This window comes from Schistocerca piceifrons, chromosome 3 (assembly GCF_021461385.2).
Source record: "Schistocerca piceifrons isolate TAMUIC-IGC-003096 chromosome 3, iqSchPice1.1, whole genome shotgun sequence".
Taxonomy (NCBI): domain Eukaryota; kingdom Metazoa; phylum Arthropoda; class Insecta; order Orthoptera; family Acrididae; genus Schistocerca; species Schistocerca piceifrons.
Window position 1 is genome coordinate 855,746,174 of NC_060140.1, and position 240,868 is coordinate 855,987,041.

Genomic DNA, 240,868 nt, shown 5'->3' on the forward strand with positions numbered 1-240,868 from the left:
TAACACAATTTCGACCATTCAAAATACTTTTGTAGTGCAAGAAACGATAGGTAATACTGAAACTGAAATTTTCAATGAAGTGGAATCGTTGCATCAGCAGCTACAGAATAGATCGCGTAGTTTTCCATTAGTAGTACATAAATCTGAATTACTAATTTAAAAAAAAAGAAATATATGATGCATCAATGAAGCAGGAAGGTTGGCACCCTTCTGCTTTCATAAACAATTGTGAATGAGTATTACTGAACGATATGAGTACTAGGGAGAATATCAATAAAGATGCAGTGATTAATGCCCTTACAAGTAATGTAAAAAAACTGTGATTTTTTGAATTCAGACATAACTAAGAAACTAACCTAACATCTGTGGAATTTAAAGATTAGGTTTTGGAAGAATTCAGCAGCTGAGAAGAGTGCTCCACCTACCATCTTTGAAGGATGCCATAGGTCTGATGATGTTCATGTGATATGACTGAAACTGGTCACTTATGTTCTTGTAGCATACGTGGTGTGATCAAGACTGAATTTTAAAAAGAAAATTTTTTAAACATATAAATGTATGCATAAAATTATTGTCTTTATCAAATATCTAAAATGCACCTTGTAAGTTTCGACTATGCTAAAAACCAAGCATGAAAGATAAATATAAAACCTGTTTATAAGACCAATATGTCTTTGAGCAAACAGTTATTTCACAACTGAGTGCTGAATAAAAAGTAATGTTTAAAAATTGATTCCTTGACACAATCCATCTCTAATAACCTCGATGACAATGGGACATTAAACCCTCCTTCCTTCAAAAACTGCTAGAAAGGACTTTGAAAAGCAACCAAAAGTGTGAGAAAGGCGAAAAAATTAATTAGGAACAATGGATGCTCTAGACTGCATGTGTCCTAGTGGAAAATATAGATATAATGTGTTATGAATTTTGAATTATTTGTGTAAGTAGAAACTGATTAATTGGTATGTATGTTTGTAGTAAGTAAAGATGAGAAATTTTAGAAATCTCTGAAGAAAACTTAATTTGTAAATGAAAAAGGATAAGGAGTTTACACATAAAACAAATGAAACATTTACACAGTATTTGTCAACCAAGTAAATTATTTGGAAACTTACATGGGAAATACATATACTATGACAAATGTTCTGATGAAAACTAACAGAAAGATTGTTAAATTACATGTACACTGTAAATATTTTGTGACTATCTTTATTTATTTTGTTTGGTGTGTAATACTTTTGCTAATATTAACTAAGACATAGAAATATAGTTGTGAGAATACTTTCTCTTGCAATTATCCTTTTCAGGATAACTCAAGAAAATTTGGGGCATGTACACTATGTGATCAAAAGCATCCAGACACCCCCAAAAACTTACGTTTTTCATATTAGGTGCATTTTGCTGACACCTACTGCCAAGCACTCCATATCAACGACATCGGTAGTCATTGGACATAGAGAGAGAGCAGAATGGGGCGCACCACGGAACTCGCGAACTTCGATTGTGGGCAGTTGATTGGGTGTCACTTGTGTCATACGTCTGTACACGAGATTTCCACACTCCTAAACTTCCCTAGGCCCACTGTTTCCGCTGTGATAGTGAAGTTGAAACGCGAAGGGACACATACAGCACAAAAGCGTACAGCCTACCTCATCTGTTGACTGACAGAGACCATCGACACTTGAAGAGGGTCGTAGTGTATAATAGGCAGACATCTATCCGAACCATCACACAGGAATTCCAATCAGAATCCACTGCAAGTAATATGACAGTTAGGCGAGAGGTAAGAAAACTTGGATTTCATGGCCAAGCGGTTGCTCATAAGCCATACATCACACTGGTAAATGCCAAACAACGCCTCGCTTGGTGTAAGGAGCGTAAACATTGGATGATTGAACAGTGGAATAACGTTGACTGAAGTGACGAATCACGGTACACAGTGTGGCGATCCGATGGCAGGGTGTGGGTATGGCGAATGCCCGGTGAACGTCATCTGCCAGTGTGTGTAGTGCCAACAGTAAAATTCGGAGATGGCGGTGTTATGGCGTGGTCGTGTTTTACATGGAGGGGCCTTGTGCCCACTGTTGTTTTGCGTGGGACTATCACAGCACAGGCCCACACTGATGTTTTAATCACCTTCTTGCTTCCCGCTGTTGAAGAGCAATTCGAGGATGGCGACTGCATCTTTCACCACGATAGAGTGCCTGGTCATAATGCACGGCCTGTGGTGGAGTGGTTACATGACAATAACATCTCTGTAATGGACTGGCCTGCACAGAGTGCTCACCTGAATCTTATAGAATGCGTTTGGAATGGTTTGGAATGCTGACTTCATGTCGGGCCTCATCTACTGACATCGGCACTGCTCCTCAGTGCAGCACACCGTGAAGAATGGGCTACCATTCCCCAAGCAAGCTTTCAGCACCTGATTTAACGTATGCCTGCGAGAGTAGAAGCTATTATGAAGCCTAAGGGTGGGCCAAAACCATATTGAATTCCAGCAATACCGGTTGAGAGAGCCACGAACTTGTAATTCATTTTCAGCCAGGTGTCCGGATACTTTTTATCGCATAGTGTATAACGCCAGACACATGAAAGAATAGAATTTTCAAAACAATTTTTGAAGCAACTTTTGACTGATTAATATCGTTATGTATATGTTGGAAATGTAGTTACCTTTATAACTTCTGAAATGAATTGTGTTACATGTGTATTGATTTGAAAAGATAAAATGCTGTAGCAGTTATATCTATACCTCTAAACGACCGCACTACTCCAAGGCTTTAAATAGTGGAACACTTAAAATTAATTATGTTTCTCTGAAAATCAAGGATTTTCATTGGATGAATGGCTTGGTGCACTCTGTAGTGATATGCACAATAGTAGCACAAATGAGCACATAGAGGCCTTTAAAGTGTGTGGATACATTTTCAATGGCTGCAGATGTAAAGTTAGGATTGTGGTAAACTGTGCGTTGAAACATTCTTAAAGTGGTGGTGCATTCATCTGCAAGCTATGAAGTTGTCCCCGAAATTCTAGAGCTGCAGGTTCATGAATGCCCATATTCATATTGATGTGTTGTATGAGTCATGGTTGCCTGTGGAACAATAACCATGGAAGCATCACACTGGTCAATGTTTAAATATTTGCCAGAGACATGAAGAAGCTGTGTGACATTATTAGCCACCAAGTTTTTGATGACACAACCATGACAAAAACTATTGTATTGTCTAGTGGAATAAAACTGTTAGGAATAAAAGTGCTGATGTGATTAGTCTGCGTATTACAACTCATTATTCACATGAAATTGACTTTACTTTAAAATACAGGCAAACCACTACTATCATACTGGGTCATGTTTGCAAATAATAACTTGTAGCAAAATTACGATTTCAGTAAACGTATTTGCATTACCTGAAACTTTGCTAATTCAAACTATGATGCAATTAATTCACAGTTCATTTAAACTGAACTAAACCTAAAGTCTATGCATTCATCATCTTTGTTTTTCCATTTGCTGATGTAATTTTTACTAAGTGGAAGTTCAGAGTCTGATAAACAAGTTTCAGTAGTTGCTTCCATAAACGTTTTAAATTTAGCTGCCTAAGCATGGCATCTGTGGCCTGAAAAACAGTACTGAATGCTTGGTGGGAAACGTTAAAATTAAGGAAGTGCCTCAGTAATACTGGGTGAAATATATGGTTGAGCCCCTTTATCGATCAGTAGTAGATCACCTTTTCTGTGTAACAACAATCCAGTTAGAGGACATTTGGTTCAAATTAATCAGTGACGTTAATAGCATTATTTGACTAAGTATTAACAATGTAAATACTCCATTGAGTGGTTGGGTAAGGGTTTCATGTTTGGTGAAAACTAGTAAAGAGGTAAACAATATGATTTTTTCACATTAAAAGTTGTGTGTCACATGTGTGCATAACCAGTGTAGCATCTGACTTTACACATAGTGGCCAAAGTTGTAGAATAGAGACTTCTGTAGTCAGTATGAACGTTCTGGCCACATTTCACCTATTTAAATGACTTTACGAAGAACTTAGCCTCCTCTTCAACCAACTAAACTACCACATAATCCTCTTTTCCGAAACGTGGTTGAAACCACACATATCCTCTGCATCTATTCGTCTCCCAGGGTACACATTTCTTAGGGCAGACAGATCAAAAAAGCGAGGTGGCGGGGTCGGCCCGTATATACGAACAGATCTCAAAGCGAAAGTCTTATATACGTCAAACCCTGCTGAAGAAAAAGAGGGTGAATTCATGTTCATTGAAATAAATATACAAAGTCGGAAATTCTTGACTGGCGTCGTGTACAAGCCGCCAAAAATAAGGTCAATGAGTTCCTTCCAGTCGGAATTACATTCACTTCAGTGTCAATACGAACATGTCATCGTAATGGGTGACTTGAACATAGACCTGCTAAGAGACACTCCCTCCGCAATAAACCTAAGAAGACTGTTTAGTTGCAATAGCATGAACATTCTTCCATTACAACCTACACACCATACGGCGCACAGTCATACTCTTGTAGACGTAATCGCAACGAAACAGACTGACAAAGTAAGAGATGTTGGTCACATCGGCTCCTGGCCTCTCAGCACATGATGTAATATTTCTGGCCTACTCTGTGCAGCCCCCAAGGATCAAATCGCGTTACATAACTTGTAGGATCAAGACCTCTGTCATAAAGAGAAATGTAACGACTTGTGTCTAGAAGAAACTCACAGAGATAGCACACTCAAAAGACCCAAGATAAACGGCATGCGACTAGTAGCTGAAAGGCCACACCGACAGTATGGCAGCGCAATCTTTACCAGGCCAAACATACAGATCTTTTCAAGCAGTATAAACGACATCAATGATACTGAAGTGCTAACCATTGAACTTGGTGACTGCACTGTTACATCAGTGTACAAACCACCGACTGTGGACTTTTCCAGCTCCAACATAAACAATTTTAATAAAGACAGAATTAATTTTGTAATCGGTGATTTCAACAGCCACAGTACGCAGTGGGGCTACCAAGAAGACGACGACAATGGCACGACTGTGATCTGCTGGGCCGAGCTAAACAACCTAAAACTGATACATGACAATAAACTGCCTGCTTCCTACAACAGTGGCAGATGGGGGAGACGTTATAACCCGGACCTCATCTTCGTTAGCCATCAAGTAACGTCCCAATGCTCAAAAGGAGTTTGCTCACCAATACCAAACACCCAGCACCGTCCAATAATGTGCCAGATCACATCTGTTGTTAAACCCCATAGCGTACCTTTTCGCCGTAGGTACAATTTTAAGAAAGCAGAATGGTCAACCTTTCAAAACCTCATGGAAGATTCTGTAAACAACCTACCACCTGAACCAAGATTCTATGACAATTTCGTGAAGGCTGTGCAGTGGTGTTCCAAGCAATCGATCCCTATAGGATGCAGAAGCAATTATGTTGAAGGCCTTACGCCAGAATTAGAGGATCAGTTGCAGCAATACCTGACACTGTTTGACGCAAACCCTCTATCCGCGGAAACTATCACTGCGGGCGAGCAGCTAACCAAGTCACTAGCTAAAACCAGGAGAGAGAAATGGCTGAGGACAATAGAGGAATTGGACATGAAAAGGAGCAGTCAGAAAGCCTGGACACTCCTTAAACGTCTCAACAATGACCCGACTTTCTCTCCAGGACATGCTCCCGTCACAGCCGACCAAATAGCCCACCAGCTTCTCAAGAATGGGAAACACGATACCAAAATCAGGAAGTCTGAGACCAAAATAGACAGGATTGAACACCAAGAAAATTCAACTCTGGCCACCCCTCTCACAATGGCAGATCTGGACAAAGCCATAGCGAAATGCGAGCTAAGGATGGCCCCGGGCCTGGACGGGATTTTTGTTGAACATATTAAGCACTTTGGTCCCAACGTTAAACAATGGCTACTGAAACTGTTTAACAATTGCATGGAAACAGGTCAGATTCCCACAATCTGGAGGAAGGCTAAAGTTATTGCCATTTTAAAACCAGGCAAAACTGCTGATGACCCCAGAAATTTCCGACCCGTATCACTTCTCTGCCATATCTTTAAAATCTTTGAAAGAATACTCCAGGATCGCCTCTCCAGTGCCATAGAACCCTACCTAATCCCCCAACAAGCAGGTTTCCGCCCAGGGAAAAGCACTACATCTCAGGTAATTAACCTCACGCAGCTGATTGAAGACGGCTATGAGAACCGGAAAATAACCGGTGTCGCCTTTATAGACTTGACAGCCGCATATGACACCGTCAACTTACGTCTGCTAATGAAGAAGCAGTATGCCATTACCAGGGACTTTAAATTCACATTCACAGTTAGAAGTCTGTTAGAGAACCGTAAGTTCTCTGTGGAATTCCAAGGGATGCATAGCAGGTGGCGGGCCCAGAAAAATGGTCTCCCTCAGGGCAGCGTACTGGCACCCTTACTTTTTAACATATACACCAACGATCAACCACTGCCAGCTGGTACGGAAAACTATATCTACGCCAATGACCGAGCTATGGCTGTACAGGGTGACTCCTTTGAGGATGTTGAGACAAAGCTCACGGATGCGCTAGACATGCTCTGTCAGTACTACGCCAACAATCAACTCAAGCCGAACCCTACCAAAACACAAGTTTGCGCCTTCCATCTCCGTAACAAGCAGGCATCCCGTAAGCTGCGTGTCTTCTGGAAGGACACACTCCTCGAACACTGCGTTAACCCCAAATACCTAGGAGTAACCCTAGACAGGGCTCTGACGTATAAACAGCACTGTATTAACACTAAAATAAAGGTGAGCGGCAGAAATAATGTTCTTCCTCCTGGGGCGCAAAGCCAGAGGTAGTGAGGAGCACAGCACTAGCAGTTAGCTTCCCAGCAGGCGAATATGCAAGCAGTGTCTGGTACAACTCTACCCACGCTAAACAGGTCGACATTGCTCTGAACGAGACCTGCAGACTCGTCGCTGGATGTCTGAAACCGACGCCAACAGACAAGCTCTACCATCTTGCTGGGATTGCACCTCCTGCAATGCGAAGAGAAGCGGCAGCGTATAGTGAAAGAGTGAGGGCTGAGATGGCAGAGAGCCACCCCCTCCACAAAACTCAGCCAGCCACCAAACGCTTGAAATCTAGACGCAGTTTTCTCAGAGCAACCGAAGATTTTAGCGACCAACCTGGATTTAGGGTGGAGAGATGGAAGCGGTCGGGAGAAGGGCACTGGATGGCACCAGGTTACGATGAGGATTGGGTGGTCTGGAGATCACTAAACAGTCTACGCACCAACACTGCACGGTCAAGAGATAACCTTCTGAAGTGGGGATATTCTACTACATCTAATCTCTGCGACTGTGGAGAGGTGCAGACGACCCAGCACATGTATAACAGCCCTGAATGTCCTTCACACTGCACTTTAGAGAATCTGATGTTGGCAACCCCAAATGCTGTTGACGTAGCCTGCTTATGGGCCAAATGCCTATAACATTTTGTTTCTGTGCACACATATTTGTGTATATATTTTATATATTTTTTCATATGCCTGTAATTAATTTTTTTTCTGTCTCGCTATTCATTTTTTTATACTCCTGTATCCGTGGTGCTTCTGACACGAATAAAAAAAAACTTGTAGGAACATGAAACGTATTGACCTTGACGCTCTAACAGCCGATTGCTCAGAAATCTCATGGCATCAAATAATCAGAGAACCTACAATCGACGGCAAAATTAATGAACTTGGTTATAAACTCACTGCCCTCTATGACAAACATGCACCTGTGCGCACAATCCGTGTAAGAAAATCTCCTGCTCCATGGTTGACAGCTGAATTACGTCAAATGATGATTAATAGGGATGCTGCCCATAGGCGTTTCAAGGCAGATCCGAAACCCGAGTGTTTCGAAGAATACAGAAAGCTACGGAACAGAGTGAAACAATGCATTCGCAATGCTAAAATCAGGCACGCTCGCTCCTTTGTATGCAGCGATCTGACGCCCACGACTCTATGGAAGAATCTCCGTAGCTTGGGGGTCGGAAAGGCAAAATCGGAAACTACTTTTCATGTGTCAGCTAACGAATTAAATGAATTCTTCTCTGCACCTCTGAATACCCGCACGGTTGATAATTACTGTCCACAAGAATCCCCAAACAGGATAACTAACAACGATACCTTCCATCTAAAACATGTAACAACAAATACGGTAAGAAAAGCAATAATGAGAATCTCTTCTGATGCAATAGGCAACGACAGTATCGGTATAACCATGATTAAGAATGTTGCCGATATCTTAGTACCTGTCTTAACTGACATATTTAATTTTTCCCTCGTGAACGGAATATATCCCACTGCATGGAAAAGAAACATAATTCGACCCATCCCTAAGATCGAAAACCCGCAACTGCCTAGTGATTACCGACCAATTAGCATACTGCCTGCTGTTTCCAAAGCACTTGAATATATTGTTCATGTACAAATCACTGAACACTTGCATGAATTCAGCCTATGTGACAAATTTCAATCCGGTTTCCGTAAACATCACAGCACAAACACTGCTCTAATTAAAGTAACTGATGACCTGAAATATGCCATCGACAATCGAAAGGCAACAATATTGACGTTACTGGACTTCAGCAAAGCTTTTGACACTGTTAACTTCGACATATTGCTCAGAAAAATGCAACAGCTTAATTCCTCTGATAGTGCAATGAGATGGTTTGAAAGCTACTTAAAAGACAGACTGTAGGGAAGCAGCCTACTCATGCCGTAATAAATGCACATCAGTCTTTCCATTGTGTGCCAACCAGTCCACTGTAACTAGTTCTGAGTTCATAAAGGTTGCACAATACTTTAAAAATCAAGTAAATAACCTAAAATGTTTCTAGCATGTCAGGAGTAATACTAAATTAATATGTGTTGAATATCAGTTCAATAACTTTAACCATTTTCGAAATTTGAACATTTTCTGTAAAAATCATTGGCGCAACAGAAAAGAGCTAGAGATTTAAAAATTTATACTTAGATTCCTTTTCAATAATAATTTAATAGAAACAGTACTTTGGATCTCACAAATTAAGATTTTAGCTGAAATTCATAATTTTCTGGTTTTTGTCTTAAAACTTAAGGAAGCAAGATAGATTACGTAGGCTAATAAATAAGGCTAGGATGTTTATATTTAAGTAGAATGGAGATCTGCTATAATCATAAAGATGTGAGCAGTTTCATTTAAATAACTATAAAACTATAGCGATAGCGTATCTCAAAAGGGCAAGTTCAGAGCTCGTCTACTGCGTGCAGTGTAATTAAATTAATTCTCTCGCCAAAAATATTTAACTTAGCCACGTCAAACTTTTATTATGATTACTTACCTGTGTGCTGAAAGCACATTTAAATTGAGAGCTTCATCGGTCATCAGCAAAAGAAGCTATGATTTATTTGGTAACTTAAAGTGGTGCGTTACTAATCCCAGCGGCTAGTCGGGAGAGCCGATTTGATCAGGCGTTCCCTTAGACGTCCGCACCGCGGCTTTATATATAAGAACGCTGCGCGAGGAAGGACTCGCAGTCGAGCAGCCGACCCGAGCGGCACGCTGCTCTCTGCACCTGGCGTAGCTGCCCGCTGATAGCTCCTCGGAGTGGTCTCTAACAAGCTGCAACTGGCGTAGCTGCCAGTGACGCTCTACTGAGCGGCACGAACCCGCGCAAGCCGCTTAACGCTTTCGGGCGCTAAGTGGCAAGAGCTTCGGCTCAACTTCCTGCAACTTCAGTTGCAAATCTCCCCAGCGGGACTCTCCCGTTCTTTGGTAGGGTAATCTCAGTGTCAGGGGCCCGTTCACGTCGGATAACCCCGCGCACTGTAGGCCGCTCTCTTCAACCCGCGCACTCTTGCGCCGCGCATTGCACTCCACGCAGATAGGTCGTAGGGACACCCCTCTTCTGTAGGAACATGATACACAGCGCTTTCGCTAAAAAGCAAATATTGTCGCTTCTTGAAAAAGAGCAAAATTGTCGTGCATCCATCCTTCCCTATCCAAATAAATAAATACTCCTGAAACAGCAAAGATGTCCGATCTTTCCTGTGCTCCCCCACCACTCACCCGCAGCAAAGCTGCAGCACAAGAGGCGGTAATGCCGGCTACTCCCGCCATCATTTCCGTCCCACTGTCCACCTTCCAAGAGCAGGTTGCCTTGAAGGACAAACAGATCGCGGAACAGCTGGAGCTGATCGCAGAGCTGATGGGCAGTGAAAACACACAAACAGAAACACCCACACCACACACACGGGCACCTGCTGAACAACAGAAGGACATGCCCCCTATTTCACCTCTGGCGGCCCAGGCACCGACGGAACCGGATCCAGAGCTGACAGAGGACACAACAAACACAGATGAAGATGGGCCGTGGCAGCAGGTCGGCCCAAGGCGCAAACAGCACCCAAATACGCAAACAAGTGAGCCCACAAAGTCACGAGGCAACGGCCGAGCGCTGCTGCCAACACCATCTACATCGCGAATAAACAACAATAACAACACAGGGACCAACACAAACAACCCTGCGACTGCAGCAACCACAAATATACAAGCAGCTACGCAGAACACAAACAACACCGCAACTGGCTTCCCACCGGTCATCATTCACAACTACGGAGACCTAAGTCTCCTAAACAAGGAATTTAACAATCAGCACAGCCCCACAACATACTACTCTAAGTTCACCGGGGAACATGCCGCACTGTACGTGGCGAACAAGGCAGACTACACAAATCTACTGGACTTTCTCAAAGAAAGGAAGGTAGAACACTTCACGTACAGGACAGTCCTGGAAAAAACACAGCAGTACGTGATAAAGGGGATAGACTCACGAACCCCGACCGACACAGTACACAATGAACTCTCTGCTCTCGGGTGGGAGTGCATTCGGGTAAACCGAATGTCAGAGTTCGGCACAGCGAGACCGTCTCATAACTACATGGCAGAGCTGGCCGACACGGCCAAATCCCGCGACCTGCTGAAGTTAAAGGTATTTCTTCACATGGTCGTAAATGTAGAAATTTACAACACGCCGCGCACCCTCCAACAATGCCACAACTGCCAGCACTATGCGCACGCGGGTATCAGATGCGGTCTCGCACCCCGCTGCCGCATTTGCGCTGGCGGTCACACAACCCAACGCTGCAAACTCCCCCATACAGCACCTCGCAAGTGCGCCAACTGTGGTGCTGCCCATCCGGCAAACTACAGAGGGTGCATTGCTTACAAAGCAGCTCTGAGGCGCAAAATCGCGAAACACGCGAAACCTACCGCCATCACAGTTCCAAAACCGCCCCCGCGCCCAGTAAGAAGTGGAATATCCTTCGCTGGAGTGGTCGCTGGCAGCCCCAGCAGCGCGGGACGGTCAGAGGAGCCCCAGAGCTCAGAACACGCTCAGCAAACACCCCCAGCAACAGACACAAAACAGACAAGCACAACACCTGACACCACACCCGCACCGGGCACACCGCACGAAACAAGCAACAACACCACCCGACCCCCTGAGATCGCGAACTGCAGCCCACCACAGGCTACAGAAAACGCACCTACACAGGGACAACCACAGCGCCAGAGGAGGAGGAGAAGGAGAAACAGCCGCAGCACGAGGAACACGACCACACCACAACAAGTACACAGGCAACAGAACACCGACACCCACGAACACATCCCGGACACCAACTCAACAACCCACATTACACACCCACTCACCACAGAGAATACACAGGCGCCCACAACTGCCACACGAACAACCGACTGGCAGGCCAGCCCTCACCAAACGCCAACACTGGAACAAGCGGCTGCTAACACGACCAATAACTCGCAGGCCGACATGACCAACATTACGACAACATTCCAGAGAATAATGGAAACATTATTCCTCGGACGCACGACCACCGAAATAGTCACGAAGATTATGGGGTGTGTCTCACAACTCTTCATGCAGTTCATGTCGGGCACGCTCAACTGGACTAGCTTCCAAGCCACTATCACACCGCTTTTTACACTACTACATGGATAATACACCACACCAGCCCCGAAACGCAGACTTAAGCACAATCACACAGATCCTGTTTTGGAATGCCAACGGGATCGCAAGCAAAAAAGCCGAGATGGCCGCGTTCATGGAGCGAAAGGGTATCCGAATCGCTCTTGTGAACGAAACACTGCTTATGCCTCGCAAACAACTAAACTTCCCAGGTTATTGCGTCTATCGTACCGACCGAGCGGATGGCAGGAGGGGAGGCGGCACGGCAATCATCATACACAGAGACATAGACCACACGAACATTGAGCTCCCAGCACTTGAAAGACTAGAGGCTACGGCCGTCAGGGTCAAGTTCAACGGAGCCAACACCACACTGGTATCGCTATACAATCCTCCTAAAAACATAGTAACACGCGATATCAGCACAGTACTCAACATAGCACCGCAGGTAATAGCCGCTGGAGACCTCAACGCAAAACACCCTGATTGGAACTCACGAATACGAACCTCCAACGGCAAGAAACTGTAGAACACGCACTAGGCCGAAACTACATTATACTCGGACCTGACGTTCCCACGTTCGTGCCTACACAGGCCCGACATAGGCCAGACGTGTTAGACATAGCCCTCATAAAGGGCATCACATGCACACTCAACCTAACGGTTGAAAACGATCTGGACTCAGACCACATGCCTGTAATACTGCACATGGAAGAGACACTGCAGACATCGAACCACGCAGGGTGCTTAACTACAAGCATGCGAATTGGACACTGTTCAAGGGAACGCTTGATAGCCGCATTCCTGACACCCACGAAATGAACAACACACAGCAAATCGATGAGGCTGTAGAGGCTCTCACAACTGCCGTCCAAGACGCAATGACTGACGCCATTCCATTCACAACACCAAGACAACACTCGACGGCCCTGCCCCAGGAAATCCTGGGCCTTATTTCAATGAGGAACCACCTCAGGAGATACTGGCAGCGTACCAGGCGCCCGTTCTATAAACTGCACGTCAACAGACTCCAGGGCATAATACGGAATAAAATACAAACATTCAGAAACGAACAATGGGGACAGAAACTCGTTGGGCTGGATACCACACGTCCTGGCGTGTGGCAGCTGGCCAGACACTTCACCAGGGAGAAACATTACATTCCCACGTTACAAGGATCAGACGGCCCAGCCTACTCTGCGACGGAGAAGGCAGAGCTTATGGCCACAACACTTGCAGCGTCTTTCATGTCGAATCTGGTTCCTTCAGACCCAGCATTCACACTTGAAACGGACCAGGAGGTTACACGACTTGTAGCCCAGCCCTCGCGCAACGAAATAAGACGTACTAGCACAAATGAATGTGCTATCAAGCACACCAACGCTAGAAAAGCCCCTGGGCCTGTTGGCATTCATAACCGTGTCCTCCAGGAGTTCACGGATAAAGCCGTAGAATACCTCACACACTTAACGAATGCCATCCTGACACACCAACACTTCCCTGACTTTTGGAAGGCGGCCAAGCTCCTGATGTTCAGGAAGCCAGGGAAAGACCACTCCCTCCCACAAAATTACCGACCTATCAGTCTGCTGTGCTCGCTCAGCAAGATTGTTGAGAAGGTAATACTAAAACGTATCACTAGGCATTGCATCGCCAACGACACCCTAAGACCGGAGCAATTCGGCTTTAGGAATCACCACTCGACAACACAACAACTCCTCCGCGTAGTCGAACATATAACACACGGCTACAACATGAACAAAGCCACAGGGGCCGTGTTCCTAGACATCGAAGAGGCTTTTGATCGTCTCTGGCACAACGGACTCATACCCAAACTAAGCAAAGCTGGTTTCCCGGACGGACTCGTACGTCTCATACAGTCATATCTGACGAACAGATGTTTCAACACTAACGTGCAGGATAAACAATCAACACAACACGGTATCCAAGCTGGAGTACCCCAAGGAAGCATCCTAGGGCCCATCTTGTTTAACCTGTACATTAATGACTTCCCAGCGACACGAAACACGACGTTAGCCGTCTACGCGGATGACACAGCCATCCTCGCGCAAGACTGGAAACCGTCAAACATCAACTCACGAATACAGACAGCACTCAGAACAGCTGAGCCTTGGCTGGAGCGATGGCGTATTAAAGTAAACGTCGACAAGTGCGAAGCAGTTCTGTTCACACGCAGACCGAAACTACTGCGCAAACACCAACACTGTAGACCGATAACACTACATACACGCCCAACACGTTTCCGAGAGAAAGTCAGATACCTTGGTGTCTGGCTGGACCGGAAACTTACATGGGGGGACCACATCGAATATGTTGCCAACCGAGCGCACGCGAGGCTCAAACAGCTCTACCCAATGCTCAACAGGGAAAGCACACTGAATAGGAAGGTGTCGAGGTCCTTATACATGACACTGATTAGACCTCTGATGACGTACGCAGCTCCCGTCTGGGGATATGCAGCTCATACACGACTGCGCCGCCTGCAGATCATACAGAACAAGGTGCTACGAATCATCAGCAATGCTCCACGCTACACACGCACCGTGGATCTTCACCATGAATACCGCCTTGATACCCTCAAGGAAGTATTCAAGAAACACGCCACACGACTATACAGGTACTCGAGACACTCGAACAATCCTTTCATCCTCACTCTGGGAAACTACGATCACAATCACAGGTGGAAGCACAAGCGGCCAAAGACGCTACTAGCTAGGGCATAGCCATCTATGGTAAACTTACACACGCAAACAAGCGACAAACGTCGGCAAGCCCCTGCATATCAGCAACACTGACTGGTAACTACCAGCTGCTATTAGAGCCGACCAACAGGCCACAGCAGGGACACCGACGAGCTCGCCCACAGACGCACAAACAATCCGCCAACATTCCCTCGGACTGTGCCTCCCGTATATGACCTATCGGACACAAGAACGATAACAAACCTAACTGTTGCAGGTTGCTGGACGCTGAACGAGGACTCTGTACCAGAACCCAGCGCCAGCCGCCGAGCAGCACAAACGCACAACGTCAAGGTATCGACATGCATGATACCCACTACTAACAAAACCTATCCTTGCACAACCTATCGCAGGCAGCAAGACAACCGCTACTGCTCTTGCCGCCCGACCTAACTTTCGCAGAGGTTTTTTTTCTCTTGGCTCTTGCCTTGGCACTTTTTTTCCTCTGCCCTTCAAACCGCTACCCTTCGTCAGATTTCGACCAATCTATCTCCAGATGAGCGCGTATTAATGGTTAATCCTAACCAGACGTACGCAAACATCGCAGTACCCACATCCTGCGACACCTCTCTTTAGTGAATACTAACCCTTATGCAGAGATGGCAGTAGACCTTTTGTGTTGGCCATCATGCCGGTGTGGGCGTGGAGGGGCTCCACCTCTATAAAAATAAAAATAAAAATGAAAGGAAGCAAGGCCCCAGTTCTCTCCAGACGCTGAATAGTACGCCATCTGTGTCGGGAGTCGCGTCGCGTCGGTATCATTGCTACAAACAGCCTCGGATGCCGTATTAAGTTACTCGGGATACGCGTAACCATGAAATCATTTTCGAGTGAAGTGTTAATTCTGGGTTGACTTTAATTATCGAGCTTCAGTTTGCGTATTGTCGTATTTTCACGTGCCGCCGCGGGACAAACATTCTACCATTATTTAGCGTGGCGTTTGATGAGCGTAATCATCAAATTATGGCGAGCATTCATTTAAACATTTAATTTGAACATTTATAGTTGCATCAGCGCATTAGACTCTGAACTGCTCTGTTAGTTAGATTGTGTGGATTCTTTTGTTTTCATCTGTGACTTTCAGAATACAGAACGTTTTTTCACGATCGGTTTTGATTATAAATCCCAGACAATCTCCTAAGTCATCAGAGCTATAAGCTGTAACTATAAGTGTATTCTCAGATGAAGTGGGCACTAGGAATTCTAATTACAGGCTTCACGTTTTGCTACTCACTTTCTGGTTGCCAATATTGTAGTTAGAGAGCCAGTGTTGAGAACGGCGAAAGACAGCATAAATAACATTCTAAATAATAGGAACTGGTTTAACATTCTACAAACCTAACATTTATAGAAACAACATAAAATTGGCATAATTCCACCTGCTGCCCCACAAGACAGCAATGTGTTGTCTGCGTAAATGAAAAATCTTCCTGGAAACATGTTTCCTCGGGAGTGCCACAAGGATCAGTCTTAGGACCACTTTTGTTTTCTTTATATGTCAACGATATTTCGTCGGTTCTGTCCTCCTGTAAATATCATTTCTATGCCAACGACCTCCAGCTCTACCTAAGCGTCTGACCTGAAGATGTAAGCACTGCAATCGCTCAGATGAATGATGATCTGTCTTCAGTAGTGTCATGGGCGAAAAACCTAGGGCTTAAACTAAATCCAAAAAAGACGCAAGTAATCTTAATAGCCCATCAGAAATTAATAAGTTCAGATTTCCACGAACGGCTACCTCCTATTCTGCTCGACGGTACTCCACTACCATATCAGAAAACAGTGAAGAACTTGGGTGTAATTTTTGGATGAGCATCTCAACTGGGCAGAGAATACAGTCGCAGTGTGCCGAAAGACGTCTGCTTGTCTCTATGCTCTCAAAAAGCTTTGGAACATATTTCCACAGGACTTGAAACGCCAGCTCGTGCAAGCACTCGTTCTACCGAACCTCCACTATTGTGATGTGATTCAACAAGGCATGAGTAATGAAAACAAAAGACGGCTAGAGCTAACCATGAATGCCTGTGTGCGTTACACCTGCAACATTCACCGATATGATCATGTTAGTGCTTCATACTCCGAGCTAGGGTGGCTGCGGCCGGACAAATTGCGTGACTACCACACTCTATGTCTACTTCACCGACTCCTCGTCGCGCAAGCACCCCAGTACCTTGCTTCAGAGATTAAAAACCTGTCATGCCATCATAATCGAAACACGAGGTCACTCTCATTTGGTATCCTAACTGTGCCCACTCACAAAACAAAAACTTTTGCAAACTCCTTCTCAGTTGCCGCTGTCCGCCTCTGGAACAAACTGCCCCTTACCTTGCGTAAAATTCAATCTCCTGCTGCTTTTAAGAAGAAATTGAAGCATTTCCTACTATCATTCTCATAAAGTTCTCCACAAAATTAATGTACAAGGCCAATCCTCTCATCTGTCAAATAGCAAAGCTAGCGTCTCCTATCTTGCTTCTGAGATGCCTTCCTCTTCATCTATCTCTATTAGCCACACAATCTTCTTTTCCTTTATATTTCCTTAATTATGTTTCATCATGTCTCTCTATTCTCCTCCCTTCACCATGAGTCTCCCTCATACACCCTGCTGCCAGCACTCCTATCTAAAATCTGTCTCTTCAATAATGTCTAATTATAACAGTACTTATGATCTACGAATATAAACTCTATATGTATGTATTTTTCCAGGTGTACCTTTCTAATTGTTTATTTCACTTTTTGTACTAGATGTAGTTTAACATGCCTACTAAAACATATGAATGTAAAATAAGTAGAATGCCTGGTTAGATGTAAGAGAGGGCCTGATGGCCCTAATCTTGCCAGGTTAAATAAATCAATAAATAAATAAAATAAATAAATAAATTAACCAACGAAACAAAAAAATGAGGACCAACTGGTCACAAAGAATCCATATTTTAGTGATTAAATTTTGATACTGTAGGGTAGTATGCAGTTTGTCACCACATAGAAGTACAAACTGAAACATCACAAGATTGGGGAGGTCTCATTGTAAGATGCACCAAACCAGAATATAAGTCAGAGTCAGTAGCAACTGGTTCTAACACGCATTCTTTATCAGCACAAATTACAAATGAAATCTTCAGCTTGTTGCTAATCTTGGTAAATTTTATAAACACATTCTTGTCACTAGCCAATATACAACTGACTGGTTTAAACTGTGCCCACTCAATTAAATGTTAGTCAGATAGTTAGTTAATTAGTTAGTTTCATGTTCCATAGATCATTTTACACAATAGACCATAATGATGTGGAATGAGCCATTGTACTTCATATTGCAAATTAATCTGAACATTAAAAAAAAAGAAAAACTATATAGGTATTATGTTATGAGTTAGTAAGTACTACCCACCATTTTTTTTTAAATTTCAGTAGCACAAATTCTTCTACTGAATAGAGGTAGATTGTCAAGGAGGAACTTTCTCAGTTTGTTTTCAAATTTTGTTATAGTGATTGTCAGACATTTTATATAACTGGGCAAGTGATAAAAATTTATTGTTTCAGCATTGTGCACCCATTTTGGAGTAAACACACCCTTAATGTCTAGTAATGAGTGTCATTTTTCTTTCTAATATTGTAATTAGGTATATCATTGCTCCTTTTGAACAGTGGTGGATTGTTTACACCAAACTTCGTGAGAGTATAAATATACTGTGAAGCAGTGGTCAGAAAGCAATACTCCTTAAACAGGTTTCAACAAGATGACTGTAGCTGAGCACCACTTATTATTCTTACAAAACATTTTTGAGCCTTGAAGACTTCCTTTCTTAAAGATGAATTAACTCAAAATATTATTACACATGATATTATTGAACGAAAATGTGGAAAATATGTCTACTTACTGATGTGTCTCTTCCCAAATTTGCGATGATTCTAAGTGCAAAAGTGGCTGAAATAAGTTGTTTTAGAAGTTCCAAAATGCAATCAAATGTATGTCAAAATCAAAAGTTACGAATATCAACTTAATCTGTACAATATTTTGGTCAAAATCGGCGTTTTTACCAAACATTGAAGGCGCTAAATATTAGGCTCAGAAAGATAAGTTGGTATGTAACGTCAGTGACTCCATTAAGCTACATCAATTAGTTTTCATGTAATTTACTAAAAACTAAATTTGGAACAGATATGTCCTTATTCATAATAGATTATGTTATCATTTGCATTTATGATAGAAAGTTCTGATTACAGCACTTGATTACATTCATTAAATAATGTAGCTGTATCAAGTTTCAAGACTTAAGTGTAAATAACAAACAATACAAGGACTCTTAAAGAAGTAGTTCAGATGTCATGTTCTACTGTTGGTTCCAATCTAAAAATTCTAGCAGGCAAAGTTGAAATGCAGATGAGCTGAAACTTTTTCAGTAACTAAAGCCAACTTAACTCCATTCATATAAACATTATGAAGATTGAAAATTGATACACAACAGAGTTATTATATAATACATGATCAAGAAAGTGGCCATTTAGATGCTGCTGATCATGCCTAGACTGGCTGACAGCAGATGTCCCGTTCGGCCATCCGCTGCGCCCATATATAAATATGGCCACAGACACAGAAGAGAGACAGCGGCCGCTAACACGACCAACAACAAGCAGGCCGACATGCCCAACATTATGTCAACATTCCAGAGAATAATGGAAACATTATTCCCCGGACGCACGACCACCGAAATAGTCACGAAGATTATGGTGTGTCTCACAACTCTTCATGTAGTTCATGTCGAGGACGCTCAACTGGACTAGCTTCCAAGCCACTATCACACCAGGTTTTACACTACTACATGGATAATACGCCACACCAGCCCCAAAACACAGACGCTAACACAAATCCTGTTTTGGAATGCCAACGGGATCGCAAGCAAGAAAGCCGAAATGGCCGCGTTCATGGAGCGAAAGGGTATCCGAATCGCTCTTGTGAACGAAAAACTGCTTACGCCTCGCAAACAACTAAACATCCCTGGGTATTGCGTCTATGATACCGTCCGAGCGGATGGCAGGAGGGGAGGCGGCACAGCAATCATCATACACAGAGAGATAGAACGCACGAACATCGAGTTCCCTGTGCTGGAAAGACTATAGGCCACGGCCGTCAGGGTCAAGTTCAACGGAGCCAACACCACACTGGTATCGATGTACAATCCTCCAAAAACATAATAACAAGCGATATCAGCACAGTACTCAACATAGCACCGCGGGTAATAGCCGCTGGAGACCTAAACGCAAAACACCCCGATTGGAACTCACGAATACGAACCTCCAACGGCAAGAAACTGTACGAACACGCACTAGGCCGAAACTACATTATACTTGGGCCGGACGTTCCCACGTTCGTGCCTACACAGGCTCGACATAGGCCAGACGTGTTAGACATAGCCCTCATAAAGGGCGTCACATGCACACTCAACCTTACGGTTGAAAACGATCTGGACTCAGACCACATGCCTGTGATACTGCACGCGAAAGAAACACTGCAGGACAACGAACCACGCAGGATGCTTAACTACAAGCGCGCGAATTGGACACTGTTCAAGGAAACGCTTGATAGTCGCATTCCTGACACCCATGAAATGAACAACACACAGCAAATCGATGAGGCTGTAGAGGCTCTCACAACTGCCGTCCAAGACGCAATGACTGACGCCATTCCATATACAACACCAAGACAACACTCGACGGCCCTGCCCCAGGAGATCCTGGGCCTTATCTCAATGAGGAACCGCCTCAGGAGATACTGGCAGCGTACCAGGCGCCCGTTCTATAAACTGCACGTCAACAGACTCCACGGCATAATACGGGATAAAATACAAACATTCAGAAACGAGCAATGGGGGAAAAAACTCGCTGGGCTGGATACCACACGTCCTGGCGTGTGGCAGCTGGCCAGACACTTCACCAGGGAGAAACATTACATTCCCACGTTACAAGGACCAGACGGCCCAGCCTACTCCGTGACGGAGAAGGCAGAGCTTATGGCCACAACACTTGCAGCGTCTTTCATGTCGAATCTGGTTCCTTCAGACCCAGCATTCACACTTGAAACGGACCAGGAGGTTACACGACTTGTAGCCCAGCCCTCGCGCAACGAAATAAGACGTACTAGCACAAATGAATGTGCTATCAAGCACACCAACGCTAGAAAAGCCCCTGGGCCTGATGGCATTCAAAACCGTGTCCTCCAGGAGTTCACAGATAAAGCCGTAGAATACCTCACACACTTAACGAATGCCATCCTGACACACCAACACTTCCCTGACTTTTGGAAGGCGGCCAAGCTCCTGATGTTCAGGAAGCCAGGGAAAGACCACTCCCTCCCACAAAATTACCGACCTATCAGTCTGCTGTGCTCGCTCAGCAAGATTGTTGAGAAGGTAATACTAAAACGTATCACTAGGCATTGCATCGCCAACGACACCCTAAGACCGGAGCAATTCGGCTTTAGGAATCACCACTCGACAACACAACAACTCCTCCGCGTAGTCGAACATATAACACACGGCTACAACATGAACAAAGCCACAGGGGCCGTGTTCCTAGACATCGAAGAGGCTTTTGATCGTCTCTGGCACAACGGACTCATACCCAAACTAAGCAAAGCTGGTTTCCCGGACGGACTCGTACGTCTCATACAGTCATATCTGACGAACAGATGTTTCAACACTAACGTGCAGGATAAACAATCAACACAACACGGTATCCAAGCTGGAGTACCCCAAGGAAGCATCCTAGGGCCCATCTTGTTTAACCTGTACATTAATGACTTCCCAGCGACACGAAACACGACGTTAGCCGTCTACGCGGATGACACAGCCATCCTCGCGCAAGACTGGAAACCGTCAAACATCAACTCACGAATACAGACAGCACTCAGAACAGCTGAGCCTTGGCTGGAGCGATGGCGTATTAAAGTAAACGTCGACAAGTGCGAAGCAGTTCTGTTCACACGCAGACCGAAACTACTGCGCAAACACCAACACTGTAGACCGATAACACTACATACACGCCCAACACGTTTCCGAGAGAAAGTCAGATACCTTGGTGTCTGGCTGGACCGGAAACTTACATGGGGGGACCACATCGAATATGTTGCCAACCGAGCGCACGCGAGGCTCAAACAGCTCTACCCAATGCTCAACAGGGAAAGCACACTGAATAGGAAGGTGTCGAGGTCCTTATACATGACACTGATTAGACCTCTGATGACGTACGCAGCTCCCGTCTGGGGATATGCAGCTCATACACGACTGCGCCGCCTGCAGATCATACAGAACAAGGTGCTACGAATCATCAGCAATGCTCCACGCTACACACGCACCGTGGATCTTCACCATGAATACCGCCTTGATACCCTCAAGGAAGTATTCAAGAAACACGCCACACGACTATACAGGTACTCGAGACACTCGAACAATCCTTTCATCCTCACTCTGGGAAACTACGATCACAATCACAGGTGGAAGCACAAGCGGCCAAAGACGCTACTAGCTAGGGCATAGCCATCTATGGTAAACTTACACACGCAAACAAGCGACAAACGTCGGCAAGCCCCTGCATATCAGCAACACTGACTGGTAACTACCAGCTGCTATTAGAGCCGACCAACAGGCCACAGCAGGGACACCGACGAGCTCGCCCACAGACGCACAAACAATCCGCCAACATTCCCTCGGACTGTGCCTCCCGTATATGACCTATCGGACACAAGAACGATAACAAACCTAACTGTTGCAGGTTGCTGGACGCTGAACGAGGACTCTGTACCAGAACCCAGCGCCAGCCGCCGAGCAGCACAAACGCACAACGTCAAGGTATCGACATGCATGATACCCACTACTAACAAAAACTATCCTTGCACAACCTATCGCAGGCAGCAAGACAACCGCTACTGCTCTTGCCGCCCGACCTAACTTTCGCAGAGGTTTTTTTTCTCTTGGCTCTTGCCTTGGCACTTTTTTTCCTCTGCCCTTCAAACCGCTACCCTTCGTCAGATTTCGACCAATCTATCTCCAGATGAGCGCGTATTAATGGTTAATCCTAACCAGACGTACGCAAACATCGCAGTACCCACATCCTGCGACACCTCTCTTTAGTGAATACTAACCCTTATGCAGAGATGGCAGTAGACCTTTTGTGTTGGCCATCATGCCGGTGTGGGCGTGGAGGGGCACCACCTCTATAAAAATAAAAATAAAAATGAAAGGAAGCAAGGCCCCAGTTCTCTCCAGACGCTGAATAGTACGCCATCTGTGTCGGGAGTCGCGTCGCGTCGGTATCATTGCTACAAACAGCCTCGGATGCCGTATTAAGTTACTCGGGATACGCGTAACCATGAAATCATTTTCGAGTGAAGTGTTAATTCTGGGTTGACTTTAATTATCGAGCTTCAGTTTGCGTATTGTCGTATTTTCACGTGCCGCCGCGGGACAAACATTCTACCATTATTTAGCGTGGCGTTTGATGAGCGTAATCATCAAATTATGGCGAGCATTCATTTAAACATTTAATTTGAACATTTATAGTTGCATCAGCGCATTAGACTCTGAACTGCTCTGTTAGTTAGATTGTGTGGATTCTTTTGTTTTCATCTGTGACTTTCAGAATACAGAACGTTTTTTCACGATCGGTTTTGATTATAAATCCCAGACAATCTCCTAAGTCATCAGAGCTATAAGCTGTAACTATAAGTGTATTCTCAGATGAAGTGGGCACTAGGAATTCTAATTACAGGCTTCACGTTTTGCTACTCACTTTCTGGTTGCCAATATTGTAGTTAGAGAGCCAGTGTTGAGAACGGCGAAAGACAGCATAAATAACATTCTAAATAATAGGAACTGGTTTAACATTCTACAAACCTAACATTTATAGAAACAACATAAAATTGGCATAATTCCACCTGCTGCCCCACAAGACAGCAATGTGTTGTCTGCGTAAATGAAAAATCTTCCTGGAAACATGTTTCCTCGGGAGTGCCACAAGGATCAGTCTTAGGACCACTTTTGTTTTCTTTATATGTCAACGATATTTCGTCGGTTCTGTCCTCCTGTAAATATCATTTCTATGCCAACGACCTCCAGCTCTACCTAAGCGTCTGACCTGAAGATGTAAGCACTGCAATCGCTCAGATGAATGATGATCTGTCTTCAGTAGTGTCATGGGCGAAAAACCTAGGGCTTAAACTAAATCCAAAAAAGACGCAAGTAATCTTAATAGCCCATCAGAAATTAATAAGTTCAGATTTCCACGAACGGCTACCTCCTATTCTGCTCGACGGTACTCCACTACCATATCAGAAAACAGTGAAGAACTTGGGTGTAATTTTTGGATGAGCATCTCAACTGGGCAGAGAATACAGTCGCAGTGTGCCGAAAGACGTCTGCTTGTCTCTATGCTCTCAAAAAGCTTTGGAACATATTTCCACAGGACTTGAAACGCCAGCTCGTGCAAGCACTCGTTCTACCGAACCTCCACTATTGTGATGTGATTCAACAAGGCATGAGTAATGAAAACAAAAGACGGCTAGAGCTAACCATGAATGCCTGTGTGCGTTACACCTGCAACATTCACCGATATGATCATGTTAGTGCTTCATACTCCGAGCTAGGGTGGCTGCGGCCGGACAAATTGCGTGACTACCACACTCTATGTCTACTTCACCGACTCCTCGTCGCGCAAGCACCCCAGTACCTTGCTTCAGAGATTAAAAACCTGTCATGCCATCATAATCGAAACACGAGGTCACTCTCATTTGGTATCCTAACTGTGCCCACTCACAAAACAAAAACTTTTGCAAACTCCTTCTCAGTTGCCGCTGTCCGCCTCTGGAACAAACTGCCCCTTACCTTGCGTAAAATTCAATCTCCTGCTGCTTTTAAGAAGAAATTGAAGCATTTCCTACTATCATTCTCATAAAGTTCTCCACAAAATTAATGTACAAGGCCAATCCTCTCATCTGTCAAATAGCAAAGCTAGCGTCTCCTATCTTGCTTCTGAGATGCCTTCCTCTTCATCTATCTCTATTAGCCACACAATCTTCTTTTCCTTTATATTTCCTTAATTATGTTTCATCATGTCTCTCTATTCTCCTCCCTTCACCATGAGTCTCCCTCATACACCCTGCTGCCAGCACTCCTATCTAAAATCTGTCTCTTCAATAATGTCTAATTATAACAGTACTTATGATCTACGAATATAAACTCTATATGTATGTATTTTTCCAGGTGTACCTTTCTAATTGTTTATTTCACTTTTTGTACTAGATGTAGTTTAACATGCCTACTAAAACATATGAATGTAAAATAAGTAGAATGCCTGGTTAGATGTAAGAGAGGGCCTGATGGCCCTAATCTTGCCAGGTTAAATAAATCAATAAATAAATAAAATAAATAAATAAATTAACCAACGAAACAAAAAAATGAGGACCAACTGGTCACAAAGAATCCATATTTTAGTGATTAAATTTTGATACTGTAGGGTAGTATGCAGTTTGTCACCACATAGAAGTACAAACTGAAACATCACAAGATTGGGGAGGTCTCATTGTAAGATGCACCAAACCAGAATATAAGTCAGAGTCAGTAGCAACTGGTTCTAACACGCATTCTTTATCAGCACAAATTACAAATGAAATCTTCAGCTTGTTGCTAATCTTGGTAAATTTTATAAACACATTCTTGTCACTAGCCAATATACAACTGACTGGTTTAAACTGTGCCCACTCAATTAAATGTTAGTCAGATAGTTAGTTAATTAGTTAGTTTCATGTTCCATAGATCATTTTACACAATAGACCATAATGATGTGGAATGAGCCATTGTACTTCATATTGCAAATTAATCTGAACATTAAAAAAAAAGAAAAACTATATAGGTATTATGTTATGAGTTAGTAAGTACTACCCACCATTTTTTTTTAAATTTCAGTAGCACAAATTCTTCTACTGAATAGAGGTAGATTGTCAAGGAGGAACTTTCTCAGTTTGTTTTCAAATTTTGTTATAGTGATTGTCAGACATTTTATATAACTGGGCAAGTGATAAAAATTTATTGTTTCAGCATTGTGCACCCATTTTGGAGTAAACACACCCTTAATGTCTAGTAATGAGTGTCATTTTTCTTTCTAATATTGTAATTAGGTATATCATTGCTCCTTTTGAACAGTGGTGGATTGTTTACACCAAACTTCGTGAGGGTATAAATATACTGTGAAGCAGTGGTCAGAAAGCAATACTCCTTAAACAGGTTTCAACAAGATGACTGTAGCTGAGCACCACTTATTATTCTTACAAAACATTTTTGAGCCTTGAAGACTTCCTTTCTTAAAGATGAATTAACTCAAAATATTATTACACATGATATTATTGAACGAAAATGTGGAAAATATGTCTACTTACTGATGTGTCTCTTCCCAAATTTGCGATGATTCTAAGTGCAAAAGTGGCTGAAATAAGTTGTTTTAGAAGTTCCAAAATGCAATCAAATGTATGTCAAAATCAAAAGTTACGAATATCAACTTAATCTGTACAATATTTTGGTCAAAATCGGCGTTTTTACCAAACATTGAAGGCGCTAAATATTAGGCTCAGAAAGATAAGTTGGTATGTAACGTCAGTGACTCCATTAAGCTACATCAATTAGTTTTCATGTAATTTACTAAAAACTAAATTTGGAACAGATATGTCCTTATTCATAATAGATTATGTTATCATTTGCATTTATGATAGAAAGTTCTGATTACAGCACTTGATTACATTCATTAAATAATGTAGCTGTACCAAGTTTCAAGACTTAAGTGTAAATAACAAACAATACAAGGACTCTTAAAGAAGTAGTTCAGATGTCATGTTCTACTGTTGGTTCCAATCTAAAAATTCTAGCAGGCAAAGTTGAAATGCAGATGAGCTGAAACTTTTTCAGTAACTAAAGCCAACTTAACTCCATTCATATAAACATTATGAAGATTGAAAATTGATACACAACAGAGTTATTATATAATACATGATCAAGAAAGTGGCCATTTAGATGCTGCTGATCATGCCTAGACTGGCTGACAGCAGATGTCCCGTTCGGCCATCCGCTGCGCCCATATATAAATATGGCCACAGACACAGAAGAGAGACAGCGGCCGCTAACACGACCAACAACAAGCAGGCCGACATGCCCAACATTATGTCAACATTCCAGAGAATAATGGAAACATTATTCCCCGGACGCACGACCACCGAAATAGTCACGAAGATTATGGTGTGTCTCACAACTCTTCATGTAGTTCATGTCGAGTACGCTCAACTGGACTAGCTTCCAAGCCACTATCACACCAGGTTTTACACTACTACATGGATAATACGCCACACCAGCCCCAAAACACAGACGCTAACACAAATCCTGTTTTGGAATGCCAACGGGATCGCAAGCAAGAAAGCCGAAATGGCCGCGTTCATGGAGCGAAAGGGTATCCGAATCGCTCTTGTGAACGAAAAACTGCTTACGCCTCGCAAACAACTAAACATCCCTGGGTATTGCGTCTATGATACCGTCCGAGCGGATGGCAGGAGGGGAGGCGGCACAGCAATCATCATACACAGAGAGATAGAACGCACGAACATCGAGTTCCCTGTGCTGGAAAGACTATAGGCCACGGCCGTCAGGGTCAAGTTCAACGGAGCCAACACCACACTGGTATCGATGTACAATCCTCCAAAAACATAATAACAAGCGATATCAGCACAGTACTCAACATAGCACCGCGGGTAATAGCCGCTGGAGACCTAAACGCAAAACACCCCGATTGGAACTCACGAATACGAACCTCCAACGGCAAGAAACTGTACGAACACGCACTAGGCCGAAACAACATTATACTTGGGCCGGACGTTCCCACGTTCGTGCCTACACAGGCTCGACATAGGCCAGACGTGTTAGACATAGCCCTCATAAAGGGCATCACATGCACACTCAACCTTACGGTTGAAAACGATCTGGACTCAGACCACATGCCTGTGATACTGCACGCGAAAGAAACACTGCAGGACAACGAACCACGCAGGATGCTTAACTACAAGCGCGCGAATTGGACACTGTTCAAGGAAACGCTTGATAGTCGCATTCCTGACACCCACGAAATGAACAACACACAGCAAATCGATGAGGCTGTAGAGGCTCTCACAACTGCCGTCCAAGACGCAATGACTGACGCCATTCCATATACAACACCAAGACAACACTCGACGGCCCTGCCCCAGGAGATCCTGGGCCTTATCTCAATGAGGAACCGCCTCAGGAGATACTGGCAGCGTACCAGGCGCCCGTTCTATAAACTGCACGTCAACAGACTCCACGGCATAATACGGGATAAAATACAAACATTCAGAAACGAGCAATGGGGGAAAAAACTCGCTGGGCAGGATACCACACGTCCTGGCGTGTGGCAGCTGGCCAGACACTTCACCAGGGAGAAACATTACATTCCCACGTTACAAGGACCAGACGGCCCAGCCTACTCCGTGACGGAGAAGGCAGAGCTTATGGCCACAACACTTGCATCGTCTTCCACGCCGAATCTGGTTCCCTCAGACCCAGTATTCACACTTGAAACGGACCAGGAGGTTACACGACTGGTAGCCCAACCCTCGCGCAACGAAATTAGACATACTAGCACAAATGAAACCACATGGGCTATCAAGCACACTAACGCTAGAAAAGCCCCTGGGCCTGATGGCATTCAAAACCGTGTCCTACAGGGGTTCACGGATAAAGCCGTAGAATACCTGACACACTTAATTAATGCCATCCTGAAACACCAATACTTCCCTGTCTTTTGTAAGGCGGCCAAAGTCCTGATGTTCAGGAAGCCAGGGAAAGACCACTCCCTCCCACAAAATTACCGACCTATCAGTCTGTGTTCGCTCAGCAAGATTGTTGGGAAGGTAATACCAAAACCTATCACTAGGCATTGCATCGCCAATGACACCCTAAGACCGGAGCGATTCGGCTTTAGGAATCGCCACTCGACAACACAACAACTCCTCCGTGTAGTCGAACATATAACACACGGCTACAACATGAACAAAGCCACAGGGCCGTGTTCCTGGACATCGAAAAGGCTTTCGACCACCTCTGGCACAACGGACTCATACCCAAACTAAGCGAAGCTGGTTTCCCGGACGGACTCGTACGCCTCATACACTCATATCTCACGAACAGGTGTTTCAAGACTAATGTGCAGGATAAACAATCAACACAACAACGTTTCTAAGCTGGAGTACCCCAAGGAAGCATCCTAGGGCCCATCTTGTTTAACCTGTACATTAACGACTTCCCAGCAACAGAAAACACGACGTTAGTCATCTACGCGGATGACACCGCCAACCTTGCACAAGATTGGAAACAGTCGAACATCAATTCACGAATACAGACAGCACTCAGAACAGCTGAACCTTGGTTGGAGCGATGGCGTATTAAAGTAAACGTCGACAAGTGCGAAGCAGTTCTGTTTACACGTAGACCGAAACTACTGCGCAAACATCAACACTGTAGACCGATAACACTACATACACGCCCAACACGTTTCCGGGAGAAAGTCGGATACCTTGGTGTCTGGCTGGACCGGAAACTTACATGGGGGGACCACATCGCGTACGTTGCCAACCGAGCGCACGCGAGGCTCAAACAGCTCTACCCAATGCTCAACAGGGAAAGCACACTGAATAGGAGGGTCTCGAGGTCCATATACATGACACTGATTAGACCTCCGATGACGTACGCAGCTCCCATCTGGGGATATGCAGCTCATACACGACTGCGCCGCCTGCAGATCATACAGAACAAGGTGCTACGAATCATCAGCAATGCTCCACGCTACACACGCACCGTGGATCTTCACCATGAATACCGCCTTGATACCCTCAAGGAAGTATTCAAGAAACACGCCACACGACTATACAGGAACTCGAGACACTCGAACAATCCTTTCATCCTCACTCTGGGAAACTACGATCACAACCACAGGTGGAAGCACAAGCGGCCAAAGACACTGCTAGCTAGGGCATAGCCATCTATGGTAAACTTACACACGCAAACAAGCGACAAACGTCGGCAAGCCCCTGCATATCAGCAACACTGACTGGTAACTACCAGCTGCTATTAGAGCCGACCAACAGGCCACAGCAGGGACACCGACGAGCTCGCCCACAGACGCACAAACATTCCTTCGGACTGTGCCTCCCGTATATGACCTATCGGACACAAGAACGATAATAAAACTAACTACTGCAGGTTGCTGACGCTGAACGAGGACTCTGCTCCAGCACCCAGCGCCAGCCTCCGAACAGCACAACCACTCAATGTCAAGGTATCGACATGCATGATACCCACTACTAACAAAGCCTATCCTTGCACAACGTATCACAGGCAATAAGACAACCGCTACTGCTCTAACCACCCGACCTAACTATAGCAGAGGTTTTTTTCCCTTGGTTCTTGCCTTGGCACTTTTTTTCCTCTGCCCTTCAAACCGCTACCCTTCGTTCGATTTAGACCCAATCTATCTCCAGATGAGCGCGTATTAATGGTTAACCTTAACCAGACGTACGCAAACATCGCAGTACCCACATCCTGCGACACCTCACTTTGGTGAATACTAATCCTTATGCAGAGATGGCAGTAGACCTATTGTGTTGGCCATCATGCCGGTGTGGCCGTGGAGGGGCTCCACCTCTTGTTAAAAAAAAAAAAAAAAAAAAGACACGTCGCACCCAGCAACCAATCTTTCCATGTCAGTCAAATGCGAGCTTACACCCAGCCTCGGAGGGCGCCACAACCAGGTTACTACCAAACATGTGTTTGGTAAAAGTAGGAAGTGAACTCACGAAGACTGTACATCATCCTGGATCGCTATGATTTCATGAAAGTAACTGCGTGTGTGTCGCTCATAGTGTTGACAAAACCATGTGGCAAATGGTGCGATTATTTTCCAATTTTGTTGCGAGCAGTTCTTTGATGATTAGAAATCGGGGGGGGGGGGGGGGGGGGGGGTAGACCAGTCTACTTGGAACTTACCATAGAGGTCGCCTCTGGACTGCTACTAGTGCTGTTGATGATAGGGATATTGTTATTATTATCAGGAATGTTATTATGTTTCTGCGTGTGAACTTTTTCTGAATGTATTAACCAGTTGGAGCTCAAAACTTTTATTTATAATCACAATTCCTTATCATACCGCTGAGGAAGTAGCAAGTAGAAACATTTCCTTTCAGTGAGCGCTAGAAAAATGTGGGTCTGCAGACTGCAAATTATGGTCAGTTTGTTCTCCATCACATTCTGGCTGACTGCAAAAATAGTTTCCAGGCTCTAGTAAAAAGGGCGACAAATATAATCTTACATAACACACTGCCCCATAGAGGGAAGAAATTTATATAAAGGCAAGAATAAGTCAGGATCCTGCATTGTAACAGCTTTATTTTTACACCTATACAATTGCTGATATCTGACATGATTTAGTAATGGTTTTTATGAGGAAAGAGATATTATCAAATCATTGGAAAAGTAGTTCTTGAGTAGTAACTGCATATTTATTTCAGTATTACTTGCTTAAGAATTTAGAACAATTATATTTGTGTAGTCTAAGTTCCTCGCGAGGATCTATAATTTATTATCGCAAAAAGAGTACTATTTGGCCAATGAAATGAGAAAGCCACTAGGCCTCATGATGACCAAGCTTTTTCCTTTCTATTTAGTTAAGCGAATATCCATCCTATGAGGGAAAATGTCCAGTAGGTGTGGGACGACAGGTTAATAATAATAATAATAAATTATCAGTAGCATAAAATATTAACATATTGTTGGCCATCTTTTACGAGAGCCTGTAAACTATTTTTGTGGTCAGCCAGGAAGCAGTGAAGAACATACTGACCATAGTTTCCAATCTGCCAGTACACATTCTTGTCCTGCCCACTGAAAGAAATTTTTTCTATTCTCTATTCAGACAGCTGGGTCAGGAACTATGATTATAAATGAAGATTTTGAGTTCTAATTGATAGATGTAGTTTCCACATGTGCAACATCTAATATTCATGGTGTTAATACAAATAATAAATCTCTATATCCAAAACAGCACCAGGAGCAGTTCAGAGGCGACCTCTAATGTGTCTTCCCATTAAATGGTCTTTCACCCTGACTTCTGACAATCAAAATTATTGCTCGCCACAGAAGTGGAAAATAACTATCACCACTTCTCACACGGATTTGTTGACATTATGGGTAGCACACTAACAGTTACTTCCGCAAAATCTAATCTTTCCAGGACAGTGTACAGTCCTCGCGATTTCACTTCCTATTTGTACCGCAAACATGAGTTTAAATGCGGTCTGACAGTGACGTCATCCGAGGCATCGCATATACCAGCGTTTGACTGACATGGACATACGGTTGCTGGGTGTGAAGTGAAGTCTTTTCAAAAATCTAAACAATCCAGGATGGTGTACAGTCCTTGTGAGTTCACTTTCTACTATTGCTGAAAATATGCGTTTAGTAACAGCCCGTCTGCGTCGTCATATGAGGCAGCACGTACTCCAGCATTTGACTGACGCCTATCGTATGGTAGCTGGGTCCGAAGTGATGTCCAGTGTTGTCTCTCAGGCCATATTTACATATGGGTGCAGCGGATGGCCAAGGGACCATCTGCTGTTATCCACTCTATGCCCATGGTGGAAGCCTCTAAACGGCCACTTTCTCAGACACACAATATTTTATAACGCTTAAGTGTATTTATTTTGAATTTTCGTAATTTTTCAAATGGTTCAAATGGCTCAGAGCACTATGGGACTTAACATCTGAGATCATCAGCCCCCTAGAACTTAAAATTACTTAAACCTAACTAACGTAAGGGCATCACACACATCCATACCCGAGGCAAGATGCGAACCTGCCACCGTAGCGGTCGCGCAGTTCCAGACAAAGGCACCTAGAACTGCTTGGCCACACCTGTCGGCTTCGTGATTTTTGTATGTATGTAGTTGGTTAAAATCACAGAAAAAGTTTTAGCTCGCCTGTATTTAAACATTGCCATCTAGGATTTTTAGAATGGAATAGATAGTAGAACATGGCCTCTGAACTACAACTTTAAGAGACCTTGTTTTGGTTGTCATTAACATTAAAGTGTTGAAACTTGTTATAAGTCTGTTATTTAACAGGTTTCATCACGTGCTGTAGTCAGAACTTTCTAGTATTAACATAATAGATACTTAATCCACTACAAATAAGGACTTTTTGTTCCAAATTTAGTTTTCAGTGAATTACTCGAAAACTATTAGAGGTAGCTCAGTGGGGTGTCATAGTTAATGTTTTTACACTGAACTGAAGCTTCATATAAATTTTCATATTGCTAAGTCTTTAATATTCAGCACCTTCAATTTTTCTTAAAAATGTGAATTCTGACCAAAATATTGCTTTAATCACATTAGGACTTGTACCAGTTAATTTTGACATTCATCTGCACAATATGACCGAATTATGGCTTCGTAGTTTTATTATTTAGCGCCACTTATTTTTTTCTTCAAAACATTTATTTAGAGAAAGATATTCATCTGATCAATCTGAGACTTGATATTTAATCATTAAAATACTAAAGAAAATGCTGACAAAGTTTGGAAAAACAACTTGAACTTTTAATTTCGTTTTTAAATTGTGGTGCACTACTTGTGTGCTACACACAGACGCATTTTGGTGATGTGGCACTACTGGCAGTGAACTGGGGTAAGTCCCGGCACACACTGTATCTCACAAATGATACAGTGCTTGTTTCGCCACATAAGCTGTTCCAGTGGACAGCATCGAGATAGTGTTGGCAGGTGTGCCTTGTCGTTTCTGTCTCGCAAACGCCTTTTCTTGTGGCACAAAGTATACTAGACAGACTGAACTGCGAGAAGTAGCTAGCGAGCATTGGCTGACTGAGGGCATGTATTTGTGGAAACTCCATAGGAACAAGGAACATCGACTGAGACCATGTGCATGATCTCCGACCAGCAGTTCGCTTAATGGTTTCAGAGTGTGTGATTGTATCTCACGTGCACAGCTCAAATGGAAATAAAAAGTCTGCTATGTCAGACTCAGATTGTATTATTATATGTTCCCTATATCATCCACGTAGTGAAACACCAAATTGCTGACCCTTACCACCATGTTCGCGCTTAATTTGGACATTTGTGCCTATTGCATAACTACATTGCTGCAGTTGTGCTCCTCATTGTGCTGCACAACTGACGCATTCGGACAACAGTTCTCCAGCCACAGTACCTGGTGCTATTGATAACAACCTCCACGCAACTCAACTTATTAAAACTAATAGGGACACTCTTCAATACACTGTTCTGTGAGTGAATAATGGTGCTGCACAATGGAGTGTGTCAGACAACATACTCTGTGATTTTGCAATGAACTCCATTCGGCTCACAAAGTGGGTTACATCCAAGTCACTCATTGTAATTGGTTGAATCTGCATTCACTCACTTTCGATCAGGTGTCATCCACGCTACAAGCAAATTCATTCGCTCTGGGCGCCGTGCAGCCAGTTGCATTGTTTCCATATGTGACAATACAGTTAAAAGTCTATAAAAAATTTATTTTATGTAAACAGCATCGAGTGAAAATCGACCAAGTATAATGATCGACTGTATACAAAAGGTTAGTATTAAGGAAATCTCTATAACAATGTCAATAAGCACAAGTGTAATTTTTGTAATAAAGGTTCGTTGGAAGGGGAGAGTATTTTGTGAAAAATTAATTGTTGTTGTTGTTGTTGGCTTTGTGGTCTTATGTAAGTTATAAATGTACTGAATGTAACATGCTAAGGGTATTAGAACATGTAATTCATTTAAACTAAATGGTATCTAGTAGGTATGGATTCTCCTACGGATTTTCGACTGTCAGTCTTTTGGATGACCCTGGAGCGAGCACCGTAATGGAGGAAAGAACGAAAAACCAGAGCAGTTGCAGTCGAACCTTGACAGTGAATGTGTCGATGTGAGCCTTAAACGAGAACAATTCTGAATAAAAGTGCTTAATTTTTGGTGTGGCAGTGGTTTATGGTTCCTGAAGCTATCTCCAGGTTATTTTGTGGCGGAAAGCAAGAATATTCAGCTGGTTTTATATGATGGAATATGGAGCCTATGATACAGCAAGTTAACATAGCTACCGCAAGTGGGTGGTAGTTATTAATTAATTCCGTCACTGGAGACATGAAGAGCCTATCTAAAATTTCGCACAGCAAGCACCAACTTCAACACCAATACAACTGCAACAAATCAGGCAAGATATTTTAGTATTAATAGTCTGCAGCAGTGTATCAGAATATTACAGTCAACCCATGGTTTGCCAAAGTTCTAATACAGTTTTCTTAAAAGTATTTGTTATTATCATTGTCCCAAAGTGATATACCGATCCAAAATATCCTGTCAATTCTGTTAAATCTAAATTTTGTGTCATTCTGAATGGTCAGTCGCTTTCATATGTCATTCTAAAGTTCAGTTTAATGAGATTTCTTAGCTTTAAATTAGTTCAACAAAATATTAACTTTACATAACTATTCAATGTAAAGATGGCAGTCATTAAGTCACATCTCAATCTGCCTCCATCCTGTTTCCAAGTAAAATTGATGCCACAAAAGTCATTAAAGTAAATTTACTTCTGGCACATTAAAATAGTATAAACTGAAAAAAGAATCGAAACTGCTCCTTCAGAGCTGGCGACAAAACCATCGTTGTAGATGTACTTTACTTTCGGTGGACCTGTCGTACATAGCTGCAAGCTGTTTGCTACAGGGGTGTGGATAAAACAAAATCCGGGTAGGTCATATAAAGTGTTGCGTGTGTACATAATATTTTGTGTGGTGAACCAATCCTAAAAATCGAACCCCATTGTCCACATCTCGCATCGGAGAGAAGTTTAAAACATAAATAGTTGCCTTGCTAATAATAGTATTCTGTTGGGTAACACATGTCAAAATTTGTGTTCGAGGTTGTTGTTAATGTTAATAGTAACAGTGTAATATTGTGTAGTTTCAATGAATCTTCTCTACTGGGCTAACTAAAAGGTGCATATTTCTGAGAAGCGATATGTTGTCAGCGCGGGAGGAACGAAAGTTCTTCTTTTTTGTAAGGCAGTCCCGGCAGGTAGTGGTACATGCGCGGAGTGCCGTAAACCTGACTGCTAGACGGATTCACTTTCCATAGCGTGGCCAACGCTACAGAACGATACAGAAGTTGTTCTGCACATTATTACTTCCGTATTAAGCAACATTAGCAAGTCATAAAGCTAAATATTGTCGCGTTAGCAATGAAAAAGGATTTCTTTCCCCTTTATGTAACGTTAAAAACGGTTCGATTACATGCGATTCGGATATTTAAAGTAGAGCAGTGAATCGGTCATGCGTGGAATCGGCTGGTTCGGTTACAGGTCTCACCTACAGCACATCAAATCACATTGTTTAGGAACTCTAATTGCATTGCTATTCTCCCCTACGAATGTCAAGCTGGCAACTGACTGGACAGAGGTCACTTCTTAAGCTACCACATTTTCAGCCATATCAACCAAGCCTGTGGTTAGCCATTGCTGACAGCATTTTAGCTATGAGTGACATCTTCAGTGACAGAACGAAATTCGCGACACTACTTAGTTATTTGATGGAATACATCGATACAATAAGTGATGTCATCTTCACCTCTCCCTCAGACAAAAAATATAACATTGTGAAAGTAGCATCACCTGTTCCCTAGAAGAAAAGTTACATCATGTCATCTATGAAAAATATTTAAAGGACAACTCTTCATAGAACTGTAGCGTCGCCTACACACTCAAATTGATCTCCACCTCATGCCTGACCACACACCATGGACATTATGGATCATCAAACTTCCTCTGCAAGTCCAACTGGGAACTGCCACCCATAAAAAAGAACCATTGGATGCTTGCCTTAAACTTGCAGATAGAATATTTTCCATCATTCACCATCGACAATATATTAATAAGACATCAATGGCGTGGAATCTGACTTGCAACTACAGTGGGAGCAAAACCGAGCTTCCACCTACCATGAGTTGATCTCATCTCGCCTGACCCTAATCGACCCTGACGTCACTGCGTCTGACTGGGGTGATGACCTGCATGAAGTCACAAGACGCCTCACCCACTCACCAACCACATTGCACCTGCACCTGTGCAGAAGTGCTTCTGCTGGTGTCATGCACAGTTCAGTGAATTTTCTGGCAACTGTCGTCCGCCATGTGATTTCCCAAACTCGATGCACAGTTCGCGGGTCTACTGAACTGTGCCAGCTAACTAAGCTCCTAGTCACTCACAGTGATGACGACAGCTCTCACCCACTTCGCTCTCTTCATGAAAACAAACTCTTCACACTCCACCACATCGCTGACCAATATTTCCTGTCGACTTCTGATTGGAAATCAGTATTTCATAGCCTATTTTTTATTCTTCCTGAGGGCTGCCTGCTCGCCCATACAGCTTCGTACAGCTGACAACTCGATAATCAGAGTCTATGGATAGCCCTGCACACTGGACCTCTATTTTGACGATGTTTTCATCTGGACATCTATAGTCGTCAGTATTGAGTGCAGTTTGGTTTCCGATCTGTTTGGCAGCATGTTGACTCTCAAGGCTCATGGCTGCTCTGCCACAGAACCTGTCAGCCACACTCGCTCGATGGCCTGGCACAACGGCAACGCCCAATTTACGCACCAGCTTCCGCCATCCACGATAACACCCTGAAGCCATCAGTATCTTCTGGACTGCCTTCGCATCATCGACCGTTTTCAGAGAGTACAGCATGCACATGACGAACATCGTCTCCAACATGAAAACGATGCTATCCTTCATAGAATCCACGAAGGAAGAGTTCCACATCAGATGGCGTCATTTCTACTTGTTATATCGACCACTTCGGGTCAGTTCCGATATCCCCTCTGCCCCTCTGCACCGAATCGACCCTGAAGCTCTTCTACGATCTGTAGATACCCTTACAGCGCCATCTTCATCAACTGACACAAAGGCCAGTACTGTGCTCTCCAGCATACCTCCTCTAATGTGCCCTTTCCTGCAAAACATATCTGTGCAATGTGCCATTAAAAACGGAATGCTTCATAAGATTTTCACTATGCCCAGTTCCCTGGTACATCACAGACGGCATCAGTTATGGCTGGGTTTACTCTGGTTCACTAAGGCAGCAATAGACTCACTCCTTCATCTGCCATTGTACGACTGTTCCTGGACTTTATCCATCAAACTGGATGCCGGAAAAGGTGGATCTATCAAGTTGTGAGCTGACTATAGAGTTCTCAATACTTGCACTATACTGAACAACAATCCAGTTCCAAACATTTAGGATTTCACTCATTATCTGGCTAACACATCTGTGTTTAATGTGCAAGATATTATACCTGTAAATCTCTATGTGCCTACACAATATTAAAAGAGCGGCTATTACACCTTTCGGTTTGTTGAGAACGCTGTTCAAACACTTTATTGATATCATATTATTCAAGTTTCCGCTCTGATACACATAACTCGATGACATCCTAATTTTCTCACTAGGTGATGACTCCCATAACTCCCATGATTCCCATAATCAAATAAGAGAACTGCCAACTTCGATAAAAGGAAGTCATTTACCTCAGTCATGTAATAAACGCCTCTAGCATTTGGCCTACATCACAGCATACAAAGACCATTCAACAATTACCGGCACTGCTGGACTACCAAGAAATACACCAGTTTTTAAGCATGGTAAATTTTTATGGAAGCACCTTCCACAGGCAGCTAGCTTTCAGGCGCCATTCACTCAAGCCCTCACCAGCAAGAAAGTTACAGGGAAATGTACACTCACATGCATGTAAGAGGCGCAATCCTCTTTTGAGTGCATTAAAGATTGCCTCGACTGAGCCACTACTTTGGTACACTAGCTAGTTAACTCCCAGCTCATCATAACCGCTGATGTGAGTGATTTCACTATTGGCACTGTCTTGCAACAAGGGGTGCAGATGACCAACAGCACAAGCTCTCGCCTTCGTCATGCAAGTGGTCAGTGTACGACTGAAAGCTATTCGCAGTTTATGAAGAATTATGTTACTTCTGGCAAGACATTAAATGACCACCTCTGATCATTTACATGCACCACAGACCACTCTTGATAGAGTTTTGGATAAAACTCGCCAATGGACCCTCTCCCCTTATGGTTTCGGCGCTTGGATTATGTTGCACAGTTCATCACCAACATACGTTATCTGAACAGTGCAGAAAACGTCATGGCAGTTTACTCCTCATGCATCAACTACTTTGACTACAAACAGTTCGCTGAAGTGCAATAGCAAGATGAGCGGTTACAGGCTCTTCTCCATGACCCCACCACGAAGTTACAGATCAAACTTTGGCCTACCCCTGATGTGATCCATCCAATCCTCTGTGATTTTTGCAAAAATGGTCACATCCTCTTGTTCCTCAAGCATTCTGCCATGCCATTTTCAACCAGTTACATAACTTAGTACATCCTGGTGTACATGCAACTAACCGCCTCGTGATGGGCCATTTAGTATGGCTTAACGTGAAGAAGGACTGCAAATTTTGGACTTGTGCATATGTCCCATGCCATACAGCAACGTTTCACGACATGCTCAGCCTCATGCACCTCAGTCTCAGGGGACCACTCCCCATTTCTAATAGCTATCGGTGCTATCAGTGATGGACCATGTCACTCATGGGTAGAAGCTGTACTACTTAAAAATATAACGGTAGAGTCCGCCATTACAGTCTTCGAAATATGGATTTCGTGCTTTGGCTATTCCAAGTCCATCGCAACCAACCAAGGTCATCAGTTCGAATCAGTCCTCTACCTTGAGCTGTAGAATGTGGTTGGCACTTGCAAATTCAGAACGACAGCCTATCACCCATGGAACAAAGGGCTCATCAAGTGGTGGCAATGCACCAAAAAGATTGTTCTCATATGCGTCTGTGGACTCTGGACAGAGGAACTGCCATGGGTGCTTCTGGGAGTCGGTATGGACCACAAACTCTATCTTGGAGTCTCACTTCCTGAAATTCTATATGGTGAAGTGCTAGCCCTGCTGGCAGACTTTATGCTGCAAGAATCTTCAATTATGACTTCAGACCTGCCACACCTGGACTGACAAGTAAGTGACTTATCGTTCACGTCTGTGTACATCTCCCTCTACCACAATTGGTGCTGACAATTTTTCTAAACAAGGCACTGAAACAATGTGAATTTTTTATCTTTGGTTTTACGTGATGACACAGTACGTCCAGCTTTATAGCCCCCATATTTGGTCCTCACAAGATACTTAGGAGGGACGATCGTACTTTAAATATATTATTAAATGGGAAACCTATGACATTGTCCGTTAACCATCTCAAGTCAGGGTGGACACTGAAAGAAGCTTTACCAGACTGTACTCCCCATACTTCTTCTTCCGACAACTCTCCCATGACTGTTGACATACATCCAGCTTTCGAGTTGTGAGTTGATGTCCATGACTTCCTCCCCAAAGACCGCAACATCAAGTTGATTGACAACGACCTCCTCAGTGAGGGGCAGTACTCAGGTTAGCAGATCACAAACAGCTCAATTGTCCATCACTTTCACAAAACAATGAAGTTACCATGTGACACTTATACTGCCGCTCTCACCTTCCGTTTTTACACTGACTGTATCCCCTCTGTCATAGCCCCATGCATGCTGTCTCGTGACCAAACTTCGTCACCACCGTCTGCTCCGGTGACGTCCCACCGCACTTCCAACCTCTGACAGCAGCAATCAGTCACACTTTGGCCACACCCACCATGTGCTAGTGTGCTTCCATGATTATCACCTGTACATGATGCAGTGTACATCTTTTCCAGTATTGACCTTGCAACTGATGACAACACATCCTCCGCCTCCACACGGCACATGGATGACCACTCCATCTCCAAGTTGCCTCAACGCTTCTGCACTCTGTGCATCTTCGCCCACAGTGCTCCTTGCTATGGCGGCGAGGGGAGGGAGGATTTCTGTGGGAACTCTGTGACAACAAAGAACCTTTTTGGTGGCCGACCAACGCCGCATGCGCGATTTATGACCAGCAGTTCACTTAATGGGCTCAGAGTGTGGAGTTGTATCTCGCTTGTAAAGCTCTTGTGGAAATAAAAACTATGCTATATCGGATTTGGGTAGTATTATTATACATCCCACGTGCCATCCACCTAGTGTAGCACTACAGGTTCAGATATCCTAGTTGAATGATGTCATGGAACTCAAATGAGAAAGCATCGATAGAAATCTGAACAATGAAATTGAAGGTAGCACAACAAAACATTTGACAAACTTACAAGAAGACATCTCTCAAAGCTAACACCAAATTCTAGCACTGCTGCTTCGTTGTTCAACCTGAAACAACATAGACAAGCGAAACACTATTCAAGTTGAAGACCAAAACAACGAGAGTTACATAAAAGAAGGCAGACGGACTCCAAGGCTTCTGTGACAAGCTAAGCTGTGACTTCCACACTTCCTCCATAGGGTTGAGGGTCTGCACTGCACAGCAGAGGCAGCTATCCAAGTAGCTGACAGTGTGTGTGAGGTGCACACAAGAGTTTTTTTAGATTAGGCAAACTAGACAAGAAACGACAGTGTTATACCTCAGTGAGGAACTTCAAACTTAACTCAGGACAGGAGTATGTAGAGGAACTATGTCTCAAGTTTAAAAGAATAGTTGACCAAGCACTGAAGCGATGTTTACCCAGTAGAACATTTCATAATGGGAAAGATCCATCATGGTATACAGTCATTGTTAAGAAACTTCTAAAGAAACAGAGACTATTACATAATAGGTTTAAAGTAAAGTATAGGTTTATAAATAGATAGGTGCTGAATGAAGGGCATTTAGTAGTCTAGAGACCAATGTGTCAAGCCTTGTGTGGCTACCATAGCAGAATATTGCCAAATGATCTTTCCAAAAAGCCAAAGAAATTCTGGTCATATGTAAAGACTGTTAGAGGCACCAAAACTAGTGTCCAGTCTTTCATGGACGAGAATGGAAATGAAGTTGAGAGTAACAAAGCAAAAGCAGAAAGGCTTTTCGAGTGTTACTTAACAACAAAAAACCCAGAAGTATTGCCACAAATTAATTCCCAAATCACTGAAAAAGTGTGTCAGATAGGTATTAATGTCAGTGGGGTTGAGAAACAGCTGAAAACTAAACTAAGCCCCAGTGGCCGATGGAATCCCTATCAAATTCTATACCCAGTTTAAAGCTGAGTTAGCCCCTCTGTTAGCTATAATCATTGTAGATCCCTCAAATAAAAAACTGAGCCCAGTAGCTGGAAGAAAGCATAAGTCACACATGTGTACAAGAATGGTAAGAGAAGTGATCCACAAAACTATCGTCCAATGTCCTTGACATTTCAGTGAGTATCTCGAACAGAACGACCTCCTCCATGCCAATCAGAATGAATTTTGAAAACGTAGATCATGTGAAACACAGCTCGCACATTTTTCAGTTGACATCTTTAAACCCATACATCAAGGCAGTTAGGTAGGTTCAGTTTTCTCGACCTACAATTGTTACCAAAAGTATGATCATACAGAGTATGAGGCGAAGTATGTGATGGGATTGAAGATTACTTAGTACGGACGACGTGGTATGTTATCTTGCATAGAGAGTCATTGACAGATGTAAAAGAAACTTTGGGAGTACCCCAGGGAAGCAACTTGGGTCCATTGCTGTTCATGTTGTACATTAATGATCTTACAGACAGTATTGATAGTAACTACAGGCTTTTCGCAAATTTTCAAAAATGTAAAATTGTGAACTTCACAAAAATATAATATCTTATTAATAATTAGTGGGTCACAGCTAGAATCTGTAAACTCATACATAAGGAAATGATGTCGAAAGATCACATCAGCTCATCTGTGGGTAAAGCAAGTAGGAGACATCGGTTTATTGGTAGAATACTAGGGAAATGCAATCAGTCTATAAAGGAGAATGTTTACATATCTCTCATGTGCCCTATCCTAGAATATTGCTCAACTGAATAAGACTACCTGGGGATATTGAATATATATAGAGAAGTGCAGCACAAGTGGTCACAGCTTTGTTTGACATGCGGAATAGTTCACTGACATGTTGGAAGAACTGAACTGGCAGACTCTCTAAGATAGACAAAAAGTATACCAAGAAACTTTAACGACAGTGTTTCAAGAACTGGCTTTAAGTGAGGAATCTTGGAATATACTACAACACACTACATATAGCTCCTATAGGGATCGTGAGGATAAGACCAGATAAATTACAGCATGCACAGAGGCATTTAAACAATCATTTTTGGCCTGCCCCATACATGAATGGAATGGGGAAAAATCCTAACAACCAATACAGTGGGACGCACCCTCTGCCATGCATTTTACAGTTGTTTGCAGAGTATAGATGTAGATCTGGATGTGCATGTAGAGGAATCAGAACAATAATCAACAAGACTCACCAACCAAATGGACAATGGAGATCAGGAAAGTGAATTAGTAAGAGATAGGCCTACAATGCGACAAAGGATTGCCTTTGCTGCCCTATATCAAGATAACCAGAAACTAGGTTATTGTTAACACCTGTTCAACTACTTTTGCAAATATAAAACCAAAAATAAATGGTTCAGAAATGTCCATGATGATTCAGAAGAGTTAAGACTAGCATTGCAACAAATTGAAAACGGAGAAAAAAGACGACATTGAGAACAGAGGCGTAAGATGTAAACTAAAAGAAACTAAAACATTTCAATAGAAACCGTGCACCAGAACTGACGAAGAAACTGCAGCTAGGTCTCAAGAATGTAAGTTTTAGTAGCAGAAGAGGAAGCTGAAAAACCAAATATACACTTAAAAAATTACAGAATGTTTATGGACTGATTCAGATGCTATAATGTGAGTGAAAAATGTGTAAAAATATAGAGCAGATTCTCTGGCAAGAGCTGGTCTAAGTGCTGGGCGATGGTGGGAGAGAGTACATGACGCTAATATATTAAACGGTTTTTAACTATCTCTGAATGTTATGCTTACCAGTATGGCATCGAATTAGTAGAGTGTCTCTACGGGCCAGTTGGGTTGTCGATGTGATGGTGGAGTGATGTGTGAATGTTCGGTCCATATGGATACGGGATTTAATGTCTAGTCCTTTGGTTTATGTGTTTATTTATAAATAATGGGTGCAGTATCTTCGCATAGTGACATGTTTGTTTAGTCATAGCACGGTTTGTTTACAAGGCGAATAAAATAACCTCCTTGGTTTGTTTACGCTTTGACGAGAGTGATGTCTGCAGACATGCGGAAGATCATTGGTACTTGGTAGAAAGTGTTATGCTCGTGGTGGCTGTGTTTGTTGTGTAGTTGAGGTTATGACGTGTTTTACGCGTGTGCCCATAAACCATAGTATCTTTTAGTAACAAAATATGGGAAGGAAAGCCCACTTTGTTGGGGATGGCCGACAAAAGAAAGGCCCGGGGCGGAAGGCAAGGAAACAAAAGGATCCTGTGATACCGGGCTTAAGTAAGTTATTAATGCAATGTTAGAATATTGATATTATTAAAATTGTGTTGTTGATGTTTACATATTTTGCTAGGAAACGACGGTATCTATAAGCCACTCAGCCACAGACAAAAGCAACGGGCCATAAAAAGAGCTCATAAACTCTCCGATTTGTCTGAGAAGCGCAAAGCAGCCGACGTTAAACAGAAGAACGCCGCCACGAAAGTTAAAGATGGTGAGTCCTCCACTTCCGGCATTAACGCTTAATTGTTGTCTGTAGTTCTCACCTCCCCCCTCCCCCCCCTCTCATTTCTCCTAAATGCTTCAAATTCTTCGCGTCTACATCCTACGTACATACTCTGCATACCATCGTGAAGTGCATGGCAGAGGATATATGTCTTTGTACCAGTTGTTTAAATGCCTCTGTACGTTCTTGTATTACTTTAAACTCGCCCACGCGATCCCAATGTGAGTGAAATGTAGCGGATTGTAGTATATTGATAGAGACATTTATACCAGTATCTTGAAACTTTGTTAATAAATTTTCTCGCGATAGTTTACGCGAATCTCCAAGAATCTGCTAGTTCAGTTTCTTCAGAATCACTGTAACACTCTCAAACAGGTCAAACAAACCTGTAACCATCCAAGAATGCTGCCCTTCTCTGTATACGTTAAATAACCCCTGTTAGTCCTGTTTCGCTTGGGTCCCAGACACTTATACAATATTCAAGAAAGTGTCGCATGAGTGATTTGTAAGCAGTCTCCTTTGTAGATGATTGCGCTTCGCCAGTATTGTACCATATACTGAAGTGTTCCAACTTCTTTACGAACAACTGAGCCTATGTGATCATTCCATTTCATATCCCTACAAAAATTACACTCAGGTATTTTTACAATTTGGCTGATTCCAACCATGACTCATTGATATTACAATCATAGGATACAACTTTTTTTTGTTGTGTGAGATGTAGTTTTATATTTCTGAACATTTAAAGCCAGTTGCCAATCTGTGCACCACTTTGAAATCGTATTAAGATCCGACTGAATATTTATGCTTCTTCTTTCAAACCGTACTTTGTTATGGATAACTGCAGCATTTGAAGAAAAGTCTGAGGTTGCTATTAATATTGTCCACAACATCATTAATGTACAACATGAACAGATAGGATCCCAACACACGTCTCTTGGGGACTCCCGAAGTTACTTCTACAGTTAGCTATGATTCTTAATCCGACATTAAGTGTGGTGCACTCCCTAACAAAAAGTCTTTAATACAGTCACAAATTTCATTTTATACCCAATATGATTAAACTTTTGACAATAACTGTAGGCTCCTCAGTTTTTTTATCCAGCACAATGCTGTAGGTGAATTACTCTTTTTCACAATGAGGAGGCAACGATACATCATAAAACCTATCAGCCTTCCCATCTGTAATGTACAAAGTGTACACTAAAATTAACTTAGATTGGATAGAAATAAAATTGGATTTTAATCAGACAGTGGAAAAAGGTGACTAGAAATGGATATGCTGCAGTGAACCATTTGCAAGTCATGAAAGAAATTATAGAGTACAAATTATGAAATGTTTTAGAAGACATTGATTCTTGGAAAGCTGTCGGCTCAGTAATAGTGAGATCTCTACTGACAGTCCTTCAGAAACAAGGCATTGGTGTTAGTGACTGAAGAACATACATTTTTAATGGGGTCGACCGAAGTGTCCGATCCCACCCGTCGGCTTTGACCCGTGACGTAAGGCTGTTGTGGTGTGTGATGTCACGACGGCGTGGAATTTAGTTTGTGAGAGTGGCGTGTTTGTAGGTGTCATTTTGATGTGATCGGTGGTGCTCTCTGGTGGTGGTTTAGTTCGCGAGTGTGGCGTTGTGTGTGAATTTTGGTAAATTGCTTTTTTTATGTCTTTGGCAGGTATGCATATGACTGACAGGGTCAACAGTTTTCGGTTGTCGGCTATGGTGGGGGACAGTGCGTTGTCTCCAATAAAATTTATTCGACTATTCGGATTTTTGGATGAAGTCATGAAGTCGTGAAGGCTTACTTAAAGTTCCAGCATCTCGGACCATGGACGGCTGTATGGAGATGATGTAAGGATAACGGGTCAAGGGAAGTGTTTCAGGCTCTGTCTCAGGCTGATACTGATCTTCGGCCTGACATGGCTGCTTGTCCTGTTCCAGAGGTTGCCCCTCAGTCTGCAAGATCCGGGCGGTCGCAGAGGGTGGGCTTACTGGTAGTTGGGAGTTCCAACGTCAGGCGCGTAATGGGGCCCCTTAGGGATATGGCAGCAAGAGAGGGGAAGAAAACCAATGTGCACTCTGTGTGCATACCGGGGGGGAGTCATTCCAGATGTGGAAAGGGTCCTTCCGGATGCCATGAAGGGTACAGGGTGCACCCATCTGCAGGTGGTCGCTCATGTCGGCACCAATGATGTGTGTCACTATGGATCGGAGGAAATCCTCTCTGGCTTTCGGCGGCTATCTGATTTGGTGAAGACTGCCAGTCTCGCTAGCGGGATGAAAGCAGAGCTCACCATCTGCAGCATCGTCGACAGGACTGACTGCGGACCTTTGGTACAGAGCCGAGTGGAGGGTCTGAATCAGAGGCTGAGACGGTTCTGCGACCGTGTGGGCTGCAGATTCCTCGACTTGCGCCATAGGGTGGTTGGGTTTCGGGTTCCGCTGGATAGGTCAGGAGTCCACTACACGCAACAAGTGGCTACACGGGTAGCAGGGGTTGTGTGGATTGGGCTGGGTGGTTTTTTAGGTTAGCTGGCCTCGGGCAAGTACAGAAAGGGCAACAGCCTCAACGGGTGCAGGGCAAAGTCAGGACATGTGGGGACCAAGCAGCAATTGGTATTGTAATTGTAAACTGTCGAAGCTGCGTTGGTAAAGTACCGGAACTTCAAGCGCTGATAGAAAGCACCGAAGCCGAAATCGTTATAGGTACAGAAAGGTGGTTGAAGCCAGAGATAAATTCTGCCAAAATTTTTACAAAGGTACAGACGGTGTTTAGAAAGGATAGATTGCATGCAACCGGTGGTGGAGTGTTCGTCGCTGTTAGTAGTAGTTTATCCTGTAGTGAAATAGAAGTGGATAGTTCCTGTGAATTATTATGGGTGGAGGATACACTCAACAACCGAGCTAGGTTAATAATTGGCTCCTTTTACCGACCTCCCGACTCAGCAGCATTAGTGGCAGAACAACTGAGAGAAAATTTGGAATACATTTCACACAAATTTTCTCAGCATGTTATAGTCTTAGGTGGAGATTTCAATTTACCAGATATAGACTGGGACACTCAGATGTTTAGGACGGGTGGTAGGGACAGAGCGTCGAGTGACATTATACTGAGTGCACTATCCGAAAATTACCTCGAGCAATTAAACAGAGAACCAACTCGTGGAGATAACATCTTGGACCTACTGATAACAAACAGACCCGAACTTTTCGACTCTGTATGTACAGAACAGGGAATCAGTGATCATAAGGCCGTTGCGGCATCCCTGAATATGGAAGTTAGTAGGAATATAAAAAAGGGAGGAAGGTTTATCTGTTTAGCAAGAGTAATAGAAGGCAGATTTCAGACTACCTAACAGATCAAAACGAAAATTTCTGTTCCGACACTGACAATGTTGAGCGGTTATGGAAAAAGTTCAAGGCAATCGTAAAATGCGTTTTAGACAGGTACGTGCCGAGTAAAACTGTGAGGGATGGGAAAAACCCACCGTGGTACAACAACAAAGTTCGGAAACTACTGCGAAAGCAAAGAGAGCTTCACTCTAAGTTTAAATGCAGCCAAAACCTCTCAGACAAACAGAAGCTAAATGATGTCAAAGTTAGTTTAAGGAGGGCTATGCGTGAAGCGTTCAGTGAATTTGAAAGTAAAATTCTATGTACCGACTTGACAGAAAATCCTAGGAAGTTCTGGTCTTACGTTAAACCAGTAAGTGGCTCGAAACAGCATATCCAGACACTCTGGGATGATGATGGCATTGAAACAGAAGATGACACGCGTAAAGCTGAAATACTAAACACCTTTTTCCAAAGCTGTTTCACAGAGGAAGACCGCACTGCAGTTCCTTCTCTAAATCCTCACACAAATGAAAAAATGGCTGACATCGAAATAAGTGTCCAAGGAATAGAAAAGCAACTGGAATCACTCAACAGAGGAAAGTCCACTGGACCTGACGGGATACCATTTCGATTCTACACAGAGTACGCGAAAGAACTTGCCCCCCTTCTAACAGCCGTGTACCGCAAGTCTCTAGAGGAACGGAAGGTTCCAAATGATTGGAAAAGAGCACAGGTAGTCCCAGTCTTCAAGAAGGGTCGTTGAGCAGATGTGCAAAACTATAGACCTATATCTCTGACGTTGATCCGTTGTAGAATTTTAGAACATGTTTTTTGCTCGAGTATCATGTCGTTTTTGGAAGCCCAGAATCTACTATGTAGGAATCAACATGGATTCCGGAAACAGCGATCGTGTGAGACCCAACTCGCTTTATTTGTTCATGAGACCCAGAAAATATTAGATACAGGCTCCCAGGTACATGCTATTTTTCTTGACTTCCGGAAGGCGTTCGATACAGTTCCGCACTGTCGCCTGATAAACAAAGTAAGAGCCTACGGAATATCAGACCAGCTGTGTGGCTGGATTGAAGAGTTTTTAGCAAACAGAACACAGCATGTTGTTATCAATGGAGAGACGTCTACAGACGTTAAAGTAACCTCTGGCGTGCCACAGGGGAGTGTTAATTGGGACCATTGCTTTTCACAATATATATAAATGACCTAGTAGATAGTGTCGGAAGTCCCATGCGGCTTTTCGCGGATGATGCTGTAGTATACAGAGAAGTTGCAGCATTAGAAAATTGTAGCGAAATGCAGGAAGATCTGCAGCGGATAGGCACTTGGTGCAGGGAGTGGCAACTGACCCTTAACATAGACAAATGTAATGTATTGCGAATACATGGAAACAAGGATCCTTTATTGTATGATTATATGATAGCGGAACAAACACTGGTAGCAGTTACTTCTGTAAAATATCTGGGAGTATGCGTGCGGAACGATTTGAAGTGGAATGATCATATAAAATTATTTGTTGGTAAGGCGGGTACCAGGTTGAGATTCATTGGGAGAGTCCTTAGAAAATGTAGTCCATCAACAAAGGAGGTGGCTTACAAAACACTCGTTCGACCTATACTTGAGTATTGCTCATCAGTGTGGGATCCGTACCAGATCGGGTTGACGAAGGAGATAGAGAAGATCCAAAGAAGAGCGGCGCGTTTCGTCACAGGGTTATTTGGTAACCGTGATAGCGTTACGGAGATGTTTAACAAACTCAAGTGGCAGACTCTGCAAGAGAGGCGCTCTGCATCGCGGTGTAGCTTGCTCGCCAGGTTTCGAGAAGATGCGTTTCTGGATGAGGTATCGAATATACTGCTTCCCCCTACTTATACCTCCCGAGGAGATCACTAATGTAAAATTATAGAGATTAGAGCGCGCACGGAGGCTTTCAGACAGTCGTTCTTCCCGCGAACCATACGCGACTGGAACAGGAAAGGGAGGTAATGACAGTGGCACGTAAAGTGCCCTCCGCCACACACCGTTGGGTGGCTTGCTGAGTAAAAATGTAGATGTAGATCCCAATGTGAATGTTGGTATTGGTATTGGGAGATGTTTTTGAGCTATATAGGTTAAGGGAAGTGTTAGGCCCTAATTTATGGGATTGGGAGCTGCTGTTGAGCTATATAGGTCAAGGGAAGTGTCTGATTCCAGATGATACTGTGTTTAGTGGTATTTGGGGAGTTTTGTGATGTCGGTTTTTTTCGTCGTTTTGCGTGTTTTTGTGTGGGGTGGGTGTCTAAATTTGTATATATTTATATCTAAAAATGAAGATGATGTGACTTACCAAATGAAAGTGCTGGCAGGTCGACAGACACAGAAACAAACACAAACATACACACAAAATTCAAGCTTTCGCAACAAACTGTTGCCTCATCAGGAAAGAGGGAAGGAGAGGGAAAGACGAAAGGATGTGGGTTTTAAGGGAGAGGGTAAGGAGTCATTCCAATCCCGGGAGCGGAAAGACTTACCTTAGGGGGGAAAAAGGACGGGTATACACTCGCACACACACACATATCCGTCCACACATATACAGACACAAGTTTGTCCCCACCCGAAAAACCCCTATTTCCCATGCTTGGCCCATTAGTGTCATTAGGCTTTTTGTGGAACGTGTGTGTGTTTGTTTTTTGATGTATTTTTGTCCTCATAATGTGTACGTAACGACTTTATATGCGCCATATTGGAATTGTGGTTTATGTTTGTTTCCGCAATATTTGTGACGTTATGGGTCAAAGCAGATGGGCGGGATCGGACACTTCCGTATTCCCTATTAATGCTGTAGATTCCTTTACAGGATAGAGAAAAATTGAGAATTGAAAGAGGAATTAGGTAGAGAGATTAGATACCACAAAAACTATCTCTATCAGTCCGAGAGGGAGATTTTTGTTTTTTAAACTTCAGAAATGAAGAATTTGTGGCAAAAGAATGTATGTGAACCATGTTCATTTTACCAAAGACATTTTAGTACTGTTTGCCTCTAGTGCAGATATCAAGCAAGGTGGCGCAGTGGTAAGCACTCGGGACTTGCATTCGGGAGAATGACGGTTCAAATCCATGTCTGGTCATCCTTATTTAGGTTTTCCGTGATTTCCCTAAATCGCTTCGGACAAATGCCCGGATGGATTATTTGAAAGGGCACGGCCGATTTCCTTCCCCATCCTTCCCTAATCCCAGCTTGTACGTTGTCTCTAATGACCTCATTGTCAAAGGGATGTGAAACACTAATTTCCTCTCAAATAACTTCTGGGAATTCAGTCAGGTGACACTTTCAGCGACCGCTGAAAGTGTCACCTGGCTGAATTCCCGGAAGTTATTTGAAAGTTGTATACGCCAGGAGAAACTCAGGTCTCACTGATTTCCTCCTCCTCTAGTGCAGATAAGCTTCCACAGCAGATCAGTAAAAAAAATGGAAAATCCAGGATGGAATGTAACAATATTATGAGAAGTTGCCACTCACCATATAGCGGAGATGTTGAGTCGCAGATAGGCACAACAAAAAGATTTTCACACTTAAAGCTTTCGGCCATTGGCCTTTGTCAACAAGATACACACGCATGTGCACACACGCATTCACACAAATGCAACTCACACACACAGGTGCAGTCATGTGTGCGTGCGCATGCGCGCATGTCTGTGTGCATGTCTGTGTGTGCATATGTGTGTCTATTGTTGACAAAGGCCATTGGCCAAAAGTTTTAAGTGTGAAAATCTTTTTGTTGTGCCTATCTGCGATTCTAGCATCTCCGCTATATGGTGAGTGGCAACTTACCTTCTCATTATATTGTAATATAACGAATAAGTTATGTACTGAAATGAAGTAATATAAATTAACTGTGAACTCTTGGAACCAGTTGATGAATTATTTTGTTTATAGCAGTTGAAACCATTACCTGGATGGACTGAAAATTAGAAGAGTTATGGAGGGCTTTAGGTAAACTATAAGGCTTTCAAAACTAAAATTCCAGTCTGTCTGAAAAGTAATTTTTACAAGCGTTGTGCATTACCAGTTTTGATTCATGGCAATGACACATGGACATAAACTGTGAAAACCACCCCATATCTTAGGGCTGTTCGGTGCACACTGGAGAGATGCCTGATGAAAATTTGGAGGAGACACAGTTAAAACATGTTGTTTGCTTATTCTCAACATATGTTCTGTATACAGTTTATAAATTGGCAATTCAACTGAAGGATTCTGGAAGCAAAATATTGCATATTCCCAACATATGTTCTGTATGCAATTTATAAATTGGCAATTCAACCGAAGGATTCTGGAAGCAAAATAATGTGCCAAATCATTTACTGTCACACCTTGAGTGCAGCCACACAAAATATGGAAAACATATATAATGGTAATTAAAAGAGACCTATTATTGCAATATTTGCCCACTTAGGTCATGTCACGTCAGACTTTAGACTTGACAGTAAACCAAGCTAATACGGGGGGGGGGGGGGGGGGGCGAAATTACCTTTTGGTATGATCTTTATAGAAACTTAGTCAGACATGGAAGTCAGCATCACCACCATTGCAAATAGACAGATGCTTCCCCTTTCATTTACCCCTATACTGTAATCCTTACGTTTCGCATTCACTGAGGCAGATCATTTAAGGGAATTCAGCTCACTGAGGAATTATTGTTTGCTGTCCACAATGTTTCTGATACTACTCGACAGAGCAGCAAGTAACGTTTTGTGATTGCAATCTTATGACTATACGTGTACTTCAAATATGAAACTTTCTGGCATATCAAAACTGTGTGCCCTGTTGAACTGTGGTTCAAACTCTTGCCCTGGTCCTTCAGGGGCACTTCTCTTACTGATTGAGCTATCCTTGCAGGCTTCATGCACTTCTTTGTAGTGTCACTCTGCCAGTAACTCATCCTCCCTTTCAACTCCTCAGGACTAAAAGTCTAGAATAGGGTCAGTGCTGTACTTGTGTGTTTGGTGCAGGAATGTTGTTAGCACTTGCCGTGAGGTATAATTGGAACAGAAGATGTGACATCTGTTTGTGTTATGCAGCCTGTGACAGAGTAGCAGGCAGACAACTTGTTTTGAACTAATACATTCGAAAGGAAGGGTGAGGTATTGCTGTAAATGATTATTATAAATTTAATCAGTCCTGTTTGAGTCGCAGTTGTATAAACTGTGCTAGTATATGCAAACCAAGGCCAGTTATCACACCCATGATTTACTCGAAAAATCAATCAAATATTTATCTGCTCTGTGTTGCTATGCAATTGATCTGCTCAAGCACACTGAGTAAGTTTATCAGTGTTTTTTTAATTAAATTATGGGGGAGGGAGGTGGATCAGTGTATTGAATGTACAGCTCTTATTAATGAACATTGACCCACTTACCTTCTCCCATGTTTGAATTAAAAAACATTGATCCACCTGCTCTAAGTGATGGCTTTTGCTGCACTTTCTGATGATTCCACCTGCACAAACCTTTGACTCTTTTATAAGAGTCATTCCACCGCCACATTTCATACGTTTACGTGTGTGCAATCCATGAGACAGGTACCAATGGATTATGTTGCCATGCAAAACTGAATCAGTTAAATCAGTCCACTTTGTTGCACTCACTGGCATAATCACAAAATATTGACTAATACACCGAACAACAGCAAACAAGACAATTGTTTCAATTTCGGGATTAGAAATATGTTGCCTCTTTTCTCGCCTCTCATTGATTATGTCAAAGAATCATACCACTGGCTACTCAGAAGTGACACATTGCCGACCTCTGAGCAGTAGATAAGCAAGCACCGCCATGACTGCTGCTGGTCCTTATCTAGACTTTAGCCCTTCGCAGGAGCTGTTCTCTGTACATTGCTGGGATAGCACATTCATTCATTTAGTCGTGTATCATGTTCTGCATACCCCTCAGTAAGGAGAACCCTCAGGTATTTACAATGAGGCAGTTGAAATATTAACAGGCAGAAGCAGCCACTAGAGGGAACTTCTGTAAAGTATACCGACAACAAGCTGTGGAAAATATTAATCTACTCGTACTGAAAATACTGGGAATTAATTCTTGATTGACTGCTAGATGACACCTTCTCCCTTCATCTATACAACAGGTGAGCCTCTCTCGACGTGGGGTTACGTGACCTGGCCCTCATTTCTGATATTCCCAACACATCCATCTTTCTTCCCTGAGGAAGGGAGTAACAGGAGATCCTACCAGGAGCAAGAATGGCTTTCTTTTCTACTTTTAAATGTGGCTATCAGTAGTACTCTGAATTCTGTCTCCTGAAGATAATTAGTAGCCAGCCTTTCTGTCTTCTCGCTATTGGAACACTATACTACATCAGGAAAGTTATGAACCTGATTAATATGAAAATTGTTGCTATCTGCAATTTCCATCCAGTTGATCTTGTAAATTAAGTGGTTGACTAACAAGCTACTCTTTTACATTCCTTTTGAATGTCCCTGAACTTCCAATATCTTGCCTGATGTCTGAACTTACAACTTGTTGTAAACTTTTTCACCAGAATATAAAATTTCGTTCTTTACCTTTGATAGCAATATGGAATTTATTTTCACTTCTAGTGTTACATACGTGAATTTCACTGTTTTTCCAAAACTGTTTCATGGAGGAAGACCGCACTGCAGTTCCTTCTCTAAATCCTCGCCCAAACGAAAAAATGGCTGACATCGAAATAAGTGTCCAAGGAATAGAAAAGCAACTGAAATCACTCAACAGAGGATAGTCCACTGGACCTGACGGGATACCAATTTGATTCTACACAGAGTACGCGACAGAACTTGCCCCCCCCCCCCCCCCTTCTAACACCTGTTGTACCGCAAGTCTCTAGAGGAATGGAAGGTTCCAAATGATTGGAAAAGAGCACAGGTAGTCCCAGTTTTCCAGAAGGGTCGTCGAGCAGATGCGCAAAACTATAGGCCTATATCTCTGACATCAATCTGTTGTAGAATTTTAGAACATGTTTTTTGCTCATGTATCATGTTATTTCGGGAAACCCATAATCTACTCTGTAGGAATCAACATGGATTCCAGAAACAGCGATCGTGTGAGACCCAACTTGCTTTATTTGTCATGAGACCCAGAAAATATTAGATACAAGCTCCCAGGTAGATGCCATTTTCCTTGACAACCGGAAGGTGTTCGATACAGTTCCACACTGTCGCCTGATAAACAAAGTAAGAGCCTATGGAATATCAGACCAGCTGGCTGGCTTGAAGAGTTTCTAGCAAACAGAACACAGCATATTGTTCTCAATGGAGAGACGTCTACAGACGTTAAAGTAACCTCTGTCGTACCACATGGGAGTGTTATGGGACCACTGCTTTTCACGATATGTATAAATGACCTAGTAGATAGTGTCAGAAGTTCCATGTGACTTATCGCGGATGATGCTGTAGTATACAGAGAAGTTGCAGCATTAGAAAATTGCAGCGAAATGCAGGAAGATCTGCAGCGGATAGGCACTTGGTGCGGGGAGTAACATCTGACCCTTAACTTAGACAAATGTAATGTATTGCGAATACATAGAAAGAAGGATCCTTTATTGTATGATTATATGATAGCGGAACACACACTGGTAGCAGTTACTTCTGTAAAATATCTGGGAGTATGCGTACGGAACGATTTGAAGTGGAATGATCATATAAAATTAATTGTTGGTAAGGCGGGTGCCAGGTTGAGATTCATTGCGAGAGTCCTTAGAAAATGTAGTCCATCAACAAAGGAGGTGGCTTACAAAACACTCGTTCAACCTATACTTGAGTATTGCTCATCAGTGTGGGATCCGTACCAGGTCGGGTTGACAGAGGAGATAGAAGATCCAAAGAAGAGCAGCGCGTTTCATCACAGGGTTATTTGGTAAGCGTGATAGCGTTACGGAGATGTTTAGCACACTCAAGTGGCAGTCTCTTCAAGAGAGCCGCTCTGCATCGCGGTATAGCTTGCTGTCCAAGTTTCGAGAGGATGCGTTTCTGGATGAGGTATCGAACATATTGCTTCCCCCTACTTATAGCTCCCGAGGAGATCACGAATGTAAAATTAGAGAGATTCGAGCGCGCACAGAGGCTTTCCGGCAGTCGTTCTTCCTGCGAACCATACGCGAGTGGAACAGGAAAGGGAGGTAATGACAGTGGCATGTAAAGTGCCCTCCGCCACACACCGTTGGGTGGCTTGCAGAGTATAAATGTAGATGTAGATGAGTGAGTAAATGTAATGGCATGTGAGTGCAAGAAATCCGGAATCCCTGAAGAGACTTCCACAAGACTTTCACCTATCAACTTGACCTTGTATTTGGTGGAATAAATAATTGACCTTATGAGCATTGCCCCAGACTATTCTATATGGAATTATGGTAGCAACCTCATCTGCAGGTCAACACAGTGGGAGAGTTTTCTAAGTGTGAAGCAGGCAGAACTGTGCTTTTTGGGGTACATATCAGTCTTAGTTTGTTATCTGTGTAGATGCCTTGGAATTTCAGATATGGTGTTTCATTTTGTATGAGTTAATATTAGTAATTTATTCATCTAAGTTTCATGATACAGCTAGGATTTGTGAACTTTAAAAGAAAGGAAGAGATCTCCCAATATACGACTTGAAGTTGCTTGCTGATGTCCATCTCTATGTGCAGTCTGTCAGGAACTGCTGTACAGATTTTTATCCTGTTTCGACTAATAGATACACTGATTCACAAGGAGGACTTTTGTATGTTATTTTTTAAATATTTCATACAAATTTTCTGAATTATGATGAACTGAAGTTACGATGTGAAAATGATACCATTGCGAACAGCCACAACAACTTGAGAGACCAGCAGTGCCTCAGGAATGTAGCGAGTGTGATCTAATTCGCATCTGGTGTGTCGTTCTAGTGCTAGAATGTGTGGCTCGAACCAGAAAGGTTGTGGGATCGAATCAAGGCTGGGTCGATTTTTTTCACTGTGCCTTTTAACTTAGCATTCACCTGTGTGATGTAGGGATAGACATTTTGAAATATGGCAACAATTTCAGACTGCCAGTTTCTGCTTCCCTCATGTTAACAATCACAGTTTGCACTCTTAATTCACTGCAAATTCTGTGAACAATAGGCAGTGAGTTACTTAACATAGGAGTGTCATAATAAATATGTTGTTGTTGTTGTTGTGGTGGTGGTGGTGGTGGTGGTGGTGGTGGTGGTCTTCAGTGCAAAGACTGGTTTGATGCAGCTCTCCATGCTACTCTATCCTGTGCAAGCTTCTTCATCTCCCAGCACCTGCTGCAACCTACATCCTTCTGAATCTGTTTAGTGCATTCATCTCTTGGTCTCCCTCTATGATTTTTACCCTCCACGCTGCCCTCCAATACTAAATTGGTGATCCCTTAATGCCTCAGAATATTACCTCCCAACCGATCCCTTCTTCTAGTCAAGTTGTACCACAAATTTCTCTTCTCCCCAATTCTATTCAATATCTCCTCATTAGTTATGTGATCTACCCATCTAATCTTCAGCATTCTTCTATAGCACCACATTTCAAAAGCTTCTATTCTTTTCTTGTCTAAACTATTTATCGTCCATGTTTCACTTCCACACATGGCTACTCTCCATACAAATACTTTCAGAAACGACTTCCTGACACTTAAATCTATACTCGATGTTAACAAATTTCTCTTCTTCAGAAACACTTTCCTTGCCATTGCCAGTCTACATTTTATATCCTCTCTACTTCAACCATCATCAGTTATTTTGCTCCCCAAATAGCATAACTCCTTTACTACTTTTAGTGTCTCATTTCGTAATCTAATTCCCTCAGCATCACCTGATTTAATTTATCTACATTCCAGTATCCTCATTTTGCTTTTGTTGATGTCCATCTTATATCCTCCTTTCAAGACACTGTCCATTCCATTCAGCTGCTCTTCCAGGTCCTTTGCTGTCTCTGACAGAATTACAATGTCATCGGTGAACCTCAAAGTTTTTATTTCTTCTCCTTGGATTTTAATTCATACTCCGAATTTTTATTTTGTTTCCTTTACTGCTTGCTCAATATACAGATTGAATAACATTGGGGATAGGCTACAACTCTGTCTCACTCTGTTCCCAATCACTGTTTCCCTTTCATACCCCTCGACTCTTATAACTGCCATCTGCTTTCTGTACAAATTGTAAATAGCCTTTCGCTCCCGGTATTTTGCCTCTGCCACCTTCAGAATTTGAAAGAGAGTATTCCAAGTCAACATTGTCAAAAGCTTTCTCTAAGTCTACAAATGCTAGAAATGTAGGTTTGCCTTTCCTTAATCTATTTTCTAAGGTAAGTTGTAGGGTCAGCATTGCCTCACGTGTTCCAACATTTCAACAGAATCCAAACTGATTTTCCCCGAAGTCGGCTTATACTAGTTTTTCCATTCGTCTGTAGAGAATGTTTTGTTTGTATTTTGCAGCCATGGCTTATTAAACTGATAGTTTGCTAATTTTCACATCTGTCAACACCTGCTTTTTTTGGGATTGGAATTATTACAGTCTTCTTGAAGTCTGAGGGTATTTCGCCTGTCTCGTACATTTTGCTCACCAGATGGTAGAGTTTTGTCAGGGCTGGCTCTCCCAAGGCTGTTAGTAGTTCTAATGGAATGTTGTCTACTCCCGGGGCCTTGTTTCGACTTAAGTCTTTCAGTGCTCAGTCAAACTGTTAATGCAGTATCGTATCTCCATTTCATCTTCATCTACATGCTCTTCCATTTCCATAATATTGTTCTCAAGAACATCGCCCTTGTATAGACCCTCTATATACTCCTTTCACCTTTCTGCTTTCCATTCTTTGCTTGGAACTGGGTTTCCATCTGAGCTCTTGATATTCATGCAAGTTGTTCTCTTTTCTCCATAGATCTATTTAATTTTCCTGTAGGCAGTATCTATCTTACCCCTAATGACCACTAAGAAAATGATAACAAAGTCCTCATCAGGCTGTGATGTGAGCATTAAAATTTGAAATGTTTTAAACCAATAGTTTCCCTGTAGTTGTTTGAGAACAGTTTTGTAGTAAAAAAAACCTGGTGATTTCAAAATATGTGCTGTTTTTATTTTTTATGCTACACTGTATAAGTTTTCAGAAAACTACTTGAGCAACTTTGCTTCATTTACATGTGTTGCATTCTTTCAGCATTGCAATAGATGACTCAACTTTCAGCTTTCCACCTTTCCTTGAATCATACCTAGATGTGGACATGATTCTTTGCATGGTATCACAAAGAAGTCTGCCACAAAGAGTCTATGACAAAGAATTGCAGCAGTGGATCTCAACACTCCATTACAGTGTGTGCTAAACATCACAATAGGAGTGCTGTAACATGAGCTAAATATCTACTCCATGCATGTTTTTTATTCTTTTTACTATATTTGTGCCACATCAGCCAGCCTAGATATGTATTGAATCACTTGTGCCACACACAAGCATGATTTTCAAATGGTATTTACATTGGTTACTTACATCACGATGTACTCCCATCATTACCGAGACGCATTCATGCATCCAGACAACATTCCTGCTGTGCATTGCTTAGTTTGCATTCATAAGTTACATGGAAGTGATGATATTCAGTTACTTAACATTGTTCCCTGCAATTTAATCATAAAGTCTGCAGTGGCCCGCAAAGAAAATACACTTTGCCACGAGTCATGTGGCTGTAGATAGTTAATGCAACCCGTACAAAGCTGGGGCAGGTCACAAAGTTGTATATACAGGCATATGTGTATAAACAAATTTGTTGAAGAGAGGACAGTATAGGTTGTTGGCCATGGCCTTGTTGAAGGAACCGACCCAGAATTTGCCTAAAGTGATGTAGGTAAACCTCAAGCAGAATGGTTGGATGGAGCATAAGCCTCCAGAAACTGTGGCCTGTCTCTTAACAGATGCACTACCTCAGTTCGCTATATCAAATTTCCAGTTCTGTGCCCATTGAGCTCTACTCCTGCTACTAGTAAATATGATGAGGAGAGTTCTGGCAGAATGTACATAATTTGGGAGTACAGTAAAAGCACAGAGTCATTGCCCCACAGAAAAGAACGAAAACTTTGACCACAAGCTGTGACCAAGAGCAGAGGTGATTGCCCAGTGGTGGAGCGCGCTGCTCAGCACAACGAGCTCGAGTTCGGTAGCTGCTTTACAGCCATGCCGTCTAGATCATACCTCTGAGCACCAGCTTTTCTAAACTACATGGATGAGAGCTATCCTATCAGTCTCAATCTCTGCTTACCCACTGGGTGCAGACCCTCGACTCAACAGTCCTCTGTCCTGACACCCTCTATCGATCTGTTGCCTCCATATCATCGTCGTCATCATCTTCTTCTTCTTCTTGTTCATCATCATTTTGCACCATCTGAACTCTCTTGCTCTGGTGCCTGTGCATTTGTTGGCTCTCCTTCCTGGATTCCTATCCCATCACTGCTGGCCACCCCCCTCCAAGCTGCCAACTACCCTTCCCCAACCCTTCCTGCCTCTTTGTCCCGTAACCCACCCCACAACCCCTCACGCCACTTCTCTTGTTGAACTGCAGTCCCTGCACCACTGGCAAAAAGCTTGTGTGTGCACTTTTTTGTGCCTGTCTGCTACCAGTATGTCATTTTTATTTATTTGGAATTGATAATATGAGCCTTTATGAGAAGGTTTACTTTATTGTGAACCAATTGTAACCTTATTCCCACGTTCTCTTGGCTATGTCTGGGCCATTTGTTGGTATACTTTTATCATGAGCAAACATTACAGTTCTTTAAGAGTCATTCTGTCTCTTTGAGAAATCATTTATGTAGGTCAAGAAAAGGAGTGCACAAGTATTGACCCTTGTGAAATGTAATATTTAATGTTTCTCCATCCTGAATTTAGTTTCAGTCCTGTGCCATTATTTGTTTGTGACCTCCATTATTTGTTTGTGACCTTTTGTTTTTTGTCATTAAGATATGAATCCAGTTTATATAGTTGAAATATGGGATCTGCACAAACAACAAAGCCTTTTGAAGACGACAGAAAATAGCGACAGGACAACTTTCATGTTTATTTCTTCCTGAATTGAGGTTGTGCATTGCTTTCTTTGTCAAGAAGTATTTAAAAATTTGAGTGCACTGGAAGGAGGCAGTTTTGTCCATAATTAGAGGTCACATGCTTATTTTCATTCCTAGTAGAAGGGATACTGACGAGAATTGCTTACCAGTTTTTTGTTCTGTCTTCCATGATAGAGCACACTTCTAAAAACATTCTAAAGCCATGATCCCATTAATATTTCTTTATTTAAAACAACTGGTTTCAACAGACTTTTGCTATCATCTCCAGGTCTTAAAAATATTTTTGTTATGAAATGTGTTCATTTTAAGTTGAATCTCATGCCAAGTTGTCGTGTGGATAAAAAACATCACATTAAGAGAGGTTTGTCATAACAAAATATTTAAAAATATAGAGCACCTTATGCAAATGGCCAGGCCCATGTATATCCTGCTCCTCGAGAAGTGTTTTGTAACAAAAAACACAGTACACAATCGCACATCTGTTTTACATAAGCTGTACATTCTGTAAACCAGTGTTTTCCAACCTGTGGGTCGCGACTCCCTGGGGGGGGAGGGGGGGGGTGTGGTTGTTGGAGAAAACAGTTGCGGTATGGCTGGGGGGGGGGGGGGTAAATAAAAAAACCTTGTCCGTTTTGTGCTCGCTCAGAGCGAAGTGCGAAGACAGTAATCACATCCATACTTGCTGCCGTACTCGGACAACTGATTGTTGTGATTGAAAACGCGTAACTGTGCCCCCACTGACATCTTCTCACCCCTACGCCTCTACTGTGGCAAAGAATATAATTATATCTCTGTCTGCAGAGCACTGCGACCTCTTTTCACATTGCACTCGATTTCTCGATCAGTATAGTAAGAGGGTTGAATGAAAAGTAATACCTCCACCTTCGTTAATTGGGTTTGGATGGGGAATATTTTAATTAATCAAACTCAGAAATAATCCTTAGAGTGTGATCTTTAATTACCAATATTCTTTTTTCCACATAATCACCAGCCAATTGGATACATTTCTGCTAACGATGAACAAGTTTTCTGAAGCCGTCACGGAAGAAGTCAACACACTGTTTCTGCAACCACAGTTTCACAGTTTTGTCACCCACATTTTGTCTCCTGTCACAATTGAATGGAGAAAGGCAACACATTCATTCTCGTAACACGAGACAAGTTCCTGGCAAATTTCAAGTCTGCACTTTCATTTCAAGAGTCAGCACCCGTGGTACCCATCATGCACAGATCTTCTGATAGCCAAGCAAAGCAATAATGTGACCCACACATTCTTGTGAAATGCCAGTTGTGCTTGCACTTTCTCTCTGAGTGATACGACAATCGCCCTGAACCAGTGTGGCGACATTTTGCTTGTGAAACTCAGTGGTTGCTGTCACAGGCCGTCCAACTCTTTGTTTGTCATGCAGGTCGGATGTTCTCGCCTCAACATTTTTAAACTTACTCACCCAACGATGCACAGTACTCACATAAACACAATCACGATAAACTACTTTCATTCTCTGATGAATCTCCTTTGGTGAGACACTTTCTGCTATCAATAATTCCATGACTGCATGTTGCTTAAATCACATTGACCGACCATCTGTGCAGGGTTCCATACTTTACACTGTAACAACACAACCGTTCATTGCTAATGCTTCCTGCGAAATGAAGCTGTAGAGAAGAGGCTACAGAACAAGCCAATATGTGCCACATACCAATTTTGCCAACTGTTGAAGAGCTACGAAGGTGGAGGCATTACTTTTCAGTCAACCCTCATTCAGTGGGAAGAAAATTAAATACATAGCCTTTGAAATTGCTGACATACTGTTGTTATGGTTCTGGGGGTTGCTGGAATATTTTTACTTGGAATGGGGTCACATATTCAAAAAGGTTGAAAAACACTGCTCTAAACATTGAAAATCCACCTTAAATGGTGTATGTGTGCTGCTGTGTTTGTTTGACACAACAATCGTCTTTGAATGGTATGTATATGGCCACCTCCATTTGCACCAGATGCTGTATGTTTATGAAAAACCTTTTATAATGTCCCCCCCCCCCCCTACCCCCCTCATGACAGCTTGGTGTGAGGTACAACATAAAATGAACACATTTCATAACAAAAAGATTTTTAAAACTTGGAAGGTGACAGCAAAATCTGTCAAAACCAGTTGTTTTAAATAAAGAAATATCCACGCGATCTTAACTTAAAAATGTTTTTGCAAGTTAAACAGATTGCTCCTTGTATCTTCTCAAAACGAAAATTCGATCAGCGTACACTTCATTGTAGATAGCAGAGTTCATTCAGGAACCTCAGAGCTCTGTTTTCCCATTGGTATAAAGAGTGCAGCATTGTGACTTACTTTGTGCTGCTATACACAGATGTAGCTGGTACCACATCAAATGAAATACAATGGGAAAAGAATTTGCTTCCAAAAGTTTCTTGGATAAGTGCGTGCCTGCATGCATGAGTATATGTGTGTGTGGTGTTGTTGTTGTTTAAAATCTTCATATTACATCTGTGAAACTCCTAGTTTATATATGTTTCTTGATAAGTAATAAATGAAATTCATAGCAAAAAATGGTAAAGATGAAATAGCACTGCATATTAATGTAATTGACTTGAATCCCTGTTAAAATGTTGATGCACTCCTAACAGCTTACATACGAGTAGAAGGTTCGACTGAACACAAAATCTTAAACTTTTTGCAACAACTGTGTTGTCAGATAAAATTATTAATCTTCCGAGGAACAGCCACATTTCCTTGTTATAATTTTATACATTTCAAACTGCATCTACATATATATTTGTAAGCAGCTGCACAAGGTGTGGCAGTGTGTACTTTTTACCAATATTACCAAATTTCTGTGTCATTCCATTTGTGTATTGAGCTAGGGAAAAATGACTATTTGTATATCTGTTCATGTGCCGTAATCTCCCATTTCTGATTTATCGTGGTCCCTACATGCGATATACAGTATAGTTACTTTAAATTTACCCAGCATAGTCTCATGACATCATAATCACTTTTCTTCCAGAAAATCCCGTTTTAAGTTCCCTGAGCATCTATGTTACACTTTTGACACTGTACTAAACTGATATGATCCTAACAGCACACTCCCAGATTTATTCAATTTCTGGTAACATGCATGCATAGTAAGGGCTTCAAACACTGGAACAGTATTCTAATTTTGCTAACATTAATAGAGAACTTGCTCCTTTATTAAAATGTAATGGAGAAGACTTCCATGCTCTCATAGTTTTGTTGTTTTTTGTCTCATTCAACCACATATGTTTAATTGGTCTTTGTTATAAATAACACCTGTGTTCTGTGAATATTAGCTGGACAGTGTTGAAAGGGAACACCAAGAAGCAGTCCAAATCACTGAAGGCACCAGAGGAGAGGCAGTGTTGGTGGGGACCAGGAAGATTAACTCTTCTTGCAGTTCTGATCTGCAGGAGCAACCTTACTTGTCATAACATTCTCTAAGGAAAGCAGAAAATATACCCATGGCACTGTAATTACAGCATTAGGACTGAAGTGCGTGAAATAGGAGTAGCAATTACACACACAAACGCGAGTTTTGTGCAGGTCCTAGAGCGCTATGGCCAGGCCTGGGTTAACATTGCTGTGAGCATTATGAACACTGAGTTGAGCTGGCTGCTGCTGACTGAAATGAATGCTCATATGAGTGCAGTGCCTGTTACTTCAGGTGGGAAATGGAGATATGCTAGGCATGGCCTACACCTCAATAGGAGAGGGAAAGATAGGTGGGCTGAACTTCTTGCAGATAATCACTCAAAGCATGATCCATATGGTTACTGGTGTAAGAGAGGTACTGTTTTTTGGTTAGAATCAGGATTCTCAGATTATTAAAGGAGTGAGTAATCAGATAGAAGAGCTGCTTGTTTGTTTGGAAAATTTAAAGACCTCTGAAAAATGTTGACTTTTGCGCCTGTCTGAGCACCACATAACCACAGGGTTAGATAAGTAGCATATAAAGGATTACTATATAGCAGCTTCCTCGTGCTGAAATAACATGGGAAAAGGAGGAATTGTTACATACATCGAGACAAAACACAGGTTCAAAAACATTGAGACAGTAGATTCTGTAGTGATCAGCACACGTAAGTGTGTGCTTGTGAATTAATACTGGAAATTAGTTCATTTTTAATTGCAGCTGTATATAGATCATATGAATGTGTGGCATCTGTTCTTTCGGACATGTCCAAAAGAAAACACTGCAGGTGTGATACATTATATGTGAATTGAAGGTGGAGGTGGGGAGAAAGGAAAGGGAAAGAAGTACTGATGTCAGCTGCATCGGTACAATACACGGAATCAGCAGCGATGAGTGAAAACTTGTACTGGACCAGGACCGAGATCTGCTTACTAGGCAGATTAATTCAATCACTGCGCCATCTGGGGCACAGTGTTGTCACATCTGTGTTGGGTGTACTTGTGCATTCACACTGACAGTGGATCCATTGTTCATCTAGGTGAATCAATTATTTGAATGTGTGTTGTCTGTTCATTTGGATATGTGCAAAAGAACAGATACCATGCAGAATCTGCAGCTGTGATACATTATATGTAAATTGAAAGTGGATGTGGGGGGAAAGGAAAGGAAAGGAAAGGGATTACCGATGTCCCGATGCAGTTGACATCATTAATCCCTTTCCTTCCCTTTCTCCTCATCCCTACCTTCAATTTAAATATAATGTATATAGATCCCCATTGGGAAATTTTGGATGTCCATGAGGAATCTGGATACCTTACTGTGCTGTGTGTCAGACAGCAGCAAGTAGTTAATAGTACGTATGTGGTGAGTTGAATGTAGATTTTCTAATGTATTCTGATAGGAAAAATGATCTGGAAATCTTATTTGGATCCTACAATTTGATCTTAGTAATTAACTTAAGAACACTGGTGAATAAAGACAGTAGGACCCTAACTAATGTTTTCTTTGGTGAAGCTCAGAGTAAGAAAATACCTGCTTACCCAGTAACAAATGCTCTCTCTGGTTATGATGCAAAGTTGATTAGGATAAATAACATAGCACCTTATAATGTAGGATTGTAGATACTCCTCAGTGGAATTCAGTTAGAATGATTAATGGCTCCAGGACAAATGTTTCTAAGAATAGTTTACAAGAGATGACCTACTATGAAGTTTATAATGCTAACATAGTATTTAATCTGTTCCATGATATATTAAATTATTATTTGAAAATAGTTTTCTGTATAAGCTAATCAGAAAAGTCAGTAAACAGCAATGTAAAAACCCGTGGATCACTAGAGGGATTAAAGTATCTTGTGAAAGGAAATGAGACACACATCTTTTGGTAAGAACAAGTAGTTGGAAATGACATAAAGCACTCAGAATTACTAAGAAAGGTTATTAAAAAAATCAAGGAACATGCATGTCTGAAATCAGTAATCCCGATGACAGACTTGAGGCTGTATAGAATGTAATGAAACGACAGGTCAGTTGATCACAGAACAGAATAACATCACTACTGAACTGAATGAAAGGGCTATAAATGATGAGCCACAGGTCACAAATATATTTAATATTCTTTTGTTAAATACGAGGTGCATTCAAGTTCTAAGGCCTCCGATTTTTTTTCTAATTAACTACTCACCCGAAATTGATGAAACTGGCATTACTTCTCGACGTAATCGCCCTGCAGACGTATACATTTTTCACAACACTGACGCCATGATTCCATGGTAGCGGCGAAGGCTTCTTTAGGAGTCTGTTTTGACCACTGGGAAATCGCTGAGGCAATAGCAGCACGGCTGGTGAATGTGCGGCCACGGAGAGTGTCTTTCACTGTTGGAAAAAGCCAAAAGTCACTAGGGGCCAGGTCAGGTGAGTAGGGAGCATGAGGAATCACTTCAAAGTTGTTATCACGAAGAAACTGTTGCGTAACGTTAGTTCGATGTGCGGGTGCGTTGTCTTGGTGAAACAGCAGACGTTTTTGTTGCAGTGCATGAAGGAATTTGTTCTTCAAAACATTTTCGTAGGATGCACCTGTTACCGTAGTGCCCTTTGGAACACAATGGGTAAGGATTATGCCCTCGCTGTCCCAGAACATGGACACCATCATTTTTTCAGCACTGGCGGTTACCCGAAATTTTTTTGGTGGCGGTGAATCTGTGTGCTTCCATAGAGCTGACTGGCGCTTTGTTTCTGGATTGAAAAATGGCATCCACGTCTCATCCATTGTCAAAACCAATGAAAAGAAAGTCCCATTCATGCTGTCGTTGCGCGTCAACATTGCTTGGCAACATGCCACACGGGCAGCCATGTGGTCATCTGTCAGCATTCGTGGCACCCACCTGGATGACACTCTTCACATTTTCAGGTCGTCGTGCAGGATTGTGTGCACAGAACCCACAGAAATGCCAACTCTGGAGGCGATCTGTTCAGCAGTCATTCAGCGATCCCCCAAAACAATTCTCTCCACTTTCTCGATCATGTCGTCAGACCGGCTTGTGCGAGCCCGAGGTTGTTTTGGTTTGTTGTCACACGATGTTCTGCCTTCATTAAACTGTCGCACCCACGAATGTACTTTCGACACATCCATAGCTCCATCACCACATGTCTCCTTCAACTGTCAATGAATTTCAAGTGGTTTCACACCACGCAAATTCAGAAAACGAATGATTGCACGCTGTTCAAGTAAGGAAAAAATCACCATTTTAAGTATTTAAAACAGTTCTCATTCTTGCAGCTGGCGGTAAAATTCCATCTGCCATACGGTGCTGCCATCTCTGGGACGTATTGACAATGAACGCGGCCTCATTTTAAAACAATGCGCATGTTTCTATCTCTTTCCAGTCCGGAGAAAAAACATCGGAGGCCTTAGGACTTGAATGCACCTCGTATACTGGAAAGTATAGGGACAAACTGTTCAGGAGAAAAATTACGGCAGTATGTTAAAAATATTTGAGAAGGTGATGTATTATAAAATAGTACCTTAGCAACTATATTATCCTGAGCAAGTTACAGTTGGGTTTCAGAATAATTGCCCCACTGAGAATGCCATTTACCTATTCACTCACTAAAATTTTCCAAGCATTGAGTAATAAAATAGCACCGGTTGGTTTTTTTCTGTGACAGGCATTTCACTGAGTGAATACAGTACTCTCCTAGATAAATTAAAGTTCTATGGGATTGATGATAAAGCTGACCATTGGACAGTGTCGTATCTAATCAAAAGAATGCAGAAAGTTGTATTTAGTAATTCAACCAATATAGTCCAGGAACATAATTTTGATTGGGAAGAAATTATGTGTGGGGTTCCCTGAGGATCATTCTTGGGTCCACCGTTGTTCCTCATATATGTAAATGTGCACTTTTTCTGCATCAAAATGAAGGAAATTGATTTCCATTCCACATTACATAAAATTGGTACAATTGTTCATCTAATATACAACAAGCAGAATTAGTTCTTTTAGCAGATGACCCTAGCATTGTAATCAATCCAAGCATACAAAAAAAAAGGTAACTGTGTTCTTAGAAGTTCATTAACTGGTTTTCTGTGTATGGTTTCACCCTCGTTTTAAAAAGACACAACATATCCAGTTCTGCCCATCTAGGTATACTACATCACGGGCCCCGCCAGGGGGTCCACAACTCTTTTGTGGATACGTGCGTAGCGAGCACGGAACTCCGAGCTAATGTGGCTCTCCTTCCTTTCCGGGCTGCATACCTTCCTTTTCCGCATCCTTCCCTATCCCCCATCTTCGCCCGCCCCCCCCCCCCCCCCCTCCCCTCACCTCTGGCTCTTTCCTTCCCTTTCTCCCCCTCTGGGAGTATGGTTTGTGCCTACGTCCGGAGACAGACGCTCGTAAATGTAACGCATTCTTCGCCTTCTCTGCTTGTACGTCTTCATCCTTCCTTTGTCCTTCTCTTCTCCTTATCTCTTCTCTTTACCCTTTTCTCCGCTGTGGCGTTTGAGACTTCTCTTCTTTCCTTCCTTTTCTTTGTTTTTCCCTTTCTCTTTTTTCCTCCCTGTGCATGTCTGAAGGCCGACCCACACATTTTCGTGCGTAGCCGGTGACGGGGTAACGCGTAATTCCCCGCCCCGGGTAGTCAGGTAGGACACGTACGAACCCCCTGGTAACGGCCAGGCCCAGGGAGGGGTGATTACCCGAGCTGATACCTTCCGAAAGTGCCCATTGGTCCCTCCGTCCGTTTGTTGGGAGGTGTGACCTGAGGTGTGAACAATCACCTAAGGCGGGAGTGACCTCAGAGAGGGCCCCCACAAGGGAGGAGCGCGCCATCGGAGATGCTGGTAATCATGGGGGATTCTTCCCCAATGGTTTCCTCATCTTCCACTATGTCTGCTCACAAGTGTAAGTTCACTGAGTCTCAGCCACAGACAGTTCTTCCATCGTTGCCACAGTTCCTTGTTGTTTCTCGGTCTGACGAAGGTCACAAGTTCTCCACGGTCAACCCTTTCATTATTCAGAAAGGTGTCGACGCAATTGCAGGTCCTGTAAAGTCTTGTTCCAGATTACGGAATGGCACCTTATTGTTAGAAACAGTCAGTGCCCTCCAGGCACAAAAATTGCTGCGTACTTCACTGCTCCACACCTTCCCTGTCCGGGTTGAAGCGCACCGCACTTTAAATTCCTCACGTGGAGTCATTTATACACGCTCCCTCGACGGATTGTCTGACGAAGAAATTCAGCACTACCTGTCTGACCAGGGCGTAACGGCTGTTCATAGAGTTATGAAAAGGGTTGACACGAACATCGTTCCAACCCGTACTGTCTTCTTGACATTTGACAGAGTTCAACTCCCATCGGCCCCCCTGCGGGTCCGGGGGTTAGAATAGGCCCGAGGTCTTCCTGCCTGTCGTAAGAGGCGACTAAAAGGAGTCCATCCCCCTCAAGGGGGTAGTTAGCGCCTGCGTACGGAGACAGATGGTCCCACGACCTATATTTGTGGTCTTTTTGGTTTTTTACTTCTCGTTTCTTCCTTCTTTGGTTGGTTCCTTTCTTTGTTCTTCTCCATCTCACTGTCTTCCTTACTCTTTCCCTTGCCTTCTTCTCCTTGCCTTCTTCTCCTTGCCTTCTCTGGTCTCCGCTTTGGCGGTTGAGTCAGTCTGTCCTCTCTCTCTTCCTTTTCCTCTTCTTCCTTCCTCCCTGTGCGCGCCTGAAGGCCGACCCACGCGTTCGCACACGTAGCCGGTGACGGGGTAACGCGTAATTCCCCGCCCTGGGTAGACAAGTAAGGCACGCACGTACCCCCTGGTAAAGGCCAGGCCCAGGGAGGGGTGATTGCCTGAGCTGATACCTTCCGACCATGCCGATTGGTCCCTCCGTCTGTTTCTCGGGAGGTGTGACCTGAGGTGTAAACATTCGCCTAAGGCGGGAGTGCCCTCTGAGAGGGTCCCCATAAGGAAGGAGCGCGCCATCGGAGATGCTGGTAATCATGGGGGATTCCTCCGCAATGGATTTCTCTTCTTCTCTCTCGACTTCTGCCCACAAACGGAAACATGACCAGCCCCCAGTGACAAAAGTACTACCGCCTACCCCACAGTTCCTCGTCATTTCTCGATCTGAGGACGGAAAGGATTTTTCCTCTGTCAACCCTTTCGTTATCCAGAAGGGCGTAGATGCCATAGCCGGTACTGTTAAGTCTTGTACGAGGTTGCGTAATGGTACCTTGTTACTCGAAACTGAGAGCGCCTTTCAGGGACAGAAACTGCTTCGAGCCACACTCCTGTACACGTTCCCTGTCCGGGTGGAGGCTGACTGAGCTTTGAATTCGTCTCGTGGTGTGGTCTATATTAGATCCCTCGACGGATTGACTGACGAGGAGATTCAGTCTTGCCTCGCTGAGCAGGGCGTGACGGCTGTCCATAGGGTCATGAAAAAGGTCAACAATGACCTTGTACCGACCCGGACACTTTTCTTGACCTTTGATAGCGTTAAGCTGCCATCGCGCATCAAAGCAAGCTACGAGGTTATTTCTGTTCGCCCCTATGTCCCGACACCTACGCGCTGCTACCAGTGTCAGCGTTTCAATCACACTCGACAGTCTTGTTCCAATGCGGCTAAATGTGTCACTTGTGGCAGGGATGCCCATGAGGGTGACTGTCCACCTCCGTCTCCTCGTTGTGTGAACTGTCAGGGTGACCATGCAGCATCCTCCCGCGACTGTCCCGTGTATAAGGAAGAACGCTGTATCTAAGAAATTCGGGTCAAAGAGAAAGTGTCCACCTCAGCTGCTCGCAAGCTATTGGCTAGTAGGAAGCCCACGCTGCTCCCAGCGGGGAAATACGGTACTGTCCTCACCTCTCCTCTGACTACCAGGGAGGTGGCAACCCAGACATGCGATCTGACCTTCAGCACCACGGTCGTCCATTCGGCCAGTGTTAAGATCGCGCGGTCGACGTCTGCTCTTCCTCCCATCACCCCACAGACACCAGCCCCTTCGTCAGCTTCTGCTAAGACGAAGACCCAGAAGTCAGATGCACGGGCCTTCAAGAAGGAACCGTCCCGTGCAGACTTCCTACGTACCTCGACCTCCCAGCCATCGACTGGTACTTCCACCAAACGACCTTCCAAGAAGGCTCATAGGAAGCACAGTTCTCCTTCTCCGCCACGGCGCATTTCTTCTCCTGCGCCACCCAGTGGTTGCCGCCCCAGGCCGTCATCCGTTTCGCCTGGTCACACCACTGGTAGCCGAATATCTGGCCGTTCACCGGCGGAGGAAGCTCCCCCTCCCGGCCATCTTACCAAGATGGCCGATGAACGTATAGAACCAATGGACGATGACTGTCCGCCTACTGATAGCGGCGGCAGTGCTCGCTCGAAGCCAGGCCCTCAGCGGCCTTCGAGGTGACCCCTTCTTTCATCTTCCTTTTCTTCTTACAATGGCACTTATTCACTGGAATATTCGCAGCATTCGCTCCAACCAAGAGGACTTGAAGTTGCTGCTCCGCTTGCACCGTCCGCTCGTCATAGCCCTCCAGGAAACGAAGCTACGCCCATGCGATCAAATTGCCTTGGCACACTACACCTCTGTGCGTTTTGACCTACCCTCTGTGGTAGGTATCCCAGCTCATGGAGGGGTTATGTTGCTGGTCCGGGATGATATTTACTACGATCCCATCACGTTGCACACTGGCCTGCAGGCAGTTGCCATCCGAATTACTCTCCCCACTTTTACATTTTCCATTTGTACCGTTTACACTCCATCGTCGTCTGCCGTTACCAGGGCGGACATGATGCAAATTATTGCTCAGCTACCTGCACCATTTTTGTTAACTGGAGACTTCAATGCCCACCATCCCCTTTGGGGCTCTCCAGCATCCTGCCCGAGGGGCTCCCTGTTAGCAGACCTTTTCAACCAGTTCAATCTTGTCTGCCTCAATACTGGCGACCCTACTTTTCTTTCGGACACATCTCACACCTATTCCCATTTAGACCTCTCTATATGTACTACCCAACTTGCACGCCGGTTTGAGTGGTATGCACTTTCTGATCCATATTCGAGCGACCACTTCCCGTGTGTTATCCATCTCCTGCAGCATACCCCCTCTCCGTGCTCATCTAGTTGGACCATCTCCAAAGCAGACTGGGGGCTCCTCTCTTCCAGGGCGACCTTTCAGGATCAAACCTTCACAAGCTGCGATCGTCAGGTCGCACACCTCACGGAAGTCATTCTCACTGCTGCTGAATATTCCATCCCTCACCCTACTTCTTCTCCACGTCGCGTACCGGTCCCCTGGTGGACCGCAGCATGTAGAGACGCTTTACGTGCTCGTCGACGTGCTTTACGCACCTTTAAACGCCACCCTACAGTGGCGAATTGTATCAATTATAAACGATTACGTGCGCAGTGTCGTCGTATTATTAAAGAAAGCCAGAAAGCCAGCTGGGCTGCTTTCACAAGCACCTTCAACAGTTTTACTCCTTCTTCTGTTGTCTGGGGTAGCCTGCGCCGGCTATCTGGCACTAAGGTCCACTCACCAGTTTCTGGATTGACAGTCGCGAATGACGTCCTTGTGGCCCCTGAGGATGTCTCCAATGCCTTCGGCCGCTTTTTCCCAGAGGTTTCGAGCTCCGCTCATTACCACCCTGCCTTCCTCCCCCGCAAACAGGCAGAGGAGGCTAGGCCACCTAACTTCCGCTCCTTGAATCGTGAAAGTTATAATGCCCCTTTCACCATGCGGGAACTCGAAAACGCACTTGGCCGGTCACGGTCCTCCACTCTAGGGCCTGATTCTATTCATATTCAGATGCTGAAGAACCTTTCTCCTGCGGGTAAAGGTTTTCTTCTTCGTACTTACAATCGCATCTGGATTGAGGGACATGTTACCGCATGCTGGCGCGAGTCTATTGTTGTCCCGATCCCTAAGCCGGGGAAGGACAAGCACTTGCCTTCCAGTTATCGACCCATCTCACTTACCAGCTGTGTCTGTAAAGTGATGGAGCGAATGGTTAACTCTCGTTTGGTTTGGCTGCTCGAGTCTCGACGCCTACTTACCAATGTACAATGTGGATTTCGTAGGCGCCGCTCTGCTGTTGACCATCTGGTTACCTTGTCGACCTTCATTATGAATAACTTCTTGCGGAAGTGCCCGACCGCGGCTGTGTTCTTTGATTTGGAGAAGGCTTACGACACCTGTTGGAGGGCGGGCATTCTCCGCACCATGCATACATGGGGCCTTCGCGGTCGCCTCCCTCTTTTTATTCGTTCCTTTTTAATGAATCGTCAGTTCAGGGTACGTGTGGGTTCTGTCCTATCGGACACCTTTCGCCAGGAGAATGGGGCGCCCCAGGGCTCAGTTTTGAGCGTCGCTCTCTTCGCCATAGCGATCAATCCAATAATGGATTGCCTCCCAGCTGATGTACCAGGCTCCCTTTTCGTGGACGATTTTACCATCTATTGCAGCGCGCAGCGCACATGTTTCCTGGAGCGCTGTCTTCAGCGTTCTCTTGACCGTCTTTACTCCTGGAGTGTCGCCAATGGCTTCCGTTTTTCTGCCGAGAAGACGGTCTGTATTAACTTCTGGCGCTACAAAGAGTTTCTCCCACCGTCCTTACGACTCGGTCCCGTTGCTCTCCCATTCGTGGAGACAACAAAATTTTTAGGTCTTACATTTGACAGGAAACTTAGCTGGTCTCCACATGTGTCATATTTGGCCGCCCGTTGTACCCGTTCTCTAAATGTCCTCCGTGTTCTCAGTGGTATGTCGTGGGGAGCGGATCGAACCGTCCTACTTCGCCTATATCGGTCGATCATCTGCTCCAAGCTGGATTATGGGAGCTTTGTATACTCCTCTGCACGGCCATCCATCTTACGCCGCCTCAACTCCATACAACATCGGGGTTTACGACTTGCGATCGGAGCGTTTTATACTAGTCCCGTTGAGAGTCTTCATGCTGACGCTGGTGAATTGCCACTCACCTACCGGCGCGATATACTGCTTTGTCGGTATGCCTGTTGGCTACTGGCAATGCCCGACCACCCGTCTTATCGTTCCTTTTTTGACGACTCTCTCGACCGTCAATACGGGTTGTATGTCTCTGCCCTGCTACCCCCTGGAGTTCGCTTTCGTCGCCTCCTTCAACACCTTAATTTTTCACTCCCTGCAACCTTTCGAGTGGGCGAGAGCCGCACGCCACCTTGGCTCCAGGCTCAGGTTCGCGTTCACCTTGACCTCAGCTTGCTCCCAAAGGAGATTACCCCCGGTTTGGTCTACCACTCCCGTTTTGTCGAACTTCGTTCGAAGTTCATTAATACGACCTTCGTTTATACAGATGGCTCTAAGACCAATGACGGGGTCGGGTGTTCTTTTATTGTTGGGGCACAAAGTTTCAAATACCGGCTCCATGGCCATTGTTCAGTCTTCACAGCTGAGTTCTTTGCACTCTACCAGGCTGTTCTTTACATCTGCCGCCACCAACGTCCTGCTTATGTCATCTGCTCCGATTCCCTGAGCGCCATCCAGAGCCTCAGTGAATCGTACCCGGTTCACCCTTTCGTGCACCGGATCCAACGCTCTCTTCAGCAGCTGGTGGACGTCGGTTCTCCGGTTAGCTTTATGTGGGTTCCTGGCCATGTCAGTATCCCTGGGAACGAAGCTGCAGATGCCGTGGCCAAGGCTGCGGTCCTCCAGCCTCGGACAGCTTCTCGTTGTGTCCCTTCGTCAGATTGTAGCAGGGTCATTTGTCGGCGCATTTTATCGCTGTGGCATGCTGAATGGGCTGCACTTACAGACAACAAGCTTCGGGCCTTGAAACCTCTTCCCGCGGCTTGGACGTCCTCCTCACGCCCTTCTCGGCGGGAGGAGGTAGTTTTGGCCCGGTTACGAATTGGACACTGCCGGTTCAGCCATCGCCATCTGCTGACGGCTGCGCTGGCGCCGTTCTGCCCATGTGGGCAATTGCTGACGGTCCGCCACATTTTAACATCCTGTCCGGATTTTAATACACTGCGTCTTGATCTTGGCCTGCCATGTACTCTAGATGCCATTTTAGCGGATGACCCACGAGCAGCTGCTCGCGTTCTTCATTTTATCAACTTGACACCCCTCTCTAAGGACGTTTGATTATGCTGTTTTTTTAATCCTATGCCTGTCAGTCTGTCTTTTATCGCGTTTTCCGTTTCGTTGCTGTTTTAAACTTGTGACTCGCGGTGCATTCCTAACATAGTCTGGGCGCTAATGACCGTTGAAGTTGTGCGCCCTAAAACCACAAAAAAAAAACCTCCCATCGAAAATAAAAGCGGGCTATGAGATAATTTCCATTCGCCCCTACGTCCCAAACCCTACGCGTTGCTATCTGTGCCAGCGGTTCAATCACACCAGCGAGTCCTGTTCCAACCCGGCCAAATGTGTTACATGTGGCAAGGACGCCCATGAGGGTGCTTGTCCACCTCCATCCCCTCGTTGCATCAATTGTATGGTTGACCACGCTGCTTCCTTTCGAGTTTGCCCCATTTTTAAAGAGGAAAAGTTCATTCAGGAAATCAGAGTGAAGGAAAAGGTGTCGACCTTTGCTGCTCGAAAATTATTCGCAAGTCGAAAGCCCACTGTGCCTCAGACAGGAAAATATAGCACTGTCCTTGCCTCTCCTCGGCCAACAAAGGAGGTGGCCACGCAGACTTGTGATCTCACCTTTAGTGCCACGGTCGTCAGATCGGCCAGCGCAAAGATCGCCTGTTCAACCTCCCCACTTTCGCCTGCTCAATCTATGGCTCACCCTTCATTGGGTTCTGCTAAATCTCGATCCCAAAAGTCAGACACCCGGACTTCCAAAAAAGAACATACTCATGAAGATTTTTTATGTACCCCAACTTCACAACCATCGGTTCCTCCTTCATCTAAACATAATGTTTCCAAGAAAGCTAGTAAGAAACCCAGTTCCTCTCCTTCTCTGCCACGGCGTGTCTCATCTACAGCACCACCTGGCGGTAACCGTCCTCAGCCGTCTTCTGTGTCGCCGAGGCGCACTGCTGGCGGCCGATCAACCGACCGATCGCTGGTGGCAGGAGCTGCTCCTGAACAACCTATGGATCAGGATCTTTTGCCTTCGGCTGAGTGCCGTTCCACGCTGTCAGTCGCAAGCTCTGAGCAGTCGTTGAGTTGACGGCAACCTTGGTCACATTCTTCCATTTTCTGTCCACCCTATGTCCATTGTCCATTGGAATATCCGTGGCATTCGAGCCAATCGGGATGAATTGACGATCCTCCTATGATCCTACTCGCCGGTCATCTTCTGTCTTCAGGAAACAAAGCTGCATCCCCATGACCGCTTTGTCTTCCCCCATTTTCAGTCAGTCCAATTTGATCTCCCCTCTGTTGAAGGCACTCCAGCATATGGAGGACTCATGATTCTTCTCCATAATACTCTCCATTATCACCCAATCCCCTTAAACACTTCCTTCCAAGCAGTCGCTGTCCGTCTTTCCCTTTCTGGATACACCTTCTCTCTTTGTACTGTATACATTCCATCGTCCACATCAATGGCACGAGCTGATCTCCTTCATCTTCTTGGTCAGCTTCCACCCCCCTATTTGCTGGTTGGGGACTTCAATGCCCACCACCCGCTTTGGGGATCTCCACATCCATGTCCGCATGGCTCACTATTGCTAGACATCTTCCACCAAGCGGATCTTGTTTGCCTCAACACTGGGGACCCTACATTTTTGTCTGCCTCCAAGACAAATTTCTCTCATTTGGACCTTTCGGTCGGTACTGTTCCGCTAGGTCGGCGCTTCGAATGGTTCGCCCTTGCTGATACACACTCAAGTGACCACTTTCCATGTGTCCTTCGATTGCAGCCACAACTGCCATATATGCGCCCGAGACGCTGGAAGTTTGCCCAAGCCGATTGGACACTTTTTTCGTCTCTAGCGACATTCGATGACTGTCACTTTCCTAGCGTCGACGATGAGGTCACTCATATTACGGACGTTATTCTTACAGCTGCGGAACGTTCAATACCACGCACCTCCGAATTGCCCCGGCGCTTCCCAGTCCCTTGGTGGAACGAGGCATGCTGTGACGCAATACGTGAGCGGCGACGTGCTCTTTGCGTTTTCCGCCACCATCATACTTTGGCCAACTGTATCCGCTATAAGCAGTCCCGTGCACAATGCCATCGCGTCATCCGCGATAGCAAGAAGGCAAGCTGGAAATTCTTTACTAGCTCATTTAACACCTTCACTCCCTCCTCGGGAGTTTGGAGTCGGATTCGACGGTTATCTGGTGCGCCTAGATTCTCCCCGGTCTCTGGGCTCACTGTCGCGCACGATACGTTAGTGGACCCCGTTGCAATTTCTAACTCATTGGGTCAAAACTTTGCTGAGATTTCGAGCTCTTCAAATTACCCGCCAGTGTTTCTCCCGAAGAAACGTGCAACGGAAGTGCAACCTCTTGCTTTCTCCTCTCAAAATCGCGAAAGCTATATTACTGTTTTCTCCATGCGGGAACTCCAACATGCACTCTCTTTTTCTCGCTCCTCCGCCCCAGGACCGGATGGTATCCACATCCAAATGTTGCTACATTTATCAAACCATAGTCTGCATTACCTCCTTCGCCTTTAATATCGAATTTGACCGACAGTACTTTTCCCAGACGATGGCGCAAAGCTATCGTCGTTCCTGTTCCGAAACCTGGAAAGGACAAACATCTCCCCTTTAGCTATCGCCCCATTTCTCTCACGAGTAGTGTATGTAAGGTTTTGGAGCGTATGGTGAATTGCCGTTTAGCTTGGTGGCTGGAGTCACGCAGTCTTTTAACACCTGCCTAATGCAGTTTCTGAAAGCATCGTTCTGCAGTTGACCATCTTGTTGCTCTCTCCACTTATATCGTGAACAATTTTCTCCAGAAATGCCAAACAGTAGCAATATTTTTTGATCTGGAGAGAGCGTACAATACCTGTTGGAGGACAGGCATCCTCCGCACGCTGTTCTCTTGGGGTTGTCGAGGTCGGCTGCCACTTTTTCTTCGCGAATTTATGGCAGAGCGCACATTTAGAGTGCGCGTGAACACTACTCTCTCCCGTACTTTCTCCCAAGAAAACGGGGTACCCCAGGGCTCCGTGCTAAGTGTTGTACTGTTTGCCATTGCCATAAATCCAATTATGGACTGTCTCCTTCCCGATGTCTCGGGCTCCCTCTTTGTGGACGATTTTGTGATCTACTACAGCTCTCAACGGACCAGCCTTCTTGAACGACGTCTTCAAGGATGTCTCGATCGCCTCCACTCTTGGAGCATCGAAACCAGCTTCCGCTTTTCTCCCAGTAAGACCGTTTGTGTTAATTTTTGGTGTCGTCAGGAGTTTCTTCCACCCTCCTTACGTCTAGGATCTGTCAACCTTCCGTTTTCGGACGTCGCTAAATTCTTGGGTCTTATGTGTGACAGAAAACTGTGCTGGTCCTCCCAAGTTTCCTATCTTTCGGCTCGCTGTCTGCGATCCATCAACACCCTCCGTGTCCTGAATGGTACCTCCTGGGGAGCGGACCGAGTGGTCCTTCTCCGCCTCTATCGTGCCTAAGTGCGCTCGAAATTGGACTATGGAAGCATAGTTTACTCCTCTGCTCGGCCATCTATTCTTCGGCGTCTCGACTCTATCCACCACTGTGGTTTACGTTTAGTGTCTGGAGCTTTTTACACGAGCCCTGTGGAAAGCCTTTATGCTGAAACTGCTAAACCTCCACTGTCCAATCGGCGAGCAGTCCTTCTGAGTTGTTATGCTAGCCATCTGTCTTCCATGCCTGCTAATCCGGCCCATGACATTTTTTTCGACGCCTCCTTGGATGTAGGGTATGCAGGCTGCCCTTCCTCCCTACTACCTCCGGGAGTCCGCTTCCGTCAATTGCTCCATTCTCTTTCCTTCCGCTTTCCTAAAACCTTCTTGACAACTTGGGGCACAGCACCGCCGTGGCTCCATCCCCGGATCTGCCTGCTCCATGACCTTTGTCAATTTCCCAAGGATGGTACCCCTTCACTTGTTTATCGTTGGGCATTTGCTGCTCTATGTGCACAAATGAAGGAAGCCACATTTATTTACACTGATGGCTTGAAAACATCGTTAGGTGTAGGGAGTGCCTATACTGTTGGCGACACCCCAAATCGATTTCGGCTTCCCGACCAGTGTTCGGTTTATACTGCGGAGCTTTACGCTGTTCTCCAGGCTGTCCAATACATCCGCCGCCATCAGTGGGTATAGTATGTTATCTGTTCAGATTCTCTCAGCTCTCTCCTCAGTCTCCACGCTCTCTACCCTGTCCACCCTCGGGTCCACCAGATTCAGGACTACCTGCGCTTGCTCCACTTGGGGGGCGTCTCGGTGGCGTTCCTCTGGTTCCCAGGACACGTTGGTATCTGTGGAAATGGGGCGGCCGATGTAGCGGCCAAGGCTGCAGTCTCTCTTCTTCGGCCAGCTATTCGAACGATTCCCTTCGCCGATCTACGGAGCGTTTTATGTCGTCGTGTTGTTCTTTTATGGCACGCACATTGGTCGACACTTCCCCATAATAAATTGCGGGACGTGAAAGCTCTTCCCTGTGCTTGGACCTCTTCCTCCCGAACGCATCGTCGGGAGGAGGTAATTTTAACTAGACTCCAGATAGGGCACTGTCTTTTTAGCCATCGACATCTTTTAAGCGACGATCCTCCCCCACTCTGTCCGCACTGCTCTCAGCTGTGGACGGTAAGACACCTTTTAATTGAGTGCCCCTATTTTACTCCGTTACGCGCCCGTCTACAGCTGTCGCCTGATTTGTCGTCCATTTTAGCAGATGACCCGTGCTCGGCCGATCGCGCTCTCGAGTTTATTAGTGCCAGTGAGATGACGTCAGTCATTTGAAGCTCTTTTTGGGGACAACCAACCCCTTTCTGTAGTGGATTTTTAAGCTTTCCTTCTGCTTTTAGTTTCTCCAATTTTTTGAGTTTCGTTCCCATTGCTGCTGGTTTCCATTTTCGTTTTTTACCGTTTCCTAAGTCACAGACCGGGTGCTAATGACCATAGCAGTTTTGCATTTTAATTGGAAAAAGCACATTTTGAGCTCCTAAAACAACTTAGTTTAGCCACATTTACACATAAAATCATTGCAAATCTTGGGGAGAGTCAGATTAGTAAGTTGACATATTTTCATTCAATAATGTCATGGAAGAATGTTCTGAGGTAACTCATTTTTAAGGAAAAAAGTCTTCATTGCTGAAACATGTGCTGTAAGAATAATATGTGGTGCTCACCAATGATCATCTTGTAGACAACTGTCTAAGGAATTGTAATGTAACTGGAGAGAGAAAAAGTCTGCTCACCAAGTGCCAGGAGGACAACACACATATAAAGGTATTAAAATTTGCGAGCTTTTGGAGCTAGCGACTCCTCCTTCTGGCAGAAGAGTTGAAGGAGAAAGAAGGGAAAGGAAGGAAAACAAGGACTGGTCAGGTGTAGGAAACGAGGAGAGTTCGGAAAAGTCACCCAGAACTTTGAGTCAGGGGAAGCTGATTGTTGGGGCTGCACTGGACTAGCTGACTTGTCCGGTTTAGCCCCCAACATTCAATCTTTCCTTTTCATCCCATCCGATAAGCCTCCCCTGACTCGGGGTTTTGGCTACTTTTCCTAAACCTGACCGACCTTGTTTTCCTTCATTTCTCTTCCGTTCTCTTCAGTTGTTCTGCCAGAAGAAGAAACTATTGGCTCTGAAGGCTTACATATTTTAATATCTTTATATGTTTATTTCCTGCCACTGCTTTGTGAGTAAATTTTTTCTACTGTTCAAAAGGAACAATTATGTATATGTAATTCAATACCAGGAGGAAAAATAACATTCATTACTCCACATTAATATTGTCTTTAGTCGAAAAAGGGGTGAACAGTGCTGTTACAAAACTTTTTTGATCACTTACCCCGTTATATAAAAGCAAAGTAAAATTTGAAAACAAACGGAAGCATTTTTCTCTTGACAACTCTTTCTATTCTGTAGATGAATTTCTGCTATCGTAATGTGTAAAAGGTGGTGAATAGAAATTACTAACTCACATCTGTATTTAAGAAAAGTCTTATAAATGATAAATGTTGAAGATGTTGCCAGATTTGCAGATTAATTTGTGATGTGAATGTAAGATGACTTGTTCCACATCATTAAGATTTATCATGCAAAAAGATCTGTGGAACATAAAACTAACTAGCTAAGTAGCCATCACTTACTGTGACATTTTGTGTACAAAATATGTGAATGACATCTACAGTTGAAACAATGCAAACAAATACATTATCATTCCCATCTATGTAAGATTTGATGATACACTTTGCGCGCACTTGTGTGTGTGTGTGTGTGTGTGTGTGTTGTGTGTGTGTGACTGACTTCTCGCCGCATATGATTATATTGAATTCAGAAGGACTGTTCTTCACTCTTTCAAATCAGATTGCTTTTAATGTTAACACACATTTCTATTTTATGATTAACAAGGTGTGCCTTCTTCCAAGTTACATGTTTTGTCTTTACCCAAATAAGTTCCATCACAGTCGTGGCAACATCAGTGGACATTTATGATATTATTACAGTAGTTAAGTTGAAAGTTACAAGATTATTCATTAGGCAGTGGTTAACTTGAATGTTACATGATTATTCATTTTTATCTTGTTTCCTTCTTTTTTTCTCTTCTCAAAACCTCTTCATTCTTTGGCTGTGCTCTTGTTTCCATTGTTCTGTCCATATGTTGTTTGTTTTCTTCCTTTCTTTTACTTCATATTTCATGTTCATAATTTTGTTTCTGAATTTGTCTGTGTCATTTATCATTTCAATACTGAACCCTGCTTGTTTTAGATCTTCTTCTATTTCTTGAAACCAATTTTTTTTTTTTGCACTGTTTATTACTTCAAAAATCTCTTTGTGAGTCTGTTGTTGTTCATTCTGTGTATCCATAGAACCTTGGTTCACATTTTCTAATCATATCTGTGAGCCTGTCTTTGCATTCATACACTTCTTTGGTTAGTTTCTTCAGCCATATACATCTTTATGGTTATTGAACCAAAAATTATTCTGAGGATTTTGCGCTCTATTTTTTTCTATCTCTGCGATGCGTGATGCTCCAATTGTTATCATTTCTGATGCGTGTAGGGCTTCTGGTAATACAAATGTATTGTAATGCCTGAGTTTGGCCTGTCTTAAAATATTTCTTTTTTTTATAGTGTGTCTACATCAGTTTGTACATTTTCTGAAGTTTTTCTATTCTTTCTTTGTTGGATGCCGTGTTTGATCCTCCTATTTGTATATATTCCTCAAGATGTTTGAATTTTTCTATTCTGTTAACCTCTCTGTATTTTGTGCACATGGCTTGGTTGTTGTGTTCTTTCTTTACATGTATTGTGTTCTCATTTGATGTCTGTAGGCCTGTTCTAACAGAGACTTCAGGTAAGTATTCCAGTGCTTCTTGTCTGTTGTAGCTGAGTATTGCCAGGTCATCTGCAAATGCTTTGCATTCTATGATTGTCTTGTTTGCCCATGTTCTTCCTAACTGAATTTGTTTTACTTTTTGTTCCCATTGTCTGATAATTTTGTTCAAGACCATGTTGATTATAAGGGGTGAGAGACCATCTTCTTGTCTGACTCATGTATGTATCCTGAAAGGGCCTGAGATTTCCACTGAGCGAGGTGGTGCAGTGGTTAGCACACTGGACTCGCATTCGGGAGGACGATGGTTCAATCCCATCTCCGGCCATCCTGATTTAGGTTTTCCGTGATTTCCCTAAATCGCTTCAGGCAAATGCCGGGATGGTTCCTTTGAAAGGGCACGGCCGATTTCCTTCCCCTTCCTTCCCTCACCCGAGCTTGCGCTCCGTCTCTAATGACCTCGTTCTCGACGGGACGTTAAACACTAATCTCCTCCTGCTGAGATTTCCCCCATAAATTTTATTTTGTATGTGGTGTCTGTAAGTGTCTATTGTATGAGTGACCTAGTTCTTCTGTCTATTCCATATTCTTCTAGTGTGTCAAAGAGAGTCTGCTGTTCTATAGAGTAGTAGGTCATCTTAGAATCCATGAATGTGATTACTGTGTTGTTCATCTGTTTGACCTTCAGGAGTGTTTGCAGGTCCCAGATCTGTTCAATAAAGGACGTTCCTTTTCTGAAGCCTGTTCGGTATTCACCTATCTTTGTATCATCTTATGGTTCTAGCATGTTGAGTAATGCCTTGGAGACAATTGGTGAACATTTATTTATAATGGTAAAAATTCTGTAAACTGGAATTTGGGGACACTAAGTTTTACTACTGTTTACTCTATTTTCTCCTGGCTTTATATTGTGTGTTTTTTGTAACTGCATCAATTCTGGCTCAAATCTGTTATAAATACAAAAAGCCAAACACTACACAGGAATGCTCAGACAATATTTTTATCAGAGAACTGTGTTTGAATTGTAGGAGGAGGAGGAGGAGGAGGAAAAACGCATTTATTGCAAAAAGAAACATTGACTTATGTTAACTCTGACAATTACTGTTATTTTAGTAGGCCTGCTTTGAGCCTTGCAAGACAGATTATTTGGCCTTTCAATATGCCTTAGTGTAACTTTTGTTTTTTAGCATTCTGTGGGTGTTGGTAAATTGTGTATAGTTAGTTTGTTGATAGTTGTTGGGAAGGGAGGCAATGTTAACCATGTTTTATGCAAGCATGTTTGGCTTGACCAAGAAGTAGCTTATAACTAAAGAAAATAAGTGTGTAGAATGAGTATGTTGTCATTATGAACTTTGGTGACTCATACTGACTAGATAATTTAACTTTCTTCCAGAAGTTCCAAGTTTGGATCTGATGATAGCAGTAGTTAAAAAATGCCGTGAAGTAGTGTAACTAATAAAAAGGTAGTTAAAGAAGCTAGATAGTATAATTCATAAAAATGATGAAGCTTAGCATTCGAGATTTTTTTTTTTTTTTTTTTATTTCAAATGTTCCTTCATAAAATATGTTCAACACTGTTTTGAACACTAATACATTTTTAAGATAAATATACATAAGTCCAAGTAACAATAATTTAATATTTATCCATGTGTTGGCCATTTTTACAGGAAAATCAAACAATACAAAGAAAATATCCTCTGTGTCTTCAGCAGTGTCATCAGGCCATGCCCAACAGAAAGCAGATAAAAATAAGAAAAAGAAACAATTGTTAGAATCTGATGAAGATGATTCTGATGATGGAGAGGGTGATTTGAAGGTATATTGTTCTACTTAAAATGCACTATCTAAATCTATATAATTAAACTACATTTTCTTCTTTGCAGCCTTTGTTTCTGTATTTCTACAACATCATAAAATTTGTGACATTTCTCTAGATTGTATGATGATGTATGTGTAATTACAAAAAATACGAGGATCATTCACAATTGGTCTGGAAAAAAAGCACTTATTTTTACAAAACAATACTGTTTCTACTTTTCAAGATAATCCTCTTGAACATTTATCCACTTGGCTACAAGCTTTTTTATCCCAGCTTCAAAGAATGCTTTATCTTGACATTTGGACCAATTTCCCACAAACTTTTTTACATCCTCGTTGTTGTGGATCCTCTTCCCACGTAACGCATCCTTCAGTACACCAAACAAATGGAAATCACTAGATGTGAAATCAGGACTGTAAGGGAGATGAGGCAGTACTTCCCAGCTCATTTTGTCGATGGTTTCACAGGTTAGTTGAGCAATATGAGGAAGTGTGTTGTGTTGCTGGAGAGTCACACCTCTCCTCTGAGATCCACAATATCTCTCTCTCACGGCTGGTTTCACCTTGTTTAAAAGCAAATCCAAAGTAGTAATGGCTGTTCATTGTATACTACTCTTTGAGATAATCACAAAAAACTGGGCCTTCATCATCCCAAAACCCCATCAACATGACTTTTCCTGCTGATGCTTGGATTTTGAATTCTTTCTTGGCAGGTAAGCTGGTGTGCTTCCACTCCATGCTTAGTCTTTTTGATGGCTCATAATAGTGAGCCCAAGTTTCTCCACAAGTTAAAATTTTGTTGAGTAAGTGCTCATCTTAGCTTTCATAATGTTGCTTTAGCTCTGTACACACTCTAAAACTTCCTTTTTTGTGTACCATGTCAACTTCTTTGGGACCCATCTTGCACATGTTTTGTGGTACTTCAGCTTGTTATTGATAATGTTATGAACTGTACCAGCACTAACTTGCACCTTACCAACTATCATTTGCAAAGTTACACGGCAATCGGCAAAAATAATGTCATCAATTCGACTTTCAAGTGAGAGAGTTCAAACTGCAACTGGTCGGCCAGAACGGTGTTCATCAGTCACTGAGTCACAACCATTTTTGAACTACTCTACCCACTTGTAAAAATTTGCACAATTCATACAATCTTCACCATAAACTTAAGACATTCTACAGTATATATTCACTGGTTTCTCGCCTTCAGCAAGTAAAAAAACCAATGACAGAACATTGTTCAATTAATGTGAGCACTTCAAGTGGACTCGCCATCTTGAAATGTATTTTTGAGGTTATAAATAAACAATGTTGATACATCATCTGATAAGGGCTCATCCCAGTGATGCCAGCTTAAAGTCGTAAAAACACCAACCAGGATGTACGGCCACCACCAAACTGTAGCCAAGAGCATGGTAGGCCACCCTGTGACACAGCATGCAGCTGAACATAAAACACTCGAGTTCAGTGTCTGCTTCACAACCCAGGTCATGGATTCTCCCCTCCACCACGACCTTTTCTGAACTGCACTGATGGGAGTTACAGTTACAATACATTCTCCACTCACAAAATTATCCCAGCCTCACTCAGGCACCCCCCAGGGGGGGTCCACAACTCTTTTGTGGATACGTGCGTGACGAGCACAGGGCCCCGAGCTAGTGCAGTTCTCCTTCTTCCTTCCTTTCCGGGTTGCCCTACCCCCCTTCCCCATCCCTCCTCATCCCCAATCCTCCCCCCCACCCCCACCCCCCCCCCCCTCCCCTTCACACTCCCTCTTCTTGGGAGTCATGTATCGAGCCTTCATCCGGAGACGGACAGTTGAAAACTCCAGGATCCTGTTTCCTTTGTTTTTCCCCATCCTCATCCTTTCTTCCTCTATTGGTCTTTCCTTAAGTTCACTCTTCTCCTTGCTTTCATGCCCTTACTTCTATCTCTGCCTCATTCTCCTTGTCTTTTTTTCCACGTCTTATTCTCCGCTTCGGCGTTTGAGATTCTTTCTTTATCCCTCTCTCTCGTTCCTCTCTTCTTTCCTCCCTGTGTGTGTCTGAAGACTGACCCACGCATTCGCACGCGTAGCCGGTAACAGGGTAACGCGTAATTCCCCACCCTGGGTAGACAAGTAAGGCATGCACATACCCCCTGGTAAAGGCCAGGCCCAGGGAGGGGTGATTGCCTGAGCTGTTACCTTCCGAATGTGCCAATTGGTCCCTCTGTCCGTTTCTCGGGAGGTGTGACCTGAGGTGTGAACAATCACCTAAGGCGGGAGTGCCCTCTGCGAGGGCCCTCACAAGGAAGGAGTGCGCCATAGGAAACACTGGCAATCATGGGGGATTCGTCCGCAATGGATTTCTCTCCTTCTTCTTCTTCTTCTTCTTCTTCCCTGTTTTCTGTCCAAAAACGAAAGCTAGATAACTCCTGTTCTGAAAATTCTACCACAAACACTGAAGTTTCTTGTTGTCACAAGATCAGACGGTCTCGATTTCTCAACAGTCAACCCTTTCATCATTCAGAAGGGTGTACACGCGATTGCAGGACCAGTGAAATCTTGTACTCGGTTGCGCAACGGTACCTTGCTGTTGGAGACAGAAAGCGCCTTCCAGGACCAAAAATTACTTCGAGCCACTCTCTTACACACATTTCCTGTACAGGTGGAGGCCCACCGCACCTTTAATTTGTTGCATGGCATGGTGTATACCAGGTCACTCGATGGACTAACTGATGAGGAGATTCTGTCTTTCCTCTCTGATCAGGGAGTGACGGCCGTCCATCGGGTCATGAAAAGGGTCGACAAGGACCTCATACCAACCCGAACCATATTCCTGACATTCGACAATGTGCAATTGCCGTCACGAATTAAAGCGGGTTATGAGATCATTTCTGTTCAGCTGTATGTGTCCAGCCCTACAAGGTGTTACCAATGTCAGTGGTTTAACCATACACAGCAGTCTTGTTCAAGTGCGGCTAAATGCGTTACCTGTGGCAGGGATGCCCATGAGAGTGACTGTCCACCTCCGTCCCCTCGTTGCATCAACTGTATGGGCGACCATGCTGCCTCCTCTTGCAACTGCCCCGTCTACAAAGATGAGATAAGTATATAGGAAATTCAAGTGAAAGAGAAGGTGAAACTTCCTGGAAGATTAAAACTGTGTGCCGGACGAGACTCGAACTCGGGACCTTTGCCTTTCGCGAGCAAGTGCTCTACCAACTGAGCTACTCAAGCACGACTCACGCCCCGTCCTGAGTTCGAGTCTCGTCCGGCACACAGTTTTAATCTGCCAGAAAGTTTCATATCAGCGCACACACCACTGCAGAGTGAAAATCTCATTCTGAAAGGGAAGGTGTCGACCTCAGCTGCTCGCAAGTTATTCAATAGCAGAAAGCCCACTGTGCTTCCGGCAGGCAAATACAGTACCGTTCTCGCCTCTCCTCGGCCTACCAGGGAGGTAGCTACACAGACATGCGATCTAACATTTAGCGATTTGGTCATCAGATCGGCCAGTGCTAAGATCGCCCGATCAATGTTTCCTCTTCCTCCCACCAACCCTAAGGCTCAGACATCATCATCTGCTACTGCTAAGACGGAGGGCCTCTAAATCAGATGCTTGGACCTTCAAAAACGAACCGACACGCGAAGATTTCTTGCATACACAAACTTCACAGCCATCAACTGTTCTTTTGACTAAACGTAATTCTTCAAAGAAGGCTCATAGAAAAAAGAGTTCTCCATCTCCGCCGAGGCGTGTTTCTTCTCCTGCGCCACCCAGCGGTTGCCGTCCCCGGCCATCTTCAGTTTCGCCAGGCCGCACTGCTGGTAGCCGATCATCTGGCCTTTCACCGGCGGAGGAAGCTGCCCCTCCTGACCAGCTCATGAAGGTGGCGGACGCAACTGTTGAGTTGATGGACCGTGACTCACCACCCATCGATTGCAGCAGCAGTGCTCCCTCAAAGCCAGGCCCTCAGCGGCCATCGAGGTGACCCTTTCTTGTTTCTTCTTTTTCTTTTCATTTTCATAATGGCACTTCTTCAATGGAATATTCGCGGAATTCGGCCCAGCCGAGAGGAACTAAAATTGCTCCTTCGAATGCACTTCCCACTTTTCATAGGTCTCCAAAAAAAAAGAAGTTACGCCCATGCAATCGTATTGACCTGGCACACTTTACCTCCATGCGTTTTGACCTACCCCCTGTGGCAGATATTCCGACTCATGGTGGGGTCATGTTGCTGGTTTGGGATGATGTCTACTATGATCCAATCACATTGCACACAGATCTGCAAGCAGTTGCCGTTCGAATTATTCTCCCCAATTTCACATTTTACATTTGTACTGTTTAAACTCCATCATCGTCTGCCTTTACTAGGGCAGACATGATACAATTGATTGCTCACCTTCCTACACCATTTTTGTTGATTGGAAACTTCAGTGCGCACCATCCCCTTTGGGGCTCTCCAGCATCCTACCTGAGAGGCTCCCTCTTGGCAGACCTTTTCAACCACCTCAATCTAGTCTGCTTAAATACCGGTGCACCTACCTTCCTTTCGGACACAATGTCTACCTATTCCCACTTGGACCTCTCAATATCCACTATCTAACTTGCACATCAGTTCGGGTGATATGCTCTGTCTGACACATACTCGAGCGACCATTTCCCCTGCATAATCCATCTCCTACATCACACCCCTTCTACACATTCCACTAGCTGGAGCATCTCCAAAGCCGACTAGGGGCTTTTCACCTCCCTGGCGACCTTCCATGATCAAAACTTCTCCAGCTGCGATAGGCAGGTCGCATACATCACGGGCGTTATTCTCACTGCTGCTGAATATTCCATCCCTCGTACTTCCTCTTCTCCACGTCGAGTCCCAGTCCCCTGGTGGACTAAAGCATGCAGCGACGGTATTCGTGCTCGGCAACATGCTTTACACACCTTCCAACGCCACCCTACGATTGCGAACTGTATCAGTTACAAACGACTCCGTGCACAATGTCATTGTGTTATCAAAGAAAGCAAAAAAGCTTGCTGGGTGGCTTTCACCAGCTCATTCAACAGTTTTACTCCTTCTTCGGTTGTCTGGGATGGCCTGCGCCGGCTATCTGGCACCAAGCTCCACTCCCCGATTTCTGGCCTGACTGTAGCGAATGAAGTCCTTGTGGATCCTGAGGATGTCTGAAATGCCTTCGGCCGCTTTTTTGCGGAGGTTTCGAGCTCTGCCAATTAACACCCTGCCTTCCTCCCCCAAAAACAAACTGAGGAGGCACAACCACCTTCTTTCAAGTCTTTGAATCATGAAAGTTACAATGCCACCTTCACCGTGCGGGAACTTGAAAGTGCACTCACCCGGTCCCGATCCTCTGCTGCGGGGCCCGATGGTATCCATATTCCGATGCTGAAGAACCTTTCTCCTGCAGGTAAAGGCTTTCTTCTTCGTGCCTATAATCGCACCTGGACTGAAGGTCATGTTCCCACACGCTGGCGTGAAGCAATTGTTGTTCCCATACCCAAACCAGGAAAGAACAAACACCTTCCTTCCAGTTATCGCCTCATCTCCCTTGCCAGCTGGATCTGCAAGGTGATAGAGCGCATGGTAAATTCTCGATTGGTTTGGCTCCTTGAATCTCAACGCCTCCTTACCAATGTCCAATGTGGCTTTCGTAGGTGCCGCTCTGCTGTTGACCGCCTAGTTACCTTGTCGACCTTCATTATGAACAACTTTTCGCGTAAGCGCCAGACGGTGGCTGTGTTCTTCAATTTGGAGAATGCTTACAACACCTGTTGGAGGGCGGGTATTCTCCGCACCATGCACACTTGGGGCCTTCGCAGTCGCCTCCCTCTTTTAATTAATGCATTTGTAATGGATTGAATGTTCAGGGTACGTGTGGGTCCTGTTTTGTCAGATGCCTTTTGCCAGGAGAATGGGGTGCCCCAGGGCTCTGTTTTGAGCGTGGCCCTTTTTGCCATAGCTATCAATCCAATAATGGATTGCCTTCCAGCTGACGTTTAAGGCTCCCTTTTCGTGGACAACTTTACGATCTACTGCAGCGCTCGGAGAACATGTCTCCTGGAGCGCTGTCTTCAGCATTGTCTAGACCGTCTATATTCCTGGAGTGTCACTAACGGTTTCTGTTTTTCTGGTGCGAAAACAGTCTGTATGAACTTCTGGCGTTACAAACAGTTTCTGCCACCATCCTTACATCTCGGTCCCATTGCTCTTCCATTCGTGGAGACAAAAAAATTTTTAAGTCTTAAATTTGACAGGAAACTTTGCTGGTCTCCACATGCGTCTTACTTGGCTGCTCGTTGTACCCATTCCTTAAATGTCCTCCGTGTTCTCAGCGGTGCGTCATGGGGAGCAGATTGAATGGTCCTGCTTCGCTTATATCGGTCCATTGTCCAATCAAAGCTGGATTATGGGAGCTTTGTCTACTCTTCTGCCCGGCCGTCCATCTTACGCTGTCTAAACTCTATCCACCATCGGGGGTTACATCTGGCGACTGGAGCATTCTACACCAGCCCTGTTGAGAGTCTGTATGCCGAAGCTGCCGCATTACTGCTAAACTGCCAGCGCGATATATTGCTTTCTCGGTACGCCTGCCGACTGATGTCAATGCCTGACCACCCGTCATATTTCTCCTTCTTTGACAACTCTCTCGACCGCTAATATGGGCTGTATGTCTCTGCCCTGTTACCTCCTAGAGTTCGCTTTCGTCGCCTACTTTAACAGCTCGATTTTACCCTCCCTACGACTTTTCGAGTGGGTGAGAGCCCGACGCCACCTTGGCTCCAGGCTCAGGTTCGCTTTCACCTTGAACTCAGCTCGCTCCCAAAGGAGAGGACCGCGGATTCGACACTGCTCGAGATTTGTCGAACTTCGTTCAAGGCTCGCTAATAATGTCATTATTTACACAGATGGCTCCAAGATTACTGCTGGTGTCGGATGTACCTTTGTCGTTGGGGATGATACCTTTCACTACCGGCTCCTTGACCAGTGTTCAAGCTTTACAGCTGAGCATTTTGCTCTCTATCAGGCTGTTCAGTACATCCGTCGCCATCGTCATTCTCCCTATGCCATCTGCTCTGATTTTTTGAGCGCCATTCAGAGTCTCCATGACCCATATTCGGACCACCCTCTCGTGCAACGAATTCAACGATCCGTTTAGTCGCTAGCTGATACCAGCACTACTGTCCTTTTTTTGTGGATTCCTGGCCATGTTTGTGTGCTGGGAACGATGCTGCTGATGCTGCGGCCAAGGCTGCTGTCCTCCTGCCTCGGACAGCTTCCTTTTGTGTCCCATCAACTGATGTTACTGGGGTTCTTTGTCGGCGTGTTTCATCGTTGTGGCATGAGGCTTGGTCCTCTCTCCATGAAAATAAGCTTAGGGCCATCAAACCGATCTCGACGCCTTGGATGACCTCACGCCCTTCCCGGCGAGAGGAGGTCATTTTGGCCAGGTTGCGGATTGGGCATTACTGATTTAGCCACCGCTACCTGTTGTCTGGTGACCCCACCTCGCAGTGCTCCTGTGGTCATCCATTGACAGTGCGCCGTGTTTTATTGTCCTGTCCCCGTTTTATTCACTCTCGTGTTGTCCTGTGTCTGCCGTCTATCTTACAGGAACTTTTAGCTGATGACGCTCTAGCAGCTGCTCGTATCCTTAGTTTTATTACATTGACGGACTTGTCCAAAGAGATTTAACTCTTTTATTTTGTTTATCTGCGTCTTTGTAAGCACTTTCTGGTGTTGCCCTCTTGCGTTTTTCTATGCTCTTAGTGCACTAACATTTGTGACTGGGTGCCAATGATCTAAAAAAAAATTATAATCACTCAGGTAACATATTATGCCCACACCCTACACAAGCAGTGTCCAACACCTCTGCTTATCACCTCCTCCGTCATTAACACTCCCCCCCTTCTCCCAACACTCATTGTGAGCCGCACATATTTTCTCTTTCCTACTTCTCCTTTCCGTTCCTGGTTACCCTCCCCTCTCTGCCTCACAGCCTTCCAATGCTGTGCCCAACAGTCTTGTCATGGCTCCATCTAATCCCCGCATGCTCCACCAGACAGTGCTCTTTTTCTCCACTCACCCATACTGTACTATCCTTTCCCTTCCTTTTCCTTGCCCTATCCCAGATGACTGCTTTCATTCACTATGACAGTTACATTCTGGTCTGAGCTGCCAGAGATTGCAGAAGTCATGCGGAGTGCTAGTTTGTTGGTGTGTGTGTGTGTGTGTGTGTGTGTGTGTGTGTGTGTGTGTGTTTTCTTTTCTGAGGAAGACTTTGGCTGAAAGCTAAATGTGTGTCAGTCTTTTTGTTGTGCCTATCTGCAACTCAACGTGTAATGTTTATGGTGAGTAGCAATCTATCCTTGTCCTAATATTAATGAAAAGGATGTTAAGTGCTGCATCTGTGGTATTTTTGATAAAGAAAGTTGCTCCTCACCATATAGCGGAGATACTAAGTCATGATAGCACAACAAAAAGATTCACACACACACACACACACACACACGCAAACGCAACTTGCACACATGTCTGCAGTGTCAGACAACTGAAACCACTTTGCGTGCGCGCAGACGCGTGTGTGTATGTGTGTCTATCGCTGACAAAGGCCTTAATGACCGAAACCTATAATTGTGTGAATCTTTTTGTTGTGCCTATCGCGACTCAGCATCTCCGCTATATGGTGAATAGCAACTTTCCTTCTCTAATATTGTTACATTCCATCCTGGATTTTCCATTGTTTGATTTGTATTTTTGATAAAGTAACATGTGCTCCCTGAGTCATTCTAAATGGTGATCGCATCAGGGAGCTCAGCTTTTGTTTAGTGGGTACAGGCAGGCATAGTGGACATGGGTTTTCTGAGCTGAGGACTAGTGAACCTGTTGCACCTCAGTTGTATAAGATATATGCAAGCAAATGGGACTCTGTCTGGGTGGACATTTACTTCCTTAGCTGCTTGTGGGAACACCATGAGGCCTAAATTCCTTTCTTCTATTCAAAGTGGTTTAGGTGGTGCATTGGGCAGTATTAGCACTCAACCTCCAGAGAGATCTCATTTGACTAGTCCACCTGATGCGCTTGTGGATGTAAGAGAAAGCAATAATAGTAGTGGACCACATCGTGTAATACGTGATGTATTTATTGTTGCTATATGTGTAGAAGGTTCCCATTAGAAATTGTCACCTTTCTACATCCACAAAACTCTATAGGTCCGTGCAGGATAAGTAAAACCTTTCAGTAGGCTGCACAGTGGTAAACTTGTGATCAAGGCACTGTGAGCTACCTGAGTGAGCAGGTTGTTAAATGTTAAACTACACTCCTGGAAATTGAAATAAGAACACCGTGAATTCATTGTCCCAGGAAGGGGAAACTTTATTGACACATTCCTGGGGTCAGATACATCACATGATCACACTGACAGAACCACAGGCACATAGACAACAGGCAACAGAGCATGCACAATGTCGGCACTAGTACAGTGTATATCCACCTTTCGCAGCAATGCAGGCTGCTATTCTCCCATGGAGACGATCGTAGAGATGCTGGATGTAGTCCTGTGGGACGGCTTGCCATGCCATTTCCACCTGGCGCCTCAGTTGGACCAGTGTTCGTGCTGGACGTGCAGACCGCGTGAGACGACGCTTCATCCAGTCCCAAACATGCTCAATGGGGGACAGATCCGGAGATCTTGCTGGCCAGGTTAGTTGACTTACACCTTCTAGAGCACGTTGGGTGGCACGGGATACATGCGGACGTGCATTGTCCTGTTGGAACAGCAAGTTCCCTTGCCGGTCTAGGAATGGTAGAACGATGGGTTCGATGACGGTTTGGATGTACCGTGCCCTATTCAGTGTTCCCTCGACGATCACCAGTGGTGTACGGCCAGTGTAGGAGATCGCTCCCCACACCATGATGCCGGGTGTTGGCCCTGTGTGCCTCGGTCGTATGCAGTCCTGATTGTGGCGCTCACCTGCACGGCGCCAAACACGCATACGACCATTATTGGCACCAAGGAAGAAGCGACTCTCATCGCTGAAGACGACACGTCTCCATTCGTCCCTCCATTCACGCCTGTCGCGACACCACTGGAGGCGGGCTGCACAATGTTTGGGCGTGAGCGGAAGACGGCCTAACGGTGTGCGGGACCGTAGCCCAGCTTCATGGAGACGGTTTGAATGGTCTTCGCCGATACCCCAGGAGCAACAGTGTCCCTAATTTGCTGGGAAGTGGCGGTGCGGTCCCCTACGGCACTGCGTAGGATCCTACGGTCTTGGCGTGCATCCGTGCGTCGCTGCGGTCCGGTCCCAGGTCAACGGGCACGTGCACCTTCCGCCGACCACTGGCGACAACATCGATGTACTGTGGAGACCTCACGCCCCACGTGTTGAGCAATTCGGCGGTACGTCCACCCGGCCTCCAGCATGCCCACTATACGCCCTCGCTCAAAGTCCGTCAACTGCACATACGGTTCACGTCCACGCTGTCGCGGCATGCTACCAGTGTTAAAGACTGCGATGGAGCTCCGTATGCCACGGCAAACTGGCTGACACTGACGGCGGCGGAGCACAAATGCTGCGCAGCTAGCGCCATTCGACGGCCAACACCGCGGTTCCTGGTGTGTCCGCTGTGCCGTGCGTGTGATCATTGCTTGTACAGCCCTCTCGCAGTGTCCGGAGCAAGTATTTTGGGTCTGACACACCGGTGTCATTGTGTTCTTTTTTCCATTTCCAGGAGTGTACTTGGAGAATATGCTGTCGACAGTGGGCTGTTCATTGGTCTAAATTGTTGTAAAAGAGTTGTGGTGTGCCGTGACATTATGGCTCCACACTCATGCTCATAAATTAAGGATAATTGCAGAATGTGGTGCCACACAACGTGGCACTACACAAAACTGACTCTAATAGCATCGACACATAGGGAACACACACAACACAGTACTGCAAGTCCACGGTATTGGTGATAAGTTGAGAAAACCGTCCCGAAACACAAGTGCTACAAAACGCCACTGTTTCCTACGCATGTACCCCGTCATCAACGTGGGATATGATCACCGTGCACACGTACACAGGCAGCACAACAGGTTGGCATACTCTGGATCAGGTGGTCGAGCAGCTGCTGGAGTATAGCCTCCCATTCTTGCACCAGTGCCTGTTGGAGCTCCTGAAGTGTCGTAGGGGTTTGAAGACTTGCAGCGATACGTCGACTGAGAGCGTCCCAGACATGCTCGATGGGGTTTAGGTTTGGAGAACGGGCAGGCCACTCCGTTTGCCTGATATCTTCTGTTTCGAGGTACTCCTACACGATGGTAGCTCGGTGGGGCTGTGCGTTATCGTCGTCCATCAGGAGGAAGGTGGGACCAAATGCACCCCTGAAAAGGCGGACGTACTGGTGCAAAATGATGTCCCGATACACCTGACCTGTTACAGTTCCTTGTCAAAGACATGCAGGGGTGTACGTGCACCGATCGTAATCCCACCCCACACCTTCAAACCACGACCTCCACACAGGTCCCTTTCAAGGACATTAAGGAGTTGGTATCTGGTTCCTGGTTCACGCCAGATGAAAACCCGGCAAGAATCACTGTTCAGACTATACCTGGACTCGTCCGTGAATATAACATGGGACCACTATTCCAATGACCATGTACTGTGTTCTTGACACCAGACTTTACGGGCTCTCCTGTGCCCAGGGGTCAGTGGAATGCACCTTGCAGGTCTCCGGGCGAATAAACCATGTCTGTTCAGTCGTCTGTAGACTGTGTGTCTCGAGACAACTGTTCCACTGGCTGCGGTAAGGTCCCGAGCAAGGCTACCTGCAGTAGTCCGTGGTCGTCTGCGGGCACTGATGGTGAGATATCGGTCTTCTTGCAGTGTTGTACACTGTGGACGTCCTGTACTGTAGCGCCTGGACATGTTTCCTGTCTGCTGGAATTGTTGCCGTAGTCTTGAGATCACACTTTGTGGCACACGGAGGGCCCATGCTACGGCCTGCTGTGTTTGACAAGCCTCCAGTCGCCCTAGTATTCCACCCCTCATAATGTTATCGGTATGTGTTCTTTGAACCATTTTCAACACACAGTCACCATTAGCACATCTGAAAACATCTGCACGCTTACTTGCTGCACCTTACTCTGACATCCTCCAACACACCTCTGCATATGTGGACTCCTGCCACCACCACCTTGTGATGACTGCAGGTCAAATGCACCGCATGGTCATACCCCGAGGTGGTTTAAACCCGCAAACCACCCACCAGGCCGGCCGGTGTGGCCGTGCGGTTAAAGGCGCTTCAGTCTGGAACCGCGTGACCGCTACGGTCGCAGGTTCGAATCCTGCCTCGGGCATGGATGTGTGTGATGTCCTTAGGTTAGTTAGGTTTAATTAGTTCTAAGTTCTAGGCGACTGATGACCTCAGAAGTTAAGTCGCATAGTGCTCAGAGCCAGCCACCCACCAGAGTGTTGTTTCACCATGTATCAGCATCATCCTTAATTTATGAGCATGGGTGTAGATACCAAAGAACTCCAGCAGGAATGAGAAAGTGAATGTGTCACAGACTTTCACAGAACATCCAAACCCATGAGACTGTGCGACCTTGGTCCTGTCTGATGGAACAGACAATGACCATTCTGTTGATGGTGTGGATGCTGATGTCAGCCTGAGGAACCAGCGAGTCCTCCGAGTAACCACCCCTCCACAGAGGAACGATGGGGAAAGCCAGAGGAGAACCTCTCCTCTCTTAAAATGGCTTCCATACTTCAGTGAAACTTGGAATTCGCTCAAGACTGCGGTGAAACTATGTCTGTTAGCTAAGGCTAGACTAATGTTATTTTCAACAACACATTTTTAATCCTCTGACACCCTTGAGCTGTCGAGCTACATGTTTATTCTCTGTGGTGGTTTTAACGCACACAGTGTAATTTGAGGCACTGCAACCACCTGTCCAAGGGGTAGACCAATTGAGAGCCTTCTTATGTTCTCATGTGCAATTTTGCTCAGTACAGGGTGGAGCACACACTTCAGTGCTGTCACAGTCATTCCCTGCTACTGATCTGTCATTATGTTCTCCAGCCCTTGCACACACCACTTGGTGGGAAGTGGTCGGTGACTTGTGCCCAAGTAATCTCTCCCCCGATGTGGATTCACCTGCCAACCCGAGTAGTGTGCAAAAGAAAGCCACTGCGATGGGTTTACCATAGGACAGACTAGATGCTTTACAGCTGACATGCTGCATTTTAACACCATCACAGAGTTCAGGAATGGGTGGGTCATTTTACCCAAATAATCCACTGTGCCACATAAGTATTAATTCTGCATCCTTCAGGCCAGCTGGAAAGATAGCCTGTCCCTTGGTGGAATGGCAAATGCTGCTCTGCAGTGAGACTGGTGCTTGTGTCACTACGTAGGTTCAAGTAACAGCCAACTGTAGAGAACCTCGCAGCCTTTCGGGTAGTTGGGGCAAAGTGTTGCCAAATTATTAGAAAGAACAAAGAGAGATCGTGGTAACAGTTACTGGCCACCATAAACCATTCCATTAAGAGTACATTCATAATGGAGACCATCAGGAGGATTTTTGATAGAGGAGGGTGATGCCCTATGACTGCTGTAATGGGGGCAGGCAATCTGTCTCCAGACCAAACTGCGAGGCATTGCCCAAATTATGGAGGTTTCTGCCAGTCAGGATTCATCTATCTGGCACTGCAGAGTCTCTACTGAGAGGAGCAATTCGCACTTCGGTTCCACCACTGATGATAAATACAACTGCCCCTTCTCCATGTGGTAGCTGGATTCTATATTATCAGCTTGTGACATGTTACCTGGTCATGATAGGGCCGCTTATAGTATGTTGTAGCACCTCACGGGGTGCAACAGTCAGTCTTGTCACCCTCTTTAACCTCATTTGGGTGTCAGGTCATTTTCCCAACTTGTGTCAAGGAGTGGCTATAATTCCATACTTGAAACCCAGGAAGGACCACACATAACTGAGCAGTTATTGTCTACTCCAGTTTTACAGGGCCTTAATGCGAGCTCAGTTTGATTACGAGTGTATGATGTATGGGTGTGCATGACCCTCTTATTTAAAGACATTGGACATGGTGCACAATGAAGGGATTTAGTTGGTGTAATCTACCCCTCCCTTCTTTGTTGTTGCTATGATAAAGTCTTTCCAGAAGATTCAGGAGGAGTAAGATTTACAATAAAATTTTTACTTATCTTTTCGTGCACAGTTGGCTCCAGTTCTTCATGTCTAGGGATCTGATTCTGGAAGCTGAAATTCTCACATTTTAGGTTCTCATGCTTCAGTTGATCTAAATAATTTTGAAGAAAGTCATTGCAGAATTTTTTATGATAATTAATTGCCTCACATTTTACTATATCACACTATCTTTTGAATTTTCACATTAACGAAGCCAAAATTACATTGTTCATCCAAAATACAAAAATACATCCAATCACATCAGAGACATGCTTATTACTACTTCACTCTGCGGTAATAACAATATTCCAAAGGGTTTACAGTTTTTCTTGACTAATGAATTTTTATTATTTCATAAATGAATCCAGGAATAAACATAACAAATAGTTCTAGATTGCATAATTAGTAATAAAAATCTTAATTGTGCCACATATTTTGTAATTTCGAATGTTTCTTTAAAAAAAAAAAGAATTAAACTGTGCATTCAGAACTAGTAAATATCAATTGTAACAATGAAAATAAAGTAATTTCTTTTCATAAATTTTAGCTTGAAATATAACATATTGTGTATAAATTTATATGAAATTATCAAGAAAAACAGCTGAGACAATATTGACTTATCCAAAATTCGAAAAATATGACTGATATTGACTACTGCTGTTGAGGAAAAGCAATACTAGATGATGATGTCCCTTTACACTGGCTTCATTTCAGGCCTATAATACACTGTCCATACTGTAACATATTGTTCTTGGCCACCAATGGAAAGGCTTTTTCGTACTCATCACTTAGCAGTGAGGCCTTATGGCATTCACATGAAGGACTGCCTTTTTAGAGATGATAATAACGCCGGCCGTGGTGGTCTAGCGGTTCTAGGCGCTCAGTCCGGAACCGCGCGACTGCTACGGTCGCAGGTTTGAATCCTGCCTCGGGCATGGATGTGTGTCGTGTCCTTAGGCTAGTTAGGTTTAAGTAGTTCTAAGTTCTAGGGGACTGATGACCACAGATGTTAAGTCCCATAGTGCTCAGAGCCATTTGAACCATTTGAATTTTGATGATAATAATAACAACAACAACAACATTATTAATAGGAAATATTAGGATATTGTTCGCCGTTTTTTACGGGAGCCTGGAAACTATTTTTGTGTTCAGCCAGAAAGCGATGGAGGACATACTGACCATTGTTTCCAGTCTGCAAGTCTACATTTTTGTCCAGCCCACTGAAAGAAATGTACCTATTCCCTGTTTGTTTACTCAGTGGGGTCAGGACCTATGATATGAATGAAGATTTTGAGTTTTAATTGATAGATATATTTGATCAACTTTCACATGCACAACATAGTAATATTCCTGATGATGATGATGATGATGATGATGATGATGATGATAATAATAATAATAGTAATAATAGTAAATGTCTCTATCCTAAACAGCACTATGAGCAGTTCAGAGATGACCTGTATGGTAAGTTTCCATTAAATTGTCTTTCGCCCTGACTTCTGATAATTGAAATAATTGATCGCCACAAAAGTGGAAAATAATTTCACCACTTGCCATGCAGATTTGTTATCATTACAAGCAGCACACTAACAGTTACTTCTGTGAAATCTAAGTGATCCAGGATGGTGTACAGTCCTCGCGAGTTCAATTCCGATTATTACTGAAAATATGCGTTTAGTTGCAGCCTGTCTGTGACGTCCTCTGAGGCAGCGCATACTCTGGCGTTTGACTGACATGGACCGTAAGGTAGCTGGGTGCAAAGTGAAGTCTTTTCACAAATCTAAACGACCCAGAACACTGTACAGTCCTCGTGAGCTCACTTTCTGTTATTACTGAAAATATACGTTTAGTAACGGCCTGTCTGTGACATCATCTGAGACAGTGCGTACTCCAGCATTTGACTGATGGGGGTCATATAGTAGTTGGGTGCGAAGTGTAGTGAAGTGAAGTGTTGCCTCTCAGGCTGTATTTATATACAGGAACAGTGGATGGCCAAGGGAACATCTGCTGTTATCCGCTCTATGCCCACAGTAGTAGCCTTTAAACGGCCACTTTCCTGGACACAAAATGTTTTATAACTATGTCATGAATCAATTTAGAATCTTTGTAATTTTTATGACTGTAGCTAAGTTGATTAAAATCACAGAAATTTTTTTAGCTCGCCTGCATTTAAATATGCCATCTAGAATTTTTAGAATGGAACTGTCTGTGACGTCGTCTGAGGCAGTGCTTACTCCAGCATTTGACTGACGGGGATCGTACAGTAGTGCAGTGAAGTGTTGCCTCTCGGGCCATATTTATATACGGGCACAGTATGGACGGCCAAGGGAACATCTGCTGTTATCTATTCTATGCCCACAGTAGTAGCCTCTAAACGGCTGCTTTCCTGGACACAGTGTTTTATAACACTGTCATGAATCAATTTAGAATCTTTGTAATTTTTATATGACTGTAGCTAAGTTGGTTAAAATCACAGAAAAACTTTTAGCTCGCCTGCATTTAAACAATGCCATCTAGAATTTTTAGAATGGAACTGACAGTAGAACATGACCTCTGAACCACAACTTTGAGACATTGTATTTGTCATTATTTACATCCAGGTCTTGAAATTTGTTCTAGCTCTATTATCTAATATTTTTCATCACGTACTGTAATCAGAACTTTCTATTTGTAGTATTAATATAACAAGATACTAATCTACTACAAATAAGGACGTTTTTGTTCCAAATTTAGTTTTCAGTAAATTACTTGAAAACTATTAGAGGTAGCTTGTGGGGTCACGTAATTACTATTTTTATGCTGAACTGAAGCTTCATACAAATTTTTAAGCCTTCAACTTCTCTTAAAAATGTGGATTCTGACCAGAATATTGCTCTAATCAAGCTGAAACTTGTAACAGTTAATTCTGACATACCAATTAATTTCGACATACCAATTTTTGGGTTCCTAGTGTTATGTATGAGATGTATGAGACAGATGAAATACCCTCAGACTTCAAGAAGAATATAATAATTCCAATCCCAAAGAAAGCAGGTGTTGACAGATGTGAAAATTACCGAACTATCAGTTTAATACGTCACAGCTGCAAAATACTAACGCGAATTCTTTACAGACGAATGGAAAAACTGATAGATGTCGACCTCAGGGAAGATCAGTTTGGATTCCGTAGAAATGTTGGAACATGTGAGGCAATACTGACCCTAACGACTTATCTTAGAAAATAGATTAAGGAAAGGCAAACCTATGTTTCTAGCATTTGTAGACTTAGAGAAAGCATTTGACAGTGTTGACTGGAATACTCTCTTTCAAATTCTGAAGGTGACAGGGGTAAAATACCGGGAGCGAAAGGCTATTTACAATTTGTACAGAAAGCAGATGGCAGTTATAAGAGTCGAGGGGTATGAAAGGGAAGCAGTGGTTGGGAAGGGCGTGAGACAGGGTTGTAGCCTATCCCCGATGTTATTCAATCTGTTTATTGAGCAAGCAATAAAGGAAACAAAAGAAAAATTCGGAGTAGGTATTAAAATCCACGGAGAAGAAATAAAAACTTTGAGGTTCGCCGATGACATTGTAATTCTGTCAGAGACAGCAAAGGACTTGGAAGAGCAGTTGAACGGAATGTACAGTGTATTGAAAGGAGGGTACAAGATGAACATCAACAAAAGTAAAACGAGGATAATGGAATGTAGTCGAATTAAGTCAGGTGATGCTGAGGGAGTTAGATTAGGAAATGAGACACTTAAAGTAGTAAAGGAGACTTGCTATTTGGGGAGCAAAATAACTGATGATGGTCGAAGTAGAGAGGATATAAAATGTAGACTGGCAATGGCAAGGAAACCGTTTCTGAAGAAGAAGAATTTTTTAACATAGAGTATAGATTTAAATGTCAGGAAGTCGTTTCTGAAAGTATTTGTATGGAGTGTAGCGATGTATTGAAGTGAAACGTGGATGATAAATAGTTTAGACAAGAAGAGAATAGAAACTTTTGAAATGTGATGCTACAGAAGAATGCTGAAGATTAGATGGGTAGATCACATAACTAATGTGGAGGTATTGAATAGAATTGGGGAGAAGAGGAGCTTGTGGCACAACTTGACTATAAGAAGGGATCGGTCGGTAGGACATGTTCTGAGACATCGAGGGATCACCAATTTAGTATTGGAGGGCAGTGTGGAGGGTAAAAATCGTAGAGGGAGACCAAGAGATGAATACACTAAGCAGATTCAGAAGGATGTAGGCTGCAGTAGGTACTGGGAGATGAAGAAGCTTTCACAGGATAGAGTAGCATGGAGAGCTGCATCAAATCAGTCTCAGGACTGAAGACAACAACAACAACAACAACAACGGTTTTATTATTTAATGCCACTTTTTTTTCGTAAAACGATCTATTTAGGGAAAGATATTCATCTGATCAATCTGAGATTTGACAGTTCAAACATTAGTACACTAAAGCAAATGCTGACATAGTTTGGAAAAACAACTTTAACTTTTCATTTCATTCTTAAATTATGGTGCAATACTTTTGTGCTACGCACAGATGCGTTATGGTGACGTGGCGCTACTAGCAGTGAGCTGGGGTAAGTCCCGGCACACTTGCTCGCCTCTGTATCTATCAAATGCCACAATGAGTGTGACTGATTTTTTTTCTAAACCATGGTTGGAACAGATCTCCACCTTGGCTCCCACAAAGGCCCTGAATTACTTTAGACTTGACAGATTTTAAGAAAGATTGCACTTCAGATTTTATGTCCCTGTCTCGTTTTTTTTAACATTGTAGATAGGCATCATGGTTTTAAAGTTGTATGCACTGATTGATCCAAACAAGGAGACTCCTTTGGCTGTTCAGCAATATTCCCCAACTATGTCTTCAGCATTTGCCTTCGTGGTGGCTATACTATGTTTTCTGCAGAGCTCCGTCTGATCCTTAAGACACTGGAACAGATGAGGAGACTTCAAGACAAATAGTTTCTCATCTGCACTGATTCCCTTAGTGCCCTACAAATGTGGCAACATATGTACCCAGCGGAGAAAATGGCTCATGTAGTCTGTGACTGACTGCCAACAAGAAGGCTGCATGGAACACATGATGACACATTTTGCCTTTTCCTTGCAAGGTGTGATTTCACCAGTGAGTCGCAGATCCTTGCAGGAGGAGTGGCTGGCAGTGACAGGTGATGTCGGCTATCCAGCTGTGACATTTCTCTGGCCTGTCACTCTGTAGGGATGAAGTGGCCCTGACTTGCCTCCGAATTGAGCACTGCCCTCTGTAGGTTTTTACACTGGCGAGACATAATTCATTCCGCGTTTGTTGGCTGAAGTTTAAAAAGAGACCAGTGTTGAAATGTGCGACGAACTGCTTGCTGCTGACAGTGAGAAATTTCTTAACAACATCCTAACAGGCAATGAGATGTGGGTGTATGGCTATGATGCTGAAGGGAAGATGGAGTGATCACAGTGGTTGGGCCAAGGGTCACCTTGCCCATAAAAAGCATGCATCAGTTAGTCAAAGATCAAGGTGATGTTAGTTGTGTTTTTTGACTATCTGATTATCTGTCATGAATTTGTGCCGTGTGGCCAGATGGTAAACAAGGAAGTCTACTAGGGTATCGTGCTGCGCGTGAGAGATGCTGTGCGCAGGGAGAGGCCTGAACTGTGGGAAAGCAAGAGTTAGATGTTGCATCATGACAATGCACCAGCTCACGCGTCACTCCTTGTCTGCAGCTATCCAGCAAAACACCACATTCCCATTGTGCCCCATCCACCATATTCTCCAGACCTAGCACCAGCAGACTTTTTCCCAAACTGAAAAACACGTTGCAAGGATGTCATTTCCAAACCATAGGGGAGCTACAGTATAATTCGACAAGAAATCTGCATGCCATCACATAAAATGTGTTCCAGGAGGCGTACCAAAAGTGGAAGAAATGATGGGAATGATGCATTGTCAGTAGATGGGACTATTCTGAAGGGGACAGTGCTTAAAATGTTATACCGTAAGCAATAAAGCTGAGACAGGAAAAGTTTTGTTTCTTTTTGAACTCACCTTGTATATATATTTTTATAGGTCACTTTCAGTGTCACTACTAATAGCAGAAACTCACATCTCTATTGTATGTTTAGAAACAGGCATTTTGTCAACCAGTTTTTGTAGTGTGACAACGAAAACAATCAATTACTAACAAAATTATTTAATTGGACAGATAAAAAAATCTACTCACCAAGCGGCGGTAGAGCACACACATAAAAGACTGTTGTGATTGGTAAGCTTCCAGAGCCAGTGGCTCCTTCTTCAGGCAGAGGGGTCAAAGGGGAAGAAGAAGGGTGAAGGAAAAGGACTGGAGAGGTCTAGGAAAAGGGGTAGATTTGCCGTACGGAATGAGAAGGAAAGACTGATGGGGACTGCATCAGACGAGATTTGGAAACTTGAGAGCTTAAAGGTGGAAGACAGGGTAATATTTAGACAGATATTACTGCTTAAACATCATGCATGAGTTAATAAGAGTGAAAAGCTAAGTGCATTGTACGTAACAGAGGTGGGAGGGGGCAGTGTAAATTAGGAAAGACAATGAAAGATGTAGAAAACTAAAAGAGAGTGAAGCAAAGAGTAGTTACACTGAAGAAGAGCTGAGACGGAAGAAGGTAATGTAAATTAATGTCAGGTGGGTGGGGAGAACCAAGGACATGTTGTAGTGCTAATTCCCACCTGTGGAATTCTGAGAAACTGGCATCTGGGGGAAGAATCAAGATGGCGCGTGTGGTGAAACAGCCCCCAAGGTCACAAATGTCTTGCAACAGGATACTGCAGTTGCCGGTATATACACTCTGCCTATGCCCATTCATCCTAATTGATACTTCGGTGGTAGTCATGCCAATGTAGAAGGCTGAACAGTGCATAATAGATGGTATATGACGTGTCGTTTCGCAAGTGGCTCTCCCTGTGATAGTATATGTTTTGCCAGTTACAGGACTATTGTAGGTGGTGGTAGGAGGTTGCATAGGGTAGGGAGATGGGTGCAGGAGCATACGATCTGACAAGAATATTGCGGAGATTGGGAGGGCAATGGAAAGCTATTCTAGGTATGGTGTGCAAAATTTCAGACAGAATGGATCTCATTTCAGGTCATGATTTTAGGAAACCATGGCCCTGTCAAAGTAGCTGATCAACACATTCCAGACCCGGATAATACTGAGTCACCAATGGTGTGCTCCGAAGCTGCTCCCTCCACAAAACCTTTTCCTAGACCTCTCCAGTCCTATTCCTTCACCCTTCTTCCTTCCCCTTCAACCCTTCTGCCTGAAGAAGGAGCCACTGTCTCTTTAAGCTTGCCAATCTCAACAGTCTTTTGTGTGTGTTCTGCCACTGCTTGGTGAGTAGATTTTTTATCTATTCAGTTAAATAATTTTTGTAGTGCTTCTTTTTGGGGTCTAAAATAGAAACAACTTGTGCAGTGCTGTTCTTTGTAAACTGTGTAGGATTTCTTTGATTTTGTGATATTGAAAGCCAACACACAGCCAACTTCAGTTGTTAAATCTGCTTCCTTGGTAAATGTGGTCATAACCCCACTCTTCATCTGAAGTTCCTTTCTTTTTTTTTTTTAAAAAAAAGGCGACAATTTAGTTTTTCTAAACAGAGGACAAATTGTAAAGCCTTTCTCCTTTCCTGGTAAGTTAGTGTCATGATGGCATGTAAGATTACTGTCTTTGTATTGTGAAAATGTCATTTAAAACAAGAGAGACATTGGTTTTCAGTTCCTCCCTTCAAAAACGAATTGCTCCTTCCACTCTTCATTAAGCACTCTGTTCTCTTTTTTGTTTTTATTCTTTGTAGACAATATTGTAGCTGTTATGACACCAGCAATAATCACAAGTTTACTTAAACAGTGTTACTTCATGTAGAAATGTTTTCACGTTAGTAGCTATGAATGTGACTGGCTACTGACTGCCGCACTCGATCTGTGTTGTTACGAGGTCAGCACGGCACATCATTGCAAAACTGACAAGAAGGTTGTCAGTTTGAACAAGAGTATTTGTATTACATTTGTATTACATAAGTGTGCATCAGTTTTAATTTTTAAATTTTAAATGTTTATTATTTTTATACTTTATTTGTTTATGTACTTGATTTCAAGAGCTGCACAACATTGAAGCGAGAGCCACACACGTCTCGTGAGTTTTGTTGTAGGCACCCCTGCTGTATCGTGTAAATGTTGTGTGTTGACTAATCAAAAACGAAAGCTTTTGTACAAAGATGTTACGCGGAGTTTTTTGCCGCATCCAAAGGTACAAAGTTCATAAATATGTGAAATTATTAATGTTAGGACAGATAAATTCCTATTAATTTGAGAGACTAATCACATGTTTATATTTAACTAATATTCTTGCGTTTTGTGTAAAGTGATGGTTCTTCTTCATTTACAAATCGTAGTATTACAGTTGACCTGCAATTTTCTCTAGACAGTTTGTGGTTTCTCATTTCAGGTGGAAAGCTTAAATGATATCGACGGAGTTAGTGGCAGTGACGATGATGAGTACACAGAGACAGATGACGATTACGGTGCTGGAAGTGATGTACCAGAATCTGAGGATGACGACTCTGCTGCAGCTGAGGATGAAAGCAACGAAGAGGGTGAAGGAGAGGAAGAGAGTGAGGATGATCTTTTGCCTGTTGAAAAGGCTGCCAAGAAGTTGAAGAAGCAGCAAGAGGAAGAGCAGTATGTTTCGTTGTTGTACACATAATTTTGTACTGTCGTTGTAGCCGTCCCCTGCCATGTCTGTTAGGTTGGCTACTTGTCCATACTCATTCACTCACCTCAGCACTTCAGTCACACATTGTAATGTCAGTTTGCTTTGATCATGTAGTCTCTTTTCAATTCTAGTTCAATGTAACACTCAGGTGACTGAGTTCCATCTTACCTGCTCTCTTCCCAACCATATACATTATTTAATGCTCAGAAATGCTGTTGTGTTTCAAAAATAGTTTTTTTCAAATAGCTTTTCCCTTTAAAGAATTGTGAACAGTGATTTATTCTTCTGAGAATATCTTTCCTTCCTGGTTGTAACCTTAATCCAGCCGTTTCCATGCCAGAATTGGTATGGTACTTCTCCAATTTCGTGGTGAACCAACCATACCTGTGTATAGGCTACTATTATGATGGTGTCACCATCCCCATGCCCAAAAACATTTTAAAGCTACTGGTAGTTCCCATGTGCAGAAAAATCCTTGTACTCATTCCATCTGTATCTAGTGTAATCAAGTGGTCAAATGTGACATCATATTTTGAACTGTTTGTGCATCATGTATCTGAAGCGGGACATGGGAACCAGCCTGGTATTCACCTAGTGGGGTGTGGGAAAACCACATGCAGGTTGCCTGCCCCCCCCCCCCCCCCCTCCTGCCCACCTTGTTGATTTGTGAGGCACATTCAATCTGGGACTGACATGCCTCCCTGTGTCCTGGAAGTGGGCATTTTAATTTGCTCGACTATCAGGGTGGGTTGATTCCACAACTTACAGTTATTAAAGATTGGATGATGTTGGAGATATGTCACAAATTAGTAATCTAATTTACTAAAATAAAATTATAGCTAATGAGAGGGAGCAATATTTTATAAGTTAGTAATTTTTGCCCTGCAACTCGCATGTTTTTGATGACTGTTTTCGTGGAGTTTCAGTATATGTGATATAGTGTCATGTTGTAATCTGAAGATAGTCCAAATCCAGATCAGTTAGTCAATGAAGTACAAAACTTAGCACTGAAAGCACATGGACACCAACATACTGCCAGAATAGAAATGAATTCCTAGGCAAAGAGTACTGCTACTTATGCAACCACTAGCAACCCACCCCAGCTTCACATGAGTAGTACTATGTATCTACAACCAGACGACTTGTATGCTCTAGCGATAATTTTGCTTTTGGGGCACTGCTTATAGTTATGATTAAAAAATTTGATAATGATTTTAGGTAGCTAAATATCATCGCTTTCATGATTTAAGAACCATGTGTCACATGGCACTTGCTAGTGTACTGCAGTACCTAAACGCAAGAGCAGACTGCCCAAGCGCAACCTGGCAACAATTCTAGCCATGCATGAAAGGCATTGCACTTCTGTGGCTGTTTGTTTGTCGACAGAGTGGTCACACCAGTCCGCCCTGGGTATGTAAATCTGTACAATAGTTCATGAGACAAGCCTTCACATACAGACAGAAAAATGGAGCAGGGTACAGTACAGTACAGTATAGCCAATGTGCACATAATAGAGCTCTCTCCCCTATATTCTGCCCAGTGAAACCATTTGTTACAGTTACCACAATGTATCCCACTATTCACTTACCTATGGCAACTTCCATAGTCCCATTTGATCAAACAAAATAACTTTAACAAAGAAAAAAAGACCATCTTACATAATATAAAAAGAATATTCAAACAAGTGTTACATTTATTGCATGATAAAAGTTTGTACCTTTACGATAATATTATGAGTGAGATCAGTAATGTCATACACGCGCATTAAGAAAAAACTGTTAGACCAAAGTTGCATCTAACAAAAATTCGAAACAACACAAAATATTTCCTAAATGTATGGTGTGTAGCTGTGCTAAAATGGAGAGGGTACCCGGCAAGTGAAATAAATGGAGAACGGTCTCAAAATGACTATAAGGTCGATTGCCGAAACAACTACTACTTCTCATTTTTCAAAAAGTGCGCTTAATGGATGCCCCATTATTTCGCAAAGAGTGTCTATGTGTAAAGTTCGTGAATTTTTATATTGTGCGAACTCTGTGTGACAGAAGATCCCTTATTTATTTCTTGCTCCAAGAATTATTTTAATTGGTTACAACATCTGGTGATTCGAGAATATTATTCAGGGATTGTGTTCCATGTCACTGGTCCAGTGACATGGTCAAATTCTGTGTGTAGACAATATGCAGTTATTTGTTAACATTTCCTCCATGTGACATTTTCTTTCTGTCTGTAGTGTTCTAGGATCAGTATACTCCTACGATTTTCCTGAAATTAATTTCAAGATATGACACTGTGGTTAGCAGATGTACTTCCACACCTCATTAACACAGTTCCCCATGCAGTTTACTTGTGGTTTGCCCATAACGTTTGGCAGAAATTTTCTGCTTAATAGCCATCAGAAATGAATTTGCTTGGCTGCTGTCCAAGTTCTCTTTCATATATATCTATGTACATACTCAGTGAGTGACTGTACAATGCACGGTGGAGGGTATTTTCTACAATTTCTGGTAATTTCCTTTCCCGTTTCCCTTTCAAATGGAATGAGAGGGGAAAAATGTTTGCCTTCATGCCCCTGTAACAGCCCTGATCTGTCTGATTTTGTTCCTACGGGCCTTACATGAGATGAGTGATAGGGGCTTGCAGATTCTTTCTGCTGTCTGACACAAATACTGGTTTTCTCAGAACCAGTAGTGTTTTGCAAAACATGCTTTTCCCCCCAACTATTCCTATTTAAGCTCATGGAAAATTTGTGACACTCTTGTAGTGATCAAGCCAATTAGCAACAAATATAGCAGTGTGCTTTTGAATTACTCTGCTGTCATCCTTTAAACCAATGTTGTGGAGATCTCAAACTCTGAAGCAGCAATCGAGAATTGGTCGCACATGTACACTGTGTGCAGTCTTATTGGTAGTGTTATAGTGTTATCAAATCTGCATTGTGCATTTAAGAAACTTAATAAAGTAGAATCTGTATTTAGCAAAATTTCGCTTGCTATAATTGCTTATTTTGGATATTTTAAATTCCTGTAGTCCTTCTGTGTGAGTTGATTTTCTTTATTTTGGTGATGTATCTATACTATATTGGCATGAAGCAGTAACTGCCACTTTCAAAACACTGTCAGTAGATTTGTTATTATTGGTGGGTGTACTTGAATTTTATTAATGATTATCTTTCTATGACTCAGAAAGCTGGCAGAAGAGGAAATGAAGATGAACATTGCCAGTCAAGATGTTTTTACCTTCCCATCAGAAGCTGAATTAAACGAGCCCCAGGGCCTTCCTGAAGTTCAGCAGCGTATAAAAGACATAGTGCTGGTGCTTTCAGATTTTAATAAACTTCGTGAAGAAGGAAGGTGAGTTTATCTAACTGGATATTTTTCCTGTATCACTACCAGTTCTCTCCTTCCCTGTTAACATTTGTGGTGGGAAGAACAACTTTTGGTGAAGGCTTCGTATGAGCTCTGATTTTCTTGTTGTGGTCATTTTGTAAGGTTTGTGCATATGGAGTTTCTCGACTCCTCTTAAAACATACAAACTTGAAATTATAACAGTAAACCAGTCTATTAAGGAAAATGCTTATCTTGTATCAACACCTTAAACACATATATCATCAGCCAATCCAGTCACTTGGTGATGTGGCCTCTTTGAGTTGTCATGCAACATAGAAAGAAGGATCCCAGCAGGTTCTTTCATTCTGCCGTTCTTGAGTATTGTGTTGCCAGTTGAGTCCAACTGCCTTTCTTAGTCTGTGTCCCATTTGGGTCTTCCCCTAAGTCTTTTTTGGTAAATTGGGCTCCAGTGTGGTATTTGTTTTGGCCATCTGCCTCCTTTATTTGACAGATGAAAACACACACACACACACACACACACACACACACACAAATTGTGTGTGTGTGAAATCCTTTTTGCACTGTATACAAATTTCATTGAATTTATTTATTTGTGCATGTAGAGGAACAATTAAAAACATTACATGTTATATAATTTAGTTGTGCAGGTAGAGGAAGAACTAAAAATGTTGTATGTAATATAATTTAGTGCTAAATAAATATTTGAATAAAATTGTTTACGATTTTGTTTCATAATATGTGTATATTTCACACATAATGTGTGTATATTTCAACCTTTAAAGAGTTGTGAGCAAACTTAAGTTCAGTTTCATTTCTTTCCTGGTCTAATATAAGATTGTGATAATTAAGTAAACTTTGGTGAAATACACAATTCTTCTTTGGATCTTATCTATTTCTCCTATTAATCCTACCTGATAATGTTACCAGAGTGGCAGGCAGTACTTAAGAATTACTTGAACAACAGTTTTGTAAGGCACCTCTTTCTTGGAAAAGTTGTATTTTCTTAGATGATTTAAGGTGTACAGGTAGCAATACGCTGAATAGTATAAATGTTGAACAATTGAAAGACACATAAACAAGACTTAGATATTTTTATTAATTAATTAATGGAAAGTGCTCCAGTTTCAGTAGAGAACTTTATTCAGACACTTATCAGTTTCAGCCTGTACATTAGACTATGTTCAAGTGGTTCTGAAAAAATATTATGCCTCCCTCGCAGAAGTTTACACAAACTGTTTCTTCACATAAAACCAGAATAAAGAATGCACAATAACCTCTTGTGAGACCCTTAAAAATGGCCTAATATAAAGGTTGACACCAGTAGTGGACTTGGTAAAGTTCTGAACAGCAACTGGAGAGATTTTCACATGGAATCAGCACACTAATAACTGAGAATCTTGCTAGCTTTTGGACAAATCCACTTACTCACTATAGGGTAAAGTTTTCAAGTTTTCTAACCCGAATCTTGTTTTCCCCTGTCATGGCTTTTCCTTTTCCAAATTTTCTTAAAAAGGGAACTTTTGGTCTTGTTTCAGGAATTAATATTCAGTCATTTTAACATTAAATGATTAGTTTTAGCTGAATATACAGTCATCTGAAGAACTTGCATAATAACAGAAAATTGTACTCAGGTAGAGTACCAGGAGGGATTACAAAAAACTGTAATAATACAAGCAAAAGGTCAATTACATACGGATTATAAAACCATGTGTAGTATCTGCTCATAAAATGAGACTAAGAGACATCTGCATTGCAGTGGACGCCCATGTGGGGGATGCATGTCAATAAAATAACGGCGTAATTCACTGAGATAAAATATTAGATATTTGAAACCTAAGAAATAAAGAGAAATGACAGTACAAAATAAAAAACAATACAGCAGTAAAACCAAGCCACATTATGCACAGTACAAAGTCATCTTAACAGTTTGCATTGATACACAGTATTATTACACTAGTAACTTGTCAACCAAACAATATTGTGTAAATAAATGCTAGTGGCCCAATCAGAATTGTAGCCAGTCTAATCGGCTATTCATGCTTGCACAGGTCTGTGAGGAAAAGGTAACATGCTGATAGGTGGCACATTAGTACACATAGTTACGATAAATAAGAACATATAATCTAGACACAGAGGAGTTACAGACATTGACTACAAGCAGGCATTGATTGAAAACAGTGGGAAAAGTTGGAAGTATCTGCCATACTAGGATTCGAACCTGGGTCTTCTGCTTACTTGGCAGATGCTCTGACTGCTGAGCCATCTGGACATAGTGGTCATTGCAACTGGATGGACTACCCTAGCACTTCTCCCGCCAAACCCAAATTCTCAACTTATCCACAAACTACTAATGTAGTGCCCCTTGCCCATTGCCCTAATTACTTGCAGCCTTTTGCCAATTCCTGCAAGAGTTGATGTCAACCAGTGTCCACTTGCAGCAAATGTCTGTAATTCCTTTGTGTGTTAATTCATAGTGTTTCCATCTGGTGAGGTTCAATAATGGTAAAGTATTTTATAAAATGCATTTTAACCATCAGCTCTTTATTTGTCCCATTAGTTTTTAACCAAAACTGGTAGATCACTAATGGGACAAATAAACATCTGATGGTTAATTAATTCATAATGCCTGCTGGATCAAAATGATGTCTGTTGTTTTGGACATGTCCAAAAGAACAGACACCACATATATACATGTAATATATGTAACAGAACACAATAAGTAAATAGGGGATAAAGAAATTAATTAAATAATATCTACTTAACATCATAACACAATACAGAAGTTAAGAAAAATGTATGCAAAAATATATGCGAACAAGGTGAATACATTAAACATGTTTTGCCCATTGGTATGTGATACATATTGTTATTTCAGGTTGGGAGATGGATATATAATCAACTGAAACTAGTCATTACTTAATGTTATTCATTAGCCATCTTGACTGTTAAAAAAATATTATTTCTTTTTAACTGTACTTAAAAGTTATAGATTGCTAGTCTCGTTATGTCAGGAATTAACATCACATCATGTTTTTGACAAGGAGTAGATATATACATGTGTTAACATTTTTTGTTTTCTTTTAAATGATTTTAATGCATAATAAAGTTCTAGTACACTTTTTAAAATAACAACTGTTAAATATTTTGAAATAATAGTGTATCTATCATGATAGGTTAAATAAAGGTTCGACTTGTAGAGGAAACATTTATTGCACCACATTGGCTCATACCATATTATCCAAACATATTGCCCTAACGGCTTTGTTCTCAGAGCCCCTTCCCTTGCCCACTGCCCGATGTTATGCCCACTACTTACGGAGGGTGTGTTCATTACATGATTGTTATGCAGAATACATCTCTGACCACATTTAAAACTACGTATTACATTTAACTGGAAGCTGCGACTCATAATGACACAGCAGACAAACAGTCAAGAAACATAGGACAGGAAGTAAACACCACTTTTTTTTTTTTTTTTTTTTTTTTTTTTTTTTTTTTTTTTTTTTTTTTTTTTAAAAAAAATTGTGCATAGTTTTTGTTTGCCACAGTGTTGTTGTTGAAACACTTTAGCATTTCAAGAAATTGTTTCATTGTGATTACATGTTTCTTACCTTGCAGGTCTCGTTGTGAGTATGTTGATCTGCTCCGTAAGGACTTGTGTACGTACTACAGCTATAACGAGTTTCTGATGGAGCACTTAATGCAGCTTTTTCCACTGTCGGAGCTGCTCGAGTTCCTGGAGGCGAGTGAGGTTAAGCGTCCTGTTACACTCCGTACCAACAGCCTGAAAACACGACGTAGAGATCTGGCACAGGTAAGGGGGCTTCAGTATTTGTTCCTTGTAATAAATGTTTTGAATTGCCACTGTTTGTATCTATACTTGGCTTGCATTTATTGTGAATGTCTTGTCCAGTGCATTGTCCCAAGTGAATGGGAAAAAGTGCAAAAGACTATTGTACTTAAAAAGGGTAAAAGAATGGACCCAGAAAATTTCAGGGCTGGCCCTTAACATCATGGGTTTGCTGCATAATTCTTTAACTTATTCTTAGTTTGAATATAATAAATTTCCATTACACAGAAGAGCTTGTGTCCACTTATCAACATGGGTTTAGAAAGCGTTGGTTGTGCAAAACTCAGCTTGCTCTTTTCTTGCATAATATCCTGCAAACCATTGTTGGAGGGCAACAGGCAGATGCCATATTCTCAGATTTCCAGAAAGCATTTAACACAGTGGCCAACTGCAGTTTTTTAATAAATTTCCGAGCATATGGAGTAGTTTCCCAGAAATGTGAGCAACGTGAAAACATTTTAAGTAAAAGGACCCAGTATGTTGTCCTGGGCGGCAAGTGTCCATCAGACACACAGCTATTTTCAGGAGTGCTCCAGGGTTGTGTGATAGGAATGTTCTTGTTCTCTATACACATAAGTAATCTGACAATGATATGAAAAGGATAGATTGATACTGACCGTATATTGGAGACATTGAGTCCCAGGCAGGCTCAACAGAAAGATTGTTAAATAACAGGGTGTATACGACCCGGGAGATCCGGGAAAAACCCAGGAATTTTTTCATCCGGGAGAAAACTGGGAAAAACCCGGGAATTTTCTAGAATTCCGGGAATTTTTCATTGTTTTAGTTTTAAGTTAAATTTTTGTAACTTTGACTGGTAAGAACGAATACTCTAACAAAGAATATTACTGTATCTCGCTACTGCTGAATAATACTGCAGCAATTAAACACGAACGCAAGTAAAACTTAAGTTGCAAAGGAAATGCACCATATACAAGAACAAAACACAGTGCTCATACAAGAGTCTGCAAACAGCAAAATGTGTCAAAGGCTTTAGGAAGACTATGCAGTGTTTCACAACAACAGATTGCCTCCGATGAACGTGACGTCACAACTGTTTACATTAGATTCTTTCGAGCGGTTGCGAGCGAGCTTATGTGCATATGCAGTTAAGTAGCATATGAGTAGTATCTTCTCCCGCTTCTGGTTACAGAAGTGTGGCAGTTAGCTGTATAAGCAATAGCAGCAAGCAGCCAGATGCTATCCGAAAAAATTTTACTGGTGCGCCTAAGCTGCCACATTCACGTGTGCCCAACAGGCGTGGAACTAGGGGCCGGGGGAAAACCGGGGTATTTGCCCCGGGTGGCAGTTTCAGGGGGGGGTTCATATTATTGAGTAAAAAGACCTTGTTTCACAAAGCGCCTAGCATCCAGGGCACGTTGGTCTATCAATTGCTCATATGATTTTGAATGCATCCCTGTTGGTTTTTGAACATTTTTTATCAAATTCTATATTGATTGCTGAATGAATCGTAAGTTGATTTTTTGAATGCATGCATAAGTGTACCTGATGTCTCTGCCAGGGGAATCCCTGTCGCATCTAGAAATAAACTTTCCTGCAAACAAAAGGGGATGGGTCTACGTGCAATACACGCTGTCGACTTCTTTGACATTGCAGTGCAATTTCGTACACGCGTAAAGGTAAATGACAATCGCTGTTTATGTGGTTGACTGGGTTTGGAAATGATCAGCATTGTTATAATTACTAGCGAATTCCATAGTTTCATACTACCAAAGTGTAAATAAATGATTAACAAGAATAACAGGCAACAAAGATTACATATTGTCTTCTCAGTGATCCAAGAAAATGAAATTTTGACAGAACATTTTTGGCTAGACCGCTACACTACTAAGGGCCAGTTATACAGTCTCCGGCTAGCAGCCGCTAAAGTTCTATTCTGGAGGTAGCAAGGAAAACGCGTTGTACGAACATGTAATAACACCTAACCGGAGAATAAATGCAGGATAACTAAACCGGTGATTGTGGCAGGTTTTGTGAAGTTGACCAGAGAATAAATTTTGACACTGGCAGGAGTAGTTACAGAATTAGAGATGACAAGATTGTTTGTTAGAACGAGGAAGGAGAAGAAACGGGGACTCCCACAAATTGCAGAAGAATATGACGATTTCAAATTTATATAAAAATTTCGTACTACTACTTTTCGATCTCATGCTTCAGAAGCTAGAGAGTATGAATGAAATGTGAAACTATTTCCTAACATAAAACTTTTTGCTTGTAGTATGCCTAATAGGCATTTGATATTGATACTTCGTGAATTATATTCCGTCGTGTTATAAAAATGACCATTTGTGCCAAAACAGTCTCGTTTATTTGGTGTGTGTAACAATTGCTGAAATATTAGACAGGCCTATTTCGTTTTATCTAAAAGACAGCGACAAAATACACGTAATTAAATCGAGAAGCCACACCAGTCTTGGGTACTATTTATATTAACAGCTTTTCTAGTATTAGACTACGACATTTCAGTTTTTCATGTAGCAAAACGTTGACGAACTTTGATGGGGTAATAGATTCCTTTCTAAGAAAGAAAGCACGCCATGTAAAGTTGTAGCAAGATTAGAGAGAAAAAAATGCTAGGACATTATGAATTGAAGAAATGTATACTGTCTTGCTTATCTCCTGTCTTTACTGGTTTTATGTATCCTATATTTAATTTTATGTCACACAAAACAGCAAGTTATTAGCTAATAGGCAATAAAGAGCGCAAATTTTCTGAAGCGTTCTTGTTCTTCCGGTTACAAATAATCCCATCCGCTATTAATTGTGAGTTTATTATATTAAGAGGGGAAGGATGTCAAACCGGCTGACTGGGGCAGGAGAGGCACCACAGGACATTTTAATTTCCATTGGCCTGAATATAGTTTGATGGCACTCATTACAAAATATTACACGTTTGAATTTTACAGAGCGAAATACAGAGACGTGTGATGGAAGAACACTGTGTGAAGAGGCGTGGCACTGCACTTTGGCACACTTAAGACCAAATAACATGTTTTACTTTCCCTGAAACATATATGTTTTATGTATCAGAGTCTTCAAAAAGATGTGCGCTACAAAATGAAGATTTTTTGAAAAGTCGATTTTTTAAGTTTTTGGCATCCTGCCTCAAACGCTTGAGGGAGGGAGAGCACCACTATCTAATATTGTCCTGGTTCGGAAATATCGTAGATCCTGACCTGATGCACGGAGAGCCTTGAGTTGTTGTGGGGAGGTGGTAGTCTCCATGTGACCCATGTTTAAGTGATTTTGTTGTTTCCTCTTCGTTTATTGCTCTCACGTCAAGTGAAAACAAAATGGATTTCTGTAGCCAGCAGCTATCAAGTGAATTAAAATTCATTCACATAATTACGGAAGGCTAAATTATGTCATTAGTTTCAGGTTTTGTTTCCACCTTTCTGACAGTCAGGCGTTAATCGCCTTGCAGAACAATGAAGCTTTTTTTTTTGTCGGTTTGTTAAAGAAAACAACTTTTATTAATCTTTTCTGCTGAGGCCAATTATTTCAAACGAAGTGTTTAATTTCACACTATTGGCTAGTTTCAACTGTTTGCTGCATTTCAAGTTCACGTTTTCATCTTCTAGCACTTATGGTATTATACTATAATAAAGAACCAAACATGTGATAATACGGTACTGATACTCCAAGAAAATTTTTATTTGAATCTGGACATACAAATGTGCACTTTAAGCTGAATTATGCATTTTAGTATGATTCACAAATTTCCCATGCTCTTGGAGTATGTCTTGTTTCTTTTATGACATAATGTAAGATTTTTTAATGTTTTACACATACGAACGTACGGACTTCCTGCATCTTCGTAGCTGTGCAAGGGCGGCGACGCCTGTCATCTGGTGCAACTGCTGAAACAAATCTAACAGGTCTCGGGAAAATATTCCAAATGGATGTTTGAAAAGCATTATTTTCAAGCAAAGTAAATTTCCTTTTACACTTGATGAACTCCGTGCGCGAATTTCCGATGAATTTGTTAAATCACAGAGCATTTGACTCTCATTCAAAAATCAAATCTTTGAGGACTACCATTTAGAATATTTTCGCGCCCAGATCAGACATTTATGTTTTTGTTAAAAGTTTTACTGGAACATTTGTGTGATGTATCTTAAACTGTAACACGCGCAAAAAAGATCTACATTATGTGTGAAAGCTTAGCTTCTCTTGCAGCTTATTAATCCAACATTATACGTGAAAGCTTTTCTTTTCTTGTAGCAGCGCTATGTATATTAATTTAAACCATTACCTTTTCCTATTTGTGTGTTCGCGCTGCTTAACAGTGATGTCGCTATTAGCTGACTACATCACGTGTCCTATGCTCTGAATATCCGCTGCCATCGGCTGGCGAGATGGCTTGACAAGAGCTTCGACTGGCTTACAAAAGCGCATCGCAATCTCGATTTCAATCCTTCGGAAAGTAACATGCAGTGTTTGGTGGAATTTGTATTTATACTTTCGTAATATGAAAATATGCAGTGTACATGTTGCTGCACATCAGACATCTTTCCAGAACGTGTTTTTTCCCCTGAGTTTAGGGAGGTTAGATGGGTGGGGAGGGGGGGGGGGGGTCAGAAAAGGGGAGAAGTAAAAAGACTGAGTGTGTTGGTGGAATAGATGGCTGTATAGTGCTGGATTGGGAACAGGAATGTAAAGGACAGGAATGACGGAGGTTGAGGCCTGGAGATTTGTGGAAATGTGGGATGTATTGCAATTCAGAATTGAGATAAGAGAAATGAGGGCTCTTACAGAGACATTTAGACAGTCATTTTTGCCTCACTCCATTTGTGAGTGGAATAGGAAAGTAATTGACTAGCAGTGGTACCCTCCACCATTCAACATGTGGTGGCTTTTAGAGTATGTATATAAATGTAGATGTGTTGTGGCAAGCCAAAGAAATGGAAAAGGTAATTTCTGACAACTGATTAAAATGTAAACAAGTAGTTGCATAAAGGAAATCAGTTTATGTAATGGACTTGTAATGAGTCTTGCTGTGTGTTGTAAGTCATCTGCCGTGGCATGAGGGGTATAGTCATTGATTGGCAGCATGTTATTCACGTGTTTGATTCCTGCCTCTCTCAGTTATTAATCATTTAAAAATTGCGGTTTTTGAAGGTTCAGCCTGTTACTGGTTCACATAATATTTTAATTTTCCAGGACATTCTGTGTTATCTGTAAATAGGAGCATGTCCTGCTGAGACAGGCAGTTGAGCTCTGTCTGTACCTGCATCCCTGGCTTTCAGTGTGGAGTTTCAGTCCTTGCTGATATTTTCCTTTCTTTTCACTGTTCTTGTAGGGAAACTGAAAAAACCTTCCTGATGGCTTAGAACTTCGAACTAAACCAGGGAAGTGCACTGCTCCATATGCTTTCTGGGTGTCTGTAACAATGAGCATCAAAGCGGTTGCAGGTATTAATGGACACAAGATTGTCACGGCCAGATTGAATATTGTAATCCTCCAAAAATAAACAAAAAATATACCTATTTAAAAAAGCAGATAATAATTCTCTTGACATCTTTCTGAGAGACAGACAGTCTCCACTCCTTCCAAATGAACGGTGTAAGTGTCGACCAGGCGTGACTTGAATCCAAAGAAATACTATTGATAGCAATGGAGAGATTTATACCAAATGAATTAACAAATGTTGTAGCTGATCCTCCTTGTACACAAAATGGCTCAGAACATTGTTGCAGAAACAATGAAAAAAGCATGCCGAATTTAAATGAATGCAAAATCTCCACGATTGGTGTTCTTTTACAGAAGCTCATGATTTAGTGTGGACTTCAATGCTAGATGCATATAATAGTTTCCACATCAAAACTTTGTTGCAAAACCTGGCATAAAATCCAAAGAGATTCTGGTCGTATGTAAAGTATGCTAGCGACAAGACACAATCAATGCCTTCTCTACATGACAGCAATGGAATTACTATTGACAACATTGCTGCCAAAGCAGAGTTACTAAAAACAGCCTTCCAAAATACCTTCACTAAAGAAGACAAAGTAAATATGCCAGAACTCAAATCAAGAACAGCTGCCAATAGGCGTAACTTAGAAGTAGATATCCTCACAGTAGTGAAGCAACTTAAATCATTTAATAAAAGTAAGTCTTCCGCTCCTATCTACCTTTCAGAGTATGCTGATGCAATAGCTCCCTACTTAACAATCGTATATAACCGCTCGCTCGAAGAAAGATCCGTACCCAAAGACTGGAAAGTTGCACAGGTCACATCAATATTCAAGAAAGGTTGTAGGAGTAATCCACTAAATGACAGGCCCATATCATTAACGTTGATATGCAGTTGGATTTTTGGAACATATATATTGTTCAAACATTATGAATTACCTCGAAGAGAACAGTCTATTGACACACAATCAACACGGATTTAGAAAACATCCTTCTTGTGAAACACAACTAGCTCTTAACTCACATGAAGTGTTGAGTGTTATTGACAAGGAATTTCAAATTGATTCCGTATTTCTAGGTTTCCAGAAGACTTTTGACACTGTACCACCCAAGTGGCTTGTAGTGAAACTGCAAATATCGCCTCAGTTATGTGACTGGATTTGTGATTTCCTGTCAGAGAGGTCACAGTTCGCAGTAATTGATGAAAAGTCATCAAGTAAAACAGAATGATTTCTGTTTCCCCAAGATAGTGTTGTAGGCCCCTCTGCTGTTCCTTGCATATATAAATGATTTAGGAGACAATCTGAACAGCTGTCTTAGGTTGTTTGCAAATGATGTTGTTGTTTATCATCTAGTAACGTCATCAGAAGATGAAAACAAATTGCCAAACAATTTAGAAAAGATATCTGTATGGTGCAAAAATTGTCAATTGACCCAAAATAATGAAAAGTCTGCGGTCATTCACAAGGGTGCTAAAATGATTCCATTAAACTTTGGTTACACGATAAATCAGTCAAACCTAAAGACAGTAAATTCAGCTGAAAACCTAAGAATTACAATTACAAACAACTTAAATTTGAAAGAACGTGTAGAAAATGTTGTGGAGAAGGCAAACCAAAGACTGTTTTATTGGCAGACACTTAGAACATGTAACAGATCTACTAAAGAAACTGCCTACACTACACTTGTCTGTCCTCTTTTGGAGTACTGCTGCATGGTGTGGGGTTGATACCTAATAGGATTAACAGGGCACATCAAGAAAATTCATAGAAGGGCAGCATGTTTTGTTTTGTATTATCGCGAAATTGGAAGAGAGTGTCACTGACATGATCCACGATTTGGGGTAGTCATCATTAAAACAAAGGCGTCTTTTGTTGTGGTGTAATCTTCTCACGAAATTTCAATCACCAACTTTCTCCTCTGAGTGCAAAAATATTTTGTTGACCCTGATCTGCCTAGGGAGAAATGATCATCATAATAAAATAAAGGAAATCAGAGCTCACACAGAAAGATATATAGGTGTTCGTTTTTCCGTGGACTGTTCAAGATTGGAATAATAGACAGTTATTGTGAAGGTGCTTTGATAAACCATGTGCCAAACACTTAAATGTGATTTACACAGTATCCATGTAGATGTAGACTTACTAGCGTAGCAGCTCAGGGGCAGCTGTTTAATGTTTACTGATGACATATCACTAGTGCTTCTGTGAAGACATGTAGCAGTTGTGTGGAATATCTTCACAAATATTCAGTTGACTGAGTTATTATTTGACTAATAGAACCTGCTGCTTCATACTGGACATAAAATGTTTGTCAAAACTATAGTGCCCCTATGAAGCATAATAGCAAGCCTAATGTTCTCAGTATGCATAAACGACATATCAGTTAATGTCAGTGGTGCTATCAGATTGTTTGCTAATGGTGCTGTTTTCTACAGGAAGATATTCCAGTTGTCTGGCTGTAATGTAATGCAGAAAATCTTGGACAAAAGTTTTGCTTGGTCCTATGAAAGGCAGTTCTTTGTAAATGAGGATAAATGCAAGATAATGATAATAATAGGGAAGAGAGACAATCTCACAGTATTAGATTACAAAATTAGTGGTAGACATGTGGAGGATGTAGCATAGTTTAAATAAAACAAAATCAAACAATGGAAACTACAGGTTAGACTGTAAACAATGTGAGGAAAGGATAAATTGTTGCTTGCTGTAAAGATGACATGTTAAGTTGCAGACAGGCACAATTAAAAGACACTTACACGTAAGCTTTCGGCCACAGCCTTCGTCAGAAAAACACACACACACACACACACACACACACACACACACACACACCATTTATTCATACAAGAAAGCACACCTCACACCCATGCGACAGCCAGCTCCGGCAGCTCAGACCAGAATGCCAAAATAATTATTTAGAGTTAATGCTAAGAGATGAGATGAAATAGGATGAACAAAAGTCCCTCTATTGTACACTGCCCATTGGCCTGCAGGATGTATTATGAGGGCTGGTTTCAAACCCAGCATTCTCCACTCTCCATGATTTTGTCACATATGCAAAAAAACAGTTACATGTATTTCTCATCAGTTTTGTTGGTATTTGTCTGTTTATAACAATTCTTTGGACCAATGAGAGCACATTTTCTGATCTACTTTTTAAGTAAACACTGTATAATGTAACATGTGGTTAAGATATGGAGACTGCTGACTTTAAAACAGTACTTGGAGATTGTTGACTTTGATGTAGTAGGATAGGGAGACTGCTATGTTGACGTAACGAGAAGTAAAAATTCTGTTTTAATCCAGGATGTTATTTTAATCTGTCTTATTTATATTGTTAAAAATAGTACAAAAACTTCCACAGTTCACTTAGATTCTGAAGTATTGATTTTATTTCTATGTATGATGAAAGATAAAGGGAACATTCAAGTAACCAAATAAATAATCCTTATTTTACCCCATTTTTATTCTGCCCCCTTTAAATGTGAAAAGCTATGTCATCATCTGCTACATTTTCACTCAATGGATCATCAATATCTACAGAAACTGCAGATGATGATTGTTCTTTTATTAAAACACTTTTTGAAGTTCTTTGTATTGTTTCCTTTGCTCTCCATCATGTGTTTTTAGTAGGTTTTCAAAATCTGTCAGTTTTAGTGATGCCACTTTGTGGAGATTACGTAGTGGGATGACCTCAGGGTTAATATTCACGACAGAGCCCTTTCTGCTGGTGATGCAGTTCCAACAGCCTAAATCACTCATGTAGGTTTGTTCAGCTCAAACTAATATTTTTTTCTCTCCGTTTATATGTCACTTCAGAACTATCGTTTTGCAGTGAAAGTCTGGAAATGCCAGGATCCTACTTGCTTGAAAGAAGTATCGGGCTGTTTATTCCAGTCTTAACATTTGATAGTATCTGCTGCTTTAAACGAGGTAGTAAAGTTTGTGGCTATTTTTAGATGTTCCTTACTCCCAGGTTTAACTGTGTTGGACTTACGAAAGACCTGCTTTCCTCATCCTGTTCCCTGCAGTGGAAACAATTCTTTGCCACTATCCCCTCCAGCCAAAGGCACTCCAATCCCTACATCGAACCATGCCTGTCCCAATTCATACCATCATCAAATCATGACCCACCCACGCACCCACCTAAGCAGCCCTAGTCACCTACCAGGAATTCCTAACTTCCATCCTGATCTCACCAGCCTTCCCCAGTCTCTCCTTAAGACCAACAAACTTTCAACAGAAGAACAAACTGCCCTACACAATCTAAAAGCAGATCCGGACTTTATCATCCTCCCAACAGGCAAAGGTTCCACTACTCTTGTGATGTACCTATAACATGCCCGGGGGATACAATTGGTGGGGGACCCTTAAGCTGTTCTCACTTTGGCCATGCGCCCTGTCCTTACCACATACCTTATACTCCTGCGGCGGTCATATTATTTCTGCTCCACACTGCTGCTGGCTTGCCTGAAGTGAAGTATACAAATATGTGAGCGGGTTTAGGGTTGCCACTGAACACTAAACACAACACTGTCCTATGTCTGGTAGGAATAATTATATTCTGAGTCGATAAGAAAATCACAGGTTGCACTGATTACACTCTTTTCCCATCTGCAACATACTCTGAAGCTCTTCTTCCACTGCTTCATGTTTCGATTGAGGTATAGCATAAGGCTGTACAAAAAATGGTTCACGCTCCTTCACTTGTCTTTATTATAAGAGGTTCACTTGAAAAAACCTGCCTGTACCTTCGCAGGACCCACATAAATTCTTCTATGATCTCATAGTCTTGATGTTCTAGTAACTGGAGTTTCTGTTCAACAACAAGTTCAATGTCTTCTTTGCTGGTCTTGCTTTCCCATCTCCACTGCTTCTTGCTCAGAGCTCGCGAATCTCCTTGTGGTGCTAGTCGCAGATCAGTATCACAGCATATCTTAGTCATTCTAACGAATACGCTGACATTTATCCTCTCTTTAAAGGCATTTCACGGTCACGGTTGCCATGTAACACGCACGGGGGGTACAATAGGTGAGGGACCCTTAAATTGTTCTCGCTTTGACCGTGCACCCTGTGCACAACACATACCTGATACTCACGTGACGATTATTTAATTTCTGCTCCACACAGCTGCTGGCTTGCCTGAAATTATGTATATAAATATGCTTGCAGGTTTAGGGGAGCCACTCAACACTAAACACAACACTGTCCTATGTTTGGTATGAATAATTATATTCTGAGACGATAAGAAAATCACAGGTTGCATTGATTACAATCTAAAACTTTTGTGTTGATGCCAGTTAATATTCTTGCTGATTTGATGTGAGGTCATAATTATCATTCCCTTATTAATGTACAGTATTCATGACGAAGTTAATGTCTGTCACTGTTGTACTTAATGCTGTTAGACGTATTTCAGTCTTACACTGGCCAAATAGATATACAGACAATGATGATGATTACCTGTCCATATTATCACTTGGATGAGCGTACCCGTAACCGACACAACGCAGGTGATTGTTGATGATGCAGAAGCCGAATGGTCAAACAAAAGTTCTTACGCTCATCACATACACACAGATATCTGGTACCAGTCCTTCTTGACACTTGTAATAATATAACACTGTTCATAAAAGTTAATTTACAATTCTCAGTTCTTTCTTGTACGAGCGTGTGCATAACTGCCGCTGCGCTGCTGATTGTTGCTGATGCGGAAACACGATGACCGAATGCACTTTCTCATGCTCACCACTAGCACTTGAATGCTTTCTTTGTGGTAAACTATATTACTGATTCACATTAGTTCATTCTCGGAGGCCGAACAAGGCGCAGATGATTGATTTATGTACAACATACAAACAGGTGGATACTCAAATATGTTATTGGTGGCACTGGTCATTTCCGATTACTTCTTTACGCATTTTTCACTGAAAAACCATTTCCATATCTTATTACTTCACAGTTATAGCACTTGCATCCACACTTGAATTTCCATAATAACACCTTTCCCACGCAGAGCATGTAGGAAATCGTCCATGTAACCTGCCACTGATGATACCTTTCAGAAAATAAAGGCGAAACGCGTTTGGCACTAAAATTGTTTGATTCAGTTGCTGTCAGACAGTCCATAAGTAAAAATTATCAATATACCGCAATTGCCCAAAACCTAGCCTCCCACATTAAAGATACCAACCAGTTCCTGCACAGGTTCTCCATCATCCCCACAGCCTTATCTTCCGGATCCCTACTTGTCACTGTTGATGCAACCTCCCTATACACCAACATCCCTCATGCCCATCGCCTTGCTGCGATTGAACATTACTTCTCCCAACACCCAGCAGATTCCAGTCCCACCACATCATTCCTCTTCCACCTAACCAACTGCATCCTAACCAGTAACTGCTTCACCTTTGAAGGGAAAGTATACAGACCAATTCATGGCACAGCTGTGAGTACCCATATGGCACCCTCCTATGCCAACCTCCTATGTCAACCTTTTTGTGGACAACCTAGAGGAAACATTCCTAGCTTCCAAAACCTCAAACCCCTGGTCTGATTCAAGTTTATTGATGACATCTTTATAATCTGGACCCAAGACAAGGACACCGTATCCTCATTCCTCCACAACCTCAACACCTCCTCTCTTATCCACTTCACACTGTCCACCGCCACCCATTGAACCACCTTCCTAAATGTCGATCTCCTCCTCTCAGATAGCTCCATCCTCTCCTCGATCAAACCTACCAATCACAAACAGTACATGCACTTTGACAGCTGCCACCCTTTCCACACCCAAAAATCCCTCCCATACTCCCTGGCCACCCACGGTAGATACATGTGCAGTGATGAGAACTCCCTCACCCATTATACTGAAGGCCTCATAAAGCCTTTGCAGACAGGCAATACCCTCCAGACATAATTCACAAACAGATTTCTCATGCCATATTCTCATGCATACCTGATCCTCACACCATCTCAAGAACTAACCAGAAAGAAGTGCCCTGTTTGTCATCCAATACCACCATGGACTGTAATGACTGAACCATTTCCGTCAGTGCTTTGATTACCTATCATAATGCCCTGAAATGAGGGATGTACTATCCCAGACACTTCCAACCCCTCCCAAAGTCCACAACATCCTAGTCCATCCCTATGCCACTCCATCCCCAATCCCTTGCCACATGGATCATACCCCTGTGCAAGACCCAGATGCAAGACCTGACCATCCACCCACCCAGCACCTCCTACTCCAGTCCTGTCATAGGCTTCTCCTACCTCATCAGAGGCTGGGCCACCTTTAAAAGCAGCCATGTTATATACCAGCTCTGCTGCAACTGCTGCACAGCAATGACAATGAACCAGCTGGCAACTAGAACGAATGGCCACCACCAAACTGTTGCCAAAAGCAAGGTGGGCCTCCCAGTGGCACAACATGCAGCAGATCACAAGTAAGATTTCAATAGCTGCTTCACAGCCCACGCCATTTGGATCCTCCCCACCACCAACATCTTTTCTGAGCTACACTAATGGGAGCTATCCTTACAACACATCCTTCGCTCCCATAACCTTCCTGGCCTAAACCCAAGGTAAGTTGCTGCCTCCTTCCCCATACAATAGTGTGTGTGTGTGTGTGTGTGTGTGTGTGTGTGTGTGTGTGTGTGTGTAAGCTAGCCGAGCTCTGTACCTTGTGTTTTAAGTGCCTACTGACGATGCAGTGCTTCTGCCCCTTGATGAGTCGTCCCCTTTATTCATAAATAATTTGAAATGATATGTTAACTCTGTAGCATTTAATATCAAAGTTAATCCAGTACCTTTAAATCAATTTATAAGTAGGTGTTGGCAGTTAACATTTTGGCATAACAAACATTTCAGTACTGTTACTACAGCAAACGATAATTGTGTCTCACGTGCATCCTTCGCAGGCGCTCATCAATAGAGGTGCGAACCTCGACCCGGTCGGGAAGTGGACCAAGGTCGGGCTGGTGGTGTACTCATCCTCGGTGGCACTGGGAGCGACGCCTGAGTACCTGGCGGGCCACTACATGGTGCAAGGTGCGTCCAGCCTGCTACCCGTGATGGCGCTCGCTCCCCAGGAGGGTGAGAGGGTGCTCGACATGTGTGCCGCACCTGGCGGCAAGGCCTCACACATAGGTGAGTCGCGGGCCAGGGGGCATGTTGTGAGGGTTCTCTGTGGTGCACCTGTGCTGTCGTACGTTTGTCCACAGTTTTTGCAGTTCTTGCTGTAGCTCCCGTTATGATGTGCATATGTCATTAATGGTCTTGGAATCTCGAGTGTATTAACTCTATAATTTTTTCTGCATTGTAAGTTGCACAGTGTCTTGAATCACATTTTATTGTTCTGTTTATTATGAAGCCCAGATCAGGACAAGAAAATATTTGCTTTTATGAACTTAATAATATACATTTCATGGATTTGGTGTAGATTAGAGCACGTACTGACTAGGGTCATACTTTATGTTTCGAGCAACCTTTCATTACAATTGCAAATATAACAGTGTAATATAAACAACATTATTGTAATCTGCAGACATGACACTATGTGGTGACCCATTGTAACGTCATTAACATTTATCACGTGGCAGCAGTACATATTTACAAACTGGCCAATATGGAAGTTTAGCTTTGATGGCGTGGTGTCATTGAATTGCTTTTCATAGAGGAAAGATTAGCATCAGAAATTCATCGCAGGCTTCAGTATTGATGTGGAGATACGGGTGTGGATGCTAGCAGTGTTAGGATAAATCCTTCAAATACAGGAAAACAAAAACCCGAGATGAGTTTTGTAATGGTCATCCTCAAACTGTCTCCTTAATGTGCAGTGAGGGAAGAATTGAGAAGCTCATCTGGGAAGACAAGTTTGTCGCTGTGAATGAAATTGTAACAAAACTTGGTACGGTGCAGCAAATCGTTCAAATGATTGTTGAAAAGTTTTTGGTTTCTGGAGTTATTGATCAAAGTCAACACAACTCAGAAAAAAACTGTCACACAAAGTGTTCTTAGAGATTTCATAAAGAAGGAGATGATCATTTGATGAATATTGTGACATAAAATGAAACCAGATTTCATCATTGCTGTGAAACAGAACACAAAAGTATGAAAAGGCGCCATTTATAGCAGGTAAGGATTGTATCTTCTGGCTTGCAGGGAATTGCCTTTTGGTTGATTTTCATGAACCTGGGCAGCCGATAAATGCTGTCCAGTACCCTTGTAGCTCCATTGTGCATTTACAATACACATTCTCAGATGAGAATCATTGTGCAGTAAGCTAATGCACGACTTCGCACTGAATGTATCACACTGAAGGAACTCAAGACATTTGGGTGGGAAAGTCTCCCCCCCCAATCCCTGCAGTCCTGAATCTGCATGTTTGACTACCCTGTTTTATGTACTGCAAAAGAATAGGTGTGAGGTTAACACTACATGACTCTGGAGGATGCTGAAAAAGCAGTATATTAGTGATCTACCAACTGAGCTACCCAACCACGAGTCACAACCCATTCTGACAGCTTCAAATCTGCCAGTACCTCGTCTCCTACCTTCCAAACTTCACAGAAGCTCTTCTGCGAACCATTCTTCCAGGAGTGGTAGTTCTGCAAGGTTCGCAGAAGTGCTTCTGTGAAGTTAGGAAGGTAGGAGACGAGGTACTGGCAAAATTGAAGGTGTTAGGATAAGTTGTGAGTCGTGCTTGGGTAGCTCAGTTGGTAGAGTACTTGCCCGCGAAAGGCAAAGATCCCAAGTTCGAGTCTCGGTCCGGCACACAGTTTTAATCTGCCAGGAAGTTTTGCATCTCTTACTGTTATCGAAAACTGTTAATTCTGGCCATCTCTCCCTCTCCCTATCCACCACCCTCTCCCCCCTCTCCACCACCCACCATCCTCTCCACCACCCTCCGTCCTCTCCCCCCTCTCCACCACCCTCCCTCCTCTCCCCCTCTCACAACCCTCCCCACCACCCTCCCCACCCTCCCTCCTCTCCACCTCTCCCCACCCCCCTCTCCCCACCCTCCCCCCTCTCCACCACCCTCCCCCCTCTCCGCCACCCTCCCCCCTCTCCGCCACCCTCCCCCCTCTCCCCCACCCTCCCCCTCTCCCTCGCCTCCCCCCACCTTCCTTGAAATGATTGTGTGAAAGCTTGTTCTGAGAGATAATTGTCTTGATTACAGAGAAAATTAGTTATTTTATTTCCTGTGCACCCATCGCTGCCTTATTTAATACATGTGCCAAAAAAATCAAGATCTGAAAGACCTAAATCCTATCATCGTCATGAAATGCGAAAATAGTAGTGTGTGAGATGATCTCATTTTGGGGCATGATTTACGTTGGAGACATTAGTTAATGCACGTCAGGCCTGGAAGGAGAGGACACCTCTTCTCATTTTGCAAATATGGCTTTTGCTGATATAGTTTAGGGGATCTGCCTGTAAACCATGATGCTGGGATAACTGTGAGAAATGAAGAATGTGTTGAAGATTACTCTGTGATCATGTAACAAATCTGTATCCAAATGAATATGATTAAAGTGAATGATCATTTTCTTATAGGTGGACAGACTTGACAAATTTGAGGAAAGGCATGATGCCACCAGGCTGTATTTTAAAACTATTCTTTACTTAGCACTACTAGTTTTAGGTATGGCCCATTTTCAAGTGCAGTAACAGATATGGACATGTTGTTCTCTCTGATTTTTATATGATGAGACGAGGATGATATGTCAGAGATGCACTTGAAAATGGTCCATGAGTGATTTAAAATAGAATTGGAGATGTATATGATTCGTACCTGCAAGTCTTAGGCAACACATGGTAAACAAGATCTCCACAACATGCAGTGTTACTTTGTCCACTCCTGTGTATGTCCTCTATACATCAAAGCAGATAATTGCACTTTACATCACTTGTCAACTGAACTGGCATTTTTTAATTTTGGTGTAGACTTTCTTTGTTTTTCCATTGTAGTCTCTGAAGATGATCAGTGTATTACAAATATTCTCTAGTTAAAAACATATTTTGTGATTGGTTCCAGAATAAATAAAAGAAGTGTGTTGCTCTCAGATTGCAGATTATTGCTGAAAAATGTTACCATCACCGGTATTTCCACTTGTTTCTTCCATCATTTTATCACAATGTGAAGAGCATATTCATTCGTCCAATTAAAATTAATTTATAGTTATGTGAGAGTTGTACTCTCATCCTCAAAATTACAATTATTTTCTCTTTTTTTGTGGTCCTTGCTTGTTTACTTTTCTCATACGATCGTGAACAAATGTTTACATTTAAGATGGTTTTGATTTTTATTCTCGTAGCCCAATGTAGATGTTTGTTTTGTGTTTTGTAGCTGCTGTAATGAAGAATACTGGTGTATTATTTGCCAATGATATCAACAAGGACCGGATACACGCTATTGTGGGCAATTTTCATCGCCTGGGTGTTATAAATGCGGTTATTTGCTCATATGATGGACGCAAGTTTCCGTCTGTAAGTACTTTATTGTTTTGTATAATTCCTTCAGTGTTCCTCATCGGTAGTACCCACAATCTGTAATTTTTTAAGTGAGGCATCATAATAGCTAACACACTGGACTGGTATTGAGGGACGCAGCACTCAAATCTTTATCCAGAAATGCTCATTAATGTTTTTCCATGGTTTCTCTAAATCATTGTAGGTGAATGTGGGAGTCTCCAAAGAAGCAAGTGGCTGGTATTTCCTCCTCCCACTCACTGGTCCAAGTGAGTTAACTTTAGCTTCAGTTACTTTAATGCCAACAGTTCTAACCCATTTCATCATCCTCCTCCTCCTATCAACAATGCATGACGGATCATGTTGTGGATGTGCCTGCACCAATGGACGTTCATTCCTTTATATATTTGGAATGTTAACAATATGTGGCATGTATATAATGGAAAATCTGGAGTGGAATACAATGTGAAAAGGACAGATTGCTCCTCATGACATAGACAAACACTGAGAGAGACTGCTAGATGTTAACAGTATTAGCAAAGGACAGTTTATTACTCACCGTAAAGATGATCCTCTGATTTGGAGACAGGCACAACAAAAAGACTGTTACACATTATAGCTTTCGGCCAAAGCCTCCTTCAGCCAGGAAAACATGATTAAATACACACAAGCAAGTGCACCTCTGCACATATGACCGCTACCAATGGCAGCTCTGACCAGAATGCAACTGTCATGTGAATAGCAATCTGGAATGGGGCAGGGGAGGTGGAGGGATAGCAGGATATGTGTGGAGGGAGAGAAGAGCACTGTCTGGCAGGGCATGCAGGAACTAGATGCTGGCCTGACAAGACTGCCAGGCGCAATGTCAGGAGGTGGGGTGTAGGGGAAAAATGGGGAGTGGAAAAGGAAAGCAGCAGTGAAGGGGGAAGGAGGGCAAGTGCATTGGCAAAGACCACACAATGAGTGTGAGGGGATGTAAAAGGGAGGAGGTGATAGGACAAAAGGGGGCAGAAACTGTTCATTGGAGGATGTAGGAACAGTAGGTTACTGTAGGTTGAGGCTAGGAGTGGAAAAGTGCACAGTTTAGACAAGCAGCTGACAGAGGGGAGGATCCAGATGGCCTGGGTTGTGAAGCAGCCATTGAAATTGAGCACGTTATGTTCAGCTGCATGTTGCGCTACAGGATGGTCTAATTTGCCCTTGGCCGCAGTTTGGCGGTGGACATTCATTCTGGTGGACAGCTAACATAACCTCCAATCCTTGCTTAAAGCCATGGACCCTTTCCAGAACCTTCACCCTGAATCCATTGCCCTCCTCACCCCTTTGACGTCCTGCACATTCACCTTCTACATGCTTCCCAAAAATTTAAAAACTTAACAATCCTTGATGCCTCATTATTAGGGAAAGAAAAAATTCGTTTAAACAATAACAGAATGAATAACGCTAAGCAGTTTTTAAGAAAGTAATGTGAATTCGGCAGTAGTTAAGGAAGTAACGCAAAATCAGCGTTTTTCAACAATATATTTCCGTGTCCTCATAAGAAGTGTCATAAATCTAATGATGTCAGAAACATATTTAATGTTGAAATGTTCCATGTTCAACCGTCGTACTACTTTTTGCAGTTGTTACATCACTAGTGGCCTTTCGACTATCGACTTTTGCGAGCATATACGAATGACCACTGTGTTAATTTCAATTATTTCTTTTGTAGTGTATGTGCCACAGTATGCCGTTTCAAAGCAATTTCGCAATGAAAATCTATCACACACACATCACAATGATGAAGCCTACAGTAACCGCTGACAAAAGGGTGCAAGAATTTAAAGTCGATGGTTTATATGCTCCTGATAAGCTAACAGTGTTTTGTAAATTCTACAATGTCAGAGTTTCATGGGAGTGTAAAGATTCAACAATGAAACATGCGCAGACCAAAAAACAAGTGTAAGTAGACCAGTTTGCCAATAAAGCGGCGGTCTACAATTAGCAGCAGCTTTGAAGCTGCAAAAAAGAAGAAGAGTGATTGTGAAAATCTGACCCAAAGGACTGCGGAAACATTTTTGCAGGCCAACACTACATTCCACAAACTGGGTACATCATTGATAAATAATTTTTTTCGCATTATTTAAAATATATGTATCACTTCACACCATTCCGGCCAAGCGCAGCAACAGTATACAAATGTTAAAAATTGAAATAATAGTCTTTGTTGCAGATACTTTATTGATGATGCGTTTCACGCGTCTAGTGCATCTTCAGGTCATTCTTGAGCTGTTGAGACCAGTTTCTGTAGTCTCCACAGCTCAAGAACGACATGAAGAAGCGCGAAACATGTCATCAATGTAATATCTGCAACATGCTGTTATTTTCATTTTTTACCTTTGGTACTTGTTTTTAAATAATTATTTGTGTCAAAGTTTTTTGTTAAAACAATTTTTCTCTACATTTCTCTCATGTTTGGCCCACCCTATCTTAGGAATAGTTACATTTCAACATATCATTGAAAAATGGTTAAATGTGACAAAAATAGATAACTGATAATAGAAAAAGCTTGCCAGAAATAACACCGATAAATAACACCGAAAAGTGCAAAAATAATACCGATTTTTTGGCCATTAAATAACACCGATTTTTTCCTGTCCCTGCTCATTGTAGCTGGTTATGGTGTCCCACATTGCTCAGGACTGAAGACCACAACAACAACAACACTGAAGGGATTTCACCCCTCATTGACCAATATTCCCAACCAATTGCCCTTAATCTAGCTTCCCACAACAAAGATACCAACCACTTACTTTGTTGACTCTCCATCATCCACACTGCTTTACCCCCTGGTTCCCTACTGGTCACTGTTGATGCCACTTCCCTATACACCAACACCCCTCATGCTAATGGTCGTGCCACAATTGAGCACTATCTTTCCCAATGTCCTCCAGACTCCAAGCCCACTACCTCATTTCTCGTTTACGTAACTAATTTTATCCTAACACGTAACTACTACTTGTTTGAAGGGAAGGTATACAGAAAAATCCATGGCACAACCATGTGCACCTGCATGGCACCCACACGATGCCCTCCTAAGCCAATCTGTTTACAGGCCATCTGGAGGATACTTTCCTAGTCTCTCAAAAACCGAAAGCCCTGGTCTGGTTCAGGTTATTTGACAATAAGTTTATGATTTGCGTATGGGGCTAAGACACCCTATCCTCATTCCTTCACATCTTCAACACTTTCTCTCCCATCCACGTCACCTGGTTGTCCTCAAGCCACCTTCCTAGACATTGACCTCCTCCTCAGTAATGGCTCCATCCACACCCCTTCCCAAATTAAACCCACTAACCACCAACAGTACCTGCATTTCGACAGGCGTCGACCCTTCCACACCAAAAGATACCTCCCTTGCAGCCTGGCCACCTGGGGACAGCTTGTCTACAGTGACAAGAACTCCTTTCCCAGTCTGCTGAATATCTTACCAAACCCTTCACAGACAGGCACTATGACCCAAACCTCCTCAGACAGATTTCTTGTGCTATTTCTCCACACTCCCCAAATCCTCCTACCATCCTGAAGAGCTAGCTGTGAAACGAGTGCCCCATTTGTCACTTAGTACCATCTCGGACTGGAACAGCTGAACCACATCCTTCGCCAGCACTTTATGTATCATCCTGTCCTGAAATGAGGGACGTCCTACCCAAGACCCTTCCCACCACTCCTGAAGTGGTTTCCCGTCACCGACCCAATTTCCACATCCTACTCCAATCCTGTGCCACTTCCAATCTCACCACCTTGCCTAAGGGATCGTATCCCTGTGGAAGACCAAGTTCAAAGACGTGTCCAATCCACCCACCCAATACTTCCTATTAAATTGCTGTCATTGGCTTATCTTACACCATTAAAACGCCGGGCCACTTGTGAAAGCGACCATGTCATATACTACCTCTGCTGCAACCACTGCATTGTTTTTTATATTGGTATTACTACCAACCAGCTGTCCACCAGTATGAACGGCCACTGCCAAACTGTGGCCAAAGGCGAAGTAGAACACCTTATGGAACAACATACAGCTGAACATGACATTCTTCATTTCAGTGACTGCTTCACAACCTGGGTCATCCAGATTCTCCCCTCCACCACCAGCTTGTCTGAACTTCACAGATGGTGCTATCCTTATGACACATTCGCCACTAATGAAATTATCCCAGTCTCAACACTTGATAACACACTGACTCCATACCCTCTACCGAACAGTTTTTACCCTCTCTGTCCCATTGCCTCCTCCCTATTTGTGTCCCCCACCTTCATTATGTGGTGTCCTCTGCCAATGCACCCACCTGTATTTCTCCTTCCCTGCTCCACACCTTCTCCATTCCCTATTTTTCTCCCCATAGCCCACCTCTAGATACTGCGCCTGACACTCACATCAGGCCGCCACCTAGTTCTTGCACATTCTGCCAGACAGTGCTCTTCCCCATCCCATCCTAGCCTGCTATTCACGTGACAGTCGCATCCTGGTCGGAGCTACCAGTGATAGCAGTCATTTGTGCACAAGGTGTGCTTGCTTGTGTGAATGTGAGTTCATTTTCTTTGCTGAAGGAGGCTTTGGCCAAAAGCTATAATGTGTAACAGTCTTTTTGTTGCACCTGTATGCAATGGAACAGGTCACGTCTGTGATACGAGTAGTAATCTTTCCTTTTCCTAATACTGTTGACATTCCAACCTGAAGTTTCCACTGTGAGTTATTATTGAGGTATCAGACTTAGTCCTTATCTAACGTGGACAAAACGAAACTTACATACATTCTCACATGCACATCTCAGACACACATGGCGCCTGTCATCTCCGGGCACTAAGGCCTGTGTCGGACTTTTGTACCTGGAGATGAGAGGCCCTGTGTGTGTGTGTGTGTGTGTGTGTGTGTGTGTGTGTGTGTGTGTGTCTGTTTTCCACTATGTGGTGAGTTGCAGCCTATCTTTTCTATGTTTGTGTTTTATGAAAGGTGTATAAAAGCATATGTCAGAAACTTTATGGATTTATTCTTGACATCAAAACGTTACAAAAAGTTCATATGAACACGGATTTGAGAATCCTTCTTTAGGGGGGTATGAAAAGACTTATTATTCTTGCCAAAAAAATGGCACATTTACAAAACATATTTACATTTACCAAAATTACTAGAAGAGACCACCATCTGCTTCCATACATCCCCCGAACCTGTGTTCCAATGGTGTTCTGTATTTGGTCATTTCCATGTTGGATACACTCCCTCAGAACATTAACATTTAGCAGGGGAGTTAAAAGCACCAAGGCTTTTAGATGTCTGTAAAGGAACAGGAAAAATCAGTTGGATACAAGTCTGGTGATTGGGCAGGCCATGAAATGGGTCCCCCTCAAACAATCCACCTGTTCAGAAACTTCTTATTTAGTTACTGGTAAACTATTTATGTAAAGTGAGGTGAATCATTTTTGTGCGTAAATAGCATTTGTTGTAAGGTGTCCAGAGGTACAACATGAAGTAAATTAAGTGTTTGATATCCGAGAAACTGTAGATATGTTTTTCCAGTAACACTGTGTGGAATGAAGTAGGCGCCAATGAGACAATAATGAATGATTCAATATTACACCTTAAGGCCAAACTTCTGTCGTACTTTGTGAGAGTTTTTCATAGGCCCATACATGTTTGTTACAGTAGTTGAAGATCACATTGCGAGAAGAATGTACATGCTAAGAACTGCGGAAATATAGTACACTGCCATAATATGTGTTGACAGAAAGTTATTCTTGGCTGAAAGTGTGTCTCATTTAATCCTTGCCCCCGTTGAAGACACAGGTACAGAAGATTTTCATGCAGTATTTCCAAATTGCCCTGTGATTAATGCATTCCTGTCTCACAATTTGCCTGGTATGAGTTAATGAAGTTTCATCCACAGTACGAATAACCTATTCTTTAAGCTCAAGACTTCGTACATTTTGTGCTCTCCCACCGCCTACAACTCTCTTCTCAAGTGACCCTGCCTCTGAGAAGTATTGGTGGAACCATACAATTTCTTGAACAAGGGGACGTACAAATAAAATGGAGAATATACACTGTTGGCCATTAAAATTGCTATACCACGAAGATGACGTGCTACAGACGCGAAATTTAACCGACAGGAAGAAGATGCTTTGATGTGCAAATGATAGGCTTTTCAGAGCATTCACACAAGGTTGGAGCCGGTGGCGACACCTACAACGTGCTGACATGAGGAAAGTTTCCAACCGATTACTCATACACAAACAGCAGTTGACTAGCGTTGCCTGGTGAAATGTTGTTGTGATGCCTCGTGTAAGGAGGAGAAATGCGTACCATCATGTTTCCGACTTTGATAAAGGTCGGATTGTAGTCTACCGCGATTGCGGTTTATCGTATCGCGACATTGCTGCTCGCGTTGGTCGAGATCCAATGACTGTTAGCAGAATATGGAATCGGTGGGTTCAGGAGGGTAATACGGAACGCCGTGTGGATCCCAACGGCCTCGAATCCCTAACAGTCGAGATGACAGGCATCTTACCCGCATGGCTGTAATGGATCGTACAGCCACGTCTCGATCCCTGAGTCAACAGATGGGGACATTTGCAAGACAACAACCATCTGCACGAACAGTTCGATGACGTTTGCAGCAGCATGGACTATCAGCTCGGAGACCGTGGCTGCGGTTACCCTTGATTCTGCATCACAGACAAGAGCGGCTGCGATGGTGTACTCAATGACGAACCTGGGTGCACAAATGGCAAAATGTCACTTTTTTCGGATGAATCCACGTTCTGTTTACAGCATCATGATGGTCAAATCCGTGTTTAGCGACATCGGGGTGAACGCACATTGGAATCATGTATTCGGTCATCGCCATACTGATGTTATCACCGAGTGTAATGGTATGGGGTGCCATTGGTTACACGTCTCGCACCTCTTGTTCGCATTGACGGCACTTTGAACAGTGGACATTACATTTCAGATGTGTTACGACCCGTGGCTCTACCCTTCATTCGATGCCTGCGAAACCCTACATTTCAGCAGGATAATGCACAACTGCATGTTGCAGGTCCTGTGCGGGCCTTTCTGGATACAGAAAATATTCGACTGCTGCCCTGGCCAGCACATTCTCCAGGTCTCTCAGCAATTGAAAAACGTCTGGCCAATGGTGGCCGAGCAACTGGCTCTTCACTATACGCCAGTTACTACTCTTGATGAACTGTGGTATCGTGTTGAAGCTGCATGGGCAGCTGTACCTGTATACGCCATCCAAGCTCTGTTTGACTCAATGCCCAAGCGTATCAAGGCCATTATTACAGTCAGAGGTGGTTGTTCTGGGTACTGATTTCTCAGGATCTATGCACCCAAATTGCGTGAAAATGTAATCACATGTCAGTTCTAGTATAATATATTTGTCCAGTGAATATCCGTTTATCATTGGCACTTTTTCTTGGTGTAGCAATTTTAATGGCCACTAGTGTACTTTATACTCAGAATTTCAGAGAACATTCTCAGTTTCACATGAATAAAGCGAGTCTTAGAATATACTTCACCCACGAAAGTTCTCAGCGTGAGTAAAAGGGTAGGGGAAATTGCTCAAAACAAAAAAATTCTCCAATTTTATACAAATGAAACCAGATCATTTTCACACAAGCAGTGAACATTCTTTGTTTTTTGAAGTGAGCTCTGTAGCATACTTCAGGCTGAGTAAGTTGTCGTGTGGTTAAGTGTTACCAAGTACTTTTAGTGAAAATGAGAGAATTAACAGTTCTTGAAAGGCAAAAAAAGATACAAGTAGCATGAAGGATGACAGAGAAAAGAAACTGTAGAAATTTAAAAAATGGAAAATCTGGGATGGAATGTAACAGTATCATGAAAAGGAAAGTTGCTACTCACCATAGAGCAGCGTGTGGCTTCAGTTGTCAGAGATTACAGTTGTGTGTGTGAGATGCATTTTGTGTGTGTGTGTGTGTGTGTGTGTGTGTGTGTGTGTGTGTGTGTCTGTGTCTGTGTCTGTCTGTCTGTCGGTTGTCTAATTTTGATGGCGTTACTGGCCGAAAGCTTATTTGTGACAGTCTTTTTGTTGTGCCTGTCTGCAACTCAGCGCCTCCGCTATATGCTGAGTAGTAACTATCCTTTTCATAATATTGTTGTTGTAGAAGTTTATGTAGATTTAACAGTGAAAACATTACTTGGTGGCAAATCACTTTCTTCCTGAAAATCACGAAAGGAGAGGAAGCACGCTTTCCAACAAATGTAGAATAAAAGCATTTTTGGGCTATTTAGCAGAGCCAGGCTTTCAGACTGGTGTAGGAGAAGACTTAGGAATACATCAGACAGTGGTAGCATTGACATTTTCATTTGTCTTGTGGCAGGTTAACAGAAAAGCACCATTGTGGATCCGATTTCTGAGAAATGTAAATGAACTAGAAACATGAAACATCAAAAGTTGAGTGGCAATCTAGATATCGGTTTCCATGTGCGGTGGAGTCCCTCGATTGCATGTGCATACTGAAAAAGATACCTTCTGCACATGGAGACGTAACCATTAATCGGAAGTACTTTCCTTCTATAAACATAGAGGTGACGTGATTACGGTGAAATATTTACCAGTGTTGGTGCTTGGTGGCATGGGTCTGTACAAGATGCTAGGATATGGAGAAAGATGTACATGTGGTACAAACAGAAGAAGTCACTGATGTAATTTTTCAACTGTTCCACTTTACCAAAAATTGGTTCAAGGGTATGCTGAAGGCATTTGCCATATATTACAGTAAATAAGCGCACAAGTTGTTTAACCAATAGCATTTCAAAATGCAACAGTATTTACCAGATAATACAGTAAATCAAATTCAGATCCACATTCATTCTCAAACAAACATTCAAAATCCACAGATCCATCCAGAATTTTGGGTTCACCTCCATTAATAGAAAGATACGCATAGATTTCTTCCTCTGAAGTATCAATACCAGCAGCTTCAACTTTTGTAACTTCAGCACATAAAACATCATTACTATCTTCCTTCAAAAATAATTCACCAATATCCGATGATACACACACAAATTAATCAACAACTGATGAGACTAATGCTATGCCACCTTTGTTAACCTCCTTAACAACTTTCGCCATCACAATATTATCTGAAACATCATCACCTTGATCACTATAATCATTACTGCTGGGTCTTACCTCATTAGAATTTTCTATACCATCTATCTCCACCAAATTCAGCTCCACCTCAGCCTCCTTTTGGCACATAGAATCTTTCATTGTATTAACATTCATGCACTCTTTCCTCTCACTTTTACGTAACAAATCATTTAGCCCTAAATCGTCATCACCTTTATTGTTATCCTTCATTATCTTAGGATTACACCTTTTACATAAGATCTGATTTCAAAATTTACGTATTTGATTCTCATCTCTCACTAATTTCATTTCATAATTCTGATGCACCTATCACATTTCCATCTACTCGCGTCCTATTCATCGCCAGTTTATTTTGCCATCTCCGGACCTGAGATGCGGCGAAACTTAGTTTCCCGATCTCCCATTACGCTGGTTCATTTCACCAGGTGCTGGTCCCACAAACCTATGTTCTTGGTGTCGGTCCCTGTCACAAAAATATCCGTTCCCATTACCCCTTTGAAATTTATCATTGGATGTGTTCCTGTTACTGTTTTCCTTATCAAAATTGCTGTTTGTATTCCGTTGGTTACTTCCCAGATGTCTTTCATAGTAGTTGCTAAGACTGTAGTTATGATTCCCACTCTGAAAACTATTTGTCTGCTTACTTTGCGTTTAAATTTCAATACCCGTTCTAATTTTTCTACAAAGTCCAAAAATGTTTCTACAAAGTCCAAAAATTTGTCTGTTGAGTTGCTAGGACTGTGCACTAGATTCCACTGCAAATTTTCCAGTAACCGCCTTTTCAACATCGTAATTTCAGTCAGCATTCCCATTGGACGTTTCACATGCATTAATCTCGCAAGTTCACGTTTACAAAATTCTCGCATCAACCCATTCCCGTATTTAAATGTTGGCCCATTCAGGAACTCATTTTGGAGTCACATTTGCTTCGCTTCACTCCAGAACTTGTTCAGGAAACTGCTTTCAAATATTTCGTATGTAGTGAACATATCACTGTGTATATTTGCCCATGATTGCGGCTCACCTTCCAAATGTCTTTTCACGAATTTTATCTTCGCCTCATCGGACATTTCCCTTATTCGGATCCCAATCCTCTTTATCATTTGCATTAATTGCGACATTGTGTCTCCCCCAAATTCATCTCCCTTGCCTGATTTCAGACTATTTACCCTACTAAATTCACTGCCAATCACGCGCTCCCTCTCTGACTTCGGGATAAGCGGCTCGCTAGTATTTTTGGACCCAAACAAACTGGCAGACTGCGTAATATTAGCAACGTCTATTATTGGCGATTGAACTACAGAATCATACATAATCTCGCAATCAGTGCAGGTACTTAGCTTTGTTGTGCTGGATCCTTCTCCCATGGTATTGCTGTCGATGTTGCAGTTGAAGCCGACACTGAAGATCTCGTAGCCTCTGCTGTGATACTGCAACCACTGCTGCGCAATGAATTGCCGTTGAAGATGCCGCTACTGGTTGGAACCATGTGCTTTCAATGTTGCCTCTTCTTCTGCGCTACTTTTTTATCATCCTAACCATTGCTAGAACTCGGCGCATACAACTGCTGCAAAATTCATAGCTCAGAGCCCCCACACAAACTGCCTAACTGCCACAGACTTGGGACCTAGCTCACCGAATGTTGTTAACTGTGAGAATTACAATTGTAATTTCACAACTATTAAAGAAACCTAATATTCAGTCCTGAACTGAGAGTTCCTGCCTATCAAATTTCAGATAATACTTTTGGAAACACTTTGCAGACTTAAAATCCAATACTGTTCCAACGCTTTGCAAGTTTCTTATCCCTCAAATAACACTTACCATCCTGGACGAGCCCCCAATTGCGAGCTAACATCCCAAAGATGTTCGGGCTCACATGCGGCTCCTCTTTGTTGAAATGTCTTGGCTCAAACTCGTCTAGGGGGTTGAACTGCATATGTCACATTACATGCCCTAAATTAGACACTTGTGACGCTTTGGTTAAATTGTCTGGCTAATGGCAAGTTTGTGAAATTGTATGAAACATATAAAGTTAATATAACATATAATAACAGTAATAATAATATTGGTAACTAAATTAATGACCCATAAATGATGTAGGCCATACAGTTGCGATTTGGTTAGAATAATGTTTATTCAGAAAGCAAACTAATAATGAAAGTGGTCATATTTAGAGTTACTGTTACACTCAAGTGTATATCCATTTGACACAGTTCGATCATTCACAAATTCATTGCGAAATATAAGTCCAGTACTCCACCTTGTTATCTACACGTTAACTTAGAGTTCACACCAGGTGTGCGGCTGCTCACCGCTCAGAGACTAGGTCCCGTGACACCACACAACGTGAAATTTTCTAAGTCGTTTTACTTCCTAGCTACCTAAAGACTGACTGTCCGCTTTCGCATCTACAGCAGCATTGTCCACTTTGGTGTCTCCAGCCAAACTGTCCACTTTGCCCGTCTCTGTCCACGTCTCCCGGGTGCCGAACATTGTCGCTCAACTGACTAGTGCAGCTCCCTTCCCTGTAGCCATCCGTGTGATTGGCTACAGCTTATTCTACATTATTTTACATTTTAACATATTTAAATAATCAAAGCTTGACCTGTTTCACGTTCTAAATAAACGTTAAATTCTTTTACATAAAACGAATACAATTTCCTTCTTAATTTTGAATGTCATGGCCAGTAGCCGTACACCAGTATGCTTTCTGATAAATAAATAAAGAAAAAAAGTAACTATTATGCACTAAACTTTACAACAAATATTCTATTACATAATGATTCAATAAGGTCTCATTCTGTCATCATGCAATGTGTTTTGTGTGGAGGAAATGATGATCTGATGCTTAACTGAAAATACTGATAATTTAAATTTACTATATCTTTTAAACAAATAAAGTTACAGAGTTGATATTTACAGCATTTGTCATTTTAATGATGCGCTTTTGTATGAAATGCCTGTCATTAAGATCGACCAAAGTGTTCAGATTTAGCATTCAGGTCTTTTTTACAAAACTTGTTAATTTCACTTTAACAGTGAATCCTAAAATATTATACGTATGGTTGATATTCAAGTTTTATTGGGGTCACCATGAAAATTTAGGAAAGACGGTAGATTAAAATTACTGTGGCTTAATTCCCGGAATTACTACAGAATTAAATAGTTTTCATAAATGTTTCCCTTTATGGTCCATCTTAGGTTCGCCATATTTAACACTGCTACGCTTCCCTGGGCACAAACAGCTCTTACGGGGTTTCCCTATGATGTAGGTTCTCGTGTGTCTCACTCACACACTACAGCGCTTAGGCCTGATCAGCCTGGCCTCATTCAGCACAATAGACGCCTGTGAATTTCCCCATTTCCTGGTGAATCTGTGCTGTTTGTGGCGCACGGTCCTGGATGACAGGATTCATGTCACAATTCTTGGAAGGCTCTTTTCCGACCTCATACTTAAATGAGAGCAAAATGCTCGTTAACTCACAAGCTTAATGATCACTTTGGGCTTTCGTTGTCTGACAAGCGCAGAACATGTTTCTTCTGTTCCTCTCCACAGCTTTCTGTATTAGATATTTTGCACCTAATTGTGCCCTTATGTAGCTGTTTCTGATTTTATCTTCTCTGCTGCAACATTTTACATAGCTGAGGAATGTAATTTCTGTTGATTTCAGTACTCCAAGATATTCCTTTCTTGGACCGCAACATTGTATACCATGCAAAAAGATTAGTATATCTCACTGCTTTATAAAATTTCATTTGTGTATCCTTCCGCTCTTCCCCATAGAGGTTTCTTGCAGTTGTCCCATGTATTTTGTGACAGTTCTTCTTTTTCTCCTCCTCTAGTTGGCTTCATAATTTGATTCCCAAAGGAGCATTGTTGTTGTTTCCTGTTCTAATTGAATCATCTATGAGGGGGTGTTGGAAAATAAGTTTTCCTGTCGACTGTGGGCAGAGGTGTGTGATATGGGCGAAAGACGACATGACAGATGAACGTGCATGTGCAAGACACTGATACACTATTGGGTAGAGGTCGACCACAATCAAGCAGATGGCACTGTTGCAGTGCCTGCGCAAAGTGGAGGCCAGCCTCTTAGTCTTTTCCTGGAGCCTTGGAGAGAAGGTGCGTTTTGGAGTTGTGGTCGAAGACGGAAGTGAGAGCTGTTATCCGCTATGAATGGGCACGTGGAGTATCAGGCACAGAAATTCATAATCGCCTTGTTGGGGTGTATGAGTCGGGTGTGATGTCGAGACAAATGGTGTGGAGATGGTGCCAGCAATTCGGTGATGGACATCAGCTCGTGCAGGACATACCGAGACCTGGACGGGCGCTCATGGACACTAGATGCAAATGTCAGGAAGGTGGATGACATGATTAAAGCAAACCAGCGTATCACCATCGATGGAGTAGAGGCAGAACTTGGAATCAGACATGAGAGAGCTCACATGATCATCCACGACATTCTTCGATACAGAAAGGTGTCAGCACGATGGGTGCCCCGCCAACTGATCCCAACACACATGGAAAAGTGCATGGCATTCAACCTGGAATAGCTTGTGCGCTACCATGAGTCTGGCAATGACCTGTTTCGGATTGTGACAGGGGATGAAACATGGGTCCACCATTACACGCCTGAATCGAAGGCCCCATCCATGGAGCGGAAACATCCGTCATCACCTGTCCAAAAGAAGTTCAGAACCATCCCGTCTGCAGGTAAAGTGCTACTCACCATTTTCTGGGAGGCCAAAGGAGTTTTGCTGCTGGACTTCCTGGAGGATACAACCATCAATGCTGCACGGTACTGTGCCACTCTGTCGAAACTGAAAGAGGTGATTCGGAAAAAGCGGCCTGGCCTTCTCAGTTCTGGCGTTCTGCTGTTGGATGACAATGCGAGACCACACAAGGCGACGGCAATGCAAAACCATATTGCAACTTTTGGTTGGGAGCGCCTACACCATCCGCCTTACAGTCCGGATCTCGCACCAAGTGACTTCCATCTGTTTCCTGCTTTGAATAAGACTCTCGGCGGAAGGCGCTTTGACAGCAATACTGATATCAAACAAGCTGTTCAACGCTTCTTCCGTATGCAGCGCCCTGGTTTTTTCCTGGAAAGCTTTTTGAAACTTATAAAGCAGTATGACAAATGTCTCAATGTACTTGGAAATTATGTAGAAAAATAAAGATATGTCTTATCTTTAATGTGCCATTCTCTTTTTTTTCCTTTCACACACAACTCTGACCACAGTCGACAGGGGAAACTTATTTTCCAACTCCCTCATGTACATAAATATTAAAATACCGATAGTAATATACTGCATACCTGAGAAACTCCCTGTTGATGATAATGCTTTCCTGTGTCTGTGATTATCCAGGGGTCAAATTGTCATTCCTAACATTTCTTATGTATTATCTGGCATGACTTCTCCCTTTCAGCACCGTCAAATGCTTTTTTGCAATCCGTAAAAGCAATGTTTGTCTCTAAGTAGAATTTCTATCATATTTATCATGGACGTGTTGATTTTTGAAACATGAAATGTACAGAATTGGATGATCTGGAGTTAAATTATACCTTTAAAGAACATAGAGTAAACACTTAAGTAGTATAGGAAACTTGGAAGACTTGGCAAGTATATATTGAAGTCTCAGCATTCCTGTCATTATCCATTGCAGGTGCTGACAGGTTTTGACAGGGTTCTTCTTGACGCTCCCTGCACCGGTACAGGAGTAGTTGCAAAAGACCCCAGTGTGAAGACCAGCAAAGACCAGCAGGATTTGACACGGTGCTTCACACTGCAGAGGGAGTTGCTGCTGGCTGCCATTGACTGCCTCAACGCTCGCTCCCCCACTGGTGGCTACATTGTGTACTCGACTTGCTCTGTCTTGGTAAGTTAGTACAGCTGTGTGTTTGTGTCTGCGCTGCAGCACATAGCCTCAAGGTTACATTATTTTTATTGTTAGTTAGTTGGGTATTTTCATGTTCTCTGGATCACAATTTCACTTTCTCACTATGATATGGAACAAGGCAGTTTTACAATTCTAGTACATCATTCTAAGTGGAAATACGGCAATATGTTGATGATTTAAATGATTTATTAATGGTTTTTTTTCATGAGTACAGTGTTTTGTACGTAATTATGTTTGATGTCTCTCTCTTTCCCTCTCTTAAAAACATCTGATTTTGTTCTGTGTCTAATGACCTAATATCCTCCTCCTTCCTGTGAGTCTATATGTGGCATCAGCGTTTCCTGCTATTTGTTTTATATGGTCATTCCACTTAAGGTAGCTTTGAAAAGTTACTCCTAGATGTTCTATGGTTGATACTGTTTCCAGTAGAATCTTACCAATTGTGTAGTTGTACAGTGGTGGTTTTCTGTTCCCATGTATACTAGCATTGTGCTACATTTATTTGCATTCAGGATCAACTGCCAGAGCCTGTACCAGTCAACAATCCTCTGCAGGTCATTCTGCAAATCAATACTGTCTACTGACATTGCTACTTCATTATAGACAACTGCAACATCTACAAACTGTCTTAAGGAGCATCCCAAGCTTTCTGCTGGATCATTTACATACATTGTAAAAAGTAATGGTCCTGTCACTCTTCCTTGGGGTACTCTGGAAATCTTTACATCTGTCGATTTTGTTCTGTAAAGAGTGACATGTTGAGTTCTGTCTGCAAGGAAATCTTGAATCCAGTCACAAATCTGGTTTGATACTTGGTAAGCTCATATTTTTTCGACTAAACAGCAATGCAGTATGGTGTCAAATGCCTCCCTGGATTCAAGGAACACCACATCAACCTGAGTGCCACTGTCTACAGTGCTGTGGATCTTGTGGAGGAAGAGAGCGAGGTGAGCTTTGCAGGATCTCTGCTTGTGGACTCATGTTGATTTTTATACAGGAGATTTTTGTTCTCCAAAAAGCCATAATTCATGAGCATAAAATATGTTCTATAGTTCTACAACAGGCTGACATCAACAATGTAGGTCTATGATTGAGTACATCTGTCTTGTGACCCGACTTGGAAATGGTAATGTCCTGCACTTTTTTCCAGTCACTAGGTATCCTTCATTATTCCAGTGTTCCACAATAAACTGCTGGTAGAAGGATTGGTTTGTAAAATTTTACTGTCAGTATCATTGACTGTTTCCTCACCTTAGACTCATTTACACTTTGTTCAGCCTTTTTCTTTTTCCCCAGCTTGGTTTTGACTTGAATCTAAGCTCTGTCTGTTTATGGAGCAGTTTTCTAACATGGCTATTAAAGCCCAATGGGTCTTCCCCATCCCTTAAGACCTTGCTCGGAACGTAATTGTGTGAGGCATATTGAACGATGCTTTTGAGTTTTTTCCATTTGTGTTCCACATCTTTATCCTCATTGCTCAATTTTTGATACCAACTACTCAGTTGTTGTTGTTGTTGTTGTGGTCTTCAGTCCTGAGACTGGTTTGATGCAGCTCTCCATGCTACTCTATCCTGTGCAAGCTTCTTCATCTCCCAGTACCTACTGCAACCTACATCCTTCTGAATCTGCTTAGTGTATTCATCTCTTGGTCTCCCTCTACGATTTTTACCCTCCACGCTGCCCTCCAGTGCCAAATTGGTGATCCCTTGATGCCTCAGAACATGTCCTACCAACCGATCACTTCTTCTAGTCAAGTTGTGTCACAAACTCCTCTTCTCCCCAATTCTGTTCAATACCTCCACATTAGTTATGTGATCTACCCATCTAATCTTCAGCATTCTTCTGTAGCACCACATTTCAAAAGCTTCTATTCTCTTCTTGTCTAAACTATTTATCGTCCATGCTTCACTTCCATACATGGCTACACTCCATACAAATACTTTCAGAAACAACTTCCTGACACTTAAATCTATACTTGATGTTAATAAATTTCTCTTCTTCAGAAATGATTTCCTTGCCATTGCCAGTCTACATTTTATATCCTCTCTACTTCGACCATCATCAGTTATTTTGCTCCCCAAATAGCAAAACTCCTTTACTACATTAAGTGTCTCATTTCCTAATCTAATTCCCTCAGCATCACCCGACTTAATTTGACTACATTCCATTATCCTCGTTTTGCTTTTGTTGATGTTCATCTTATATCCTCCTTTCAAGACACTGTACATTCCGTTCAACTGCTCTTCCTAGTCCTTTGCTGTCTCTGACAGAATTACAATGTCATCGGCGAACCTCAAAGTTTTTACTTCTTCTCCATGGATTTTAATACCTACTCCGAATTTTTCTTTTGTTTCCTTTACTGCTTGCTCAATATACAGATTGAATAACATCGGGGATAGGCTACAACCCTGTCTCACTCCTTTCCCAACCACTGCTTCCCTTTCATGCCCCTCGACTCTTGTAACTGCCATCTGGTTTCTGTACAAATTGTAAATAGCCTTTCGCTCCCTGTATTTTACCCCTGCCACCTTCAGAATTTGAAAGAGAGTATTCCAGTCAACATTATCAAACGTTTTCTCTAAGTCTACAAATGCTAGAAATGTAGGTTTGCCTTTCCTTAATCTATTTTCTAAGGTAAGTCGTAGGGTCAGTATTGCCTCACGTGTTCCAACATTTCTACGGAATCCAAACTGATCTTCCCCGAGGCCAGCTTCTACCAGTTTTTCCATTCGTCTGTAAAGAATTCGTGTTAGTATTTTGCAGCTGTGACTTATTAAACTGATAGTTCGGTAATTTTCACATCTGTCAACACCTGCTTTCTTTGGGATTGGAATTATTATATTCTTCTTGAAGTCTGAGGGAATTTCGCCTGTCTCATACATCTTGCTCACCAGATGGTAGAGTTTTGTTAGGCCTGGCTCCCCCAAGGCTGTCAGTAGTTCTAATGGAATGTTGTCTACTCCCAGGCCCTTGTTTCGACTTGTCTTTCAGTGCTCTGTCAAACTCTTCACGCAGTATCATATCTCCCATTTCATCTTCATCTACCTCCTCTTCCATTTCCATAATATTGTCTTCAAGAACATCGTCCCTGTATAGACCCTCTATATACTCCTTCCACCTTTCTGCTTTCCCTTCTTTGCTTAGAACTGGGTTTCCATCTGAGCTCTTGATATTCATGCAAGTGGTTCTCTTTTCTCCAAAGGTCTCTTTAATTTTCCTGTAGGCATTATCTATCTTACCCCTCTTGAGATAAGCCTCTACATCCTTACATTTGTCTTCTAGCCATCCGTGCTTAGCCATTTTGCACTTCCTGTCGATCTCATTTTTGAGACGTTTGTATTCCTTTTTGCCTGCTTCACTTAGTGCATTTTTGTATTTTCTCCTTTCATCAAGTAAATTCAGTATCTCTTCTGTTGCCCAAGGATTTCTACTAGCCCTCGTCTTTTTACCTACTTGATCGTCTGCAGCCTTCACTATTTCATTCCTCAAAGCTACCCATTCTTCTTCTACTGTATTTCTTTCCCCCATTCCTGTCAATTGTTCCCTTATGCTCTCCCTGAAACTCTGTACAACCTCTGGTTCTTTCAGTTTATCCAGGTCCCATCTCCTTAAATTCCCACCTTTTTGCAGTTTCTTCAGTTTTAATCTACAGTTCATAACCAATAGATTGTGGACAGAGTCCACATCTGCCCCTGGAAAGTCTTACAATTTAATATCTGGTTACTAAATCTATGTCTTACCATTATATAATCTAACTGAAACCTTTTAGAATCTCCAGGGTTCTTCCATGTATACAACCTTCTTTCATGATTCTTGAACCAAGTGAAGTGTTAGCTTTGATTAAGTTATGCTCTGTGCAAAATTCTACCAGGCGGATTCCTCTTTCATTTCTTAGCCCCAATCCATATTCACCTACTACGTTTCCTTCTCTTCCTTTTCCTACCGTCGAATTTCAGCCACCCAACTACTCAGATATTCTGAAATTTATATCATATCACACTTGTTAAGCAAAAGTATATTCCTACCTATCTCAAAATCCTTGTAAAACCAGTAGTCATAGTTGCTATCACTGATCACCGATACCTTCCTCTATGTGAATTGAGTCAATAAGTTTAGGTCTGTTTGTTGCTAGAGGGTCTAAAACGTTACCTTCACAAGTTGATTCTCTATGTGCTTACCATATCAGTCATCTGCTGAAAGAAGCCGAAGGTGGCCTCAGCATCCACCAAAAGTCAGCAGTTGCCTGGAAAAACCAGAAATGCATCAAAGAGAATTCTGTGTCAGCTCACGGGAACACACTTCAGAATCTGGAGTCTTTCTGTACTTAAAAAGTAACTTTATATATAAAAACAAAGATGAGGTGACTTACCGAACGAAAGCACTGGCAGGTCGATAGACACACAAACAAACACAAACATACACACAAAATTCAAGCTTTCGCAACAAACTGTTGCCTCTCCTTCCCTCTTTCCTGATGAGGCAACAGTTTGTTGCGAAAGCTTGAATTTTGTGTGTATGTTTGTGTTTGTTTGTGTGTCTATCGACCTGCCAGCACTTTCGTTCGGTAAGTCACCTCATCTTTGTTTTTATATATAATTTTTCCCACGTGGAATGTTTCCTTCTATTATAATAAAAAGTAACTTTGTGATAGATCACTAACTCCTGACTCCAGTTGAACCACAGGAACACCAGCTTCACCCTACAAGGCTCACGACTTGCCACCTGGAACACCCCCTATCGTGAGGGTCATCAGATGACTCTCCAATTTGATGAACTCGGCCCACTATACGGAACAATTTGACAAGACGCTTTCAGCCTGTCAGAATTGAGAGTGGAATGAAGCCCATTTGGTTGACGATTTCCTGCTCCTACCCCCCCATGAACCATGGACCTTGCCGTTGGTGGGGAGGGTTGCGTGCCTCAGTGATACAGATGGCCGTACCGTAGGTGCAACCACAACGGAGGGGTATCTGTTGAGAGGCCAGACAAACATGTGGTTCCTGAAGAGGGGCAGCAGCCTTTTCAGTAGTTGCAGGGGCAACAGTCTGGATGATTGACTGATCTGGCCTTGTAACATTAACCAAAATGGCCTTGCTGTGCTGGTACTGCGAACGGCTGAAAGCAAGGGGAAACTACAGCCGTAATTTTTCCCGAGGACATGCAGCTTTACTGTATGATTAAATGATGACGGCGTCCTCTTAGGTAAAATATTCCGGAGGTAAAATAGTCCCCCATTCGGATCTCCGGGCGGGGACTACTCAAGAGGACGTTGTTATCAGGAGAAAGAAAACTGGCGTTCTACGGATCGGAGCATGGAATGTCAGATCCCTTAATCGGGCAGGTAGGTTAGAAAATTTAAAAAGGGAAATGGATAGGTTAAAGTTAAATATAGTGGGAATTTGTGAAGCTCGGTGGCAGGCGGAACTAGACTTATGGTCAGGTGACTACGGGGTTATAAACACAAAATCAAATAGGGGTAATGCAGGAGTAGGTTTAATAATGAATAAAAAAATAGGAGTGCAGGTTAGCTACTACAAACAGCTTAGTGAACGCATTATTGTGGCGAAGATAGACACAAAGCCCATGCCTACTACAGTAGTACAAGTTTATATGCCAACTAGCTCTGCAGATGATGAAGAAATAAATGAAATGTACGACGAGATAAAAGAAATTATTCAGGTAGTGAAGGGAGACGAAAATTTAATAGTCATGGGTGACTGAAATTCATCAGTAGGAAAAGGGAGAGAAGGAAACATAGTAGGTGAATATGGATTGGGGGGAAAAAATGAAAGAGGAAGCCGCCTTGTGGAATTTTGCACAGTGCATAACTTAATCATAGCTAACACTTGGTTCAAGAATCATAAAAGAAGGTTGTATACCTGGAAGAATCCTGGAGATACTAAAAGGTATCAGATAGATTATATAATGGTAAGACAGAGATTTAGGAACCAGGTTTTAAATTGTAAGACATTTCCAGGGGCAGATGTGGACTCTGACCACAATCTATTGGTTATGAACTGCAGATTGAAACCGAAGAAACTGCAAAAAGGTGGGAATTAAAGGAGATGGGACCTGGATAAACTGAAAGAACCAGAGGTTGTAGAGAGTTTCAGGGAGAGCATAAGGGAACAATTGACAGGAATGGGGGAAGGAAATGAAGTAGAAGAAGAATGGGTAGCTCTGAGGGATGAAGTAGTGAAGGCAGCAGACGATCAAGTAGGTAAAAAGACAAGGGCTAATAGAAATCCTTTGGTAACAGAAAAAATATTGAATTTAATTGATGAAAGGAGAAAATATAAAAATGCAGTAAATGAAGCAGGCAAAGAGGAATACAAACGTCTCAAAAATGAGAGCGACAGGAAGTGCAAAATGGCTAAGCAGGGATGGCTGGAGGACAAATGTAAGGATGTAGAGGCTTGTCTCACTAGGGGTAAGATAGATACTGCCTACAGGAAACTTAGAGAGACCTTTGGAGAAAAGAGAACCACTTGTATGAATATCTAGAGCTCATATGGCAACCCAGTTCTAAGCAAAGAAGGGAAGGCAGAAAGGTGGAAGGAGTATATAGAGGGTTTATACAAGGGCGATGTACTTGAGGACAATATTATGGAAATGGAAGAGGATGTAGATGAAGATGAAATGGGAGATAAGTTACTGCGTGAAGAGTTTGACAGAGCACTGAAAGACCTGAGTCGAAACAAGGCCCCGGGAGTAGACAACATTCCATTAGAACTACTGATGGCCTTGGGAGATCCAGTCATGACAAAACTCTAGCATCTGGTGAGCAAGATGTATGAGAGAGGCGAAATACCCTCAGACTTCAAGAAGAATATAATAATTCCAATCCCAAAGAAAGCAGGTGTTGACAGATGTGAAAATTACCGAACTATCAGTTTAATAAGTCACAGCTGCAAAATACTAACACGAATTCTTTACAGACGAATGGAAAAACTGGTAGAAGCGGACCTCGGGGAAGATCAGTTTGGATTCCGTAGAAGTGTTGGAACACGTGAGGCAATACTAACCTTACGACTTATCTTAGAAGAAAGATTAAGAAAAGGCAAACCTACGTTTCTAGCATTTGTAGACTTAGAGAAAGCTTTTGACAATGTTAACTGGAATACTCTCTTTCAAATTCTGAAGGTGGCAGGGGTAAAATACAGGGAGCGAAAGGCTATTTACAATTTGTACAGAAACCAGATGGCAATTATAAGAGTCAAGGGGCATGAAAGGGAAGCAGTGGTTGGGAAGGGAGTGAGACAGGGCTGTAGCCTCTCTCCGATGTTATTCAATCTGTATATTGAGCAAGCAGTAAAGGAAACAAAAGAAAAGTTCAGAGTAGGTATTAAAATCCATGGAGAAGAAGTAAAAACTTTGAGGTTCGCCGATGACATTGTAATTCTGTCAGAGACAGCAAAGGACTAGGAAGAGCAGTTGAACGGAATGGACAGTGTATTGAAAGGAGGATATAAGATGAACATCAACAAAAGCAAAACGAGGATAATGGAATGTAGTCAAATTAAATCGGGTGATCCTGAGGGAATTAGATTAGGAAACGAGACACTTAATGTAGTAAAGGAGTTTTGCTATTTAGGGAGTAAAATAACTGATGATGGTTGAAGTAGAGAGGATATAAAATGTAGACTGGCAATGGCAAGGAAATCATTTCTGAAGAAGAGAAATTTGTTAACATCGAGTATAGATTTAAGTGTCAGGAAGTCGTTTCTGAAAGTATTTGTATGGAGTGTAGCCATGTATGGAAGTGAAACATGCACGATAACTAGTTTGGACAAGAAGAGAATAGAAGCTTTCGAAATGTGGTGCTAGAGAAGAATGCTGAAGATAAGGTGGGTAGATCACGTAACTAATGAGGAGGTATTGAATAGGATTGAGGAGAAGAGAAGTTTGTGGCACAACTTGACTAGAAGAAGGGATCGGTTGGTAGGACATGTTTTGAGGCATCAAGGGATCACAAATTTAGCATTGGAGGGCAGCGTGGAGGGTAAAAATCGTAGAGGGAGACCAAGAGATGAATACACTAAGCAGATTCAGAAGGATGTAGGTTGCAGTAAGTACAGGGAGATGAAGAAGCTTGCACAGGATAGAGTAGCATGGAGAGCTGCATCAAACCAGTCTCAGGACTGAAGACCACAACAACAACAACAACCGTACTGCTTCTTGTAAGGTTCTCACTTGTGCCTGGATTTTCAAAGGTTTATCTCCTTTGAGTGTTGGGAAACACGTACGTCCTTGGAAAATTACTCGTTGCCCTTGAAATCATCCTTCTTGGCCCAGACTAATACCCGTTTAGGAGGATTAGCGAACAAATCTCCAGTCCACCCACCAGAAACTGGCCCCAGTAATCAGAATAATAAACAGAACGAGCACACGGGTGTGGCCAGGAAATTATGTGTTACACTTTGTCAAAATTTTTTGTAAGCATTTACATACTTACAAGGGAACCTCCCCATCGCACCCCCCTCAGATTTAGTTATAAGTTGGCACAGTGGACAGGCCTTGAAACACTGAACACAGATAAATCGAGAAAACAGGAAGAAGTTGTGTGGAACTATGAAAAAAATAAGCAAAATATACAAACTGAGTAATCCAAGCGTAGGATATGCAACATCAAGGACAACGCGAGCTCAGGAGCACAGTGGTCCCGTGGTTAGCGTGAGCAGTGGCGGAACGAAAGGTCCTTGGTTCAAGTCTTCCCTCGAGTGAAAATTTTAATTTTTTATTTTCAGACAATTATGAAAGTTCAGGCACTTACACATAATCAACTTCGCTCTCCAAAATTCCAGGACATGTTCAGATTTGCTTGGACATATGCAGGATTTGGCAGTCTACACACGGAAAAATTTGAAAACGTTAAAAACATATGTTTTGACAGAGCACAGTGAAAACTGTGTGACTGTGAAACTGTTGCATTCATTTGTTGCAGTTTATGTGACAAACTCTTATGTTTTCATCACTTTTTGGGAGTGATTATCACATCCACAGGAAAACATAAATCGGGCAAGGTAGAAGAATCTTATTACCCATTCGCCATGTGTCCAAGTTAGGTGGGTCGACAACGATTTGCTTGGACATAGGCAGGATTTGACGATCTACACACGGAAAAATTTGAAAACGTTAAAAACAAATGTTTTGACAGAACACAGTGAAAACTGTGTGACTGTGAAACTGTTGCAGTCATTTGTTGCAGTTTATGTGACAAACTCTTATGTTTTCATCACTTTTTTTGGAGTGATTATCACATCCACAAGAAAACCTAAATCGGGCAAGGTAGAAGAATCTTTTCACCCATTCACCAAGTGTACAAGTTAGGTGGGTCGACAACATATTCCCGTCATGGGACACACATGCCGTCACCAGTGTCTTATAGAATATATCAAATGAGTTTTCCTGTGGAGGAATCGTAAGACCTTGCGATTAAATGTTTTCGGTGCCCATTGGAGAGGCCCGTCCTTTCGTCTACTAATCGCACAGTTTTGCGGTGCGGTCGCAAAACACAGACACTAAACTTATTTCAGTGAACAGAGACGTCAATGAACGAACGGACAGATCATAACTTTGCGAAAATAAAAAATTAAATTTTTACCCGAGGGAAGACTTGAACCAAGGACCTTTCATTCCGCAGCTGCTCACGCTAACCACGGGACCAATTCGCTCCTGAGCTCACGTTCTCCTTGATGTTGCATATGCTACACATGGATTACTCAATTTGCATATTTTGCTTATTTTTTTCATAGTTCCACACAACTTCTTCCTGTTTTCTCGATTGATCTGTGTTCAGTGTTTCAAGGCCTATCCACTGTGCCAACTTATAACAAAATCTGAGAGGGGTGCGATGGGGAGGTTTCCTTGTTAGTAAATTCTGGGTTTCAGTTAACTTTGGCTTCCATATATTGTTTTCTCTTGTTAGTGATAAACACTCTAATTCCTTTTGTTACACAGTCTTTTTTTATGACATGCACTCTGTATGTCATAAAAGGTGAAATGTTAATTCAATACATTCATGAATTCCAATGAAAAGTCCATGCATTGTTAAACTCTAACCTGCCTTCCTATTCCCTGTTTTCCAAAACAAGCTTCAAATGTGTCAAAATTAAGATAATCGTAATTTTTCCTGGTGGTTGTTTGTTTCTCACCAGAGTAATGATCTGCATGCAAAAAGTTGTAAAATAGTGCTATTACTTTCTGATATGTATGGAAGTAAAACATGGACAATAAATAGTTAAGACAAGAAGAGAATAGAAGTTTTCAAGATGTGGTGCTACAGAAAAATGCTGAAGATTAGATGGATAGATCACGTAACTAACGAGGAGGTACTGAACAGGATTGGGGAGAAGAGGAATTTGTGGCATAACTTGATTAGAAGAAGAGATTGGTTGGTAGGACACATTCTTAGGCATCAAGGGATCACCAATGTAGTACTGGAGGGCAGCGTGGAGGGTAAAAATTGAAGAGGGAGACCAAGAGATGAATACACTAAGCAGATTCAGAAGGATATAGGTTGCAGTAGTTACTTGGAGTTGAAGAAGCTTGCACAGGATGGAGAGCTGTATCAAACCAGTCTGTGGACTAAAGACAACAACAACAACAACGACTACTACTACTACTACTACTATTATCTGGTGACTGGAAAAATCTCAGTATTGGAGTGTGTAAAGTGAAGTAAAATCTGTTTGGGTGCATCAAGAGAAAAGAAGGGGACTGTTTTGTTTTTAATTGATGAAAGTTGCCATGATCACAAAGGAAGTGAGAGGGAAGAATATAGGCCAAGATAAAGAAACTAAGAACAGAGTTCAATAAGAAGATTAAGAAAAGGGTGCAAGTATGACAGCATTAGATAGTAGGGTCACTTCTGCAGAAAGAAACCACCTCTCAAATATTAAAGAAATGGGGTTAATTGAACTATTTGGTTTCCAAAGCACCATTCTCTATTTTCAAAAAATATCCAGTCATGCATCTGGGCACTGTGTTTGTGCTAATTAACGAAGACAAATGGTGCCTGTGCTTTGTTTCTGCACCAGGGATCATAGTGGCTTGGTCCCAAACTATTTCTTTTTCCTCCCTGACAAAGGAACTAACCGTTTTGAAAATTAGAATAGCTCTTCTGTACTTTTAGATGTGTGTATCTGTGTCACTACTACTTAGCTGCCTGAAGCTAACTACTGGCCAACCACGCTGTTTCCTTGCAGTTTTACAATTTTCTCAGTTGACAACAAGTTTACACCTACACTGCTCACCAGATCTGGCTCACAAGTGGATTTTCTCCTAGTTAAAAAAACATGTGCTCTGACACTTGGCTCTTTTCTCAGCCTGACAAAGGCTAATAAATTTGAAGCTTAATATACTGAAAAAATTTCGTTAATTAAAATTTGAAACAAAATAGAAAAGTAACTTAAAGTATTTGTTGGGCATATTCCAATCACTGTCTTTCTTTACAATTTTTACCCTCTACAGCTCCCTCTAGTACCTTGGAAAGATATTCCCTGAGGCCTCATCCCATGTCCTAGTATCCTGTCCCTTCTTCTGGTCAATGTTTACCACATTTTCTCCTTAATGATTCTGTGGAGAGCCTCCTTATTGTTTACTGGCATTTAATTTCTACTACTGCAGAACTTCTAACAACAACATATAAGCTAATAAGTGATAAAGTTGTATTATTCAAATTTGGAAAATAATGCCGCAAAGCAGTTGCAGTGGACAAGAAGTGCAATAAAATTGAAATAGCCGTAATAGTAACTAACAACTTCATTCGTACATTTTACAGTTTCAGGAATAATGGAAGAAATGCTTTGTTTATTTACTTATGAATAACTGGTTACCGTTAACTCTGTATAAATTGCTTCATACAATCTTACCTTGCCTAGAAATATACATTATTGATTTTCCCACCAGAATATCAAAATCATGGAGTGACATTTGATTGCAAGGACACTGATGCAGCATGTGAACACTATATTACAATTGGGTTTGTTGTGTGTGTTTAAACAACTTTGACATGTGTCCTGCAATCCTTTGTCTCTGTTCTTGCAGTTTTCATGTGGATGTAACTTGACTGGTTCTTCTGCATGAGTAAATTGTCACATGATGATGTACATTTATGAACCATTTGGTTCATGAACAAGAGGCGTGTCACTCATTCCCATTATACCTAGAGCATTTTCGACACTAACAAAAATAATGTACCGTTAATAGCAGTAATGGAAATTCCTGAATGGAACAATATGTAAAATAAGGGAAAGACAACCACTCACCTGCCGTAGACTGACCTGTGGCACATACACACACATAACAGAATATAGCATTTACTAGCTTTCGATCTCTGGCTCTTTCTGTAGTAGAAAGTACACACACAGTCACATAGACTCCCACATGCACACATCTTGCAGGCTACAGGAGCTGACAAATGACTTGGAAAGCAAATTAGGTAACCCGGAAACTGTGTGTGTGGCCATTGTCCTGCTGGGGAGCGCGTAATGCCGGCAGTGTAGAATGGCAGCAGAGTGGGCCACTCTGCTCAGTGTTCCCTCAACGACCACCAAAGGTGTGAGGCCCCTGCAGGCCACGGATGCCAGGAGCCTGTACAGTGCTGCTTGATACAGTGTGCTAGTTCTGCTCTCCTGGTAGAAACTGCATTGGATGTGGCCACTGTGAAGGCCCTTTGGCAGTAGGTGTGCCTGTCACCTGACCCCTCCCCCAAAATTATCTCCTAACACAATCTTAATTTTATCAACAGATGAGTTAAGTAACAATATTAGAGAGGAAAGTTGCTACTCACGTTACAGTGGAGATGCTGAGTCGCGATAGGCACAACAAAAAGATTCACACAATTATAGCTTTCGGCCATTAAGGCCTTTGTCAACAACAGGCACACACACACACACACACACACACACACACACACACACACACACACACACACTCACTCGCAAATGCAACTCGCACACATGTCTGCAGTCTCAGGCAGCTGAAACCACACTGCGAGCAGCAGCACCAGTGCATGATGGGAGCGGCAACTGCGAAACGGGGGGGGGGGGGGGGGGAGGAGGAATAGTATGGTGGGGGTGGCAGACAGTGAAGTGCTGCAGTTTAGATGGAGGGTAGGAGAGAAGGTGGGGAGGGGGAGGGGGGAGTACTGGAAAGGAGAGAAATAAAAAGAAATTAAGACTGGGTATGGGGGTGAAATTGAAGACTGTTTAGTGCTGGAATGGAAACAGGGAGGGGGCTGGATGGGTGAGGACAGTGACTAACGAAGGTTGAGGCCAGGAGGGTTACGGGAACGTAGGATGTATTGCAGGGAAAGTTCCCACCTGCGCTATTCAGAAAAGCTGGTGTTGGTGGGAAGCATCCATAAGGCACAGGCTGTGACGCAGTCATTGAAATGAGGGATATCATGTTTGGCAGCATGTTCAGCAACAGGGTAGTCCACTTGTTTCTTGGCCACAGTTTGTCGGTGACCATTCATGTGGACAGACAACTTGTTGGGTGTCATGCCCACATAGAACGCAGCTCAGTGGTTGCAGCTTAGCTTGTAAATCACGTGACTGGTTTCACAGGTAGCCCTGCCTTTGATGGGATAGGTGATGTTATTGACCGGGCTGGAGTAGGTAGTGGTAGGAGGATGTATGAGACAGGTCTTGCATCTAGGTATATTACAGGGGCATGAGACATGAGGTAAGGGATTGGCAGCAGGAGTTGTGTAAGGATGGATGAGTATATTGTGTATGTTCAGTGGATGGCGGAAAACAGGGAAGGATAGTGGGCAGGACATTCCTCATTTCAGGGCACAACGAGAGGTAATTGAAACCCTGGAGGAGAATGTAATTCAGTTGCTCCAGTCCTGGATGGTACTGAGTTATTTGGCTGGACAGTATGACTTTGGGAGGTGGTGGGAGACTGGAAAGATAAGGCATGGTAGATTTGTTTTTGTACGAGGTTGGGAGGATAATTACGGTCAGTGAAGGCTTCAGTGAGACCCTCAGTATATTCCAAAAGGGACTGCTCATCACTGCAGATGCGAAGACCACGGGTGGCAGCTGTCGAAGGGGAGGTATTGCTGGTGGTTAGTAGGTTTGATATGGGTGGAGGTACTGATGTAGCTGTCTCTGAGGCGGAGATCAACATCTGGGAAGGTGGCTTGTTGGGTTGAGTAGGACCAGGTGAAGCAAATGGGGGAGAAGTTGTTGAGGTTCTGGAGGAATATGGATATGGTGTCCTCACCTTCGATCCACATAGTAAAGATGTCATCACTGAATCTGAACCTGGTGAGGGGTTTAGGATTCTGGGTTTTTAGGAAGGATTCCTCTAGATGGCCAATGAATAGGTTGGCATAGGATGGTGCCATGTGGGTGCCCATAGCCATACCCCAGATTTTTTTGTAGGTAAAGCCTTCAAAGGAGACATAATTGTGGGTGAGGATATAGTTAGTAATGGCTACTAGGAAGGAGGTTGTTGGTTTGGAATCCATAGGGCATTTGGAAAGGTAGTGTTCAATAGCAGTAAGACCATAAGCATTAGGAATGCTAGTGTACAGGGAGGTGGCATCAATAGTGCCGAACAGGACACCGTGTGGTAAAGAGACAGAAACAGTGGAGAGTCGATGGAGGAAATGGTTGGTATCTTTTATATAGGAAGGTAATAGATTCTGGGTAAAAGGTTGAACGTGTTGGTGTACAAGAGCAAAGATTCTCTCAGTGGGGGCTCAGTAACCGCCCCCTATGGGATGTCTTGGGTGGTTGGGCTTATGGACTTTAGGAAGCATGTAGAAGGTAGGAGTGTGGGGAGTGGTAGGGGTAAGTAGAGAGATGGAGTCTGGGGAGAGGTTCTGGGATGGGCCTAAGGATTTGAGTAGTGACTGGAGATCCTGCTGGATTACTGGAATGGGGTCACTGTGGCAAGGTTTGTAGGTGGAAGTATCTGACAGCTGACAGAGTCCTTCGGTGAGGTAATCCTTGTGGTTCAAAACAACAGTGGTGGAGCCTTTGTCTGCAGGTAGGATTATAAGGTCAGGATCAGTTTTTAGATGATGGAAAATGGTTCTTTCTGTGGATGTAAGGTTAGTTTGCATGTTGAGGGATTTGGGGAATGATGGTGAGGCAAGGTTCTAGGTTAAGAAATTGTGGAAAGTTGACAGGGGGTGTTAGGGGGCAGTGGGGGTGGATATTGTTACATTCCATCCTGGATTTTCCATTGTTTGATGAGTTTAGTAAGTAAGCTGAACAGAATCAAAGACATATCAGTAATTAATAATGACATTACCAAACGTAACTTACATGTGCTATTCTGCAATTTTACAATAGATTTTAAATTAAAAAAAAGGAATTTTTAATGAGATGATGAAATATATATTCACTTTTGTCTATTTTTGGAAGTAAAATCTTTCATTTTAATTTCAGAATTTATTTTCGGTGACTCTTAACAGCACGTGATCAGAAACTTACTCAGAATTCTTAATTACAAAATGTTTACCAGACTAGTACTAGCATCTGTGACAGATGTTCACAAATGTGACTGTGACACATTTATGATTACATAACCCTGACATATCATTTGTAAATGACGATTTCATCATACTTTATTGTTCGAAAACTTTCTACAAGTTATGAATGAAATATTTGCATTCTGCATTTATCACCGAAAGTTCACTGCAGTGCTCTGATAAGTCGCTCTAAATTTTTTGGTAGCTTCTGTAAAGGCCCCTATTCACTTATACCATTCTTTATGGGTTTAGTCCGCAGCTCATGGTCTTGTGGTAGCATTCTCGCTTCCCGCACACGGGGTCCCAGGTTCGATTCCTGGCAGGGTCAGGGATTTTCCCTGCCTCGAGATGACTGGGTGTTTTTGTGTTGTCTTCATCATCATCATCATTATTTATCCCCATTAAAGTCGGAGGAAGGCAATGGCATACCACCTCTGCTAGGACTTCGCCTAGTCAGCAGTACGGGTCTCCCACATTGTTCCCTACACTCCTTGGACTATGGGACCTCATCATCATCATCATCATCATCATTATGGGTTTAAATACTTGACAAGGCATAACTAACTTCTCATCAAGTCTCCAGCAAGTTATAAGCAATAATTCTAGATGACTGCTTACTCATTATTAACAAGAAAAGTGTGCTCAGAGTGGTCATTAATGTACAGATTTATGCAAGTTGTAGTCCATTACTGTTTTATTTCACTTTCTGCATGTTATGATGTGTTTTTTACGTCCTTGTTTGCCTGGCACACATTTACACTTTTCAGTTGGTTCATATGATTTATTGTTGGTACATATTTTATGATGAAATTCGTGTATTGTGAGCATTGTTGTTACATTTCTGTGGTCCGGCTGTCATTTAGTCGGCTGGTGTGTTTTAGAACTTTGGATCTATCTCTTTCTTCTGGTCCATATTGTTAATAAGTTCCTGATATGGTCGCGCGGATGGTAGACCGTGTTATAATCTGATGGCCTCTCGAAATAAGTCTCATTGAGAGTTCCTATTTTAATTGGGAGGGCAGTGTTTTCCCTCCCGTCAGCAAGCATTTCATGAACATCATCTTGACTTTTTCCATTCTTTTCATATCACCAATCTTAAGTTTGTCCCTTATAATCTCTAGTTCATATATTATGACTGGTGCCACTGCTGCTTTGAATAGTGTCATTGCTGTGCTTGTCAATAGATTAGATATGTTCGGGATATTGTATGAGGCTTTGATGGCTGCTGTTGCTCTGTTGTAAGTAGGAAAACCAAAAGTTGTTGCTGTTGTCCATAATATAGTTCCAAGATATTTATTCATATTTCTCTACTATTTCTAGTGTTCATTGTGTAAAGTTGTAGTCTTGGGTGATTCCCCCCCCCCCCCCCCCCCCCCTCCCTCTCTTCCTGAATGTCAATTGAATTGTCTTCTGTTGATTTACTTTTAGATCATTTACTTTTGCCAGAGTTTCTAGTCGATTTAGTGCCTTATGTATGACCTTTCTTATCGCCAATACTATCACCATGTCATCTATCTACACAATCATTTCTGCTTTTGAGTTTTCCCGTATTGTGTTTGTCACATCTGCTATAAGGATGTTGAACCAGGCTTTAGTCATAGGGTCTGTTTAGAACTGAGATTTTCTGAAATTTCAACGTTGTTCTATATGTGGGTCAGATTTCATTAAAGGCATGCCTCAGTTGTTCTCACTAGCATATCTTTCTCTGCAGTCATGCCTTTCAATTACTCCATTAGTTTTCCTCTATTTACTGAGTCGATCACTTTCTTGAGATCTACACAGACAACATAGTACATTCCCCTTTGGTGTCTCAATGTGTCTTTTTATTGGGTCTGAAAGTGGCCTGGTCTGCAGCTCATGGTCTCGCGGTAGCGTTCTCGCTTCCCGAGCGCAGTGTCTCGGGCTCGATTCCCGGTAAGCTCAGGGGTTTTCAGCTGCCCCGAGATGACTGGGTGTTGTTGTGTCGCCTTCATCATCATTATTCATCCCCATTACGGTTGGAGGAAGGCAATGGCAAACCACCACCATTAGGACCTTGCCTAGTACAGCGGTGCAGGTCTCCTGCATCATTCCCCTATAAGTTCTGTCAAGAACCATGGGACTTCATTTCCATTTCCAAAGCAGCCAGAGAAAGCAGTCGTGTGTGCCTGAGGTGTGCCTGCTTTTGTGTGTGTGTGTGTGGGGGGGGGGGAGGGGTTGTTTTCTGAAGAAGGATTTAGTCAAAAGCAAAGTGTGCAACAGTCTTTTCATTGTACTTGTCTGTAACTCAGTGTGTCATCTTTACGTTGAGTAGCAATGTATCCTATCTGTAATTGTTGATATTCCAACCTGGAGTTTCCACTGCTAGATGTTATTCAGCTAGTAGACTATCTGGACTTACCAATGTTTGTCTTTTTTATGTTTATTCACTATTTCTGAGAAACGTGTTTCTCATTCTTCCACGTATATTTCTGCTGTTGGGAGTGAGACTTTCTTCCCTATGCTTATGAATTGGTCTGGTTCTGCATCCTTTGTTAATTTTCCTGCTTCCTTCTTAGTATATTCTGCTCATTCCCTTTTAATTGTCGGTTTGTATTTCCATCATTTTCCTGCATAGTCAGTTATATCTGACTGTCCTCTCTATGTCTGTGCTATGTGTAATGCCTGTAGCTCCTTTCCTTGTAGCATACATGGTCAAACTATTTTTGTGCTTTTCTTCTTTTGCTTTTTGTGGCTGTCATTATAACTCCTGTTGATAATCTTCCTATATTAGTGCCCTCGCTCTTTTAATGTTATCTTAGTTTTGCTCTATTATTTCCAGCTGTGTTTTTTAGGAGTAAGTATTTGGCCCAATTGCTTCTTCCTTGGTTGTGGTGTTTCAGTGGGGAGCCCTGTCATTATGGGGATACATTTTCTTATGGGGGCTGCTGCTTAGGGCCATAACCCTTCTTGTTTCATTAGCTTTAAGTTCCCTTCTTTATAAAACACTAAATCAATAATGCTGGATCAGTTATTTGCTACATAGTTTGGTATTATGGTTTTGTTCGATTGTCTGAAAGCTTCCTCTTCCAGTGTTTCTAGCAGTATGTGTGCTATGGGACTCTGCTTATCATTTCTACAGTTCACATCTCTGATTAGTATAACATTTGTGTCGTATTTAGTTTATTCATTATGTTTTGAGTTAGTCCTCCTGGCTGTGTGTGTGTGGCTGTGTGTGTGTGTGTGTGTGAGTGTGTGTGTGTGTGTGTGTGTGTGTGTGTGTGTGTGCGCGCGTGCGTGCGTGCGCCCACACACATGCTCTGAGAGGCTTCTTGTAGCAAAACCATAAAAATTCTTGATATGAGTTTCTTCATCTAAACTGAAGTTAATTGGTAATCTTGTTACATTAATACTTCCTTGACGAGTATAGGTGACGATTAACTTTTATTCTAGATTCAAGTACAGAGAGATCTGTCACGAGTGGATACTAATTTCACACCAGCAAAAAAACTAAGAAGACTTTCTTACAATAGTTTTTAACCTAAGCTATGTTGACATTATTGTCTTGAGGTTTCATTGGCGACTTCCGTAGTTTATTGTTCCGAGGCCGTCCTGGACAATTCTTGTGGTGGTGACAGCTGCATGCAGCACACACTGTGACGTTAAGTCATCTGCTGATGAACTCCAGCCACTGCACACTGCGCAAGGAGTACCTCAGACATACACTCCTGGAAATGGAAAAAAGAACACATTGACACCGGTGTGTCAGACCCACCATACTTGCTCCGGACACTGCGAGAGGGCTGTACAAGCAATGATCACACGCACGGCACACCGGACACACCAGGAACCGCGGTGTTGGCCGTCGAATGGCGCTAGCTGCGCAGCATTTGTGAACCGCCGCCGTCAGTGTCAGCCAGTTTGCCGTGGCATACGGAGCTCCATCGCAGTCTTTAACACTGGTAGCATGCCGCGACAGCGTGGACGTGAACCGTATGTGCAGTTGACGGACTTTGAGCGAGGGCGTATAGTGGGCATGCGGGAGGCCGGGTGGACGTACCGCCGAATTGCTCAACACGTGGGGCGTGAGGTCTCCACAGTACATCGATGTTGTCGCCAGTGGTCGGCGGAAGGTGCACGTGCCCGTCGACCTGGGACCGGACCGCAGCGACGCACGGATGCACGCCAAGACCGTAGGATCCTACGCAGTGCCGTAGGGGACCGCACCGCCACTTCCCAGCAAATTAGGGACACTGTTGCTCCTGGGGTATCGGCGAGGACCATTCGCAACCGTCTCCATGAAGCTGGGCTACGGTCCCGCACACCGTTAGGCCGTCTTCCGCTCATGCCCCAACATCGTGCAGCCCGCCTCCAGTGGTGTCGCGACAGGCGTGAATGGAGGGACGAATGGAGACGTGTCGTCTTCAGTGATGAGAGTCGCTTCTGCCTTGGTGCCAATGATGGTCGTATGCGTGTTTGGCGCCGTGCAGGTGAGCGCCACAATCAGGACTGCATACGACCGAGGCACACAGGGCCAACACCCGGCATCATGGTGTTGGGAGCGATCTCCTACACTGGCCGTACACCACTGGTGATCGTCGAGGGGACACTGAATAGTGCACGGTACATCCAAACCGTCATCGAACCCATCGTTCTACCATTCCTAGACCGGCAAGGGAACTTGCTTTTCCAACAGGACAATGCACGTCCGCATGTATCCCGTGCCACCCAACGTGCTCTAGAAGGTGTAAGTCAACTACCCTGGCCAGCAAGATCTCCGGATCTGTGCCCCATTGAGCATGTTTGGGACTGGATGAAGCGTCGTCTCACGCGGTCTGCACGTCCAGCACGAACGCTGGTCCAACTGAGACGCCAGGTGGAAATGGCATGGCAAGCCGTTCCACAGGACTACATCCAGCATCTCTACGATCGTCTCCATGGGAGAATAGCAGCCTGCATTGCTGCGAAAGGTGGATATACACTGTACAAGTGCCGACATTGTGCATGCTCTGTTGCCTGTGTCTATGTGCCTGTGGTTCTGTCAGTGTGATCATGTGATGTATCTGACCCCAGGAATGTGTCAATAAAGTTTCCCCTTCCTGGGACAATGAATTCACGGTGTTCTTATTTCAATTTCCAGGAGTGTATAACAAAACAAATATGTGAACCAACACACAATATTGTATTCATAGAAATGGTGTATTACTGTGGTATTTAAACATTATAACCATTGAATTAATTCATTGTTATGATAGCCCATGTGTGCTGTTTTTTTATATATATATTTGGACTGTCATTACAATGCAATTCACACTATTGCTCTGACATCAGAAGCATAACTTTTGGAGATATAAAGGTGACACCAAAGTGGAGTGAAAACAAACATTTCCAACAAGTAAAGAGAAACACATCCAAACAATAGCACAAGCACACTATTATAGAATATCAGGCAAATGAAAAATGCCCTGTCTTACATACCAAAGGAGATAATGGAAGAAACTGATGGCATAATATTCACAGAGACCAACCCCACTCAACCCACAGAACATTGAGGTTACTAAGCCATACTCCACTGGACACAATTCACACTATTTATACTGCAGAATAGCATACAAAAAAAAAAAAATTAAACTATCATAGTGTACTATGTGATCAAAAGTATCCAGACACCTGGTTGAAAATGACTGAAAAGTTCATGGCACCCTTCATCGGTAATGCTGGAATTCAACAACAGGCAGAGTTACCCGCTTCCTAAAGGGGGAAAACAGATAGTACTGAAAGAATAATCAAAGAGGAACATATGGTAATAAAACTACAACAGTAGTGGTAATAGGCACTATGCAGGTACAGAACTTTTCTGAATTAAATTTGGGATATTTCCCAGAAGTGTTAGATATGTGTAATGTACTGCACCATTGTCATTTATAAATGAGCAAGCGTGTCTGTAATTAATGCTACACTATGTGATCAAAAGTATCCGGACACCCCCAAAAACATATGTTTTTCATACTAGGTGCATTGTGCTGCCACCTACTGCCAGGTACTCCATATCAGCGACCTCAGTAGTCATTACACATCGTGAGAGAGCAGAATGGGGCACTCCGCGGAACACACAGACTTCGAACGTGGTCAGGTGATTGGGTGTCACTTGTGTCATACGTCTGCAAGCGAGATTTCGACACTTCTAAATATCCCTAGGACCACTGTTTCCAATGTGATAATGAAGTGGAAACGTGAAGGGACACGTACAGCACAAAAGCATACGTGCTGACCTCGTCTGTTGACTGACAGAGACCGCCGACAATTGAAGAAGATTGTAATGTGTAATAGGCAGACATCTATCCACACCATCACACAGGAATTCCAAACTGCATCAGGATCCATTGCAAGTACTATGAAAGTTAGGCAGGAGGTGAGAAAATTTGGATTTCATGGTCGAGCAGCTGCTCATAAGCCACACATCACGCCCGTAAATGCCAAACGACGCCTCACTTGGTGTAAGGAGTGTAAACATTGGATGATTGAACAGTGGAAAAACATTGTGTGGAGTGATGAATTAGGGTACACAATGTGCTGATCTGGTGTGTGGGTGTGGCGAATGCCCAGTGAACGTCATCTGCCAGCATGTGTTGTGCCAACAGTAAAATTTGGAGACAGTGGTGTTATGGTGTGGTCATGCTTTTCATGGAGGGGGATTGCACCCCTTGTTGTTTTAAGCATCTTATTGCTTCCCACTGTTGGCAATTCGGGGATGGTGATTGCATCTTTCAACATGATCGAGCAGCTGTTCATAATGCACGGCCTGTGGTGGAATGGTTACACGACAATAACTACTCTGCAATGGACTGGCCTGCACAGAGTCCTGACCTGAATCGTATAGAACACCTTTGGGATGTTTTGGAACGCTGGCTTCATGCCAGGCCTCACCGATCGACATCGATACCTCTCCTCAGTGCAGCACTCCATGAAGAATGGGCTGCCATTTCCCAAGAAATTTTCTTGCACCTGATTGAACGTATGCCTGTGAGAGTGGAAGCTGTCGACAAGGCTAAGGGTGGGCCAACACCATATTGAATTCCAGTATTACCGATGGAGGGTGCCATGAACTTTTCAGTCATTTTCAACCAGGTGTCTGAATACTTTTGATCACATAGTATACTATGATAGTTTAATTTTTTTTGTATGCTGTTCTGCAGTATAGATAGTGTGAATTGTGTCCAGTGGAGTATGGCTTAGTAACCTCAATGTTCTGTAGGTTGAGTGGGGTTGGTCTCTGTGAATATTATGCCATCAGTTTCTTCCATTATCTCCTTTGGTATGTAAGACAGGGCATTTTTCATTTGCCTGATATTCTATAATAGTGTGCTTGTGCTATTGTTTGGGTGTGTTTCTCTTTACTTGTTGGAAATGTTTGTTTTCACTCCACTTTGGTGTCACCTTTATATCTCCAAAAGTTGTGCTTCTGATGTCAGAAGACTGTATAGTGAATGGGCAGAAGGTGGCTACGCAAGCCAAGGAAAATGCTTGTCATGAGAATATTGATACTTGTAATTTGTTTGGGAATTTTCACTGAGGTGTCGATAGTTTTCTGGCGTGCATGTGCTTACATAAATTTCAGTCAGTCACAGCTGTAGTTTCAGTAGTCTACACTTACTCACTGAACTTGTGTGCAATTTTTGCCTGTTGTAATTGTTTCAATGATATTATGAAAAGGATAGATCGCTGCTCACCATATAAAGGAGATCTTGAGTGTACGAGTGTAGCGGTCTTCCCTTTCTTCTTGTCATGTCTGTCCATGACTCAGTGTCTCCTCTATATGGTGAATAACAATTTACCCTTTTCGTAGTATTGCTGCTATTCCGTACTGGACTTTCCATTGTAGTTGTTGTGGTTTATGATAGGTTATCAGTTTCAGAGAGAATATTTGACCATTAAGTTTTCAGTCCTTGTGTATGGGAATCAAATGCAGTAATTATAGCAACAGAGACAACTGCAGTTTATACACACTGATGTTACGTTAATGTGAGTGTGAATAGTTTATTGCTGAAACTACATTTGTATGTAAAATGAACATTTTATAGCAATGTGTGTTGTCTTTCTACCTTTTAAATATTAGGTCTTGAGAACTGAATAATCGGTTGACAGATTTACATCTACACCTACATCTACACACATACTCTGCAAAACACTGTACAGTGCATGGCAGAGAATATGGTTGACACATTTACATCTGCATCTACACATGTACCCCGCAAGACAGTGCTCCAGAATTTAGTGCATTGGTCTCTTGTATGCATCTTCCATTCGCCTTCTCTGCAGCAGAGTTTACATGTTAATTCTACCGCAAATGGTTGTGTAGTATCACTTCTCAGTATTTAAACAGTGTGATGTGTTCACCACTAATCTTGTAATAGATAGTCTTCAGCTCTTTCTCTTTGTTAGGAGCACTACTTTAGCTTTGTTCACATTTATAGAAAGCTCCTTGCATTACATCTAGTAGCCTGGTGGTAATATTGTGCAACTTTTTCTGCATTTCTTTACAATCATACAAGAAAGATAATCTCAAAGGATAATCTCAAAGAACAATCTAATAGTGCTGCTGATACTACCTGAAAAATCATGCATGTATACTGAGAACACGAGTGGTTCTGTTACCCTTCTCTGTTGAACATTTACTGTCCAGTATAATGCACTGGGCTCCGTTAGTCAAAAAATCATTGATTCAGTTGCATACCTTTGATAACATTCTGTATAATCACATCTTGTGTACTGATTGACAATGTGTTACAGTGTCAAATGCCTTATAGAAATCTGAAATGAAAAAATCTACCTTTTCACTTGCATCTATCATTTCCAAGATATTGTATGTGAATGAAGCTAGCTGTGAATTGCTCAAGTGGTTTCCTGTGACTCTGTTATGGCATAAACCAAAACTGGTTTTTGTGAATTGTATAGTTACATGCAATCAAGATGGGCTTGAGTGTGGACTTGTTTACAGACTTTATGCCTTCAGTTGATGAATCTATGTTGATTCTTTGAAAAAACTTCTTTTTCTCCAGCTATGACATGATGGTCAGGTGTATAATTCACCCAGAATTCTGCAAGAGGAGATGGTTAGCAATGTGCACCCACATTGTTTAGCTTCCATCCCCCCCTTCCACAGGTATAGTGGTCTGCACCCTTTCCCAGTCACATGGAAAGTTTCTTGATAAATATAAAAGGAATCAATTCAGCTGTGCAGTCAGTGTAAAATCCAACAGGAATTCCGTCTGGGCCTGGTGGCATGTTCAAGTTCAATAGTCTGCTCTTTTTCCAGTAGGGAAGTTTGAAAGTTTGATTTAAGTCACTGTAGAGCTTCCACTGCAGAACTGTTGTCCTATCTCAATCAATCTCATCTGTTTGTAGTAGAATCCTATAACGTATTTGGTTGTATTTCTTGGTGGCTTCTGTCTCACTATCATTGGCAAGCTTGTGTTCAATGATTTTCCTGTTTTGCCAGCATCAGAGGCTGATATTGTTAGAGATTCACCTTCCATTAATGGGATTCATTGGAGTCAGTCGTGTAGCCGGAGACTTTTCCAGTCATCACCGCTGTCGTTTTCCTCTGGCTACCTGTGTCGGTCATATTCTGCGGCCTTGGAAGGAAGCCAAGATCTGTTCATATTGAGGCTTTCTTGCTTCTTGTTGACACAGCACTCATGTTTGTGAGTTTTTATGATTGCTGTGGACAAGTGGATGTGGTAGCTTTTTTCCACAGTAAGTTTTATATGTAGTCGGCCTCACAAAGTGCATGATCCATCATGGGTAATTTTTCCGCAAGTCCCAGCCTGCAATATTATACAGGGTGCTTAAAAAAACTATTCAGTATTTCAGGGGATAATTGTATGCATCAAAACAAAAAAGTTTCATAACCATGGGTCCTACAAAGCATACATTCTGACATATGGCCACTTGTTCGGAGGAGATGCTCAATGTGATATCTATTCATCTCAATGCATGCCTCTGCCCTTCAATGTACAGATTGACACACTGTTTGAAATTGGCCTGGCTGATTCTAAATTTGTTGAAATGCATGGAAGACTTGATTGTGTAGTGCCTACACATCATTTAATGGAGTGGCATAGACCAATTGTTTCATGTGTCCCCATAACCAGAAGTCTAGTGGATTTAGGTCCAGGCAATTAGCAGGCCAAGGTATGGGACTTTCTGGAGCAGTCCATTGGTTTTTAAATGCCTTCATCAGGTGCCAACGCACAATGCAGAGAAAATGTGCTGGTGTGCCATCATGTGTGAACCACATCTGTAGTCTGTCCTGACATGGCACATCCTCCAGAAAGATAGGCAGTATGTTTTTCAAAAAATTATAACAAGCTCCTTGATACATTGTATATTCCTGACATCATGGTTGGTTCCTTTTGTCATTTGCCAATCTAAGATTCTCTGATTTTCTTGATCAGTTTGTAAATAGTATTTACATTGCATTTGTTTCTGTCATCCTGAGGATGTATGGCAGAAAGGCAGTACCCAACATTTCATGTTCCGATGTATCACTTAGTCAAGTGTTAGGTTTCATGACACTTCTTATGCACCTAATGGAGTACCCAGTACTCCTTAGAACAGATTCCAAGTGTTACATCTCGTGTCCGAGGCCCTGCAGCTCACATATCCGTCTTGCATGTGTTACAAGACTGTTGTTCATTCCTTTTTTCTTGCTTAGGAGTCGATTTGACAGTTTATGCAGGTATCAGTCCACGTGTGTCAGTATTTTTATACACACTGTGGCCCAGGTTCTCATCATTCCTTGTGACCAGCACATATAGAAAGGGTAATTGTTGGTCCTTGTCTATTTCCATAGTAAATTCCATGTTGACACGGAGGCTGTTCAGATGTCTGGGGGAGTCACCAAACTGTTCGTCACCTTGGCTCCACATGATGAAGGTGCCGTTGATGTACCTGTACCACACTTCCGGTTTCCAAGGTGCCAAGTCCAATCCCTGTCTCTCAAAATTATCAACCACCCAGGGCAACACCTTTCAGCTGTTTTTAGAATTGCCATTCCATGTAAAGTAGCTTGTGGGGTAAGAGACGCCAAGGAAGAGCTTGGTGATATCCTGCAGGCAAATGAAACTGATGTGCTCCAGAGAGTCATTGAGTGATAAAAAAAAAAAAAAAAATAAATAAAAAAAATTTAAAGCTGACGAGAATGTCATTTGATCCAAGTTTAGGCTCTCCAGCTTCTCTCATCCTGCGGGTCCAGGGGTAATAATAGGACAGAGGTTTTCCTGCCTGTCGTAAGAGGTGACTAAAAGGAGTCTCACACGTTTCAGCCTTTACGTGATGGTCCGCTATGGGGTTTGACCTCCATTTTTCAAAATTTTCACAAAGAGCAAGCCAATTGGGGAAGGGCGCCTTACATGGTGTATCGTGTCCATTGTGCATTGAGATCTTTAGCCCACTTTCTCGTCGTTGCGTTGCACTGTTGCCCATTCTCCATCTCTTGGGTGAGGACACCTTCCTGGGTGCGTTTACCACCATGCACTATGTAGTGTCACTTTCTGTGCCGACGATGTCCATGGACTTCTTTTTACCTCATATCCAGCACAGTAGCCAGTACGTTGTGGTGGGATCGCCATGTACCCAGTTGGTTGTAGCCCCCTGACAACACAGGGATTGCTCTGCTGATGCCTGCGCTGCTAACTCCCCATGTATGCCAAGGAGTAGATGCCCGTCACCCTGGGGCATCAGGACTCCCGGCAATGGCTATCCTGCCAGGTGGCCTTTGCTGTGGCTGGGTGGCGCCCATGTGGAGGGCCCCTGGTCGGAGTGGGTGGTATCAGGGCGGATGCCATGCCATGAAGTGTAGTACGCCATCTCTTGCTGGTGGTCCGCTGCCAGCAGTCCCTAAGCGGGCAAAGTCTAGCTTTAATTCTAAGAAATATGACCCCAAGTCGTTCCCCTCAATGGCCACACTAAGGATGGCAGTGAAGTTTATTTGCCCCGGTACCTCATATGTACGATAGTTGAGGGGGAATCTTTCATGTCCATGAAGCCACAGTTTTTTGTGGAGCATTTAGAGGACAAGTTTGGGGAGGTGGAGGGCTTGGCCAAAATGCGCTCTGTGTCAGTTTTGATACAAACAGCATCCTCTTCCCAGTCATGGGCATTACTCGCTTGTGGCAAATTGGGGGATGTTTCTGTTACCATCATAAGAGCTTAAATATGGACCAGTGTATTATATTCCACAGGAATCTTCTTTTGCAGTCTGACGACGAGCTGCACGCCAATTTAGAGCAGCAAGGTGTTCATTTCATCGGGTGCATCCATCGGGCTCTGAGGGATAACTAGGTTGCAACTAGTGCCTTAATTTTGGTCTTCAAGGGTGACACCTTGCCCAAGAAGGTCAAGGTGATGGTCTACCATTGTGACGTCAAGCCATATATCCCTCCCCCGATGTGATGCTTTAAGTGCTGGATGTTCGGCCATATGTCTTCCCGCTGTACTTCCAGCCCCACCTGTCGAGATTGTGGGTGTCCATTGCATCCCAATACTCCATGCGCCCCACCTCCCATCTGTGTCAACTACGGAGGGCATCATTCACCTTGCTCGCCAGACTGCAGGATTTTACAGAAAGGGAGGAAAATCATGGTATGACCGACTGACCTACACCTAGGCTAAGAGGAAACTCGAGTGCCTACATCCTGTGGCTATGATCTCATACGCCACTGCCACGAGAACAGTTCTCACCCCATCAGTTCCTCAAATTCGTGTCGTCTCTCAGAACCGGGAGACTACACCTGCCACCTTGATGGTGGGGGGGGCACTTCCCTCCCTGTTGCTCCTGCACCACCTACTTCAGGAGCAATACTACCCCCCCCCCCCCTCCCCCAACCATCGGGGATTAGTCCCCACTTCTGAGCCAGTGAAGCATAAGGCTTCTTTGGCTCCTCTCGCTAGGAGGGGGTCCCTTGGGTCACTCTCTTCCCAGATTTCTGCTAGTGGGAAAGATGACACCCGCCAACGGCTGAAGAGCCCAAATGCAGCTGGTCATAGGGCTTCACACTCATCCTCAGTCCTGGAGACTGATAGTGAAGTCCTCCCAGCGAGGGAAACCCAAGGAACAGCACAAGAAATCGAAAAAGAAGAACCCTTAAGAACAAGGAACTTGCAGTGGCACCCACACCACCACTGCTTACAATCTCTGTGTCTGAGGATATGGTGGAGATTCTGGCGTCTGCTGAGGACCTGGATCTGGCCGGACTTTGAGACACATTGGATATAGACTGCTCAGGCAAAAAGTCGGTGGCCACAGGTGACCTGAGACATAGGCTACGTCATTGAGTGTTTCATGCCTTCCCAGTCTCACAATCACATCATCCTCCAGTGGAATTGTGGCAGTTTTTTCCACCGCCTGGCTGAGCTATGGCAACTGTTAAGCTTTACACCTGCTTTTTGCAGTGCCCTTCAGGAAACCTGGTTCCCGGCAATGCGGACCCCTGCCCTCCATGGCTATGAGGGATAAAACAGGAACCATAGAGACTACAATGGAGTGTCAGGTGGAGTTTGCGTTTGTCCTAAACTCAGTCTGTAGTGAACATGTGCCCCTTCAAACCCCTCTAGAAGCTATGGTTGTCAGAATAAGGACGACACAGGAAATAACTGTCTACAATGTATATCTTCATCCAGATGGTGCAGTACCCCTGAATGTATTAGCTGCGCTGATTGATCAACTCCCTAAACCTTTCCTACTTTAGGGAGATTTTAACGCCCATAACCCCTTGTGGGGTGACACCGTGCTTTACTGGCTGAGCCAAAGATGTCTCAGTCCACCTCTGTCTCTTAAGTACTGGGGCTGCCACACATTTCATTGTGGCTTGAGGTAGTTACTCGGCCATTGATTTATCAATTTGCAGCCCAGGACTTCTTCCATGTATCCACTGGAGAGCACATGACGACCTGTGTGGTAGTGACCACTTTCCCATCTTCCTGTCACTGCCCTGGCTTCAGGCCATGGACACTTGCCCAGATGGGCTTTAAACGAGGCAGACTGGGGAAACTTTCACATCTGATGTCATTGTTGACTCTGGCCCCACATGGTAATATCAATGTAATGGTTGTGCAGGTGACTATCACAATCGTTTCTGCAGCAGAAAACACAATCCCCCACTTTTTAGGGTGTCCGTGGTGAAAGACAGTCCCTTGGTGGTCGCCGGAAGTTGATGAAGCAATTACAGAGCATTGACGAGCTCTACAGCTACATAAACGACACCCTTCCCTAGAGCATCTGATAGCCCTTAAGCAGCTCCGTGCCCGTATGCGCCAGCTTCTAAAATGACAGACACAAGAGTGTTGGGAGAGGCATGTGTCGACATTGAGTGCCATACGTCACCTTCCCAAGTCTGGACGAAGATCAGACATCTTTTTGGGTACCAGACCCCAACAGGTGTCCCTAGCATTACAATCAATGGCGTGCTATGTACCAATACAAATGCGATTGCCAAGCACTGTGCTGAGCAGTATGCTCAAGCCTCTGCATCGGAGAACTACCCCCCAGCCTTTCACACCTACAAATGGCGGATGGAAAGGAAAGTCCTCTCGTTCACTACACGCCACAGTGAACCCCATAATGCCCCATTTACAAAGTGGAAGCTCGTCAGCGCACTTGCACATTGCCCCGGCACAGATCCTGGGCCGGATCGGATCCACAGACATCTTTCGTCTAACTACAAGTGCCTTCTCCTTGTCATCTTCAACCGGATCTGGTGCGATGGCGTCTTTCCATTGCAGTGGCGGGAGAGCATCATTTTTCTAGTGCTCAAACCCGGCAAAAATCCGCTTGATGTGGATAACTATCGGCCCATTAGCCTCACCAACATTGTTTGCAAGCTGCTGGAACGTATGGTGTGTCGGCGGTTGGGTTCGGTTCTGGAGTCACGTGGCCTACTGGCTCCATGTCAGTGCGGCTTCCGCCAGGGTCACTCTACCAATGATAATCTTCTCTCTCTCAAATCTGCCATCGGAACAGCCTTTTGTAGACGCCAACCCCTTTTTGCAGTCTTTTTTTTTATCCAAGCAAAATGTATGACACCACCTGGCGACATCATATCCTTGCCACATTATACGGGTGGGGTCTCCCAATTTTTATCCAGAATTTCCTGTCGCTCCGTGCTTTCCACGTTGAAGTTGGTGCCTCCCTTAGTTCCCCCCATATCCAGGAGAATTGGGTCCTGCAGGGCTCTGTATTGAGTGTATCACTATTTTTAGTGGCCATTAACGGTCTAGCAGCAGCTTTAGGGCCGTCTGTTTCACCCTCTCTGTATGCAGACAACTTCTGCATTTCATACTGCTCATCCAGCACTGGTGTTGCTGAGTGGTGCCTACAGGGAGCCATCCATAAGGCGCAGTCATGGGCTCTCACCCACGGCTTCCAGTTTTTGGCCGCTAAGTCATGTGTCAAGCACTTCTGTCGGCATTGTACCGTTCATCAGGAACCAAAACTTTACCTTCATGACGATCCACTCACTGTAGTGGAGACATATCGATTCTTAGGACTGGTTTTCGACACCCAGTTGACTGGGCTACCTCACCTTCGTCAGCTGAAGTGGAAGTGCTGGCAGCACCTCAGTGCCCTCCGCTGCCTGAGCAACACCAACTGGGGTGCAGATCACTCTACTCTGCTGCAGCTCTACAAAGCCCTTGTTCAATCCCGCCTTGACTATGGGAGTCTGATTTATGGTTTGGCGGCGCCCTCAGCGTTGTGTGTACTCGACCCAGCGCACCACTGTGGCGTTTGTCGAGCGATGGGAGCTATTAGAACAGTGCCGTGACCAGAGTCCTGGTGGAGGCCGGAGTCCCTCCATTGCAGATCCGAGGTGCCCAACTGCTCGCCAGTTACGTTGCACACATTGATAGTTCTCCTGAGCATCCAAATTACCATCTCCTTTTTCCACCCGTGGCAGTTCATCTCCTGCATCGGCAGCCCAGGTCAGAGCTAACGATTGCAGTTCGCGCGCAATCCCTTCTGTCTGAACTGGAGTCCTTCCCTTTACCACCTCCCATCCAGGTCCGTCCGCATACAAACAAATCATTGCAGGTAGCAATGGATCAAGGGGAGATCGACAGTGGTAATGACTAGGGTTAAAGCCCTCACATGTTGGCATAAAAGGTACAGACAACTCCGACCACATGGTTGTCTCTAGTCTACCACCAATAGTGGAGGTTGAATCTTTGACAATACCAGCCACTTGTGCTGGCGAAACATCAGGAAAGTTGTTCAATGTTGAATGAAGATTGCAACACAAAAGCCAAACAGGCAATTTGTCAACAAATGACAAAAACCACACCAATTTTGAGTGTACATTGTGCTCAAATGTTAGGACCTACCTAGAAGAAAATGACCTTCTCCATGGAAGTCTGCATTAGTTCATAAAAGTCAACTACACAGTGCTCAACTAGTGCTTTTTACACACAATATCCTGAATGCCACGGATAAATGAAATGGGTTGATTGGGTATTTCTAGTCTTTCAAAAGGCTTCTGATTCATTGCCAAGTTGACATCTTCTAAAAAACAGGATCAAAAATTTATTGACTGACAGGATACAGTTTGTAATCCTGGATGGAGAGCTGTTAATCCTGGATGGAGAGCTGTCTACAGTCATTGAAACGATATCTAGTATACCCTCGGGCAATGGTGTTTCTGTGATACATAAATGGCAATCTCATACTTTTCACAGATGATGTAGTTACCTATGAACAAATTATTTCCAGAAAAAATTTGGTCCCAACCGAACCACAACCTCAATAATCGCAACATACTGTATTTGGAAAAAATCATGAGTGTCACTATCAACAGATTTACCTAAAAAGGTATTACTGTAATTGAAGTAGTAATACGAAAGTAATCACTTCATATCATCCGCAGAAGAGCCAGAGGCACTGTAAGTGCCCTTTGCGGTTTTTTAGTTATATTTGCGTGTGAAATCTGTTACTCCGCTAGTGATATAACTTTGTATAAATCTGTTGTTTGTAAAAATTTTAGTATCCGAAATAAATGATCTCTCCATCGAAAGGCTGCTAAACTGCAGGAAAATCACCTCTTGCGACTCTTGCTATGTTTCATTCCGCTCTGTGTCGGACGAGATTCGGGCTTGGCACAGGTACTGAAACACAACATACCACTTCGTGAAACACTTTCCAGAGTGTCGAAATCGTTTTGACAAGCAATAGCATGAAGCTTAAGATATCCGAAAATAAAGCTTCGTTTCTAGATGACTGTCCTATTCCAAAATGGCGTAACATTTGCTTTATAAACATTAACCAAACAATAAAACAATGCATACTATTCACATTCAAAATAATAAATATGTGAAAATCATTCAGTTATCATCATCATCATCATTTAAGACTGATTATGCCTTTCAGCGTTCAGTCTGGAGCATAGCCCCCCCTTATAAAATTCCTCCATGATCCCCTATTCAGTGCTAACATTGGTGCCTCTTCTGATGTTAAACCTATTACTTCAAAATCATTCTTAACCGAATCCACGTACCTTCTCCTTGGTCTGCCCCGACTCCTCCTACCCTCTACTGCTGAACCCATGAGTCTCTTGGGTAACCTTGCTTCTCCCATGCGTGTAACATGACCCCACCATCTAAGCCTGTTCGCCCTGACTGCTACATCTATAGAGTTCATTCCCAGTTTTTCTTTGATTTCCTCATTGTGGACACCCTCCTGCCATTGTTCCCATCTACTAGTACCTGCAATCATCCTAGCTACTTTCATATGCGTAACCTCAACCTTATTGGTAAGGTAACCTGAATCCACCCAGCTTTCGCTCCCATACAACAGAGTTGGTCGAAAGATTGAACGGTGCACAGATAACTTAGTCTTGGTACTGACTTCCTTCTTGCAGAAGAGAGTAGATCGTAGCTGAGCGCTCACTGCATTAGCCTTGCTACACCTCGCTTCCAGTTCTTTCACTATATCATTCGGTTAAATTACACTTTTTTTATAACATACGTTTCTCTGTTCAAGTACAGTAATCATATTAAGAAAAGCAAGTAAGCCTAGAACATTTTGAATAAAAAAAAGGCGTAGAGTGACAGTTTTTATACATATGCATAAATTTAATGTAGGTATAATTGCAAGCAATCTGTTTGACATATCACTGATAGTGTAATGGTGAACGGGAAGGGCTGGGAAGCATGGTGAATTTATAGTAACGGTTCGAAACACCTTGAAAGACGAAATTTTTTCTGTTATATTTTGTTATTTATTCGAATTATTTGTGAGTCTATAGTCACTGTGCCTATTATCCACAATGATTCCCTTTGTGTGCATGGGAATTAGCAGGATGGGTATATTCCCATACTAGCGGAATGTAGGAATCCCAGTACCATATCCGTTGTTTCTGCAGTTCGCTCCCACCTCCAGTTCCGTTCGTGGTGGTTCTTCTGTCTTCAGCTATGGCTGTCCTCAGCCAATTGAAAAGTATGAAAGTCGCACGACACGAAAGCAGCGCATTTGCTGCATGAAATACGAAACTGCCAAGATGCCTAAGTGATAGTTTCACACTTCCTGCGATATGATTAGCACTCTCGCACCTCATTTGTGTTTATATAGACATAGCTATACAGTAGACATTCAAGATGATAAAATGTCTAGGTTTATTAGATTACAAAACACAAACTGTTTCGAAACAGCGTATCGAAACATTACATTGTACTGTTTCATTTGTTTCGAAACAGTTACGTGCAGAACTGATTCAGGCGTCGGGAGCTAACGTCGTTGAAGGGATCTTCAACTACCGACCAAACCGATAGATGTCGCTATGGTCACGCTACCATGATCCATTGCGAGTCATTGGCATTAGACGCCTGTGGTCAACGTTCAACAAGGCTTCCAAGTGCCTCGCACCAAGTAGGTTTTTGATATATTTGGAGAGACGATGCTGTGAGTATCGTGGTTGGACAGAGCTGTCGTAATTTGGGAAGTAGCAGAGTTTCGCGGGAATTGAGGATTGATACAAAATATTTTGCGCCGTATTGGTGGTCATTGTGAACTTATAAATATATGGCGAGTTTTGCTTGGCAAGCTGGGTTTGACGATGCTATTTTTTGAGACATGTCATCAACACGACTGAACACTCGAAAATATACACCATTTTGATCAGGAAAAACTAGTTATTTTTTATATTTGAAAGGAAGTAAATTTATGGATACAGTTCCAATAACCCAACACTTCATGCCTCATGCCGTTTCCCTATCGTATACACACTCATATCCTCTCCCCGATAAGTGCCGACTGTGTTAAGCTGTGATTTTTGAAAAATTTGTTAATGTAATAATTGTTTGATTTCTCGCAGTATAATATTTATATTAAATACAGTAGTTCACATTTACTTATTTACCTGCTCCTGAGGTGGGAGACGTATTTCCGTAATGTTACTACGCAGAGAAAGTGTTTATGACCAAAAAGTTATTGTAGCATGTGGGAGGTAATTTCTCATACTTTGGCATCCCGTATGGCCCGCAACATTTCGTCGAGAATGCTTATGTATAACCATTTTCAGTTGTATTGTGTACTTTAGAAGCATTATGTTTCCACATGCTCTTATAACTATCTCTGCTCTTTTGTAGCCTGAAGAAAACGAATGTATAATTGACTATGCGCTTAAGAAACGTGACGTGAAGGTTGTACCTACAGGATTGGACTTCGGAAGTGAAGGATTCACAAAATACAGGCATCATAGGTATGTATCCTACTGTTATTTATCACCTGGAGTAAAAGTGTTGTGACGAAACCAGTGAGTTTGCGAACACGTATATTAAGGTAACTTTGAAGTTTCCCGATCCGTTCCATGTTCCTGAATTGGTGGACGTCGAATATCTTCGGACAGTAGTAATTTTTTGAGTGTAGACAATGTTACCTAACCGACAATGCTGTGTGAGAGCCATTGTTTTCTATTGTACTTCACTTTGTTTTGTACTGTTTCCTTTCCTGGTGACGCAATTTTTTCATTTAGGAACTTTATTAAAAATGTTATAACATTGATCCGACTTTTGACTTTTAACTCCTTGTGTGATGTCTGCTTTCGTTTGGGTTACGTTGCCTGCACGGCGAGAGGCAGGCCAGGTTTACCCTCCCCCCCCCCCCCCCCCCCCCAAAAAAAAAATATCGTTGCAGTGTGGGTGTGGGGCTACCATTCCATGCCATCACATAGCTGTTCCTGCCGGAAATACGGAAGCGTCCGATCCCACCCGTCTACTTTGACCCATGACGTCACAAATATGGCGGAAACAAAAACAAACACACACACTTTCCACAAGAAGCCTAATGACACTAACGGGACAAGCGCGGGAAATGGGGTGTTTTGGGTGGGGGGCAAACTAAATATAAACAAATTTAGACGCCTTGCGTAGCTACAACGTGTAAGTGAAGACAGCCATGCATGAATACCCACCCACCTCCCCAGGGGTTGTAACCCCTGCAACCCATAGAAGATAAAGGTGCTTCAGTAGCTGATTAGTGTTTTTTGTCTTTTTTAAAAATCTCACGGGATAGAACGAACAGATCAGAAAGATAAATATAATAAACTAAAACAGAAATTCGAGGAAACAGATAATTAAAATAAGTAATAAGTATTTTTAAATTTTAAAAAAATCTCATGAGGTAGAACGAACAGATCAGAAAAGTAAATAAAATAAGATAAAACAGAACTGGAGACAGCCACACTCAAACCAAACTCCGCGCCGTCATGACGTCACACACGACAACACCCTTACATCACGGGTCAAAGCCGACGCGTTGGATCGGACGCTTCTGTTGACCCGTTTCTGCCGCCACTAGCTGGAGGACTTAATTAACAATATCTACAGGGCACGTCAAATTTTCAGTGGTGTGTTGGGAGATATTTCATAAAATTAAACTCCATAAATCCTTGGGTAATAGAAGAAATATTGAGTTTAATTGATGAAAGGAGAAAATATAAAAATCAAGCAGGCAAAAAGGAATACAAAGTCTCAAAAATGAGATTGACAGGAAGTGTGAAATGGCTAAGCTGGGATGGCAAGAGGACAAATGTAAGGATGTAGAGGCATATATCACCAGGGGTAACATAGATATTGCCTATAGGAAAATTAGAGAGCTTTGGAGAAAAGAGAACAACTTGTATGAATATCAAGAGCTCAGATGGCAAATGAGTTCTAAGCAGAAAGGTGGAGGGAGTATGTAGAGGGTCTATACAAGGGTAAGGACAGTATTATGGAAATGGAAGAGGATGTAGATGAAGATGAAATGGGAAATATGATACTGCGTGAAGAATTTGACAGAGCACTGAAAGACCTAAGTCGAAACAAGGCCCCGGGAGTAAACAACATTCCATTAGAACTACTAATAGCCTAAGGAGAGCCAGTCCTGACAAAACTGTACCATCTGGTGAGCAAGATGTATGAGACAGGCGAAACAGTCTCAGACTTCAAGAAGAATATAATAATTCCAATCCCAAAGAAAGCAGATTTTTACAGGTGTTAAAATAACAGAATTCTCAGTCTAATAAATCACAGCTGCAAAATAGTAACACAAATTCTCTACAGACGAATGGAAAAACTAGTAGAAGCCTACTTCGTTATTCAGTCTTTATATTGAGCTAGCACCAAAGGAAACAAAAGAAAAATTTGGAGTAGGTAATAAAATCCATAGAGAAAAAATAAAAACTTTGGAATTCGCTGATGACATTGTAATTCCGTCAGACAGCAAAGGACCTGGAAGAGCAGTTGAATGGAATGGACTGTCTCTTGAAAGGAGGCTGTAAGATGAACATCAACAAAGGCAAAATGGGGATAATGGAATGTAATCGAATAAAATTGTGTGATGCTGAGGGAATTAGATTAGGAAATGAGACGCTTAAAGTAGCAAATGTGTTTTGAAATTGTAGACGGGCAATTCCATGTCAAATCAACAAGTGCTACAACCTGACCCTCTCAGATTTTTTTGAAATTAAGTATGCATATATTACTCATAAATCATGACACAAATTAATTTTTACGGAAAGTTACCGTGTAATGGACCTTCAAAAATTGAAAAGATGACAAATTTTTGACTCGCGGAACAATGTTGTTTTCTTTACAACTCGTGTTCTAATTAAGCTAGAACAATAAAATTTACTTCATTGGAAAGCTCTTTTAAAGAGTTAATTGTTGAATTTACTGAATTTTGAAAAACTGTATTTTTAAAAGTCTCAAAAAAATATATGTGAAAGATACACTTTACATCTACATATTCTGAAAGTTTCATCTTGGGATGAGCAAGGGATCACTATTAAAAGCAATTTTATGTTAAGGGTGATGCTTTAAAAATTTGTAAAAACTAATTTATTTTAAATATTACGCCTACTTCTCACCAGCTGTATGTTGTTGTAAAATGCAGAAATTAAAAATAACGTATAATTGACAAAAGAACATATGTTTAAGCTTCTGTAATTAATAAATACAAAATGAAAACTTCAAGAAATAAATAAAAAACACAGAAAGATGAATACCTGAGATCAGACCTAAATTCAGTTAGTAATGACTATTAAGCGATTTAAATTTACCAAAAAACAATCAATAAAGTTGTCAGATGATTTTATGATTGCTTCTAGAGATGTGTTGTCAACGGAAACCCATTGCTGATAAGTTATATTAGCAATATCATTAGTATTCAACAAATCTAGTAAATATGTCTTAAATGTTTCTGGGTCAGGGCAGAATTTACATTCACTGATTACATACAACTCTTGCAATACAGTCTTTGTAAGTTTTTATTGGATTATCTTCATCCTTTGTCAGCTGAGGAGTGTTACATCCGGTCAGCATGAGTTTGAAGTTTTGATGGGTAGTACACACACAGACACTATGTGTACCACTACTTCCAGCTAAAACACAATTTTTGGGATGTAGGTCTGCAAACTTCGAAGATCCAATGTCGAGTTGTGGATGGTAGTCTTTAAAGTTCGTGTAAATTTCTTTCAAATTACTTAAAATTAGCCGTTTTTGTACTTGCGGTTTTTCTCCGTTATCTCTCACAAGCACAAAATCTTTTTTCCCAGGCATTGCCCTGCTTATCTCATCAGAACAATAAAAGTTTCTAACAAAATCAGCAGTTTGATCAAGAGTCTTGCCAGGTTTTGGGTTTGGGGAAGACAAAATTCCCTTGGCCTTCACCAGATCTTTCACTCTTCTAGCCATGTAATGTGTTACGTTAAATTCATCTTGAAGCTTCTTAATGCTCCAGCTTTTAGGTAAAATGGTAAGAATTTGCATCTGTTTACTTCGAGATGTACATGTACGAAATTTATCTTATAGCTGACTGATCATCTCAGATTCTGCATGATCATGTACCACCTCTTCTTTTTCAGAAGGAAGCAGTAATACCTTTGTTTGAATTGTTGAAGTTAATTTAGTTTTTCCTTAGGATATTTTGCTTCACAGAGTCATTTCTTCTTAATTGGCGATTCACCAACGGACTGCAAAGAAGCATTCAACCTTTCTAAGGCCTCACTTGCTGCAATGTCTTGTACGCCACTATCACATAAAACCTTTTCACTTTCTTGTTTCACCACAGAATACAGTATATCAGGGCTTCCCAACCTTTTCACCTGGCGGACCCCTTCTTCAGTTGAAAATCCATGGCGGACCCCTAGTCAGTCCAGGTGCCATGTTCCCTATGATCCCCCCCCCCCCCCCCCCCCGGAAGTATCAATAGTCTTTGGTTTAGAGATGAATGAACACAACTTGAAATTAACGATCCAATTGGAATTCTCACTGTATCCAGACGCTTACTAGTGGATTTACTCCCAAATACACTATAGCCTGATTAAAATTACTTGGTAATTGAAATTTCACACGATGGACCTGTCTTCCGCCGAGAGCAATCAATGTCACGTCCAAACTGCAAACTGTTCGCTGTTGACAAGCTGTCGCTTATGGTCTGTTCACTTCCACTATTTGGCTACTGTTATGTAAGGAGCATGCATATTTCATAACAGTTGTGTGTGTGTGTGTGTGTGTGTGTGTGTGTGTGTGTGTGTGTGTGTGTGTGTGTGGGTGTGTGTGGGGGGGGGGGGGGGGTTGTGAAATCCGAAGAAAAATGTTGTGAAGGCGATGGAGAAACTGCAGCCTTCTTCAATGATCCTGACTTCAGCCACCAATCCATGTTAGAAGTAATAAACTGGTCAAAAATCGACTTATGAAATAGGCAGTGCACTGCCAAAGCAAGTTAAACATTTAATGATGCCTGGGGCCACATACATGCCAGCGAGCGCTGTGACTGGTTGACAAAGTTCACTCCGCGCAAGCGTAAATGGTTTCAGCGCATCTAGTGCCGTGAGCCGGCGCACAAACAACCCCCGTATTGTTGCTATACAGTTGATCAGAGAAGCCGCATTCTCCGGCACTAAACTGTGTATACTTTCTCACTTGGGAACCACAAAGGATGCTTGGGGATACGACCTTAAGTAAAAGTACACGTTTTTCACACATAAAAGAAAATAGTGATGAATTTGATTTTCACATTTTTATTCAATAATTTGTCATTATTTCACACGATTTGGTGAAAGGTGGCCGCGGACCCCCTAGAAAGAGCCGGCGCACCCCCAAGGGGTCCACGGACCACAAGTTGGGAAGCCCTGCAGTAGATCATCATCATTTTCTGTGCTAGACGTATCACAAATTTCTACTCGTGCAATATTTTTACAGCAGTTGTCACACACTTTTTGATTTAAAGTTAAGAAAGGTTATCTTGCTATCATCCATTGTGAAACAGGCCATAAGTTTTTCTTGTGGTTATTGTGGCCCTTTTCATTAAATGGATTACAGCACAAAGCTGAAATTTTAGGCATTTTGTATTTCTCAAGTGAACAAACTAATTTAAAAAAAAAAGTTTTTGAAGTTGAATGCCCCAGCTTTCTATATTCAGTACTACACAATATTACTTCTCTATTCTTTCACTTCCTGTAAAAAAAAAAAAAAAAAAAAAAAAAAAAATCATTATGTTAATAGTATGCAAACATTAACTGGTTGTAGGCATACAAATTCACAGACTCTTGTGAGGTTTGTACAAAAGTACCTTTAAGCTGGATTCAAAACATATTTCAGAGTTAATCACATAATTTCACTACAGTTGTCTCGCAACAAAAGAATGTGTGGGTCACTTTCAACAATAGGTGAAAATTGCAGACAATATTAACCAGAGATAAAATTCTGAATAGGATGCAGATAGTAACACCAAAGAATCATTTTATACATAATCCGTAAAATGAGAGATTGCTTCCTTTTTTCCTTCTTTTTTCCCGTGGTTTTACAGCTATTAATAAATAGTTAGCACCAAAGTTTAATAAGCAGTTATTCATTTCAAAAGTACAATTGGTGGACCATGTAACAAAATCTAACACTGTAATATTTTCATGTTTAGCAAAATAATAGAAATTCACCTATCTGACTGTGATTTTGGTTAATCGTGGTAAACATAAAATTGCTTTTGATAGTGATCCCATGCTCATCCCAAGTTGAAACTTTCAGAATATGTAGATGTAAAGTTTATCTTTCACATAAATTTTTTTGAGAATTTTAAAAATACAGTTTTTCAAAATTCGATAAATTCAACAATGTTGTTTTTGTAAACGATGTGTGTGTGTGTGTTGTCTCTGTATGTGCGGATGGATGTGTGTGTGTGTGTGTGTGTGTGTGTGTGTGTGTGTGTGTGTGTGTGTGTGTGTATGCGCGCGCGCAAGTGTATACCTGTCCTTTTTTCCCCCTAAGGTAAGTCTTTCCGCTCCCAGGATTGGAATGACTCCTTACCCTCTCCCTTAAAACCCACATCCTTTCGTCTTTCCCTCTCCTTCCCTCTTTCCTGATGAAGCAATCGTTGGTTGTGAAAGCTTGAATTTTGTGTGTATGTTTGTATTTGTGTGTCTATCGACATGCCAGCGCTTTAGTTTGGTAAGTCACATCATCTTTGTTTTTTATATACATTAAACTAATGATGTTTGGTATCATATAAAAGTTCTTTTAAAGAGCTTTCCAATGAAGTAAATTTTATTGTTCTAGCTTAATTAGAACATGAGTTATAAAGAAAACAACATTGTTCCGCGGGTCAAAAATTTGTCATTTTTTCAATTTTTGAAAGTCCATTTCATTAGAAAAATGTGAGAAAATTAATTTGTGGCATTATTTATGAGTACTATAGGCATACTTAATTTCATTTAAATCCAAGAGGGTAAGGTTGAAAACGATGGTTTCATTTGTTGATTTGACGTCGAATGACCCAGACTGGCAATGGCAAGGAAAGCGTTTCTGAAGAAGAGAAATTTGTTAATGCTGAGTATAGATTTGTCAGGAAGTCATCTCTTACAGTATTTGTGTGGAGTGTAGCCATGTATGGAAGTGAAACATGGACGATAAATAGCTTAGACAAGAGGAGAATAGAAGCTTTCGAAATGTGGTGCTACAGAAGAACGCTGACGATTAGATGGGTAGATCACGTAACTAATGAGGAGGTACTGAAATACTATTGAGAGAAGGGAAATGTGTGACACAACTTGACTAGAAGGAGGGATCAGTTGTTAGGACATATTCTGGGGCATCAGGGGATCACCAATTTAGCATTGGAGGGCAGTGCAGAGGGTAAAAATCGTAGAGGGAGACCAAGAGATGAATACGCTAAGCAGATTCGGAAGGACTAGGTTGCAGTAGGTACTGGGAGATGAAGCAGCTTGCACAGAATAGAGTATTATGGAAAGCTGCATCAAACCAGTCTCTGGACTGAAGACCACATCAACAGCAAAACTAGTCAATAAAATTCCTCTGGGTTTGTGACTGTATTGTAGTTTTTACATACTGACAATGCGGTTACAAACCCAGAAGAATTTTATTGATTGTGACAATGACTGTGGAAGCATATATTTATATCCATAAACCTAGTAAGTTGAGCTTCACCATATGTACAAAAATCTCCAGTATTGAGCATATGTGTATTATTGAGTCAGTCATGAGTTTAGTAAGTTAATATTTGATTTGTAATGAATAGTAATTTTGACAAAGTTATGAGGATATACCACCCAAAAAATCCACATCAGTTCCACATGTTAATAGGTGTTGAAGGCCAAAAAGAAAATTTGTGTCAGCAAAATTGTGGTTTTGTTATGTTCGAATAGGAATATGTTCCACAGTAATATACAATGAGTGTCAAGCATAGACTTTGGTGGGTTTTGGGTGACTCAAATAATATTAATTCTGTTTTTTTTTTATAATTATGTCATCATGTTAAATACTTGTGAAGTAGTAGAATAATAGTGTTGTTGATTTTAAATTACCTATTGCGCTTTTAAAATACTTATAACTACGAATGGAAAATGCAAATTACTGTAACTAGTCACATGCACGGTTCTTTTAAGAGTTTTTGATTACCACTCCTCCATCAGGTGGATTTATTCCAGTTAGTAATAGGTGATTTGAATATTCAGCTTTGTGGGCAACCTATAGCACTGCCATTTATTGGCCTGAGGCTGCTTTTCGAGACATATTTGCATTATGCTCTGTGTCTAGTATAAAATACAGATAGGCTAATAGTAATAAAATAATGTGTATTTTCATTTGATATCAGTTCTAGTTAAGCTTAACCTAAAATATTCAGATGTATGTAATTTGAGGATATTAGCTGCCTCGGAAATTCCTACTCCAAACAAGCATCATCAAACGAAATAATAATTTTATGACAAATGTTGACATTGTGAAAAATGGTAGAAAAGCTAAAGGTAAGTTTTAAGAGTTCTGTCAGTGATTTACATACAGTGAAATACTGTCACACTCCACAGGCCAACCACAGCCACGTGCTCTTAAAGCTGTATATTGCCTCAGAAGCCTTAACGTGTGCTGGTAATTCATGTCCATGATTTATCTTGTTTGCTCTTCCAGGAACTGTGAACGAAAGAGGAAATTTTAAGAATTAACCCCTATTGTATCTAAGATTTTACTTTCACCTGAAATGTATTTCTACCCTCTTCCAATTTGAGTTCAGGCATTGTATTTTTAACAGTTCCTTGTCACCATCACTGTTGCTATTGTTTCATACAGATTAAATGTCATTACCACTATCTGTATACCAACTGTTTTCCACGTCACAAGATATTTGTGAAACACTAACCAAAATTCAGGGAAGTGCAAAATTAACCCTGTGGCTTATAATGTCCACTACAGTGGACAGCTGTTAATGGACACTTCTTTGGCATTTTCAGTCAGTCCTGAGGCTGCAAATGCACCCAGTTCACTGCAATGTGTATTCCCTACCAGTGTTGTCCTCCATGCATTTGCAGCTTCATGACTGATTGATAACACCAGAGAATTGACCATTAAAAGTTGACCACTGCAGTGAAATTCATGCACCACAGGGTTTAAGACACTGAATTTCTTCCAGCTCCTGAAGAAAGTATTCACTTTGTATGTGAAAATATTCCTGCTTCCACCACAGTACACCTGTACTCAGCGCGCACACACACAAAAACATTATTAGTGTATGAATGTATGCTATCCTGAGTATATTTGTTAAATCCAGTTGTCTGTTAATAAAATTTATTACATATGGAGCAACAGTAGTGTAAGTGATTGTTTTGCTTAATTTCTATGTGAAATTTTGTTTTTAAAAGAAAGAAAACCTCTGAAATTACAATGACATTACATCTTCTTTGTTGCATGGCTTTGGCAGAAAAGTGTAGTTTCTCAAGTATAAAATATAAAAATTTGTATATTTTATTTAGGATGTTAACATGGAAAGTTTCCTACAGGTTTCATCCATCACTGAAGCTAACACGCAGGTTTTATCCACACACACATAATATGGATGGCTTTTTTGTTGCAAAGTTAAAGAAGTTTTCTAATGTAATTCCAAAACCAAAGGATGAAGATGAAGGTGTTAATGGTGACCAAGTGAATGATGAACCTGCAAATGAGGAATCAGTAGAAGAAAGCGACAAAGTTGCTGTAGAGAACATTCAAGGGAAAGAGAGGAAAGGTGTGTAACTTACCGACTTGGTTCAATTGCCTCTGCCTCATAGGTCCTGTAGAATTTCTGATTTTATATTCTCCCTAAGATTATTAACTATGATGAACTGCTACTAAAAGACATACTCACACTGTAGAATTTGGTTTTCATTCCTCTTCTCATTTATCAACAAACAGTTTTGTCAATCAGTTAACAACACAAAGAATGTTTGATCAGTTGACAAGTAATATTATTACAATTAATGCTATTCAACAGAATAACTGCTACATGTTGTGAGACTCGTTGCGAACTCTACCAGACTGGGACATATTAACTACACGTGTTAAGTACAAGTTTTACCCAGCTGTTCTTCGTTTGAGTAGTGGCCACAGCTGACTAAGTCTTTGTGTGTGATGCCTGTTTATAGACACCCATATTATAAAAATTACAAATTGGTAAATACTAAGCTACTCCATTTTAGATTTTAACATAAAAAACAGAAAAATTAAAAAGGACGGTATTATGAAAAGATAGATTGCGACTTGCCACGGAGAGGAGATGTTGAGTTGCCGACAGGCACAAAAAAGACTACTAATCGCTTCAGCTTTCTGCCAGAAAGCCTTTGTCTGAAATAGACAGCATATACACAAACATTTGTGCAAACACAGCTCACACACTCATGAGCAGTCTCTGGCCGCCAACGCCAGACCACAGTGTGAGCTGATTTTGCACGAATGTTTGTGTGTATGTTGGCTATTTCAGAAGAAGGCTTTCAGGCCATAAGTTTACATGGTTAATAATCTTTTTGTGGTGCCTGTCTGTGACTTAATATCTCCACTATATGGTGAGTAACAGTCTATCCTTCATAAAATATTGTCATTGTTCCATCCTGGATTTCCCAATGTAAAATTAAAAAGGATGAAGATTCAATAGCCATTGATGTAAGTGGCACTAGCAGCTGTATACGAGGTGTGCTGATAAAGAAACCCGAATGGTTGCTGTGCGCATTGCCAGCTTTGTCAATGACAAAGAGAAGAGTGTAGGAGTAACCTTGGAACTCTCACTGACATGCGTACAGAATTTCACAGTGCTGTGGGGGTTAGTCTGGCTGTGAGTCTTCTTAGAAACGGGTCATGTGTCTGGGCTCCGTCGGAATTATGCTATGCTCTACAGTGGAACAAGGTGTTAATGTCAAATTCCTTACAAAACTTGGAAAATCCACCACAGAAACATGTGATTTGATTTCATGGTGATCAGTGTCTATCTCATAAGCAAGTTTTCGAGTGGGTTAAGAGGTTCAAGGATGGTAGGGAAGACGTCGAAGATGATCTGAAATCGGGAAGTCCTTCCACCTTGGAAACTGTAGAGAATTGGAGGAAGTGAGCAGGATTGTTAGAGTAGACCACTGCCTGAGCATTTGAGCAATTTCAGAACTAGCCCGCAATCAGTAAGGAAACCATTTAGCTGATTTTGGATGATCTGGGCATGACAAAGGTTTGTGCTAAAGTGGTGCCAAGAATCCTCACAAACAAGCGAAAGCAACATTGAGTAGACTGCTGTACTGACACTCTTGAAAACATTGCAAATGACTACCTCAGCAAAGTAATTACTTGTGATGAAACATAAATATTCCAATACAATCCAGAGACTGACAGTCCGTGCATTGGAAGAGTCCTTAATCCCTTAAGAAGAAGAAGAAGAAGAAGAAGAAAGCACTTGTGAGCAAATCAAAATTCAGAGCAATGACAATTGTTTTTCTCGATGTCTGAGGGGTTATCTACATTGATTGGGTGCCTAAGGTCATACTGCCAATCAAGCATATTATGTAATGGTTCTTGGAACCCTCCATGAAGGTGCATAACGGAGAAGATCAGATCCGTGGAAGAACTGCTCATGCATTCTTCATTAGGATGTGATGTTTATGAAGAGCTTCTTTTGGCACAAAAACAACATTCCAGTGAAGGAACATTCATCATATACATTTGACCTAGCATTGTGTGACTTCTTTCTTGTCCCAAGACTGAAGTCTGCGCTCAAAGGAACCAGGTTCAAGTCTGTGGATGCTGTGATGGAGAAAGTGACAAGCCTCCTCAACAGCATAACAGAAAAATTCTTGTAGAACCGCTTCCAACCATAGAAAATTCACATGGAGCGGTACACGGATCGGGAAGGAGACTACATTGTAGGTGAAAACATTTGTTGTGTAAGGTTTTTAAATAGAGTTACAGCATGAGTGGTTTCTTTATTGCCACACCTCGTAATTAGGCATTGGCACTATTTTATGGGAGAGCAGTTTTAATGTGCATGAGGATTATCAGTCTGCCTAGAACTTTCTAGAAAGTTAATTCTTCTAGTTGGAATAATTAACATTGGACCATGAGAATTTTTAACACAAATTGTGAAATATAAAGTTTTTTTGGAAAAATAAAATGTTGGGTGAAGAGAAGAGAATAAGGGCTTTTAAATGACCTACGTCAATCAACAAACCATTTTTAGCAGTATTGAATTTTGAGATTCATGTAGTTTGCAGTTATAGCAAATCACAACATTTCTTTGAATAAAATGTTTTTGTACAAATTAAATGTGCTATTGCCATCAGCAATTGTTATAGTGTGAGTAATAAAGTTTGATGAAATACTCCTTGAATAAGAATTAAGTTATTTCATATAATTGTTGTATATGTACTACTAATGAAAAGGGGTCGGAGGAAAAAATTACATCAGGAGTGGTATAAGAACAAACAGAATGATTCCACATTGCTTTGTTACAGGTAAAAGTTTACAAGTGGAAACAGGCCCAGAGGAAAGTGTAACTCCGGATGTTAAAAGTCCAGCAAATAAGAGGAAGAAGAAAAAGAGGAAAAGTGAAAGTTCACAAACAGAAACCAGTCCAGAGAAAAGTGTAACTGAAGATGTTAAAAGTCCAGCGAAGAAGAGGAAGGTGACAGAGGAAGGAAGTGGAAGTTCACAAGTGGAAACAAGTCCAGAGAAAAGTGTAACAGAAGATGTTAAAAGTCCAACAAAGAGGAAGAAAAGACACAAGAAAAAGAAAAAAGCTATGGTGGTTGAAAATAGTGAAACATCTCATATTTTGACATCACCAAATAGTGTAAGTACTTCAGATACAAATTCAGCACAGGCTAAAGGCAAAGCGAGCAAGAGAAAACTAGAGCAGGCGCACACAGGGGACGAAGCGTCACCCCCTAAAGAGAAACGTTCAGATGCTGCTAAGAATGGAATTCCCTCTGGTCTGAGTAAAAATCAGAAGAAAAGGCACAGAAAGAAACTAATGAAACAGAAATTAGCATTTGGTGGCCAGGAAGTAACAGTAACTGCTAATGGGAAGGCACCAGGTGGGACACAAGAGAAACAACCACAGAGCCTTACGATGAAAGAAAATCATCGAGACAGCAACGAGAAAAATGTTTCGCTATCTAAGGACCTAAACATATCAACATTTTCAGATATGCAGTTGTCAAAAAAGGCAAGACGGCGTCGAAAGAAAAAAGCAGAAATGGTTAGTGAGAAACCTGGTGGTGATACTTCAGTACAGCCAGTAGATACTTCTGTAGAGCCAGTAGCTGTTCATGGAGAAAAGAAGAAAAAGAAGAAGAAGAAGAAACTATCCAGTGGCAGCCCAACTGAATCGACAGGGCATGCTGTACCACAGAGAGTATGGGAAAGTGGTGACGTAGGTCAGTTAGTGACAAGTGAAGAATTGCAATTTTCCAAAGCAAATAAGCCACAGGTGAAAGCTTCGAAGGTAAAGGAGAAACTTGTGGGTAAACATGTCTCGTTCAAGATGTCAGTTGCCAACAAGAGATTAAAAAAGCAGAAGAAAAAGGTAAAATCCTCAGTTGGCCTGTGACCAGTGTACAAGAATAGACTCCTTTATTGCTGATGAACAGAAGGTGCTATTTGTGTGTAGAGAAGACTGTGGAGTGATGCACCTGCTGACAGGGTGGCTTTTGTTATCACTTCTTTGGAAAAGAAGATAAGAGTGGCTATTAAACTGTCTTGTTTTTTTATTCTGATGTTTGAATCTTAATGTTCCATCTTCTTCCCTTTCCCCAAAGTAAGGTGTGCGTGCTTGTTTATTTATTTGTATCTGTATCCAGAAGAGTTGAAGCATAGAATGGCAGTGGTAGTGTGTATTTATCTACCGAAAAATATGTATTCATGATGCTGAACCAAATACCTTAATATATCAAAAAAAATTACTGTGTCTTAACATATGCTGTGTTGAATGCTGTTGCTGTCGTAGAATTGATGATTGATTTGACATTAATTGTTGTAACAGTTATGGGAGCAGGAAACAGAGGTAAACACTTTTGTTTGTTGTTGTCTTCAGTCCAAAGACTGGTTTGAAGCAGCTTTTCACACTATTCTACCTTGTTAATGTCTCATCATCTTCGAATAACTAGCTGCTAGGCCTTCCTTTACATTTTTACTCCCATAATTTTCCACTGTTAGCAATTTCCAGTTTTGTTAATGTTTGTCATATAATCTCTTTTCAAGACACAGTCCATCCTGTTCAACTAATCTTGCAAGTCTTTTCCTGTCTCTGATGGATTTGCATTGTCATCAGAACACCTGAATGTTTTATTTCTTCTGCCTGAACTATAATACCATTTCCAAATTTCTCCAGATTTCCCTTGCTAGTTGCTCAGTCTACAGATTGTATAACGCGTAGCTTAGGCAAACCCCTGTCTAACTCCCTTTCGAGCTGCTGCTTCCCTTTCATGTCCTTTGACTTTTACAACTGCAATCTGGTTTCTGTAAAAGTTGGAAGTAACTTTTCACTCTCTGTATTACATATATGCTGCCTTCAAAATTTTAGTGTGTGTAGACCAATCGGCATTATCAAAAGCTTTCTCTGAACTTACGACTTAGTACAATTGTAGGTTTGCTTTTCTTCAGCCCACCCTGTGAAATAAGACTTAGTGTCAGTATAGCCCCCACATGAACTATATTTCTCCGGAACCCAAACTGATCTTCCCTGAGGTAAACTTCTACCAGTTTTTCCATTCTTATGTAAATAATTTATGGCAGTGTTTTGTAACAATGCCTTATTAAACTTATGATACTATTCACACCTGTAAGCACCAGCTTTATTTGGTATTGTAGTCATTACATTCTTCTTGAAGTCAGGTATTTCCCTGTCATACATCTTGCACACCGGGCGGAATAATTTTGTCATGACTGGCTCTCCCAAGAATCTCAGTAATAACAAGGGAATATGTTCTAGTCCAGAGACCTCTCCTCAGCTTATGTCTTTCAGTGCTTTGTCAAATTCTTCTTGTAGTACCATAACTTCTCTCACATCTTTGCCTACTTTTTCTGCTGTTTCTCTGATATTGTCCTGAAGTTTTTCCCCCTTTTCAGTGTGTGTATAAACAAAGATCATGACACTTACCAAACAAAAGCACTGGCAGGTCGATAGACACACAAACAAACACGAACATACACACAAAATTCAAGCTTTTGCAACAAACGGTTGCTTCATCAGGAAAGAGGGAAGGAGAGGGAAAGACAAAAGGATGTGGGTTTTAAGGGAGAGGGTAAGGAGTCATTCCAATCCCGGGAGCGGAAAGACTTACCTTAGGGGGGAAAAAAGGACAGGTATACACTCGCGCTCGAGGCGCGCGCACCCACCCACCCACCCACCCACCCACACACACACACACACACACACACACACACACACACACACACACACACACACCCATCTGCACATACACAGGCACAAGCAGACATGAAAATGGAATGACTCCTTACCCTCTCCCTTAAAACCCACATCCTTTCGTCTTTCCCTCTCCTTCCCTCTTTCCTGATGAAGCAACCGTTTGTTGCGAAAGCTTGAATTTTGTGTGTATGTTTGTGTTTGTATGTCTATAGACATGTCAGCGCTTTCGTTTGGTAAGTCACATCATCTTTGTTTGTTTGTATATATATATTCCTTCTGCATATCCACTTTCCATTCTTTGCTTTGTAGTGGTTTACCAACTAAGCTCGTGATATTGATACAGCTGCTTTTCTTATCTCAAAAGGCCTCTTTAATTTACTTATAGTAGCTTCTGTATTACCCCTAGTCATGTATGTTTTTAGTCTTGCAATTGACTTCTAGCCGTTCCTGCTTAGCAAGTTTGCATTTCCTATCAACTTCACATTTTAGAAGTCTGTATGCTCTTTCACCTGCCTCATATGCTGACTTTGTTTATTGTCTTTTATGAATTAAATTCAGTATCTGTTGTATTATCCAATGATTTTTCATATGCATTGTCTTTTTACCTCTGTGATCTCCAGCTGTCTTTACTATTTCATCTCCCCAAAACTACTCGTTAGTCTTCTATTGTATTCCTTTCCCCTGTTTCAGTTACACATTGCCTAATGTTCACTCTGAAACCCAGCGCAGCATTCTTGGTTCGTTCCAGTTTATCCAGGACCCATCTTAAATTCCCACAGCCTTAAAATTTCTTGTTTAAATTGTAAATTATGGTGGTACATGTACATATATAGTCCGCCAGCCACTGAGCGGTGTGTGGCAGAGGGCACAATTTGCGCCAGTCATAACCCCCCCCCCCCCTCTGTTCCACTCGTGGATTGTGCGAGGGAAAAACGACTGTCTGAACACCTCAGTATGAGCTCTAATTTCCCTTATCTTTGACTGGTGATCATTGCGTGATTTGAAAGTTGGTGGTAATAATATATGCTCTACATCCTCTGCGAAGATTGAGTTTCGGAATTTAGTGAGCAGCCCCTTCAGTTTGGCACATCGTCTATCTGCAAGTGTGTCCCACGTCAAACTTTCCATGAGATTTGTAGTGCTCTTGCGATGGTTAAATGTACCACTCACGATTCTTGCTGCTCTTCTTTGGACCTCCTCAATCTCTTGAATCAGACCCAACTAATAAGGATCCCATACAAATGAACAATACTCTTAAGACCAGATGAACTAACATATTGTAAGCAATTTCATTTGTTGAAGGACTGAATCACTCAAGGGTTCTATCAATGAACCGCAATCTAGAGTTCGCCTTGCTTGATCATTCCATTTGAGATCATTTTGAATAGTCACACCCAGATACTTAACGGATATTACCGCTTCCAAAGACTGGGCATTCATTTTGTACTCATACATTAATGGGGGTTTTCTCCTTGTTATACGCAGTAGGTTACACTTACTAATATTGAGAGACAACTGCCAGTCATTACACCAAGCATTTATTTTCTGCAAATCCTTGTAGATTTGTTCACAACTTTCATGTGATACTACTTTCCTGTTGACTACTGCATCATCAGCAAATAGTCTAATGCCGCTGTCAATACCATCAACCAGATCGTTTATGTAAATCATAAAAAGTATTACGCTGTCCTGGGGCACACCTGAAGTTACACTTGTTTCTGTTGAAGTCACCCCATTCAGGACGAGATACTGCTCTCTGTCTGTTAGAAAACTTTCTATCCAACCATATATGTCATCGGATAGACCCAAAGCACACACTTTTTGTAGCAAGCAATAGTGCGGAACTGAGTTGAATGCATTTCGCAAGCTGAGAAATATGGCATCAACCTGGGAGCCGGTATCTAGAACCTATTGTATATCATGCACAAAGAAGGCCAGCTGTGTCTCACATGACCGCCGTTTCCTGAAACCGTGCTAGTTTCTGCAGATGAGCTTCTCAGAGTCTACAAAGGTCGTGTCTGAACACAAAATATATTCCATTACTCTACAACAAATCGATATCAGTGAAATTGGCCAATAATTATGTGCATTCGATTTGATCCCCTTTTTATAGATTGCTATGACCTAGGCCTTCTTCCAGTCCCGTGGAACTTTCCACTGTTCGAATGATGATGCCAGGCGCTGGTCGAGGCGCGTCGTGTGCAAGTGCCGTAAGTAGGCTAGAGTGCGTTGGCCGACGCGTACCGGTGTTGCTAAGCACAACACGTAGCTCCGCGCCCAACTGCGGGAGGCAGCAGCGCACGGGAACAACACGACCGTCATCTGTGTGCGCGCAAGCGTACTGTGGGGTCGACTGCAGTGCGAAGCCGGGCCGCATTGCGCAGTACCAACCGGCCCTCGCGGGCATTACCACCTATCCTGCGATCAGCCGTGCACTACGGCGTATCACTCCTCACACATCGCACTGGCGTATTGCTTTGAGGACATTTGTTTCCCCTACTGGCCATGTGATGGCGCAACGCCCTAACGGCAACTGAGCAGTCTCCACCAAAACACAGCAACCCTGGATTGAGTGTGGCAAGTTAGTGGTGCATGCACCACACTGACATTGACAAGAGGGCCATCTGGAAGGGCAAACACCAGCTGCAAAGTGTCGCCGGTAGGCATGGCATCTGGAGCCCATGAGTACGCGGTCGTGTCCCCCAGCCAAAAAATCGCCGCGATTGGTGAGATCCTGAACGAGATCGGTGCAGAACTAAAAGCTAAACATATGTCGGCAAGTGTACTACAAACTGTCGGAAACAAAATATTTCCCCTCGCGTTTCAATTAACGTCCGCTCAGGCAAAAGTAGATCTGCTAAAGGAACAAAACAAAGACCTTCTGCTTGAATTACAGTGCTCAGCAAATCCGGTCAAGGATTTACACATCGAGGCACTCGGTGAACAAATTAGTAAACTTCAGGAGGAAACTCTAGACTTGCCGACATAAATCAGCTCAGAGGTCAGGATAGGGAACTGACAGACAGTTACAGAACAGGCTCAACAACAAGCCAAGACCCTAACCTACGCTGCGGCCTTATCCACCGACCCAAAAGAACACAGACGAATAGAGGTAGCCAAGGAAAAACAGGCAACCACCCTATTCATCAAGTTTAAAAGTAACAAAGATACCAAAGCGGTAAAACAAACATTGATGCAACACATCAATCCTAGGTGTGACAACCTGCACATAAAATCAATCCAGAGCATGAAAACAGCAGTCATAGTCGAGGCAGCTACACAAGAAAACTGCCACAAAATAATTGAAAGACATAGACAACATTGCTTGTGTAGGACCTAGAAAGCTAAAGCCCTTAGTCGCGGTCTACCGGGTGTCAAACACGATCTCGGACAAAGAATTCCTGGAGTGCCTGTACAAGCAAAACCTAAGTGACGACTTTCCGAAGGACGATTTTGACACAGAGGTCAAAATTCGATTTCGCACAGGTCCAAAGGGCAGGGGCTACAATCACCAGGTCCTCGAAGTCACGCCTAAACTATACTTGTACCTGACCAAAAAGGGCAAAGTCTACATAGACTTATCAGTCACTAACCGTTAGGGACTACACCGCTGGAAGCCAGTGCTACAACTGTTGTGATATTGGGCACACAACAAAAGGGTGCACTGAACAAGGCATGACGTGCTCAAGGTGTGGTAAAAAGGGCCATAAGCGTGCTGAGTGCTGAGCAAAAGAGCCCATTGACTGCATCCCCTGTCATAACAGAAACTGTAGGTCTAACAAAAGCAAGGGTGGTGCCTGCCAAACGTACAAACAATTTCTAGACCACCTAATTGACAGCACTGATTATGGCAACTAATCATCCCTTAGGGTCGACCGACGAGATACAGGCACCAATTCCATTGCAGACTCACTCATGCAAGTAACCTTCGACCATAAACTGCAACCACCATCATGCTATAACTTGGCGTAAGAGGCAAAAGCTACTACCTGACCACTACCCCAATGACGGCCACATCCCAGGTTTGGCACACAATACAAACCTGGAAGACAGTCATTACGCAACTATTGAATTTATAGACGACCTTACATTAACGGGACAGATGTCTAACGGGACAGATGCCACCAGAAGCAGCCAAATTAAGAGACAAATCTTGTACTGGATAACATTCCACATGACACTCATGAACAGAATTGATGAACTTGAAGACGAGTTAATGACAACAAACACTACATCCTTAGACCACGGCAACGACAACCAAGGCGACCATGACAAACATGACCAATCACAGCAACAGCACATAAGTGCAATGCCGAGGATCGAAAATTACACACCTACTCCAGCTCGACGCCGCACTTATGACATCAAAAAATGCGAAGGGCACATAAAGCCTATCAAATTCATACAAGGAGAGACCTTAAACCCTACAGCAACGGACATACCAATCACCCAAAGCAACAAGACTGGCACACAGAAGAAGGACCAAGATACTGTCAACATCCAACACACTGTGCAACGAAAGGAAAATATGTCACACTGACACACCCTCAGAAGACGATGACGACATATACTGCTGCCCTTATGCCAATGAATGTAGCATACGTAATCACCAAACCAATATGACCACCCCTGAGCAGTCCAAAGTGCCACCATACAAGATTGTGACGAAAAAATTAAGAGCCCACTAGTTCTGGGAACGCTACGACGGGATGGATGGTGTGATGACCAAAGGCTGGAGAAGCACAGCAGAGTACCTGCTTGGCAAATTCCTTCCTGAAGACATCACCACTACAGACACACCAGAACAAGCTGCACTGAAACGAGAACTCAACACAGTTTGCACTACACCAACCGTCAACTGTCCGTTTGCGCAGGAAGAGGTGGCAATAGCGATCTCAGAACTCAAAAATAAGAAAGCGCCTGGACCAGACGGCATCCACTGAGGTACTAAAACAAATTGCACTGCAGATCACCCCGTTACCTTACAACACTGCTGAACGACGCATTAAGACTGGGCCGAGTGCCTGCAGTGTGGAAAGCCTCAAAAGTGGTCATCATCAAAAAAGCACCAGACAAAGACCCCTCAGAACCGAAATCATACAGACCTACGTCTCATCAACACAACTGCCAAAACACAGGAAAAACTACACTACGGGGACTGACACACCACACAAATACGGCTTTCAGAAAGGAAAGTCAATTGGTGACGCAATTAATAGAGCACTACAACTTGTACACAAGACACCTGCAAAATATATACTAGCCATCATGATAGACATTTCAGGCGCATTTGATAATCTATGGTGGCCGGCTCTTTTTAAGAGGCTTAGACACCTGCAGGTGCCTGAATCTCTGTACAACAGTCTCGTAGACTACTGCAGGGACAGAACGGTCGCTTTGCACATGGATGACCGGAAAGTAATCAAACGTATTACAAAAGGTTGCCCACAAGGGTCGATCTGTGGCCCTTTCTTCTGGGACATAATGATAAAACTGCTCCTACAATTACTTAAGGTGCACAATACGACAGGTGGAGTTGTCGCTTACGCTGACGACCTGCTTGTGGCAGTGTCGGCGGACAACCGTGCCCAGCTAGAAGACAGAGCCAATGAAACACTTAGAACAATAACACAATGGTGTACAGACAACAAGCTCAAGGTAGCTGAAAACAAAACAATATACACATTGTTAAAGAGTATCCTCCACAGGAACCCAATAGTCAAAATCGGGGACACAAAGATCAAAAGTCACACATACGAATATGTATAGACAAAGCAGAAAAAATACTACACAAACTGGCAAGGCTAAACTCTGAACAGTACAGACTACCACTGTCAGTTACACAGACGTATGGACATATCATTAAGCTTTCTTCGAGTCAGTACTATGCTTTGCCGCCAGCACGTAGGCCCATAGACTGTCTCTCCACCAACAGAACAGCCGTACGTCGTGGGTAAAGTAGTGTCCTGCTTCGACTAACGGGGGGCCTTCAACACAAAATCAGTCGATGCACTGTGTATCATGATGGAATATTCCCAAATAGACATAAGATACCATGCGGAAATTTACTATCTTAAGATGGGGAGACTAGACCAGGTTCGGCAGTGGATACCTGGCAGAGCGAATGGACAACAGCGATAAGGGCCGACGAGTCTACCTCTTCTTCCCTGATATCAGAGAACGACTAAAATTAAAGCATATCGATCCTAGCCGTGGTATGGTACACTTTCTGACAGGCCACGGCCCTTGTCCCTCGCACCTGAGCCGCGTGAGTCTGCAACAGACTACTAGATGCACATGTGAGGAAGAAGGTTCCTCAGAACAGACTGTCCTTTTCTGCAGGCAACGCACATACACAAGACGCACACTACACCATCAGAACACTCAAAATGAACTGTTTGCTGTCTTACGCGACCTGAACCTATGCGATAGACTTAACAACTAGTACTACATTAGTTTAAGCATGTTAGCATAGACAAGGAAATGTGTGTGGTGGCCGGCGTCTTGAAGGTCATTCCAAGACCCTGGCCGCCACCCACATATTGGGTAGTGGGAAATTCTCAACCTATATACTTTCCTATCTTCCTTTTTACCTCTTCTTAAATACTAAATAAGATTATTTTTCAAATAAAAGCTGCACAACGAAAGACAAAAATGTGCATATACCACAAAAAGCCTGCCTCCACGTGGCGGGACACGGGAAACGGTGTGAGTTGGATCGGGAGGTGACATATTAGCCACTCCGGGCCCTGAACCCAGCTACTGTGGCCAAGTGGCATAATACAACCCACCATAAGCAATTAGAGGGTGGGTCTGTTAACAAAAGCAGCAAGTGGAAAAAAAAGTGTTCCAATGATCTCTGATAGATAAGATTGGTGCTATATTTGTAGCATAGTCAACATATAATCTTGTGGGTATAATGTCTGGGCCAGATGCCTTCCTGGCGTCTAAGGATCTTAACTGTTTTACAATCCCAGATACACTAAACACTATGTCTGCCATCTTTGTGTTTATTCAATAAATGAAAGGGGGAATGGTGCTGCAGTCCTCTACCGTAAAAGATTTTTTGAAAGCTAGGTTTAGAATTTTGGCCTTCTGTTTATCATCATCCGTTACATTACCCATACTGGCAGCAAGAGGAGGTATTAAATTATTTGTAGCGTTCATAGATTATACGTACGACCAAAATTTTTGGGGGTTGTTTTTAGAATCGGCAGATAAAATATTGCTTTCAAATTTGTTAAAAGAATCTCTCATTGACCTTTTGACTGCTGCTTTCATTTCACATAATTTCTGTTTGTCAGCGGGACAATTACTACATTTAAAACGCCTGTGCAAAATTCTCTGCTTTCTCAGCAATTTCCTAATATGTTTGTTTACCAAGGTGGATCTGTTCCCTCTCCTATATTTTTGTTAGGCTCATACTTTTCTAACACGTGGTGGACAATACCTTTAAATTCTGACCAAAGGTGCTCAATATCTTTGGTTCCCATGGTGAATGCTTGGACATGACTATGAAGATATTCATTAATGACACTTTTATTTGCTTTCCCAAAAGAAGAGAACTCTATGCTGTGTTTTTTTCCTACATGTTCCACTGACATAGAAACCATGACGACATTATGGTCGCTAATACCTTCTTCTAGATTAAATTCCTCAAAAAGATTAGGTCTGTTTGTCGCCAAGATATCTAATATGTTCCCATCTCGAGTTGGTTTTCTAACCAATTGCTCAAGATTGTATGTTGAGAGGGCTCCTAGAATAGTTTCACTCGAGTCTTTTGTTTCTGCCCCCTTGTGTAATTTTCCCAGTCAATGGATGCTAGATTAAAGTCTCCACCTATAACTAATGGATAATTTGGATATTTATTTCCTGTGTGCTCAAGACTTTCCCTGAAACGTTCTGTGATGTTTGTTGCTGATGCTGGTGGTCTATAAAAACATCATAATACAACGGTCAATCCTTGTCTGATTGACAGCTTTATCCAGACTATTTCACAGTCCAACCCAGTATCAATCTCAACTGCTTTTAAACAGCTTTTAACTGCAATGAACACACCACCTCCCATAGCATCAGACCTATCCTTCCTAAACATTGTCCAATCAGAGTTCAAAATTTCACTGCTATTTATGTCTGATTTCAACACCTAATACAATATTGGCATTGCTACTGTTTATTTTGGAGAGTAACTCGGGGATCTTGCTACAGACACTTCGACAATTTACTAACATGAGATGTAGCATATTTAAATCAGTTTACATCGGTTCCTGAAAATGTTTTAATGTTTAAAACCAGGTTTCAGAATATCTGTCTTACCATTATATAATTTCCGGTTCCATGTGCATGGAGTGAGGGAAGGAAAGAGTGCTTAAATGCCTGTGTGTGTGTGTGTGTGTGTGTGCGCGCGCGCGTGCGCACGCTGTAATTAGTGTAATATTATATTCGTGATCCATTTGCAACTGATACTTGTTCCTGAAACTTCATAAGTAGGCTTGTGTGTGTTGGCACCTATGTTCATAAATCTGCCATTTTAGATTTTTCACCATTTCTGTGACTCTCCTCCTTAGGCCAAATAAATCTGACCATTTGTGGTGCCATTCTTTGTATTAATTCAATATGCACTGATAGTCTAGTCCTGTTTAGTGCGCATCCAACACAAAATTCGAGAACTGCTCATGTGAGTGTTTTACACGCAATATGTCTGTAAATGTTCAATATCTCCTGTTAGTCCTATTTGATATGGTTCCCACACACTTCAGCAGAATTCAAAGATGAGCTGCACCAGTGTTTTGTATGCAATCTCCTTTGCAGACTGATTGCATTTACCTAGTATTCCATCAGTGAGCCAGTCTGCTGCCTGCTTTACCCATGACTGATCCCAAGTCATTTTGTACCTGTATATAAATTGTTAGACTCAATCGTATGAATTGATCGATTCCTGTTTTGACTCGTTGATATTGTAGTCATAGGATACTATGTTGCTTACGCTTTGTATATTCTGTAATTAGTGTAATATTATCTTTGTGATCCATTCACAACTGATACTGGTTCCTTGAAACTTCATAAATAGGCTTGTGAGTGTTGTCACCTGAATATTTAAAACAGATTGGTAATCTTTGAACCACTTCAAAATCTTATCAATATCCAACTGAATATTTGTGCAGTTTTTTTAGACAGTGTTTCAGTATAGATAATGTGCTGTCATATCATTCCAATAGACTGATGTGTAATCCTACATCTACCTTGACAACAGATAATGCTCATGAACTTAAAACAATATAAGGATTTAATATTTGCTTCCAACTATGTTAAAGGCTGCTGCAGAAATAAAGATTTACACATTCAGTCAAGAAGTTATTATAGCTCAGCTGCAAATCAGTACATCAAAAAGTTAGAATAATCAAAGCAGAGCATTTATATAGAACATTATAATAAACGCACATATGTGAAAAGTCTGAGGTTGTCAGAAAGATCATTAATACACAACATGAACAGCAAGAGTTCTAGCATACACCTGAAGCTACTTTTACATCTGTCAATGACACTCCATCTAAGATAACATATTGCATCCTCCCTGCCACAAATCCTCAATCCAATTACAAACCTTGAAAATATAATGTAACTAAGCAGATAAAAAATCTACTAAGTGGTGGCAGGAGAATGCACCTATAAAAGGTATCACATATATGAGCTTTCAGAGCCAGTGGCTCCTCCTCCTGCCAGATAGAAGGGGAAGGAAGAGGGCTGAAGAAAAAGGATTGGTGAGGTTCAATGGAAGGGGTAGAGTTCGGAAAAGTCAGCCAGAACTGCGGGTCAGGGGAGACTTGGATGGGATGAGAAGGAAAGACTGATCGTTGGAGACTGCACTGGATGAGATTGAAAACCTGAGAGCTTAAAGGTGGAAGTTAGGGTAATATAAATGACACAGATTACTGCTAAAACTTCGTTCAAGAAATAAGAACAAAAGCTAAGTGCATTTTATGTGATAGAGGTGGGAATGAGATGGCGAAAAATACAATGTCAGAAAATGAAAGATCTAGAAAACTAAAACAAAGATTTCCATCCTATATTAAAACACCAACTGTTTCCTAGATCGTCCGAAATCCACTTTTGCCACACTCCATGCTTATCACCACTGATGCCACCTCCCTCTATACCAACATTCTCCATGAACATTTCCTCAGTCAGCGCCTACCTACGACATCCTACGCCTCAACATCAACCTGAAAAACTACTTCGCCAGTGGTGGGCAGACATGCAAACAGATCAGGGTTACAACCATGGGAACCAGGGTGGCTCCTCCTATGCCAGCCTTTGCATGGGTTGCTTGGGGGGAGCTTTCTTGGGCTCTGTAAGCCCCCCACCCCAGGTTTGGTTTAGATATGTTGTTGACATCTTTGCCATATGGACTCACAGTGAAGCTGACTTGTTAAAATTCCTGTAATCTCTAAATACCTTCTCCCAATTAAATTTCACGTGGTCGTATGCTGAATTCCCACTTTCCTTGATGTTGATCTCATCCTCATCGAAGGCCAGCTACACACTTTGTTCACATTAAACCCTCTAACAAAAAACAATACTTGCATTTTGACAGTTGGTGTTCTTTCCAAGTCAAACATTCCCTCCCATACAGTCTTGGCATTCGAGACAAATGTATCTGTTGTGATGCAGACCTCTACAGCAATACACCACCATTCTCACCTTTGCATTCACTGGACAATTACCGGCCTAGTTCAAAAGCAGATTTCCCACACTGAAACATCCTGTCACTTAGTATTATCACGATCTGGAATCTACTTCAACAAGGCCATAACGTCCCAACATCATGCCATGAAATGAGGTCCATTCTGTCAGATTCTGCCCAGAACACCTTTTCGTTGCCCTCCCAATCTGAACTCTACCCCGTTCCCTAAACATCACCAACCCATTTCCTTCAGCCGTCTTCATTCCTCTTCAGCCCTTCTGCCTGAAGGAGCACACTGGCTCCGAATGTGTGCATATGTAATACCTTTTATGTGTTTTTTCTTGCTGCCGCTTGGTGAGTAGATTTTTATCTATCCAATTACATTATATTTTCAAAAAATGATTGTTTCCATTACAAAATTTGCTTGATATACCATACAATCATACTTTTGATAATAGGTTGAAAGAATTTTTGGGTGAAATTTTTTTGCATTATTGTTAATTGTGGTAGAACAATATGTAAATTGTTTGTGCTTAAACAATGGAAAATCCAGGATGGAGCATAACAATGATACGAGGGCTATCCACAAAGTACATTACGTTTCGGAATTAAAAATAAATATATTGGAAATTTTTTTTATTATATACAGATGAAAGCCACACTTAAATACTACTCTTCTACATAGTTGCCAATTAAATTAAGGCACTTATCGTAGCGATGGACGAGCTTGGAAATTCCTTCGTCATAAAATTTGGCCGCCTGTGCCTTCAACCATGTGGCAACTGTCTTTTGGGACAGAAAAGGTGATTTTTGTGGATTTCCTGGAAAGAGGCACTACAATAAACACTCAAAGGAATTTGAGGGTACGCCGACATTGGATATAATGCAGCAAAAATTACTCATTACTGAAGCATGGGGTATCACCTGTCTTTTAGCCATGACGACATCATGCCAAACAAAGACTTTTCAGTTGACTCCAGCTCAAATGAAGCAGGCGATGCTGAGAAACACCCAAACATACAAGAGAATGTGGTATCGAACACTTCAGTTTACATCACCTCAAATGAAGCATGCAATCCCCATCAACTCCTGAACAAAAGAAAATGGTATCGTACACTTCAATTGCCCTATAATACACCTCAGATGAAACAGGCGAGTCCAATCAATCCTCCAGTCAATTACATCACTTTTCCAACCAAAAACTGTGCTGGTATCGTTCGTATTGCGATTATCAATACGAAAAAATGAAATATAAAATATTTACGTCCATGAAATAAATCTTTGGCACTCTTCCAAGTTCTCAAAATCGTAAAAAAAATTACTATGTTGACGAAAAAGTTTAGAGGTACTCATCCCCGCGAAAAACAGCACTGAGCAGGACACTAGTAATTCTGTTATTTATTTATTATTTAGCGTATGGCTAATACAGACATATGAAATTACATATACATATGTACATATTGACACACAAGAAACTTAAGTTTGTCTTTACAACTGAATATCCAGTCCTTCAATTCAGCGCACTGCATCTGGAGTGGCTAGCAGGAAGTCCTCTTTGGCACCGTGGTAGGCTCGAATCCTGCATTCACTGACAATGTGGTGAACAGTCTGGTATGGAGCCCCGCAGTCACAAGCTGGATCAGGCAGCTTCTTCCACTTAAAGAGAGCATCCCTGCATCGCCCATGGCTGGTACGGATTCTGTTGAGAGTAGACCCCGTCTCGTGTGGTAAGTCGAATCCACTTGGAAGTTTAGCACCTGAGAAGATGTTATGCAGGTGCACATCTGTCACTGCTTCCCACGTAGCGTTGCTCACGTCCGTAGGTTTAACCTTAAAATACCTTACACGTGCCTCCTGGGTGGTGCTAATTGAGCAACAGTGATTACAGGCAGCCAGACTATCCATAGGATCTCCTGGCAATGACATATCAACTAAATAGCAGAAACAGTAATTCTGTATCTGAATATTACAAGTTTGTCCTTTCTACTCATCCTCATTAAGCTATATTTAAAGCTATCTGCCATTTATCACACCAACTAGAAATTCTGTCCAAGTCATCTTGTGTATCCCTACAGTCATTTAACTTCGACAGTGTACTGTACACCACAGCATCATCAGCAAACAACTGCAGACTGCTGCCCACCCATTCCATATACTCATACAGCCTGCAGTAGGACACTGCATCAAATGACTTCGAAAATTTAGAAATGTGGCATCTGCATGTTGCCATTTATCCATGGTTCACAGTATATCATGTGAGAAGAGTGCAAGCTGAGTTTTACACAATCAGTGCTTTCTAAAACCATGCTGTCTTGTGGACGTAAGCTTCTCAGGCTTAAGAAAATTTATTACATTTGGACTGAAAATATGTTCAAGGATTCTGCAGCAAACTGACTTTAGGAATATTGGTCCAAGCCCAGTTCCTCTACCCTTCTTATATACTTTAGTTACCTGTGGTTTTTTCAGTTGCTTGGGACTTGGTGCTCAGCAAGAGATTCACAATAAATGCAGGATAGGCAAGGGGCTAATGCCATAGAATACTCCTAGTTAAACCTAAAAATGTGCCCCTTTGACTCTAGTAATCACAGGACTTTTGTCTTTTCTGCTTGTACCCCCTCCACCCCTACACTTTCTGCTAGATGTTAAGGTAAACTTTCCTCCCACCTCCTATTCAGGTGTGTGCCGTGATTTGTGTATCCCCATCTCCCAATTTCAGCAACAGATATGAGACATTGTTTTAATAAAAAGCAATATGCTCAGCTTGTTAACATGGCTAACAACCATGTTAACCCAGGGCTGGTCATGGCACTGTAAATGCTCCACATACTCCACATGAGTGTGCACTTCTATTTCCTCCAGGTCACATTTAATGCTGTATTCTAAGTTGCTAGCTGGGCTATTTCCTGCTCATCGTACTGCTGTATAAGTACTTGATTCTCTACATCAGCATTGCTGCACAAGGCATTTTCTGTCACCTTGCTAAGTGTGGCACTGGGTATCATGATTCTTGTAACTTGATATTCCACACAAGGATTTCTATAGCATTTGCTCTGCACCCCTTCCATAACTGCTACCTAGTAGCAAGACTCTTGTTTCTACACGACTTTTTTAGTGTCCTAACCATAAAGTTATTCCTAGTAGTTTACCACATTAGCTCAAAAACTGGTTGAGGCTCATGTCCTGTTTCAGGTAACAACCAAACTGATTGTTAACCAGAATTTGAAATGTGATTTCTTAGTTTTTTTCTCCATTACTTGTCACCTTCCAGCTCCAATGTCTCCTTTCCTCTTCAACCTACCTAATTCAAAATATGCCATTTCTAATTCCGCTTGAAGGGCACATATCTTTCTCCCTGTTTCATGATTTTCATGTCTCGACTACATAATCTACAACTCCATGGAAGAACATCATATTGCACTTTATTGGCTTTCCTGCTACATTCACTGTAGTAAAATACCATCTTACAGTCCTGACATGATTCTTCCATACTAATTAACCTACGATAACATCCACTTTTGTGATGCGTGACACCGCTATTATAGTAAAGTAAAAAGCACCATGACACAACTGATTATTACAATTTTGCTATTATTAGTAAAAACTTATCTTTTGGTGAGTGGTGCTCCTAACTTGTGGGTAGCAGGCTGACGAAAAACATGAGGATGAAAAAAAACACACAGGATCTGCTGAATGTAAGTTTTACATAGCAGAAGATATGAAGTGAATGAAAACTAAAAAAGCACAATATTTTCTAGTAGCAATCTTAAACCAACGCTGTCAGGAAAATATGTAAAGCACTGTAATGAATCTGAAACAACACATAATGATTAGCCATCCAGTTCTACAATACACCATTCCAAGTCAACTTTGGTGTGATGTTGAACCAGGAAATCTAAACAAAGTATAACTTCATAACCATTGCCAACCATAGGTTGAACTTCTACATTACCCCAGAAGTTACTTCCTCCCCCACTCGGAAACCTAGCATTATCTAACAGAGGGAATTAGCATGATCCCCAACTATGCCTCTTACTCTCCAGTATGGTGGATTCAGTTATATTTCACCAAGAGTATTCCTACTTCCTAAAGATACTTGAGAACCAGTATCTAATAAAAATTTGTCCATCTGTCCTTTCACATAAAAGGTTAGGGAAAAAAAATCTGCCATTGATTCCACGCAGAGGTGACCTGTGCTAATTCTCATTGGGAGCATTGTGCAGTGGACACACCACAATCTGCCCCATTTAAGAGCATTGTATGAGATTCACCTTGTGACCACCTTCACTAACTTTACAAACTTTTGTTTGTACAATTCTGTTCAGAATGTCAAAAACATTTACAAGCCCAACACTGTTGTTCCCTGCAATTACCATTCATATAACCTATATGACAACATCTATCTTCCAGATAGAACCAGCTTCATTCTGTGAGGCTGGATTAAAAAAATCTTCCTTCTCACCCAGAAAAAATGTGTTTCTAAAGGATGAAACCATGTAGGGGGAAAAAAAACCGTTTGTATTTGAGTTACATTTGTACAAGGACGTAATTACTGTTTATTTACAAACATTGGACTTTCAAGCTGCTAAAGTTGATGGCGAGCAAGGTTAATATGTATCATGGCATCTCCTGTCCAGTGTCAGTAGCTGATAGTGCTGAGTGAGTGCCTCTGTTGTGGCTGCTGTGTCAACGGGAGGCTTGCGTTTCCTGCCCACAGTATACACAACCCAATGTGGCTGCTCCACTGTCAATTCGGAAGACTGCATCGTGGCTCAGGGCACAAGGGTACAAATGGGGACTATCTGATCCCCATGTCGAAGTTCCGCAAAGGTGGCAGGTGCCTGACCACCATGTGTTCGGGCAGCGCACAAGAGTTCGGAGCCCAGTACCAGTAGAGACAGTCATGTCATTGATAGGTCATTCGCTAGTATGTCACATTGCTGTTCAGCTGTTTGATAAAGGCAGGCTGACTCTATGGAAGTGCAGTGTTCTTGTGTCACCGCAAAATTATTCTGAAACACACAACAACCCTGTCGGGACGTGGCAATTGCCTTCTCGAAGGCTGCCCCAGAGTACTGTCACACATAATGTTGTCACAGAATTGTCTTGCTGCTACTGGGGGCCAATCGTGCAGATTGACAACAGGCAGTGGCCAATGCCTGGTGTCATGGCACTCTGTCTACTGCTCCCATTAATTTTATAGTTTATCCCATTACAGTATATATTTATCCAGTGCATGATCAATATTATTTTAAACTACTACTGCGTGATATGATGTAAACCAGGCACATGCTTTGAAGGAAGGTGGCAACTACAAAGTTCACAGGCATTGAAAGAATCCAAATTGACATTTAGCGAAGCAGATTTAAAGTTCGCAACAATGATTCATTTGAATTACATATTTTCTTTTTGACTACTTTTAGTTCCAATAATTTGTATAAATACATTAAAAAGCAATGTTTCTGCTTATTGTAGATGAGTTCTTGTAACAATATCCATAGTTTGCCACATGGAATGCCCTCGTAGATTGGGGTAAGGTGTATGTATGTACTTCATGTGTGTGTACCATATTGTATGTATGTATGTATATCTAAAAACAAAGATGATGCGACTTACCAAATGAAAGTGCTGGCAGGTCGACAGACACACAAAATTCAAGCTTTCGCAACAAACTGTTGCCTCATCAGGAAAGAGGGAAGGAGAGGGAAAGACGAAAGGATGTGGGTTTTAAGGGAGGGGGTAAGGAGTCATTCCAATCCCGGGAGCGGAAAGACTTACCTTAGGGGGAAAAAAGGACGGGTATACACTCGCGCGCACACACACACATATCCATCCACACATATACAGACACAAGCAGACATATTTAAAGACAAAGAGTTTGGGCAGAGATGTTGTTGAAAGACAGGTGAGGTATGAGTGGCGGCAACTTGAAATTAGCGGAGACTGAGGCCTGGTGGATAACGGGAAGAGAGGATATATTGAAGAGCAAGTTCCCATCTCCGGAGTTCGGAAAGGTTGGTGTTAGTGGGAAGTATCCAGATAACCCGGACGGTGTAACACTGTGCCAAGATGTGCTGGCCGTGCACCAAGGCATGTTTAGCCACAGGGTGATCCTCATTACCAACAAACACTGTCTGCCTGTGTCCATTCATGCGAATGGACAGTTTGTTGCTGGTCATTCCCACATAGAATGCGTCACAGTGTAGGCAGGTCAGTTGGTAGATCACATGGGTGCTTTCACACGTGGCTCTGCCTTTGATCGTGTACACCTTCCGGGTTACAGGACTGGAGTAGGTGGTGGTGGGAGGGTGCATGGGACAGGTTTTACACTGGGGGCGGTTACAAGGGTAGGAGCCAGAGGGTAGGGAAGGTGGTTTGGGGATTTCATAGGGATGAACTAAGAGGTTACGAAGGTTAGGTGGACGGCGGAAAGACACTCTTGGTGGAGTGGGGAGGATTTCATGAAGGATTGGTCTCATTTCAGGGCAGGATTTGAGGAAGTCGTATCCCTGCTGGAGAGCCACATTCAGAATCTGATCCAGTCCTGGAAAGTATCCTGTCACAAGTGGAGTACTTTTGTGGTTCTTCTGCGGGAGGTTCTGGGTTTGAGAGGATGAGGGAGTGGCTCTGGTTATTTGCTTCTGTACCAGGTCGGGAGGGTAGTTGCGGGATGCGAAAGCTGTTGTCAGGTTGTTGGTGTAATGGTTCAGGGATTCCGGACTGGAGCAGATTCGTTTGCCACTAAGACCTAGGCTGTAGGGAAGGGACAGTTTGATGTGGAATGGGTGGCAGCTGTCGTAATGGAGGTACTGTTGCTTGTTGGTGGGTTTGATGTGGACGGATGTGTGAAGCTGGCCATTGGACAGGTGGAGGTCAACATCAAGGAAAGTGGCATGGGATTTGGAGTAGGACCAGGTGAATCTGATGGAACCAAAGGAGTTGAGGTTGGAGAGGAAATTCTCGAGTTCTTCTTCACTGTGAGTCCAGATCATGAAGATGTCATCAATAAATCTGTACCAAACTTTGGGTTGGCAGGCCTGGGTAACCAAGAAGGCTTCCTCTAAGCGACCCATGAATAGGTTGGCGTACGAAGGGGCCATCCTGGTACCCATGGCTGTTCCCTTTAATTGTTGGTATGTCTGGCCTTCAAAAGTGAAGAAGTTGTGGGTCAGGATGAAGCTGGCTAAGGTAATGACTGCCACGACTGACATCTCTGCCCAAACTCTTTGTCTTTAAATATGTCTGCTTGTGTCTGTATATGTGTGGATGGATGTGTGTGTGTGTGTGTGTGTGTGTGTGTGTGTGTGTGTGTGTGTGTGTGTGTGTGTGCGCGCGCGCGCTTATACCCGTCCTTTTTTCCCCCATAAGGTAAGTCTTTCCGCTCCCGGGATTGGAATGACTCCTTACCCCCTCCCTTAAAACCCACATCCTTTCGTCTTTCCCTCTCCTTCCCTCTTTCCTGATGAGGCAACAGTTTGTTGCGAAAGCTTGAATTTTGTGTGTCTGTCGACCTGCCAGCACTTTCATTTGGTAAGTCACATCATCTTTGTTTTTAGATATATTTTTCCTACGTGGAATGTTTCCCTCTATTATAACCATATCATTAAGTATGTATGTACTTTATTAAAGATATAATTTGAGGGACATAGGGTCCAAAAAGGATGTTGCAGAAACTGATAGGGTGACATAACAAAATACTCCACAAAGTAAATGAATTCTGCTATTACAGAAGTATTAACAATACTTATCTACAAAAGTGTAAGAATCAGACTAGGACAGGCATATAGAGCAGTCATCACAAAAGAAGCCTTCTGGTATCAAACATTGGTTTTAAATGGTCAGAATTCTATGATGGCAAATCGTAGACATTGGGAAATTCAGAAGACAAGGGAACTGAAGTATTTCAGATGTGCTATTTATGGAAGGCCTCCATAGCCGAGACCAGGGTTTGATTCAAGGTACTGCTGAGAGCAGAGTGATGACCACACAGCATCCACATAATACTGTGAGGCAGAGGGTAATACGGGCTGGTGGATGTCCCACGGACATTCACGGTGTGACAAGGATGATGCCAAACAATAAGGGACCAATAAGATGAAAAATGTGGTTCTCTGCAGAATAGTCGAGGAATACACTTTGTGGAACAAGGGGCAGGATGCTGCGACATATTCTAACACAACCTGGAATTGCTTCCACTGCTTTAAAGGTACCAGTAGTGGGCAAATATTGTAAGGAAGACAGAGACTTAAATATGTATGGCAAGTAACTGAGGACATTGTTGTGGGTGCTATTCTGAGTGGAGGAGATTCCCACTGGAGACGAAAACACGGTGGGCCACACCAAACCAGTAGCGGACTGAGAAAAAGCACACAGAAAATGGTCCCACTGAGTGAGCGAAAAATGTCTGTATACCACTTTTAATTGCCCCAATTTCTTTTTTTTTTTTGTGATCCTGCACAAGATATATTATGGTGACAGCAAAATTGTTACTCTTCCACCAATAACACCATATCTGTAAATTTACGTAACAGGTTTATAAGGATCCCCATTTCAATTCCCTGAGCATCTCCAATATTTTTGTACGGGCCATACCAATCTTTTGTAGTCCTAGCAGCTCAGAGGAAGTAGTTAAATTTCTGCTGTCCTGCCTACTTTGTAAGGACTCCAAAAACTAAAGAAATAATAAAGGATTGGTCGCACTAGTGTCTTGGATGCAATTTCCTTTGCAGAAGCACTGCTGTTGGTCTCCCTCTATAATTTTTCCCCTCCACACTACCCTCCAGTACTAAATAAGTGATCCCTTGATGCCTCAGAACATGTCCTACCAACCAATCTCTTCTTCTAGTCAAGTTGGGCCACAATTTCCTCTTATTCCCAATTCTGTTCAGTATCTCCTCATTAGTTACGTGATCCACCCATCTAATATTCAGCATTCTTCTGTAGCACCATATTTTGAAAGCTTCTATTCTCTTCTTGTATAAACTATTTATCATCGTTTCACTTCCATACATGGCTACACTCCATACAAATACTATCAGAAAAAGACTTCCTCACACTTAAATCTATACTCAATGTTAAATTTCTCATCCTCTGAAACCCTTTCCTTGCCATAGCCAGCCAACATTTTATATCGTCTCTACTTCATCCATCATCAGTTATTTTGCTCCCCAATTAGCAATACTCATCTACAACTTCAAGTGTGTCATTTCCTAATCTAATTCCCTCATCATCACCTGATTTAATTAGACTACTTTCCATTATCCTCATTTTGCTTTTGTTGATGTTCATCTTATATCCTCCTTTCAAGACACAGTCCATTCCATTCAACTGCTCTTCCAGGCCCTTTGCTATCTCCGACAGAATGACAATGTCATTGGCAGACCTCAAGCTTTTTGTTTCTTCTCCATGGATTTTAATTCATACTCCAAATTTTTCTTTTGTTTTCTTTACTGCTTGCTCAATATACAGACTGAATAACATCGGGGATAGGCTACAACCCTGTTTCACTCCCTTCCCAACCACTGCTTCCCTTTCATGCCCACTGGCTCTTATAACTGCCATCTGGTTCCTGTACAAATTGTAAAAGCCTTTTGCTCCCTGTATTTTACCCCTGCCATTCAGAATTTGAAAGAGTATTCCAGTCAACATTGTCAAAGGCTTTCTCTAAGTCTACAAATGCTAGAAATGTATGAATGCGTTCCTTAATCTATCTTCTAAGATAATTCATAGGGTCAGTATTGCCTCTTCACATTATCCCTAAATATTTAAACAGTGACTTGCTTCAGATGTCAGCTATTAATACTGCCCTTTCCCCCCCCCCCCCCCCCTTTTTCCCCCCGTTCCTTACATTGAAATTGCACTATGTTGAATACATCCACATTTACAGAGTGCAATTCATTACTCCCAGTATAAGTTTAGTCCAAGTCTTTATAGATTTTGCTATAATCGCCAACTGTAGACAACTGTAGCCAACAGCATCACCAGTGACAATCTAATGTTGCTGTTAACACTATCTGGTAAATTGCTTATTTATATTGAGAACATTTGAGGTCCTATTACCATACATATGCACAAATAGTCTGCACCATTGAATAATCTGCATACTGTTATTTTAAGTGAGGGGAAAAAAAGAAATATTGGCTTTAATTTGTATTTGTATGTGTACACCATCCATTGCATTTATCGTTGTTCAAGAGCAGCTTTGAATGGCTGATTTATACACACAGGTAGAGGTTGTGGGAAGGATGTTAGGTCTTCAGGGATATCACCACGTCAGTTTTCCCTTTTTGTAACTTGTCTTGCACTTCCTCAGTTGAATGTCTGTGAAAGCTGTCGAGGTCTGACATGTTACGTAAATTCAGTAACACACCAGGGCGACATTGCCAGACATGTAACCCAGTCAACCATTGTTCATCCACCCATTTGGATTCACCCTCAATAATATGCCTTTCACTGATATTTTTGGAATAGTTTTCCTGTTAAATATCACATAAGGTGCTAGTTAAAATCACTGCACTCCATAACTACAGCAGTGGCACTGGTACAGCAACTGTAATAGATCTTTAGATCCAGAAAAGAGTTTTGGTTGCAACAAAGACTGTTTTTTCTCTATCAAAGGTGGTAGTTTTTGTCCATTGCCAATTACACACCGCTGTACACCTTTACTTGTCATTGCCACAAGTTCATGACACTGGATTCCCCTTACCAGTTTGCGATAATGTACAAGGATGTTTGTGACACAAATTTATGCTGTATGATGAAAATTCGCTACTTTTTGCTCATAATCACCTGAAAGCAGTTGAGAGATGGTAGTTTTTCTCTGGAAGCCCAATTCATTTCGATTGAAAATATCTTGGCAGCCAGATCTGGTACTCTGAAACCGGTATTGTCTAGTTCTTTGGGTAAAGCCAAAGCTTTGAGTTGGCATGTTTCATTAGTCACCATACATCCATATTGTTGCTTCTCATCTACATAATCACAGAGCCTTGCTTCACTTTTTGGCCATGAAATGCCCGGTGATTACCAGTCATTTCTTGAAGCCACGTTTTGTTTTTTTGCCTCCCTAATACAGCCCTCGCTCATATGGTATTTTCTTCCCACTGCATAGTTTCCAATGTCTTCTGCTTCTTCAGTAATTTTAAGTGTTTTTAACTGTATATGAGTGATAACAAGGACTTGTAGCTATAATTAACGTGTGGTTAAAAACATACTGCTGGCCTGTTACAGACTGAGGGCACAACAATGCTTTAGTATAACGGGTTCTGTTATTGGAGGCAGAGCAGTACCAACACCAACCATATTGCAATTAATCTGCGCACCCCAGTTTTTTGTCCTTAAATCAGGAGAAAAAAAAATGCGCAGATTATTCTCATATAAGCAATTTGTTTCCTGCAACATTTAAAAAACACATATTGTTGGTGAGAGTGTTCTTTTAAGCACCTAAAACACTGCCAGCTTTGAGGAACACTTCCTCCAACTAACCATAGGGTCATAAATTGCCCACTGTTCTTGCTTTTCCCAGCTTAGCATATCAGATTTAGTTGAAATATATAGATTCCAACAGCACCAAATGAAATTCCACAAAATTTTAGCTCTTGGTATGCAGTGCTTGAGGTGTTCCTTTCATTCATGTGAGGGCTGTCGAAAATATTGCTCAACATTCATAATATTGTCTTTTTGACAAAACATTACATAATAGTTAAATGGTTTCCTTGTAAAACTTGCTGCTTCACTAACTGCCAAGTGTATTAACCAGTTTACAAATTGCAGGATTCTAGGTTGAATAGTCCGTAATGCCTACCAAAATGCGTTCTTCATTCTGTGGATGGGAAATAAACTTTGATTGGTCCTGGTGACTTTTGGCACCATTGTGTTTTTAAACTTTGCATCCCATGCCTGATAGTAAGGGAAGTCCAGCCACAGGTGTACGCTTTGGTCAGATTCCCAAGCCAGAAGAAGGTGTCTCAACTGAGAATCTCAAGCATCTGGTGGGTATTTTATTGCTTGCCTGACAACAATGCAAAAATGTATCTATTGTTACGACAAACTAGCTGTCCATATTCTGGGCAACAGCATCTGAAAGCCTGCCGACTCTTGTAGGGGTGGCAGCGGCAGATGCATGAAGAGTTACCAGAGCTGTTGCTCTTAAACCCAACAGAATCTCAGTGATCAGCAGGTAGAATATGACTGCCAATCCACACATTTCCAACCCACTATTTGTCAGCATAATGCAATTAATATACTGCCCTAGCTGTACATGCAAAGCCATTTCTTGTGGTGCACTCTCAAAACTGGCCCTTAAACTCTGCTACATTGAATACTGTGTGTGAATGAACAGAACATTGGCCATTGTTCCAGAGACCGTGAAAGCCGATACAAACCGTTCTCCTCAAGCTTGTCTGATTTTTCAACAAATACAAATTTTATATTTCTCAGATTATCACCACAGAATCTGTAAAGCCCAAATTGTAGAAGAATTTGGGTATCTTTTGAATGCTCCAAACTTGCTGTAGCAGCCAGAAATCATCAGAAGGAAATTTTCCATGGCTACTCTCAATAATAATCCACTGTGCTCAACTTCGAAAATGAAGACACAAATTCTTAAAATACACATATTGGTCAGCAGCCATCACTGAAATGTACATGTATGATTTAATCTAATTTAGTTTTTGTTGTAATTAGTTTTACTTAATGATGTGACTATCATTCGAGTCCAATGCCGTTTCCCCTCCCCTACCTCCTCCTCCCTCTCCCCTTCTCTTCTCACTTTACATGCTTCTTTGGTGCTACTCGAGTAGGGCACAAGAAAACATCTATGTGAGAAGAATGTGGTTTGGCAATGGTGCCATTCTGTATATTTTGTGTTTTCTCTGTAATATATTTAGCAACAATGGCAATGTGTGCATTTTAATACAGTGCTCATCCAAGTATCAATAGTCATTGTACACATAAAAATTACAACAGTTTTGGGCCCAGTGCATGGGTGCGATGATCGTGTTTGAGTTTGACGAAAAAACAACACGGAGTACAAGAACTGATGACAATGTATCTGACGTTCTACCTTAGCTGACAATGAAGGAAACAATTCAGAATGATTGAATCATGTGTGAAGATGCCTTGTTTGTTCACTTAAACAACATTTTGAGGCATGGATTTGGAACACGTTACTATCAGCTGGATGTGGAAAAAAAGAAGGAAAATGAGAGGGCCTTGTCCATGATTCTAATACTGGTTGAAGACCGCTAACTATAGAAGATTGGCACTTTAAAATTAGTGAAGGAACCGGGGGAAAACTGGAAAAAATACAATGCAACAATGGGCTAATTAACACTATATCCAGGATGAGAGACTTTAACGAAGATACTGGCTGCCAATAGATTAGTGAAGCAAGAGGGCTTTACCTTTGATGGCAAAAGAGTTGCAGGCTTCATGCTTCTAGGACTCTCTTTGGAGAAGTATGAAGGCCTCATTAGAAGATTAGAGAGAGACAAAGACGGACAGACTTACCACAACCCTTGTCATCAATGGACTAGAATTAGAAGAGAAGTGCTTGGAATCAGATTCGAAGCCCACTAAGAGCCAAAAACAAGTCAAAACATATGCTGCACAAGGTGGAGGTCATAAACAACTCAAGTTTGGCCTGGGCCACTATAAAAATTATAAACAAAACCAAGATGATAAGAATGCAGCCAGACTGTTTCTCCTGCAGTGAAGCAGATTCCATTACCAAGAGTGCCGCCCTTTCCATGGAAGACAGGGAGTGGGTGCACCAAACACACTGAATGCTCCCAAGAAATCAGCTTACAGGGCAAGTGGATGTACTAACAAGGGAAACTCCCCACTCACATTTAGTGGTAAGAGGACAGCCTGTCAATACCTGGACATACATCAAGCATGAAAACACGAAGAAGGTATACTGGACTGTGAAGAAAGAGAAAAAAAAAGCTGTGAATGGTTGAAGGACAAGAAGTGCAATACAGAGCAGCCCAAGAGAGCAGTGACATCACGGTGTTGGACTGCCACATGCACATCCCTCACGCTGATTTTTTTCTTCTGTCCACTGTATTCAACTTTGTGCCTGCATCGTGGTGTAACGTCCGTTTGCAACAGTTAGGTGTAGGGAAGGGAGCCTATAATGACAGTTGATTCTGCACAACTACACTATTAGCAGCTGAAAGAAAGTGGCTTTCGAATGGAAACTGCAAACGGTTGATGACAACCGAATCCTCCTCTGGAAAACACGTCTGACATGAAACTTCCTGGCAGATTAAAACTGTGTGCCGGACTGAGACTCGAACTCGGGACCTCTACCGACAGTAGAGCACTTGCCCGCAAAAGGCAAGGGTCTCGAGTTTGAGTCTCAGTCCGGCACACGGTTTTAATCTGCCTGGAAATGTCATATCAGCACACACTCTGCTGCAGAGTGAAAATATCATTCTGGACATCTGATACGTCATACATGGCATTAGTGACAGTGCGTGTGTCATATTACAGGAATCCCTTACAACACACCTAATTCGTATGCCTGGCAAATGAGTGAGATATGCCTCCTTGTCTGATTTAGGTGTTCATGTGAATATGATCAGTCTCAAGGAAGCGATGAAAACATAATAGTTTGTCTCACAAGCTGCAACAGATGAACCTAACAGCTTCACAATCACACAGTTTCTCTGTGCTCTGTGAAAACACGTGTTTTTAATGTTTTTGAAGTTGCGTTCCATTTTGGAAGTTTTGACTCTTAAATTCCTTTGTTGTAACATTGTTCATACCCATCTATTTGTTGTTTTCATTTTTGTGAGCCTTCTATGTTGTAGCTCGCCTGCCATCACTCTTCATCTCATTTACTTGTGATGGTAACGTATTCTTACCACATGACTTATACTCTATAATCAGTGTACAGTATGACAATTCAAGACTACAGAAAGATAACAAACATTTCAGTGGCTGGACAGACTACTCAATGTTGTGGAAAAATAAAAATATGAAGGACACGAGAGAGATTTGAACACGGGTCACCCGCATGGCAGTCCAACACCGTGACCAATTAACCAGGACACCACTGCTGTTTTAGACTGCTCTGTCTCACACTTCTTGTCCTTCAACTGTTCACTGTTTCTATTTTGCTTGTTTTCACTGTTCAGTATATCTTCTTCCTATTTTCATGCTTGATCTGTTCAGCTTTTGATGGGCTATCCGCTGAGCCATCTTACCAATAAATCTGAGGTGTGTGTGATGGTGGGTTTCTCTTACAATAATTATCCAAACAGTGAAGACAAGTGCAAGTGCGAAGGAAGATGATGAAATAGTGGCTATGACAGTGATCAGAAGTGGAGGAGGTGCTGATGGAAAAGTATGGGTTCTGGGTTCATGAGCATCACATCATATGACTAGTCATCAGGAGACACTGCAGGATTTAGAGATGGGCAACTTTCGTGAAGTATAACTGGCTGATGGGAAAGTTACTAAAATGACTGGTAAGGGAAATGTTGTCATGAAAGCAGAAAAGTCATGTGGGGGTAATTCAGTGCAACTAATGGAAGTGCTTCTGGTGAAATAACTATATGGGACAAGAAAGGAATCTGCATTAGACTGAAAAACAGTGATATTAATGTGTGTATTGGTGAGAAGGAAGTGTTGATAGGAAGATCATCTGGCAGTGATAGCTATTTAGTTCACTGTGAATAACAATATAGTGATGCCCCACAATGACGAAACACATCAAACAGTGGAAAATATTGCAACAGCCAGATGGGCAGAAATTTTGTGGTACCAAAGACTTGGACACAGAGAAGCTTTACCAAAAATATGTGGAATCACTAAGTATAAAGAAAAATGTGAGATTTGTGTGCACAAAAAAAAAAAAAAAAAACTGCCTTTCAAGCCAAGCCAAACTACTACCGTAAATGTTCTAGAACTGGTACATAGTGATATGAGCTATATTAGACATACCTTCTTAGGTGGAGCACATTACTAGGGTACTTACCTGGATGATCACTAAAGCAGAAAAGTGATGTTTGACTCATTCCTGGAGTTTAAGGGATGTGTAGTGTGTGAGAAATGGAGAAAACTGCAAAATTTCCAGTCAGACAATGGGAATGATTACATCCAAAGCAAATTTTAACAGTTGTTTAAGAAAGAGGGCATATTACACCAGAGAAGCACAGTTTACTCTCTGCCATCAACTAGAAAAGCAGAGCACTTGAATGAAACACTTATATCCATTATGAGGTTGCACCATAGTTGCAGGAGTGCAGTATATGTTGGAAAGACATTTCCCACCTGTGTAGTTGAGAGAAAGTGTGACTGTTCAGAGAGAGTATTCACATGGTCTGTGTAGGGAAGCAGCTGTTGAAGTCATTTGTTTGATGGAGCACAGCACGTTTGGCAACTGGATGGTCTAGTTTGTGGTTTCCAAGTTTGCCAGTGGCCGTTCTTGCAAGCCATTAGTTGGTCCTTGTTGTGCCCACATAGGTGCTTTAATGCGTGAGCTTGCCTTTTATTGGGTAGGAGATGCCTGTGACTGGACCTGTAGGGTGCAAGATTGGAGTAGACATTGGACAAGGATATTCTGTAAGTTAGGTGGGTGGCAGAGCACTACTTTGGGTGATGTGGGTAGAATTTTGGTTAAGATACTGCTCACCTCGTGGCACGACGAGAGGTAGTCAACGCCTTGATGAAGGCTGCTGTTGAAGTTTTTGTGGCCAGGGTGATTAGATGAGTGCTTCTTGGTGGCTGGTTAATAGGGTTAGGAGGAGGTGGAGGAGGAGATGCCGTGGTAGATCTGTTTATGGATGAGCTGGGTACGACATTGCCTGTCAGCAAAGGCTTTGGTAAGGTTGGTGATGTATTTCAACAACTACTTTCCATTGCAAATGTGACACACACGTGTGATGAGACCGTATGGAACAGACATTTTGACATGAAATGGGTGACACCTGTCAAAGTAGAGATACTGTTGGTGGGTGGTGCATTTGATATGAAAGGATGTATTTGTGGAGCCATCTGTGAGGGTGGCTCAGTGAGTTCAGAAGGATCAGGTAAAGCAGATGTGCAAGTCTTAAGGTTATCAAAGAAGGAGCAAATGTTGTCCATGTCATGAGTCTGGATCATGAAAATGTCATCAATGAGGGTCTTATGTGTAGGCTAGATACAAAGGATTCCTTCAGATGGCCCTTAAATAAGTTGGCATGGGATGATGCCATGTGGGTACCCATGGCAGCACCATAAATGTGTTTAGATATTTGGCCTTTGAAAGTGAAATAATTGTGGGTCTGGATGTGGTTGGCTAGGAGGATTAGGAAAAAGGTGGTGGGTTTAGTATCTGCAGGACATTGGGAGAGGTAGTGTCCTATGGCCACAAGGACATGGGCCTGGGGGATGTTGATGTATAAGGTCGTCGCATCCACAATGACCAACAAGGAGTCTGCTAGTAATGAGGCAACAACTGTGGAAAGAGGGTGAAGGATGGAGGTGTTGGTCAACAATGGCAGAGGTTCATTCAGTGCGGGCATTATACCCAGCCACAATGGGAGACCAGTTGGCGAGGCCTGTGAGGTTGGGTTGGTGGAGTTTGGTTCGTCTGTAAAACGCAAGAGTGGGGGAGAGGAGATTGTTAGTGTGAGGAGGGAGATGGACTCAGGTGTCAGGTTTTGGCATGGAACCGAGGCCTTGAGGAGCAGCTGCAGGTCCTGTTGGATTTCTAAAATGAGAACATGGTTGTAAGATTTGTATGCAGAGGTGTCAGAAGGTTGGCAGAGACCTTAAGCCCCGATTCATGACCACTGATGTGCAGCTTTTGTCTGCGGGAAGGATGATGTCTGGATTCGTTTTCAGATTATGGATAGCTGTGTTTTCCATAGAAGTGATGTTGGGCACAATGGGGGAAGAATTTACGAAATGAAGGTTAGAAGTGAGGAATACGAGGGATGACTGGGTACAAGGTTGGGGGGGGGGGGGGGGGGGCTAGAGGGAGGTTGGAATTGTTTTGAACAGGGTTCTATATGGGTTTTGGGTTTTTGATAGGCTGTTGTCAGTGGGGTGTAGAAATGCTTCCACTGCAAAGAACAACTTAAGAAAGAAGGTACCTTACAACTCCAGCATGGTTGAATTTAGGTTTTTGGTTCAAGACAAGCCCTCTAGAAAGTACGGAGACATCCGAAGGGGTCAGAAGAGGGAAACATTCCACGTGGGAAAAATATATCTAAAAACAAAGATAATGTGACTTACCAAATGAAAGCGCTGGCATGTCGATAGACACACAAACTTCAAGCTTTCGCAACCAACGGTTGCGTCATCAGGAAAGATGGAAGGAGAGGGAAAGACGAAACGATGTGGGTTTTAAGGGAGAGGGTAAGGAGTCATTCCAATCCTGGGAGTGGAAAGACTTACCTTAGGGGGAAAAAAGGACAGGTACACACACACACACACACACACACACACACACACACACACACACACACATACACAAGCAGACATTTGTAAAGGCAAAGAGTTTGGGCAGGGATGTCAGTCGAGGCGGAAGTACAGAGGCAAAGATGATGTTGAATGACAGGTGAGGTATGAGCGGCGGCAACTTGAAATTAGCGGAGGTTGAAGCCTGGTGGGTAATGAGAAGAGAGGATATACTGAAGGGCAAGTTCCCATCTCTGGAGTTCTGACAGGTTGGTGTTCGTGGGAAGTATCCAGATAACCCGGACGGTGTAACACTGTGCCAAGATGTGCTGGCCATGCACCAAGGCATGTTTAGCCACAGGGTGATCCTCATTACCAACAAACACTGTCTGCCTGTGTCCATTCATGCGAATGGATAGTTTGTTGCTGGTCATTCCCACATAGAAAGCTTCACAGTGTAGGCAGGTCAGTTGGTAAATCACGTGGGTGCTTTCACACGTGGCTCTGCCTTTGATCGTGTACACCTTCCGGGTTACAGGACTGGAGTAGGTGGTGGTGGGAGGGTGCATGGGACAGGTTTTACACCGGGGCGGTTACAAAGATAGGAGCCAGAGGGTAGGGAAGGTGGTTTGGGGATTTCATAGGGATGAACTAAGAGGTTACGAAGGTTAGGTGGATGGCGGAAAGACACTCTTGGTGGAGTGGGGAGAATTTCATGAAGGATGCATCTCATTTCAGGGCAGGATTTGAGGAAGTAGTATCCCTGCAGGAGAGTCACATTCAGAGTCTGATTCAGTCCCAGAAAGTATCCTGTCACAAGTGGGGCACTTTTGTGGTTCTTCTGTGGGAGGTTCTGGGTTTGAGGGGATGAGGAAGTGGCTCTGGTTATTTGCTTCTGTACCAGGTCGGGAGGGTAGTTGCGGGATGTGAAAGCTGTTTTCAGGTTGTTGGTGTAATGGTTCAGGGATTCCAGACTGGAGCAGATTCGTTTGCCACGAAGACCTAGGCTGGAGGGAAGGGACCGTTTGATGTAGAATGGGTGGCAGCTGTCATAATGGAGGCACTGTTGCTTGTTGGTGGGTTTGATGTGGACGGATGTGTGAAGCTGGCCATTGGACAGATGGAGGTCAACGTCAAGGAAAGTGGCATGGGATTTGGAGTAGGACCAGGTGAATCTGATGGAACCAAAGGAGTTGAGGTTGGAGAGGAAATTCTGGAGTTCTTCTTCACTGTGAGTCCAGATCATGAAGATGTCATCAATAAATTTGTACCAAACTTTGGGTTGGCAGGCCTGGGTAACCAGGAAGGCTTCCTCTAAGCGACCCATGAATAGGTTGGCGTACGAGGAGGCCATCCTGGTACCCATGGCTGTTCCCTTTAATTGTTGGTATGTCTGGCCTTCGAAAGTGAGGAAGTTGTGGGTCAGGATGAAGCTGGCTAAGGTAATGAGGAAAGAGGTTTTAGGTAGGGTGGCAGGCGATCGGCATGAAAGGAAGTGCTCCATCGCAGCGAGGCCCTGGACGTGCGGAATATTTGTGTATAAGGAAGTGGCATCAATGGTTACAAGGATGGTTTCCAGGGATAATAGATTGGGTAAGGATTCCAGGCGTTTGAGAAAGTGGTTGGTGTCTTTGATGAAGGATGGGAGATTGCATGTAATGGGTTGAAGGTGTTGATCTGCGTAGGCAGAGATACGTTCTGTGGGGGCTTGGTAACCAGTTACAATGGACCGGCCGGGATGATTGGGTCTGTGAATTTTAGGAAGAAGGTAGAAGGTAGGGGTGCGGGGTGTCGGTGGGTTCAGGAGGTTGATGGAGTCAGGGGAAAGGTTTTGTAGGGGGCCTAAGGTTCTGAGGATTCCTTGAAGCTCCGCCTGGACATCAGGAATGGGATTACCTTGGCAAACTTTGTATGTGGTGTTGTCTGAAAGCTGACGCAGTCCCTCACCCGCATACTCCCGACGATCAAGTACCACGGTCGTGGAACCCTTGTCCGCCGGAAGAATGACGATGGATCGGTCAGCCTTCAGATCACGGATAGCTTGGGCTTCAGCAGTGGTGATGTTGGGAGTAGGATTAAGGTTTTTTAAGAAGGATTGAGAAGCAAGGCTGGAAGTCAGAAATTCCTGGAAGGTTTGAGAGGGTGATTTTGAGGAAGAGGAGGTGGGTCCCGCTGCGACCGAGGGCGGAACTGTTCCAGGCAGGGTTCAATTTGGATAGTGTCTTGGGGAGTTGGATTATTAGGAGTAGGATTAGGATCATTTTTCTTCGTGGCAAAGTGATATTTCCAGCAGAGAGTACGAGTGTAGGACAGTAAATCTTTGACGAGGGTTGTTTGGTTGAATCTGGGAGTGGGGCTGAAGGTGAGGCCTTTGGATAGGACAGAGGTTTCGGATTGGGAGAGAGGTTTGGAGGAAAGGTTAACTACTGAATTGGGGTGTTGTGGTTCCAGATTGCGTTGATTGGAATTTTGAGGTTTTGGAGGGAGTGGAGCTGGAAGTGGGAGATTGAGTAGATGGGAGAGACTGGGTTTGTGTGCAATGAGAGGAGGTTGAGGTTTGCTGGAAAGCTTGTGAAGGGTGAGTGAGTTGCCTTTCCGGAGGTGGGAAACCAGGAGATTGGATAATTTTTTGAGGTGGAGGGTGGCATGCTGTTCTAATTTGCGGTTGGCCTGTAGGAGGATGCTTTGAACAGCCGGCGTGGATGCGGGAGAGGAAAGATTGAGGAATTTTATTAAGGATAGGAGTTGACGGGTGTGTTCACTGGCTGAGTTGATGTGTAGGTGAAGGATTTGGTGGGTGAGGGCAATGGATTGTTCAGTTTGGAACTGGTATAGGGACTGATGGAAAGAAGGGTTGCAGCCAGAGATGGGAACTTCAAGTGTGAGGCCTTTGGGAGTGATGCCAAATGTCAGACAAGCCTGAGCGTAATCTGGCTAGGGTGAAGGCATGTTTGCGGAGGGAATGTAAATAAAACTTAATGTGGTCGTTTTGGGGGTGACATGGTATTAGAAGGTGGAAAGTGTAACATGAGGCTGAAATGAAAATAAAAAAAATATATATATGGGGAGAGATAAAGGTGAACTAGAAAGCAACTGGAGATCTGGTGTGAAAAAAGGCGAAAAAGTGTTGGTTAAAGCTGGGCTGTGTTGATCCTGTGGTGAACTTGGGTTGGTAGACAACGATGTGCATAAAGGTTAGGTGGTTGTGTTGCTGCCAGAACATGTTAAAGGGTGGAGAAATTCGGGAAAATTTCGAAAAAACTATGTATAAATGTATTAAAAGGAGTGGTTTTGTGGTGGCAGATTATGAGAATGAGGCTAACAATTGTCTGATGAAGAAATGATGACATTAAAACCTGTGGGAAGCGGCTAAAAATGATCAATGATGTGTGAAAAAACTGAAATGGAAATAAAGCGAAAGTTATTAGAACTAGCCGAAATGGTTGTTTAATAGGTGAAAGGAACTGTTTGTGAACTAGAAACAGTGGATTTTATAGCGGCGGTAGTGTTGAAAGCGGGGGGGGGGGGGGGAATTTGGTTATGGTTTGGAAGTAGGTCACGTGTTATTACGTATTACTGAGTATATATTGGCGGGATAAAATTGTACAGTAGATTATGCTAAAAAGGAGAAGGTGAATACAAACTGAAACTACTGGCAAAAAACAGAAAGAGAAAATAAGACGACAGAAAAGATTTCGAAATGCAACAGTGACAATAATAAACGTGATTGTTGGGTTCAAATTAATGATGTGGAATGTGGTGGAATACATCATAAAGGCATGGTCAGGGAGCTACAAGAGGTTGACTTGAGGAGGATTGGATCAGAGTGGTAGGCTCTTTCTTCTTCCCCCAGATGGTGTTGGAAATAATGTTTGAACTGTTGAAAGGCAAGAGTCTCTGTTATCTGTTGCATTAATAGAATTAAGGAAGTTGTGGTCACAGAGGAAAAGGATTTTGCAAAGGAGTACAGGCTTGCATTGTATGAATGTGAAGGAATGGGACCTTGGCTATAGTGCATTGTGCTGTCCGAACAAACATTCAGTTTGAAAGCAGCTTCATTTCACTACCTTGAGATATCCTGACCTTTGAGTAATGTTGGCTTTATGCATTCAAACTGTTTTGTAATGACTAAATTGAAGGGCATTTATTTCCTGTGTCAACTGTATTAATTTCAAATAAACCTTTTGTTATAAAGGGTAAAGATAGTATTATTACAGAAAGCATGCATCCAGTGCCAAAACATCTGATAATTTCAGGTGACACACACCCCTCCACAATGATGAGTTTCCTAGGAAACAACTATGTTGGAGTGATGCAACAGTACTATTTTGTCACTACATTAGATTCATGAGTAAACACATGATAATGAGTTATGTTGGAAAACATAAAACAGCAATTTGTTGTCATGGTGTTTGGTCTGACGACTGGTTAGAGGCTGCTCTCCATGCCAGTCTGTCTTCTGCATGTCTCTTCACCTCTGCGGAACTATTGCACCCTACATTCACTTCAACCTGTATACTTGTATTCAAGCCTTGGTCGAGCTCTACAACTGTTACCATCCAAACTTCCCTCCATAACTAAGCTGACAATTCCTCAGGGCCTGTTCTGTAGCTTCACACACTGTAAAAGATTCTATTCCATCTTGCCAGTACTCTTTTGTTGTTCACATTTCATTCCTGTACAAGAATGTGCCCCTGAAAAATAGTTAAAAACAACTTTCCTTGTTACTGTGAATCTGTATTTTATATCCTCTTCACTTTTGCCATGCTTAATTATTTTGTTCTCAAAATAGCAAAAATTTTAGTTTCTCTGAATCATTTCCTAATCTTATTCCTCAGCACAACTTGCTCTAATTGAACTCTTGTTTTACTTTTGTTGAAAATCAGTTTATAAGCCCTTTTTGAAGCACTACCAGTTCTTTTCAACTGTTATTCCAAGTCCTTTACTGTCTGACAGAATTACAATGTCTTCTGCAAACCTCAAAATTTTTATTTCTTTTCCGTGACTTAACTCCTTTTCAAATATCTCTGATTCTTTACTTCTTGCTCAATGTATTTACTCAACATTATAGATATGCAGGCCACATCCACGAGGACAATTTCACTTGGGGGTCAGTGGAAGGCACACTAGCATATTCGTTTTTCTTCGTAAATATTTATTGTGTATTCTTGTTGTCTGCCAAGTTCTACATCATGAAGGATCTGTTGGAATGAAAAGTACATGTAATCAAAGATATGTTTCTGAAATTTGCTTGGTTTATTGTGTTACATGCAGTACTCAAAAATTCATCTGATGTGGACAGAGTTACTTTTGTGCAGTGAATGAGAAGGAACTGAGTATGGAGTTGTCTACCTGTAATATTTAATTGATGGGAAACGGCCATTGGGCTGCCTAATCAGAAACTGAAACAACTGATTTCTAGACACTATTTGTGTAAAACAGCTTAAGGCCTTAACATGTAAAACATGACATGAAAAGCAGTTTTTGAAATTTGATTTTCATCTTGCGGAAGTAGGTTCAAATGGCTCTGAGCACTATGGGACTTAACTACTGAGGTCATCAGTCCCCTAGAACTTAGAACTACTTAAACCTAACTAACCTAAGGACATCACACACATCCATGCCCGAGGCAGGATTCGAACCTGCGACCGTAGCAGTCACGCGGTTCCAAACTGACGCGCTTAGGACCGCACGGCCACACCGGCCGGCCGCGGAAGTAGGGTCAGACACAGTGTTAATAAAGAGAACATAATATAATAGTGTATGCCTTACAGATAAAGATAAGAAATGCTTCTCTTTCATTAACTCGTTCCATATCCTGGAAGGTTGTTCTTTATGGAGCCTGCAGAACACAGTGAACAAACAAACAATGTTCTGTTAAGTTAGTTTTGTTCTTGGTAAGATTGAAGCTAATTATGATGTATAGGAACACCAGATGCACATGACCACTGTGTCTGGGTGCTTTGGCCTGAGATTAGTGCCCAGAGACAGAGGCTATATGTGTGTGTGTGTGTGTGTGTGTGTGTGTGTGTGTTTTCTACTGCCAAAGAACATTGCCTGAAAGCTGAAAATATTTTTACAACTCAATTTCAGTTTACTTGTTGGCAACTCAAAGCCTCCTCAGTGTGATGAATAGCACTATCCTTTCTATACAACAGCTAATGAATTATGGAAAGTGGTAAAAATAGAGAACATTTTTTCTTTCTTTTCAATTACATTTATAAACATGAATAAATAAGGTTGGAAGAAGTTTGAAAATGATTTTAAACTATCTGCTGTGAGGATCTCAGCAGCGGGAGAGAATTTTTAAATACTTCCTCCTTGCTCTGTGTAAATAATACAAAAAAGATGATGTATGTATACAGGTTGTCCACAAAATAATGTCCCAGTTACAAATTTTAATACTAGCAGCTCTAAGTGTTTTACACTGTTGGTGCAAGGCCACAATTGAAGAGTTTCTGAAACAGTTTTAGATATGTGCATGCAGGAGTACGGATTGCTGTTTTCCCACTTGCAACAACACATACAGATTACTCCTGAGTGTAACGTGTTTCGTGTTCTACAGTCTGCTAAGAGTGGCTCTGTAATTGAAGTTCAATGTGCATTTCATTTACAGTTTAGTGACCATGTGGCAAAAGCATCTGCCAATGATATAGTAATTTCGAAACAACCAGATGTGTGTGTAAAGCAGGGATGGGTCAACAATCCAGCACACGAGCAACGTGCTTTCTCACATGCCATAACACTCTTACCTGGCTGCACACTTCCCCTTTTTGCTGCACCACACTGAGCATGAGGAAGAGGAAGAGGACAACATGGTGAAAGTGCAGCATGTAAATACAATATAGTCACTGTACGTACGACTTGATTTTGTACTTCTCAACAACATAGGTCACAACAAAACAAATTTTCAGAATTATTTTTGGTGCAGTGAAGACATAATATTGATCTGGCACAAACTATCAGCATACAGACAGACAATTTCACAGATTTTGACACAAGTTGCCATGTAATCGTGATTGATTTTGTTTCAGAATCAAAAAGCCTTTCCCAAATGCATATTTGTCGAAATATTTTATCACGGTCACAACCTCATTATGGAGACAAGGAAACTCTTCAAGAGGAAAACAACATAGATCATGTGGACAGTTTTAATGTAAAAGAATTTGGCTTTCAAACAGGAATTACATTGCAGAGCATTCATTCAGTTCCATATGCACATGCACAAGGTTGCTTTCAACTAAAACAGCAAACTGTCTCAAAAACAGGTATGTTGGCAGTGTCCTCTTTGAGAATGATCCTTTTATTTCAAACCCACAATGAGGTCTTCAGACCTCATGTTTTCTTTAATGCCAGCGAGCTTAGGGAAATTGACAGTGTTTTATGTCAGAATTTGTGCCTTCCACAATGCAATTTTATTTTTAATTGCATCTCCATCAAATCAAAGTAAGTTGTTTCTTATCTTGAGTGTCTTACTGTGGGCATTATACAGTCAACTTCACTTAAAATGAGATGTCTGCAATCCATTCCAGATCTAATTTTCGTTTCTGCTTTTTTTCCCCGTAAGTTCAACAATAGCACGATCTAAGTTGAAAAATCATTACAGGCATGCCCCTTGACTTAACCAGCATACTTTACTGATATATATAAAGTCTCCACACATATGCTGTTGTGACAGCACTGCAGGCACAGCTCACATGGCCTGAGTTAAAATGATGCAATACATGAAAAGTGCATGAAGCACATTTGTAATTTTCCCTTTATTTAAATAAACACTAGGGAAGGTTTTCCAGCCCTGTGCCACCTCCCACACCATGCAGTGCACCACTAGGGTCGAGCCGCTCCCCAATGTCATCTCTTCATGTAAGAGTGACTGAACGTTGAAGTCCCCGACCTCTGGAATGGTGATAATAGTCAATACAACAGAGCTCAAATCTGCTGGCCTCCATGTTCATGTTCTTGCCATGCAATTTTTTCCTTTGGGGCTTTGTGAAAGATAGTGTCTACATTCTGCCAATAGACACAGACTTGGAAAAGCTATTGATATCGTTTCTCTGGGCTTGATAATCAAACTATGGGAAGAATTGGATTATAGGTTGGTTGTGTGCCATATAACTAAAGATGCACATATTGAATAAAAACTACATTAATTTACCTGCAGTTTGATGTATGATTTGTTGTAAATAATCTAGGCTATCATGGCCATATAGCGGAGATGCTGAGTTGTAGATAGGCACAACAAAAATCTCACAATTATAGCTTTTGGCAGTTAAGGCCTTTGTCAACAAAAGACAGAAAAAACACATACGTGCGCGCACACGCACACGAGTGCGTGCAAACGCAACTCTCACACACGACTACAGTCCAGCCCTTTCTGGACACCCTGAATTTTTCTTGTATTGTAACTATATGGTACAATAATTTTTCACTTGTGATTAAAATAGGATGTGAAACTTCCTGGCAGATTAAAACTGTGGGCCCGACCGAGACTCAAACTCGGGACCTTTGCCTTTCGCTGGCAAGTGCTCTACCAACTGAGCCACCGAAGCACGATTCACGCCCGTAGGAGACGAGGTACTGGCAGAAGTAAAGCTGTGAGTACCGGGCGTGAATCGTGCTTCAGTGGCTCAGTTGGTAGAGCACTTGCCAGCGAAAGGCAAAGGTCCCGAGTTCGAGTCTCGGTCGGGCACACAGTTTTAATCTGCCAGGAAGTTTCATATCAGCGCACACTCCGCTGCAGAGTGGAAATCTCATTCTGAAAATAGGGTGTGTGTATGATGAACCATTCTGACACACAAAACTAAAAAAGCATTAATAAGAGTGAAATATTTGGCAAGATATGAATAACGTCAAAGGACTCAAGATGATGTGAGTTGTCAGAATTCAGTTCATCTTAAACAGGTGTGTATTTTACAACTAAGGTATGTAGTAAGGATAGCTTCCAAAACTAGCAATCTGGTGCTCAGGCAGGCATCAAAACTGAAACATCAGTAATCTACAAGCTAAGGTATTTGAATTTTTACAGCATCGAAGCACTGTAATAGGTATGAAAAGGCAGGGTGCAGAATCATGTTTCATGGGGGGGGGGGGGGGGGGAATGCACAACGTGGCTTGCTGCTCAGTTCCTACTTCAGCTAGGAACATGGGGCAAAACGTTTTCAGTTTAGGGGCCATCTGTATAGTCATCTGAACATCATCTGTCTTATTGTAGCTGTGTTACAGTATATAAAACAAAGTTTGAACGACAAACCTGGGCTGATGCCCAAGCAGATTGTACAAATTGACTAATTCCTTTTGCAAAAGATTTCAACTGGGTTGAAAGTACTGCTCACCTACGTGCACTGTTCGGATTTTATGTGCAAAAACAGTCGCCCTTAAATAACTCTGGACTGGAGGAAGACTGATGTATTGGTCCTTAGCCTAAGACAAGTTTTTTGGGTCTTTGAGCGCCCGGGCTCTTCCACTGGGACGATTGTTGCTTTGTCTCTGGGTCATAACTGTAAACCAACTGTTGAAGTTTGGCAACAATGGCAACAGGCCTTCCAGTGTGAGGATCATCTTCAACAGCTGTACAGCTGGCCCTGAACTGAGCATGCCACTCAAACACACGCATACGGCTCATGCTCTGTCTCCCAAACTCTTGTTGAAGCACTGCAAGGGTCTCCATAGCACTTTTTCCAAGATTCGCATAGAATTTGATACACATGCGCTGTACTGTTCGCAGATCCACCGTAAAATCACCACACACTGAACACAGAGTATTATAGAAATCACTGCAGACATGCAACACGTCCTCCCAGCTGAATGCCACTCTGCACACTGATTCATCAGATGTGCAGCTCTTGTCATGTAGCGGTGCAAAGATCTACCGTTACTACTTTCCAGATGGCAGCACCACTCCCAAAAATTTTGGATTCCACCTCATATCGTGTTACTTTACATTATGTTATGACATGGATACTAATACTAGAAAGTATTGTTATGATTTAAATGTCTCTGAAGCCTTCTTTTACATCCCTAACTGTGCACAGGACATATTTGCCTTTTTTGTGCTATGCTACGAGCATTTTGAATTCTAGTTACTATGGCAACAGAATTGATGCAATATACAAAGAACATACCAGGATAGAGAAGTACAAAACTGATTATTTTATACTAATGGAACTTCTATTTTATACTAATGGAACTTCTAAAGCAAATACATCACACACCAACAAGAAAAAATATTTAATGCTGATAATAGCAAACTACCACACAAACAGCAATTGCACAAAATAATTTTTCCAAACACACAGAATATATTTCGGGTCAAATAAATGACACAAAAGAATAGATAGAGATCCTTTCTCTGCTTCTCCTTAACTGAATCACAATTTGAAAGCTCAAATGAGTCCATATGAAAGGATTTAGCTTCTTGTAGGAAGTAATGAAAATAACAACTAAAATTATGCACAGCTCATTATAGTTTCTCTGTTTAAAATATGCCAGTTTTTAGTCTCTCTCTCTCTCTCTCTCTCTCTCTCTCTCTCTCTCTCTCTCTCTCAAGTTCTGTGCTTTGTCATTTTCCATTATACCATTGTTATTAAGTAAACTGGTGACGTCCACAAAATGAATTTTCACAATTCGCAGGACTGAATCAAAAACCCCATTTCCCATAATAAAAACAAGAATCAATCCACTTGCTGCTCAACATCTGGTAATTTGGTCTTACTATGGAGAGATAGCAAGGGTAGCTAGGAAGTTTGTAGGATACAGCAGTTTTTCCAAGTTGTGGCCTGTTTATAAGGGCAGTTAGTTTTCCACCATGAAACACCAAACCTACAAAATTAAGAGAAAAAAATACTGCACTTTCACACCTGAAACTTTTACTGCAAATCAAACTTTGGAAAACAACCCCAAGCACAACTTGGGCCACAATACTGATTTCAAAGTACAGCACCTGAGTATATATATATATCTGACCAGGATGCATCTCAATCCCTGTGCCACCTACCACTCAGAAGCTGAACTGATTTCATATTAGAACACAGCATAGATATCTCACAAATGGTTCCTCGGCAGGTGCTTCCCTCTGTTGTCAGTTTAAAGAATTACTTCTGTAGTAGCAGTAGCAAAGGTAAGAGCTGTTGTTATGATTGACTCGGCTATTCTGTGCTTGTGTGAATTTTTTACATTAGAATCTGATGTTTTCTATAATTCTGCTACAAATGTGTCCTGTTTGTTGAGTAAAACATTTTAGAAGTTCTAGGAGGAGGATTGAAGGAAGAAATATGTGAGTGGAAACAAGTCTGCAGAAATTTAGGAAGGACTTTTCCAGAAAGGCACAACACTGATTCAAGAAACTGTTCCTAACGCAAGTATCAGCAATGGTCATGTAAGATGACATTTCCTGATAAAATTTCAGCAATCTCAAACCAGCAACCAACATGGGTTTGCATGATACGTTCAAAGGAGATGAAACAATGTACTGCACTTTCACACCTGAAACTTTTACTTCAAATCAAACTTTGGAAAACAAACCCAAGCACAACTTGGGCCACAATACTCGGTTCAAAGGACAGCACCAGAGTATACATATCTGACCAGGATGTCTAACAATCCCTGTGCCACCTATCACTCAGAAGTAAACAAGCTGGTAATGACCTGACTGCAACATACTCCACTTCCATCCAAAAGCCAACTATGTGTGAAATTGCTCAAGAACTCACCTTGCACTCTGCAAAATTAAAATAAGACAAAAAATAAATCTTGAAGCTGTGACACACTTTCATTAAAAATGAATCTACTTATCACAGAATGCTTCCTAGGAATGGAAATTACTCACATTGGTCTTTCAGATCCACTTCGTATACACATCTTTCATCGGCTGGGAATCCAAACGGTATACTTTGTTGTTCTCATCATAACTACTGACACAACTACGTACATGCAACTTCTTCACCATCTGAAATATTAACAACACTCAACCATTGTAGATAGTATTCATGTCTGAGCCTCTTATGAGGCACAGAAGAACAGAACAATTTAGCAAATGATTTAAGGATCCAGCAAACACCATTGATAGCACTGCACATACAAGCTCCCCTTCTGCATGTTAAGTCACTAACTGAAAAGTTATAAGGACTTGTTTTTCACATACTTGTTTAATATCCATCTTCTCCCAGTTCTACTGCAAAATGTTGTATTTGAAAAATAAACCACTTTGGAATTATCTACTAAATTTTAAAACAGTCCATGACTTCACCAGAGTCATCTGCAAGGTCACCTTCCAAACAATCAATGTTGCTACAGTAGTCTCTCGATTATCCGATCTTCGGTTATCCAAACCTTTCACCACACCGGCCATGCACCAGGTCAGTGACTAACGTGTTGTTTGTTGATACTCAGTTCATTGTCGCCGTCTGCTACTCCTCAGTGGCTCAGTGCTAACTTAGATCTGTAGTGGAGTGGACGTGTTGCACTTTGCTTATTGTAAAAATTTGTGGTGATGGCCTCAAAACGAAAAAAGGTGGTTGTTTCAATGGAAGAAAAACTTACAGCTTTAAAAAGAATAGACAATGGTGAAACTTTATTTAAAATGGAACAATATTATAACGTTGGGAAAACAACAGTTGGAGACTGGAAAAGGAACCACAATGAAATTGAGAAGTGGTGTTCTCAGCGAGCAACCTCGGCTGTTTTCGAAGATCGGAAAACCATGAAAAAATGTGATTATGAAAAAGTAAGTGAAGCTTTATTCCTATGGTTTACTCAACATAGAGATAAAGGTGTACCCATGTCAGGACCTATTTTGCAGGAAAAAGCGTTAAAGTTTCGTAACAAACTAAATGAAGGTGAACCTGATTTCACAGCTAGTGTAGGCCGGCTTGATAGATGGACAAAAAGATACGGAATTCGGCAACTTAATGTCTGTGGTGAAAAGCTTTCATCAAATTTTGAAGCTGTTCAATTGTTTAGGAATAAACTTCACAAGATATTGGACAAGCAGAACTTAACAGGCCATCAAATTTTTAACTGCAACGAGAGTGGTCTCAATTACAAATGTTACCGGAAAAAACATTAGCGTCAAAGGTCAAAAAGGCAGTGCCAGGCTACAAACATAGCAAAGAAAAAGTGACAATTCTTGCATGCAGTAATGCCATAGCAAATTTGAAAATGGAACTCTCCATGACAGGTAAGCCAAAAAATCAGAGAGCATTTAAAAATGTATCTAAAAATGCTTTACCGGTGAAATATTACAACCAAAAAAATGCTTCAATGAGCTCAGAAATTTTTAAAGAATGGTTTTTTAACGAGTTTGTGCCACAAACTGAAAAGTTTTTGAAAGGCAACAACTTGCCCTACAAAGCACTGTTGCTTCTAGACAATCCCACTTGTCATCCTAATGAAGATGAACTTCAAGATCAAGATGTTTTAGCCTCCAAATGTCACATCCTTATGTCAGCTTATGGACCACGGTACCTTACAGACACTGAAGAGAAACTACCGCAGAAACTTGCTTTCTTCTTTAATTAATGCTATGGACAAGGGAGAAGACATGCTAGAGCAGTTGCGCCTTAATTTGAAAGACATAGCTTATGACATGGCCCAATCTTGGAAGAGTGTTGGAGCAAATACAATTGCAAATCCTGGAAAATTTTGCTACAGGAAAATCAAGAAAATCCTCCAGATGATAAAAATCTACAGCAGCAGACCGAACCAGAAAATACCACATGCCACAGAAGATGACATAAATGAATGGATTATCCAAGCTGAAGAATTTGAAGTGACAGATGAAGAAATAGTCAACATGGTAAATGAAAAAGAAGAAGCGGATCTAGTGGAGGAAAGTGCGTCCAAGATTTCTCACAACGGACACAAGGCCTTAGAAACTGCTTTAAAATATGTAGAGCAACTGGAGGAAACATTGTCTACCGAGGTTTTACTTCTTAAGAGACTAAGTGATTTAGCGGCAAAAAAAATGGCAAACAGCAGGCAAACAAAAGACAATTACTAACTTCTTCACGCAGTAAATATCTATTCAGTCTAATTTGATTTTTATTGTATTGAATGTTTAACTCATTTTGCCTACTTTAATTTTAGCGTTTTTTGTATTATTTTCTGTGTTATCCAACTTGCCTCCTCCCCCCCCCCCCCCCGCCCCCCCCCCCTCTCTCTCTCTCTCTCTCTCTCTCTCTCTCTCTCTCTCTCTCTCTGTTGTTTCATTATGCTCGTCTGCACCTCAATGTTAGTGTTACAAGAAATAGAACACACGATAGGAAGTAGTAGTAATAGTAATTTATATGGAGAATTACAGAGAAACCTGAACAAGTAAATTACGAATTTATTGTCAATAAGAAATACAAATATCTTGACTGGCTTGCTACAAGTAATAAAAATGAAACATCAAGCACACTGTACAGTAGTAAGTCACAAAAAATTTCAACAGGGCATACAGGCAAATATACTTATCAGAATAAAAAATATTTTCTCTACTTTAACAGGATGCATAAACCTTTGCAGTCCAGCTTCAAAGCTCACCATTTATCATATTGGTCTACACATGACACTGGACCACAAAGAGTTAAAAGACACCTTTAACAGACTGTAACCTATAAAATAAACAATTCTCTGACAATAACTTAACATATTCTTCTGTACTGATAAAGGAACTTTCATACAGCACTCTTGATGAACAAAGCATTTCATATTTACACATATAAAAATTAAAAATAATGTGTACCTGACCACTGTTTACGTAGCTTGTCTGAATTGCACTGCCGTTGTTTCCGGCCTGAAAGAACCAATACTTGAAAGGAACACAACA

General features: G+C 42.4%; 1 protein-coding gene and 1 non-coding gene across 2 annotated transcripts; both read left to right on the forward strand.

The window, feature by feature from the left end:
• The first annotated feature begins 44,202 nt into the window (after positions 1-44,202).
• On the forward strand, positions 44,203-195,333 carry LOC124789051 (25S rRNA (cytosine-C(5))-methyltransferase nop2). The gene is made up of 12 exons (XM_047256341.1): positions 44,203-44,415; positions 44,489-44,629; positions 84,581-84,729; positions 107,405-107,637; positions 110,857-111,024; positions 114,640-114,835; positions 128,229-128,457; positions 131,660-131,799; positions 146,611-146,823; positions 181,931-182,043; positions 191,110-191,336; positions 194,077-195,333. Exons 1-12 carry the CDS (start codon positions 44,319-44,321, stop codon positions 195,171-195,173), a joined length of 3,003 nt encoding a protein of 1,000 aa, XP_047112297.1. The 5' UTR covers positions 44,203-44,318; the 3' UTR covers positions 195,174-195,333.
• On the forward strand, positions 83,169-83,241 carry Trnaa-cgc. The gene has a single exon. It is a non-coding gene; the product is annotated as a tRNA-Ala (tRNA).
• Positions 195,334-240,868: the final 45,535 nt, after the last annotated feature.

Bases quoted from the DNA above. Each gene is read 5' to 3' on its own strand.
- LOC124789051 (XM_047256341.1), top strand. From the start codon at position 44,319: ATGGGAAGGAAAGCCCACTTTGTTGGGGATGGCCGACAAAAGAAAGGC. The intron at 44,416-44,488 runs GTAAGTTATTAA...ATATTTTGCTAG, and splicing joins TCCTGTGATACCGGGCTTAA to GAAACGACGGTATCTATAAG. The intron at 146,824-181,930 runs GTAAGTTAGTAC...GCTCTTTTGTAG, and splicing joins ACTCGACTTGCTCTGTCTTG to CCTGAAGAAAACGAATGTAT.